At 54.8% G+C, this 272852-nt stretch overlaps 14 protein-coding genes and 2 long non-coding RNA genes across 39 annotated transcripts; 9 read left to right on the plus strand and 7 right to left on the minus strand.

The window, feature by feature from the left end:
- Positions 1-19232: 19232 nt before the first annotated feature.
- Positions 19233-23958, minus strand: LOC116798414 (green-sensitive opsin). 3 transcript variants are annotated; one of them, XM_032710845.1, is made up of 5 exons: positions 23306-23711; positions 21316-21484; positions 20765-20930; positions 20414-20653; positions 19233-19390 (listed from the first exon to the last, which is right to left on the minus strand). In XM_032710845.1, exons 1-5 carry the CDS (start codon positions 23664-23666, stop codon positions 19283-19285), a joined length of 1044 nt encoding a protein of 347 aa, XP_032566736.1. In that variant the 5' UTR covers positions 23667-23711; the 3' UTR covers positions 19233-19282. The 3 variants fall into 3 exon arrangements, with proteins under 3 accessions (XP_032566736.1, XP_032566734.1, XP_032566735.1); XM_032710843.1 differs by lacking the exon at positions 19233-19390 and adding an exon at positions 20023-20233 and having other exon boundaries at positions 23306-23958; XM_032710844.1 differs by lacking the exon at positions 19233-19390 and adding an exon at positions 20023-20233 and having other exon boundaries at positions 21316-21479; positions 23301-23711.
- A 9606-nt stretch (positions 23959-33564) lies between these two features.
- Positions 33565-38864, plus strand: MLN (motilin). Its single transcript, XM_032710971.1, has 5 exons — positions 33565-33784; positions 35633-35758; positions 37128-37244; positions 37864-37972; positions 38728-38864. The coding sequence occupies exons 2-5, from the start codon at positions 35642-35644 to the stop codon at positions 38733-38735; spliced, it is 351 nt and encodes a 116-aa protein (XP_032566862.1). The 5' UTR covers positions 33565-33784; positions 35633-35641; the 3' UTR covers positions 38736-38864.
- A 4629-nt stretch (positions 38865-43493) lies between these two features.
- Positions 43494-55765, plus strand: LEMD2 (LEM domain nuclear envelope protein 2). 2 transcript variants are annotated; one of them, XM_032710380.1, is made up of 9 exons: positions 43494-44965; positions 46202-46242; positions 47135-47213; positions 48443-48519; positions 49165-49244; positions 51636-51781; positions 52781-52882; positions 52965-53067; positions 53716-55765. In XM_032710380.1, the coding sequence occupies exons 1-9, from the start codon at positions 43525-43527 to the stop codon at positions 53864-53866; spliced, it is 2220 nt and encodes a 739-aa protein (XP_032566271.1). In that variant the 5' UTR covers positions 43494-43524; the 3' UTR covers positions 53867-55765. The 2 variants fall into 2 exon arrangements, with proteins under 2 accessions (XP_032566271.1, XP_032566272.1); XM_032710381.1 differs by having other exon boundaries at positions 47138-47213.
- A 4628-nt stretch (positions 55766-60393) lies between these two features.
- Positions 60394-68434, plus strand: IP6K3 (inositol hexakisphosphate kinase 3). The gene is made up of 5 exons (XM_032710382.1): positions 60394-60601; positions 64177-64300; positions 65304-65476; positions 66089-66264; positions 66986-68434. Exons 1-5 carry the CDS (start codon positions 60409-60411, stop codon positions 67439-67441), a joined length of 1122 nt encoding a protein of 373 aa, XP_032566273.1. The 5' UTR covers positions 60394-60408; the 3' UTR covers positions 67442-68434.
- Positions 68435-69857: 1423 nt separating this feature from the next.
- On the plus strand, positions 69858-73925 carry LOC116798200 (ubiquinol-cytochrome-c reductase complex assembly factor 2). The gene is made up of 4 exons (XM_032710383.1): positions 69858-70017; positions 72649-72723; positions 73011-73080; positions 73747-73925. The coding sequence occupies exons 1-4, from the start codon at positions 69880-69882 to the stop codon at positions 73839-73841; spliced, it is 378 nt and encodes a 125-aa protein (XP_032566274.1). The 5' UTR covers positions 69858-69879; the 3' UTR covers positions 73842-73925.
- A 1004-nt stretch (positions 73926-74929) lies between these two features.
- On the minus strand, positions 74930-111001 carry ITPR3 (inositol 1,4,5-trisphosphate receptor type 3). 2 transcript variants are annotated; one of them, XM_032710378.1, is made up of 58 exons: positions 110591-111001; positions 105633-105703; positions 102683-102804; positions 100192-100278; positions 99881-100039; positions 99674-99772; positions 99479-99562; positions 98189-98335; positions 97987-98082; positions 96881-96931; positions 96215-96357; positions 95953-96052; positions 95512-95672; positions 94715-94856; positions 94342-94503; positions 94061-94233; positions 93844-93963; positions 93514-93696; positions 93178-93429; positions 92782-92926; positions 92472-92619; positions 91984-92180; positions 91759-91888; positions 91459-91516; positions 91159-91324; positions 90838-91002; positions 90580-90648; positions 90058-90183; positions 89788-89910; positions 89416-89616; positions 88814-89065; positions 88611-88736; positions 88189-88314; positions 87953-88073; positions 87072-87256; positions 86798-86946; positions 86565-86673; positions 86329-86419; positions 85923-86092; positions 85261-85435; positions 85001-85185; positions 84452-84652; positions 83988-84098; positions 83539-83634; positions 83224-83325; positions 82868-82954; positions 82205-82315; positions 81554-81746; positions 80657-80782; positions 79979-80151; positions 79722-79886; positions 79057-79243; positions 78533-78628; positions 78023-78147; positions 77615-77780; positions 76701-76861; positions 76061-76222; positions 74930-75792 (listed from the first exon to the last, which is right to left on the minus strand). In XM_032710378.1, exons 1-58 carry the CDS (start codon positions 110677-110679, stop codon positions 75724-75726), a joined length of 7989 nt encoding a protein of 2662 aa, XP_032566269.1. In that variant the 5' UTR covers positions 110680-111001; the 3' UTR covers positions 74930-75723. The 2 variants fall into 2 exon arrangements, with proteins under 2 accessions (XP_032566269.1, XP_032566268.1); XM_032710377.1 differs by having other exon boundaries at positions 85001-85435.
- LOC116798172 (proline-rich protein 2-like) lies at positions 110964-126075 on the plus strand. Its single transcript, XM_032710347.1, has 3 exons — positions 110964-111695; positions 123259-123360; positions 125971-126075. Exons 1-3 carry the CDS (start codon positions 110964-110966, stop codon positions 126073-126075), a joined length of 939 nt encoding a protein of 312 aa, XP_032566238.1.
- Positions 126076-126667: 592 nt separating this feature from the next.
- BAK1 (BCL2 antagonist/killer 1) lies at positions 126668-139975 on the plus strand. Its single transcript, XM_032710924.1, has 6 exons — positions 126668-126762; positions 130416-130535; positions 133644-133779; positions 133898-134041; positions 136599-136779; positions 137192-139975. Exons 2-6 carry the CDS (start codon positions 130448-130450, stop codon positions 137291-137293), a joined length of 651 nt encoding a protein of 216 aa, XP_032566815.1. The 5' UTR covers positions 126668-126762; positions 130416-130447; the 3' UTR covers positions 137294-139975.
- LOC116798455 lies at positions 131937-134621 on the minus strand. Its single transcript, XR_004360896.1, has 2 exons — positions 134404-134621; positions 131937-132153 (listed from the first exon to the last, which is right to left on the minus strand). It is a non-coding gene; the product is annotated as an uncharacterized LOC116798455 (long non-coding RNA).
- A 9030-nt stretch (positions 139976-149005) lies between the features above and the next one.
- APOBEC2 (apolipoprotein B mRNA editing enzyme catalytic subunit 2) lies at positions 149006-162762 on the plus strand. 2 transcript variants are annotated; one of them, XM_032710923.1, is made up of 5 exons: positions 149350-149543; positions 150253-150391; positions 158030-158187; positions 161390-161936; positions 162480-162762. In XM_032710923.1, exons 1-4 carry the CDS (start codon positions 149371-149373, stop codon positions 161928-161930), a joined length of 1011 nt encoding a protein of 336 aa, XP_032566814.1. In that variant the 5' UTR covers positions 149350-149370; the 3' UTR covers positions 161931-161936; positions 162480-162762. The 2 variants fall into 2 exon arrangements, with proteins under 2 accessions (XP_032566813.1, XP_032566814.1); XM_032710922.1 differs by lacking the exons at positions 149350-149543; positions 150253-150391 and adding an exon at positions 149006-149011 and having other exon boundaries at positions 158040-158187.
- Positions 162763-164079: 1317 nt separating this feature from the next.
- OARD1 (O-acyl-ADP-ribose deacylase 1) lies at positions 164080-167540 on the minus strand. Of its 4 annotated transcripts, none has more exons than XM_032710928.1 (6): positions 167483-167540; positions 166782-166849; positions 166040-166184; positions 165875-165933; positions 165079-165191; positions 164080-164760 (listed from the first exon to the last, which is right to left on the minus strand). In XM_032710928.1, the coding sequence occupies exons 1-6, from the start codon at positions 167508-167510 to the stop codon at positions 164658-164660; spliced, it is 516 nt and encodes a 171-aa protein (XP_032566819.1). In that variant the 5' UTR covers positions 167511-167540; the 3' UTR covers positions 164080-164657. The 4 variants fall into 4 exon arrangements, with proteins under 4 accessions (XP_032566819.1, XP_032566820.1, XP_032566818.1 ...); XM_032710929.1 differs by lacking the exon at positions 167483-167540 and adding an exon at positions 167299-167449; XM_032710927.1 differs by lacking the exon at positions 167483-167540 and adding an exon at positions 167114-167281.
- A 117-nt stretch (positions 167541-167657) lies between these two features.
- Positions 167658-181862, plus strand: NFYA (nuclear transcription factor Y subunit alpha). Of its 14 annotated transcripts, none has more exons than XM_032710912.1 (10): positions 167658-167779; positions 170157-170255; positions 171797-171883; positions 174066-174212; positions 175577-175708; positions 176372-176477; positions 176959-177125; positions 177750-177923; positions 178278-178379; positions 178790-181862. In XM_032710912.1, the coding sequence occupies exons 2-10, from the start codon at positions 170181-170183 to the stop codon at positions 178841-178843; spliced, it is 1044 nt and encodes a 347-aa protein (XP_032566803.1). In that variant the 5' UTR covers positions 167658-167779; positions 170157-170180; the 3' UTR covers positions 178844-181862. The 14 variants fall into 14 exon arrangements, with proteins under 14 accessions (XP_032566803.1, XP_032566808.1, XP_032566809.1 ...); XM_032710913.1 differs by lacking the exon at positions 167658-167779 and adding an exon at positions 167841-167855; XM_032710914.1 differs by lacking the exon at positions 167658-167779 and adding an exon at positions 168503-168507.
- A 252-nt stretch (positions 181863-182114) lies between these two features.
- LOC116798454 lies at positions 182115-212001 on the plus strand. 2 transcript variants are annotated; one of them, XR_004360895.1, is made up of 4 exons: positions 182115-182430; positions 183783-183896; positions 184837-184964; positions 211873-212001. It is a non-coding gene; the product is annotated as an uncharacterized LOC116798454 (long non-coding RNA). The 2 variants fall into 2 exon arrangements; XR_004360894.1 differs by lacking the exon at positions 211873-212001 and adding an exon at positions 185901-187079.
- Positions 182353-187215, minus strand: LOC116798450. 2 transcript variants are annotated; one of them, XM_032710921.1, is made up of 6 exons: positions 186756-187215; positions 185608-185757; positions 185147-185225; positions 184814-184917; positions 184526-184578; positions 182353-184014 (listed from the first exon to the last, which is right to left on the minus strand). In XM_032710921.1, exons 1-6 carry the CDS (start codon positions 186796-186798, stop codon positions 183754-183756), a joined length of 690 nt encoding a protein of 229 aa, XP_032566812.1. In that variant the 5' UTR covers positions 186799-187215; the 3' UTR covers positions 182353-183753. The 2 variants fall into 2 exon arrangements, with proteins under 2 accessions (XP_032566812.1, XP_032566811.1); XM_032710920.1 differs by lacking the exon at positions 186756-187215 and having other exon boundaries at positions 185608-186744.
- LOC116798449 (triggering receptor expressed on myeloid cells 2-like) lies at positions 187418-191517 on the minus strand. The gene is given in 5 exon segments (XM_032710919.1): positions 187418-188344; positions 188461-188518; positions 188850-189194; positions 191336-191447; positions 191449-191517. Coding segments are annotated over 5 exon segments (798 nt in total). The 3' UTR covers positions 187418-188130.
- Positions 193303-198902, minus strand: LOC116798446 (CMRF35-like molecule 1). The gene is made up of 8 exons (XM_032710903.1): positions 198529-198902; positions 197279-197602; positions 196642-196947; positions 196010-196339; positions 195319-195379; positions 194698-194813; positions 194247-194296; positions 193303-193789 (listed from the first exon to the last, which is right to left on the minus strand). Exons 1-8 carry the CDS (start codon positions 198569-198571, stop codon positions 193583-193585), a joined length of 1437 nt encoding a protein of 478 aa, XP_032566794.1. The 5' UTR covers positions 198572-198902; the 3' UTR covers positions 193303-193582.
- Positions 212002-272852: the final 60851 nt, after the last annotated feature.

Consider the following 272852-nt stretch of genomic DNA (forward strand, 5'->3'; position numbering starts at 1 on the left):
ATATCCCTGTCCTGTTGTGGGGTCCAGGGAGGGATTGGGGACCCAGCCTCCCCCTGGGCTGGCCAGCCCCCCTGCCCTGTCCCCCGCAGCAGCACAGGCTGTCACAGCCTGATAATTGCTGGGTTTCTCTGTTTTTAATCAGCACTACCAGCTGCTGTGCCCAATGCACCAGGGACTGCTCCTGGCACGTGCCCAGCAGCTCAGGGCCAGCTCCAGATCAGTCAGAGGTGCCAGCTGGATCCAGACCAGGGCTGGGAGTGAGGAATGTTTGGGGTGGGCAGGGGGACACTGGCAGCTCCAGACAGGGAGGGGGGTGAGGGATGAGCTGAGGTACCCAGACAGGCTGCCTGGGGTCCTCCAGCCCAGCCAGTGCCAATGGCATTGCTCAGCCTCTTGGAAGTGCAGATCCTGCAGCATGGATACCTCAGGAGAGGAGTCCAGCTCCCAGCTCAGCCAGTTCTGCACTGGTCTTGCAGGCAGAGGAGAATGGGATGGGACCAGAGGCCAGTGAATGCTGGCACATCAGCCAGGTAAGGAGCTCTGTGCAGGAGTGAAGGTGACAGGGTGACAGGGCCCTGGAGCAGCAGCCATGCCAGTGTCTGTGTTTGATGGGATAAGAGGGAGGGAAGAGGACAGGAAAAATGATGCCAGTGAACCTCTGGGAAGGACCCAGGGAGATGGTCAGAGGGACAGAGTGGGCAGGAGGGAGATGGACTCTGCCTATTGTACCCTCCTGTCTGGTCTCTGCTCAGCTCCCAACCTCCCATCCTCTGGTCCGTGCTGCTCCATCCTCTGCCAGCACAGCTCCCTGAGCTCCTGAGGCCACAAGGATGTGCCTGTCCCATTAATCACCCCCTCCCATCGGTGTCTGCTCAGGAATTAAACTCATTTATCACTGCTGCCCTGTTCCCACCCGCCCCCTGCCCAGCCTGCCCTCCCCGCCGGGTTGGCAGCCTCTGTGCCCCCCTGTCCTCTGTGCCCCCCTGTCCTCGGGCACCACGGGCCTTATTCTGCCTCCAGCTGTTTGTAAATGTCCTGGGACACACATGGAGCTGTTTTCTGGCCCCCATCTTTACGTCCCATCTCAGGTTGGGGCCCCCAGACCTGGCTGTGCTCAGAGGCAGCCCCTGAGCCCAGTGCACACCAGTCCTGCTGTGTCAGGGCTGAACGAGGCTGAAGTGACCCACTCTCTCCACCAACCCCCCTGGCAGACACCAACAAGCCTCTTCCATGCTCCTTTTCCCAGGGCTGAGGTGGCCATTTGTCCTGAGCTGTCCTGCAGCCCGTTCCTGTCCCTTCCCTGTCCCAGACCCCTCATTCCCTGCGGTGCCTCGGCTGGAGCGTCGCTGGCAGAGCAGAACGTTCCTTCCCAGCCTCCTCCATCCCCCCGTGCTGCTGCCTCAACACTCCCTCAAACCTGCTCTGCTCCGGCTTCCAGCCCGGCCCCTGGGAATGCTCCCGGCAGCCGGAGAGAGCCGCTCGTTAATGAGCTCCCGTCCCTCCCGAGCAGCCCCGGCAATAACACACAGTCCTGCCTTTTAAGTACCTACGAGTAATCACTCAGGCTCCAATAAAACGGGAAGGAACAAGCCCCTGGTCGTGTTGTTAGCAATCATTTTCCTGGCTGTTAACCTGCTCCTGTACTCTCATTTTTCCCAGAGAAGCCCCGATGTGGTGGGGAGGGACGGGAGCCAAGTGCAGCCCCAATCCTGTTGCCAGCTGCCTGTAGCCACTCATCCAGCAGCTCCTGTTCCTCCCTGCCCACCCTCTGTGCATCCACAGGGGTCTGTGCAAGAGAGAAGTCCCACAGGCAGGTGCTGAGCCCAGTGCTATGGAAAAGGAAGGAAAATGGGAATGACCGTGATTGGGGTTTTGTGTTAATCCTAGAAATCCCATTTGGGCCTTGGGAAAGCAGTTGCTGCCCTGATACCCCTCCTAGCACAGGGAAATACAGTCCTGTCTGTGCTGCCAGCCTTGCTGGCTCTTCCCAGGGGATGGGACTGGCTCTTCCCAGGGGATGGCTGTTTTCCCAAGGGATGGCTGTTTTCCTCTTCCCAGGGGATGGCTGTTTTCCCAGGGGATGGCTGTTTTCCTCTCCGTGCCTGTAAATCCCGACGAAGCCTCTCCCTGGCGGAGCGAGCGCCTGAGCCCCGATAAAGCCCCGAGGCTCTCCAGCTTAGCGTGGCAAATGTAATGTTCTTAGTCAGCCTCATCGCAGCAAATCTCCACATTTCTCAGGGATAAACACTCACCTCTCCTCCCTGGCTCCTTTGGGCCTGAATTCCTGCTGCAGCGCCGGGCTGGGACTGCAGGAGGGTTGCTGAGGCCACTGAGGAACTCTGCTCCACTGTACCCCCTCTCCCCTGGGGGGTTCCCCACCCAGCGCTGTTTGCAAACAGATCTTTCCTTAAAGGAAGGGGGTTTGCAGGGAAAGGAGCTGGGGAACCCTCCCTGAGCCCTCCAGCGAGGTGGGTCCTGGCCAGTACAGTGCAGGGAGCTGGGGAGTGGTTCTGCATCAATCCACCTGCACTGGGTGCTCCCTTTGGAGCTTCAGGTGCAAAGGGAGCCGAAATCCCCTCCCTGGCCCACAGCACTGCCTCTCCTGAGCAGTTCTGGTGCAGAAAACAAACAAGACTCAAACACCATGCACAGACTGGGCTGTGCAAAGGCAGGACCAGGCTGAGCTCAGAGCTGTCCCGGTCTTGGAACCACCTGGAGCTGGGCTGCAAAACCTGGCCTGTTGGGGCAGGGGGATGGTCAGGGCTGTCTCAGCCACCCAGGAGGTTCGAGGGAGCTGCCAGGCTGGTGCAGCCCCGACAGGACCTGGTGGTGATTCCCCTCCCGTGCTGCTGCTGGGGTGGTGAGTCAGAGCTGTGGCCACAGATTCACCTGCCCCGGGCTCTGCAGCAGCCTGGAGGTGCCACTGTCCACTCCTGGCCGAGCTGGTGATGCCCACAGGTCCCCAGCCCAGCTTGGTCCGTGGGGGTGGACAAGTGAAAGAGATGGTGGTGGAAGGAGAGAGATTGGGGAACTGATGGGAGGAGGAGAGAGACAGGCAGGGATTGTTCCTAAAACACTGGGGGGGGGGGGTGAGGGTGTAGATCACCAGAATTGGCGGGGGACAGGCCATAAAGCAAAAATAAAAAGGTATTATAATTTATGATGCACAGTAAAAATATCCTGGGAACTGGGTTATGAAGAGGAATTCATTCTCTCGCCAACTCTGCGTATCTTTAAAGATGATAAACGATGTTATGATTCTTCCTTGTATCTGAGAGCTGGAAAATTCACTCTGCCTTGGAGCTCTGTCACGTCCCCTCTGTGCTGCTGCTGCCCCCAGAAGACAAGGGGTGCTGAGCCCTGACCTGGCAGGTGACCCTGTGGGGAGGGTGAGGGACCCCCTGTCCTGGGCTTGGGGGGCCACAGCAGAGTTGGCACTGAGCTGTGTGTGTGTTACTGGGCTGCAGGCAGGACCTCTGCCTGCACTTTTGGGGTGCTGTTTGTCCCCTCATCCCCGGGCACAGACCCTCCTGCCCACTGGGAGTGGCTGCTGTTGTCTCTCATGGTGCAGGGGGGTCTGAGTGTCCCCAGAGGCCATGGCAAAGCTGCTTAGAGGAACCCCTGGATGGCCATCCTGTGCAGGGGGGGTGAGGGGGAGGAATTCCCTACATCACGTAGATCCATGGGGGCTTTGACCCCAGACCCTGAGCCAGGGCAGAGCAGAGGGCAAGGACAGTGGGGCCAGGGATGCTGGGGCTGACCTGGCTGCAGCAGGAGGGTTTGGCCTCTGCCCGGCTGTGTAAATGTGGATTAGTTGTTCACAAGGTGCATTTGAAGAGTTGGGAGAGGAGAAAGAAGCCAGAACTTCCTTTAAAGCGGCACAGGCAGGTTTGGCACCTCTCCCTCCCCCTCCTGCACGGAGCCAGCCCGTTGGCTCCTGCTTTGATAAGAGCCCTCGATGCCTCCGCGCCTCCAGGCACCGAATAAAATGTTTAATTACCCACTGCCAGGCTCGGCAGCGCTGCTGACAGCCAGGAGGTGCCTCCTGCCCACACCTCGGGAAGGAAAAACTTCCTGCAGCAGGAGCCATTCCCGTTCCATGTGCAGAGCATCTCCTCCTCCGCTGGCGGCTCCGGGGCTGGTGGGCAGAGCCCTGCTCACCCCTCTGCTCCTCCAGACCAGGGAGGGGACTTCCTTCTGCTCACTGAATCCCACCTCCTGAAGGTTCTGGATCTTCCTGAAGGATGTGGCTGCAGGACAGTGGCCTGTGCCAGCTCCTGGCATGACTGGAATGTCTCTGCAGGGATCCCACCATGGGTGGCTCTTTCTGGGGCATTCCAAGGCACCATCCTAACAAAGCTGGGCCAAGTCCACCAGCACAGAGGCCCTTGGCACAGTGATGGCCACTGGAGCTCTTCCATGCCTGGCACTTGCAGGCTGGCCAGGCAGCAAAGCCTCTGGCTCACGGTGGCATCCCCAGGGGTGGATTTTTGGCAGGAGGAGTGGGGTGAGGTGGAGCCTGCACCCCCACAGCTGCCTCACCCAAAACTCTCAGCTCAGGGAATGGCAGGTGTCCTGTGCCTGGAGATGGGAACACTCAGGGCACTCCTGTCTTTCACCAAAAATCTCTGTTAGGAAGGAGACAACGAGTCTCATTTTCCTCCCTCCAGCTGGGCTGCAAAGGTCAGGCACTGCTGGCCAGTCCACCCCCTTGGGCTGGAGGTCAGGCTGTGCCACACCTGGAGTTTTCCAGCCTTTCCAAGCCCATCAGCAGTGCAGCCAAATCCTCCACTGCTGCAGGCTGGGAACAGCTTCCTGGGGCTCCAGCTCCAACCCTGCCATGGAACATGATCCCTGTCCCTCGGGGCAGGGGCGAGGGGCTTCACTTCAGGAAGCAAATCCTTGTGGGGACCAACAAGCCCCACTGCTTCCAGGTGCTCAGGCTCCCCTGGATCTCCTCCTCTGCTCATGCAGAACTTATTAAGCATAGAAGAGCCTCCAGAATTCCCCAGATGAGTCATTAACCGGGGCCTGGTAACAGGTGTTCCTTTAAAAGGGCCTCTGAAGCCTTCAGAAACAAGGGGAGTGGGAATGCTTGGCTCTAGTCATGCCCAGGCTCATTGTCACAGCGGGATGGCAAACTGCTGCATCCCATAAAAGCTCAGCATCCCATGGGAGCAGCTCCAGCCCGGCTGCAGCGGGGCTCCTTCCCAGCCACGGCTCCGCCCGCCCTGCTCGTCATTTCTTAATCTAGTTTTGGAATATTTTATTACTCCCGGCTCTCATCTGCTCCTTCCTCCCTCCTCCCCTCTCACTCCAATTCAATTATGTGCTGCAACCCACCCGGGGCTGCTCCACCTTCTGCTCTGCCTCTGCTCTCTCAGCGTGTGCTGCTGGGCAGAGGAGGGGCTGCCTGGGACCCTCCAGGCCACAGGGACACTTCTCCCTCAGGCATTTAAACCCACGAGGGTCCTGCTGCTGCCCCTGCACCTCCTGCAGCCCGAGTCCTGTCCCAGCAGGCACCGTCACCCACCCCGAGCTCACCTGGGCTGCCCGAGCATGGAGGTGAGTTCAGTCCCCCTTGGTGTGAGTTCAGCCCCCCTCGGGGTGAGTTCAGCCCCCCTCGGGGTGAGTTCAGCCCCCTTGGGGTGAGTTCAGCCCCCCTCGGGGTGAGTTCATCCCCCCAGGCTGATTCAGCCCCATGGGGTGAGTTCAGCCCCTCTGTGGGTGAGTTCAGCCCCTCTGTGGGTGAGTTCAGCTCCACTGGGGAAGCAGCTTGGGCCACCTGAAAGCAGAAGTAATGTTTTCTAAGCTGTGTCAGTGAATCTGCTCCTTTCTCTGCAGCTCTCCTCTTAAAAAGTCTTTATTTCCCAGCGAGTGATGGATGTGACAGCTGGAATGTCCTCCCCTGCCTTCCCTGCCTCAAGGTTCTCCTGTGCCTTTGTCCCTCTGAAACCTGTGCCTTTGTCCCTCTGACACAACGAGGGGGCTGTGGCCACTCTTCTGCAGAGGAAAAACTGATCATTCAGGGGAGTTCTCTGCGTTTTTATTAACTTGAATTTTTACTGTAGACATGAGAGGAGGGAAGGCAGGAGGATGTTTGGCAGCGAGTGCACACCCCTGCCCACCTCCCGACAGCTTCTCAGCCACAGGGGTTTGAGAATTCGATTTCATTTTGCTGCCACCAATAAAATACACGTTGAAGAGGAACTGTGGGGTGGAGGGAGGGAGGGGACAGAGGAGTCGGTGGCTGGGAGGCGGCTGAGGCAGAGGGTGGGGAGCAGCCTGAAAGGGGAGTGAGCAATAAACAGGGGTGGGGGATGTTTGGCAAGATAAATGGCCCTCAGAAAATCTGCTTCTCGCAAACTTTGTGGGGATAAAAATGATTTAAGGAGACGCTGTCAAGATAAAAATCATATCTGTTCAAGAACAACTCCTTACAAGTGTTATTAATAGTGCTGGAGATGGTTATGCTGGGAAGGACTTTAAAACCCTGCCTCTGCTTTGGGCTGTCAGCGCTGCCCAGTGCAGTTCCTGCAGGGTGAGGGGCTGCACGGGGGGCAGGGGGGAGTGACAGAGAGCCAGGGGTGCCAGAAGAGCTCTGGGCTCCCAGGATCCAGCTCTCAGTGTCCTCGGGGCCGTGGCTTTGGGGTGCAGGTCATTTCTCCACCCTGTGCTCAGGCCACGAGCATCTCCCACACCCCAGGCTGCCCTCAGTGGGGGTGTGGGGGCTGGCTGGAAGCAGTGGGTACTTGGCTCTGTTCATCCCAATGCTGCCAGACCCTTGCCCAGAGCCCCTCCCTGCTGCACCCCATACCCAGAGCCAGGCTGGGGTGAGACAGCAGTGGAAGCCTCCAAGCACCGGTGCCTCCCCTGCATCCCTTGGGAAGCTGTGCTCTGGCTGCTGGATGAAAGGCTCCTCTGGTATCACAGCCCTCCCTGGGTGTTTAATTACCAGCTCTGATCCACTTCTCCTCTTCCCTGCACAACATCAAGGCCCTGCTCACAGGGGCTCCAGGCTCAGGGTCCCGTGCTGTGGGTCCTCCCTGCAAGGCAGAGAAGGGAACTGGGGAGTGGAGCTGCCCCCAGTCCTGTCTGGAGATGTTCTTTGCCCCAGGGCCAGCACAGGCACAGACTGACAGACAGATGGACACACCACCACGTTCTGACCTGCCACTGTGTGTGAGCTCCCTACTGCCCCTCCAAACAGGCAAATTTTCATGGAAACTGGGAAATAAGGAAAACCAGGTAGTCCCCAGTTCTTGCTGCTTCCCCAGTCTGGTGAGGAAGGGGTTGGTCAACTCCCCAGCCCTGTTTGCAGGTCTGGACTTGGACACAACCCCTTTTTGGGAATGGGAGAGAGCAGGAGGTCAGAGGGATGCAATGAGCTTTTGCCTCCTGCCAAAGACCCCAGGCTTCCTGTGTGCTCCCCTCTCTGCTGTTTAACTCTGCAGAGCTTCTCTTCCCACCCAGCCCAAGTGTCTCCATCTCTGAGCCCCCAGGGGACAGGTTGTACCTCTCCTCTCCCTGGTGCTCTGACAGCTTTGAAAACCACGATCCTCTCATCTCCTCTGCCCTGCTCACCCCATTCCAATTTGCTGCCCCCCATCATTCCTGCTGCTCTCCCTGGGCTCGTTCCCAGCACTTGACATCTCTCAGCTGGATGAAGATTCATTTTTCCTGTTGGGATGCTGGGAAAAAGGGGGGTCACTGCAGTGCTTTGGGCCATCTGGTTTGGAAGCTGTGAAAGCAGAGCTGAAGATTTAATGGCACCTTAAATATATGGCTGATTGTTAGGTCCAATTCTGATTTCAAAGCAAATACGGGCTTGGGAATTAAAGAGGAAGATGAGTTTCACTACAAGGTAAATAAAAATTAACTGGTGGTGATATAAACATACCTGTGTATAAAAGCAGGCATGTGGTTTTTGAAATACACTCAATTAGAGAAGCGAGAGTTTGGGGTTATTTTTGATAAAAGCTTCATGGCAAAATTTCAAGGACTTGCAAACAATAAAACACCCCCAGCTCCACTATCCAGCTTGGGATGTTTATGACTGTTTAGTGCTGTGCACATAAAATAAAAGCACCACCACAAATTAGCCAGTTGCTTCTGCCACCCCCTGTCCCTGATCTCTGCAGGTGGCTCCAAACCCTGCCTGGGAGTAGGGAGAAATGTCCCTGGGGATGTGTCAGACTCTCTGCAGGATGGAGAGGTGGCCCAAGCAGGGAAATGGGGTAGAATGGAGTAATTAGAGGAATTAATTAGGTGGAGGGTCCCTCGGGTGCCAGTCCCTGGGTGTGGGAACAATTAAGCGTCACCCCAGTGATGCTCCCAGGGGGTCTGTTTGTTCCCAAGGGTGTTGGAGAGAGGGATGGTGCTTTCCAGGTGGACTGGGGCAGGACTGGGGCACTGGGGTTGCTGTAACACGAACATGTGAAATAAGAAAACTGGGCTAGAACAGTGGATTTTTTAGTAGCTGGGTTTGCACTTTGTGTGTGCAGCACTTCTGGAAACCTGCTCTGGTTTGGGAACCAACACAGGAGCTGAGGACAGTGAATCCCAGCCCCAGCCCTCCAGTGGGGGAGCTTGCTCTGCAGCTCCCTTCATCCAGAAAAACATCCCTAAGATGAGGCTGGAGGAGAGAGAAAGAGAAAACAAGAAAGAAAAGCTCCTGCTTCGAGGTGCCTCTGGTTGTTACCAAACTTCTTGCAAACACAGAACAACAAAGAAGTGAAACGTGGAGATAATTAAGGACATAATTGTACACACACAACTGCTTAATTAAGCTTTTCCTCTTTAAACCTGACAGAATCTGCTTACAAGGTGCAAGCACGAGGGGAGGCTGCCCATATGCTGGGCCATCTGCACCGCAGGCGGGAGGCAGCGGAGGAGGAGGAAGAGGAGGAGGAGGAGGAGGCAAGGCCAGGCCTGCCTGTGAAGAAAGGAGCATCACAGTCCTGCTCTGGTCACGTGCCAGTGGCTGTCCCTGTCCCTGTCCCCACCTGGTGGGACTGGCAGGTCGCTGTCTCCTCTCTGAGGCTGAAAAGCTTGGAGCCATCCCTGCCCGAGCTCCTCTCCCTGTTTCACCCTGCAGCATTCTCCATCACGGGATGTGGGGGAGCAGGACAACGAGTGAAGATTAATAAATGGAAGGAAAAGGGAGGGAAACACCTGACCCAAGCTCCTCCTTTCTGAATTCCAATTAAAGCCCTGATGCTGCTGGGAACACGACGTGGAGATTATGAACATGTTATTTATATTGATTCATCCCCGCAGCCCTCCAGACTTGTGGAAAATAATTAGGGCTGACATTGCTAATGCTGGAGCCAAGTGTGGGTATCATCTAAGGAAAATGGGGAGCCCTGGCTCTGCTGGCAGGCACTGCTGTGGAGCAAACACCAGATTGTGCCCTGCCTGGCTCCCAGATGTGCTGCAGCTGATGGTGACACCAGCACGACCTGTGGCCATGGGATGGGGTCCCTGGGAACCCTGACTTGGGACCCCCACTGCCCCCAGCCCCACTCAGCCTCAGGAGCTGGGTGTCCAAGGGGCTGCAGGAGCCCCCTGGCCCCTGTCCCAGCTCCAGCCCAGCCCCACGCCTCGTTCCACCCCTCATCCCCTCTGGGATGTGCAGCCCCCCCCTCCCACCCCGTGCTGTGCTGCCTGGGCAGAGCCCCCCCGAGCAGCTCTGCTTTCCCTTTGCCATACAGTGGTTTTATTGAATTTATTCCTTAACATGGTTTACAGCGAGACAGGACACGTGTCCCTGGACTCAGGAGGGGAATTATGGCCGAGCCTGGGGCTGGGATACACGGCTCTGGATTTAGCCCACGTGCTGGCCCTGTTAGGGGATATTTGCTGCGCTGGAAGTGGCTCCCTGGGGACAGCCCATATCCTGCGGGGACAGGACGGGCTGAGCTGTAGCTGCAGTTTCTCCTGCTGTGGAGATGCCATCCCTCCAGCTGCTCCAGCACTTCCAGATAAAACCCTGTCAGCTCTCCAGCTCGGGGACATCCGTTTCTGTCACCACAACTCACACTGTGCCCTAACTCAGCCCCTCGGAGGAGCCACCAGCATGGGCCTTGTCCCTGTGCTTGAGGTGTCACTTCTCACTGCCCACCCATCCTGGGCTGATGACACAGGTGAGAATCCAGCTTTGGGATCGCTGGGATGACAACCCCATGGAGCAGCACGTGGGGAATGGGGATCCCAGCCCAGGCTTTGGGAGGCAGAGCTGGTGGAATCAGGGGAGCAATTCAATCAGGCACCCAACGAGGCAAGGAGGGATGAGATGGGTCATGGCTGCACCAGGGATGCACTGGGAGAGACAGGAAAGGGCAAGGACTGATCCTGGGAATATGCATCTTTAGCAGCAATAAGTGCTGGCAGGGATGACAAACCTGGCAGCCGTGTTTGCCTCCAGAAAAATGAGGGAAAGACTGTTTGGAGCTGCCAGAAAGTGAGGAAGGAGGAGAAGAAGCCAGGGAAGGACGCCCAGCTGGGGGGCACAGGGGAGGGAGGGGCTGAGCCCCAGCTGGGATGAGGGGGAATCAGCAGCAGGGAGGGCACTCCTGGGGCTCTGCCCTGGATAAAGGACTGGGTGGGGAGAGGGGCTGGGTGAGCTCTGCAGGGATTGAGGGGCTCCTGAGCTGCTCCTTTGGGCTCTGGAGAGATCGTGTGGGACCTGTGCAGGTAGAGCCAGTGCTGGGATTTGGCCCTTGCCCCTCAGCTGACCCCGGGCTGGCCCTGCAGGCAGTCGGGGGTGGACTGGGTGTTCCCGGATCCCGAGCTGCGCTGCCGGCAGAGTCATCCCCCGCCCCGCCGGGTCTGCCGTGTCCCCCGCACTCCTGCTCTGATTGCTCTGTTTATTGCTGTAAATTATTGAAGGCACAAGGGCTGACTCAGCACCGGAGGCTGCAGGAAATTTTTACACATCCATCAAAGGGACGGGTCCCGCTCCTGCCTGTGCCTGTCCCCGGCTCTGTCACCTTGTGCTGAGCTCTCCTGGGCTGGGGCTGGACGTGGGGGCTGCACCAGGGACTTGTTCCTCTCTGGGACTGCCCAGAGTGGGGCAGAGCTTCGTGCCTGGCTCAGCTCCGTGGCAGCTCTGGCTGTGCTGTGGGTGGTGTGGGCTGGGATGGTGCTGGGCTGTGATGGGTGAGCTGGGCAGCCAGAGGGGGTGACTGCACGCTGGGGTGTTGCTGCTGGGTGGGGAGAAGGGGCAAAATCCTGAATTATATGTGCAGGAAGAGGGGGAAGCCTTGACTTGCAAGGGGAGGTCTCTGCTGGAAACCCCCCCCCGGCTTGATTTTTGGGGGTGTGAGTGCCCCGAGGCTGCCAAGAGCTCAGGCCATGGTGTGTCAGGATGGGGCTGCCCAGCACCAGTGGGGAGAGACTGGTTTCTTGAGCCAGCTGCCAAAAATCCCTCACTGTCCTGGGGGATGTCCCATCCTGGCAGCCACCTCTGTGTTCTCACCCTGGAAGTGCATCCCAAGGGATGGAGTGGCCAAATCTCCAGGGGCTGGGGGGTCCCAGGGAGGGGAAAGTGTTCTTTGTGTGTTTGTTCCACTTTAATTCATTGCCCTGGCGTGGGGACCTGCTAATGAAGGGTTGAAGATGGATTGTGGCTGGGCTGTTCCAGGATGGTTAATTACCCTGGGAAGCTCGAGTGCAATGAATACTTCATAAAGCCAAAGCCAACAGTGAATTATTCATTATCCATTTATCAGGGACAGCTGAGAGAAACCCTTTGGGACAGGGACTGAGTGGGGGTTCCTCCTCCCAGCCCTCAGCAGGCTGCTCATCATTCCCATTGGTGTGGGATCCCTGGGGATGGGGGTCCCATGGGTCTCCTCCAGGTTTTGGGGAGAGTGTTCCCTAAAGCATTGCTTAGTTTGTTAATTGTGTGCTGAGCCACAGCAGGCCCGGGAAAACACAGGGAAGGGCTGAGATGGGGGTTTGGAGACAGTGGGAGAGGATGAGCAGGACGGGCTGTGGGGGCAAAATGCTTTGTGTTCCCTGAAGGACCGGCACAGTCCCCCAGACCTGAGCTCGGGGTGGCTGCCCTGGGGGTACCCAGCCATGCCCAGTGCAGGAGGGGAGCAGAGGCAGGCACAGAGCTAAGCCCCAGCCACAGAGGGGGTTTAGCTGCACTTGGCTGATTTGCCTGATGCATCCCAACCAGGGAGAAATTCAGCTCAGACCTGAGCTCTGCACTGTGCTCAAGGAGAGAAACCTGGGGAAGAGGAGCTGTGGGGGAACTCGGAGCGTAGGTGAAGCCGGGCATGAAGATACCTGCCCGGGGGTGGTGGGATGGGTCTGAGCAGGGACCGGGCTGTCGCATCCCGGCTGCCGCAAGAAACAGGCTCTGCTGCCACCTACCTCCGCCGGCCGGGGGGCTGCGGGGCCCCGGGGCTGCCTTTCTGCCCTGGACAGTCCCAAAACATCCCGACCCCAGACTGAAATCGTGCTGGGAGCTTGCAGGGGAGCACTTGTGCCTCTCCCCTCCAAGCTCTGCCTCTCGCTCCGCGGTCTTCCCCCAGCATCAGCCCCGGGCTCACTCCAGCACAGGCTGTGAGTGCTGCCCTCACCCCCGTGCCTCGGGAGAGCTTTGTAGGGGAGGAAGAGCAAAGGAGGGGGAAACATCCCCTTGACACCACGTTTCATCAAGGGTCTGCTGCCAAAACGTTGTGTTCTCCGAGGGCACTGGGCAGTCCGGGCGTGTTTGGGGCACCAGTGTCCTCTGCAGGCAGATGTGGCTTCACCTGAGCCCTGCACACCCCAGGAACTCACCTCCCCCCCTTCCCTCCCTGCTCCCCACTTCGTCAGTTCCTTCACAGGCAGGGCAGCCCCCACTGCACAGCTGGCAGGGCACATCTGGGTGGGACATTCCCCTAAACCCCCCAGCTGAACCTGTTTGCTGCTGTGTTGATCCTGCTGGATGGAGCGGCAGCAGCTCTGGAATGTCCTGGTCCTTCCCCTCCCATGTCCCTGAGCTGATGGCAGTGCCTGGTCCAGGCTTTTTGTGCTCAATTTGTAGCTTTGTGTTATTCCCTCGAAAAACTCTGCTCCTGCTGATGTTCTCTAGACCTTAAAGAATATTTAACCATCTGGTAAATTATTTATCCCTCGGAGGTTTGGTGTGCTCGGGGCAGCTCACGGGCCTCCTGGAGAATTAACTGGAGCCATAAATCAAAGAGACATTTGAGAAATTTCCCATTCTGGGCTGGTGGCGGCCGGGCCCCAAAATGCCACTCGCGGGGTGGGAGCCGAGCGCTGCCACTTGCTGCTGTTACTTGTTTAAGAGCTTGTTAAATTTAGAAGTTAAATAGACTCCAGGAAGCAGATGAGACACACCAATTGCTGGCTAAGGGGGAAATAGGGAGGCTGCCACCCCCTAATACTCCTTTAGAAGGTGTTTTTTTTTTTCAGGCTTTGCAAAGCACCACCATCAATCCAACCACAGGTGAAGGAGCTGGGGGCTGTGCCCAGGGGATGGGGGCAGCTGTGCCCGCTTGACAGGGCTGGATGAGGCCCTGCTGTGGGTGAGAGAGGGGACAGTGGTCCCCTGGGGGGCTGTTGGCAGTGGTGGGGGGGGTAAAAGGTTGGTGGCATTTACCTGCTGCCTCACAGACCAGGTGTGGTGGGGATGGAGTGAGGTCTCTGCATCCCACGGAGATGCTCAGGCCCTTTGGGAAGGCTGCCTGTGCTTCCCAGGGCTCTGGTGGCCAAGGTGCAGTGGCACTTTCTTTCCTGGGTGTCCTGACAGCCATGGGAAAGGGTTTGGAATCAAAGGAGGTACAGGGAGGACAAACCCAGCAGGGGTTTTTGCCCACAGCTCAGGTCACTGCTGGGACAGCTTTCCCTCTACCACCAAACCCCTCTGTTCCCCCTGAACCCTCTTGGGGAGGTTTTAGTGTGGTTTGTCCTTATTCCCTCCTTGGAGTAAATCCCAGGCCCACCCCAAGGGGATGGTGGTGCCAGGGACAAGCCCAGCAGCACTGGGGTCCCCGGGGGTGGTGACAACCTTCCTTCCCCTGGGACCAGGACAGTGTCTGAGGGATAACAAGCCCCAAGCCCCTTCCCTAATAAATTAATTCATTTGGCTCCCTATGTGATGATGCAAAGCTGCAGCCAGACCCCTGAGAGGGGCTTTCACCTCCTCCCATGCTGCTGCCAGCCCTGTTCCACCTGCCTGGCTCAGTCCTGCTGGTTTTTCCCCACAGAAATGAGAGTTTTGGTTTATTGTGTCTGCCTGGCGGGCAGCGGGAGCTGCACAGCGAGCTTGGGGGAAGCACAAGGTAATAGAGGTATTTATTAAAGCAGGGAGGAAATTTATATGCTATTCCTGTTTCTTCAGCTCTCAGTCATCGCCGAGGGGAGAGGAGGAGTGGGCAGCCTGTGCAGGAAATCGCCAGAAGTCTGTTTTCTGCCCATTTGTCAGTCTGATGAACAAGAAAAATACAGGCGGGCTGGGGGAAGGAGAGATGGAGAATCTGGAGGAGGCTGGTGTGTGCTGCTCCATGGCCAGGAGCAGCCCCAGGAGCACAGGGAACCCACCCTGGGTCCCCCTGGAGCTGGGGGGGCTCGTGCCACTGAGGGGCTGGGAGTCCTGAGCCCCCCGTGTTGGTGGCAGTGAACTGTGAATGGGAGGCTGGGAGTGAGGAGGGGGAGGTGGGAGAAAGGGCTGTGGGGAGGAGAAAAGGGGCTCTGGAGGGCACAGGCTGGAGCAGAGCCCTGGTAGATGGATGAGGATGGTCTCTGTGCCATCACTCAATCCGTGTGTCCCCCCTTGGCCAGGCCCTCCCAGCTGCTGGAGTGTCAGGAATGTTTGGCATCTCCCAGAGGAGAGCACTGGGGAGTAAAAGCCCACCTGGTATTAAGTGGTAATAATTCCCTATTTATTTGCAGTTCTCCTCCTCCATCTGAGAGGCCGGGTTTTTGCTGACACTTTCTTGCTGGGAATTGAATGCTGCCTGAATCATCCATCCAGGGCCATTTGTTCATGAAAGTAAGGAATTGCTGTTTGAATCCTTTTATTGCTGCTAACGTGACACAGGCAGCAGTGATGGATTTGGGGAGGGTTTGCATGGGCTGGGGGTGGCCCTGCTGGGAAGTGACACAAGTGTGGGAGTTTGTGCACCCCCCCTGGGGAAGGCAAACAAACTGCCTGGGTCTCCCTGGCCTGCCAGGGTTGTGCAATGTGCCCCTGGCTCTGTGGGGTTGGAATTTTGGCTTCTTCCAAGGTGTAACCTGGACAGATTTTCCTGAGGGGCAGCTTCTCCCCGTGGTACCAGAGTCTGTGCATCCCAGAGAGGGAACTGGGGGGATGGCACAGAGGGAAGGGGACAGTGTTTAATTTTAATCTTCTTGTTTTCCAGAGCTGCTGGTGTGGCTGGACAAAGAGATGTTTTTCCTTTGGCAGAGACAAATAGGCAGAGCCAGACCCTCCAGCATCCGGTGCTGCCTCTGCACTGATGGATAAAAATGTCCTGGGAGAAAGGCCAGGCAGTGCTGTTCCAGCCTGGAGGGATCAGCCCTGGCAGGGCAGGGTCTGTGTGGCACAGCACCGGGCTGGGACCCTGTTTGGGTGCAGGGTTTGTGCCCCTCACCTGCCCCCTCTTTGGGTGGGGGTCAAGGACCAAGGACCAGCCCCTCACTGAGATCTCCCTCCTCATCCCTACGGATGCTCCAAATCAGGATGTTATTAACTACAAGCTGCTTCTCCCTGATTGCTGCTTGCACAAACGATAACTGATTTAAAATGAATTGAGCCAATTACTGCAGTTTTCCCAAAACAGATGACGGCAGTGCCGGGGTGAGGAGGAGCGATCCCAGCTGCAGAGAGCAGAGGCAGACACTGAAATGCCCTTTGGGCCCGAGTTTCCAGCTGTCTCTGTTTCCTGGTGAAGTCTGGCTGCTTTCCTCAGTCGCATCTGAATTCAGGTGGGAGCAGCCCCAGCCAGGGGTGCTGCAGCAGGTGATGGGACCTGCCCTGAGGGGGGACACTGGGATGATCCTGGCAAGTGCAGGGCCTGAGTATATCAATGTATTTGTGGAAAAGTGGAAAGAAATAACTCCAGGATGATTGTTCAAGGCTGGGACCTTGGGTCTGGGTTTGGGGATCTCCTGGTTCCTCAGGGACAGAGGGTGTGGGGGTTTCCCAGGTGGGGATGGTCTGAGGGCTCCAGAAGGACAACTCCTGCCCCAGGGAATTTACCAAATGGATTTTTCATAGGTATGCTGGGGCTGGTTGGCTGTGCCCAGATCCAATCTGAATATGAAGTTCATCAAATTTTAAACAACTAATTGTCACTGGCTGTCTTGTCCTTGTAATATGAGGAGCTTTAGTGAGAAGAAAACGTAATGAAGGTGGATTAAAGCTTAGCTGTGTGAAAATTAGTTAAGGAAACTTGAAATCAGGTTCAAAGAATTGTTTAGGTTGGAAATACCCTCTAAGATCATCAAGTCCAACCCTTAATCCAGCCCTGCCAGGTCCATCACTAAGCCATGTCCCTAAGTCACCTCAGCCTGCTTGGTTTCAAGCTGCCCACAGAGCTGGGCTGGTGCCTGGGCTCTGCCCCACCGAGGGGAGTGGGACCAAGCTCGAGCTCTTCCCTGGACCCATCCTGTCCCCCAGCCTGGGCTTTCCCTCTGCCAGGAGATACCCCCAGCCAGGATAATCCCCTTGGATGCAGCCCCTGTGAAAGCCTTGGAAGCTGATATTAGATGAGCTGTTGCAAAATCAATTAGTGATAAACCCTGTGGGCAAAGAGCACAATTGGTTCGTTTTATTACGTTGCCATCTGAGCAGTAAAAATACAGAGATACACATGGATAAACCCATCTGAAACACGGGGCCAGGAATCCAGACTCCTGCTGCCTCCTTCTTAATCTCCCATTACATGATCTATCTTCTGATTGCTTTTGTCAGCTCTCCAAATTTAATAACTGGACAAACCATCTTCTCCGATTGTTTGCATATAAATAAGTGTTGGATCGATGAAGAACATCTTTAAAAGCCCCTGGGCTTTGAAAAATGAGGGGAGCAGGGCCTGGGAGGCAAATCCCAGAGAATTACAGCTTTGCACTGCCAAAAAGCAGCGTTGGAAACAAGGAGGGGGGGACAGAAAAGAGAAACCCTGGAATGAGATGCTTTCTGGGGTGGAAGGGTTGGATCAGCGAGGGCTGAACGAGGTTCAGGATTTTGGGTGTCTGGTGGCTGCTCCTCCCCTGTCCCCACGGTTTGGAGAAACCAGTGCTGAGCTTGGGTGCTTTGGGTGTTTGTAGGGATTTGGTTGAGGAGGAGGGAGTGCCATCATCATCCTCAGTGGCTGCTGCAGAGGGGCTGAAGGCAGAGCAGTCACTCTCTTAGGACGGGTTTATCCTTCTATTCCCATCCACAGCTTCCACCCCAGACAAAGCAGCTGCTCCTTTGCATCACTGACAACTCCAACCTGCCTGCACCTGAGAGCATCAGCATCCCACAATCACTTGGGGCTGGAAACGACCTCCAGGATCATCAAGTCCAGCTTATGACTGATCCCTACCTGTCACCCAGGCCAGAGCACTGAGTGCCACCTCCAGTTGTTCCTTGAGCACCTCCAGGGCTGGGGACTCCATCTCCACTTCCCCATAACTGGTCACGCTCAGGCCACTGTGTGCACGGCCTGTCTGGACAGCACCCACCTTGGGAAGGCTCCTGGCAGTGGGATGGATGCACCAGGAGGGAAAACTGTTCTGCTGGGATTGATTCTCCATGGTGACACAGGTAGGGACACATCTGGGGGGGGCAGCTGGGTGGGCAGTGCCGGGGGGATCCTGGCATCACTGCCGGGGGGATCCTGGCATCACTGCCAGCATCTGCCACAGTCCCACGGGCTGGACTCTGCTCCCCATCTCTCCTGCCTGTAGGAATTTGGCTGCAAAGCCTCAGCCCTCACCCAGGTGGTCCCTGGCTCCCCAGAGCTCCCTGTTAGGGATCACAGGTTGCTGTTATCCTCCTCCAGGGTGCTGTGGATTCCTTGTGGGTCCTTCCAGCATCACTGTGCAAGAGGCAGCAGCCCTTGGCTACAGCTGCAGCATTTAAAAATGATAGAAACCGCGGGGGGATGCGGGGCCAGGTCTGTGCTGTGCTCAGGGCGTGCGGGAGGGGAGGGCTGAGCTCCTGGAACGTTGTTGCATCGGGAGTCTGCGGGGGGAGGGAGGTGGAGCGGGGGCTCCTCCACGTTCAGTCACTCACCATAAAACAGCCCCGGTGCCTCTGTCCTCAAAGAGCTGAGGGAAATGGGCTCGGTGCTTTGTAGGGAAGGAAAAGAGGCTCTCGAGACGGGGAGAGTGGCCGTGAATTATTCAGTGCAGGAGTGGTGTGAGATCCCTCCTGTGCTGACCCAGCACCGGGGCCTGGCCAGCAGCCCCGAATTTGGGTGGTGCAGGTCCAGTCCTGCGGGGTGTGGAGGCAGGAGGAGGGTACCTGGGGAGCCAGGGCTGGGGGCTGCATCCTTCCCCCTCCCTGGGGCTCGGTGCTTTGGTGCCAAAGGTGTTTGGTATCCCTGTGTTCCCATCACAGGGACCAGACTTGGCCTTCCCACTGCTGTTGGTTGCTTTGGATCGAAAAAGGAGGCATAACACCTGAGAGGGGCAGGTGTGAGCTGAGCAGGGAGGGGTGGAGGGCAAGGTCCTGGCAGGGATGGGACTCAGGATTGCTCTCCAGCGGCTCCATAACGAATTCACTGACACAGGGAATGATTTTTCCTTGACTCTGCCAATTCCATAACGACGCTGACTGGAAGGGCCCCGCAGGGAGGGGAACTTGAACTCTGCAAAAAGCTCTTTGCTGAAGTTTTATTTAAGGCTACCTGGGGAAATCTTAAATATTAAAGGATGAAAGCCAGCGGCTGTTGGTGGGCTGGCAGTGAGGGCTGTGGGGCAGCAGCAGCACCAGCTGTGCCCTGTTCCTGTCTCTTTTTGCCTCTAAACCCCTTTGGTGCTCCAGCTAATGAGGCTGTCGCCTTGTGGGGATGGTCTCTGCTCTCCCCCCTGATCTGGGCTTGCCTGACCCACAGCTCCCCCTTCCACGGCTTTCGGGACAGCTCTGGGCTTGTGTCTCCAACAGCAGCACTGCATGTCCCCAGCTGGCCACCGGCGTCCTGTCACCGCAGCCCAAGAGAAAGGACAAGGACTGAGCATCTGTGATTTTCTCTGTGCTGCTTCTGTTTATTTCTTATTTTTTAATCCCTACTTCTTGCCTGTAGACGTCCTTGTGCTGACGTGGTATCGTTTATTTATAAAATATGTACAGGAAAGCGCTCGGGTCCCAGCCCCACCCTCCAAGGTTGGCCGTGCGTGTCCAGCCGGAGCAGAGGGGGAAGGAAGGTGGTTTCTCTGCCTCGGAGTTGGGAGGAGGAGGAGAAAGCAAAGGGCTGAGAAAGATAAAGACTTCAAAGTATGTGAGCAAATATTTACAGGTTCCAAGACAAAAAAAAAAATATATCTACAGTGTTGTCTTGGGGATGGAGGGAGCAGGGCTGGAGGCAAAGCTTGTGGCTCCGTTTGTTATATTGATTTATGGGATTGTGGGAATTGATTCCCGGTGCCAGGAGCGTGGCTCTGGCAAGCCCTGGGCTTGGGCCCCACCGAGGGGCACCCGGGGCCACCCTGACCATGGGGTCCTGCTCCCAGGGGCTTCCAATGGTGCTTGGTCAGGATGCTTTGGGTTCTGGATGCTCCCGTGGCGCTCCCTGGAGCCCAGGGAAGGGGGAGCTGTGGGGAGCACATCTCAGGGAGGACAATGTTGCAGTTTGGGGTTTCTCTCTTTGAACACGATTGGAACCAAGCAGGGGGTGCTGGGCTGGGGGCAGGTGGGGACAGTCCCCTAAGGTGCCCTGGGAGCTGGGGCAGGGCCCGGGGGTCCCCCCGTGTCAGTGAGGGGGAGCTCAGAGTGCCCCGGGGGTGCAGGGGTGGGGGCTGCACGGGGGGTCACTACGGCAGGACGTGCACAGCCAAATTCTTGTGCAGGGCAGGGGCACGAGGGGGGGCGTGGCTGTTTGTTTGAATCCCCGAGCTCGGCAGGTCAAACCCAGTTCAAACTGTCCATGGTCTATGCGGGTGATACTTGGCTGGAGGAGACGGAGGAGACCTCGGTTTTGCTCTGGGATACGGCAGAGGAGGTTTCATCGTCCCCAAAGGGGTTCTTGCCGCAGCAGATCGTGGTGATCATGCAATTACGGAACTGAGGAGGGGAGAGAAATGAGAACGTGGCACCAAAAGCCTCCAACAGCCCCTGAACTTGCTGCTGCCCCCAGACTGAGAGTCAACCCCATCTGGGGAGGAGCAACGTGACTGGGGTGACCCCAGATGTGCTGGTCAGCCCAGGGCAGAGGCTCACCCTGCGTGCCGTGGGACATCTCACCTGTTTGTTCATGAGGACGTAGATGATGGGGTTGTAGAGGGAGGAGCTCTTGGAGAAGAAAGCAGGCACTGCCATCAGCGTGGCCGTGAATTCCGCTCCCTTGTTGGAGAAGATCCAGAAAGCCACCACGGCGTAGGGCGTCCAGGCCATCATGAAACCCATCACCATGAGGATCACCATCCGCGTCACCTCCTTCTCTGCCTTCTGGGTCGTGGCTGATTCCTGCTGCTGGGCAGCTGCCTGTGGGCACAGCGGGAGGTGAGGGGCCCTGCAGCTTTCCAGCCCTGCACCACCGCCCCTCTCCTGCCCGAGCTGCCTGTCCCGGCCCCATTAATCCCCTCCCAGTGTTACCTCTCGGACTTTGCAAACGAGGCGCCCGTAGGAGGCGAAAATGATGATGACGGGGATGAAGAAGTGGACGATGAACATGTAGAGGACGAAGGACTCGTTGTGGAATTCGGGGTTGTGGGTGTAGTAGTCAGGCCCACAGGAACACTGCATCCCCTCTGGTATGTACCTGTCAGGGAGAAAGGCTGGCATCTGCACCCGGACCCTCCCTGGGGGCAACAGGAGGGACTCAACCTCAGGACCAAATTCCCTGAGGATGGGGGATGCTGGAAGAGTGGCACGTGTGGTCTGGGTGGGCTCCTCTGTGCCCCTTGCTCAGGCCTCGCTGGCCCTGCAGCCCACGGCTCCCGCAGGGCTGGCACCAGCTGTGCCAATGTGCTGCCCTTGGGCACCCAGTGCTGGCTTGTTGTGACATCCCTGCCTCCCACGGGCAGCGGGATATTTGTTTCCCTCTGCCCAGGCTGAGCACTTTCCTGCCAGGAGCCCCCTGTTCTCCCCCTGTGGACGGAGGGATGCTGAGAGCTGCTGCTGCTGCTGAGCATCCTGAGACTCACCTGGACCAGCCGAAGAGGGGAGGGGCAGCGCAGGACAGGGCCATTATCCAGGTGAAAACGATGCCCAGCATGGCGTGAGTGGAGGAGAAGCGGAAGTTGCCCATGGGTTTGCAGATGACGATGTAACGCTCGATGGCCAAGACCACCAGGGACCACAGGGCAACCTCGCCTGCGGGAGGGAGAGGGAGAACTCAGAGCCCCCCTGGGCTTCGTCTTCCCCTTGTTGGTGAGGAGAAGAGCAGAGGGAACTGAGGGGCTGGGGATCAGCATGGGATAACCAGCATTCCTGCTAGGTAACTGGGAATCTCCCGTCCCTGAGGTGCAGGAGCTCTGGGAGCCGAGGGGTGGGACTGCACCACAGCGAGAGGTGCTGGCAGAGGAGGGATCATCATGGGGTTTTAATAGATTAAAAATCAAGGGGGTGAGTCCCACCTGGGCGTGAGGAAGCACAATTCCCGGTGATGATGCCAGATGCCTCCAAACCTGTTGATCCCTTTAAATGTGTATTTCATGAGCCTTCTGCTGGCGCTGCATCGGGGGAGGTGTGGGGGGGCCGTGTGGGTGGGCGTGCGTGCACATGTATTTATGAGGGATAATTAAACTTCGGGGGATTGGGAGCGTTTAGTGGTGCTGTAAGCCTGCTAATGCCCCCAGCTGTGATAATCTGCTGATAACTACACCCTGTGCTGGGATTCGCTGGAGACCTGCTGCTCGCACAGCGACTGCTTCCCATCCAACTTTCTTCCCTGTGAACAGGAGCCTCCTCCTTCTCTGAGAGATGCAAACACTGGAAAGGCAAATAATGCTTCCTGGGAGCCCCCAGGCTCACCCAGCAGAAATGGTGCAGACCTGTGTGATCATCTGACCCCAAGACTAAGCCCTTCCTTGGCTTGGGTCAGGACATTTAACTGCCTTTCCCTGTCAGAATATCCACATTTTTAAAATGTATGTGTTTTCAGATCAGCATCATTGTGGGAAATCGCCCCACTTAGAGGAAAGAAAGCAAAGTCCTCGTGGTGGTTCTGCACGTCGGTAACAAGGACTGTTGGCTGTCAGATCCATCACGAGGTGCTGTGTGGGCACGGGGTGCCAAGTGAATTCTCCCTGTTTTCCACAGGGCTTTCTGCAGGGGCGAAGTGTTGGTGGCACTTGTGTCCCTGAGAAGTGCCATAAGGAGGCTCCCAAGGGCACCCAAATTTGGTGCAACTAGGACAGAGCTGAGCCATTGCTGTGGAGCCTGGGAACCACCCTGGATCCTCCTCCCCCTCCACTGCTGTTCTCTCTGGTTAGGAGCTGCTGCCTCTTCCTTTTGCCTCTAGATGAACTGTGAGCCCTCTCCATGCCTGTACCTCTTCCGTGGGGTTCCCTTTCTGAGGGATATCTCTTCCTGCCCTGAACCCTTCATTTTTGCCAAAAAGAGAAGCCTTTTGGCGAAGAAATAATCACAGAACCGTTAAGGTTGGAAAAGACCTCTAAGGTGACTTGTCCAGCCCTGTGCTTGGTCTGAGATGTTTGGCAGCAATTCAGGGATGTGGTGTGGTCATGCCTGGGGGGTCTCTGAGAGCCACCTTGGTGTGAGACCCATAAATGCACCTGACCAGTGTGGCCAGGTGACCCCAGGTCGGATCCTGCAAACAGCGATCCCTTCCCAGGGCTCCTTTCCTTGCCGCTGCCTGGCTGGTGATGGGATGGAGGCTTCTTGGGATCAAGGTCAAACATGCATAAACCTGTTTTCCTCCCCAGTTTTAGGCGCGGGGAAGCAGTGCCTGCACGGGGAGCTCTGCCCCACACAGCGACGTGGGACGGCACGACAAGGGGCAGGAGCTGGGCTCCAAAGCCCTGAAGAAGCCCCAGGCCCCCCCCCCCAGGCCTTACCTCCCAGACCCCCCAGGCCTTACCTCCCAGACCCCCCAGGCCTTACCTCCCAGACCCCCCAGGCCTTACCTCCCAGACCCCCCAGGCCTTACCTCCCAGACCCCCCAGGCCTTACCTCCCAGCGTGGCGAAGAAGCCCTCCACGGCACAGCCGGTGGGGCCGAAGATGAAGTAGCCGTTCCAGGCGGTGGTGAACGTGACGGTGAAGCCAAAACAGGCCATGAAGAGGTCGGCCACCGCCAGGTTGACCAAGATGTAGTTGAGCGGCTGCCGGAGCTTCTTGTGTTTGAAGGTGACCAGGAGGGTGAGGAAGTTGATGGGGAAGCCGGTGGAGATGAGGAAGAAGATGTAGACGCAGACGATGCGGTATTTCCAGGGCTCGGCCAGGTAGTACTGGGGGTACTCGAAGGGGCTCCGCACCACCCCCGTCTTGTTGGACATAGGCACGTAAAAATTGACACCCTCCGTCCCGTTCATCCTGCCCACCCTGCGCGAGCTGCCCTCCCTTTGGGGTTTTCTCTAATTAATTTTGCTTCGACCCCAATTAACGAGAAAAAAGGGAAGCCCCACCCCCAACCCCCCAATGTGGAAAAAAACACCCAAGTAAAGGATTCCCCCCCGGTCCCGAAAATGAGCGGGTCAGGGGCAGCAGGAGCCGAGGGGACGGGCGGTGGTGGCTGTGCCGTGCCGGGGGCTGGCGGTGCCCGCGGGCCAGGGAGGTTTTATACCCTTGGGCCCCCTCGAGGGAGCATGGGGGGGGCCTGATGAGGGGCTCGGCTAACTTTGTGTGACAAGGGCAACGGGATTGAGAGGGGTTGATGGTTTAAGCACCCTCTAAGCAGCCAGTTGGCCCCAAAACCTGCATTAAAGCGTATTAATTGCCATTAAGTGTTTAATATTGTTTAAGGAGTTGGGGGGAGGAAGGATGGGGTGGGGAGTCCTTGGGAAGAGGAGCAGAGGTGGGAAAAGCAGTGGGGAGTTTGGGAGCGGCCGTTTTGGGTAACTGATGTGGAAATGGGGCTGTTCTGGGGTCCACAGTGTATCACAGGCTTTGGGGAGTCCCTGAGTGGTTGGAGGACCCCATGAGAAGATTTGGGGACTGGGGATTGCCCACTTCTGCCCCACTGACCTTGAGGAGGTCACTGGGGGAAGACTGGGGGATTGAGCTCTGTGGGTCTGAGCCGTTGGCTTAGCTCTGTGTTTTGGGTGCCTGGTTTTGGGGGCTGCTGGTGTGGATACCTGTCCCCATCACAGAGCAAATCCAGGCTCTGCTGGCGCAGCCAAGGGCCACCTCTGTGTGAGGAGATGAGCAAAGGCAGGAGGGGAAACCGCTGCCCATCCCAAAGGCTGCAGTCCTGGTAAATGCAGTGTTTTGGGGCAGGTCTTGGTTGGGTTACCCTAAATCACACCCTGGTTGTGCCAGAGGACAAAGGACTTAGCAATGATGTCCTGAATTCCCTCCAGAGAGAGTGCAGAGAGACCAGCCCAACCTGGGAGAGCAAGTAGGATGGAAAGAAGCTTCTCCCAGTCTCTCAGCACTGACTGTGGAGTGTGGGATCCCCATTCCAGGACACATGAGACTGTGAAACCTTCCCAGCAGGATCAGTGCCAGCTTGGAGCACCAGTGCTCCATCTCATCCAAGCTCTTCCCCATTTCTTCCTTCTGGGTCATGGGTGCTCCTTCTCCAGGAGACCTGCCTAAGGCGCCTTAGGAAGCTCTTCCCTTAATCCCTGACATCTGGGGCGTTAACGCCTGATCGGATAACGGGGTAAGCTCTCAGCCTCCTCCTCGCCGCTGCCCTCCACGAGACACGCATGGAAAAAGTCAGCGTTGTCCTGCAGGATGAGTGAGGCCCTTCTGCAAGGCTGGAGCTCTCAGAGCCGGGGCACGGGAGCGGAAGGCTCAGGAGGGTGGGATGGATGGATGGATGGATTGTGTCCTAATCGCTGATCCAACAGCAGCAGAACTGGGACATGGCAGAGGAAGTGGGTCACACCAGCCTCAGGTGCCCTGGGACAAGGACTCCCCATGGGATGGCTGTGCCTCTTGGAATTATCTCGCCCCACGGCCTGTGAAACCACCACTCATGAAATTCTGGGTCTAAGTCTCCCCTGAGGGGAAGAGCTTCTCGTGGAGAAGTCCCATGGCCCTGGAAGCTGTGCATCCATCTCGATTCCAGTGTGTCCCTCCCAACTTCCATGGGACACAGCAACTCTCTTCAGCTACAATATTTCACTGTGATGGCCCACCTCCAACCTTGCAGTTAGCACCAGGAGCACCTGAAAGCTCTGGTGTTTCTCCAAGGTTTTACATGTGGACACAAGTGTCTCACAGGATTGTTAATTTCCCCCTCCCATCTCTGAGACTTCCTGCCACCTCTCTGTGTGTCCTGACTTTGCCTGAAGAGCTGAGAGCTGTACAAGGAAAGCATAGCTATGAGGGGAGGGGGGCACTGACAGGTCTGGGTGCTGGGGAAGAGGATCAGCAGTACTTTCTGCGGAGGGAGTTTTTCTGGCTCAGCAGATCCCCTCCACTCTCTTCAACATGAGGTGTGGTCCAGGTTTGGCTTCATGCGTGGTCCCCAGGAACCTTTCACAGAGAGAGAGAACTGCCAACAGACTGTCAACAAGATCCAGACCGGGATGTTTCCCCTTTTTGGAGCTGACTGTGGGGCAGGTAAGCCTGAGTCACCCCTGCAGTGCCACCGGGGCTGTCCCTGCACAGGTGTCCTCGTGGACTCCCCAGTGCCCTGAGCCAGCCCGGGGTGTGGGTCAGTGGATTTAGAGCTCTCCCAGGTCAGTGCAGCCGGAGCAATTCCAGAGGCCTCGAATAAACCCAGTGCAGGGAAATGACACCGGCGAGGATGGCTGGTTCCTCCAGGACGTGTCCTGAATGCAACCTCGGCTCCTGCTGCATCTCTGTCTCAGAAATGGAAAGCAATGGCTTTAATTTGGTGTCTCTTAGCAGGGAAACGTTACGGGCTGTTCTCGCTCCTGGAGAGCTCTGGGTTGTGTTCTGTGCTGACTCTACGACAAAAAGGCAGCAGCAAATTCCAGGCCCTGGCTAATGCAGGAGGAGAGGTTTGCTGCCTTTGTGTTTGTCCTCAAGAAAAGGGTTTTCTTCCCCCTTGCAGGTTTTCCTGCCCTGCCAAACGCTTTGAGATGAGCTTGTCTCTCATCCGTTGTTTGTTCGCACTCTGCGTGACGGGGCCTGAGCTGCTCTGGGCTTTCATGTCCTGTGTAAAGCAAGAGCTGATGATTATAATCAAATAACTGACTTCACAGAGCTGATACAGCTGGTTGGCAGGGCTCAGCAACAGGCAGAGCAAACCCCGGGGGAGGTGGGTTCCTGGAACCCTTTGTGGTGCCTGTCCCTACCCCTGTGCCCAGGGCTAGGCAGAGGCACGGGACCCACCTGCTCACGGGCACAAAGGGAACAACTGGCAGAGCAAGATGGAGAGAAGTGCAGAAGCATAACTGATCAGTCATGAAGCAGAAGCTTGAGCTTAGATTCTCGTGCTGGGCTGAGGCTCAGCCCTGTGACCCTTGGCCACGAGCACAGTGCTGCCTGCACGGCCGTGCTGAGCTTCCCCTGTGCTTCTGACTAGTTTTGCAACGTGCTGCCCCAAACCTCCCTTCTGGAGGGGCTCGTTCCTCCCCAGTGGGCAGGAGAAGAGGGAGGAAGGTGCCTTGGTGCCCTGGCTGCCCTGGGAAGACCCCGTTTCCTGGTATCACATTGCAGCCACGCGCGGCCGCGGCGCTGAGCCGCTTACGCCGGACTTGGGAGCTCCCTCGCCAGGAAAGGGGTTAAGGAAAGATAAAGCCAGAGCGTTATAGAGACCATATGGAGGGGAAGAAAACCCTTTATCCTGTAATTGGATTCGCCCTGCGGTGGAGGTGAGGCTGAGTGGAGCTGACAGGCCGTGATGGGCGAGGCGCTGCCAGCCGCCCGTCCAAAGCAGGATGTGTGTGCACAAACTTGTAGATCAATCCATTAGAGTGGATCAAATAGATTTAAACGTGTGGCAGGGAGAAGGAGGACACAGATGTATTTACAATTCGGTTCAGTGGGCCCTCCCTCCCCCAGCAGGGATTACCTGGGCCATGGCAAGGGCTGTGCCCTCCAGTGGATCCATCCAGGACAGGGATCTGGGGGTGCACAAGGAGCTGCTTTGTCCTGTGCCCTTGCTTCTGTCCCAAAAAATAAGGGTACACAGAAGACTGTTTCCTGTCTCCCACCCACAAGGTTTGGGCAGGAGGGACCCCACCTCCTGTTTTCCTCTTTTCCTGCAGGTTCCCCATCACCATCCTGCTCCAGGCTCTCCCCCAGAACAGCCTCACAGGAATGGATACACTGAGCCAGAAAGCAGCTGGGAAGCAGGAGAGCTGCACCACGCCAACCTCTTCTCGTGGTATTTGCAAGCAGGCAGGCCCCTGTCAGCTCCCAGGCTCTTCCTCCCTCTGCTGATCCAGGTAATGTCTCTACAAGCACCGTAGGATTTCCTTGGAGAGACAGCCAGTCTTTGGGCCCTGTCATTCTCTTGCCAAGGAGCTGAGCAATCCCAGCTCAGCTGAGAACCTGCTCTGCTCCGTGTGGTGCTGTCAACACTCCTCCCTCACTGACAACCCAGGGCTGCAGCAGAGTGGGCAGGTGTGCAAGACAGTCCCCCCAGCCCTGCAGCACCGCAGAGGAGCCGCCGGCACCGCCCGGCACAGCCACTCTGGCACAGCCACTCTGGCACAGCCTGGCACTGGCACTGCCTGCACTGGCACTGCCTGCACTGGCACAGCCCGTGTGCTGGGGGCTGTGCAAGGGAGCAAGCTGTGCTCTGACAGGGAGATGGGGAAGATGCTCCGGTGAGATCTTCCCGTCTTGCAGACTGGAGTCAGTCCCTCGCTGGGATGTGTCCTGGTTTATGGGCTGCCTGAGCCAGGCAGGTGTTAGGCAGGAATTCACAGGGAGAGCTGGGGGTCAGGGATCCATGTCCAGCTCTTCTCTCCAAGCTTTCCTGCTCCTGACTAGTGGCAGGTGCTTGACTGCAAGGTCAGAGGGGCAAAAGGAAGGCTTTTATCTAATTCCAGAGGGATGGATGTGCCCAGACACCCCCTCCCTCATTCCACAGTGTCCACTGTGCTGCCGTGGCCCAGTCTTCAGCCCGGCTGAGCAGCCAGAAAAGGGGGTTCAGGCACACAGAAACAATCCAGCTCTTTTATTTTTAATTCGTAAATCTCATTTGAAGTGGAACCCTGTTATTCCCGAGGGCCTTGTAGTGGCTGCTCCCAGCCCTCCACGGTGATGCTCTACACACGCTGCTTCGTTTTGTCATAACTGGGTCAATTTATTTCTTTCCTTCCTAATACAAGCCTTTGGTTTTCTCAGTGGAAGCCTGGAGACTGCTGTGACATGGGCAGCTGGGTTATAATCTTTTGGGAAACAGTACAGAGGAAATTTGGGGGTTGCCAGCTTGTTTTCTCTTTCCAGCAGGGCTGTTCCCTGGTGCCTGGCTGGGTTGGCTCCAATGTCCCCATGGCACCCTGAACAGCCAAATTGGTACCCCAGCTCCCAGAAAAAACACATCCTGGTGGTACTTCAAGTGTCCTGGAGAGAATCCCTCCTGTCACTGCCCTGGTCATGCCCCCAGCCAGCTGCAGAGCCCCATTCCCTGCCTTCTGCCCCATTCCAAGGCCCCTACTCCTCTTGTTGGTGGCCGAGGGTCCTGCACCACAGGTCATTTTTGTCCTCCTCTTGCCATCCCTGCTTTAAAACCTTTTATGGATTTGCTCCAGACCAAACGTGTCCGTCCTCTCCCTGTGTCCTTCATCCTGTAATTGGATTCTCTTCTTCCATCCAGCCCAGGCCAGGTTTCTCCCCATCCCTTTATATAACAGCTCTGGCTGTGCCACTCGGGGCTTGACCTGCAGCAGTGAATCCCACACTGGTCCAGCAACCCTTTTCTTGTGCAGCTCCTGCTCCTCTTTTTCCTTCCCCATGGGCTGTGGGCTCCCTCCATCCTCTGTGTGGCTCGTGCCTCAGTTCCAGCCCTGCAGGATCACTCTGAGCGCTGCCAGGGCTCCGGAGAGCAGGAATGCAAAGGGCCTGTGCAGAGGAGCAGGGCACGGGCAGGACTGTCTGGAGAAATGATGGATATTTCCACTCCTTTCATTAATATTTATTCTCCTTAATTCCCAATCTTTAGTGTTTAGCTCTCTAAAGCTTTTGTGGTTGAGAGGCTTTCGCTGAGGTTGCTGTTCCACGCCTAAGCAAAAGATCCACGGATTAAATGGGTATTTTATCAAATGTGAGTCCTCTGCTGGGATCAGATCTGCACAGGCCCCAGTGTCTCTGCAGCACTTTCTGTGGCTGTCAGAGTTTTCCATCTGGTTTTCCTGGCCCCATGTCCCAGCAGGGATAGAAGTACCACTGTTCCTTGGTCCCCAGGTCTCTCCTGGGGTCACTCACAGGGAGCACATTGACCTGTCACCTGCACCATCTGTTTGTCACCCCGAAGGCATCTGACCCTGATTCCTTGTTCTCTGCAGGATGAACTGGTGCCTTGGGAGCCAGAATGGAGATGCAGCAGCAGCAAACCCCAGACACAGATAAACAGCCACTGACTGCTGAGGAGTGTGGGACGAGCAGGGTGACTCCAGTGAGGGTCTGACAAACCCTGGGCAGCTGGCATCCATCTGTCACTGTCCCAGGAAACCTCTTGGCAGCTGGAACCACTGACCACAGCAATGGCTGTGCCCCTTCTTTCCCCCCCTCTTCTTTCTTTCTCCCCTCTTTTTCCTTTCCCCTTCTTTCCCCCAGGGTGGGCACATGCCCAGCCCATGTCCATGGTCACCTGCAGATCCCTGGGGTTGGATCCCTTCCCTGGGGGACACACCTGGCTGCACTGAGCTGGGCCTTACCTGAGTGCCCCCCCTGCAGTGGTGAGCACAGGGCTGGGTTTTGCCTCCTGTGTGGGAGCAGGAACATCATCCATCATCCCCCTGCTGCTGTGACAGCCCGAGCGGCCCCACAAACAGCCACTTAATGCATTTCGTGGTTCCTTGGTGTGTTGTCTTGCAGTGCTGAACCTGATCCGCCGGTGTTTGATACGGGAACAGCAGGAGGGAACGAGAAAATAAAAGGTCAGTGGGTGCCTGGAGTGTGTAAAAGCTGAATTGCACTTCATCAAATCTAATAAATATTCCCTGTGAGCAGGGCAGGGACCTCTTTTACTGAAATGTTGAGTGATTTCCCTGCCTTTGAGCTCAGCCCAGGACTTGGGTTATGGGAGATCCCAGGCTCTCCCACCGCCTGCCCAGGGTCACCAGCACCCCAGAAGGACAGAGGGGTGCCCAGGGAGGGTGCTCAGTCCCACAGGATAAGCCAGTTACAGCCCCTCACTGTCCATGAGGCTGCATTTTCTACCATTCCTAAAAATATTCCTGAGCCTTCAAGTGCAAACTCTGTAGCTTGGATTTGAAAACCAAAATGGGAACAGCTGAGCTGCATCCCATCGTGTTCTCTCACCTCCTCTCCCTTCTCTCTTCACTTCTTCCAGCTTGGGGAGAGGATGGCAAAGGAGTGACCAAAAATGTAGAAAAATGAAGCAAGGAGACATTTTACTCTTGTTTATTTTGTTCCTTGATTGAGAGAACAGGAAGTGTTTATAAGCACAGAAATGTATTTTATTAGAAAAGGGGATTTTTTAAATGCATTTTCTCACTTAGCCAGGAATGGCCATGAATTACCTTGAATTACACCAGAGCCATGGGGAGGAATCCGAGTGGGACCAGGCAAGTTTGGGGACAGGAAGGGGGAGATTGGACCCTTAAAATATTTATGCTGCAGATTAACACACATTTTAAGCCTGTGAATTCTGCAAATGTTTATTGAGCATTAGTATTTGGAAAACTGCACTAAAATTTGCCACTGGTGCTTTTACTCATTAGGAGCATTCAGAGCCTGTGAAATCTGTAACACATCCATGCAGTGACAGAGCTGGAGGATGTGCCTGGGCTGGCAAAAGGAGATTTCTGCTGCTGCTTCCCGAGCCCAAAGTGAGCCCCTTCCCACGCCGACCTCGCTGTGTGACTGCAGCCATTCCAGCAGCAGAGCCTGCACCGGCTTTTGGACTCATCTGACTCGGGGCAAAACCAATTCCATGTGAGTGGGGTGAGACAGAGATTCCTGTGAGCTCCAGCAAAGGGAACTGGGGCTTGGTGATGTGTTTTTTCCAAGCCTGATGGCTGCTGTGGGTCTGGCAGGGCTGTGGGAGCAACTGGCCCTGCATAAAGCCCTGTCCCCCCTTCCCAGTGTGCCAGCTCCATCCAGGCAGCTTGTTGGATATGGGGGGAAGAGGGTGATGTGGCCCACGAGGGCTCTTGGAGCTCTGGTGCTCACCCCCAAACTGGAAACTTTGCTGGGGATCCCCCAGTGCCTGCCCAGAGCAGGAGGGGGGATTTCAGTGCTCCCCAGTCCCCCACGTGCTCCCCACCACTGCAGAGGCCTGGGGCTGAAATTCAGAGTCATCCTGGCTCTGATCTCCTGCTTCCTGCAGCCACTTGCCAAACACCCCGAGCCCAGGGCAGCTTGGAGGGGAGAGCACAGGACATGGAGACAAATGCTCGGTGCCTCTGGCACGGGGAGCTCGTTCCTCCCTCGGTTCCCTGACACTGCAGTTGATACATGGCTTAATGGACTGCACTTCCACTGCCAGTTTCCAGAGAAAATTACTTCCAATTATGCCAAACGTTTAACTTTAGGAACAGGCAGAACTGCACCGGCCCCATCTCGCACATCACATTTCTGTTGAACTTCTGACCTCTGCTGTGGTTTGGCACCGTAACCCAAGGGGAGTTTTGGGGGCTGCAGGTTGCAAACTGTGCCAGGGCTGCAGCAGGATGGAATTTTTGCATGATAATGCTGGCAGGGAGATCTCCAGCTGGGATTTTTTTATTTTCATTTATCCTCGTTTTGCAGAGACAATGGGAATGTGCCAAAAGCTGTGTTCATGGACTGGGCAAACCCAGAGCCAAGAGGTGCCTGTTGCTCCCACCCACTCTGGCGCTTCCACTGCAGACTTGGAGTCAGATCCCTTATTTCCAGCTCCATGATTCCTTCCTTTCTGAGCACTCTTGCATAATTAAGAGGTGAGGCTGGCAGGCAGCATGCAGCTAATACAGATATGATTAATTTTCATCTCCCCGTTTGATTTGGAAGGTTGTCCTTTCCGATGCCGAGGCTCCGTTGCAGACGGATGGAAAGCTGCCAACCAGCCACATCTTGGAGGGACAAAGGGACAAGACATGGGAAAGTTTAGTGCTCTGAAAAAGTGACCTTTCTCGGTAACTAATTTGTCACTTCCCAGCACCATCTGCTGACTCGTCAGCTGCATCCATCATAACCATGCAAAAAAGGACTGGAAAAGTCAATTAAAATGAGAGCCGGTGTCAAATGGGGTTTGTGCAAATTGTTTAGGAAAGGCAGGGTGGAACCCCCCCTGTGGTGTGTGTAAAGTTCTTTCCTCACCCCACACATGGTCCCAGGGACAGAAGCTGTGCTGACGCCTCTGGGAGTTTTCCAGCTCGGCCCCAGCGATAACCTGCCAGGAATGCACGGGGAGCCGGGAAGCACCTTGGTGACAGGCACGTGTTCTGCAGGAGGGCTCTGGCCCAAATCGAGTGGTATTGATGGCTGTGACAGCAGCAGGCCCTTGTGGCCCCGGGGGGTGTTGGTGTGGTATTGACTCTCCGTGCTGGAGCCAGGTGACAAATGTCATTCCCGGGGCTCGGCCGCCGCTGTTCCGGATCTCCCGCACACACTGCCCAGCCAGGCAGGAATGCTGCTGCTCTCCCTGCTCTCACACCCCATGGAGCTGCTTGATGCAGATGGATTTCATTGCTTCCCCTCATTCCCCCCTCCTGTCTCTTGCCTGGTTGCTCTCAGGTTCCTCATGAACAGCACCAGGATGTGTCTGGCCTGATCCCAAACCCTCCGGCATCAGCTCCTGTCTGACGGTCTTGGGGGAGCACAGAGGGGGAGAGAGATGTCTGGAGAGGGATGTCAGTGCAGGGTTTATGTCCCTGAGGGGGATCTGCGTGCCCAGGACTGGGAAATTCTCAGTGAGGGTGGGAAAAGGGGCCACAGGAAGATTCAAAGTGGCAACTTTGACATTATTGTGATTTGTCAAATGCAGTGGAAATATAATTGACACAGGTGTCATTTTATTGCTGGTATATTCACACGATGAAAACTTCACCCTGCAGGGCTCAGGATCTACAAAGACAAGGCAGGAGAGAGGAATCTCTCCATGTCATAGGTGGGGAAGCTGAGGCAGCAGGAGATCTATCTGGGACCCACTGAGAACTGCTGCCAGCCTGGAAACGAGGAACTCCTAAAAATCCAATGCTGATAACAATGTTCCCTGCCTGGGAAACCTGTTTCCATGCAGCCAGGAACCTCCTGGCAGCTGGACTGGGGGGCACCTGCGCAGGTGAGTGGCTGCACGTGGATATAAAGGGAGGGAAGGCCAGCAGGAGCACCCAGGAGGGAACAGCAGGGAGAAGAGCTCTGACCTCCAGCATCCCGTGGTTGCACTGCCCAGGTAGGTGCACGGTCCCTGCTGCCACACCTTGGGGGGGTGGGCACTTGGTGGGCACTCAGATGTGCTGGTGCTACTGGCATGTCTTGGCCCCAGCAGAGAGAGCTCTGAGGAGGAGGAGGAGGGAACAAAAGCGATGCCAAAACAAAGGGGAAGGTGCCTTTGGCTCCCTCCCCATCAGGGTAACATTGATTCCAGCAGCTCCTGCCTCCCTCCCTGCCGTGGGCACCCAGCAGGCACCAAGGCTGCAGAGCACAGGCAGCCCGGGTGCCCCCTGAGCTCAGCTGACAAAATGACTCACAGGCAGGTCCTACTGACAGGAATGACTGGATTTTTTGGAAGACAGCTCCGTAGATAAACATCCTGCCTTGTCACTGTGCTCACACCGGCTGTTCACCCCTCCTGCCCCAAACTGCCATTTCTCCCCCGTTCACAGGGGGATGGGCAGACCTGGCACTGCCCCTGTGGTACTTTGTTGTGCTGATGCTGAACTTGGGATCCTCCTGCTTCGTGTTTTCCCTCTGGAGCCGGGAATTCACTAACAACAAAGTACACCTTGCCTGGAGAGGCTGAGCGAGAGATCTCTGGGCTGGGAAACATGTCCTGCCTGCAAAATAAGGGAGAGCCACTCAGAAAGGACATTTTTTGACTGAAGAAGTGTGTGGGGGTGTTTCTGTGGGGGAAGAGGGAGCGAATCAGCTCCCAGAGGGATAGTCAAGCTGAGATGAAGGTGGTGACGGGGTCTATTTCTTTGTATGCAGCAATATTTTACTACAGTGATAGAACAAATGAAAAGGTACAAAAGATTGATGCTGTTGAGGTAACACATTGCATTGCAAGGGGAGAGCCTAAGAAATCCTGTCCTGATCCCTGCAGGAAATGGTGCCTCTGGTGGGACACCCAGGGTGGTGTCCCAGGGCAGGAGGACCTGTGGGGCTGTGGTGACCCAGCGTGGGTGGGCAGGGGGAGATGGCCCCAGTGCTGCCCTGAGCAGTGAGGAGAGGATGTGACAGGCAGGTGCTATGGAAAGAGAATATTTATTAACTTCCACTGGCCACTGGTTCAATACCAGCTGATATTTATGGCAAATCTAATTCAGGAGTCAAATTTGACCTAACAATGTCTTTTCAATAATGTCCAAACCAAGAGGTTGCCGAAACTAATTAAGGATCAGGCTCCAATCAGGTGAAGTAGTTAAGCTGTGGGACCAGACTTCATTAAATCCATCCAGGGAGAGTATTTTAATATTTAAAGAGAACATTTAATGTTTACGTAAGTCCTCTTCTGACGAGAAGTCACAGTTAAATCACTCCAGAAGGTGGTTTTTAAGCCCTTTATTCCAGGATTATACAGAGCTGGGCTGGCAAACACCTGGCAAGCACCTTTCTCTCTTGGACCCAATGAGGCTTCTTAAAAGATCCAGTCCACCAAGGCTTCCAGGGGTGAGGAACAACAAAACAAAAATTAACAAGACAGCTGTCGTGGTTTTTCTCTCTCACAGCAGCACAGTCTCCCGTGCTGGCAGTGGGACTGATGGGAGTGCTTTGCTCTGGATGTGTGAGATCCTCACTCCAGCAGAGCTGGAGGGAGGCTGGAGCAGCACTGCAGGGCTGGGCTTGACGTCCCTGGAGATGGTGCTCAAGAACAAACCTGTTTACACAAACAGGTTAGAGAAGAGAATTGTCAGTCAAGACACTTCTATTCTCAGCTCAGGAGCAACTGGAAGAGTAAATATACCTCTGGTTAGCTGGGGGATGAATTTGATTGCAGCTGATGCAAGGCCAAAGGGATTTCTGGTCGAACATCCCTGTCCACACTTTACCCTTCTGTCTTCTTTCCTGTGTTGTTCAGACTCTCACGATGGTTTCAAGGAAGGTGGTGGCTGGTTTGCTCCTGGTGTACCTGGTGTCTCTGCTGGCTGAACAGGCTGAAGGCTTCATGCCCTTCTTCACCCACAGTGACTTCCAGAAAATGCAGGTAACCCCTCCAAAATGTGTTGAATAATCCAGGAAAGGTTCTTCTCCTGCCCTCACCCCCCAGACTCTGCAGGTGCCACTGTCACCCCATCCCCTGCCCCTCCTGTTTCCCTGGAGACATTGTGATCCAGCCCATCCCACACTCCTCCCAGAGTTCAGGGCAGTGGGGGAGGACAGAGACAATTCCTAAGGTGTGAGACCAGAAAGGAAGAGCCTGGACTCCTCTCCATGAGGTCTGACAGACCTGTGTGGGTTATCACCTGCAGCCATGGGCTCATTTTTCCTTCCTCTGTGCTAGTGGCTGTAATTTTTACAGCGAAGCTGCAGCCTCCCATCACCACAGTGACGGGTCTTTTGTTGCAACAAATAATTAACCATCCTCCGGATGGTTGTCACCTCTGGGACGTGCAGAGAGAACGTTTTTGCTTTTGATGTGAAACTAATACTGTTGAGAAGTGTCAGGCAGGCTCAGAGAACTGCATCTTCTGAAACACAGCCCGAGTGAGCTTCCCCCGCAGTGCAGAGCCCATTGATGCTGGAGAAATCCTATTTCCAACACCCATCCACTCACTGGAGGGCAATTCTTCCTGTGGGGAGCACAGTCAGCCCTCAGTGTCCTCGGGGAGGATGGGGGGACCCATGCACACTCTCCAGTTAATTGTTCATGTGTCACAGCCCTTGTAGCTCTGTGTCTGCCAGGACTGAGGGTCTTCTAGAGGTATGGGGGTGAACTCTGTCCCCCAAACACTGCCCCTGCTCCTCTGAGCATGTGTCTGTCATATCCCAAACCATCTCTGGCTTTTTCCTTTGTGAATAAAGGGAGGAGGACCCTGAAGCCAAGTTTGGCCCCATGAATGGTAAAGGACTGACATTACAGACCTGCAGGAAGGCTGGTAACACACAACCTCTGCCCAGAGCTCTCCACGTGCCATGAGCCTGTGCAGGGCTCAGTTAAACTTCCTTGCCAGTGCCCCAGAACAGAACCAGGGCCAGGCCTCTGGGCCAGCTCAGTGAGGTCACTGTCCTCAGCTGATGGTGTCACCTTGCACTGATCAACAGTGTCCTGTTCACTGCAGACCTTCCCCCTCCACCCTGTAACCCGACCTTACCCCTCACGTGCAACCTCTGCTGCATGGCAGCATTTCAGTCCCCAAGGCCACGCTGGCCCTTCCTGAGGCCCTGGGGGGGATTCCACCTTGGCTCCAGGCAGTGGTGAGACCTCCTGTGCCCCTGGTTCTGTGCCCAGCACTGGGGGTTCCTGGCTGCTGGGCATCCCACTGCTGCTGTGGTACAGAGCGGGTCTGGGACCTTCAGGATGTCGTGTCCCAGCATCACTAACTGTGCCACTGCTCTCTGCTCTGATGCTGCAGGAGAAGGAGAGGAACAGGGGAGGGCAGAAGAAATCCCTGAGCTCCCTGCAGCAGCTGGACGAGGAAGGCTCCTCTGAGCAGCCCGGTGTGGGTGCCAGCACAGCCAGGGCCATCCAGGTATGCTGAGCCACTGGACTCTGAGGAGCCCACAAGGACACACAGGGGGACAAGGAGCCCAAGAGGTGTCCTCTGCCAGCCCTGCCACGTTACACCAGAGAAAGGTTTTACCTCCCCCTATATATCTCTTGGACACTCAGCAGCCAGGTCACCCCTGAGCCCCACCTGGCTTCTCCCTTAGGAAAATGGAACCATGAGGTTTGCCTTTGCCACTCAGTGAACCCCAGCCAAGTTCAAGGCAGGGATTCCCAGCGCTGCTTCAGCTTTGGGATTAACCTGTCACCTTCTCACCCAGCTGTGCTGCCCAGTGTCACCTCTGATCCCACACTTCTCTGCACTGACAAGACCTTACTTATAAACTTGGGCCCATGCAGCTGCACTCCCCAAAGTCTGTATACAGTGCAGAAAATGGACAATTTTAGGGATTTAAGTGCCAGGCTAAGCTCTCAAAGACATGTTTGCCTGGTTACCAAATCTGAAAATTGTGCTTTTGCACTTGAACACAGGGAACTCTTTGCCCACCTGTGCAGCCACTCCTGCAGGGAGCTTGGCTGTTCCCAACCTGCCTTCCTCTGCTCTCCTCAGCTTTTCCTTCTGACTTCTTTAGCTCTCTCAACAGCAGGCTGTTCCTGTCAGACCTGGGATGTGGCTCACCCCAAGGCAGCTGGAAAAATACCAAGATGCCCTGGAGAAAGTGCTGGCAGAGCTGTTACAGGACACTCCAGACGGTACTGTCAGGAGGCTGATTTCTGCCTTGGGAATTCTGCCTTTGCCTCCCCTCACCAGCTCATCGGCACAGAGATATTTATATTCCCCAGAAGGGCTTTTGTGTCATGTTTACTCACTTTACAGAGCCCTCAGAACCCAACCACTCCCTTCTGGGAAGGTTATTTCTTGGTAAGGTGCTGCCTGTGCCCTGGAGTTGAGATTGGCTGTCAGCAGCAGCACAGCTCGTCCCAGCAGCTCCCCTCGGTGCTGTTTGCCACTTCCCTACTCCTCCTCCCAAAACTCAGTCTTCAGGGAGCAATTTCCAAAAGGGTTTATAACTCCAGCTGCACCTGCAAGGCAGCTCAGCACCTGCAGCCAGCTCGGAACACCAGCTCCCTGCATGGGGGCTTAACACTAACACTTAATTACACCCGAATTTGCTGTGAATCCTCCTTTTCCTTTGGGCTCAGTGTGTGGGAATTGCGACAAATAAAACATCCAGGGGCAGTCTGCTGTGCAGCTCTTCCTGCCTGCAGATTAAGGGATGGTGGGATGGGTCTCCCCAGAGTTATATCTGCACCTTTGCCTTGTTTGGGACATCTAAGCCCAGGTAAGAGGCTCCTGCTCTCCCTGTGAGGGTTGTTCTGCCTGTGCTGATTTCAGTTTGCTTTTGAACTTTTACTTTAGGAGCTGAGGAGTGGGAAACAATATAGAAAGCCCTGAAAGACTGAATGACAAATTTAAGGACACTTGTGCTTTTCTCTTTTCTTTTTAGATGACTGATATCTGCAGAATCAGAAGAGAAAGCACTGGAGCTGCTAAAGCTGAAAGACTCCACTTATGTAAACGAAATCTGTAAGAGATTAACAGCAAAATCTGAGGTGAGATAATAAAATGCGCAGCACAATTAAACGGAGGATTTGTGTCTTCAATCCTTCGTGCTTCTCAGCCAGATGGAGAAGTGTGGGAAAGGAGAGAGGGAGGGCTCTGGGTTCTAGAGAACATCCCCATCCTCCTGAGCACGGCTCTGGAGTCAGTCCTGTGAGGAGTAGCTGAGGGAGCTGGGGGGGCTCAGCCTGGAGAAAAGGAGGCTCGGGGGAGAACCTTCTCCCTCTGGAATTCCCTGACAGGAGGGGGGAGCCAGGGGAGGTCGGGCTCTGCTCCCAGGGAACAAGGGACAGGAGGAGAGGGAATGGCCTCAAGTCGTGCCAGGGGAGGGTCAGGTGGGACAAAAGGAGGAATTTCTCCACGGAAAGGGTGGTCAGGCACTGGAAGGGGCTGCCCAGGGAGGTGGAGGAGTCCCCACCCCTGGAGGTGTCCAAGGAAGAAGCTCTGATCTGCAGCTCCTGCCTGTGCTCCAAACCCCTCACATGCCCCCTGTGATATGAACAGCACTGTGAGGAATCCGTGTGCCATGGCTGTGCCAGGCCCAGCATGTGGCAATGACACCGGGCTCTGCCCTCATTGCTGCCTCTCAAACACACCCGGAGGTGAAACTGTAATTCCACTTGAACATCCTGCTCTCCATTTCCATACCTTTGGCTAATTTTAGAGCTGCTCCTCTATGCTGGCAGCAGGAAATCCAACATATGTAAAGTAAAGATGGATGAGATCAATGGTTTGTACGTGCATATATCCAATTCCAATCCAATTTTACCCTCCCAACCCAACCCGAGTTCTGTTCTTGCTGAGCTCATTCCAAGAGCTCTGTTTGTGCTGGAACAACACCCCTCAGCGTGTTCTGCCATAACCAGCCCTCGGGAGAGGAGAGATCTCCCAGTGCATAATGGAACCTCCAGCACAGCGTGGATTACAGCTCTAATGTTTGATCCAAAGGCACACTCCTTGTCCAGGGACTGATCAGCTCCAGGTAGCTCCTGCTTTTCTGGGTTTGCTGCTGAGACAGGGTGAGCTGTGAAATCACTATAATGACTCTGAGGGGGAGGAAGATGGGAAATAATGCATTCCATTAGGCTGGAAGTGAGAGCAGCCTCGGCTGTTGGGCTACAGGAGCTCAGTCTGCAGTGGAGTGACATCCATGGAAGAGCCGGCATGGAAATCACTGGAGGAGCTGCACCGCACGTACCCCGGTGTGCAGCCAGATCAGAGACAGGCTGTTTGCTGCAGAGGGGACCAGAGAGACCCAAACCTTTACTCCAGGTGTGATTTTGCCCTGCCACAGGAAAACAAGGAGAATTTCCCCGAGGGGAAAACTGCTCCTAAACCCCCTGTGTGAGCTCTGCTCTGGGTCAGGGCTGTCCCTCCAGTGTGTCCTTGGCCCAGCTCCTTCACTCCCACCACCTCCCAGACTGACAGCTCCCCTGTGCCAGCCAGGAAGGAAAGTTTTCCAGTGACAGCAGGAAAGAAAGTGAACATGAGCCTCTTGGATTTGCTTCCTGGACCATTTCCCACCAGGGTGGTGTGAGGCTGATGCTGTGGAGATTTCCACAGGGAGATTCACCACTGTGACCCTGCAGGGATCTCTCCCTCTGCTCTTACACTTGGACCCAGACAAGCTGCAGCAGCGAGGGCTGGCTTTGACCCATCAGTTCTGCCAGTGGCTCTTCCCAGCTGTCCTGGCTATAAATCCCAGCTCAGGACATAGGGCTGGTAGTGACAGTGGCTGTAGGAACCCCTGTCCTGCAGCAACAACTATCTTGTCCAAACAGGCACCAAAGTACACGGGGCCTCCAGTTTTTGGAGTTCAATTCCTTCCACCCTCAGGGGCTTGAATAGGAGAAGCAGAACCTCTGCTGGAAGGAGATGGATGGATGGATCCAAACCATCGCCCCAGGCATAACTCCTGTTGTCAGGGGAGCTCTGGTTAAGAAGGAAATGTTCTCCATGCTGCAGGACAGACGGTACCCCCGTGCCCTGGAAGGTGCTTTGGCAGCAGCAGCACCCAGGCCTACCTGCAGGCAGGTAGGAAGAATTTGCTGCTCCAGAAACCAGAGTTTTGTGGTGGGATGAGCAGCCCCACAGTTCGTGGAGAGAGGCAGGGAAAGAGGAGAGAAGAGAATGGAGTCACATCTGACTTTCTAACGTAATAATCACTCAGCAGGGCGAGGACAGGGGCTCTTGGGTCACACCTGTGCCACTGCCATGAGTGACAGGGTGATAAATCAGCACAGTCGGCTCCCGAGTGAGACTCGACACTTCCCTGGTGACATATGTGGGACTGTCACCCAAATGCCATGGCTGAGGAGGGGGATGGCGGGGTTTCAGCAGCCCATCAGTCAGGAGGGGAAGGGCTCAGCTGCTGCCTGTGGGTTTTGGGGTACAGCCGCTCCCCTCTTCACTGTGTGAACACAGAGCAGATCTATTCCTGTCCCTCTGTCACACCAGGCCTGTCTCGGTGCTTCCAGAGGAGGAGCAGACGGTGCCACATGGCTGCTCTTCCCAGCTGGCATCTGAGTCAGTGCCAGCAGGTCTGAGGCAGCTTCTGGGCTCGCAGGGAAGGTGGAGGATGCCCCCTCCTCGCTGTCCCAGCTTCCCAGGATATTTACAGCCAAGAGATTCAGAGCTACACTGGGGGCTGGGAAACTGCCTTTCCACAGTTGAGCATCGCCGAGCTCCCGGCAGCCCCTGCTGCTCCCAGAGCTGTGAGGATGATGAGGGGGCTGCAAAAATAGGAAATCCACTGCCAGGCTCATCACTGGCACTGTGGGCAGGGGGACAGGAATGAGGATTGTCCATGGGGATAAGGGCTGAGAGGAGGAGGCGCCTCTGCTCCTGCTGCCTTCCCCATGAGGGCCTTCCAGGTACCTTCCAGGGAAGGCAGGGGTGCTCCCATGGGTTGCCTTGTTAGGGAAGAAGGGTTGTGGATTCCTCTCCACAACTAAGAGGCCTGCCAACCTCCCTTCTGAGGAGGAATCACAGCTTTTCCCCCATCCTCCAGTTCTCCAACACCATTCCCATGTTCTCCTCTCCAAAGGTCATGTAATGAGGCTGCTGGACCAAACTCTGGCCTGGAGTAACTTCACTGACTGAAGAAACTCAAGTTGAAGACAGGTTTGGGGCTTTTGCGGTTGCCTTTTTTCTCCAGAACAAGATGAGTTCATGTGATTCCCAGGTTTGCATCAGCTCAGGCTTGGATGCCAGCACTGATCTGCATGTCTGGGCAGAGCTTCTCCAAAGCAAGAGCTGTGAGCTCACAGAATCCATGTAATATTCTAATTCCTTATTTACATTAGACCCCGCTCCACATTATGAGCTGTCAGTGGTGCTTTGCTGTTGAGTGCAGGGGAGGCTCAGCTCGGCGTGTTCACACTTCCCAGTGGAGCTGAGTTTGCTCTTGTAATGGGCTCCCTGGCCTCTACTGAGGATATATTTGCTGTTGCCAACCAGATGAACAAATCTCAGCATCTTGTTGCTGCTTTCTTGGATAAACTGGGGAGAGTGAGGGGAACTTTGGAGCCCTGAACAAGGAGGAGGGTCCTGAAAGAAGGATTAGCAACAGGATGAAAGGACATGGTCTCAAGATGCATCAGTGGAGGTTCAGGCTGGACACGAGGAGGAAAGAGTGGTCAGGCATTGGAAGGGGCTCCCAGGGAGGTGGTGGAGTCTCCATCCCTCGAGGTGTCCAAGGAAGGACTGGATGTGACACTCAGTGCTCTGGGTTGGGGGACAAGGTGGGGATTGGTCATAGGTTGGACTCAACGGTCTTGGAGGTCTTTTCCAACCTCAGGGATTCTGGGATTCATGTCAGGAATGCACAGCTCAGCTCTTCCTGTCTCATCCAGGCCGAGCATCCCCCCAAGCCTCCCACTGCCCGTGGGTCCCACTCCCAAGGGACCACGGCACGTCTCCCACTCCGGTATCACACCTCGATCCCAACACCAGCGGCACACATCCAGCCCGTGCATTCATCACTGCTTTCTCGTTATCTTTAATTAAATTCCGATATTACGCCACAGTATTTCAGCCACTGTCATTACTTTCTTTAGAGGCGGGAGCAGGAAAAAGCAATTACTGCACATCACTGCCCTGCCAAAACAAATTTACAAGTTGACACTTGGTTCTGCTGTTTTGTGCTGCGGAGCGTGCGGGGACCCTCCTTCCCGGGAATTATCCCTGGGCTCCGTCCCCTGATCCCCCGAAGGTGCTGGCTGGGCTCCAGCCGCTGGCGGTGACTTGGCAGCGGTGAAGGCAATGTGTGTGGGGCTGGCAGATGGCTGGGAAAGACACATTTTTGGGGAGAACAGCCCTAAAAGCGTCAGAACATCGGTGTGGCTTGGTCAGGGTGAGGTGGGAGATGCTCGAGGGGGGACAACCCATCACTGTCGCGGGCAGTGACACTGGTCGACCCCAGCGCTGAGGCTGCTTTTGCCCTTTGCTTTCTCCATTTCTCGCCCCTTCTTCCCCGTCCCGAGGGGAGCAGCAGCGCCCGCCGCCCGTTCCCTCCGATCCCTCAGGGCAGCAGCGCTCCTCTCGACCTTCCCGACATGGCGCCCGCCCCGCCTCCCTTGTCTGCCCTTCCCAAGATGGCGGCGCTGGGGCGCGCCGGGCCCCTCCCAACATGGCTGCGGCGCTTCCCGCCCGCGGGGCGCTTCCGGCGGGGCCTGGCGCGGCCATGGCGGAGCTGACGGACGCGGAGCTCCGCAAGGAGCTGCTGGCGCTCGGCTACCGCCCGGGGCCCATCACCGCCACCACCCGCAAGGTCTACGTCAAGAAGTTGGGCTGCCTGCGGGCCGAGGTAGCGGCCGCCCGGCGCAGCGGCCGCACCGCGCCGCCCAGCCCGGGCCGCTCCCCCGCCGGGCCGCCGCAGGCCTCGCCCTCGCGGCAGCGCTCCGGCTTCACCCGCGACAGCGAGGAAGAGGAGGAGGATGAGGATGAGGAGGAGGAAGAAGGGGGGCAGCCGCCCGCGTCCCGCTGGGGGACGTCCAGGGAGGGCGGCGGGCAGGCCTGGGGGGACCCCCGCGGGTCCCCGCCGGGCCGAGGCGGAGGCAACAGGGCTGAGGGCGGCCTGTCCCGGGACAGCCTCGGGGGGCTGAGCCCCTCGGAGCGCTGGGGGACGGCTGTGGAGAGAGGGGGGGGCGGGCTGGGGGCGTCCCTGGCCGGGCACGGGGGGCTGAGCTCCCCGTCCCAGTGGGACACGTCCATAGAGAGGAGCGGGGGGCTCGGGGGGTCTCACCCGCCCCTGGACGGGCCCGGGGGCCTCGGCCCCTCGTCCCACTGGTGCACGAACGCAGAGAGGAGCCGGGGTCTCAGCACGGGGCCGGGGGCCACCCTAGATGGGGTGCGGGGCTCCTCGCTGCAGTGGGGCTCGTCAGCAGAGAGGAGCGGGGGGCTCAGCAGCGGGCTGAGACCCACCCTGGACAGGGCCCGGGGGTCCAGCTCCGCGTCCCAGTGGAGCCCATCGGCAGAGAGGGGCGGCGGGCTCGGCTTCAGGGCTGGCTCGGGGCCGCCCCCGGATGGGGTCGGGGGGCTGAGCTCCACGCCCTACTGGGGCTCCTCGGCTGGCAGGAGCGGGGGGCTGGGCTCCAAACCCCTTCCCAGCGAGGAGAGCGGGGGCCTGAAGTCCAGGAGCCATTGGGGCACAGTGGGAGCTGGGGGCCAGAGCTCCCGGGATCCCTGGGACACGGCGGGGGAGAGGAAGGGGCTCTCCTCCAACAGCTGGTGGAGACGGGAAAGTGAGGTGACCCCCAGCACCCAGTGGGGCTCCTCGGCGGCCCCCGGGGGGTTCAGTCAGCTGTTCAGGAGGGGGAAGGAGGACCTGACTTCCAGCGTTGGCAGGGAGGCAGAGAGGGATGCGAGCGCTGGCGGCCGGGCCGGGGGGCTGATCCGGCGCTTCCCATGGCGGGCGTCCAGCGATGGGGGGTACGGAGTGACCCCCCGCACTGCCCTGCTCCGCTCAGCCCCCCGGCAGCAGCCCGAGGGGAAGGGAAAAGGCCTGGAATACTACCTCTCCCAGTTCCTCTGCCTCGCCAGCGTAGTGCTGCTCCTCATTTTTCTGGGCATCCTCGTGGTGAAGATGGTTGGGTCAGGCTGGCTGGACAGGAGAGACGAGAGCTGTACGTGCACGGGTTTAATTCTGATTTAAACTCTATTCCTCACCTTCTTCTGCTTTACCTTTATTGCTTCTGTCACCGTCATATTTATCATTCTCATTGCTCTAACCTGACATCTCTGTGTCTGTCCCCATTTCCATCTCCCCTTGCCCATGGGAGACCTTAGTCATGGAAAGGAAGTCAAGTGGGTGATTTTTCAAAACGAGCTTGGCCTTCAGTTCCTCAGAACCCTGGGGTCTATGGGGAGTGCCATTCCTGCTAGGCCAAGGATGGATTTTATGGATTCCTGCTAGGCCAAGGATGGAGAACACAATGTCTCTGTAACACCCAGTGTGTGCTTTCAATGTTCCCTCTGCTGGCTCAGCCCTTCCCAGCCTTCATCCTGGGCAGGGGAAGTGCAGCAAATGAACTGGGCACTTAAAATGTGACAGAGCTTCCATGAGAAATGGAAAGGGGCTTCCCCACCACCTGATTTTAAAGCAGAGTTTCCCAGGTGGAACAGCTGGAAATATGGACATTTCATGGCTTTGAGCTGAATGTGGAAGGGTTTGGGGGCAGTTGGGAAGGTGCTGGTCCTGAGCCTCCTCCCACTGTGCCCCTGGGTTTTTGTGCCCTTTGCATGGGCTGGGAAAGCTGCTGTGTTCCCAAAATCAGGATATAACTGCCCAATGTCATGGATTTCTGGTGCACCCGTTAATGCTTTGAGAGGAGTTTGGAGCAAGGAATGTTGCCCAGGTGTGGATTGTGCCAGTCCTCAGGCAGTGCAGGGTGCTGGAAGGTGCCCAGACAGGCAGCAGGGAGCCATGGCCATAATCTGTAGAGAGAACAGCTCCAGCTGAAATAAATCCTGTACCAAAAGCCTGTGCCTCGAGGAGGTTTGATTTCCCTCCCGGATACCTGAGGTGACTGTGGTGGGCAGCGAGTGGCATCTCTGGAGTGTAAAGATCAGTGGAAAGGGGTGTGAAGCATCTCCTCAAACAGGAGCTGTTAGAGCATCCAGCCCCAGTTTTTACTTCCCAGCTGACCAGATTCATCACTGGCACCTTTTTATTTGTTTTTCTCCAGTGCTGCTCCCAGAGCAGCTCCTGAACAGGCCATTTGCATTGCAAGGTGCTGCCCGAGGGAGATTAACAACAGCAGCATCAGGCTTTAAAGCAGAACCTTCTTTTAAAAGATAATTACTCTCTTGATCAAAGCTCTTACTTGCAGCCAGCTAACTCACCCTCTTCTCTCTCGTAGTTAATCTCTTGCCTGTGGATTGTGACAAAAGCACGGATGATGTAAGCATTTATTTATTTATCTTCAGGTCTGGGGGATTCTCACAGAACAGTGATTATTCTGTGTAACATCCACCCATAGCAGTATTGCTGTAAAATGATTAGTTCTATCATTTTACAGAAAACTTGGGACTTGATGGGTTGGAATTAATGGGCCAGATTAAATTAGGAATGTGTATGAGACTCCGAAAGATAAAAATTTAAATTCCCAATTATGTGAATCAATTTCTTTAACAGTTGTACCAGAAGTGATATTGGTTTGCAATAAAGCTGTTTGCAGCTTTAACAGTACAAGATTTAATCCAGCTAATTCCCTGAACGGAGTGTCTGCACAGCTTGTTCCCTCTGTCAGGATGGATTGTTGGGAAGCTGTGGCTGCCCCGTCCCTGGGAGTGTTCCAGGCCAGGTTGGACGGGGCTTGGAGCAACCTGGGCTAGTGGAAGGTGTCTCTGCCCATGGCAGAACAAGATGAACTTTAAGGTCCCTTCCCACCCAAACCAGTCTGGGATTCTATGATTAGGAGTGAGAAAATTTCCTGTTGGATTCCGAGTCCTGGTTGGTGGCTGGCATGTTCTGGGACCACAGATCCATCCCAGGGGTGGCTGGTGCTACAGGCTGGGCTGGGGTGGTCGGGGGTACTTTGTAGAATCCCAGAATCCCAGACTGGTTTGGGCTGGAAGGGACCTTAAATCTCACCCAGTTCCACCCCCTGCCAGGGGCAGGGACTTGCAGAGGATTCCCCAGGTCACCTTTGACTGGGACCTGCCAGTGTGTGCTGTGGGTGTGTTTGGTGGGAGCTGGTGGGGCAGGACTGAGCCAGACTGCTCTGTGTGGGGTCTGTCTGCTTTCCCACTGTCCCACTGCCACTGCTCATGTTTGCTCCTGTCTCTGCCAGCAGTTCTGCCAGGCCAAGCAGAGGGACATGACCATGGCTGTGCTGCACGAGCTCTACAACTACCTGTCCGTGCAGGCAGGTGAGTTCAGTCACTCACAGAACTCCTGGGCATGCAGGAGCTGCCTCTCCCAGCTCCCTGGTGCTTTCTACCCTCACTTTGGAGAGAGTGGTTTCTGGAACAGTCAGTTCCCTTTGAAGAGCTCTGAGGAAGTCAGGTAATAGGAAAACAGGAAAAGGTGGGGTTGATGCACTCGTATCGCTCTGCCCTGGTGAGTGGGCCTGGTTTGCACTTGACATGCTGGGAATTTGAGGTAGAAATAGTTGGTTTTATGATTCTGCCAACATCTTGAAATTGTCTTCAAGGCACTCAGAGCCATTAAGTGTAAGCTGGTGTGTTCTTACAAACAAAGTAAAAGTCGCTTAAGAAATTGTCATTTTCTGCTGAAATGTGGCAGCAGATGTGTGAGTGCCCCTCTCTTCTGTCACCACAGAGGCTCTCTGAGCTGGGTTCAGACAGCTCAGTCTCTACTATATTGAGTAAATCCAGCCCGTCACTGGTATTTTGGGATGGAGAAGGCTGCTAGAAATCCAGTGCGTGAGTGGAGACTTGTTCAGCAAGATCCATAGCAGTGGTAATCAGTAAAAGTGTTTCAGTTCCATTTTCCGTATTTCAGACCTCAAGGCTGAAGGCTTTGGATGCTGAAGCTGCACATAATTCCTAAATCTTTTCAAATCTGACTTCGGCAGCTGCCGGATTTCCACCAGATTTACTCAGTCTCTCAGCACATTTGTTTAGTCAACTTGGTGAGGCAAGTTTTAGAGGATTTAGTTCCTCGCCAGCATTTCTGTGCCTGGGTGGAAGGCAGAGCTGTGATTTCGGCTCCTTGGGAGCATTTTGAATGCTGGTCATTAGCTGCACTCTGCAGTCCCTGATGCCTGGTGGCAGGAGCCCCTCTGCAGGGCACCAGGGCCCAGACATGGCTCTGTGCTCTGCAAGGGGCACAAACAGGATTTCCCCCCTCATTCTGTGTTCAGCAGCTCTGAAGGGTGAGCTTTGATTGCCCTTATCCAACAGCAGCTCCAAAGTGTGGTTTGATTGCCCTTATCTAACCTATGTGCAGTGGCTGAGCATTTTATTAATAGTCATAATCTGATCTGCCTGCAGTATAAATCTCACCTTGGAGTCATTCTGCTCAGGGCTGGAGTGATTGGAAAGGAGAGTATTTCTTGGTGTACATTCAGAGTGTAGTTCTGAGCTGTTCAAGGGCTTTTTTTCCAAACGTTATTTCTATTTGACTTTTTTACCAGGTAATTTTGAATGTGGAAACCCTGAGAATCTAAAAAGCAAATGCATTTGGGTTAGTGAGGCGAAGGAGCACGTGATGGTGAGTAGGCTGTGAGCAGCTTTGTTATGACCTAGTGCTTAGTCTCTTATAAGGCAATAAATAATAGACACTAAAGCAATTCACCATCCGTTCTGCTCCCTCATCCTGGTTTGATTCTTTCCCATATCTCTCCCTTCCCCTTTGGCCAGTCCTGTTCTCAGCAGTTCTTTTGAAAATCATTTTCTCCTCCATCTGTGATTCAGCCCCTGTAAATCTTAACTTAATGGTTTGTTGTTTCACCGGAGCCATCAGTCTTGTGAAACCAGAAATTTCCCTGGATTGAGGGCTGGGCAGAAGGATTTTTCTATACCCCAAAGTGTCAGGAGACAGAGTGCTCTGATCTAGCATTCCATTTCTTTCCTGGTAAACTGTCAGTAAGATTATGTTGTATTTAGTGGTTAGTCTTAACAGTCTGGGATGGTGTTATTTCACAGAGTGCTTCATGCATCATCTACCCAGTCAGGAGACTTTAGTCCAGGCAGACCTTCAGGCTTAGTTCCCCTTCCTCCAGTTTGCAGAATTGTGATAAGAATTAACCTGGGGACAGACCATATGGAAGGAATCCTCCCACTCCTGTAATGAAATAATGTTGTTCAGTATTTTAAGTGAATGGAGAACTAATCTTCTTATGGATTCCTTGCACAGAATGTTACTGGTAGCTCCCCACAGAAGTTTGAAGCTGCCCTGCACTGGATACTGAACAGCAACAAGGATTTGGGAATTTGGTAAGTGGAAGCCCAGTGTGTCAAAGTTCCAGTTCTGAGGGTTGGCTGCTGTGTAATTGGACAGGTCTGTGGGTGCCCTTCAGCTTCCAGACCTCGTTGGGCTTCAGCAGGTAATGTGGGATTGGCTGTGGCAGTGCCTGCTGGGCAAACTTCCAGAGGAGAACAACAGCCCTGCAGCAAAATGGCAACTGAGCTCTCCAGGGGTCTGATCCCCAGCCCTGGCTGCAGGACACCGTGTCCAGGGATGTCTTGCTGGGACAAGAGATGGGAATGGGAGGCCAGGGCTGCTTGTGGCATCAGTGGTTGTGTTGTGCCTCCTGTGAGGTTTGGAAATGGTGGTCCTGGTGTCCTGCCCATGGTCCTGCACCTACAGCCCTTCTTAACCTTACCCACGTGGTTCCTTTTCCCAGGGTAACTTTTCTCCAGCACAGTTTCAGCTGCAGCATTTGTGGAGCTGCATCCTTGGACCAGGGGGCTCCCTGGCCAGCAAAGCCCTCTGTGCAGGAGGGAATGTCACCCACACTCTGGGATCCTTTGGAGCAATCCCAAGGAGGAGGAGAGGAGAATGGACCTTGAATGGTATCCGGGGTGTCAGTTGTCCCTCTGGCAGAACACCCAGTGCACATTAAATCACAGGATCACTGAGGTTGGAAAAGTCCTCCCAGCCCATGGATCCACCCTGTGCCCTGTTCCCACCTTGTCCCCCAGCCCAGAGCACTGAGTGCCACAGCCAGTCCTTCCCTGGACACCTCCAGGGCTGGGCACTCCTCCACCTCCCTGGGAGCCCCTTCCAGTGCCTGACAGCCCTTCCATGAGGAAATTCCTCCTGAATGGATGGTCTGACTGACCGTGGCTGGTGGTTGGTCACTCAGGGGGAGTTTCTCAGCCAGCAGTACTGGGTTTTCAGGGAAACCCCACAACATTCAGTCCATAACCTTAGGAAAGAGTTTTACCAGAGTCTGCAGCCACCGTTACCTTCCTCTGGGAAGTGTGGGCTGCCTCCAGTCTCTGCCAACTCTGAAGTCTAACAGTTGTTTGCATTTCCACGTTGCTAAATATGTCTGTGATTAACTGAATTGCAGCAGTTGGAGTGATGGGGTTGGTGAGCAAACTTTGTAGGAATTCCCATTGCTCTGTTTGCTCTTAAATATTCCTGCAGCTGCTGCTGTGATCCAAGGATCAGACAGTGTCTGCTGCTTTGATTACTGATGTGTGCAATTCCCAGGATGGGACATGGTTTCCTTAGGGGCAGGTCTGGATTTGTAGGTGGTCTGGGATCCAGAGTTTTCAAATCTATATTTTTATACTCGAGTAGGAGCTGTGGGATACAATATACTCCCACATTTTTACTTCCATAATTAGCAGCTCTGTTGTTCCCCAAATGGATGCGTTTCCCTGGAGCCCGTGTGCCATGCAGGAGTGTGGAACAGCCCCAAAAATCTGCCCCTGGCATTTTTTGCTACATGACATTATTTTTTAGGTGCTAGTCTCAGAGGCAGGACTGAAAATGAGCTTTGCACTGGGTGATTCTGCTGCATGTTTTAAATATTTTCATGGAATTTGGATTGTAAATAAGACAAGGGCGGGGGAAACAACTGTGTGTCTCCAGCTCCTGTAGAATCCAGAATCAAATCCGAGCTGTCAGCAGTTTGTGAGCTGAGCACTAATGAATTGGGAAAACCTCTTTGTCTAATGGGTTGTTCAGTGCAGACAGAATTAGGAGCTTCAGTAGAATCCCCTTTGGTCCAGTTGCTTTGGATCTGGTGGCTCTCCCCTGGATCCCTGTGAGGGGATGGCAGAGGGAGCTGGGAGCAGGTCAGGGGCTCAGGGGAGCAGCAGTGCAGGGGGTGGTTGGCAGTGGTGCCCTCCCTGCAGACACAGCTGATGCTCTGTCGCTGTTGTAGCTGAGCTGTTCCTGCTCCCCAGTGCTGAGGAGAACAGCCCAAGCTCGCTGGCCTCCCCCAGCTCTGGAGCAGTGACTCAGGGAATGTTTCCATCTCTGTGCTGGGAGGTGGGAGTCCAATTTCGAGTTTAATCTTGTGCACACTGAGAGGGGCTGTCAGAGAGGCTGCAGCGGGAGGCTCCCGTGTGCCGGTGGGAGTTCCAGCCCCGCTGCCTTTCCGCAGCCATATCCATCCCTTGCTAAGCAGCCAGTCCTGGAATGCTGTGGCAGGAGCAGGAGGGAAATGCTGTGGCAGGAGCAGGAGGGAAATGCTGTGGCAGGAGCAGGAGGGAAATGCTGTGGCAGGAGCAGGAGGCTGTCGGAGCGTTTCCCGTGTGCTGCGCGGGAGGAGTTACCGCATCTGCAGTCTGTTTGTTCTCCCCGCCTTGATTAAAGACTGCAGTTGGAGTCTGCTCTCCTCAGTGAGATTTTCTGCCTCTTCCCATCAGGCTGAAAGGCAGAGACCTGTCAGGGCCGGTTTCCAGTGTGGAGGAAGTGTTCTGCCTGGAATCTGCCCGCCCGCAGATGGGGCTCGGCTGCCGCTTCCGCCGCGCCGTGGTCACGGCCATCACCAACCTGTTCCTCTTCTTCTGGAGTAAGTTGGGAGTGCTCAGCCTCCCCTGCCCGCTGCAGGGACGAGCCCTGTGCACACACACACGTTCCCAGCCATAGGAGATGACTAACAGAGGTGAAATGAATCTGCTGATGAGTTAATGTCTAATTAACCTTTGTCCTGGCAGCACACAGAGACCCGCAGCACTGCTCTTGTGCTGAGAGCTTAAAACGTGCTTTAAATCAGCCAGCTGATTAGCTCTCTGGGTATTCCTCAAGTATCCATTATTATGGGCTGCAAAATAAGTGTGTTAACTTACCTAGAGGAGTCGGTTTTTCTTTTTTCTTACTCTAAGCCCCAAAGTCTTCCAGCCTCTTTAATAATGACTTGTAGCATTTCAGGGTTGGAGGTTTTATTGGAATAGTGTGTCGTGCCTCAGCTGAGACAGAGGTTTTACCCAGCGAGGTGATAACGAGAGCTGTGTAACTGGAGGAGTTTATAATCCAGCCTGACAGGGAGAGGGGGACAGGGGACAGTTTTGTTCATTGCAGAGACTGAGATGCTGAATTCTAATGGGGGCATTGTCAGTGCTAAACCATCCATATAGATCTGAATTTTGGGCTGGCACTGGAGCCCCAGGCTTTATTTCCTTATCAAGCAGCTCTCCTTGGAGCAGTGAAGCCTGACAGCCTTCCAAAGTGATCACTGTGGGGGAGGCCTCTGGCAAAGACTCCTCTGGGACTTGGAGAACTGTGGTTGTGCTGAGCTTTCTCTTGGGGGGGGGAGCTCCATGCTGAGGCTTTCCAACCACCTCATCCCACATCCACATGTGCTCTTCTGCTGCAGGGAGTGGTCAGTACCAAGGGATTTTAGGGTGCAGCTGCACTGGGGTACAAAGTGAATCAGTTGGGTTCAGTTCCAGGCAGGCCTGGGTCACAGGGAGTAAAAGCTGCCTCTGGGGAGAGCAGTGTCAGAACTAAAACTGCTTCCAGCAATACACAACTGGCAGTTACTGAATTCTGTTTGCTTTTATTCTCCTAGGTCTGATCACTCTTTGGGGGATCCTGATCTTCCTCAGGTATCGCTGGCGGAAGAGGGAGGAAGAGGAACAAGCCATGTATGACATGGTGAAGAAGATCATAGGTAGGAGCTCTGTGAGTTCAAGTAGCCTTGCTCTGCTTCCTGCAGTGTGGAGCTCTCACTGTTCTGTTCTCCTTCCCCCCAGCTGTTGTCCAGGACCACTACAAGGAATGGGAACGGAATTTGGAGCGTTACCCCTACGTTGGCATCTTCCATGTCCGGGACAGTCTGATTCCTCCTCAGAGCAGGTGAGCTGGATCTGGGCCCTCGGGAGGGCTGGGAAGGGATTCAGCACAGCTCTGAAGTGCAGCTGAGTGCTGGGAGCTGCATTGCAGGAGGAGGCTGGAGCCTTTGGGTCGGGAAAGGGTTGGACACAACTGAAGCTGTGCCTGAACCTGGTGCAGATCAAAGGGACAGTCCTGGGACTGGTGTTCTGTGCAGTCTCACAGGTGTGTTGTCATTGCTCTGTCCAGCAGCACTTGGATTTGGTTTGTTTGGACATGGAGCATCAGCTGTTGAACCGGTCCCTGGGTGTGAGGTGTCCAGAATAACTGGATCCCAAATGGGAGATCCTCAGAGTGTCCCCTTGGGGGAGATCCCTCCTGCAGGAAGGGGGAGGGCAGTTTGCTCACTGAGCCCCTTTGCAATATGAACTGAGCCTGAAATCCACTGTCACTGACAGAGGGTCTCACCTTCCCTCCAGGCAGGACCTGTGTGTCAATGCCCTGCTCTGAAATCTCCTCTAAAGCAGGATTCTGGTTGGATTCCTTCCCTGCCCGCACAGGGAGCGGGAGGCAGCCAGTGGTGCCTGGATCCACAGCCACAGTTGCTGTAGGCAGGGAAGCACAGTGAGGTTGTGATTCTAATTTCCTTCTTTTTCTTGCTGTTTCTTGCAGAAAGAAGATGAAGCGGGTGTGGGAGAGAGCCGTGGATTTCCTGGCCTCCAATGAGTCCCGGATCCAGACAGAGTCCCACAGGGTGGCTGGGGAGGACATGCTGGTGTGGAGATGGACTCAGCCCTCCTACCTCTCGGACTCGGAGCACTGAGGAGGAGCAGGAGTGGAGCAGCTGTGGATGTGGATGTGGACATGGACCTCTGCAAGGGGACAGGCCCCTCGCTGGTGGTGGGAGGAGCAGGGCCCGAGGGTTGGGGTTGCACGTGTCTGTTTGCTCTTCTTTCTGAAAATCTTCACACGCAAATTCAGGGCAATAACGTTGGCTTGGAAAGAAGATGGGCTTGAGCTGGTGGGAAGCTGGAATTGCACCAAAGTGAGCCTTCCACAGAGACCTGGCTCCCGTGGCAAGCGAGCAACGACTTACAAAGAGTAAAAGCACAGCTGCTCTCGAGGGCTGGGGCGTCTCTGCCAGAGCCCGGGGGTGCAAAATTTGACCTCAATTCTGCAAAGGCCAACTGGTGGCAGTGTCCACCAGGCTATGTGCTTAAAGATGACATTTCCCATGGAAACATTAGGGTGGCAGTTCAGGTGTGTTTTGTTAGAATCTGTCTTAGTCAGGACAAAGAGGGATGAAAGCACTCGCTGTTTCCCAGCGAGGAAGATGTTTTGGCTTCACCCTTCCAAAGTGGGGCAGAGGGGGAATGAAGTGAAGCTGGGCCTGGAGGAGGGAGGCAGCCTCACGTGCCTTGGTGGTTTGGGCTGGGCTGGGGGGATGGAGAGAGGTTGTGACCCTGTTACACTTTTAAGTCTGCAGTCTGTGTGCTTTATGATTTTAGGGGGGTGGGGGGAATTCGGGTGGAAAAATAAAGGATATCGGAAGCTTCCAAAGGCGCTTTGCTGTGGCTGCAGCCACGGGGATTGGTCTGTGGCTATTAAAGGGCAGCTTTGGGAGGGCTTTGAGGACTGAATGTTCATGTTTATGCTGGGCAGCTGCAATGTCTGTGCTTGTGCTGGAGCAGGGATGTGCCAGCACAGGGATTGCAGGGTTCCTGCAGCCCCCGCGGGTCCCGGGAGCAGCTCCCGGCCCTGCTGCTCCGTGTCTTGTGTCTGTAATCACTTGGTTACTTCAGCTGCTTTTCATGTCCAGCAAACGAGTGTTTGTTTCCAAGGAAATGGCACCAGTGTGTGGCAGTTTGGGCTCAGCAGAGATGTGGCTGCTCTGCTCTTCCCAGGGCTGTGCAGCAGCTCGTGGGGCTGCAGGGACCAAACCCGTTCCTGGTATCAGGCAGGAGAACTGCAGGGTGAAGCCAGTGTTGATCTGAGCCCTGTGTCCCAGGGATGTTGTTGTCCTTGAGGAGAACATCCCGAGGCTGGATGCACGGAGAGCTCTGGGTGGGCTGGGGCAGCCACAGCCCTGCTGCCTCCTGGGCAGGGGATGGCACGTCCCTGCTCCTTGTGCCAGTCCCTGCTCCCCTGGCAGGGTCTGCAGCTCTCCCCACACCTCCCTGGGTGGGGAGTCTGCCTGGCACCCCCTGGGCTGCTGGGGATCCACAGGGATCTCCTGCTCCTGGACATCCCCCGGAATGGGTGGAGGGAGTGGGATCCTCCAGGAATAAAACACAGGGAGGTCTTTCCCATTAAATGGGGAATATCCTGTGTGGAGCTGACTGTCACCCCACATTTTTGGTTGTGAAAGTCGGGTATTTGGGCAGGAGACTCAACAGCTCTTCAGGGGAAGGATCAGCTCCTCCCACTGTAATAAATAGGGAATAAAATGAAAGCAGCCTTGATTCTCCCAAAATGTAACAAGATTGTCACTGCTGCCATACAAATTCTCTCAAACACTGGTGCCTACATTCTTAAACCTTTTTAAACTCTTTGTGGGGCTTGGGTGAGCTTTTTTAACCGTCCAGAAGCGCAGAGTGAGGCGTTGCCGTCATCCTTTTGTATTAAACCTGGTTTTGTAGAACAAACTTCAATGGCTTGGTGCTGTTTATATGTTCCATTTAGCTCTGTAAATCAATATAAAAAATAAATTTATTACAAATAATTGTTACCTTTATTTTTAATGGAGAAATCACAGACTGTTCCAGGTGGTTTTGCTCGGATCAGGTGGATCTGCCCCAGGGAGCTCCATTTCCCAGAAGCTGCTGCTGATCCTGTGCCTTGGAGTACCCTCAGGCCATGGGGAGCTCAGTGGACTTTTGGGACATGTTCCAGGTGATGGTATAGGAAGACTGGTAAGTGATGATGGAAGTAATGAGGATGGAGTGGGATGGATGTCCCTGCCCTGCTCCGAGGCTGTTGCACATAAGCACATCTTGATGGTAAATCAGGTTGTCTTCAGGGCTCATTTTCCTTGAGTGTTTCAATCCTTCCCTCACCCGAGTGTTGGTGGAACATCTGCGAGTTCCAGCTTCTCCCAGGTCCCCTGAAGTGGAAGGAGTGGTCCCTCAGTCACTGTTGTGTAACATGGTTGGCTCACGTTTGGTTAGAGAAATGTTTAATTGATCTCATCCTGTGGGTCTGGGTGACAAAGGGGGACATTTCCAGTGGCACAGGAGGGTGGCTCCGTGGCTGTCAGGAGCTGCCTCCTCTGGCCAGAGTCGTGTCCAAGGTTTGGGAACACAAAGGGAATGCATGGCTGCATCTCCTCAGGACCCGCGTTCCTGTCGGGATGCTTTTCCCCAGCTGAGGTTGCTAAGTTACAACTGCAATATATTCAGGGTTAGGAAATGGTCCTGTTTGGTGTAATTCCACACGCAATTCCCAACCTCCTGCCGTTTGCTGCAAAGCCCCCATGGCAGCCCTGGGGCCCCAGGCCTGGGCAAGGGTTTGCTGAAGACCTCAAGGTCCTGTTGGGGACTGGTCTGGGACTGGGGATGGGAGTGGGCACATCCCCTCCTTGTCCCAGGCACTGCCCAGGCTGTGTTTGTCTTGTGATCCCCTAAATAACACGTGGGTCCCTCTCCTTGGGGTGCAGGGGCTGGCACAGGCTGGCACAACATGTCCAGAGCCTGCCCTGGGCACACGCTGGAGAGGACACCAGGCTGGGGGCACACGCTGTCCTTGCCTGGCTGCAGGAGACAGTCTGGCCCTGGCAGGAAGTTCCCTGGGATTTTTCCATTCCCCCCACCGCTCCCATGTCTCTGGGTCCTCTCACCTGCTGCCCAGCTTTGGGCAAACCCTCCTCTCGCCCTGGGCATTGCCCCCCTTGCCATAAATACCTTTCTTCACCACAGAGGTGGGTGATTTGGTGTCCCACAGCACCCCAGCCCCTCACCACCCCACTCCTGGCTCGCAGTCCCTGGGTCTCTCCTCCCCAGTCTCCCTGGCATGTTTTCCCACCCAGCAGGTGGGTCTGGGAGCTCCGGGAAGCTCCGGATATCCATCCCTTTCCCAGCCCCAGCCCCAGCCCGCTCTGCAGGGAGGTGGTAAACACGGGGGTGGGTCAGTGGAGAACAGCCTGGCCCAAAGGGCCAGTTGTTTTCCTGGAGAGCCGATTGCCCAAGAGGCCGGAGCGTGGCCTTGCTGGAAGGCTGAGCACAGGCAGGTCCCGAGCCCTGGCCTGGGCTGATCCCTGTCCCACACAGGGTTTCTCCCGGGCACAGCTCAGCTGTCAGCTGGACATTCCAGGCTCCTGCCAGCGCCGCCGCACTCGGGCCGTGCCCAACCCTTCCCTCATTCCTCACCCTGGAGACACAGCGAGAAGCAGGAGAGAGCAGCACCAGCAGCACCCCGAGGTGCCTCCAAGGGAGGTGTCTCACCTGCACACACAGGTGAGAGCCAGGGCGGGGAAGGGGCAGGAGGGGCAGGGTGAACATGACTTTGGAGGGTGGGCAGGATGTTATTAGGAAGGCTCCAAGCACAGCCCTGGCTGGCGGGAAGGGATGGGAGCAGCAGGGACATCTGGCACTGGGGGGCTGCTGGGAACCTCTGGAGCAGCCCAGGGGCTGCAGACATGGGCCTGGGGACTCCTGGTTCTCCATCATGCTCGTGGCACCACCAGAAGGCACCAGGCTGGGCAGAGGGGCTGGTGGTGCTGGGTGGTGTGGAGGGGAAATTGGGCAGGGGGGTGAGGGGACCTGTGCCCGTTTCTGTGCTGGGTGGTGGCACCGTGTCCCCTCTCTGGCTGGTGGCACCGTGTCCCAGCTCTGGGTGGTGGCACCGTGTCCCCTCTCTGGCTGGTGGCACCGTGTCCCAGCTCTGGGTGGTGGCACCGTGTCCCCTCTCTGGGTGCTTGGTGCAGGGCTGGCCTGGGCTCCAGGGCAGCTCCAGTACCGAGAGCTGTGGACACACAGAGCTCAGCCACGTTCTTGCCTTGCCTGTTAATGAAGCACAAAAAGGACCTGCAGCCCCTGCAGTGCTCAAACCCCGACTCTGCAGAGGAGCTTTGGGATGCTCAGGGGAGCCAGGTCCCAGAGGGGAAGGCGACCATGAGGTGCAGCACTAAGAGCATGGTTCTGTGCACAGAACTCTTGTTCTTAAAGTGATTTTAATGTTCCTGAGGATTTCTGCCACAAGGACCCAGCTGGTTTCCAGGTGAGGGCTTTCTCCCAGGGTCGGGCTGGCTGCATTTTGCTCCCGGACTGGGAGCCACACGAGTTCCTTTTGGGATGGGCTGGAGTAGGTGCTAATTAAAGATTAGGGAATTTAATCTGCTTGGGGTTTTTTGGCTGGATTTGGAGTTGGGAATAAATAACCTGCTTAGCTCAGACTCTTCTGTTTGGCCCTGAGTGAGAGCAGGGTGTAAGGTGAAGTACCTGGGGAGCAGAGGTGTCCCCAACAGCCCGGGCTTGTACCCAGGCAGAGCTCATCCAGGTCCAGCCCCTTCCACGGGCAGGGACACCTTCCATGGACCAGGTTGCTCCAAGCCCCATCTCTTTTCTGGAGAAATATTCTCTCTATCTCCTTCCCCAATACTTTCTGGTTCTCCTCCACCTGCAGCACCTGGGCTGCTTTTCCTTTAGCTCAAGGAAAAATACTGAAGGCTTCTGGTTTGCTTGGAGGACACGGATTTATCTGTAATTCTGTGTATTTTTAGTGACGTAAATATCTCTTGGCATTTGCGATTCCTTGAGCCAGTGGAAGTGATTTATTTCAAGTGTCTTGTTTCAGGGGAGCTCAGAGCAGCTCAGTGTTTGTGGGAACATTTATCTGCTCCGAATGGATGAGCTGCTTCCGAACAGAAACTCCCTGAAAAGAACCTCCTTCTCCTCCTGCAAATCCTGCTCCCAGTTTTGCCTGGGAGAAAACATTCAGAGCTTTATCAAAGTGTGGGTGTTTTTCCCCAACTCCCTTCGGAATGCCAAGGTTGCCAGAGCTGTCAGGGGGTTGTGACAGCTGAGTTTCAGCCTTGGACCAACGTCTCTGAAGCAATAAAGGATTTAAGTCATGTTGTGCTCTGCTCCAAAGAGGTGTTATGACAAATCCGTTTGCTTTTGGCTTTTCTCCTTATTTTTGAGGAAGGGAAGAGGGGGAAAAAAAACCACACAAAACAAACCACAACAAACCTGCAGGTCTCGAGGCAGAAAATCCTCTTTAAAAATTGTCACAACTTAACAAAATGCCAAATGCTTTTATTAACTCCTGGAAAGGCTCCGAAGAGCCTCTTTCCTCCCGGCTGGAAACTGCTTGGCTCGGGCCTGGCTTTGCTCCCCTGGGTAAGGTAATTGCAGAGCAGGAACTCCTCCCCAAAGAATGGAATAATGGGGGGGAAAAATCCCACCTTAGGGGAGATAAAGGAGCTGCTCGTGGGTTTGGAGGTAGGAGTGGTTGTTCTCCCCCTCCTCTGCCTTCAGCCCACTCCATCCCAGCTCTCCAGGTGCAAAACAAACCTGGCACCTGCACCAGGTGCTTGTTTGCTCGAGGGTTGACCACAGCAGGAGGGGAAGGGGAGATTCAGGCAGCAGAGATCACAGAATACCACAGAGGTGGAAAGGACCCACAGGGATCATCGAGTCCTGAGCTTTGCCTCCTGCTGTGGGATGGGGAATACTCTATGTGTCATTGGATCCAGCTCCTGGGTCAGGTTGTACCTGCTGGCTCTGGGGAAGGGTTGAGCTGCCCTCCTGGTAGAGCCCTGGGAGCTGCTGCTGCCTGTGATGGGAAGCTGCAGGTCCCTCCTGGAGGTGCCACCAGTCCTCTGCTGTTCCTGTCTCCTGGGTGAGGAGGGTGAGGAGGGGGTGATGGTGCTGCCCTGGTCACATCTGTCCTGTGAGGTTGGCAGAGGTGGTGTTGCTCACCTGGCAACACATCCTGGAGGCTTTCCTGGACATAAATGGATTTCCAAAGATGTTATTATCCACTGCACTGGGGTTTTGCTGGCAAAACCAGGATGCAAATCATTTTAAGTTTCTTGATCATTCCCTTCTGTCTCTTTTGCCCCCAACAGATCTAAAGTGGGTGTTTTCTGGACTCTGTGTTTCAGGCTGGGGCTCCCTGCCAGCCCCTGGGCACTGAGATCTCATCCCACCCGGCTGTGCCCTCGGTGCCTGGCTCTGGCTTTGCAGTGGCTTGTCCCCCCTTCTCACTCCGATTCCCTCATTCCCTCCGTTCTGCAGATCCCGGCAGTGACAGCCCAGCGTGGGTGAAGATCCAGCGCGGGTGACAACGCTGCACACCCCGGGCTCGGGCTCGCACCCTCCCGTGCTGCTGCCGAGGGGGATCCAGCCCCCCAGGAGCCCCCAGCCCATGGTGGGCCAGAGCCCCCTGAGCCCCGAGCTCCTGGCCGTGCCCCTGGAGCCCTTCGTGCACCAGGTGGGCGGGCACACGAGCATGCTGCGCTACGACGAGCACACCGTCTGCAAGCCGCTCGTGTCGCAGGAGCTCAGCTTCTACGAGTCGCTGCCCTGGGCCATGCGGCAGTTCACGCCCCAGTACAAAGGTAAGGGGATGTACAGACCGCTCACCTTCCTAAAAACCGACCCCAGGCGGCCGCCCTGCCACGGGTGAGACCTTCCCAGTGAGCCTCCCCCTGCTCCTCTCTCTGCTCGGTGCCCCAGCACTGCCCCCAGCTCTCCTGGCCCTGAACCCCTTTCCCAGCTGAATTTCTCAGCTCAACCACTGAGAAGCAGCACGGGGTGCCTGGGAGGGCAGTGCTGGTACTTTTTAAGGCATCCTCCCTCCCTCTCTTTCTTGCTCCCTCAGTATTTCTGCTTTTACTGCCAGACACTTGTGCTGCTCATAAAGCTCCTGACCCTGGTTTTTGGGGGAGGCGAGAAGCTCAGCTGTCACGTAAAAACTTAAAATATCTTTTGGTCCTTCGGTGTTAGAGAAAAGAGCTCAGTCAGCCACAGTTCCAGCCCAATCTCTCCCTTTCCCAGAAAGTCAAGGGCCCCCGCAGATTTATGGGACAATATTAAAAAGATGCTTCAGGGAGAAACCAAGTTTCCTCTGGGCGGTTTCCTCTGCAGGGCCGGGTTTGGTGCTGCAGTGCTGGGCCCTGCTGGGTGCCACTGATAAAGCTGTTAAACAGTCCCAGTTTACCAGTCCAGGGCTGCCCTGGTTATTAAAACCTTTTTGTCTTTTTCTCTCCTGTTTCAAATCCCCGAGAGTTTTGTGATGAAGGGTAATTAAATAGCAATTCTCCTCCAATTTGGCACTGGGCACACACGTTTTCTCATCTCCTGACTGTCCCAGGCAATTGAAGAGGTGGGATGTTTTCCCACGAGGATGACGGGGCTGAGGATCATCAGTGAGAATGATCCTGAGGGTTCCATCACCCCTTTACACGTGTCCAAGTGCCTCATCTCTATTCTTAGGCCCAGGGAGCATTATGTAATGGTTGACATTCTGTGCAGTGGTGATCAGATATCATTCCAGCCTCACCCCGAGCCGGTAGCTCCCTTCCCGCTCACCTCACCATGTCAGGCAGGTTGGTGACCTTGGGACTGGCTTCCCCCTCCCCATCTCCCTTCCAGCCCTGCCTGCCCCAGCTGAGCTTGGTGGGGGATGCTGGGCTTGTTTTCCAGCCTAGTTCTGCTCAGGCTGCCATTGCACATGGCAGTCAATGAATGTGCTTGTAAATGTAAAAATAAACCCAGGAGGGCAGAGCTCCACAGCAAAACCTCCTGAGGATCCTGGGATGCCACCAGCGTGGTGACAGCACCCATAAATACCCACTGGTGCCTCGCTGGTGCTGGCAGGAGGGGACTGGGGTGTCAGGGACACTAAAGGCCAGCACAGACATGCACCCAAATGCATCCCAGAGAGGTGTTTTCTTGCTGCAGCAAAGGAGAAGGGCTGGTGCCATGTTTCAGGGAGTTGTTTTACACACATAGGTCATGGCAGGACATGTGCAAACCCATATGGAATCACACCAGGAAACAAAAGCATTTTCCAGGCTGAGATGTAGCTTTTTGAAGCCCAAATTTTCAACCGGGAGGAGGGAGAGGATTACATTCCCTTCCAATTTAACGCTCCCTCTTGCCTTTGAAAATCTCCCCATTAATTTTCATATTAATGGCAGATACTTAACAACTCTTGGTTTCACGCTATATATAAGTTTTTTGGGCCAGCCTGTCAGCACTATGTAAATGAGCACAGCCCTGCTGACTGAGGCAGTAACTGGGACAGTTTTTAAGGTTACAGGCTGTCGGAGCATTCGGAATCCAGGGCTCCGCTCGCCTCACAGTGACTTTTTAAAGATAAAGGCTTAGATTTAGGCAAGAGACACACTGGCTTTTTCCTGCCCACATCCCCTGAAAATTCGGACCAGGCACCCGGGCTGGGAGGAGATTTGTTTGCTCTCAGTAATATGGATTTTTACGAAAGGGACTCGGGGAAAGGATAATGCTGGAGCCTGAGGAAGGCAGAGCTCCCTGTGCCCAGCACCATCGTGAGCAAAGGGCTGGGAGAGATAAAAATATTGCCTGCCCCCTAATTAAGGTTTTCAGACCCCCCATCTCCCCTGGCAGAGCAGCCTGTGTATACTCCTCCCCCATTTCAGTGTAAAATGAGCCCGTTTAATCCAGTCTGTTCACAGTAATGGTGATTGCACAGCAAAAGGAAAGAGAAATGGTGGTGGTGGCTGAGCAGGGGTGGGAGGGAAGTGCATCCAGCCCAGCTGCAGGGTTCTGGGGGGCAGGACCTGGGGAGGGATGGGCACCCCCAGTCTGAGGGGGTGGCTGGTGGCTGCAGGGACACGGGGCTGCTGCAAATCAGGTGGGGAAAACCTCCCTCAGGCAGCAGAGCCCGGCAGGCACAGAGAGGGCACAGCCTTCTGTCTGTGTTTGCTTTCTGTAATCTCACTTTAAATGCAGAGATGGGATTTTGCATATTTATTTGCTTTGGCACCTTTGCCTGGGAGAACAGAGCGCCCTTGTTTGTTGAGCTGCTGAGATGCATCTCCCTGCACACCCAGCAGACCTGGTGAGGTGCCCTGGGCACAGCTGGGTTAAACCCAGCTCCAGCAGGGCTCTTTCCAGTGATGCTTTTGCTGGTCCCACAGCCCTCCCTGCCCTCTTTTGGAGCTGGAATCCTCCTGAGCCCCAAAGGGCCATGTTCTAAATATGCCCCCAGTGCCTGTGGAGGCTCAGCCAGCCCTGACAGAGCTGCAGGAGCAGGATGGTGTTATCAGCCTTTCCCAGAAAGGTCAGGGCTGGCTGGAGTGAGAGCTGTGGCCATTCCTGTGCTGTCACTTGAGAGGCAGAGTCAGCCATCCCTGTGCCAGGGATAGGCTCAGACTGGGCTAAATCTGTGATGGACTGGCTGGCATTTGAGCCCTGTGATTCCTGTCAGTCAGGGAAAATTTCAATGCTAAAATTCATAATGGTGTTTTAAGCACTTGGGGTGGAAAAAATACCCCCTGCTCACGATCATATTCCCTCTAGTGCATAAATATGGGACGTGTGACAATCCTTCCCCCCGTGGGATATTTGGGTGCTGGTCCTTGAGGAAGGACATAACCATGGCAGTGTGTGGGCAGCACTGCCAGCCCATGCCCACGTCTCTGCCCTGCTCCTGGGGGCTCTCCAGTTAACAGAAGCACTTGGCACGTTGAGTGTCTCTGGAAAATTCCTTGTCCCCAACCCTCCCTTTGCTTCCTGCCAATGAAAAGCAATTCCAGCCTTGTCCTGTCTTAAAAAAAAACACCTAAATCCCTTGTGCTAAATAAGCTGGGGTCTTGTGGTCCAGAGCTGGGGGCTTTTCTGAGTCACCTGGGGCACAGCAGAGGAGGACAAAGGAATGTGGTGTGGAAGGAGGCAGGTGCCAAGCTGAGCCTTGAAAGGAGGAACACTTGAAATCCCCGAGGCTGTTTTTCAGGGTCTCAGACTAATGGTGTTTATTGGGCCTGAAATCAGAGGGGGATCACTGTGACAGGCCACCAAACATGAGGAGGCAGCTGGGCAGCCCTCTCCACAAGGCTGGGCTTCCTTGGGCTGGTGAGGTGGTGGCCAGGTCTCTGTGACAATCCACAGGTTTGTCTCATTCCCGTTTGTTTTTCCCCTTTCTGTGCAGGTGTTGTCTCAGTGCACCTCAAGAAGGACAGTCTGGGCAACCTGACCCTGGTGGCCAGCCCTGGCACTGAGCACGGGCTCATCAAGAGGAGCCACACCCAGGGCACCAAGACCTTCCGAGACAGGTGAGGGTCTGCCACGGGTGGGACACTCCCTGCCAGCCTCCTGCTCCTCTCCTGTCACCTGGGTGGGCTGGGGTTTGGGAGGGGTTTGGTGGCCACGGGGGCAAAAGCAGCCCCAAGGCCGAGGTGGAGAAGAGCAGAGCCCAGCCCGGGGTGTCCATGGCTCTGCTCTTGCCCACCCTGGGGACGGAGCAGGGGGGATCTGACTGTGGCTGAGATGCTGCTGCTCAAATATCTGCCTCAAACACGCTTTCAGCCCAACTCAGAGCACACCGTGTTCCAAGGGAGGAGCAGCCCCAGGAGAGCAGTCACTGAGCTGGGAACACCCTTCTGCTGGCAACAGTTGTGCAGCACTCCAGGGGCTTCAGTCCCATCCCATCCCAGGGGAGAGCTCTCCTGGGAAGGCACCACGGTGCTTCCAGCACACCACGACTTTTGGGTTTGCAGAGGCTTTCTGCAAAACATCCTTCATCCCAAACTGCTTCAGAACTCACCTGGGGCAGCTGTGACTGAAGGTGCAACACCACCACCGTGGAACTGCTGCCTTTGGAGCAATGGGAGTGATGGGCTTTGGATGAGTGAGACCAAGGAATGACCCCCCAAGGAGAACAAATCTCCTCATTGCTCCCTCCTCCCCTCCTTGGAGCCAGCCCCTCTAGATTGGGAATCATTCCCGTTGTTGGACCATTTGCCTGTGCTGTGCCTGTTAGGTGGGTAAATAGAGATCCCTGGTCACTGGGGCTGTGAATGGCTTTTCATGGGAGCCAATGCACTTTAAATTATAATGAAAGAAAATATTGGCAGGCAGAAATAGCTGCCTTTCTGAAAATTACTGTTATGGAGTAACAAAGGATCTCTGCAGGTTGGACATGATCAATATGTTTCCTTTGAGAGCCCCTGAAAATTCACCTTATTAAATTTGAGGCTCCACAAAAAAAATGAGTGAAGGGAATATTCTCCTCTGGAACTTCTAAACCCAATGTGTTCCTTTGTGTGCTTTGCCCAGCTGCTCGGGGAAGGTGCTTTTGAGAACAGACCTTCAGTACCACACAGACTCCCTTTTGGAAGATGCAAATGGAAACCAGCCAGAAAGAAAGAGCTACAACCCCTGGGGACTGCACTGTCACAGGCAGCACCTGAACCGCATGTCCTCCAAGCACAATGAGAACAAACTTCATCGTATCCTTTCTCCTCCCTCCCCTCCAGCACAGTCCTGGCTGCAAATAACAGCTCGGAATCAATGCATGGTTTATTGCAGGGGGACACTCTGCACAGACCCTGGAAAAATACAGAATGTTCTCTGTCATCTTCTCCCACTACTTAAAAAAAAAAAAAGAAAAAACCCAGTTCCCATAAAGAGTTCTCAGCAGAAGTCAAGGATCCCCTTGGCATACATTTAAAAACACAACTATGCAGGAATTAGCAGCTGCCTCGCCTTTTATTTTCCTATTACACTCCATTACCCACCAGTCATGTGAGTAATGGAGTTTAACAACTTCCCCCACCCACCAGAGCGAGCTCGGCGCCGAGGGAAGGTGTCGGAGTGACAGCCCAGGGCTGTGGTGTCACCGGAGAATGGAGCTGTTGGGGCTTTAATTGGTAGGACTGTAGTACAGTAAATTAACTGGAATTGGCAGCGAGAGGCCCATAGCAATGACACGGAGGAGAAATTGGCTCAGAAAGTCTCATTACAGTTGTGAGCTGTTATGGGGAGCGTCAGCAGTTGCTTTGATTTAAGGCCTCTTTCAATTAGAATTCGAAAATATTGGGTTTCCCTTAACTCATGCCCAGAGTTTCTGTTGCTGGAGAACGTGGTGTCCAAGTACAGCTACCCCTGTATCCTGGACCTGAAGATGGGCACACGGCAGCACGGGGACGATGCCTCGGAGGAGAAGAAAGCCCGGCACATCAAGAAGTGTGAGCAGAGCACCTCGGCCTCGCTGGGCGTCCGCATCTGCGGGATGCAGGTAAGGCAGAGCCCCCATCCCCTCGGTGTCTGCCCCAGACACAGCTTGGAGCCAAGCTGGAAACCTCCAGGGACTCTGCTGCTGTGAACTGAAGCAGTTTTATTCTCTTTCCCCCCCCAACACAGTAAGAACTGGCCACTCAGCTCTGTGAGCCCTCAGAGAGGAGAGGACGCTTAGGGAAGGCTGTAGAATGCAGCACATGTAGGGTAACCCTTTCCCCATACCACTGCCACCAGTGTGAGCAGCTGGAACCAGTTTACCCCAGCTGAGAACTTGCCTGTACATGGACACAGATTCCCCTCTCCTGCTCAGCTCTTGGCTGCTGCACAAAAAAACCCCCAAAAAGCACTGCATTGCCCTGCTCGTGCCTTCACTGAGCCACCTTGTCCTGGTGCTGCGAGAGCCAGGGGCTCATTTTGGGCTCAGTGTGGTGGTTTCTCCTGCTTGAAATCCCCCCCCCCCGAAACCCAAACCACGCATTTCCTTCTCTCACTCTGCTCAAGCAGGTTCCAAAGCATTCAAAACCCTGCCTGAAGGATAATAATGAGAGTGATGATTATGGGCACATACAGAGCAGCACAAACAGTGTCAAACCCCATGTCCCTTTGTGGTGTCCGACACCTTTCTGTGAGCAGAGCTGGACTTCAGTGATCCCAGCGGGTCCCCTCCAGCTCAGGACTCCAATCCCTGACTCCGTGGATTCCTGCTCTCCCCCCTGCAGGTTTACCAGGCGGACACTGGCCATTTCCTGTGCAAAGACAAGTATTTTGGCAGGAAGCTCTCCCCGGAGGGGTTCCGGCAAACCCTGCGCCAGTTCCTGTGCACCGGGAACCAGCTGCGCACGGACCTGCTGGAGCCCATCATCCTGCGGCTCAAGGCCCTGCTCTCCGTCATCAGGAAGCAAAGCTCCTACAGGTTCTACTCCAGCTCCCTCCTCATCATCTACGACGGGCAGGAGCCCAAGGAGAGCGCGGCCCCCTTGGATCATCACCTGCCCCTCCCGAAAACGCACGGCGCGAACCCCGCCAGGGTGGACGTGCGGATGATTGACTTTGCCCACACCACCTTCAAAGGCTCCAAGAGCAGCCCCACCCCCTACGACGGGCCGGACCACGGCTACATTTTTGGCCTGGAGAATCTCATCAAAATCCTTCAGAGCCTCTCAGAAGGAAAATGAGAATTTCTGTGGAGCGGCCCGGATTTCCTAGTGACCGATAGCCCTGCAAATACCGCCCGGGGTCAGCTGGGCGGGACCCCCCGGCTGCTGGACACCCCGTGCCCGGTGTGGAATGAGCGTGGATTGCTCGGGAAGTGCTGAAAACTCCACGTGCCATTACTGAGCTGAAGCGTGAAAAGCAAAGAGCCGGGAGAATCTGCTCTCTCTGCCATCCATCAGAAGATTTATTTTCCTCTCTGGTTTTACTGCTGTCCTTGATTTATTTGTGAGCCAAAGAAAGCATTACTTGGAAGAGTCTTAATGATAAACCAGGACCTGCTCACCCTGACGCTCACGAAGCCGAGGGGATTCTGGGTGTTTGGGGCAGGAATGAACAGACTGCAGTGTTCCATTCAGCTCCTGCTCCGTGGGGGAGAAAACCACACCCCAGCATTCCTGCTGTGCCTGCCCAGCACCGTGGGATGGTCGGGGTTCTCTGTGCAGGGGTTCAAACACACCTTGAGGTGCTGCAGAGAGTCTGTGCAGCTCCAGGAGACCAAGAACTGCCCCCTCACCAAGCTTTGACATCCCTGCAGGGTTATAACAGGGCATGCTTCAGGAATTTTCTAAGCAAGGGGCTGAAATGCGATGACTCTGTCAGGTATCAGTCACAAAAAACATTCACATCAAGGGATTTTTGCTTAAAAAAAGGGAAAAAATAAAAAGAAAAAAAAGTGTGAGACTGAGCCAGGGACTGGACGTCAAAGGTCACCCAGAAATTCTTTGATATAAATATTGTGTGTGTGTGTTTGAAAGAGAGGATAACAAAAGACTCAAAATAATGTTTACAGCTTTTGTGGACAGCTTTTATTATTATTATTATGGAACAAAATATAATTCCTTCCTGCATGATGTGGGAAACCTGAAGGAGAAGTTCCTTGCCCGAGGAATTGAGCTACAGAACTCCATTACCGGGGAATGGGGATATAAATAAAATTGTCTGAGTAACTCTCAGTTTCCATCTCTTTTCCCTCCTGCAGCATCCTTGAAGTACATTATCCTTTGTTTAGGCCTGTATTTTTTTAAGAGAGTCGTTATTTCCCCAGGTTTAAACACCAGATCCTAAGGGAGACCCTTCCCTTGGATTTACTGCGGACAGCTGGGGAGCTGCTGAAATTTATAGCTGGAAAATTTAAGACATTTGGCCCAGTTGTGTATTTTACTTGGCCTGAAGTCCACCAGGGAAGACTGTTGTTCACAGTGTTGCATATTTCTTGACCACAAACTCAAGATGGTTGGAAAAAAAAAGCCGCAAACACTCAATTTCAGCAGTGCTTGAGCCATGGATTATCCTGGCTGCACTGTGTGCCCCGAGGTCTGTGATCAGAGTGAATTGTGGCCTTGCTGAGGGGTTTGTACAGACCCACCTGAGCCTCCCTGGATGGGGACACCAGCAGTGACAGGGGAAGGGCGGGGAAGGGTCTGAGCACGACACCAGCAGCCAGAGCCCCTCGTCAGCAGAGCACCCCCCTGGCTGGGGGTCCTGCCTCACCTGCTGGTGCTGCTGAACAGAAAACAGCTGAATAACGAGACAGAAAGCATCTTGTGTCCTCCTTTCTCACCCCTCGTACACCTGCACAGTGTTTAATGCCCAGAGAGGCTGCGGCTGCCCCGTCCCTGGGAGTGTCCAAGGCCAGGCTGGAGCAACCTGGACTAGTGGAAGGTGTCCGTGCCCATGACAGGGGGTGGGATGAGCTTTAAGGTCCTTCCCAGCCCAAACCATTCTCAGTCCTATGAGAAGTGGCTAAGGGAGCTGGGAAGGGGCTGGAGCAGCAGGAGAACTGAGGGAGCTGGGGGGGCTCAGCCTGGAGAAAAGGAGGCTCAGGGGGGACCTTCTGGCTCTGCAACCCCCTGACAGGAGGGGGGAGCCGGGGGGGGGTTCGGGCTCTGCTCCCGGGGAACAAGGGACAGGAGGAGAGGGAACGGCCTCAGGCTGTGCCAGGGGAGGGTCAGGTTGGACAGGAGGAGGAATTTCTCCATGGATGGAGGGGTCAGGCACTGGAAGGGGCTGCCCGGAGAGGTGGAGGAGTCCCCACCCCTGGAGGTGTCCAAGGAAGGAGCTCTGATCTGCAGCTCCTGCCTGTGCTCCAAACCCCTCCCGTGCCCCCCGTGATGCGAACAGCGCTGTGAGGAATCCGTGCGCCATGGCTGTCGGACATCAGGAGGAATTTCTCCATGGATGGAGGGGTCAGGTTGGAAGGGGCTGCCCGGGGAGGTGTCCCTGGGCCGGGGGTCCCTCACGGGGGTCCCGGGGTGGGGTGTGTCTGTCTGTGTGTCTGTCTGTCTGTGTGTCTGTCTGTCTGTGTCTGTGCGTTCCTCTCTCTCCCCCCTCAGCCATGTCGGGAATCCCCGCGCCCCACGTGACCGGGCGGGCGCACGTGACGGCGCACGTGACCGCCATGGCCGCCAGCCGGTACCGGCGGTTCCTGCGGCTCTGCGAGGAGTGGCCCGTGGAGGAGACGAAGCGGCAGCGGGACCTGGGCGCGGCCCTGCGGCAGCGCGTGGCACAGGCCTTCCGCGAGGGCGAGAACACCCCGGTGAGCGCCGCGACCCTGCGGGGGAGGGCGGGGAGGGCGGGGGGGGGGGAGAGGCCGGCGGTCGCGCTTTCAGGGGGGTTTTGGGCACAAACCGCAGGAATTTGGGGCTCACGTGGGGCTCCCTCGGGGCTGCGTGGAGTCCTGGGCTGGGAGGGACCCTCAGGGAGCGTGGAGTCCATCCAGCCCCTCCAGGGACAGGACAGCAGGGCAGGGGGTTGTGTGAGCGCTCAGAAGCCTTGGAAGCACATACCCCAATGAGCCACAGCGCTCGTTCCTCCACCGGGTTGTACCCGGGACAGTGGGTTGTACCCAGGATAATGGTTTGTACCCAGGACAGTGGGTTGTACCCAGGATAATGGTTTGTACCCAGGACAATGGTTTGTACCCAGGATAATGGTTTGTACCCAGGACAGTGGGTTGTACCCAGGACAATGGTTTGTACCCAGGACAGTGGTTTGTACCCAGGATAATGGTTTGTACCCAGGACAGTGGTTTGTACCCAGGACAGTGGTTTGTACCCAGGACAGTGGTTTGTACCCAGGATAATGGTTTGTACCCAGGATAATGGTTTGTACCCAGGATAATGGTTTGTACCCAGGATAATGGTTTGTACCCGGGACAGTGGTTTGTACCCAGGACAGTGGTTTGTACCCAGCCCCCCTGGTTTGTACCCAGCCCCCCTGGTTTGTACCCAGCCCCCCTGGTTTGTACCCAGGACAGTGTTTTGTACCCAGGACAGTGTTTTGTACCCAGGACAGTGGTTTGTACCCAGGACAGTGGTTTGTACCCAGGATAATGGTTTGTACCCAGGACAGTGGTTTGTACCCAGGATAATGGTTTGTACCCAGGATAATGGTTTGTACCCAGGACAGTGTTTTGTACCCAGGACAGTGTTTTGTACCCAGGACAGTGGTTTGTACCCAGGACAGTGGTTTGTACCCAGGACAATGGTTTGTACCGAGCCCCCCTGGTTTGTACCCAGTTCTTGCACCCTTTGCACCACATCCCTTGGAGAACCCTGTCCCCGTGGTTGTGGGCGTGGGGCACAAAGCACTGGGAATTGTCAGTGGCCTGCAGGGATGCAGGTAATTGGTGTGATTTCCTTGCCCCCACACTGGGGTGCTGCAGGGTGGGCAGAGGGAGCTGCAGCACTGCCTGACACTGATGGAGTGCAGCGCCTGTACAATTGAATTCCGCCTCCAGCTGTAATTCTGTCGGAGTTTAGGCTTTGCTGCTGAAATAAATTAGGGAATCTGATGCCTGGCTTGGCTGCAGACCTCCCCAGGTGTGGAGGTGTTGCTGCAGAATGTAAATGTGCCCTTTCTTAGCATAAAAACATTGTTCCAGAGATGGCATTTTTGACTTCAAGGGACCATTATAAGCTCCTAATCCTGTATTGGTGACCAGAATAATCTGTAAAAGACATTTTGGGAAGAGTTTATTGCTTTTCCGTATGCTCAGGACAGCTGGATGTGCTGCACCACTTGGCTCCAAGATCCCCAAGCTGCCACTCATCCTGGAAATGTGAATTATGTCTGGTGGCAGTTTGTGTGTAGAGAGGCTGAATACAGTGAGGGGAATGTGTGACAGGAGGAGCTTCTGAGAGAGGAGCTAGAGCCATAAGGGCCTCTTTAGCAGTCTAATGCCTCTTTTAATCATATGCAGTAAGATTTGCTGGGGGTGGGATGCTGTTTGGGCCACCCTCTTACTATTTGTGCTGTCACTGCTGGAACCTGAGCCAGGGCTGTTTGGGATGGGCCTGCAGGACACAGGTGAGGATCACCTGCAGTGGGATATGGGCACTCCTGCTGGACAAGGAAAGCTTTTCCTTACTTTTCCTCCTTTGCATCCCACTCTGTGTGCTGCCCCTGTGCCCATGTCCCAGGAGGAGCCAGGCCTTTTCATCCTGACACGTTTCTGTTGATGTTATTTGTGTTCCTTACCTGTTTTAATCATTCAGGTTTGTTGTCGTGGAGCAGCAATGCAGAGTTCTGGACAAGTTGGCCCCATTGTAAAACAGGAAAAAAAATTAAATTGTGAAATAGAAAAGCAGCCATCCACACTGCTGGGCAGGGGCTGTGCCAGGCAGGAGCATCCCTTTGGGACACCTGGCAGGGACTGGGGATTAGCCTGGTCTGAAATAGAAATCCAGTTACCCTTCCCAAGCTGTTGTGTGTCGTTTATACTGCTTTCCCTAATCAATTATAGGCTATTTTTAGCCTGCACAGGGAGTTTCTGACTTCTACCTTGTCCTAGGTGGTTCCTTGCAATGGAACAGGTGACAGAAGTGGCCTTGGAGCAGGGAGGGCCACAGATTTCATAGCACCAGCCAGGAAACATGAGAAGAAAGCTGAGCACAGTGTTCTCTAACTGTGTGTTCACACTGATTATCAGATTTAGCTGGTGCAGAGTGTAAGGTCTGTTCTGGAAATCCCACCTCTGGTTATTCTTGCAGGCCAAGCTGGTGGGAAGGGAAAGACCTGGAGCAGGACAGCAGGTATCCAGCATCCAACAGTGCACTGAAAGTCTCCTGAGCTGCTCCTTCACTACCATTGTCACAGGCCATGGAAAACAAGGGAGTTTTTGCTGTGGAGGTGTAAAATAACTTGTGTGACACTCGTGTCCCTGCAGATCGCTGACCCCGAGGCCTGTGACCAAATGTATGAGAGCTTGGTCAGGATCCACACCAACTACTACAAAAACAAGGTGAGCCCTGGCACTGGCCATCATCCCTCCTTTGGGGGGAGTCCTGGGAATGGCAGGGTTCCTGGGAATGTCCCAGGGACACGTGGGCAGTGGATGCTGCAGTGCCTGGTACCTGTGCTCACTGAGGGCAGGGCTCTGTGGGGTGGGAGCAGGGCAGTAGTTGGATGGATAAACAGAATTCCTGGACTGAAAACAAGCTCGAGCTGTGCCAAATGGGGACATTTGTCCCTCTTTCATGCACCACGAGTAACATGTTTGTGCCTCTCTCCTCTTGCTCACCTGGGAAGTATCCACGGCTGAAAGACACGACCTTCACCGGGGTGACAGTGGAGGATTGCAGGATGATCCTGGCAACAGGTACTGCCTGTGCTTGGGCTGGGAGGGCAGTGCAGGAGGAAGGGAACATTCTGGTCTTTGTGGTGCTCAGGGCATCTTTTAAACACCCGGGGGTGTTTGAGGAGGAGTAAGTTCAGAAGTAATTGAGGAGTAATTCAATACAGGAGTAACTAATTATTCTATTGAGGTGAGGAGTCAATTGGATTTTGCACTGGCGGGAACAGCAAAGTCTTTCCAAAGGCTCTTTGGGGTCAGACAGCAGGAACTGTGTGAAAGAACCATGTTTGCCCTGTCATTCCAACACGGAGCTCAGCTTCTGTTTCACCATCTCCCAATTCCCGTCGGTGTTTCTTTTGTGTTGGACCTTGGGAGGGAGCCCGTGCAGAAACGCTCTCAGCCACATCCTTTGTGAAGTGCAGAGCTGGAAGCCAGAGCAGTTTTGTTCTGCTCCAGTTCCTAACTTTGATTGCAGTGCGTGGAAAGTGAATATCAGTTGTTGGTGATAAGAGACTCCCTGCATTGATTGGAAGGGAAACCAACCTCGCCTCGGGCCTGGAATGGAAATTTGTTAAGATGAAGAGTCAGAAAAGGAAAATCTATGGAAGGCAGAGCTGTTTTAAGAGGGTTTCATTCCTCTGCTTCTCTGCTTATCTTCCTCTGCCCCCTCCCTTCCTTCTCCCTTTGCAGACATTCTGAAACAGATGGAAGACATGAAAAAAGGGACGTGGAGGAGACTGCGGGAAAAGTTTTCTGCCAAGAAACCCGAAGAGGACTCGAAGTGAGGGCCCAGCTCTCAGCTTCTCCACTGTACATATCCCTGAAGCTCTGTGTGTTGCCATGATGAATAAAACCATTTATTCCTCTTAGCAGCAGCATTTTTGTTCAGCCCTACCCTGTATATCCTTCATGTTTAGTGCCTCTTTTTTTCCCCTGAAAATCTAGGACAGAGCTTAACTCATCCGTGCTGAAGCCTTGTTGGAGCAATGTAGGGAGAGAACTTTGTGGTGTCAGACCTGGGCCTTTGTATTACAAAAATGGAACAGCCAAGAGCTGCACGGAGCATTTAAAGCTGTGGCAGCTGTAAATGTGCTTGTAAAGAGGAGAGGGATGATGTGAAAACCTCTCTGTGCTTGTGTTTGTGTGTGTTAGCACAGGGAACAGTGCAAGGGAGGGAGGGAGAACTTTAATCATCACAGTTATTTTCCTTTGGAGAAGACAAGGAGAGGACTGAGGGTGACTTTGCCATGGGGACAGTGGAGCACTGTGAGAGTTTAATGGAGCTTCCAGTCAGATGCTGCAGTGCTGCTGGTCGAGCTGGCTCTGTGCAGATCCCCCTCAGCATGAGGAGGGCTCTGGGTGGTTATTGCAGAGCTGGGGGGTAAAGGCAGGATTTAATGACATGCTGGTATATAGGGCCATAAACACATTTCAAGTGCTATGCAACTTCACTGTTATGGCCTTTTTTATTCCTTTTTAGAGCTTTTATGGTTGCATCAGTGGCTGTTCTTGGGATTGGGGCTGGGGTTGGCTTGGGAAGGATGAGTGTCTGGAGCAGAGCTGTGCCAGGGCTCCACAGCACCAACAGCTGCTGCTTTTTATGAGTTTCAACAGTTTTTTCCTGGCAAGTAGTGCAAGAATTTGGAACTGCAGCAGGCTGTAGTCCAAAGCTTCAGGAACCAAGGCTGCTGTTCATGGTGGTTCTTATGGCAGTATTTGGCATCAGACTGGAGCATTGTGTGACACCCAGAGCTGAGAGCAGGGGGACGTGGAGCACCTTGGGTGACAGCCCTTGTTTGTCTTCAGGGCCTGGGGTTGTTCTGTGGTTCTATTTAACAGCCCCATCACACACCAAAGGGCACAGGAAGGGAACTTTCTTAACCACGTTTAAGTTTTTATTATAACGTGATTTTGTATTTAATTTAGTTAAGGCAATTTACACTTCAGTTCTTAAGTAACAACAATAACAACTAAAAAAAAGTAAAACATGACACCAGAGATGAAACTAAAACACAGGACACCCCTTCACAGTGAACTCCTGTAAACCTGCAGGCTCCTACTACTGCTGTCCAAAGACTCTTGGTCCACAGAAGGCAAAAGACTAGTTCACGCTAGGACAAGCTCAGCTCCTCATCTGGTGAGTTAATTAAATTAAATCCACCTCCTCGAGTTCAGCTCCTCTTTACTGCACCACAAGATGAACAGAATTCTTTAAGTGGAGGGGGATCAGCGTGGAGCAGGCCCAGCAGATACCATGGCTGGTTTGCAAAGATCCACAGGGACTAGTGCCACTCGGAATAAGTTAAATATTGCAGCCCTACAGCTACTTCCCTCACACCCGAGGGGATGGAGCACATGGAGATAAAGATACAACCCTCCACATTTGCAAAATAAAGAGTTATTGCAACGAGGAATAAAAGTCCTGTATGATTTATCTTCCTACAAGGGCGGTAGAGTAACACCTGGGCCCAGGTGTGGGGAGGAATCCGGCCAGTCCCTGGTCCTGGAATTGCTTACAAGCGCTCTAAGGGAAATGCTGCCTGGGGAGCCCTTTCCGTGTGGTCTCTCGTCCCCAGACAGTGCCATCCGTGCCTGGAAGCCAGGGAGAAGCAGCCTCCTGAGCTGGCACACAGGTGCAGTCCCTCGGCGGGTGACGGTGACGCCGTCTCAGTGGTTCATGGTGTTCTGGACATCCACAAACCCCATCCTCTGCCTGCGCTTCCGCTGCTCCGTCATCTGCAGTCAAACAGGGACAGGGGTGAGGCAGGAACCTGACACACTCCCCCTGAGTCTGTGCTGCTTTGAGCCTCTGCCAGAAAACCCTCTGAGTGGCACTATCAAAAAATACGTGTCCCAGGTGTCCCCAATTCCCCCAAAAAGGAGCTGGGGGAGCCCTTGGCTTGTACTGTACTTGTACTGCCTTGGGCGGGTTCTGCCTCCCCCTCCCTGCCCTTGGTGTCTATTCTGGGGAGGACAGGGGTTCCCCTTTCAACAGTGTCCAGACCTGTTCCTTGAGCTCGTTCAGCTGGGAGGTGAGGTGGGACACCAACTTCATCGTGGTGTTCAGTTTGTCTTGCAGGTTCCGGATCTCGTTCTGTTCCCCTTCCCCTTCATTGCTGACCAGGGACATGGCTCGCATCCGGGGGAACCAGTCCAGGTTCTTGTTCTGGAAAGGCAACCACAGGGAGGGGGAGTTGGAGGTGGGGACAAGAGGAGGAAGGAGACCTGTGTGGGTCTCACAGGCAGCCCGTGCTTAGGGATTAAAAAATTCTCTTTGCAAACATCGTTGCCCATTTTCCACAAACTGTCTATTTCTCGTTTGTTTTCTGCAGCCTTCTGGGCTCAAGTGCAGAAGTTTTTCTTTCCTCAATTTCCTTTCCCTCTCTTGCCTTGAAGCCTCCTTGAAGCCACACTCTCTCCTGCCTGGTTCAACCCTTAAACTCACGGCCCAAACCATCAAACAGACACTGGTGGTGCTGGCTGGGATGGCAAAGTGGAAATAACCAGCTAAGGACGAACTAAGGCACTTCTGCATTACTGAATATTTTCCAAAGGGAGTTCTGAGAGCTGTTTTTCTTTGGCCAGCCCCTTGCTCTCAGCATCCCCAGGGCAGGCAGGCTGGGATGGCCCCAGGGGCCCTGTACCTTTATCATCTGTGCCACGTAGCTCTCGGGCCCCGTGTAGTCCGTCTTGTTCTTCACCCGCACCAGCACGATGAAGTACAGGTAGTTCCACATGTTGTGCTCATATTTAATGTGCTCCTCGAAGGACACGGTCTTGTTGTCAAACTTGTCCCGTTCGAGGCCTGGGAAAGGCAGTGGAGGGTGGAGAAGGGGAGGGGAGAAGGTAAGAACTGAGCAGCATCCTCTCCCAGGGCTGTCCTTCAAGTGCTTTTAATAATTAGTTGGCATTTAGCACACAACAAACCTACAAACCTACAGACCAGGGGGAAATCACAGAATAACAGAATGGTTTGGGTTGGAAGGGACCTTAAAGCTCACCCAGTTCCAACCCCTGCCATGGGCAAGGACACCTTCCACTAGACCAGGCTGCTCCAAGTCTTGTCCAACCTGGCATTAATCACTGTTCAAGAGGCTTCTATTTAAAGTCCTGCTGGCTGTGCCTCTGCCCAGGTACCTATGTGCATGAAATGCACCCAGAGGATCTTTAAAAAAAAGCACTGAGACTTACTAGGGTTTTCTTTTTTTTTTTTTTTTTTTTTGGATGCTTTCTGCTGCCTGAAAGGATTCCAGAACATTTTCTGTATTTTATTTCTTTAGTAATATGCTGCTTTTTTTCCCCACTGACTAATGGATGGTCTCAAGAATGAGATGGACAATGTGGTTTTAGTTTAACACCTCATTAACAGGATGAGGAACAACATAGAGCATTTTCCTCTCAGTTGTGTCCTCGTTTAAAGTCCTCACAGTGCACTGACCGCTCACTGAACAGATTTAAATTTTGCAGTAATAAATAAAAAACAGAAACCAGCTGAAATTCTTTTCCTTCCCCCAATCTTGGAGAGGAGAAAGAACCTTGGGGCAATTCCAATGCTCACCACAGATGAAACAGGTGGTCTTCAGGATCTCTTCCTTCTTCTGTTTCTCACTCCTCAGATCAGCAAAGGTGTCAATAATGACCCCAAAGATGAGGTTAAGGACGATGATGATGACAATGAAGAAGAAGAGGAGGTCATAGACAACCCGAGCAGGAAACAGGGACTCCTGTAACGGATGAGAGGGAGAACTGGGTGTCTTGCCCAGCTCTGCTGCAGCCAGGCTGCCTCACGGCACGGCCAGGGCTGAGGGCAGAGCTGAGGGGACAGAGCTGGGATTGGGAAGGAGGGAAGAGCTGGAGGGGAACACGGGGGACAGAGCTGGCTGTGTCCCAGGCAGGCAGGGCAGTGGCACAGCAGTGAGTGCAGCAGCACTGAGCAGCAGGAAGGTCCCGGGTGCTCCCCACTCACGTCCTTGGAGGGTTTGCGCAGGATGTCCCCGACGCCGCCGCCGTTGCGCAGCCCGTGGTTGAGCACGGTGACGATGCACATGAGCAGCGTGTCACAGGCCCGCTCCCACTGCTCGGGGTCAGGGGCTGCAGGGGAACCAGGGCCAAGCTCAGGGCGCAGGCAGGGGCTGCAGCTCCAGGCCCTCCCGGGGGGTGGCTGTGGCTGCAGCGGTGCAGGAGCTGGTGCCACTGTGGGTGTCCCAACCACGTCCCAGCAGCTCCCCCAGCAGCTCCTCGCCCTGCAGGCGTTTGGCCGAGTGCTCCTGGAGCTCAGCTTCCTTTATGACTAATTGAGTCTACTTTGACATGGTTTTATGCCAGGGTCAGTGCAAAATTCACAGGCCTCTTGCCTAGCGTGTGCCAGAATATGGGCTGCTTGTTTCCATCTTGGAAAAGCTGGGATTTTTCCCAGCTGGCTGGCAGGCAAACCTACTCTGCCACAAGAGTCAGCCCTCCTAAGGAGCTCTCTTACCTTCCAAGGCAGTGGGTGCAGTAGAGCAGCTGATTTTGTCACTGCTACACGACTCCATGAAGGTCTCCATGTTCCTTTGCATCCCCAAGGGATCATCTGCAAGGAACAGAGAGCACAGCCCTGTCAGAGCAGCCACTCTCCTCGGCAAAGCTCCTCAGCACTTCTCCACTGCTTCCAAGGAGATTCCAAGCCTCTTGGAAAAACGTTGCTTCATATTCTCCTAGATTTTTCTAGGCTTTGAATCTTTTGCTCAGGGTTCAGCGAGACTCCACAGCGCTGACCCTTCATTTGCAGCTCTGTGCCCCCTTCTCTGCCACCACTAACCCCACACCCTGCTCTCTGCAGCACGAGGTCCCTGTGTCAGCACAGGCAGGTGCCTTCTGTGTGACCCCAAAACCAGTGCTCCCAGTTTCCAAGGTCCCCAGTGCACACACAGAGAGAGCGAGGTGTGTTCCTGCAGGGGGGAGGAGGGTCCCAACATCCCACACTCTGCCCGGTCCTGAGCAGGGTCGGGGCTGACCAACCTTTGCTGTCGGGCAGACGATCCACCTCCAGGATGAAATCATCCTTCAGGAACAGGAAGCCCACGATGGAGAAGAGGTAGACGAGGATGAGGGCCAGCAGGGCTGTCAGCAGGATGGAGCGGCCGTTCCGCGTCACGCTTTTGATGACATTAAACAAGGTCTCCTCACGGTAGATCAAGTCAAACAACTGAAAGGACCCAGGAGCAAAGAAATGCTGCAGGGTGCTTTTCCTGATAATGCCTGGCCTGTCTATATCCCCTTTTATCCTGAGATCTTGGATCACTCAGCAGACCTTGACTAACTTTCGCACAAAGCCTTTAAGTTTCCCGGCTTACGGAAGGGAAGCAGAGAAGAATGAAGTGACTTATGCACAGCAGGAGAGCCAAGAATAGGCCACATTCACCCTGGCTCTGCCCTCTCCAGCTCACGTTGTCTCCCAGCTGACCCAGATAAAGTACACAGCAGAGATTAGAAGGAGAGATACAGCAGAGGACCAGGAGAGAGACAGCAATAGATACTGTCGGGAAGCAGAAAGATCAGCCCACGCAAAGATCAGAGCCCTGGGAATTGTTCTCCCTGCTATCAATCGGCCCCTGGAAGGTGTCACAGGAACCTTCCGGCTTCTAACGCGCCACCTGTGCCCCAAACACCTGCATTCAGTGTACCAGGATGCTGTAGAAGAGCTCGTGCACGAAGAGCCCCAGGACGCTCGTCACGATGTAGCCGACGTGGTACAGGAATTCCACATCCATGATCATGGCCTTGTACCCACGGATGAAGGTCCCTCGGTTGCCCACGAAGCTCACCACGAACACGATCTTGTTGGTCAGCTGGGGACAGCCAGAGACAGGGGGGAGTGGGGTTTGCTGCACTGCAGGGGTGGGGAGCAGCCCCCGGTGCCCCCAGCCCAGGCAGGACTCACGTTGAGGGCCCCCAGGATGTTGAGGGTGAGCCCGATGCCCAGGTAGTAGATGGAGCGCAGGATGAGGGCCACGAGCAGCGGGCGGACCCCGTAGCGCCTGGTGAACAGGGCCATGATGGAGAAGCAGATCAGGATCCAGAAGAGCAGGGAGATCAGCGGGGAATCCAGCACTCCTGGGGAGGGGAGACCCGTGGATATTTAAATGGCAGGGGGTGAAATGCAGCTGCCACTTGGGCATTGCTGCTGCCGGGCCGTGCAGGAGCACTAATGAGCTCATTATCAGAGAGGGAGATGCTGCTGGACTGCAAAGGCTTGTATTGATTCAGATGGTTCTTACTGATACATTTTCTAACATCTTTTATCCAAGATCTCACTGCAGATGATGGAGGCTTTGCCTGACAACAGGAATGAATTCCATCACTATTTCCCACATTTTACAAAAAGGGAAAGTGCAGCCCAGGGAGAAGAGAGATTTCCTTAAGAAGGAAGCAGTGGGAGGGCTGGAAACTGAAATCCTGAGTCAATCCCTTCCTTTGCCCAGCAGGAAAGACTTGGAGCTTTAGGGGCCCAAAGGAGATCAAGGATAAGGGCAGTACAAGGACGTGGGGACCAGTTTTCCTGCATATGAGGATCCCTTTCCCTTCGACCCCGAAGAGCAGCAGGTGCTGGGGCACTTACCCATGGAAGTGGCTTCCACATAGGGGTAGAAGAAAGCAATGATGATGTTGATGAAGACAGCCAGGTTGAAGGAAATGCTTCCCCAGAGCGTCATTCTGCGGGAGAACCAGTACATCAGCGGCATGCCTGGGGGGAGAGGAGGCAGACACACAAAGCTCAGCCAGCCTCGGGCCAGCTGGGGAGGCTGAGTCCTCCCAGACCCCCTGGGTCCTCCTGGACCCCTGATGGGCTCAACTCAGGGCGGCTGGTGGCCCTGGAGTGACCCAGCCTCCCACCCCTTCCAAACATTCATAAAATACTTTGAAAACATCCCTCCCCATCTGCTGGAACAGGACTGCACCTTCTAAATGGGTCTGCTCACATTCCTTGGTTTCCCAGCCCTCTGGCCTGCTCTGACACCTTGGAATCAGGTCGGCTCTGTCCTCCTGCAGAGCTGTCCCCTACCCCCTGGCTGCCTCCCAGTATCCATAGTGTGACTCCCTGCCCAGCTCCTGGGATTTACAGCCAGGACTTCCACCCTGATGCAGCCTGAAAGCCCCCGAGCAGCTCTGCAGGGTTTATTTCACAAATGCAGCTATTAGATCCTGGCTTAGGAAAAGGCAACTGAAAACAGGTGGAGAGAGGGCTTTCCAGGGAAAACACCTCAGGTGGAATCCCAGGGAATGTGCTGTAAGGTGCATCTCAGACACGAGGAACTGCACTAACAGGCATGGAGGATTCACATCCCTGGGGTCTTTAACTCCACTCCCTGCACACAGCTGGCTGTGGGGCTCTACAGAGCAAGGGGAGCCTGGGGATGCCATTTCCAGGCTGCTGCCAGGTTTGCAGCCCTTTCCCAGCAGGAATGCTCCCCCCAGTATCCCACAGGGGCCAGGGGAAGGTCTGCCCGGCTCTTACTGCGCAGCTTCTTCTGCCACTCCATCTCGTTGTGGAGGAAGGAGGACTGGTCGAAGAAGTCGCTGACTTTGCTGCCCTGCTCGTCCTGCTCCGTGGTGGTGAACAGCCGGTACTTGGTCTCCTTGGTGAGGAACTCACAGATTCCAGGCACTGGGAAGATGATCTGCTCCATGCTCCGGTCCAGGCGCACGATCTGCGGGAGCAGGGCAGGGAGCCATCAGATCCTGTCCTGCCCTGCTGCAGTTTCCTCCCTCCTAGACCCAGCTGTGCCTTCCCCCCCTGCCTCCCCTCCCCAGGATCCAGACATCACCGGGCACTGTCTAGAAGCCTCTGAATTGCCCCAGGCAGAGGCAGCCCTGGCTGTGCTGAGGAGAGCTGGGAGCACAGGAGCCCATCTGCAAGGGGATCCGTGCCAAGGACGAGGATGGGGCTGCTGGATCAGCTGCATCCCACTGCTGCTGGGAGAGAAGGGAAGGGTCTGGGAGGCAGCTCATCCCTCAGCTCCATGGGCTCTCCTAATGCTCCTGCCAGTACAGGGATGGGAAGGGGGGAAGGCTCCTGGTGCAAAATAACAGGACATGAGGTGTCTGGAGCCTCGTGGGATTCATGGATCGTGGGCAGGCTGGAAACCCAAGAGCCAAGAGGTCTTGCCTCAATTTGGGACGTGTGTTTCTCATAATATGCCAGTGGATCCTCCTCTTCCTCCTGCACCGGGGCCGTGGACTTCAGCATCTGCGACAGCTGCTTGTTGTTGAGGCTGAGCTGGGTGGGGAGAGGGAAAGGACAGGGAGAGGATGAGTGTGGCTGCAGCCGGGAGCCAGCTCCGACTGCTCCGACAACGCGCCTCAACATCTCCCCAGCTGATGAGGTTCCCAGGCAAAGCAAACGAATTAAAGCTTCCTAAAGGGGTGTGAGGGCTCCCCGCCGTGACAGACATTTGATTCCCTGCAATAATTACATCCAAGTGCTGCTAATCCACAAATTACAAAGCAGTGCTCACAAAACCCCAGGGAAATCATATTCCTGCTGAATCTTGTCGGGATCTGAGGTACACGGGCAAGAAAAAACAGCGAAAGACTCAGGCCTTCCTTTCTGAAGGGAAGGGGAGGGCGTGGGTAACAGCAGGACCCCCCAGGGCCCCCAGCCCCACACTGAAGTGTCTTTTTCTCTTTAGTCCCCCTGGGAAACATCAAAATCCATCAAATCCTAAACAGCAAAGCCCAGGTGGGCTCAGTAAGGGTGGGAGACTCTTTGCAGCCCCTGGTCAGGGCAGCTCAGAGGGGCTCTTCCTCCAATCCCGAGGCTCCTCCATACCATGGATGAGATGCCCTCCTCCTCTTCCTCCTGGATTCGCTTCACTGGCTTCAGGAGCTGCTGCAGAGACTTGTTGTGTCGGGAAAGCTGGAAGAGGGACGTGGACAGTGACAGTGAGCACAGGCTGGAGGGCGGCCACTGGCAGCCACAGGAGTGGGACACGGGGGTGGGATGGGGGGAGCAGGATGGATGGCAACCGGGGGCTGGCTTTCTACCAGAGCCAAAAGCTCATTTCCCAGCCATGACTCCCCAGGGAGGCCAGTCTGGCTGGGGGAGATGTACATAAATACAGAGAAAAATGTGCAGCCTGTGAGCAGGAGCCCAGCCTGCAGGTCCCTGCTCTCACAGCTCCCTACCTGCAGAGCCAGGATATAAATGTTGTGACCGACTTCCCGGGGGGAAACCTCGGCGTTCTCACACTCCTCCTCCTGCAGATAGGCCTTCTTAATCACATCCACCTGCAAGGCAGCAGAGGGGCAGTGAGTCCTCCCCATCTCCCTGCCTCAGCCTCCTCCTCTGAGAAAACCCTTGGGCAGGGAAGCTGGAGCAGGAGGACCAAGCGAAATGGGTATTGGATGCAAACCAGAAAATGCAGCAGGACCTGAGGCACAGGTTCAGCCACGGGCTGGGGGCTCAGTGGGGCCAGGCTGGGGCATTCCCAGTTCCCTTACCAGTTCCTGTGGGCGGAGGCTGATGAGGATCCGCTCGGCATTTTCGCTGTCGTGCCTGCTCTCCATGAGGGCCAAGAGGAGCTTGGAGGCATTGTCCTGGTGAGGAGAAGCCCTTGCTGAAGGGAGCTGTGCCCTGCCACTGCCCAGGGCTGAGGGGTGGGCAGAACCCCCCCGTGCCTGGCCAGCTGTAACTCCCCTGTGCCAGAGGCACCTGAGCCTCGTGTGGTGGAGAAGCACCAGCCCTGTCCCACGGAGCCCATGTGCTCCCACACCCGAGGGTCTGACACGTGCAGGGTCCCCTCTGCAGTGAGCACCTCACCCCACAGCACAGCCTGTGACCCTGCCAGCGAGTCCATGCAGTGGCACACACGTGCAGTGACACACACGTGCAGTGACACCCCCACACCCCCACACGTGTGCCCACCACCCCAGCCCGGGGCTCTGGGTACCTTCAGCTGCAGCACCAGGTCCATGCGGTACTTGCAGAGGGGGCTGATGTCGTTCAGGATGAGGGCTGTGATGATGTCGATCCCGTTGGACTCGTGGGTCACGATGCAGCTCTGGGGGAGCCAGGCAGTGAGTTATTGCACAGACCCTGCCAGTCCTCCCAGCTTCACCTTCCAGCACAGCCCCGGTCCCAAACAGTGCCCTGCCTGCAGCCCTGGCTCTGCCCAGTCACCCCAGGAGCCCCAAAGCTCCATCTCCCTGCAAAGGGCACCGTTCACACCACTGAGCTCTTTACCCCTGTTTGCATCCCCACATTATCTATCCAAGCAGTGGCTCAAGACCTGGGCAGGAGCCCTGTGACCCCACCCACGTTCTGTTCCTGTTCACACCCTGAAACCAAACCCCATCCCTGCCTCTGCTGCTTTCCCACACATCCCCCCGAGGACCCTCAGGGAGCCCCCCAGACCTGGTTCTCGTGGCAGGGCCCCTGGCAGTACTCGGTCAGGGTCTCCAGGGTCTGGGTGATGAGGGCCACGTTGTACTCGTTGATGTAGAGGCCCAGCAGCCCCAAGCCCCCCGTGGTGCTGCCACACATGATGTCCAGGAACTGCAGCGTCTCACACACCAGGTTGTAGTTGGTTTTGTTGTTCTGGCACCGCAGGAAGTTCTGTTGAGCAAAGCCCAAGAATGAGGCCAAATGGCACCACTCGGGGGGCCAGTCCTGATCCCTCTGCCAACACCCCTCCAACTGCATTTTGATGGTTATTTGGGCTGGGACCATCCCTGTAACCTACAGCCCTGGAGAGCAGCACTCAGTCCCACAGCCTGTCCTGCTATGAATGGCTCCTTCCCCAGCACCAAGTTATCCACAGGGATGGTGCACTGCAGGTGGGGAAACTGAGGCACAGAGCAACTGGTGCAATGGCTTTTTGGGACCAAACTGGGGCAGAGCCCAGCCCTGCCCCACCCCAGCCCCGTGGCCTGACCCCCGGAGCCCGGGAGCCCCACAGCCAACCTGCAGGTCCCGGTTGTGGTTCTCGCAGAGCAGCTGCAGGAAGCGCAGGATGGGCTCCATGATCAGCACCGTCACCCCCATCTCGTTGTTCTGGCCCTGCTCCCCCGTGTCGTGGCCCTTCCGAAACCCGACGGCCATCGGGTACCGGGTGGGGGTGCCGGGCAGCAGGAAGGTGTCTCCTCGTCCTGGGGGGAAATCCCACCCGTCAGCACCGGGGTGCCCGAGGAGCCAGTGCCGGCCCTGCCGAGGGCACACGGTACCTTTGGTGCCAGGGTCCGGCTCGTCCTTGTCCTCACGAGGCTTGTTCCCGATGTCACTCATGTTCACGGACACCGTGGACTTGGTCTCCTGCTGCGCCTTCTTCATCCGGTCGTGCAGAACCTTGAAGAACTTCTCAGACTTCTTGTCGCTCGTCATGAGGTTGTAAAAGGATTTCTGGGAGGAGGGAGGGACAGTTGTTCAGGTCTCCACCACAGGGTCCAAGCTGTCCCTGCCTGCCCCTCTGAGCTGGCAGCCTCAGCACGTGAGACCTTATCCGAGAGAACCTGGGGTTTGCCTGGAACCCCACTGGGTTTTTCACATATTATTTTTCAGCTTCCCTGTGATAAAGGATTTGGGATAACCGCGGAGTTCCCGCCCAAGAGCCACAGCCCTGAGCCATTTTAGGAATACCCGGCAGAGGGCATCAGCAGGACTCCGGAAATAACCTGGAACCACCTGCCCCTTCCACAGCCTCCACAGATCCAGCCACAGAGCTGGAAAGCTCAAACCATCACATTTTGGCACAAACACAGGCAACCAAGAGGTACTTTGGCTAAACCCACTGCCCAGAGCTGAGCCCTGCCCTGTGCCCACACCGTCCCTGTGCTGGAACTGTCACACTGCCCACACCAAACCCCGGCTGCACGATCCCCCCCAGCACCTGGATCTCGGTGTTGCCGCCGTCCAGCAGCCGGATGGCCAGCAGGATGCTCTCCTGGAAGATCTTCTCATTCTTGGTGTTCATGATGAGATCAGCCACCAACTTGGTGGCCCCTTCCCGGTCCAGCCGGCACTGGACAGCGGCGATGGCAGACCAGTCCTGGTCCTGGCCTGTGTGGGAGGACACGATGGATGTGATGGTGTGGGAGCGCAGCAGAACCAGCACAGCTACATCACTGCTGGGGCGCCTCAGTCCATCCTTTCATCTCCCCAAATCCTTTACTCCCATGGATGTGGGGTCATAGCAACTACCTACAGGCTTGACCCCATCATGGGTCAGGAGCCAGGACTTGGATGTGTGTGAGCAGTGCAGAGAGGCAGGGGAGGAGCAGGAGAGGGGCACTCACCTCCCCCAGCAGCATCCCCCATCTCCCCTTTGGAGCTGGACCTCTTGTTCTGCAGGTAATTGTTCATGAGTGTTTTCCTCAGCAGGTTGCCCTGCCAAGACAAACACACGTCATGAGTGCCCCAGGGCAGGGACAGTGCCAGGGCAGAACAGGCTGAGCACCCCTGGGTGCACGGGAGGGCTCTGCCAGCCTGGAAAGAGGGGCTGTTGGATGCACCATGGGCCCACAATGCTCACCCTCTCACCGTACTTGTTCCTCTTCACCAGCATCTGCTGCAGTGTCCTCAGCACCTTGATGCAGAGCTTCTCCTCCGTCTCCATGAGGTCCTTGGTGTGCTGCACCAGCCTGGCACAGCAAAGCCATTGTCACACAGCTGGGAGGGACCAGAGGGGACCTGAGGGAACCATCCCACCACCCTCCAGGCACAACCCAGCCCCTCCCAGCACTCCCAGCACCCCCTGGCCCTCACTTGGACAGGAACCCCCCGCTCTCGCAGCGCTGGAACGCCTCCGTCCCCTCCATGAAGAGCAGCTCTGGCCGGTGCAGGACGTCCACCAGCACGGACAGCTCGGCCTCCACCAGCGGCTTCAGGCGATCCTCCAGGGCAGTGATGATGTCCTACAAGCCACAGCACACACCTTCAGGGCCAGAGCACATCCAGGAGCCATGGGCATGGCAGAGGGCCCCTGCAATGCCAGCGCCTTCCTGCCACCCGATCCACGTCACCCCCTCCCTGCCCTGACCTGCAGCTTCTCTATGATGTTCTTGTAGTCCCACTGGTTGGGGGTGGTGGAGACGCGGGGGAAGGTGCGTGTGGCTGTCTTGTAGCTGGAGGTGTTCCTCTGCACGGTGCTGCTGGAGCTGCTGTTGAGCAGGGAGCTGACGTGGGCGTCCAGGTCCATGGGCAGCGCGATCGAGCGGCTCTTGGCTGCGGGACACGGGGCCAGGGTTGGGCACAGCCCCGACCCAGCTGTGTCCCACCACCCTGCCCGGGGCCAGGCACCCCTTCACCAGCATTCACGTCTTTTGCAGCAGAGATTTGGGTTAAACACAGGAATAAACTCCTTTAGGCCAGTGGGGGCCGGAGTGTTTCCACCCATCCCTCCCACTGCAGCACAACATCACCCCCAGCCACCCCAGCCCAGCATCGGGTGGAAGGAGGCAGCAGCTACACTTTTTGGTTGGGAAAGCCCAGCATGGAGATGTTGTAAGCACCCTGCCCCAAATTCCAAAGGGAAATCCCCACCCAGTGCCCAACCATCAGCAATCCTTTCCACGGTGACTCAGTGCTAACAACCCTCATCCTGAGTCAGGCAGCTGCACGCTGAGGGCAAAGCCCTGGCCAGGGAAAACCACCATAAATGCTGGCTTTGTGTCCAGGCAGGGACACACCAGGGAGCTCCCAGCCAAGCCCAGGCTCTGGTTATCCCCACACCACCCCAGCCGTGCTGAGCCACAGCTCAAGAGAAAGCACAGCCTGGAGCTGAACCTCCCTGTTCCCAGCCAGCAGCCCCTCACTGGGGCATCCCTGCGGGAGGGATGGTGGCTCCTGCTCCCTGCTGGGGCTCAGGCAGCCCGGGGTGGCAGTGTCCCTTGTCCTGTGGGTGCTGGGCACAGCTCTTACCGACCATGGCCAGCGTGCGGATGCAGGACTCCACTGAGCTCTTGTGCTGCTGCTGCAGCCAGGGACACTCCAGCAGCCTCATGGTGGACTGGAGAAGCTGCACCACGATGGTCTGGTGGGTCTGAAGGAGAAAGCAGGCAGGTGTGTGTCAGCACAAGGTGTCCAGACCTCGTTTTGGGGGGCTGGAGGAGCTGTTTTCCTCCCCCAGCCACCCTGCCTGTGCAGTGCCCTGTCACCTGCAGCGAGGTGCTGTTCTCCGAGAAGGGGGAGCTGAAGAAGGCGTTGATGGTGTCCAGCACCACTGTCAGCACATACTTCTCCAGCGTGGCATCTGGCAGGCGCTTCTCCCGCTTCTTGCACATCTGTGAGCACAGGGAGGATGCTGATGGCACCAGGGCGGGGGGCTCACGTCTGGCCAGATGCTGCTGGCACATGGTGCTGCCAGGACTGTGCTGAGCTGAAGGACGTGGTGGGTGACACAGCTCCTGGCTCCATGACAGAGAGCCCTGACCACTCCCCAGCTCCTACAGTAGCAGCTACACGAGTCCCCACCGTGCCCATGTCCCACGGGCGGCTTTGAGGGAGCCTTGGGGACATCAACCTGTCCCCATCCGAGCCACTGCTGCTGCGTCCCTCCCACCCAACCCTCCCCCTGCACCTGGGCCATGTCCAGGGTGAAGTTCTCAAACAGAGTCCAGATGTGGTTGCTGGTGTAGATCTCCTTCATCTCCACCTCCGTGTCCACGTAGCAGTGGTTGACGAAGTTCACATAGGCCATCTTCACCTGCCAGGGGGGCAGGGGCACCATCAGAGGGCAGCTGGTGCAAAGCCACCATCGCCCCCCTGACGGGCCCCCCGTACCTCCGTGATGCAATCCTCGTGTGTCACCACCCGCACCACGTCCTCCAGGGGCAGCAGGGACGTGCACTTGATCTCCGTGTAGACGTTCTTGCCCTCAGCACAGGCAGCCAGCAGGTCCACCAGGGAGATGTGGTACATCAGGGGACTGTTCTCCTCCACCCCGTCCCTGGCCGCCGTCATCATCTCCAGGAGGGTGGCCAGGGAAGCCTTGTCATTGTAGAAAACCACCACGTCGTCCCCGGCGTTGGTGAGCTGCAGGGGAGGGGCAGTGGTCACCACTCTGCAAAAGGAGGGTCAGAAACCTCCAAGGCCAACGGTGTCCCCTGCAGAAGGGGGACAGCAGTGGACAGTGAAGGGTGACAGGGGCATGTGTCTGCAGGGAAAACTGGGCATTTGCAGTGCAATCAAAAATCACAGCTCGTGGGACTCCAAAACTGCCTCTTGGACTTTGCATTGGGCTCCTGGAGATGTTTCTTACTCCAGGGAGGAGCCAGCATGGCTGGAAGGCTCTTCCTCAAGGAAGAAGCCAATGGTGCAGGTTCCAAGAGCGATGCCCTGGCACAGCCCCCGCTCCCGCCCCGCTGGCAGGGACTGGTGCTCACCTCAGTCATGATCATGTCCTGGCACTTCTTGACGTACTTGCCCTCGGCCTTGATGATGGTGTGCAGGAAGTCGAGGTACTGCACGTGGCGGCCGTGGGTGGCCACGCAGTGGATGAAGTGCTGCGGCACCGTCTCGTTGATCTCCGAGCAGAGCTGGTAGTTGTTGAGGAAGATGTGCTGCATTGTCTCTGCCTCCAGCAGCTGTGGACCGGGGCACAGAGTGAGGCCTGGGGGCTGCAGGAACAGCCCCCCCCTCCCACCCTGCCCCTTCCTCTCCAGGGTCTCCTCCTGGCTTTTCCATCCCTCGCTCTCAGCCCCAGGAGTGGCACCGAATTCCTCCCTGTGCTGCTCCCTGTGCTGGCCCCTCCTTACCCCCGGGGTCAGGAACAGGTTGAGGTGTTTGTGCAGCAGGGCCTGGTTTTCCTGATTGCCAGCACAAAACTTCTGCAGGAACTGGTGGGTGAACTTCAGGATCTCCATCATCTTGGCATCCCCCTGAGGAAGGAGAAAGACCCAGAGCTGGGAAGGATGGAGAGTGGCAGGAGATGCTGCCCCACTGCCTGCCCAGCCACCATGCAGGGGGGTCCCTGCATCTCCCCCTTGCCCTGGGCACTCAGGACCAGTGGGTTTCTGCCCACCCACCTTCTCATACGGGATCTGCAGCAGGTCCAGCATCACTTTGTGGGCGTCCATGTTCTTGAGCAGCCGCTGCTGCTTCTTGCGGACCTGCTCCCCGACCCCGCACATCTTATTGAGCCGCTCCAGGATCTGGGACAGAGGCACCACCACGGAGAGGAGCTGAGTGTGGGGCCCCTCAGGATGGCCACCAGCACTGGGGCTCGCTTGCAGTCCAGATGCCTCCTCCACAAACCCAAGTGCTCCCTGGCACCCCCTCACAAATCCTCCCTGCAGCCCCACGCTGAGCCCTCGTACCTGTCACCTCCCCAGTCCCCTCCCGTCCCCCCAGAGTAAGGCTCACTCACAGCCCCGGGGATGTGACAGCTCCTCCCTGTGCTGAGCTGGCAGGAACAAGCCCTGGCTTGGACTCGTTTCTCCTGAACCCCAGAAAAGCTTGGAGATCACCCCAGGATTCCATCCCTTCCTGCAGGTGCACCCAGCCGTGCCCCTGGGAACAGCCCTGAGGTGGGGTTTGGTCTCACTCACCCCCTTGACTATCTGATAGTTCTCACTGCTCTTCTCTCCCGGAGCAATGACCTCCTCGTCGGCACCGTGCTGCAAGGGACACAACAGCACCAGGGTCCCACTGGGCACAGTCACACCCGCAGGACCCTCCTGGAGCCTCCTCCAGGGAGAGGGTGCACGGCCCTCTGAGAGGGGTGAGGGGTTGGACTGAGGTGAGCCCCCCTCTGCCTCCCACTGCTTCCCCACCCCGGTTCCCAGGGTCTTGCTGAGGGTTCTCACCTCCTTCTTCTCCTTCTTGTTCCCCTCCACTGCACTGTCCCCTTTGCTGCTGCCCTTCTTGTCCACCCAGAGCTCTGATTTCTCCACCATGGTGCGGAGTTTGTCCAGCTCAGACTTGATCACCTTGTAGTTCTCCACATCCTGGGCTGAGATCAGGAGTTGAACCTGCAGTGACATTCCCAGGGGTTTCCAGTCTGGGGTACAAACCCCCCTCCCTTCCTCTCTCCCAGAACTCCCTCTCAGGCCCCATCTCAAATTCTGCATCCACAGGCAAGCGTGGGGCACTCAGGGTGCTCCAGAGCAGCGTCCCCCCAGGGTCACCTGTTTGAAGGTGTGCAGGACCTCCTGCCTCTGGCTGAAGTGCTTGAAGAGGAGCTGCAGGGAGCCGGAGATGAGCGGGGGGTAGTCGTGCATCGTCAGGTGGATCAGCACCCGCAGAAACATCCTCCCTCCCTCGTCATCCACCTCCAACATGCTGCTCGACTTCCTGCAGCCGGGATGGGAGCGTCACAGCGCCGTGGGAGCAGCCTTTAGAGCCTCCTCTCCCTCATCACCTGCAGCTCCCAGCCTCAGCAGGATGGCCAGGAGGGGAAGAGCCCTCCTGTCTCTAGGATAACTCACCCCACACCGAACATGGCCTCCGCGTGCTCGCCGATCCGGTCCAGGTTCATGGCTGCAGCTGAGGGCAGAGGGAGGCAGTGAAAGGGGTGCCCAGCGCCTTCCTGGGTGCTGGAAGGAACCCACAGGAACCAACCCAGCTCCCTGCCCCTGCCCCAAGCATCCACAGCAGGTACCTCACCCCACCCCACACTCCCTGCCGGCAGCAGACGCTGCAGGAGCTGCCACCTCTGCCACCCGTGTCCTGCCAGCCCGTGGGTTTGCTGAGCTGGGGGTGCACCAGGAGCAAAGTGGGAGAGTTACTTGTGGAGTCAAAGGCTGGAGCTGTCCCATCGGCCGCGCTGTCCTGCATGGGGTAAACTTCCACAAACTCCTTCTTGAAGACGGAGAGCAGGTAGGAGATCCTGTAGTCCAGCCGCACGTTCAGGATGAACTGGGAGCAGTGAGGAAGAAGAAAGCAGAAGTGAGTGCCCTCTTCATGCCAACTGTCCTTCTGCATCAGAAGATCGCAGCCCCACTGGCTCCAACCTGCAAGATCTCCAGGATCTTCAGCTTGGTCTCCATCACCACAATGTTCTCGTTCTCAATGCTCCTCCCTCTGTCCACTTGCTCTGGGGCTGACCCAGCACTGAGGCTTGGAGGGCTGAAGATGGACTGTTTCCTGCTCAGCACCATGGTGGTCATCATCTGCCCCACGCCCTGGATCGACCTCCGCACGTTCTTCCCTGCAGAGGCAGCCACAGCAGGCAGAGTTAGTGTGGATGGAGAGGGAGGTGGCAGAGGACCAAGGAAGGACCCCCTTAGACTGGAAGATGCTGTAGATTTCACCAGAGAATGAGTGGGAGGGACTGGACGTTTCCCTGGCACGGCCAAGGGTTCCCCACAGTGCACAGCCAGTGCCCACCCAGCCACAGCTTCCCTGTCAGCAAACCAGTGGCTTGTTTTCTTGCAACTAAAACTGGAAAGCACTGGGCAGACCATGGAAAAGCCCTTCCTGTTTCAGGACAGGGACTCACCTGTCACCTCATCATTGTAGACCGCCTGCATCATCAGCTGGGGGTTCTGGACGCAGTCGATGATGCCCAGCAGGGTCCGTGTCAGGCGCAGCAGCTCGCTGAAGCTGTAGAACCCGAAGTAGATGAGGTTGTGGGCAAGGCTGACGACCTGGGGAACGACAAGGCAACTCCAGAACTCCAGACCTCGCCATGCTCGGGGCTGGGCAGGAGAATCAAACGTGGGGGCCAGGGATGCCCAGCACACGGCACAGGCAGTGACAAAAACCGTGTCACCTCCTGCCAGTGCCAGGGACACCGGCAGCACTCGCACCTCGAAGGTGAGCTTGTTCTTCTCCTCGTTGGCGAAGGGCACGGCCTCGCTCACCACGTTGTTGAGGTAGTCCTCCACGAACTCCATGGTGCTGGCAAACTTGTTCTTCTTGTCATCGCGCGACACGTTGAGGTTGGAGTCGTAGCTGCCAGGGGAGATGTTGGGGTCAGCTGGGTGGCAACGAGTCTCCTCCTCCAGGCAGGAGCACTGTCCAGGCAGCTGCTGAGCCATCGTGGCCAGCAGTGACGCCCGTGACAGATTGCCCACTTCCTTCTGAGGGCCGAGACCTACCCGAGTCACTCGACAAACGCTCCCCTCCCAGTCCCTGCCACAGCATCTGCCACCCCTCCTCCTGCCCTGCCCCTCAAAGCCCCCGTGAGCCCCAGTGTGTCTCACTCTTTGATCGTGATGGCCGTGGGGATCTCGGTCCAGAGCCGTGCAAACTTGACGGGCATCACCAGCTCCTGGGGGTCCCTGTCCACGTGCACGTGCAGCATGAGGTGGCAGAAGGACGCCCGCAGGTCGAAGGGCAGCATCTCATCTGCCATGCAGAGGAAGATCAGGTCCACTCCCAGCTGCTGGGAGATCTCCTTGATGGCCAAGTACTGGCGGTCCAGGCACATGCGGGCAAAGAGCTTCAGCTGGTACCTGCCCAGGGGTGAGGGGGAGAGGGAGTGAGGCCATGCAACCCTCACACCCTCACCTGGAGAGGAGATGCCACGGGATCATCACCTGTAGTAGCTGAGGACATTCTCATCATGGGCATTGCCAGCCCGGGCCTCCTGTGCCAGCTGCCGGATGCTTTTCTCGTGGTGGTCGTTGTTCTTGTCCGTCCAGGTGAGCCAGACCTCCTCCTCCGAGTACTCGATGCTCAGGTACTCGTGGGACTGGGACATCTCCTTCACCGGCCTCAGCCTAGGACAGGAAAGGGATAAATCTGGAGATGTTCCCGTGGATGGAGTGGCTGCACCTCAAGGGGTGATGGGGTTTAACCACGGGAGCTGGTGGAGGCAGGACCAGGCACCCACCCCACCGTGGAAAGCCCCTCCCTGGGGCACTCACTCCGTTTTGATGAGGATGTCGCTGTTCTTGGAGTCCAGGACACACTTGCAGATCAGCTCCTGGGTGACGGGGATGGCGATGTGGTTGGACACACACAGGTCCGACAGGTAGTCCAGAAACCTGCCAAGCAGGGGCAGCTCGCTGTGAGAGGGGGGGTCCTGGGGGTCCCCTGCCCCCACCCCAGAGCCCTGAGGGACGGCCCCCCCCGGACACCCACCGGGGCTCGCGGTTCTTGCGCACGAGGCTGACGAAGGTCTCCACCTCGGTCTTGGTGATGTGCTTCTCCAGCAGCTTGCGGTTGTTGTGCAGCAGGGCCGTGATGGTGTCCTCGGCCAGGATGTCGTACCCGATCTGGGACTGCATCATCCCGAACTGCTTGGCAATGTGCTCCTGCAGGGGCAGAGAGCTGGTGAGCACGTGCCCCCTGCCCCACCAAGACCTCGGCAGTGCCCCGGGGTTCTGAAACACGGGGTGGGATGGGGGGTGACCCCCAAGCACCTGGTTCTTGCGATAGTCCTCCTGGGAGTGCCGGAGCACGCGGTAGCACAGCCGGAACATGTACTGGTAGGGAGCATTCTTCTGGTCTGACAGTTCTTCCAGCCTCACCAGGGGCCCTTCCCCACCCTTGTCCTTGAAGGGGGCCTTCAGGATCCCGAAGATCTGCCCAAAAGCAGAGGTAAGCGCTGTGTCCTGCTCCACCCCTGTGCATGGCTGGACAGCAGGCTTGGTGCACCCCTGGGGCGTGACCTGGAGACCAGAGCCTGCTCCATGGGGTTTTCCAGACCTCTGGCCCCCAGTGTGACCCTGGACAGGACAGGACATTTCCACAGGACCCAGCCTTGCTGGGGTGCAGGGCCCCAGGGACACCCACCTGCTTCAGGATGTTCTGCTCCCGCATCAGCTTCTGCCGCTCCCGGTTGGGTTTGGTCACCACGATGTCCAGCACGTTCTGGCCATTGTTGGGGACATCGCTGACGAAAAACACCAAGTCCTCCAACAGCTGGATCACGAACCTGTGAAGGGGCACAGTGCAAGTGGGCTGGGGGCTGCCCACCTGCTCAGCCTTGGGTCCCTGTAGTGATGCTGGTGGGTTTTGAGGGACCAAAGAGCCCCTGTCAGGGCTCAGAAGCCTGCCAGGGAAGCTGCTGCCCAACCCTCCACTCCCTGATGGAGTTCAACAGCTGGATCTCCAGCCCCTGTGGTTCCGATACGTGCCAGGGTAAATGCCAGGGGCTTTGCCCATGGCTTGTGCCAGGGATTTGGCATTAAATGCCTCTGCCCCCTTGGTCACCCCTGAGGGACCTGCACGGGGAGGGCTGGCAGGGCGGAAGCGGCTCCTTCTGTCCCGCAGGGATCTGTGTTTGCTCAGGAAGCACCAGGAACCCACCCACCTAAAAATAATACGGTGACTAATGTGGCTGCCCCTATCGTGGGGCCATCTCCAGCCCCTCGGATATTTTTCTAGCAGCAAAGGAGGGGCCGGAGCAGGGCCGGGCCCTTATCGGGTTTCCTCGCAGGCTCCTGGGAGAAGCAGGCGTGGATTTGGGATGTGGGCAGGAAAGCGAGACAGGGCTGGCACCAGGGCCAGGCAGGGGCCTTATCCTGCAGAGATGCTGGGGAGCCCTTGGAGGAGCCCAGCCCCAGCTCCCAGGGGAGACAGCCCTTTACCTCCGGTCGTTCTGGCTGAGGAAACCCTCGTTCATCTTCTCCACCACGTTGGCCAGCATCGAGCTGGCGTCGTTGGCGAAGTCCAGGTCCCGGATCTCGGACACAGGCACAGAGACGATGGCAAAAGCTTCTTTGTCTTCCTTGGTGGGGCACGTGCCCAGCTGGGAAGCAACAGAAAAGCAGTGTCACACACACAGGGCAGTGTCAAGCGTGTCCCCACAATCTGCCACCACCCAGCTGACGCCAGTGACCCGGTTTGTCCCCATCAGGAGGGCTGGGTGGGCTCTAGGTGACTAGGATGGGCTCCAGGCTGGTGCCCTTGGATCTTCCAGGGTGTTTCAGTCCCTGGAAAGGCCTGGGTGCTGGGAGGGCAGGAGCACACAAAGAGCTATTGGACACAGGGGATGAGTTTGGGCATAGGAGGAGGGAGTGGGACCACACCATGAGGCGGATGGGCCTCTCCTCGTCGATGTCAATGGGCACGTTGGTGCTCTGGATCCAGGTGTTGGTGCAGAGGTGGCGCAGCCTCACGTAGGAGTTCCTGCAAACAGCACAACGTCCTGTGACCCCCATGGGGACACAGCAGCACTCCCCCCTCACCCCGGCACAGCTCCCGTAAGAACAGACTGCCCAAACTTTCACACCACGCCTTGAAGCCTCCCCTCCTTACCCCGGGCCCTCCATGGGGCTCGTGCTGACGTACCGTGGGACGAAGGAGTCCGTCTTCTGCAGCGTGGTGGGGTCCAGCTCGAAGAGGGAGGCGATGTCGTTGCCGTGGGGCACGGCCACCAGCCGGTACTTGATCTTCTCGCCCGTGTTCCTGCGGCTGGCACGGCTGCTGCTGCCCTGCACGGGGACGGGGGCTCTGAGCCCGCTGTGGGGCCGGGCCCAGGCTCCCCGCAGTGCCCAGAACCCCGTGGCACAGGGCACACGCAGCAGAAGCTTCGCTCGGCCGCGGGGCTGAGCCGCGCACACGCACGAGGGGCTGCAGAGCACAAGCGCAGCGTGAGGCACCTGAGCTACGAGGCCCCCCCTTCTCCAAACCTCACCAGCAGCTAAGAAAAAACCCTCTGAACGTCCAACTCTCTCTCTAGCAGCACTTCCCCGTGGCCTGGGGAGCCAACATGCACCGGGACCACTGTGCCAGGTTTCGGCAGGGTCCTGTCACGGGTGGGACAGGGGACACTGCTCTAAGCGTGGGCTGTGGGAAGCTGTGCTGGCAGCGGGGCAGCCTTGGCCCCAGGCACGGGCACGTCCCCCAGCAGGCTCTGTTTTGGGGCATTTCCCTGCTTTGGGGCACTGGCCCAGGGCCGGCGGGGTTGGGGCAGCGGCAGCAGCGGTTCTGCAGCGGGGCTGCAACACAGCTCACCGTGGGCACTGCTTTGGGCTCAGCCACGTCTCCTTTATAACTTGGGTTTTCCTGGAAAGTTAAAGAGGGAGATGAAAGACAGCTGTCAGTCCTCCCACGAGGTCCCTCCAAACCCCTGAGCACGGGCTGTTGTCCCTATTCCTGCCTTCCTTGAACACATCACCGAGAGGAAACCTGCCTGGGTGGGGCTGGAGGACGTGACCTGCACCCAGTGCCCAAGGCTCTGGCCCCATGAGGGGGGCAGGGGGAGCCCCAGGGAGCAGACCCAGGCTCTGTGTGGTTGCAAGAACTCTCTGGAGGCTCAAGGCTGAGCTCTCAGTGAGCAACGCTGGCCTTGCCAGCAGCATCAGTCCAGGATGGGGGGCAGTCTGAGGTCTTCTTCCCTCTGCAGATGTCAGCCAAGTGTCTTTGGGTTCAAAGCACCCATTCCAGAGCACCAATATTTACTGTTTTCCACCCCGCAGTGGTGGAAGGGCCCTAGGGGCTGCCCTTGGGTGTCTTCTCCAGTCAGGGAGCACGTTGGCACACGGTGTCCCCAGGATGCCCCTGCTTCCCTGGCAGCAGAGCACAGCCCTTGGTTGTGGCAGCTCACCAGTGTCAAATAAACCACATTATCTAAGTGCAGCAACTCCTTTGTGCCTCTATCAGGAGGCCTTGAGCTGCCTTAAATAGGAGTGAAAAAACTTGGCAGATGGTGTTTCCAGCCCCAGATTTTGCCCCCACCCTCCCCAGGCAAGGACAGCAGGATGAGTCACCACCGGGTTGTGCCATTCAGTTCCTTGGAACAGGGTGAGCAATGAAAAGCCCCAACCACCCCTCTCCTGGCCCCCTGGGCCAGAAAAGGAGCCAGAAACTGCCATTTTGGCAAGTGAACCCCTTCACCACAGGGCAGAGGATGTCAGGGGGGAAAGCCCAGCCCCACAACCAGGTCAGTGTGATTTTCACAGCCCTGGTGCCAACGTCTGCTGTGAGCAAAGAGGAGCCACGGGGCCAGAGGTGATGCTGGGCATTGCTGCACTGCCCGAGGTGGGCACTGCCTTTGCTAGGGGTGGCACAGCCTCTCCAGGGCAGGGCATGCTCCTGCACCCCTCTGCTCACCCCCTTACCTCTGCTGCCAGGTAGTTGCCCGTGGCGAGGTGCTTGAAGCGGTACAAGCCGTTCCAGTGCCCGGCCCCCCCTCGGCACGGGTCGTGGTGGACCACCTGGGAGAGGCAGAGCAGAGCTCAGTACGTGGGGCTGAGGGACTGGGATGCCCATGCAGGTACCCCAAAATCCTCCAAACACACTCTCCATCCCCTCCCTGCTCACCTCCACCTCCCACAGGGCGTTGGAGCTGGTGGCCGAGGTGGCCGACTGCCTCAGGGTGGTGCGGAGGAAGACGTGCAGCTTGCCCTTGTACTCATCACAGGTCAGGAACTTCTCCTGCTCGGCGTGGAACAGCCTCACCACATCCCCCTGCACCAGGACACGGCGGTGAGACCCAGGGACAAAGAATCGTGGAATCATTAAGGTTGGAAAAGATGCCCAAGATCAAGTCCAACCTTTGTGCGAATACCACCAATGCCAACTGAACCATGCTGTGAAGTGCCACATCTGCTGGCTTTTTGAACACTTCCAGGGATGGTGACTCCACCACTGCCTGTTCCAATGTTTAACCACTCATTCAGTGAAGAAATTGTTCCATGGTTCTCCTACAAGGTGATTTATCTCCTCCTGTGACCCATCCTTACCCTGCAAAGGGGATGGGATTCCTCCCATCCATGCTCCAGAGCAGAGCACAGCTCCCAGCTGTGTGGCAGGACTGTGGGACCCTGAGGATGGCAGGGCACTGTCACTCTTTCCATCTGACCTACCTGAGCTGTGCTAAAACCTGCCTCAGGCAGCACAAACAGTCCTTGGAGCCCAGGGAGGGCACCTTGCACAGGGACAGGGGATGGGACACCCTGCACTGCCACCACTCCTGTCACCCAGGCAGGTAACTCCTCTGCTCCCACCCCCGGATACAAAGGGATGTGAATCCATCACTTTACACCCTCGGAGTGGGCAGAGGCTCCTCTCACCAATGTGTTTAAGGCATTAACACCCCGGGAAGGAGGATGTGGGAAGCTTTGGGGTGAGCGCAGCGCCTGGGGATGAAGGTCTGTAAGATCATAACAATCCACATCCATCCAGCTGCTTCCTGGAGGACCTCGGCCCTGAACAATAGCTCGGCAGGGAAAGTTCCTTTCCCAGGCAACAGCCAGCCCTGCTGCAGGGCTGAGCAGCTGAGAATTGTCCTCGCAGCAAGAAGCCACTGCCTCACTGCAGCACCGCGTGGGCCTCGGCTTGTCCTCGAGAGCCAATTTAACACCCTGAGGCAGAGGGTAATTTCATGCCCTCAGGCACCTGCTGCCATCAGATACTAAAATATCCCCCTCCTGCTTGCTGTTCTGTTCTCCAAGTGATAAGTTCTCCCAGAAATTACAGTCCTCAAGGTAGGACCTCCTTTCTGCCCTTGTCACAGAGCCAAATGGCTGTTCACACGTCCTGTCCCCGCAGGGGACTGGGGCTGCCTCCCTGGAGCCTGCCAGGTCTGAGCAGCCAAACCTCCTTCCTTACCCCTTTCAGCACTTCCTCCATGTGGTCGCAGAACTGCATGAACAGGTTGATTTTCCAGCTGGTGTTACAATTGACAGAGTTCACCTAAGGAGCAAAAGAGCACGGTCATGATCCCTGGGGCAAGGAGAGAAAGGAAGAAGAAGGGAAAAACAACAGGCAAGCCCTGAGACCAGCCCTGCCCAGGCCCCCCAGTACCTCCTTGCAGCCAGCGTTGTCAGCCAGCTCGTAGTTGCTGGCGTGCAGCGGCTGCCCGGCGTTGACGGGGTTCAGGATGACTTTGTCTCCCACGACTACCTGGGGAGCAAAATGGGAAAGGGGGAGCGAGGGTGAGACCGGGCACCGGGCGGGGAGCAGAGCCCTGGCACGGTGCTCTCTGTATAGTGTCATTTAGGGGCTCCTCACGTTATCCCCGTTGCTCCTCAGCTTCCAGAAGGGCTGGATGAAGAGCCAGGAGCCCTCGTTGCCGGTGGCATCCAGCGTGACCCGCATGGCGTTTTTCTCCAGCAGCGCCGGCAGCCGCTTGTTCACCGTCAGGTACTTGTTGCTCTTCATGTGCAGGAGCTGGAGGAGCAAACGCTGGATGAGCCGTGGCAATGCAGCCCCCCAAGGGCTCCCAGAGTGATCCCCCCAGCCCCAGCCCAGCAGCTGCCTGGCTCAGATCCGTGCACCCCCAGCTCCCGGAGCGCAGGGGACGGGCGGTGCCCGGCCGGTACCTGTATGACGCTGCCGTACTTCACCACGTCCCCGTGCACCTTCTTGTTCTCCGTCTCGTTCTGCTTCTGCTCCATCTGGGCTGCGTGCTGATCCAAAAGGAGAAGAGCTGAGTGTAGCAGCACCCTCCTCCCTCCCCAGGAGCATATCCCAGAGCCTCCTCAGCTCCGGGAGGATCAGCATCCCTCTGCCCTCCGGAGTATGGTCAACGTGGCCCTCCAAGAGCCCAGCCCGGGACCACGGGGTGGCCCTGAGCAGCCCTATGGAATCCATGTGAGAAGAGTCCTCACATAAACTGAGGACTTCAAAAATTAGGACAGGGACAAAATGGCCCCAGAATTCCTCCAAGACGCCAGGTCTCGGGGGGCAGCACTGAACGAGGACTGGAGACTGGGGCAACACACCCACCACAGGGGCCGTGGGCACTGGGGGCTCCTGGCAGCACCAAAACCAAAGAGCCGGGGGCCCTGTGCCAGAGGTGCCAGCAGTGCTGTGCCCAGAGAAGGAGCAGGTCCAGACCTGCTGCAGTGGATGCAGCAGGATGAGTCCCCACGAGTGAATTGCTCAGCAGCACTTGCAGCCCCTCTCCAAAACCACAGACATTTTCCATGCGGTGGCTCTGGCAGTGGGAGCAGTGATGTGATGTTGACACAGACGGAGCGAGGCAGGAACTCGCTCCCACAGCGGATCTGGGAATGGTGAGGGGGTGCTGACAGCGCCGGCGCCAGCCTGGGCACAGCCTGGGCAGCACCAGCACAGTGTTCCCTCGCTGCTGGGGTGGGAAACAGCAGCAAGGGATGGAGCTGGAAGAGCTTCTGCCCTTCCCCATCCTGCTTTCACCCCCTTTCACTCGAGGGCAGAGGAATTGCGAAACATCTGGAATCACGGCTTGGCCCTGGGAGGATGGGACAGTGGGTCTGTGAGTGGCCAAGCAGGTGAGGGCTCTGAATGTGCCTGGTAGGGGTCCCCACAGAGCTTAGGGTGCCAGCTGGGGTAACCCTCCCACCCCACACAGCCACCCAGGGACGTGAGCCCTGCAGTGGTGGCTGCTGCCATCAGGAAAACAAACCTGCTGCCAAGAAACCCTGCACTGATGTGGCTCTAGGAGTTCAACAACAACCCCATGGAGCAACACGGCTCTGGTAAGAGATCCTGCACCACAGGATGTGCTAAATCTCCATCCAGATCTGAGCAACTCCTTCGCCCACAGCAGTGGGGTGGGAGTGGGAACTGGCTGCCCCAAGCACGTGAGTCCACAGGGCTGACATTCCCAGCCTGCCCCTGGGATGGGATATGATGGGATGGGGTCTGTCCCCAGGCCCAAAGATGGGTGTCAGGGATGCACACAAGGGTGGGAGCAGGGGAAGCCCCCACGGCCTGTCTGCACTGCCTTGGGCTGCACCTGTGATCAGTCAGCCAGGAAAACACAGAGCCTTAAACCCATGTAAAAACAACAGTGAAGAGCACGGGCTTGGAAACACGACCGTGGGCATTGCCTGGCAGGGCTTCTCCGCTCGAGACCTGGCTGCTCCTGCCTCAGGGAATCATCTCCATGGGCTGGAGATGTTCTCAGCCTGTTTCTCAGCCTCCCTGATAAACTGCAGGCTGGAGCCCGGCACCCACTGGGATGGGACAGGGCTGTTGTGGCCGCAGGGGCAGAGCTGGGCTCAGCTCCCTCCTGCCCTGCTCCACTCGGGACACCAATGGAAACACCAGGAGCAGCGGGAAGCAGCAAGGAAACAGCAGAATCTCTTTAAGACAAATCCTAACCAAGGTGCAATCAATCAGGCTCAGCAATGAGCCTCTGAGTCCAGCCCTGGCCGGGGCAGCTGTGACGTTACACGTCCCAGTCCAACAGGAAAATGGTGTTTCCACGTGCCAGTGACCACGGAGGGCTGGACATGGCAGGAGGCACCAACCCCGTCCCAGCACCTCCAACCCAGGGCAGGACACCCCGTCCTGACCCTACTCAGCCCCCCCTGCCCACGGCAGAGCTGGGCCGGTGGAGTTGGGCTGGGCTGGAGGCCCGATGAGATGATTTAGTGAATCTCTCCTCAGCCTCAGTTTTATGAATCATCCGTGGGGCCTCGCCAGCTGTCTGAGGCCATTGTGCAATGTTTGACATGGGCCCTGGCCAAACCTCGGGGAAGTCAACAGGAGCCTTTTCCCTTCCACAGCCCTTTGGAGCACGTCCTGGCCGCAGGGCTCCCTCCTGCACGCCCGGGGTGCTGAGAGGTGCTGGGGGGTGCTGAGAGGGGTCTGGAGGGTGCAGGGCTGTGCTCACAGAGCTCCTCTGCCCACTCTGCCACAGTTCTTCTGCACAAGGAGCATCAGGAGGGTGAGACGATGGCTGCTCATGGGGCAAGGGGGGAAAGGCAGGTGGAAAACCCCCCCTCATCCCAAAACCAACATCACCAGAGGTCTGCACGTGATCACCCACCCAGCCCTCAGGGACTGCCTGCTCTGGGCAAGACGGTCCCTCACCCCTCTCACCTGGAGCTTCTGCAGCAGCACCACATCTGCAATCTTGTCCTTGTCCTGCTTGGTCTGCTTGGCCTTCCAGTACTGCTTCTGGGCGGAGTAGCGGTTCATGGGACACACTTTGAAGAGGCAATCTGGGAGCAGAGGAGGCAGCGTGAGGCTGCAGCAGCCACCAGTGTGTCCCCAGTGGGACAGGAGCGAGGGCTCCTCCAGGACACGGCTCCTGCCCCAGCAGCACCACTGGGACATGGTCCCCCCATCCCACCACAACCCCCTCCACTGCCGGGGGTCCGAGGGAGATGCGGGGGGGACACGTGGAGGTCACACCACTGTGCATTGGCTGGAGGGTGAGCTTTAAATCAGGATAAATAATGAGTCCAGGAATTACTCCACTTCTTGGACTCATGATTAGAAGTGCTCCCATCGGAAATGGCTGTGCTATTTGGGAAGGAAAACTTCAGGGGGAGAAGAAGCTCTGATGAAGCCCAGCTGCACCAAAGGAGGAGAGGATCCCACTGGGAGGGATCCGGGAGGGAGGGAGGTTGGGACACGAGCAGCCATCTCCACACCCCTTGTTACCACGGGACACCCAGAGCCTGCAGAGGCTGTGGATGGACCCTGTGGTGGCCATGCCATTGGGATACACACATCCATCCCTCCAGAACAGTCTCAGAGAGCTTGGATCACCCGTGCTAGACGCTGCGAGTGTAATCCCAAAATCTGCGTGTCAGCAGCTGCATTTCAGGTCCTAAAGGATGCACAAGATGCATCCCAGCTCCTCCAAATGCTTCCAGTGACTCCCTGCTCTGCAGATTGTCCCAGTTTGTCTGTTTTCCTCCCGGCTGGGGGGTGGGAAGTGCAGACACCCAGATCCAGGCTTTGGGAACCGAAGCGGGAGAGCAGATGTCTGGAGACAAGGAGGCACTCACATCTCCCAGACCCCTTCCACGGCTCAAAGCTGTGCAGGGTGAGGGCAGGAAGGGCTCTGCAGCCTGAATCGCCCTAATTATGCCTGAAATAGCAGCCCAGAACCTTCAGACACAAAAAGAAAATAAAAAAAGTCCCTTCCATGGCTGGCCGCGGGCCCAGGGCGCCGGGGAGAGCGTATTTATTTACCTGGGAGTGCCGGGCAAACAGCGCCGAGCACGGTTCTCACCGGCCAGGGCCGCTGGGCCGGGGCCAAGTTTCACATTTCGTTTTGCAGGTCTGTTTGCCAGCGGCACATCCCGTGCCAGGGAGCCCGTGACGCCGGAGCGCGGGAGCTGCCGCGCCTGGCTGCCTGTGCCCACCGCCCCGAGCGGGGCCACGGCCACAGCGGGGCACCTGTGGCCACAGTGGGCACCTGCGGTCCCCGGGGCGCTTCCACCAGGTTACTAATTAGGCTGCAAAAGGGCCCGGTGGGAAGTTGGAACTGGGGGGGAGGGAAAATAATCCAGCAAAGCCACTCGGAGCTGGGTCCAAACCTGAACCCTGGCTCCACGCATGCCCTGCCCACGGGGCTGCCCCGGCTCAGTGCTGAGCTTGGCTTTGAGAGGAGGGAAACTGAGGCAGGGTGAGGTTTCCACACAAAAAGTCTCCAGCACAGTTTGTGTCGGGAGCCGGAGATTTTGGCATCTGGGCCAAAGCATCGACAGCTTTCTGCAAGATGGATGGTGGGCGGAAAACAGGGAAGGCGGGGGAAGGTCCCACGTCAGCACTGCCCTGCAGGAGCAGCTCAGTGGGGGATGTGGGGTCAACCTGCCCCAGCCCAGAACAGCCATGGGGGCAAAACCCCCTGCAAACCCTCGGGGAATACGAGGCACGGGGGGCACTGCAGGGAGTGGCACGGCCAAGGGTCCCACTGCCCCTTGTCTGGGAGGCTCCCGACGCTGGCTCAGTGCAGGGTGGAAGCACTGGATTTGCTTTTCCTTTCATGCCTGAACTGGGCTGGGAAGAGCCTTGGAGGGGGGAGAAACCACAGAAAGAAAGCAAATAACTGAGAGGTGTGGAGCATCTCCCAAGGGCAGGGCTGCAGGAACAGGCTCCCGGGTGGGTTTTGGCGTTTCCAAAGAACCTTTTGGACCTGACCTTGGGAGAAGGGCCCTGTTTTCCCAGCGGGACGCCCCAGGGAGACCTGCATCCCGCTCACCGCGGCGCAGGATAGGGCAGGGTCTGGCCACAGGATATGGGGACGGCCACAGCACATGAAAATCCTGCCTGGGCTCTCGCTGCTGCCGCAGGGAAGAGCTCAGCCCGTTGTTTCCAGGGCTCGAGGCGATGGCTATCGAGCAGGCAGAGCGAGACCCTTCCGGCCATTAAAACAAGCAGCTGGATATCCTGATAGGGTTTGCAGGGAGCAGGGCTGAGCCTCGACCAAACCTGTGCCTGGAAAAGAGATTCGACACCCGCCCATGGCCAGGCAAGGGATGGAGTGGCTGCTGGGACAAGGCTGCTCCCAGCTCTTCCCATCCAGCCCCAGGGGAAAGTCTGCTGATGCCCAGGAAACAGGACGGCTCCCTAGGCTGTGGGATGCTGGGAGCTGCTGGATGGGTTGTTAGTGCACCCGGAAAAACAGTGGAGGCACAAGGCAGAGGGGGGAACTGATATTTAAAAAGCTTTTTTTTAAAATAGGACCTGAAATGACAGCAGCTGGGATGAAAGGAAGGGCTGCCCTAAAGCAGCCCCAAATCCAACTCCACAGTCACAGGTTTGGGGAGATTTCACAGCTCTCTGTACACTCCTTGGCTATAAGCTCCAGGCACTCAAACTCAACTGAGACACTCTCCTGGGCACAGCCCTTTCCCTGAGTTCAGAGCGTCCCGAGCACATGGGGCAGCAGGCACAAGCCAGCACCAAACCCTATCCCTGGTATGGACAAGCCAGCACTTCCCAGACCCCCAGTCCCTGTCCCTGTCCCGGATGCTCAGGGCCACCATCATCCCCAAAGCCGTTCACAGCAGTGATGGAGCTGCCCCAGGCTCACCTCGGAACTTCTTGGGGGGGTTGTCCAGGTCCCCAGCAGCCGGTTCCACCACGCACCGATCGTCCACCAGCCTGCACCGGACAAAAAGTGGGAGCAGGGTCAGGAACAGTGGGATGGCAGAGGGGAGAGGCTGTGCCTGAAACCACAATCGTGCCACCATCACCTGGCCCAAGCAACAGCATCCAAACCCGTATCTCCCACTTCCCACCCATCTGCACTCCATTAATATTTCACACACGAGCACTTGGCTCCTGGAGCCACTCCTGGGTGCCTGCTCTGAACACGGGCCCCTCATTTCCCACCACAGTCCTCACTCCATGGGTGTTTTACAGGTGCCCCTCATTTCCCACCACAGCCCTCGCTCCATGGGTGTTTTCCACCCTGATCCCTCAGGGCATACAGGGCTGATACAGACCACAATAAAGAACCACAATGGTTCGTGTCAGCCACTGCAGGCCCTTTGCTCAGTGACCCGTGCCAAGGCTCTGCCAGAGGGGATCCTGCCTTGCCCAGCTCCAGCTCCCGGCTGAGCCCAGTGCCCCCCTGGGCATAGTGTGCTGGCTGCTGTTATTGCACTCTTAATCCAGCAAAAATGTGATGAGTTCAACTTTCATCCAGAGATCTCCTTCTCCGGCTGGGAACCCATCCCACTGGGACACGGAGGGTGCAGGTGCTGAGGATGGAGGTGGCAGAGGCCCCCCAAACCCAGTTATTAATTATTATCTGATCAGAGTTGCGGGCTCTGCCCATCAGATCAGGGCTCTGTGTCTCCTCCCTGCCCACCTCTTTGTTTTCCCAGCGTTCAGCAAATCCCACAGCCTTGGCCTCGGGTGCTGGGCACCGATTTTGGGATGGAGGGGATGCTGCTTTTCAAAGTCACCAAGAACAGCAAAGCAGGACCCGACACGAGGATCTGCCCAGCACCCAAAGCACAGAGGGCTGAGCATCACCCAAGGGACTCCTGGAGCTGGGACACCCCGAGCTGGTCCCTGTGAGGCTCCCAGGGGAACTGGGTGCTCCAGCCAGACAGGCTGTACCCGCTCGCCCGCTTTCCGCAGCCCCGGGAAGCGAAGCAGCAGGAGGAACTGGCATGTGCCCAGCTCCTACCAGAGCCCACAGAGGCAGAGGGCTCAATTCACCTCTGCACTTTAAAATCCAAAAATCCTCTCCTGTCACAGCCTCCCAGGAGGCTCATTTTCAGTGCTGGCTGTGCCACAGCGCTCACCCGCCTTCCCCGTGCCCGGCACCACCATCCACCAGGCAGGATTAGAGACAGTGACCTGCCAGGCTGCAAGTCTTAATTAGTTAATGATCTCAAGGCAGTTTCAGCATCTTTAATCCTAGGATTACATTCTCTGCAGGAATGCAAAGTGCTCTTTTTATTAAACTGATACTCTGGACTAACATTCCTCAGTTAAAAATTGCTGAAAATAAAGGATTCTGACAGGGTGGACATGAGTCACCTGGGAGGCGGTTGGAGCCAGGACATGCTCCTGCTAATAAAATAACCAGCATTCCCGCAGCAGGATGGGCCATGGAAGCTCCCTCTGCCATCAGAGCATCGGGGATGTGTGGGAGCCGGGCACGTGAGGGCACTCACTGCCCAGGTGTGAAGGAGAAAAGGGGCTGTCGGTGTCTGAGCACCAGGAGGAGGATCCTGTGCGAGGCAGGAGGTTGGATGCAGCCTGGGAATGTCACACTTTGCCTTTCCAAACTACCCCAGGGAGCAGGAGGACCCTGCACTGGTGAGCCCCTCAAGGCACGGGTGAGCACCTGGCCAGCTTTAAGCCCTGGAGCCCTCCCCGGTTCCAGAGGGGCTTTCTGCTGCTTCCCAACTCTGAGCACAAAGTGACTCCCTGGCCCGGGGCCATCGTGCTTGGCCCCGTGTGAGGCACAGCCTTCCCCAAGGTCAGGGGAGCAGCAGCTCATCCAATGCTGCCAAAATCCACCACTGTCAGACCCCTGAGCTCCCCAGGGACAGGGGCCAGCTGGGGCTGACGTGGAGCTGCTGCTCCTGCAGGAACCTGGGCTGGGGAAGGGCCTTCCCAGGGCACGGCACACACGGTGCCAGCACTCTATGGTCCAGGGATGCTCAGGGAAGGAGGGCTCTGGGAAAAGGGAAGACACAAATCAGGCAGGAGCACACCCCTACAAAGCCCACCGACCCCTGGAGGTGAGGAAGAGGAGGAGGAGGAGGAGAGCTCCTTGTGGGGCATGGGGGCCAGGTCAGCCCTGCCAGCACCCTCAGGGTGCAGGGTGGGCACTAATCCCCCAGGGAGGAATAAGAATAAAGTGAGTGAGCACAGGGCAGTCACAAAAATGCAGCTTTCCCCCCCGCTGTCCCTGTGCCGGGACTCCCTCCTCCTCCTCCTCCTCCTCCTCCTCCTCCCTGCAGAGACAGGTTCGTCCTGACCCGGCAGAGCTGGAGTTACCCTTTAACCAGCTGCATCTCCCTGAGCTGCTCCACCCCAAAATCCACCTGCAACCACAGGTACAGCTCCCAAAGGTGTTGTTTCACCGGAAACAGCTGCTCACCACCCAGGGGGGTTTGCCACCATGGGAGCCCTTGCTGCCAGTCCCGAGCCCCCGTTGGGTCCTGGGAGCCCCCAGGGATGGGGCAGCCAACAAAATCCTCCGAGGCAACTTCCCATGTTCCCAGAACCACTTCTGGCCTCTCCAATACACCCATGCTGTCCCCCCAGCTCTCCCAGGGGACCGTGTCACTCCCAGGGCACTGTGACCAGCAGCGTGGCCACCCTTAGCCCAGTTCTCTCTGCCCACAGGACTCCTTAGGCGATCTCCTCCTCCGGGCTGATCACACTGCAGCTGGTTTGGGTATCTTGGCTCAGCGTTCCCACCTAGCCCAGCACTGGAGGTCCCCACCCCTCCCGGGATGTTTTTCCTGCTCACGAGCAAACGCCCACTGCAGAGTGGGGGCCTGTGGGGAGGGTTTGTGCCAGAGGCCCCTGACAGTGCCATTAGGGGGCTCAGTCAGGGGCTGCAGGGCTCCCCCCACCTCCACCCCAGAATTGGTGTCCATCCTTTAACGTGACACCCGTGAGCAGCACCTGGAGACACAATCACCCCATATAAACAGATTCCACTCAGCCCCTCAGTGACCCCACAGCCAAAGCCAGTCCCTGCACAAGGAAGGATGTCAGGCCAGCGTGGGCTGGCAGAGCTGTTTGCCTTGCAAATGAGCTAAATGAGGTCCCTGTGGCAGGAGGGCCAGGAGAAGCACTCTCAGTGAGTCACCCCGTCCCTTATCACAGGAGTGATTTAAGGTGTGGTTGGGTCTCCCCCGGCACAAGGGAAAACTTGGGGGGTGGAAACAACCCAGAGAAAGCAGAACCCTGGGAAAATGGGGCTGCCCAGCAGAAGCCATGCCGGGGCCTGGGAAAAGAGGCTCCCCAAACAAGTCCTGCTTTTCAGGTGCTTCTAAGGAAGTCTGGAAAAACACTTGGCTAAAAGGGGATGCGAGGGCCAGAGCTGCAAAGGGATCAGAGCCACAGAGTCCCCACGGCTCTAACTGAGCTCCCGGTGAGCCACTGGGACACACTGAGGGAGCCAATAACCAGGGCTGGCTCCCAGCAGAGCCTCCTCCCAAGCCCCTTTCCCAGAGGCTGGAGGGGTGCTCAGCACGGAGCTGCCGAGGCTGCAGCCCTGCCTTGGGGTGGCTCTGCAGGGCAGCTCCAAGGAGACCTCTCCCCAGGGGGCTGTGGGGATGTGCCCCCCTGGCACAGACAGGCTGCACCCCCGGGACCTGCTGCCCGGCACCACAGAGCTGCCCGCACGGAGCTCCTGGGCAGGGGTGCCCCCACTGCCCCCCATTTCTGGGCAACCTGGTGGAGGGAGCCCCAGTGGGCACAAACCCAGAGGCCACACGTGCCCCGCGGTGGGTGCGAGAACACGTGTAGGCGAAGGTATGTGCGTATGGAGAGGCATGTGGGAGCAAGTGCATTCATCACAGATTATAGAGCCGGGCAGCTCCTGCCCCAGGAATCCCATCCAAGTCAGCATTCCTGCCTGAGCTCAGCCTCTCCTACACGCGGCGTGGGGCAGGAGCGCTGGCACAGCCCCTGGCCCCCGCCCGGGGCTGTGGACACGGTTTGGGTCCCTGCTTGGTTTGGGTTCCTGCCTCGGGGTGAGGAAAAACCCACCCGCGCCCCAGGGCAGCCCTGCCAGAGCCCTCCACACCGAGGGTCATGGCCTGTTCCCATGCCATGGCCAAACACCCCCAGCGGGAGCAGGTCTGTGCACGGAGGGGCTGAAGGTCCTGGCCTGGCTTTGCTCCAGCAGCACCGCTGGCTTGCACGGGAACAGGAGGGACAAGGGACAGGTCCCCGAGGGCTCCACTGTATCGCCCCACGCTGGGCAGTGAGATCCCCTTGCCAGTGCTGCCACGGCCAGGGAGCTGACTCAGCCCAGAGCTGGCAGTGCCCTGGTCCCCCAGCCCCCAGCAGCACTTGGTGGCCATGGGCAGCCCTGTGTTGGTGACCCTGCAGCGATGCCACTGATCACCGGGTATGTGGGACCCCGAGGGGAGACAGTGAGAGCCACACTGGACAGGGCTGGGAGCACAGAATGATCCCGTGCCCAGGAGGGATCCTGGCTGCCCGAGCCATCCCACTCGCACATCCCCTTCCTCACCCCATCGACCCCTCACGCTGCTTAAGCCCCTTTCATCCCCCCCCAGCCCCTAATGGGGAGGAAACAGCTTCTGGCCACAGGGAGGGTGGGCTGGGGGTCCTTCCAGGGCTGCCTCCCGCCCCGACAGCGGCCAGAGCCGGGAGCGAACCCAGGAGCACCCCGTCCCCCTCCCCACCAACTCTCCCGACTCCTGCTGCAGCACCCGGAGCTTCCCGGCCCCTTTTCCCACCGTGCTCCGGCTCAGCACCTTCGTCCCGTCCCGTCCATCCCGGAGTCCCCTCGGGCGGCCACGGGAGCCCCTCACTCACCCCAGGGTGCTGATGAAGCCATTGACGGAGCCCTCGGCGTACAGGGAGACGATGTCCCCGATGTGCAGGAAACTCGACATCTCATTCATGGTTACCCCGACCCGGCGCGGCGCCGCTTCCTCCCGCAGTCACCTTCCCGGGCCGAAATCCAGCATGGGCGAGGGGACCCGGGGGGTCCCTGCTCCGGGGGGTCCCTGCTCCGCGGCGGGGGTGATCCCAGCCCGGCTCCTGCCGCCAGCAGCACCGGGAGCGGGACGGGAGCGGAGCCCCACGCACAACTTTTACATGTGCTGGGCAGGAAGGGAGCCAGGGAGAGGAGGAGGAAGGGGAGGAGGAGGAGGGGGCGGGGGATGAAGCTCAGTGAGGGGTCCGCATGGGCTCTGTCCGTCTGTCCGTGCCCCGTCCCGCACAGCTGCGCTACCTGCGGCCAATGGAGCGGGATCAGGAAGTCCCGCCGGCAGCCCCGTGCGGGGAGGGGACCCGGGGCCGCCCGGGACGGGGGGGGCGAGGAGAGGCCCCACCCCCGCACCCGCCTCCCGTCGGGGGGGCCGTGGGGTGCGGGAGCTGCGCGCCCCGGTGCCCTCGGGGAGCCCCGGGTCCGGGGGGCGCAGCCACCGCCCCCCCACGGGGGTCCCCCGGCTCCGCTCACCGACCCCTGAACCCCGGGACGGAGCCCCTCGGCCGCCCCCTCGGGGTGCTCAGCCCCTGCACCCGGGACGGAGCCCCCCAGCTCGGGGGTCTCGCCGTCCCGCCGGGGCTGCACCGCTTGGAACGGCACCGGGCGCTTCCTGGGGAGCGCTGGGGGTCGCGGGGCACCCCCCGCACCGACGGGGAGCGGTGGGCACAGGCACCCCCCACACCCATCGACGTGGGGCGGTGGGCACAGGCACCCCCCACACCCATGGGCAAAAGCGAACGGCCACTGCCCCAGCCCCCTCTCCTGCCACCCCCGGTCCTGCTCTCGCCCTTCACTCCATCCTCCTCCTCCTCCCTCCGCAGCAGGAGCGGACACCGGGAGCTCCGCGTCCCTGTCCCTGTGCCCAGCGTATTCCCCGCCCGGGGCCGGCTCAGGATCCTGCACCGCCCGGGGCCGGGAGAGCCCCAGGTGAGGACAAGGCGGCTCTCGCTGGATTTTTCTGCCCCAGGCGAGCACTTGCGGCTTCCTGAAGCCTCCTGCCAGCTCTCGGCTCCCAGCAGGGCCAGTTCACACCTGCTTTGCCTCTCACCGTCCCCCCCTGTGCTCAGACCTGCTCCACTCACGGGCTGTCCCTCTGCATCCCCACACCACAGCCCTGCCCAGCCCGACACGGGCTTCACCCAGCACCCCAAAATGCCACACCCAACCCACCCATTACCACCGGGAGCCGTGGGCAGGAGGGAGACCCCTCACCCTTCCAGAGCCCACCCTGTCCCTGCAGCCTGCGAGGAGCTTTTCCAGCTGTCACTGCCAGGCTGGGCCAGCAGCTCCAGCTCCCAGTGTAACACCGGTGGGAAAGGGCCACGTCCTCAGAGCATCTTCTGGACAGCACAGGCGACCTAGTTCCTCACTTTAATTAAAACTTGCCTGCTGTAAAAACAATATCGGAAGGGGAAAAAGAAAAAAAAAAAGGCATGATGCTTTTCTCGTTTATTTCCCTCCTGTCCTCTTTTCTCGCAAACAAACACGGGTTTTCGGGAATATAAACCTTGCCCTAAATAGTGATTATTTTTTTTTTATCCACTAGGAAACGGACAGGTCCCCTGGCAGAACAAAGGGAAAAAAATTAGTGCAATTCCTCTGGGGGGAGATGTGAATTCAGGTCCATCAGGATTAGCTGCGTTTTCAGCACAGGACAAATTTAGCAGCCTTTATCTCAGGGCAACAGAGGGGGAAAAGAGAAGATCATGAGGAAAAAAAAAAATAACAACAACTTGCTGCTGTTAGAAGCAAATGAAGGTTTCACAACAGGAGCTCAAGGAAAGCCCCAAGGAACCAAAGACCAAAACTTCATGCCCAGATCAGCTGCTTTGATCCCAGACACGAGCGGTGCCTCAGTCGAGGGCACCTCACCGTGCCCAAGGCTGTGCCATGCCAGTCCCACCAGCCTTGCTGGACAGGGCTGGGCAAGGAAAATCCTCCAGAAATGCAAAAAAACCCCATCACAGTTAACAAACAGGCACTTGGCCTCGTTTCTCCCCCTCAGGAGAACTGGGAACAGCAGGACGAAGCCTCTTGAAGTGTCCATCCCTCCCACGGCAGAGGCAGCCCCTCCCCACACTGGGGTGGTGACAGTGTCCAGCTCGTGCTGGGGTTGAATGTTCCAGCTCAGCTGAGGGTGGGGAACCCAAAATGTTTCAGGGGTGCCCTCCTCTGCCCAGCCTGCACCCTGGGGATGGTGATACTACATCTCCAGATCCTCCCTGGATGGACCTGGGGTGCATAAAACCCTCCCCACCCTTCAGCCCTGGCTCACAACAGCTCTGACCCTGTGGTGGGCACAAATAGGGACCCCCAGCACCTACCACTAAGGTGGCACACAGAGAGCAGCACGGGCAGGTGGCTTCAAGGGAAGAAAAAAGTGCATTTTCCCTGTGGCTCAGTGGCTCTTGGCCACCCTCAGCGGAGCTGTGACCACACCGAGCCATCCCACTGCCCACCCTGGGTGTCCCCATCCTGCACGGGGTCCCTTGGCTGCTCCCAACCTTCAGAGATGTTCTGTGCACGGGTTCAGACCCCAGAACACCGTGAGGAGCTGCAAACAGCCTGCAGTGCTCAGGTGAGCGGGAGCCCTGGCCTTGGGGAGCTCGTGGCACATCACAGGGGGGCACCTCACTGGGCCAGCGCTCGACCCCGGGCCCTGGGGAGACACAAGAGTTAAAAATAAGAGCGTTTCCTTCCTCACCCCCTACTTTAAGCCATGTGATAGAGAAAAATTGGGAGTTTCTGCCTCCTGGAGAGGAAGCGGCTGCGGGGAGGCAGCCGGTGAGTCAGGCCAGCAGCACATCCCTATCCCTGAGGCACAGCCTCCATCTCTGGCAGTGTTGGAGCCACATTCCTTTCACATGCCGAAATTGCTCCTTTGCAGGCAACTGTTCAAGCTGCAGGGCCCCCTCCCTGCCCACAGGATGCTCCTTTGGCAAAACTCCCCTTACCTGCCCGCCCTTCCCACGGGGAGCCCGGCAGCCAGCACTCCCTGCTGTGGGCTGGTGTTGGCTTCCCAACCACACCACAGCCCTCCAGCAGCTCAGTGGGATTGTCTGGGGCTGGCCAGGAGCCCACCTGGAGCTTAGGTTTGTCCAGATGCTTTGGGAGCAGATCTGTGGCAGATGCAGAGGAGGGGGGTGGCTGTGCTGGCTGGGGCAGGTGGGCTGTGCTGTCCCAGCAGAACCCCCTGCCCTGCCAGGGCCCCCTCTGGCTTCTGCACGGGGCTCCTCGGGCATCCCAAACCAGGGCCGGGAACTGAAGGGTGAAACCACTTGGAAGAAGAAAGAGAAGACGAACTGTAGCTGCCTTTGTTTGAGGAGGAGGAAGGGAGACACTCAGTCCCTTGTGCTGAGCAGAGCAGGGAGCAAGACAGCTCTGCTGAGGGTCACACAGAGGAGGGGGATTCTTTGGCCAGGAGGAGAGTTTTCCCCCTTGTCCTGCTGGCTCTGGGTGTTCCCTGACCCCACTGCTGCCCACAGACCCAGCACAAAGGCTGCCTGGGCTCTGTGTGGAGCCTTTCATGCTGCTACCCGGTCCTCCCACCCCAGAGAGCAGCAGCCTTGGGGCAGGACCGATCCCAAGCTGCAGCTGCCAAAAAAGGGTTATTTCAACCCTGTTTCTCCTTCTGAGTGAGGATTTCAGAGCCCAGAACAGCTACCACTGAACAGAACCACTCCTTTGGTGCACAAGGTGCTACACACACCTGCAGCAGAGAGGGTTAGACCCCAGATCTGCTTTGCTTGAGCTGCAAACCCAAACCTCCCCCCAGCAGCCGCTTGAAAGGCGCCCCAAGGTCTGTGGGGGCAGGGCTGAGCCCCCTCGGGTGACTTCATTAACGGCGGAGACAGGAGCAGTTCCCTCCCGCCTGTCCCATCTGTGCCTCCGCCCGCGCCCGGCGCCTCCGACTGTGGCTGTGCCAACACCCTCCCGGGAGCAGCCACCAGCCCCCGAAATAGCTCTCAGACTGGATGACTTTGGCCCACATCCTCAAAGGTATTGAGGCTCGGGGTTACCTCGGAGCACCTGAGCCTCGGTCCCCACGGGGGTGGCAGGAGGTGGCCCGGGAAGGGGACAGTGCTGGGGCACACGTGGTCCTGCTCAGCTCAACCTCTCCACGCAGAGGGCGATGCCCACGCGGGTCTCACCCTGGCAAGGGAGAGGAGGGTGCCAGAGGAAAGTAGGGCAAAACAGAGCGATTCCTGCACTCCCACACTTGCTTCTTGCCCGTGCTCCCATCCACACATCCAAGCCCACTGGTGGGTTCATTCTGCTCCGAGGGTGAGCAGCAGGAGCTGAGGAGAGGGGAAGGATCCCCCATTCCCACCCTCCCTCCCGGGAAGGGTTAAACGACGCTCGCACCGGAGACACTTTGTACTTGGATTTAAAAATACAGCCAATGCCCCGGTGGCTCAGCGCCGTGCAAGGCACAGGTATATTTCCACACTTGAGCCAATAACCTTCCCCGAGGGAAATTTAGGCTTTTTATGATTAAAAGGGGAAAAAATAATAGTGGGGAATTAAATATAGTACAGAGCGAGAGAACAATTAGCAGTTGCCGTTAGCGACACCGGGCCAGGTTTGGGACAAACTCTGTGGTTGTCTGGAGAGCAGCAGGGCTGGGGACAGCCACTGGGTGACATGGGACAGGGAGGGATGCTCTGTCCTTGGCAGATGGCCCTCAGCAGCCTGGACCTGGCATGACCCAGACCCAGAGCAGCCTGCCAGGCCTGGCCACACCTCACGGGCAGGAGTTTTTTCTACCTTTGCTTTATCAAAAGCAAATGGAAGTGTTTGCACAGGCTTGTAACTTCCCTAATAAGCAAACACGGGTTAATTGAGAGGTGGAGAAGGGGTTGGGGCTGCCAGCTGTACCCTCACCCCGGGCCAGGATGGCAGCCAGTGGCAGAACAGATGAGGGAAGAGCCCCATTCCTCATCTCCCATTTCCCAGCCCTTCCCTGCAAGAGGTTTTGCATTGCCCAGCCCTCCTGGCTCCACAGCCACTCCCTGCCCTGTCCCTCACCTGTCACCCCTGTGCAGCCACCCTGCAAGCTCCTCCACAGCTGTGCAACTGTTTTGCTCCAAATCAGCTGATTTTTGCCCACTACAGTCATACCCAAGCGGGACCATCACTAACGTCTTTGCTGGCTCGTCCCCAAAGGACACACACAATTTATATCCTGGGAAAAGCCTCCTGTTATTCTCCCAAGCCCTTCTTCACATCAGGGCAGGGCCCAGACCAGACTATGGATGTTGGATGGGGCTTGGAGCAACCTGGTTTAGCAGAAGGTGTCCCTGCCTATGGCAGGGGCTGGAACAGGATGAGCTCTAAGCTCCCTTCCAACCCAAACCAGTCTGTGATTTCTGTGGGCAGATTTTCCTGAGCAGCCTCCAGCTCCAGAGCGACCCGAGCACGGCTGGAGTCAGATCACACCGAGTGTCTCAGCCCCTGAAGCTCCAGAGGAGCCAGTGGCACAGCCTGTCCTCTCAGCAGCTCTTTGGAGATGGATTGCCTGGCCAGGGAGCGTTTCCTCTGCTCCCAAGTGGTCCATGCAGGCCCCTCGCCCGGCCCACGCTCAGCACTCAGCCTGAATGAGCAGCACATCCCATTGGGAAACGCTGCCCAGCCACAGTCCGGGCTGGGCACAGTGCCCACTGAGCACTGCTGGCACCAGGGCAGGCTCTGCTCCATCCTCTGCCTCCAGCGGGGCTGTGGGCACACTTTGCCAGGCTGACTAAAAACGGGACACAACTGCCCCTGTTCCAGCTCCTCCTGGGGTGGTCTGGTCTGGAGGGCACAGGGTCCTGCAGGAACGTCACAGGGAGAAGGGACAGAGGAGCTGGGTCCCACTGCAGCCCTGCCTGGGCTCCATCTTTCCCTGTAAAGTTCCACATGAAATGGCTGAGCTGCAGTTCCTCCCTCCTCCCCAGCTTTTTAAGGTAAGTTAGTGCCAATCAACCTAATTACAGCCTTCGCTGAGCAAACCACACACCTTCCTGCTGAGTGACAGGCTGGGTAACCAGGTGGCCCAGGGCCAGGGCCAGCTGCCTCCCAGGTGGGGACAGGCCACTGCCCCTGCCACAGTGGTCACATCTCAAGGGATGGGGGACAGGCAGATGACCCCCCCCACTCCAGCAGTGTCCTGGGCTCCCTCGGTGTGGCAATGGAAGGACAAGGGCTGCTGGGCTGCAGCACAGGGGCTCCTGCTCCCAGGTCACAGGACACGCTGAGGTTGATGCTGTTCACCCCATGGGAGGAGATCCCATGCCCTGCTGTACCCCCATCCCAGCCAGGCAAGCCAGGGCTGTCCAGGCACCTGGTGCAGCCCACGGTCACAGAATCATGGAGTGGTTTGGATTGGAAGGGACCTTAAAGCCCACCCAGTCCCATCCCCTGCCACAGGCAGGGACACTTTCTACAAGCCCCATCCAACCTGGCCTTGGACACTTCCAGGGATGGAGCAGCCACAGCTTCTCTGGGCAACCTGTGCCAGGGCCTCCCCACCCTCACAGTGAAGGATTTCTTCCATATTATCCCTTCTGTGTATGTATTTACTGTCACCTCAAACTGGGGACCAGGTACAGTGCAGACTGCTGGGAGGTGAGTGCAGGGAGCAGGGTGTGCCCTGACCCAGCGTCTGCAGACACCCAGAGCAAACCCCAGGTGAGCCTCCTGCCAACCAAAGACCCCCCAGACATGAGCACGCCCAGGGCAGGACTCACCATGGTCAGGCTTCACAGACCCCACGGCCCCAGAGCTGTGGGAAGGAAACCACCCCTGGGAAATGACCACTGCCCCCTCCCCAGCTGACTCCCTCCCTTTTAAACCTCCACCCACCACTGCAATTAAGGGGCCAGGATGGGTTCACCTGCCCACACACACCTGGGTGATGCTGGACCAAAGATTTGGGCTCTTGGTTGCTTCCCGTTTACGATTTGCTAAGGAATGTCGGGTGTGAGGTAACAGTCCCTCATGGGACACATTTCCATCCTCCTGGTGACGGGTGTCCCTCCCAGGTGAGGGGCATCCTCCCATCCCGTCATGCAGGAGAGTGAAGAGAGGCTGGATGTGAACCCCAGCAGCAGTGAACAAACCCCAAAGCGGGTCCAAAACCTGCTGAGGAGGAATCGGCCCCGGCAGCACCGGGAGGATGGGCAATATCCAGCCTGGGATCCGATTTCAAGGGATCGGCCACATCCAGTTCTGAGAACAACTCGCTGGGTGTGATGGAGGGAGCGCCGGGCTCGGGGAGGGCAGGAGGAAGCTGCTCCCCCTGCTCCCAGCCCAGCCCTGTGCTCTGCTCCAGCTCCTCTCCAGCCCCTGCTCCTGCAGCAGGATCGGTGAGGAGCAAAGCTGGAGGACCCGGAATCACCTCCTCGGGATGAGTCACCCCCTGTGCCAGGGCGGTTCCGAGGCAGCTTCCACTGGCACAGAGAAACGCACTGAACAAAGACCCAAAATCCCTGTTTGTTGTGGAGGGAAGAGTTAGTCATGTTTGTGCTCCGTGCTGCTGAGTCACCCCGAGCCACGAGCGCGGGATGAGGGACAGAGAGGGTGGGAGCCGCTGTTCACTGATTTGACATGTAAATCAGTCGGGGGGTGGTGACGGTGCCATAAACCAGGACAGTCACAGGCCGGGAGGGAAGAGCCAGAGCTGGGCAGAGTTTACAGCTGGGAAAGAAAAAGGGAACCACAGAAGTATTTTATTTGTAGGGCCAGAGCTGGCTTTAAAAATTATAGGTAACATTATATCATATTTTATATCCCACCACCAGGGCCCAAAGCTGTTTTCTGTGCTGCAGCAGAGACAGCTGCATGGATGCAGCAGCTGTGGATGCCCCATCCCAGGAAGCATTCCAGGCCAGGTTGGATGGACCTTAAAGCCCATCCAGTTCCACCCTCTGCCAAGGGCAGGGACACCTGCCTTGAGACCAGTTTGCTCCAACCTGGCCTTGAACACTTCCAGGGATGAAATAGGTGTGTCTGTAGCCCACATCCACAAAGGGTTTCAAATCATTCCCCAAAGTAAAGCAGGAATGAAATCTGCCTGGAAAAGCAGCCCTTGTTCCCACTGTGGCTGCGGCAGAACCTCAGCCCGTGACAGGAGAATTTCCTACCCACGGCTCCTGGGCTGCCTGCGCCAGGGCTTGAATCGTTTCTCTCTTCCATGCAGAAGTCAGAGGATTTCCTTGAAAATAAAGTCTTTGTTTGGCAAATATTCCTCCCGTCTGGTGCAGGGCTGTGAGTGCCCTTTGTTGGTTCTGTGACAATCCCTTCCCCAGCCAGAGCGATGCCAGCGGCACAGAGGAGCCATCCCAGGGGCAGAGGGGGGACCCCACAGCCCCAGGGTGATGCCAGGGGCACAGAGGGGACCCCACAGCCCCAGGGTGATGCCAGGGGCACAGAGGGGACCCCACAGCCCCAGGGTGATGCCAGGGGCACAGAGGGGACCCCACAGCCCCAGGGTGATGCCAGGGGCACAGAGGGGATCCCACAGCCCCAGGGTGATGCCAGGGGCACAGAGGGGACCCTGTGTCCTGCCCAAGCTGCCGGGGCAGGGAGGAGCTGCCGCCTGTGCCAGAGAACAGGTTTGTTGTGTCACAAATACCAGGCTACATCCTTAGCGGTTTCAAATGTGGGGCACAGACCGTGGAGCTGTTCTGTGCTTTTGGAGCACCTGAAATAACGGGATCTGCAGCTGGAGGCGACCGCCTGGAGCCTCCTGGCCCCATCATCATACAAATGGGTCATAATAAAAAATAAATTAGTGTGAGTCCACAGAAAGCAGCAGAGCTCTATCGCTTTCACAGGCTGAGGATCCCCATGAATATTTCATTTAAAATATTCTGTTCTGTTGGCTCGGATCACTGGAATATCCGAGTGGCTCACATTTGTAATTTGCAACTTTACAACGGCTCCGTGAGCCCTGGAAATCTCAGCCTGGACATTATTCCAGGCCCCAGCCCTCTCTTTCCCTCTGTGTTGGTGCAGCACTGTGCCCAGAGGAGGCCACGACTGGGGCTTTGTGGTGCTGCCGAAGGTGCAGTGAGCAGAACAAGCCCCTGTGTCCCAGGACAAGGCTGCAGCCAAGAGCAGGATGATGGCAATGGCACTGAGCTGCTGGTGCTGGAGCAGTGCCACCAGCCCATCCATCTCCACAGCTGGAAGAGCCAGAACAGCCAGAGCACTCCAGCTCTGGATCCTCCTTCTCCATCAGTGTAGGGGAAGCCAGCGAGGTTGGCAGAGGCTCTTCAGCTCACACGATTTGTGAGCAGCTTCCCCTGCTCTCAAACCACGCTGGTGTTTGTAAACAACCTTAAAATACAGCGAGCAGGATGTGGGAGCATCACGTGAACCTTGTCAGGGTGACAAGTGCTCTCAGGGGGCAGAGCAGCTCCCCGAGCCCATCCCTGCCAGCCTGACCCGGCATTGCCAAGGCCAGCCCAGGGCAGTGTCTCCATATCCCACAGGGATGCTGGGATGCTGTGGAAACGACTGGCTGCCCCTGCCAGACCCCGTTTAGCAGAGGGCAGCAGCTGCTTCCCTCAGAGATGCACATAACCCTGAAAGGAGCTGCCCTGTGGTGACTCAGCCAAGGCAAACCCTTCCTCCTGACACCTCCGTGGTGTTTGACACTTGCCCTGGCAGAGGCCGAGTGCTAATAATACCCACATTTTATATAGCCCTTTGCTTCGGGAAATCTCGGGCGGTTTTGCACAGAAGTGAAGTCTATTTGGAGCTCAAGGCTTCTAAGGATGTGTCAAGGACACAGTTTTGTTACCCAGGAAGGCATGGTGGGCAGGGTCTATTGCCAGGGTGGCTCTGCATTGGCAGGAAAGTAACGATGCCCGTGTTAATGTGCCATTGCTGAGTCCAAAATAAACACCCCGGAGGTGGTCAGGGAGTGCATCTCCCTCACAGCCCTGGTTTCAGGTTTGGCAGCACGGCTGCTACATCCCCATTCTGTGATGTCCCCAGAGATGGGCAGGAGCACGAGGTGGCTGTGAGAGCATCCCACGCTGTGCCAGGAGCCACATCCACTCCTGGCACAACCAAACTCTCCCCTGCAGCCACATCAGGTGCCCAACCCCGGGCGGGCGTGGGGAGGGACCCGGCGAGGCCTCAGGGCTGGTCCCACAGAGCCCTGAGGAGCACAGAGGGAAGCCCTGGGAGTGCTGCAGCGTTCACTGCCGGCCGTGTCCCGGGCAGGTCGGCTGGGTGTGTGCTTCCTGGCATACAATTCCCAGATTAGCAGGGGCTGGGCTGCCAGCAGCTCCTCTGGCCCGTGACCGCGGGGCTGGGAACCACTGCGGGCTCAGGGTGCAGGAGCCTGGTGCTGCCCAGCACAGGCAGGGCATGGGATGGGCTGAGGGTGCAGGATTGGGACACCTCGTCCCTGCACCCAAGGGAAAATGAAGGGACACTTCACAGTTTGGATTGGAAAGGACCTTAACAACCATCTCACTGCACCCTCTGCCACGGGCAGGGACACCTTCCGCTGGCCCAGGCTGCTCCAACCCCTTCCAACCCAGCCTTGGACACTTCCAGGGATGGGGCAGCCACAGCTTCTCCAGCCCACAAGGACAGAGCTCCAACCCCCCTCCAATACCTCTGTCAGAGGTTGGCTTTAGCCTCCGGGGATGGAGATCAGCCAAACTGATCCCACCGATCCTTTTACAGTGTGTGGGGAACAGAGGCAGAGGCCTCTTCTTACCCAGAAATTAATAAATAAAACCCTTAAAAGCCACAGAGAATAAATAATGAAAAAGCTGGAGGGTGGAAGGGTTGGGAAAGGAGGAAAAGTAATTCAGTGCAGAACAGTTTAATAAGGGAAAGTGAATAATCAGAGGGAGAAGTGAGAACATTTTAGTCACACTAAATGCTTAATCTAAAAAAAATAAATAATAATAATAAAAACTTCAAACCAAAGCCAGGCCGTGGCAGTCGGGCGGGTGAGACTGAAGGGTCCTTCCCGGGGAACAGGAAAGGGGGAAGGAAAAAGGAAAACGTGGTATGTTCATTAAGCAGATGAAAAAGAAGAGGAAAGAGCTGGAGCTGAGGAGCCGTTCGGCCGGTACCGGGATGGGGAGTGAAGCAGCAGCGCTGAGCTCTCCCTGCCCCAGGGGCTGCCGGTGTGGGCTGGTCCGTCCGGAGCTGCTCCTGCCTCCCCCACGAGCTGGATTTGGGGAGGGAAGGATGCACCTCAGGGACCGAAGTGGCTGGCACAGAGTGGCACCGCCATCCCCCTCCCTGCCCTGGTGCCCGTTCCCACGCTGACAGGGCTCCCGGGGCTGCCCCGTGCCCCAAACCGGGCCCTGCGGCGGGCACGGGGCTCTGGGCACCCCCGGCACCCCCGGCCGGGGCTGGACCCGCGTCCCCGCGGCACACGCAGGGGCACGGAGCAGGGCTGAGCTGGAACCCCCGCTGCCGGCACCCCCTGGCCTCCAGCCCCCTTTGCTGCCCCGGAGAAGCTGGACACCAGCAATTCCCAGGGGCTTCGGCTCCGGGAGCCGCGCCAGGAACGTCCCTGCCTTTATCTGCCCTGGAGCCGCGCTCGTGAATCGGCATCTGTTCCCAGACACCCCTCGGGGGCTGAAAGGAGCTTCTGTGCGGCCCCGGGACGCGGAGCTCATGGCAGAGGGTTCGCAGGGAGAAGCATCTCCTGGAACTCGGGCTGCGTTCCAAAGCGCTCCGAGCCCGCTCTGCCCACGCGCTGCGGAGCCGAGCACGGAGAAAGAACAGCCCCGTGGAACGCCCGGGGGAGACAAAACCCGCCCGGGGGAGACAAAACCCGCCCGGGGGAGACAAAACCCACCCCCACGCTTCGCTTCCCAGCGTTACTGGGGAGCTTCCCACCCCCGGCTGCAGCTCCCGAGGACACGCCAGCACATCTGGCCCCGCGGGAGGGGGAGGCGGGGATGCTGAGGTGACCCCCCTGCAGACGTGCCCGGCGGGCAGTGAGGGCACAGAACCCCCTCCCCACCTCCAGACGTGCTCTTCCTGTGCAGGGAGCGAAGGAAGTCGCCTTTTCCTCTCTCCCGGGCTGTCCCTGTCTTTGGGAGGAGTGTGCTGGCGCTCGGCTGCCCTCGACTCACACTGAGGGCAGCTGAAAGAGAGCCAGGCTGGGAAACTCCCCACGGGGTTGGAGGCTTTCCACAGCCCTGGTCTGATACTGGCCAAATTTTGCCAGTCCAAATTTTAGAGGCATTTAGAAGTCTGGCACTGACCCATGAGATGCTTTAGAGGGAAGGAGCTGGTATGGAACCCCTCATAGGAACGGGGAAACTGAGGCAGGGAGTGCAGAGCCAGCTTCTCACAGGGGAGACTCAAAACTGGGCTCCTCACCCGGAACGTGCTGGGTTTGGCTGCAGAAGGCACCAGATTTTCTAAAGTGTTGCCCACCCGACATCGGCACTGCCCGGGGTGCCAAACCCACAGGGGGACGGAAAACCCCTCTGGTCTGTGCTGAGACGGTGCCTTGCAGGACCACAGCGCCCTGTCCCCGCTGTCCCCGCTGTCCCCGCAGCCGGACCCGGCGCTGCCCGTGTTCCCCGGCTCGGCCCGGCTCGGCTCAGCTCGGTTGGAAGTCGGACAGTGCCACCTGGTGCTCCGAGGAGATTCAGAATCACAGAATCCTCCTGTGGTTTGGGTTGGGAGAGTCCTTAAAGCTCATCCTGTTCCACCCCCTGCCATGGGCAGGGACACCTTCCACTAGCCCGGGTTGCTCCAAGCCCCATCCAACCTGGCTTTGGACACTTCCAGGGATGGGGCAGCCACAGTTTCTCTGGGCACCCTGTGCCAGGGCCTCCCCACCCTCACAGACAAGAATTCCTTGCCTGTGTCCCATCTAACCCTGTCCTCTGGCAGTTTAAACCTGCCCTTTCAGTTTAATTCTCTCCCCATGGCTCTGTCCAGGGGGTTCTGCTCCCCCTGGGCTGGAGGGGGTGGAGGATCTCACCTCCTGGTCAGCACCACGTCAGAGGGGTCTGCAGGGGTATCAGCAGCCACACACAGAAGAGACTCCTCTTCCCTTTCCATCTCGCTTTCCAGGGCATGAGGCTGCAGTGGGGAAAAACAGGCAAAAGATGCTGTCAGTGCTGACAAAGTGTCTCTGTACAACAGCTCGATTCTGATGTAACTGAGCCCAGCAGCTGAGCTTGGAAAATTCTCTACCTCTCCCCCCACCCCTGCTGTGCCAATTCATCACCCAGAGATCTCAGAGCACCTCATGCAGCTGAGCAGACATCTCTGGGCCTGGATGGGAAACTGAGGCCAGAAGTGCCAGCACTGCCCACTGCTGACCAGCAGCACCCCAAGACCATTCCCTGCTCAGCTGGGGTTTTTTTTACCCTCAAAAAATATGATCTAAAAGTGCTATGACATCATGACTGGTTAAACCCAAGATTCTGTCACCCTTCCTGTTCTCTGCCTCTGCCATCACCTGGCACAGAGCACAGCCCTCCTCCCCCAGGAAGGGTGTTGTCACCTCAGCCCCTCGCTCGTGCTGGCACCAGAGGAGGGCTCACACAGCACAGCTCCCTTTTCCTGCTCCCTTTTCCAGCAGCAGCACAGATTTAAACACCAATCATTGGTGAAACCACATTCTAAAATGCCATGAGAATCCTGAATGCAGAGGCCCCATCTCCACAGCTGCTGTGCATCTCTTATTTCCACCAGCAAATATATCTCTTTACTTCACCAGCAAAAGGAGGTGCTGGAAGGAGGAGCTGGTGAGAGCTGGGAACATTTCACGTTGGCATCAGTGATCACAAAGCCAGGGCAGCAGAGCCAGCTGGGAATTGCTGCCTCCACGTCCCAGAGCCTCTGCAGCAGCACGATAGGCTGGCTGCACACAGGATTTACACCACTGCTCCAGCATCTTCCCACCAGCATTTCTCGAGGTCCATACTTGCCATTCCCATAACAGAGATGGTCCTTTTTCCCTTTATCCCTGATATCCACCCCCCCAACCCTCTCCAGTGCTGTTTGGGGACACAGCACAGGAAGTCCCCACAAACTCAGTCCCCACAGCTCAGTCCCCACAAGCTCCTTGTGCTTTTGCTGTAAGCACAGATTTGTCCAACAATCCTGCACAGCTTGTTTTCCACATCTTTTACTGCTCAGTGTGAGCAGCAGGAGCCCTGTTATAGCTGGTATTGGAGCATTTCTGGTTCCTAATAGGAAATTTCTGTGTTGATGCACCACAAAAAAAAGTCACCAGTGGCAGAGGCAGTTCACACCAAGGGACCTGGGAATTGCTGTTGGCTGCCCAGCACCACTTTCCCAGCTGGTTTTCTGCAGCCAGACCAAGAGGTGTTGTGCAATATATGCACAAGGTGGAAGGGAAGTGGTTTGCCAAAAGGAAGGGTTTTAGAGGAGATTCACAACTGCAGAAGTTCTCGCCAGAGCTGCCACCTAATGAGGTAATTCTGGAGGATGCTAAATCTGAAATGGTGGTGGGGCTCAGGATTGATGTGGGTGTGGTGGGGAGAAGCCCAGGACTTGTTCTGCAGTAGAGGAACAGCTTAAACCTGGCCACACATCACACCAGGTGTGCACAGGAACAGCCACCACCAGCACAGATCAGTCACCCACAGTCAGGGACATCAGACTCAAACAGCCACATTTCCCTCCAAAACTCACCCCCAGCTCGATGCAGAATTGGGATTGGTGGTGGGAGCTGGACCCCCACCAGGTCCAGGAGCTTCTCAGTGGGTGCCCCTGGGAGGAAGGCAGAGCCCTTGGTACCAGGCTGGTGGGGACAGTCCCCCTCAGCTGATCCCTCACCTCCCTCTGCTCTGTGATTGTTTTACCTCCCTGAGAGCCACCTCTGGCCAGGGCACCTCTCTCCCAGCCCCTGTTCCCACAGTCACTGTGGGTGTCCTTTGCTTCTCCCTCCACATCCAGCTTTCCACTGTGTCAGTGCAGCCACCACCCTCAGCAGGGTCTGCCAAGGCCACATGCCCAGCAACCCTCACCTCCAAGGGAGCCAGGGCAGGACCCTCTGCAGCCGGGGGCCCATTTTCCATGGAAAAGCTCAGCCAAGTAAGCCAAGAGCTCAGAAATCTCTGGCTCTGGGACAGGGAACATCCCCGAGGGCACACACAGAACTCCTGCCGTTGGACAGGCAGGTGTGATAAGCAGCAGTCAGGCGTCTGTACCGGCCCCAAACCTCTGCTTATCTGGCCCTTTGCAGCCCCAGCAGCGCCCCTGGCAGCGTCCCGAGGAGCGAGGAGAGGAAAAGCAGCCGGGGCAGATCGCTGAACCCTCAGCACCGCAGCTATCTCGCTCCCCGCGGTGAATCACACCCCCTCTTTCCAGCTGCTGGGATTTTTCAGGGGATTTCAAATTTCCTAAAGCACTTGGTGTGAACCAGCTCTGCCACCGGTGGCTTTTTTTTCTGGTGGATCGACACAAGTTTCCTCCTGGAAACCAGAAATGCTCCAGTAGGAACTGTAACGGGGCTCCTTTGGAAACCCGGCAGAGGGCAAACCTTGAGGTGCAGCCTTGACGAAAAGGTCAGAAAACCACTGGAGAGCCCAGGGAGACGCCGAAGGTTCCCGGGCAGCACGACGAGCAGAGCGCCGGGATGGGACGGGGTGTGCGGTGCCATCCCCGCAGCGCGGGGCAGCCCCCAAACCCCGCACCTCGCTGAGCCGCGCAGTGTCCCGCGGCCGGGCGGTGCCTCAGGTTCCCCTGGAGCCCCCCGAGGAGCCCCTGAGCCCCCCGAGGAGCCCCCCCGGTGCTCGGCCCTGCCCCGCGTCGGGGTTGGTGCCTCTAGAGGGAGCTGAGCCGGAGCCGCCCGCGTCTATGGTCCGGGGCTGGGTTTCTACTTGTTTTTTTTTTTTTTTTCCTCTTCTTCTTTTCCCTCCTCCTCCCCGGCCCCGCTCGCTTCCTTTCCCCGCGCCGCGCTCCGGGCAGGAGGCAGGAAGGGAGGCGGCGGGATGGAGCGGCTCCCGGCCGGGATGCGGTAGCGCCCCGGGACACGGTGAGTCGCGGGGGAACCCCCTCGCCCCCTCCCCAGGCTCTCCCGGAATGGGTTATCTCTGTTCTCCGGGCCCGGCTGGGACGGGCAGGGATGCACCGGCAGCCGCAGGGACTCCTCGGGGGATCCCGGGGGCGGGAGGGGTGACAGAGCCGGGGCCGCATCCCGGGACAGGGATAAAGAGCGCGGTGCTACCTCGGCAGCCGCGGCTGGGCGGACAACGGCCGGGCCGGGGCTGGAGGTCCCGCCCAGGGCGGATCGCTGCCCTGGAGAGGGAATTTCTCCTTTTTTAACCGTATTTTCCCCAGTTGGGTTTTTTTCCCGCCTCGCGAGGCCGCGGCCGTGACAGCCACGCCCGACATCCCTGTGCGCGGCATCCCCGAGGGGACAGCGGGGACAGCGCTGGGCAGAGCTGTGCCCCGCCGAGGGGGTGACACCCGTCCCGCCCCACCGAGGGGGTGACACCCGTCCCGCCCCACCGAGGGGGTGACACCCGTCCCGCCCCGCCGAGGAGGGGGTGACACCCGTCCCGCCCCGCCGAGGAGGGGGTGACACCCGTCCCGCCCCACCGAGGGGGTGACACCCGTCCCGCCACGCCGAGGAGGGGGTGACACCCGTCCTGCCACGCCGCGGCCTCGGACACGGCACGTGTGGCCGTGCTGTCCCCGCGGGGACCTCCGGACACAGGTGCTCGGGCGTGGGGGGACCGTGGCTGCCGTGGCTGCCTCTGCTGGGGTCGTCTGCCCTCCCTGGGGCCGCCAAACCGGGCAGACTGACCTGTTTGCTGTGCCGGGGCAGGCGGGGGGAGCGGGCCTGGCTCCGTGCTGGCCGGGCAGGGCTGGCAGCGGGCACGGGGCCCCGCGGGGTGTCTGTCCCGGGGAGGGGTTGCTGCCCCGCACGCTGTGATGGAATCTCTCCCATGGCCCAGGGCCAGACCCGCGGAAGGCTCGTCCCAGAGGATGCTCCGTGCATTTCCTGGAGCAGGATCTTCACACCGTGTCAGGGGCAGACTTCGGAGCCCCCTGGCCGGGCTTGGCCACAGGGGCTGTGCTCCCTCTCTGGGCCAACCCTGCCACCTTCCCTGCACCCAGGGCCCGGGAACTTTCCTTTGGAGGAAAGTTTCACCCTCGAGGTCTTCTCTTCTTAAAGGCCTCTGACACATTTCCTGTGTGTCTTTGTAGCACACTCACCACTTCATCCAACTTCATCCTCCAAAGGAAAGTGGGGATTTTTTCCTCCAAAGGAAAGTTGGATGCAGTGGTGGGTGTGCTATAAAGACACACAGGAAATGTGTCAGAGGCCTTTAAGAAGAGGAGACGAGGGTGAAATGAGAAACAGTTGGAGGCAAAGGTCTTTATTTTATTGGGGAAGGCTGGTGGGTTCCGGGAAGGCTCATTCTTTGCATGGCATGTGCTCTTTAATAAAGATAAGGGCCCTGTGCCACCTTGGAAGTGTAGCTAAACCCACACCTCAGGTGCTGGCTGCTGCTCTTAACATTTTGCAGCCTCCTACAAGACCAAAACACCTTGCAGAGTGGATCAGACCTTGCTCTCAGTGACCTGCAGCTTCCCCAAAACCCTCCCTTGAGCCCTGTCTCGAGTCCTGGAGAGTTTTCATTTCCTGCAGCCCTGGGCTGTCTCTGGGTCTGTGGGTGTCATTTCCTGCCTCACACCCTTCCCTGCTCTCAGGACGAGGGCGGAATGGGGCACATCGAGGGGGCTGGGAGGCAGGAGGGGCAGCAGCACTCTGGGTCCTGGAGGGGATGGTCTGAGACACTTTGCCCCCAGCAGAGGTGGGCAGAGAGCTGTGCTGGGCATTCACAGGTTGGCAGCAGTGGCAGTTTGGTGTGGGCAGAGGTTGGGGACCGACAGCGCTGCCGGTCCCAGGAGTGTGTGAGCACGAGGCTGCAGAGGGTTGTGTCACGAGAGAAGAGAAGGGAGCACTGCAAGAACCCAGGAGGAAACCGAAAACGAAAGTTCTCACGGGGTTCAAAGGGTTGGCCAAATGCAAGCTTGAAAATCATGAGTCATCTGCGTCTGGGTGCTGGGCCCCTCACAGTGAGCAGGGCTGCACCAAAAAGCCTCTGTCACATGTGCTGAGGTGTGGGTCGGTGTCAGACACAGCCCACACAGCCCACTGTCCCTACAGACCCAGCTGTGAAAGCTCCAGAGGCAGCTGCACTCATTGGATGCACCCACGCCCTCCCCAGCATCCCGTCCCGCCTGGGCTGTGGCACTGTGGGATAACAGTGGGAATTCCCACTGTTCCAGAGAGCTGCTGCCAGGCTGCTCCCCCCGAGCAGCACCGAGCCCTGCCAGGGCAGGGGCTCAGCCACAGCCTTGCTGGGCCCACCCAGGGACTGGGATGGCAGTGGAGGAAGCACCCGAGGCGTCCTCAGTGGAGGAGGGGATGGGCACCTGCATCCCCTCCAGACACTCCCTGAGCTCTCTGCATCATCCCAGAGCAGGGAGTCCTGTGATTCTATGATTCCAAGAGCAAGGAGAGAGGCAGCTCTGGAGCCTGGGTCTCTGCTGATCTGGGCAAGTGGGAGCCAGCTCTCTCCCAAGATCTGCTCTTGGTCTCAGCTGATGATCCTCATCATTTTTTCGTCGTTTTTTCGTCCATCCTTGGATGGGGATGTTTGAGCTTGGGGAGGAAAAGGGAAATCCATTCCTCCTGTCCTCAGAAGCATGTAGGAAAAAAACTCATCTCCACTGTGTGTCACCACGGCTTGGGCTCCCAAGCAGCTCTGTGATTCCAGCCCCCATCCCACTGGAGTGCAGGCTGTACTTCCCATTACTGCTGGCAGCCTCCATCTATTTTTTCTTCTGAGCAATCTTCAGTGAGCTTGACCCACGTGTTGCACTTCTTGATGTAGGTGGTTATTTATCCATACCCAGCACTTTCTTTATTTAAATTTCTGGGTGTCAATGTCATGAATTTTATCTTATTCGTGAGTTCAGACCTGCTGCAAATCAGGAAACCCATTAGTTCAGCCCTGCAGAAGTCTGGCCTGGGAACACACACTGGCATGTCAGACTGCAGGCAAGGAGCTGCTGTGATCCCTGTTAATCCTGACTGGAACTGTGTGGCCTCTCTCCTTTCTCTGCAAACCCTGGTGCTGAGGGTGAAGGAGCTGCCCCAAGCCCTGAACTGCAGGTCTGGGTTTAGGACACCGGTGAACTTCAGGGGCAGGATGGGCCGTGCGGGTGGTTCTCATGGAATTTCCTCTCAGCCCCGGGTGAAGCCCTGCAGGTGCACTGTGCTCTGGGCTCAGGAAGCGTGGTGCTGCATCATTTCAGGGCAGAAAGAGCTGCTGCAGCCCACACCACTCACAGAGAGGGAAGGAACCTGTTTCCGGCAAAAGCGGGAGGAAGCGTGGTAGGGAGTTATCCTTTTTTGGCAAATGACATCAGTGATAAAGGGTCTCAAAGAGGAGAAATCCAGTGCAGTCAAAGGACTAAGCAGAATTCTTTCGTAGGTAGAGTGAGGAATGAGTGTGCCAGGCAGGGAGGAGCCAGGGCTCTGGCAGAGATAATGACAGCGTTCCCACTCCTCCGAGCGCTTCCCCGGGCTGTGAGGGGCCGAGGGGCCACAGGGCTCCAGGGTCCTGCCAGCTGCTCAGGCCACTCACTGACCCCACCATCGTGTTCCAGGTGACGCTGACATTCCCAAGCATCCCCCTGCAATGGCCTCAGGGAACGATGGTGACCCACCACGGGCCCCTGGACGCCGGGGCAGCGGCGGGCGCAGGTTGTCCCAGGAGCTCAACCCAGGTAAGGAGCTGCTGGGACCTTCAGGGGGTGAAGGAGTTTAAACCCTTTATTTATTTTTTTTCATTCCCTGCTGTGTGCTTTGCTAAGACGGGATTTCCTTCCTCCAGGGCCCTTTGCAAGGCTGGGATAACAAATCTGTGATACCTTGCTGAACTGAACTGGGAGAGCACGTGCTCGGTGCTTTCGGGAGATGCCAGGCTGGACAGGGCTGGAGGCAAACTGGTCTAGTGGAAGGTGTCCCTGCCCACGGCAGGGGGTTGGAACTGGGCGAGATTTAAGGTCCCTTCTCACCCAAACCAGTCAAGGATTCTGTGCTTGGCATCAGATTAGTGTGGTGGAAGCAAGGTGGGATTGAAGGGCACGGAGAGAACAGTGTGCAGGGAGCTGCTGGACAGGACACGCTGGTGTCTGGGGTGTTGTTTACTTTCCCTTCCCTGAGAGAGCAGGAGGTGCTTGGTGTCTGAATCCCAGAGGAAAGCACACCCTGGTCTTGGGCACTTGCTCTCAGGGTCTGTCCCTGCAGGTGACACCAGCTCTCCTGGGCCTGGCAGAGCTGAGGGATGAGCTGCAGCCCACCAGGAGTGAGTCAGTCTGTCCGTGTGTGAGCCCAGCCCAGACTGTGCCACAGCATTTCACACTGATGGGTGTGAAAAACTGGGAATGGGGCCAAAAGGAACCTGGGAAAACCCTCAGCTCCTGTTTCATCCCCAAATGATAAAATGCTGCTGTGGAACACGGTGACTCCTTGACCTGTTGTGCAGGTGAGATGTGAACCAGCTGAGTCAGCTCTGCCCATACCAGGGACTGGGAGCTGCCCCGAACCCTTTGGGTGCCTGACAGTGCTGTGTGTGCTCTGGTATTGCCTGGTCTCCTGTCCACCTCAGAGTCCCATTTCTGCCAGATCCTGTGATTACACTGGAAGGAAAAATACCCCATCCTTCCCCATGTTGAAGTCCAGGAGGATGAAAATACCCAAACAGGAGCATTGTTTGCATGTGCTGGTTTCCTGTTGAGGAAAATGAGATGCTGAAGTGAAAACCAGTGAGAGGGTCAGGCCCTGAGCTCTGACCACGCTGGGTCACAGTCACAGTTCTTGTTTGCTTGCAGGCACTTAAGGGCCATCCTTGCATCTCTCTGCCTCCCAAAACTCAGGAGGTTCCTCTGGAATTTGGAGGATTCCAGAGGAATCCTGCATGCCTCTTAGGCAGAAGCCTTGTGGGCTCCAGTGGCAGCAGGAATGTGCAGCTTTCACCAGCACGTGCTGTGGGATTGCAGGGTGGAAGGAGGCTTTTGTCACAGGGGTTGAGCCTGGATTTCATTTGGGGTTCTGTTTGCTTATCTTTGGATGCAGAAGAGATTTATCTGCTGCTCAAGGATTTGCTTTGGCATCATTGTGAGCCCTTGTCTGTTCTCCTGTCCTTGTGTTACTAAAAATAGTACCTGGGGTAATTAAACCAGGGATTTTTTGGTGCACCAATTTCCTCTTCTGTCTGGCTGTGTGTTTACCCTCCTCTCCCTGAAACTCTGAGTCAGTCGCTTTCGTTTTCTCAGGGGAGCCTTCACGGGCTCCTCTGCTTCCCAGAAGGTGACATTTGTTTGCCAGCAAATAAACCCGTTTCTGCAAAACAAAAAACAACCCCCTGAAAACACAGCGACGGGGTTTGTCACTTCCCTTCCCTCTGTTTACCCAACCTGGAGTCGGTGTAACCTGAGCATGACAAGCCCTGTCCTGTCCCCACACCCTCTGGGGCACGAGATGGCACCAGCCAGAAAAACCCTCCAGGGAGGGCAGTGGTGTGTTGGGGGGACCTGGGTACGGGGTCTGTGGGGCAGCATGGCCAGGACAGCTGTGTCCAATGGCCAGGTCCTCACTTCCCAGCCCCGGGACATTGCTCAGGCAGGAACATCTCAGGTTGGAAATGCAGATCCCAGTTGCTGCAGAGCTGCTTGGCCAGTCTGGATATGCTGGGATGCTGGGATGGGGTTTTAGCTGGGTTGGCTGCAGTGAGCTGCACTGCTGGACCCGCTGTCACCAGCCTGGCAGGACAATCCCCCAAAACCTCAGTTCTGCAGGATCCTCCACTCCTGACCTGCCCTCAAGCAGCACCTTGACCTGGCTTTGCACCCCAGTTGTGCCTGTGAATCTCCACCCTGAGGGCGATGCTCTGCCAAAGGAGCCGAGCTCTGACCCAGCCCCAGCACTCCTGTCCCCTTCAAACTTTTATGCTGGAAAAGACACTGGGAAGAGCAGTGTTAGTGCTCCCTCAGGGCCAGCTCCCCGAGCCTGTGGGGTGGCTCTGCAGGGCTGACACTTGTTTGGGAGCTGCTGCCCCAGCCCACAGGGATTCTGGAGCCACCGAAACTGAGCTCTGATCCAAGACATCCCGTGACAGAGCAGGGAATTTCCCCAGAGCCATGGGACGTGTGTGATAAGGTATCAGTCACCACGGGGCCAAAACGCCTGGCCAGGGGCTCCCTGCTCCAGAGGGGCAGGTCCTGGGCACATCCCTGGGCAGGGTGGGCACAGGGACACGTGTGGGGCTGGAGGAGGTTGTTTGGGCACAGGGACATATGTGGGACTGGAGGAGGTCGTTTGGGCACAGGGACACGTGTGGGGCTGGAGCCATCACAGACACATGCACACGGGGGGACAGCACTTGTTCCTGTCACACAAGGGCACAGCCCTCGGTGATGCTGAAACCCAGGATTGTTTGCTGAGGGCTGATGGGCAGCACCAGGCTGAGCTTCGCCTCCAGTCCGAGCTGGGATCTGAGATTCCTGAATTGTTTGTGCTGAGCAATGTCCTTATCAAGAGGTGGGAGAGCTGCCAAGTGCTCCAACATCTGGTTTGTGTTGTGACAGTCCCAGGGCTGCCTCTTGCCGAAACTGGATTCCAAAGGTGGGCTGTGCCCCCAGGAGCACGACTGGCTTCAAAATTATTTTTCTGAGGCCTAATTTCTGTTGGGTCTTTTTTGGGTTTACTGCAAAAGGCTGGTGTTAATACAAATGGCACAAATTTAGGTTGAAAATGAGGGAATGGTCTCTTTCCAGTTGGGAAAGGGGGACGATGAGCTTCTCCCTTGACTTTTCTCCCTCCTGTGTCTGTAGAAGCCCGAGTGGCAGCGGAGGCAGAGGAGGTGTTTCGGAGCTATGCCTGGTACCGCTACCGGCAGGAGAGGGAGGAGAGAGGGGCGGAGGTGCCCCCGGACCCGGAGATCGAGCAAATCCAGCAGGACCTGGAGAGGTAAATCCCTGGTACCAACCCCGTGCACGTCCCTCGGCCCATCCCGAGCCAGGCCCCGCTGCAGAGCCCCCCCCCCCCAGTCCTGCTCGGCCACACTGACCCCGTGTTCCCTCGGCAGCACCGGGACCCAGGTGGGGCAGCGCTTGGCCATCATCGGGGACGACATTTACAGGCGCTACGACGCCGAGTTCCGCACCATGCTGGACACCCTGCAGCCCACGGCGGGCAACGCCTACGAGCACTTCACCAAGATCGCCTCCAGGTAAGGCCCTGGCAGGTGGAGCCTTCTCCTGGAGCACAGCAGGGAAGGGGGGTCAGATGGGTGTGGTGCTGTTGGTCAAACCCTCTCCCCCTCTCTGGCTCTGTCTTAGCACAGAGGGACTGTCCCAGCACACAGGGATGGTCCCAGCACACAAAGTGTGTCCCAGCACACAGGTTCTGTCTCAGCACACAGGGATGGTCCCAGCACACAGGGACTGTCCCAGCACACAGGCTCTGTCCATTCAAGCTTCACCCACTGTCCCTGGGCTGAGCTCCCAGTGAGCCCACCCTGACTGTTTCTGTTTCCTGCCTGTCTGCTCCTCCTCCTGTGCCTTGCTAGGACAGTCTTCCCCTGACAGGCACCTCAGTCCTTGCAGGAGCTGACCGGGGTCAGGCAGTCTGGGGGATGTGCCCGTGCATCCGTAGCCAAGTGAATGTCCTGGTGCCCCTTCAGGGGCACAACCAGCCCTGGGCCAAGGCAGAACTGCTGCTGGTCCTGCTGCTGCCTGCTCCAGGCTGGGACATCCCGAGGAGTCTGGCTGCCAGAGGCACAAATGCAGCCACAGGATGTGGGGAGGGAACAGTTCTCACTGCCTTTGGTGTGGTCACAGAAGTCAAGGAATCACAGGATGGTTTGGGTTGGGAGGGACCTTGAAGATCATCTCATTCCAACCCCCCTCCATGGGCAGGGATGCCACCCACTAGATCAGGCTGCTCAGGGCCACATCCAGCCTGGTCCACATGGAGCAGGGATCCCTCAGGATGGGGGATCCTCCACAGGCTGGCAGAGTTTGTACAGGTACTGCACACCCAGCTCCCCCTCCCAAAGCTCAGCCACAGGTGAGTGAGGGACAGACCTGCAGTGCCTGAGGTACAGCTCCGACTGAGGTGGCAGCCAGGGCTGCAGTGCCCACCCCGTGTGGCTGCAGGGACACCAGGACACTGCACACTCCGTGCTCTGCCCAGGCTCGTGCAGGAGGCAGAGGCAGGAGGGTTCTCTGTGTTCCCATGGCTCCTCTGAGCACCCCTGGCTCTGCACAGCCCCCTCTCGGTGTTTGTGTCTAACTGCTTCTCTTCTGTCCTTTTCCTGCTCCCCTGCCCGGGAAGCCGCGCTGGCTGAGGCGGTAACGCACTCAGGTAAATTAACCCCTGTCCCTCTCCCTGTGCTCCTGTTCTCTGCTCCCTCAGGGGCTCTAACTCCCCTCTCCCTCCGTACCTGTGCCAAGGCTCTGCAGGGAGCAGTGCAGGCACCACCAGAACAGGGCAGCAGGTTGAAACACAGGGCCTCAGTCTACTCTCTTTTTTATTTTTTATTCCCTTCTCGCTTGCTTTGCTGGAAACCAGGAAAAACACCTTCAAAACCCAGTCTAGATAAATCAGTGTCAAACCTGCCCTCAGCAGCCAAACCCTGGAGTAGACACATTTGGGAGCCTCTTCCAGCCACAAGAACACCATGTCTTTGTGGCTGGGATGAGCCTCAAGGACTGGTGCAGCATCCCCAGCCCTGCAACCACAGAATCCCAGAACTGTTTGAGTTGGAAAAGCCCTCTAAGGTCATTAAGTACAACTATTCCCCCAGCACCGCCAAAACCACCATTAAACCACGTCCCCAAGTGCCACATCCATGTGGCTTTTAAATCTATCCAGGGATGGTGACTCCACCACTGCCCTGTGCCAGGGCTGGACAACCCTTTCAGTGAAAAAACACTCCCCAGTATCCAACCTGAACCTCCCCTGGTGCAGCTCTGGGGCCGTTTCCTCTCATCCTGCCCGCACCGCTCGAGCTCCCGCGGGCTGGGCGGCTCCGGGACGGCTCCGGGTGCTGAGCTGGGGATCTGAGCTGGGGATCTGAGCTGGGGATCTGAGCTGGGGATCTGAGCTGGGGATCTGAACTGGGGGATCTGAACTGGGGATCTGAGCTGGGGATCTGAACTGGGGATCTGAACTGGGGGATCTGAACTGGGGATCTGAACTGGGGGATCTGAGCTGGGGATCTGAGCTGGGGGATCTGAGCTGGGGATCTGAGCTGGGGATCTGAGCTGGGGATCTGAGCTGGGGATCTGAGCTGGGGATCTGAGCTGGGGGATCTGAGCTGGGGGATCTGAGCTGGGGATCTGAGCTGGGGGATCTGAGCTGGGGATCTGAGCAGGAGGATCTGAGCAGGAGGATCTGAGCTGGGGATCTGAGCTGGGGGATCTGAGCTGGGGATCTGAGCTGGGGATCTGAGCTGGGGATCTGAGCTGGGGGATCTGAGCTGGGGGATCTGAGCTGGGGATCTGAGCTGGGGGATCTGAGCTGGGGATCTGAGCAGGAGGATCTGAGCAGGAGGATCTGAGCTGGGGATCTGAGCTGGGGATCTGAGCTGGGGGATCTGAGCTGGGGGATCTGAGCTGGGGATCTGAACTGGGGATCTGAACTGGGGATCTGAGCTGGGGATCTGAGCTGGGGGATCTGAGCTGGGGGATCTGAGCAGGAGGATCTGAGCTGGGGGATCTGAGCTGGGGATCTGAGCTGGGGGATCTGAGCAGGGACTCAGCACCCCTTGGGCTCTGTTCCAGCCTCTTCGAGAGCGGCATCAACTGGGGCCGAGTGATCGCCCTGCTGAGCTTCGGGTACCGCATGGCCATGCACGTGTTCCAGCACGGCCTCACCGGCTTCCTGCGCCGCATCGCCCGCTACGTCGTGGAGTTCATGGTGCAGCACCGGATCACCCGCTGGATCGCCCAGCAGGGAGGATGGGTGAGCAGGGCAGGGGCTGCCGGGGGGCTCCGGGGGGAGCAGGAGCTGTGCCAGGGGGCTGGGGGTTCCTGGGGGAGCAGGGGCTGTGCCAGGGGTCTGGGGGTCTCTGGGGGGAGCAGGAGCTGTGCCGGGGGCTCCTGGGGGGTCTCTAGGGGAGCAGGGGCTGTGCCGAGGGTCTGGGGGTCTCTGGGGGAGCAGGGGCTGTCCTGCTGGCCTGGGGATCTCCTGGGGGAGCAGGGCAGGGGCTACTGGGGGGCTTGGGGGGCTCCGGGGGGAGCAGGAGCTGTTCCAGGGGGCTGGGGGTCTCTACGGGAGCAGGGGCTGTGCTGGGGGTCTGGGGGGTCTCTGGGGGCTCAGGCAGCACAGCAGCCCGGCTCCAGCAGGACTGACCCTGGTCTCTGCTCCCTGCCAGGTGGCTGTGCTGGACCTGGACAATGTTTACATGAAGTACATGCTGGTGGTGGCCCTGATCGTGGTGGGGCACTTGGTGGTACGACGCTTCTTCAGGCTCTGAGGGGGGCAGGGCTGGGGGGTCCGGCCCAGAGCTCTCTCCGTTCTCTGCTCTGTCTCCCAGGAGAGGGGGATTCGAGGAGCCCCCGAGAGAGAGGTGGTTGGACCCCCTCCCACCACAGGGCCCGGGGTCTCTGCATCCCCAGGAGACACGGAGGGTTGGGGGGGGCTCCTCTTTGTTGTCTTTTTGGTGCCTCAACGAGCTGCTGAGGATGGGGCCTGACTGTGCTGGGGCATTGCTGGGACCCCCAGGTCCTCAGGAGGAGCAGAGGTGTGATGGCAATGCCTCTGTGTGTGTGTGTGTGTGTGTGTGTGTGTGTGTAGGGTCTCATGCACCCCTGGGGCAGGTGCAGAGCCCCCCATTGCTGACAGCCCCAGCCCAGACCCCCCCTGTGTTTGAGCCCTGGCTGCTACAGTTGGTCTGTAAGCCCATGTGGGGCTGCTTCACCTCCCCTCTGCTCCTGAGCCCAGGACTTGAGCCTTCTCCAGCTTTTTAACAGACACCCTGACCTCTTTCTATAGGAACACTCCTCCTGCCCCTCCTCTGGCAGCATTTCCCTACCCCAGCCCGGGCCTGGAGCCCTGCAGCTCCCCAGGGCTCAGGGGGTGCAGGGCTGGGGTGCAGCCTCACAGCCCCCCCGAGCTCAGGGGCTCTGTGCTGACTCCCCTGGGAAGCACCAGCAGGTTCCCAAACACTAAAAGCCTGTGGGTGCTCTCTGGTGGGGACAGGGGGGTTTTCCTGCCCACCCACCAGTTCTGCTGGGGGTCACTCAGCGGGTGCTGGCACAGGAGCAGCCCAGCTGTGACCAGTTGTCCTCCCTGGCTGTCAGTGGGGGGCACTGGGGCTGCATCCCACCCCCGGCTGCCCCAGGGCAGGGCAGTGACTTGACCTTGTTCCACTCCTGGTGATGCTTGAGTGGGATTTTTAGGGGAGGGAGGGAAGCTCCACTCTCCCATCCCCAAAGCTCCCTGACTTTTGCAGAACAGGGAGTTTAAGCTGGTTACTCCATGAGCTCAGAGGCAGGAACCTCCCTGCTGTCCCTGGCAGCTCCCTCCTCTCCCCTTGCAGCTGCCCAGGCTGAGCAGGACCAGCCTTAATTTTTTAACACTCACCCCCCTCCTGCCTCTTTTTAACCAAATAGCAAACTTTTTAACCTGCTTCCGTATCAAGGTCCTTCTCAGCTCATCATTTTGCTCCTATCCCTGCAGTATCCCTTTCCCTGGTGGAATGCTCTTGTCTGTGCTTAATAGAAAGGCATTAAAATATTGACTCTGTTATTCCTCTCTCTCTGTTTTGGTGCTTGCCCAGCCCTGAGCAGCCCAGCCTGGCTCTCCTGGGCCCTCGGGGCTCATTTGTCCCCTTGCAAGTGCATTTCTTTGCATTTTTCCACACACAACTTCATTTCCCATCGTGCCACCCCTTCTCCCAGCCTGAGATTTCAAGTCCAAGACTCTTCTCTGCTGTGAACCAGCCTAACCAGTATGAGCTGCAGTTCCCACCCTCCTCCTCACCTCCTTTTTGGGTGCAAACACCACCAGATGGAGCCTTTTTGCCACGATGAAAATGAGCAACTAATCGTTATTTCCCTTTTCTCCCAATCAGCCACTCTGTTGGCAAATCATCGTCCTCCAGGCTGGTTCTCTGCTCGGGTTGTGTCTCCAGAAGGACTTTTTGGACGTCCTTGGAAAAAAACCCAGCACATCAGTTTTTATTCACTACTTCAGACCCACTCCCGGAACTCTAACAGACTGGGGAGAGCTTTTGCTGCTCATAATTTATTTTCATTTCCCAGAAAAAGTGTTTCCCCTTGCAAACCAAATGCAGCTGTGTGGCCATCAGGCTTCAAATAAAGAATATTTTTCATATTTATGGTAGAGGATTGAGCCTTAGTGAAGTCTGGGATACCGGGACAGAGAAGGGAACTTTTAACTGGGTGCAGTGCAAAGAGAAATTTCCATTTTATGCGTTTTCTCAGGGGATTTGCAGGGAGGATTGTCTCAGGACCTCAGTGCATCACCTCCCTCTGCTCTCACCTCTCCCAGCCTTCCCAGCACTGGTTAACTAGTGGAAAAAAGCTTGAACTGGGACTGTGGGACTGGTGTGTGGTGCTGTGTCCTGTCACAGCCCCAGGTGCCCCGTGGCTCCTGGTGCCTCTCTGCCAAAGGAAGAGTCTCATTTACTGAGCCTTTTTAAATCTCACCATCTTCCAACTCCTTCCCTCTGGGTGGAGGAATCTGCCCGAGCTGCTGCTCAGAACCTCCTCTCCCTGCAGCCCTTCCTCACCCCGGGAGGTTTTCCCTGTGTTTGAACCCACACTGTCCCTGTCAGCTCTGGTTCCTCCTCCCTTGTTCCAGTGTCCCCACAGCTCCTTCCCAGCCCTGCAGGAGGGGACAGGGTGTGTGACAGTAAAGGACACTTGGCACTGGCTCTGGAGGGGAGGGACAGGTACATTCACCTTCTTTTCCCAGGGGGAGAGGAGAGGCAGACAGGTTCTCCCAGCAGCAGCAGGGAGGTGGGGAAGGAGCTGTGTGCAGGTCACCTTTGAAGGGCAGCAAAGGGGCTGTGTGGGACACGGTGGGCTGCTTTTATCTGAAAAACAAAACATTTCTCTCACCAATATTCTGTATTTTAAATTATGTAATGTATATATCTCAAAATAAAAATGGTACCTTGAGTGCAAACTCATCTCCTGGCCGTGTGTGGGGTTTTCTTCCAGAGGCTTCCAGGAGCTGTGCTCTGGCTCTGGGGGGCTCCTGGGGGACGGTGCTTTGGCAGCTCTGCCTGGGCTGGGGCAGCTGGGCCCGTGTCCCTCATCCCTGAGCCCCCCAGACACTGCCCAGCTCTGCCCCCTCACCCCGAGCTGCCCCCAGCACTGCTGCCTCCCCCCTGCAGCCCCACGGCCCCTTTGGGGCTGGGGAACCTCCCAGTGCAGCCCAGAGTGTGCTGTGGTGGGAGGCACCAGGGCAGGGCAGGGCTGTGTCCATCCCTCCTGTGTCCATCCCTCCTGTGTCCATCCCTCCTGTGTCCATCCCTCCTGGCTGCTGAACGTGGAGGATCCTTCCAGAGCCTTCCACTCCCTCCCTCCGTCCAGGTCTGTTCAGGAGGATGGAGAGCAGGGCAGTGTTTGGGGGGGCTGTGGGGCTGTGCTGGGGCAGAGGTGGCTGCACAGAGGGGTGGCCCTGCTGTCCCCAGGCAGGACAGCTCAGTGCCATCGCTCTGGGATGGATCCCAGTGACCCCCCCGCTCCATCCCGGGTCCCCACCCCGGCCTGTCCGTCCAACAGGGCAGTGACAGCCCCGACCATCCCCCCGGGTCCCTGGGCTTGGGTTTCTGGATGCCACTGGGATCAAAGGAGACCCAGGGCAGGATGCCTGCCTGGCTGGCTGGGACCAGATGGAGCCACAGGGTCTGAACCCAGGCCATGCCCATTCCCTGCAGGATTAATCCTGGGGAATGTGTTTGGAGCACTGAAAGGAGAGGAGATGGAGGCTCTGGATATAAATTGCTGCAGGAGGAGCGTGGGCTCAGTGTTTCCACATCCACCGGTGGCAGATCAAGCATTGGAATCTAAATAAATATTTACCCCAGTCCCTGGCCTCCATAAATAGCCCCGTGTCACCATTCCCAGTTGGTACTTTGGGATCTCTGCAGTGGGATTCCAGCAAGGGAGGAGCATTCCCAGCACCCTCCATACCCAGCCCTGCTCAGCTCCCCACTGACCCCAGGCTGGGGCTGCCCTGCTGCCTCTGGGCAAGCAAAGGGTGAACTTTAGGGAAAGAGAAATGGCCCTAATTAAAGAGCCAGCTGCTCCCCTAATCCACTTTGTGTCCTGCCCCAAGCCCAGATCAAGCTCCTAATTAAATTACCAAAAAAATAATTAAGGCCACAATATTTTTGCAGTATTTGCCTTTGGCCATTCAAATAAAATTGACCCTAAACCAGAATCCAAGATCTGGTGGCAATTTAGATCTAGAGCTGGTATTTGAGTCAAGTGCCTTATCTCTAGAACTGGGTCAAACTCCAGAACACCTGAGTTTTGTGGAAATAAAGTTTTTTTCTAGATGATTTCCAGGATATGAAGTAAATGAGAGTGGGCAGGAGCTGGGAAAACACACTTGTTTTTATCATCCTCATTTTTTGATCAGATATCCTTCCCTGCCAGGCAGGTTTCCCTCACTTGGCACGTGCCTGGAGATCCTCAGCCCCTGGCTGGGATCCAGCCCCCTGTCACTGCCATGGCAGGATCTGCTCCCTCCCCGGGGTTTGTTCCCACCTGTTCATCCATCTCACACATCATTTCTGTCCCCAGTACCTGGGAATCCACCTGGAACCTGCTGCCCTGGCACAGGGGAACCGAAGGGGACAGACCTTGGTCTCCTGGCTGAAGGGGAACAGGAGCTGCAGCACTGAGTGCCAGGGCCTGGCACCAGCCCCTCCAGCAGCAGCAGGGCCTTTGGAGCAGCCTCTGAGAACAGATTCCAGGAGCCCTGCCCTGAGCCAGAGCGTTTTTCCATCCTGTGAGTTGGCAGCCAGAGAGGCAGAGTGTTCTGCAAGTTATTCCTCATTCCCAGATCATCCTGACTTTCCCTGAGCAACTCCATGAATCATGGTGGTCTGGGCAAATTCGGGAGGAGAAAACCCTGGATGTTCCTGGGTCAGTGAGACGTGGGAGAGGAGCCTGTCCCAGCCCCTGGGGCTGCTCTGACATGGGGCTGTTGTGACCTGTGTGGGGCTGGGCTCTGCCCTGCCCTGCTCTGCTGGCAGCCTGCAGGGATCCAGGCTGGAGCGTGTCCAGAGCTCTGGCAGAGCAGTTCCATGTCTCCACACAGCATTTTACACACCTGTCTCTGAGGAACACTCGGTAACTCAATGCCCTTGGACAGACTGGTTGTAAAGGCAAATCCTCTGCTACCAAAGTTAGTCCTGATTCAGCACGAAGAAAGCAATAAATCCAGTTTTCTACTTACAGCAGCCCTTGCAAGAGCCCAAACCATAATGCTGCCTTTACACAAGTCACATTCCTAATCCAGAACTCCCTCTGTCCAAAATAATCCCCCCGTTTGCTCAGGCTGTGTCCCTGCCCATGGATTGTCCCACGGGAATAGCTGAGGAAGGGCCCTGGCACTTCCCCTGTGCTGACCGTGCTCCTGGGGGGATTTACACCCGGGCTGAGCTGGGGGTGTTCTGCACTCACCCTGCAGAGCCTGGATCAAAGCTTGGGAAGCTGCCCTGGGATGAGCCTGCCCAGCTCAGGGGACACCTGCCCTGGACCCCCGGGAGCACAAGGTGCTGCACAGCCCCTTTTCCCTTGGGATCTCCTTGCAAAAATCTGCAGCTACACCATGGCCACGGGTGGGATGACCAGGGATCAGCTGCATTTCCCTAAAAATGAAGCAATGCCACCATCAGGGCACCAGGCAGCAGGGCTGTGCCAAGGGAGCAGGGCTGTGCCAAGGGAGCAAGCAGCTTTCTCAGGAGAAATGAGTCATTTTAGCACTTGGCACATGTGAGGAGAGAAAGGCAGACTCAGACAGACAGAGAAATCCTGGCATTCTCCAGCTTGTTCAGACTCTGAGCCTCGTCTTTTAAAACAGCCAGAGATGCTCATTTTGTCACTGGCAGCAGCATTCCTGCTGCATCCTCACCTCTGCTGTGCCCTCATCCAGATGTTGCTGCTGCTCTCCTTCCCAGCTGGTGCAGCTCTGCAGAGAGGCTGCAGGACGTGATGGTCACTGTGCTCACACATCTCCACAGCTGGGGGAAAAAAGGAAATAAAGGAAAAAATCAGGCTGGTACTGCCTCCCTCCCAAAGCCCAGTGGAGCTCCTGACTGGAAATGACAGCCAGGCTGGAGCTGCTCTCTCCAGAAAAGAATCACAGAATCCCAGAGTCACTGGAAAAGCCCTCCCAGCCCATGGATCCACCCTGTGCTCAATGCCCCCCTTGTCCCCCAGCCCAGAGCACTGAGTGCCACATCCAGTCCTTCCTGGGGCACCTCCAGGGCTGGGGACTCCAACCCCCCCTGGGCAGCTCCTTCCAGTGCCTGACCATCCTTTCCATGGAGAAATTCCTCCTGGTGTCCAACCTGAACCTTCCCTGGCACAGCCTGAGGAGGGGCACAAACCAATGAAAAAAACCCCACATTTATAATATCTTCCAGTGTTGTGGGTTTTCTTCCTTTAACAAACCCTCGATTTTCTGCAGAATCTTCACCTCAATTTCCCTTTACCAGAATTCCCTCTGGTCCCAGCGTTCTTTCACCTTTTCACTTTCCATTTCTGCTAAGAGTGAAGAAACACACAACCCCCCACAGTTTTTCTCCAAAGAAAACCTTCTCCAAGCATTGTTTTGATGCATTTTGACAGTTTCACGGTTCTCAGCATAAATATTTAGACCAAAAAGAAGCAGCCAGGAAGGAAGTTTACTCTTCCCAGTAAAATGGGCATTTCCTTCAAAAGAACAACAAAAATATTTTGATTTAAGTCTCTCAGTCAATCCAGTCTTGGGATGAACTGAAATGCAGGTTTAGGGTGATGCTTGTCCAACTGTCCCAGTACATTCTCTGGGCAGGGAAATACCCGAGAGCTTTTCCTGCAGCTGCAGAAAACCCAGCTCGGGGTCCAGAGGTTTTCTGCCGCTTTTTTAAGACCCTGGGGAGGAAAGTGCTGCCCCTCAGCTTCTGGTTCTCCTCTCGAAGCAGCCAGGAAAGGCCTCTCCCAGTATTTCATACCTGGTGGACAGCACGCCCTCACTCCAAAGCGTTTCCTGGCTGGAAATGCATCCTGGTGTAATTTAGGGCACACCAGCACATGAAAGTGAACTTGATTTAAGCGAGTGCATCACTTGAAACTGCAATAGCTTTTCTCAATTAACTCTGCGTGTAGGAAAGACCTTGAAACGCAGCTCAAACTGCTCTATTAAGGCCCCATAAAGTCCTCTGTGAGCACTATTTATTCTGGCTCACTTCAAAGCCGCTGCTCAGCCTGACACTGATCCAAGGGCTGTGGCTGTGGAGCTGCAGGACTGAGCAGCTGAGTGGTGATAACAAGGTCCTGCTGCACAGCCCCCTGCAGGGACTGCCACCCTTTCTGCGGCTCTTTGATCCCGAGGGAAGGGCTGAGTCCTCTGGGACAGCACCCTGGCAGTGCCCACATCCCCTGGCACAGCCTGGCCAGGGCACCAGGGTTCTGGGCTCCCCTGACTCGGCTGCTCCAGGTCAGCACCAGCGCTCCCAGCGCTCCAGCAGACGGGGACTGCTGGTCATGGGAGCCAAAGCAAAATATTTCCTGTCACGTCGGTGCTGGGCCGGGCCTGGGCGGGGGGTTAATTAATTAAAGAGGCTCAGGCAGAGCGTGGTAATTTGTGAAGCTGCAGAACTCAGTTGCTTGCAGCCCTGTGCCCGCTCTGAGCCCCTCTGGCAGAGGGCAGGGATGAGCTGCAGCCGTTGGAATTCACTCCTTTGGCTGCAGAGGGGCAGCTTCTGGGGGCAGATAAGAGCGAGCCCGTGCCCCAGGTTATCACACGAGGCAGCTCCACACACAGCCCCTGCAGCAAACAGGCACTGCCAGGAGAAGCCCAAATACCCAAATTTTCCCTCCAGCTCAGCCTGAGCTCTGGGCTCCCAGCTGGCCACGGGCAGCCCTGGGGGAGGCAGAGCCCCAGCTGAGGGAGCTGCAGGAGTGATCCTGCTCCTCCCTCCTGGCACAAAGACAACCAGGGCTGAGCCCTAAAAAATAAAGGAGCCTTTTCTGCTCTTCAGCTCACAACAGTTTGTTTCTGGATTCACTGTAACCGGGATGGAGAAAGGATCCTGTGCCCCAGGGAAGAGCCAGTGCCCCTGTGCACCCCAACACCGCCTGTCCCACAGGCAGGGCTTTGCAACACACCAAAACTGGGCTTTAATGCTAAAAACGATCTGTTTTAAAGCTGCCTCTAGTGGGGAGAGGGTGGGAATTCAGCTCACCGAGCAACACACATTGAAGTTGTGAGGAGCTGTGGGCTCCTGCACGAGCCAGCCCAGATCCACCTCAGCCCACACAGAAAAAACCCCAGCTGACCTACTGGAAATTCCTACATCATTTCATACGATCCAGAATTTTTATTTCAACATCGTCGCAAATTTTTAAAGAACATTTTTAGAAAAAATTATAAATAAAAGTAGGGTGGTGGGTTTTTTGGGGGTGGGTGGGTTTAAATAGCCTTTCACTCAGTAAATGCAGTGTTGGATGCTGCAGTGCTGGGCTGGCAGCTCCGGGGGGCTCAGAGGTTCCCCTGAGCTCCCTCCCCGGCCCAGTTGTGTCCTTGGTGGCAGCCGGGTGAGCTCCCGATCCCGATCCCGATCCCGATCCCGATCCCGCCCCGGCAGCCGAACCAGGACTCCTTTATTGCCCATGTAAATCAGGGAAGCTCCGCCGGCTTCCAGGAGCTCTGCAGATTTATGCCAGGAGCTGACCCGGCATCTCTATTTTCAAATCTAGGGCAGATTGAAATATGCTGGTTTTCAATAATATATTCAGGTTAACAGGGCTTTTATATTTGAGCAATTAATCTTGCATGGTCCGAGGAGCTCTGGGGAACGCGTGTGGAGGTTGCTAAGAAGAGCAAACAAACAGGGTTGTGTAACCAGCTCTGCCAGGGCCCCCTCGGAGCCCCCGAGCCCGGCAGGGATGGGGCTGCAGAGATCCCAGCCTGGCATGGGGATGGTTCTGCCATGAGGCAGCATTACCTCATCCTGCATTACTGTGAAATGATTCAAAGCAGAAATATCGAGACATAAATCCCAGGAAAGCCAGCACTGTGCTGGAGGAAGCCTCCCTGGAGCGTTCTGGGTCTGCTCCCTCCTCCAGCACATGCCCAGGAGAGGAGGAAGCCCAGGGGCACAGCACACTCACCTTGGGGTGTCTGTGCTGGGGCCAGAGGTAAATCCACACTGGGTCCAGCACTGGTGGTGCCTTCAAAGTCTCTTCCCAAACCTGATCCTGGCCCTTCTGCCTCCCTCTCTCTGTCTCCTGCTGACCTGCTTGGCATCTTCAGCTTCACCAGCACCCAACAAACACCAGAAGAGATGCTCTTTGTGGGCCCAGACCAGCCAGGAACCCCCTCCTCGTGCTCAGGAGACAGACACCTCCCAGGGAATGGGAGCCTGGTGGGAGCCACCTGGGGCCAACCTCTTACATTTCATCCCATTTTTCCCTGTACCTCCTGTATTCACATGAAGAAATGAGGAAGAAATTCTTCCCTGGGAGGGTGGGAGGCCCTGGCACAGGTCACCCAGAGAAACTGTGCCTGTCCCATCCCTGGAAGTGTCCAAGGCCAGGCTGGATGGGGCTTGGAGCAACCTGGGATAGTAGAAGGTGTCCCTGCCCATGGCAGGGATGGAACTGGGTGATCCTTCCAACCCAAACCATTCCATGATTCTCTGACTCACTGATCCCTTTCTTTGCTCTAAAGCTCTAGTTAGACCAATACACGACTTTCAGTCCTGAAATTGCCTCTGCTGTTTTTTCCCTCTTCCCATTTGCTATTCCCCCATCATGCAGCAGCATTCCCAATGTCCCAGGTTTACCAGATCCTTGTGATTTGACCCTCAGTTTCTCATTCTTCCAGCACATTAGACTCTAAACCAGCCTGGGCACACAACTGCTGTCTGCCAAGCCAACCAGCAATCATGGGTTTGGGCTCATGCCCAGGGGAAGAAATATTACCAGCTAAAAACTGTGGAATTTTGGGTTTCTGACGGAGTTGCCAGAGGGGGGGGGTCAGCCCGTGCTGAGCTCTGCAGCAGAGCAGTGCCTGACTCCAGTGGAAACCATTCAAGCACTTACAGTCCCTGCATCATTCCATGACACCATTTCCAGTCACAAATAGCAACAGACTCGGGAAGAATATGCAGGTGGCTGTGGCGTGATTAATGAGTGCTGCATCTGTCACTGGAGTGGTAATTACCCTGCACAAACCCAGCCCTGCAATGGCAGGGCAGGATTTATTCCAGCTGAAAATCTGGCTCTTTACGCCGTTTTTTTCCTTTCTTTTTCCTCCCACAAAAAATAATTTCCTTGTGAGCCCAATAAAAGAGAAGCTTTCTCTGGCTCATGTTATACCAGCAACATCCCACCCCGTGAGGAGCCAGCCCTGCTGCCTCTGGCCATGAAATCCAGGTAATGACCCAGAACTGCACTGAATTAGTGTTTCATTTCCCAGCCCTTGCCAACAGCTCCCTAATGGAAATTGATTTCTAGCTTTTTTCTTTTCCATTTAACATGCTTGTGTAACATCTTTATTTTACATTCCAGGGAATTTTAGCCAAAGGGCCACTGCACAGGTGGCCCCTGAAAGCACCTGGTGAATCACTGCTGTGTTAACCAAGGTCTGGGGTCCAGGGGGGTTGGGACACCCCAGGAATGTGGCAGGACCCCTGCACAGGGACACCCCACACAACAACCTGCAACTCTGCCCTGTGCCCACCCCACTCTCTGGGATGGGTCCTTGGAGGGTAAATCAGCAGGTGTGAATCCAGGGAACAGGCCCAGCATTCCCAGTGCCATGGCCCCGATCCCTCCTGCACTCCTACAACCACCCTTTGCACCTCACACACTTCAGTTTGAACTTTCACACCCCCAGACAGATCAGAGCTGCCCCACCATCCCCTGCAGCCACCCCCTGACTGGCAGTTCCCCAAACCAAGCCAAGAGCCTGGGATGTCCCCTCCCTGTGGGGTCAGCCCCAGCCCCAGCCCTGCCCTCGCTCGGTCGCCCCAAATCCGCGGGAATTCTGCCCAGTCTGGGCTCCCCGGTGTAATCTGACCCAGCCCCAGCACACACACACACACACACACACCCTGTTTTCTGTATTTGAGTGAAACTCAGCTGCCAGCTCCTTCACTTGGGGCAGCCCAGCAGCGAGGACGAGGCTGGTCCTGGATGTCCAAGCCCTTCCCTGGGCCAGGCGGAGCCAGGTAGTGACACCCGGGGAGGCTCGAGCAGCTCCTGCACCTTCAGGTACAACAGCTGGGAGGGGAAATAAGGCTTTATAACAGTGCTGGGCCATTTTCAACCCTCCTTTACCTCCAGAGCCTGGAAGGTTTGGGTGGATGCTACAAAGGACTTGGGAAAAATCCACTTTTCTAATTTTCCTTTTCTGTAGCGTGTGGAGGAACCAGAACCCAGCGGTGCTGGTTCACACTTTAAAGCAGAACTAAATTATAACTTTTCTCAGTTTTCAGTTATTTCCTAGTTCTGTAAGTACTTTTATAGCCCTATAAATTGTCTGGTAAAGGAATTGTTGGTTAGAGATGGTGTCTGGGGTGTTTGTTCCTTAGTGAGGGGTGAATTGGCTTGTACTGTTCCTAAACATGTTGTAGCGTGATGACAATGATAACAATTAGCTCAGGGTACAGCAGAGTGTTAATTGTGAGCTGAAATCCCAAACAGAGCTGTGTGTGCATGTCAATCCTCTCCTCTGCAATGCCCAGGGATCCAAGACATTTCCCTGGCTGAGGGAATTCTCTGTGCCTGCTCCTCTCCTCTTGCATTGCTAAACCCCAAACCTTCCCAGGTGCATTTTGTACTTGTGCTGACAGCACAAACCTGCTGTGCTCCTGGTGAATCCTATGTGTTATCCCTGATGAATGATAATTTGGGTTTAGTTCCTTAATGGATCCAGAGGGAAGGTGAATATTGAGAGCAAAGGAAGGAGAACTTAAGAATGGCAGGTTCAGAGCTCTGTAGAGATCAAAGACAGGGGAAGGTACAGGACACAGAAGGAATGCTGGATGTATCCCTGTGTTATCCTGTCTTGTGAAGCAACATTGTGTAATTATTAAAGCAAATTTCCCTTCCTTTTGTACAAGAGGAAACCCGTGAGCAAATTAAGAAACTACCCCTGTGCCTCAACTCACCTGCTTGCAGGGGGCAGCAGCAGAGCTGGACACAACATTTAATACTTTCCCTCTGCCCTAGGGACTGAAGTGGAATATGGACAATTACAGGATAAAAGTAGGAAAAAATGGCATTTATAAGTGATACTCTATTTTTGTTTTTAACTTACAGCAGGCAAAAGGTGACTTGGAGCCACTGAGGAAGGATGTGGGCTTACACTGTTGGGTTCACTGTCCTGCCTCACGTTGGGGGTTTCCTTGGCTGGTTCCTGAATCGAAAGGAAATTCCTGCCTGGTACGAGAAGCTGAAGAAACCTTCCTGGTGTCCATCCCGCAAGATGTTCCCTATTGCCTGGACTGTCCTGTACACGGGCATGGGGTAAGTTCTGTGGCTGCTGCCCCTGTCCTGCCCCTGGCACACCCAGGGCAGCCCCCCAGCCCCTGCTGTGCTCCCGGGATGTGCCCTGTCCCTGAGCCAGCAGGGCAGGTCAGGGGTGCCTGTCCCCCCTCAGGTACAGCCTGAGCCAGCCCCCGGGAGTGCCTCAGCCTGGCACTGCAGGCAGTGCCTCTGGCAGGGACACAGCCCTGCCCAGGCTGGGAGAGGTGCCCAAACCAGCCCTGGGGAGGGGCAGGAGCCACACAGGGGTGAGAGGGCAAGGGATGTAGGACAATAGAACCATGGAACATCCTGAGCTGGAAGGGACCCACGAGGATCCAAGTCCTGACCCTGCCCAGGACACCCCAACAATTCCCCCCTGTCCCTCAGAGCACTGTCCAAACTCTCCTGGAGCTCTGGCAGCCTTGGGGCCGTGCCCACTGCCCTGGGGAGTCTGTTCAGTGCCCAACCACCCTCTGGGGGAAGAACCTTTCCCTGGGATCCAACCTGAGCCTCCCTGGCACAGCTCCAGCCATTCCCTGGGTCCTGTCCCTGCTCACCCAGAGCAGAGCTCAGGGCCTCATGTGGATGCTGCTGCCGTGCAAAAATGACTGTCCTGTCAATCCCTGCTGGGAAACACTCCTACAGGAGAGACTTTGTCTCCCTTGGGGATTTACTTGCTGCCAACACTAACCCGTGTCCCTCTCCACAGCTACGCCTCCTACTTGGTGTGGAGTGACCTGGGCGGCTGCAGCAGCAAAGCCATTGTTCCACTGGGGCTCTACGGGGCTCAGCTGGCCCTCAACTGGGCCTGGCCCCCCTTCTTCTTCGGTGCCCAGAACCTGAACATGGTAATGGCCCCAGTCCCCATCACCTACCGGGGCTTCTCTGCTGGGCTCCTGCCCCCGGGTTCGGGCTGGCTGGGGTTCTCTCACTAACACTGTGTGACTGCACTGAGCTGCCAGAGGGGCCTTTGCTCAGACACAGCTCCCGCTGCTCCTGCTCCCACACAATGGTATCAGTGCCCCCAGCCTGGCCCTGCTCCTGCCCTGCGATACCGGGGTGGGCAGAGCCGGGGCTGCACCTCCCAGTTAAGGGTCCAGGGGGAGAGATAAGTCCTTTGGGGGGGTCACACCCTGTGCCACAACACCATCCTTGGGGGGAGCGGCCGTGAGGGGCTTATCAAGCTCACACAATGTGCAGTGCAGAGCAGGGGGCTGAGGCACTGCTGGCACAGCCACACCCACCCTGGGCCACAAGGCACTGCCTCGGGTGCCAAGGCCTGGAGGGGATGGAAACACACACAGGGATTTATGTTTCCACCTGATTTTGTCACTCAGGGTGTGAAAGGTACAGTTAGAAAGTTTGTTCAGTGACCACAGCCATGGTATCCCCACGAGCATGTTCTGTGTCTGTTATCAGCACAAGGGGACACCGATCGCCAGAAACTGGGGGCTGATCTGTGGAATTCGATAATGAGCAAAGAGATGAACATTAATTAGTCTTGGCTCCTGGTGTGACACATTCAGGTCTCACTGATTAGAGCTCAGGACCAAGCTCCCGGGCTTTAGGAACTCTCCGAGTGACTGCTCAGTGCCGAAGGTCCCCCATTGCTGTTCCCCCTCTCCACCTGTCCCAGGGTGGTTTATCCTCGTGCTGGGAGGTTTGTCCTCGTGCCCTGACTCGCTGTGCTCTCTCTGCTGCAGGCCCTGATCGACATCCTGTGCCTGGACGGGCTGGCCATTGGCACCCTGTGCTCCTGGTACCGCATCAACAGGGTGGCAGCGCTGCTGCTGGTGCCCTACCTGGGCTGGCTGGCCATGGCCACCTGCCTCACCATCCACATCTGGAGGGACAACCCCGAGCAAAAGGCAGGGAAGAGAGAATAAATGAAGGCATTTTGTGTAGCTAAACTGTGCTGATGTGAACCAAGATCTAACAATTTGGGGGGGCCACTTTGGGATGTGTCCTGCTCCTCCTCCCATCGTGGCCGTGTAAAAGGTTTGCACGAGGCACCCACGGGCTCCTTTAAAGTAACTGGGCATCCTTAACCTGGGAGCTGTTTTCACCAGCACTGCTGAGGTCTGGGGGCTACAGCTGTACCCTGCCCTTAATGCCATCAGGTCCAATTCCACCAGCCAAACTGGGATCTCACGATCCATTGTAATTCAGGGCAGCAACACCAGAGACCCCTCGACACTGCCCCATCCCCCCAGAGCAGAGCTTGGTCACACACGAGCTAAATCCCACCTCCTCTCCTGGGACCAAACAGAAATGCCCTTCACTCGTGCACACCCATTTTTAAGAACTTGATTTTTTTTGCTATTTGTGCTGTTGCTTCATGTTCATATATCACCTGGTTTGGGCTTTATACCTTTAACTTTTTATCTGACAGCTCCAAGTGAGCAGGGATCTGCCTTGTTCTGCTGGTGCAAGGAGACTGGGCTCTGACTTCTATTTGGGGAGTATCACACTCCTTCAGCTCATGCTCCAAGATAAAGCAGTAATGATTAGAATGCAAATGCTTCTCCCCAGAGGAAATTCCTCTCTTCCACCTCTGTGTGCCATTCCTCATCAGAACAGAAAAACTAACATCAGTGCCTTTGAAAATATACTTAATTTTTTTAAGAAGAGAGACACAAGAGTCTGTAAAATTCAGGAACTTGCTCCCACTGCCTCGATGGTTGTAGCTACATAACAGGCAAAGAGTCTGTCAGGTGCAGTGCAAGTGTCTCATCTGGCAGTCTTTCCATTCCTCAATATTATTTATCAGGGAAGGTTAAAGTACAAGGATTTCCTGAGCAATGGGACCAAGCCATGACAGATCAGGCACAAGGGGTGCATGGACTCGCCTCTGTCCATCCCTTATCTTGGCCCTTGACAGACCCAAACCTGAGCTCTCACTATCTCCAGAGGGCATTTACTATTATTTTGGATTGCTAAGAGCACCATGTGTGTAGAGAAGGGGCACGAGGATCTTCCTGGCAGCTGGCTGGAGAGTGGGGTGCGTGGGGGGACCTGCAGGGTGGGGGTGGAGGGGCTTAGCTGGGGCTGTAACATAAATTGTATCTGCTTTTAATAAAACCAAGCCACTACTTTTTTGGAGAATAAATGAATCCAGTTCTGTTATTTTGATCCCATTCCTTAGTTTTCCCTTCTGGCTCAGGACTCCTTTGCCCAGGGCTGCTGCAAGCACAGGGCTGTGATGTCCCCAGTAGGAGCTGCATGAGAACGGGCCGTGGCACAGCCGAGGTTGGAGCAGGGGCAGGACCCCAAAGCACAGGCACTGCCAGGAGGACTGGGGAGATCAAAAGCTACTGAAAAAAAAGGAAAGGGAAAAGAAATCCTATATAATTTCAGGGCTTTCTCTGCCCGTCCGTTTCCCCTGCGCTTATTTCCAGCAGCTGTGTCTTGCAGGGAGTCCCCTGCCAAGGGACGGCCACACAGGGATGATTTGTCCCCCAAAGGAGCTGGGGTCTGGCTGCAGGTTCCATTCCGTGGAGTTCAGGCTGATTTACGGGCGCTCTGCCCGTCCCTTCCCAGGGAGCGCAGCGCAGCAGAGGAACAGGGATGAGCAGGGCCCTCTAGTGAGGCCGGGAGGGATTAAACGAACCTCTATCTGCTTTTGGAAAGGGAAGAGAATTATTTAAATCACGTTTAAATTGGTGACTCTAGATCTGGTTCAGACCTGCAACATTTTAATAACATTTCCACTTAAATAGATGGGCTCATATTCGATCAGCTTTCATAAATTAATCCTATTTCTCCTTCTTCCCACGTTTTTTCTGCAGGTAACAGAAAACTGGAATTAAGATTAATGGTTTTTTTCCATGTTTCCCCTCCCCATTTTCCCAGCTGCTGGGACTGGCTGACTGGTTCTTGTTTTCATTCCAGTTCCTCCTCCTCCCCCCATCCCACCTATAAGTGCAGCAGGAGCCTCTCTTTGCCTCTTGCCTTTTCTTGCAGGCAGTAAAAATAGCAAATGCTCCTCCATGTGATATCCAGAAGAGCTTGAAATCAATTGGCAAAATTAAATTCAGTGAAACACCCTCTTGTATTAATATTTAAAGCATTGTTTGGTGTATTTGCTGTTTAAACAGGTACGCTAAACCCCTTTGCATAAAAACAACTTTAATGACACTTCAAAGTCAGCTGGAGAACTTCTTAGGCAGACTGTGCAGTGCAGACCCAAACCAGCCCCTGCCTTGGGGGGCTCGAGGTGCCCTGGTGTCACAGGATCATGGGATCATGGAATGGTTTGGGCTGGAAGGGGCCTTAGAGACCATCCATCCCACCCCCTGCCATGGGCAGGAACACCTTCTGCTAGACCAGGCTGCTCCAAGCCCTGTCCAAGTCTGTGTTTGTCCAGCCCCCCCAGATTAGCTCATGGAATTTCAAATTCCCACAGGAACGTGTTGTGGTGTCCGTGGCTCCCAAGTGGGTCAGACAAAGGCCACAAAGGCCACAAAGGCCAGAGGACAAAGGACAAAGGACAAAGGACAAAGGACAGCTGTCCTGGGTCATGGCACTTGGAGCCAAGAGCCACCTCGCAGGTCACCCTGTCTGTGATGACCCTCCCTTCAAACCTCAGAGACAATTCACTGTTAAACTGATGGTTACACTCGATGTCAGTGATCACCTCCCCGGCTGCTGCATCCACAAGACTGTGCATAAACAACACCTTTCTGCCTTTCAGCCCAGCCTCATTTCCCAAGCCCTGTCTCATTCAATAATTCACCAGCTGTTCCAGAAAACACTCTGGCTGCAGCAGGACGGGACTTTAATTGATTTGCTGATGTCTGGAGCCGTGTTCAAACATGAAGTCGATGCCAGGGAGGGTTTGCTGCCGTGTGCAGGTGAGGCAGTTGCCCTCCCCTGGCCCTCCCTCCACCGGGTGCTGCAGGACATAAATTCCTGTGCTCTGACCTTCCCCTCGAGCCCTGCAGCAGGAGCCCAGCAGGGAGGAGGCTGTGCTGCTGGGAGCTGTCATTAACTCCCAGTTGGGCTCTGAATTAATTGGGGAGGCAGCAGAGCCTGCCAAGGTTCCTCGTGTCACAGGGGGGTGTGAGGGCTGGGGGTGGAGAGCCAGGGTTTGGCTGAGAAGATCAGGCAGGTACAGAGCTGAGAGCATCACTTGTCCCTGCCCCAGGGCTCCCCTCAGCCCGGGTGTAGCACCTCTCACCAGCACTGGGGTCCAACCTGTGGGACATGAGTGTTTCCAGCCCCTTCCTTTAAACCTTGGCTTTGTGGCCCTGCAGCAGGAGGAGAGGGACAGGTGAGAGCCCCCAGGGGCTTCCTTCCAGGAAGGAAGGAAGGAAGAAAGGAAGGAAGGAGGGAAAGCTGCCCCTGCACATCACTGTCAGTGTTTATTTATTTATCACGTAGCGGTAGTTACAGCTGGAAAAAGCAGGAGGGGGATTGCTGCCAGACAATGTCTCCAGGAGACGTTTTGTTAGTGCCACCAGCTGTCCCCTCGGAATAGAGAGCACGGCTGAGCCGTGACTCACACCCCCAGGCTCTGATTTCACTCTCCCACCTATCCAAAAATGTTCCACCAGCCCGAGAACGCCATAAAAGCCACCTTTTCCTGGCAAAGCCTCTGCCAAGCAGGTGTGTGTGCTCAGGACAGGGAACAGGCAGGGTAACTTCGGGCACTCCTGCTGTGAGGGGGGCTCAGCTGGAGAAAAAGAGGCTCGGGGGGACCTTCTGGCTCTGTAACCCCCTGACAGGAGGGGGGAGCCGGGGGGGGGGTGGTGTCGGGCTCTGCTCCCGGGGAACAAGGGACAGGAGGAGAGGAAATGGTCTCAAGATGTGCCAGGGGAGGGTCAGGTTGGACAAAAGGAGGAATTTCTCCATGGAAAGGGTGGTCAGGCCTTGGAAGGGGCTGCCCAGGGAGGTGGTGGAGTCCTCACCCCTGGAGGTGCCCAAGGAAGGACTGGACATGGCCCTCAGTGCTCTGGGCTGGGGGACAAGGTGGGGATTGGTCACAGGTTGGACTCAATCCTGGAGGGATTTTCCATCCTCAGTGATTCTGGGATTCTGTGAACAAATTCAGAGCCAGTGAAATAAAATATCAAATAACTGGCAGTGGGGCAGGTGGAGGGAAACCTTGATAAAAATGCTGCTGGCAAGTGTCTGATTTGGGGTAACCTGAGTCTCCCTGAGGCCCTTCTGTGAGCCCCAGCCCCTCTCGGCACTCGGTGCCCTCGGCCTGGCTCACAACAAGCTGATGGAAAAAACCTTCCCTGGCTGCCTCAGGCACTAATCCCAGGCTCACACAGCCCTGGACACACATGCACACGTCAGGGGAGCTGGGGTCACTTCGAAACCCCCAGCAGAAGTGCCCAAAGCCCTCACCCAGCCCACGGCTGCACTGTGGGATTGACAGCAGCTCCGGGGTGCCCGGTTATAATTTTGGCACAGGCAGGCACTGCAGGGGGGGATCATGGCTATTCCATGCACTGCCCTACAAGGAGCTGGGAAGCAACTGGGGAAAGGCTGGAGAGAGGGAGAGTCTCAGTGCCACATTCCCCAGATTAGATTAGAGCTCAGCCCTGGACCCTGCGGAGGGGCCAGGCTGGTGAAAGCTAAAGGCTGCAGGAGAGGTGGGACCCCAGCCACCAAGAGCTTCCAAAAATAAAGCAAAGTGGGTCAGAGGGACTGAAGAGGGGCTGGAATGCTGCTTTAGAGCATAATGGTTAGAAGGAAACAAGCTGTCAGTCACTGAGAGAGGATTCCCCTCCCCAAAGGCACCGCCTGAAATGTCAGAGGTGACAGGAACGGGACAGGGGAGCTGCAATTGGAGCGTGGTTACCACGCAGGAGGCAAAGCACTTCACCTGCCCTCCAGGAAAGTATTTTAAGCTTGAAAATAAATAAAACTCTGCACCATGAAAGATATATGTTCCATGAATAGGATGTCTTGGAACTTGTCAAATCCTTGGAACTTGTCAAATCGAGCTGTTGTCACAGAACTCCCTGTGCTCTGTCAGTCACCACATAAACAACCCTCATCACCAGCAAACAGAGGGAAAAGTTATCCCGAAAACTGCAGTAATGATGTCATTGAGGAAAAGCTCCAAAGGATATTCAGCACAGAAAGGCAGGGTGATAGCAAGGGGGCTGGAGGAGGTAGCAGAACTATTATAATAATTTATTACATATTGTAAATTATCTATTATAATGTATTATTAATTTCCTATGATAATAAATGATCTGCCCAATTGCATAAATTTATTCCACTTTGTGATAGTGCAGGCTCCTCCAAAGCCTCTAAAAAGCTGACTCTAACAGGATCACAAAGGCTGACTTTGGCCCCAAGGCAGGTATTCCCACCTATTTGATGTCTGTGGAATACAGTTATCCTCCCCAACACTAAGAGTAGTATTTCCACTAAGTACTGACTGAATACTCAATCAAATACAGCTGTATATTTCATATGGATCCAAATCCTGATGGTGGTGGGTTCTGAGCTAAGTGCAGAGCCCACAGTACTGAAGACTTGATTTCCAATGTGCTTTGGTTCCAACATGACTCCTGCACAGCCACACACTTCCCACTCCTTTACCCAGTGGCATGCTAGGATCAGTCTCTGGGAAAAACCTCACCCAGGTTTTCCTTAAGCTTGGCTCATGTGGGATTAATATTAAGCTTAAATGATTAAAATTTAGAGTGAGAAATTGGAAGAATTTCTTAAAACGCCGAAGGAAAATAAAAAAGAGAGAGAACCCCCGCTAGCCCAGAGATATCCCAGGACACTGGGAACTGATGGGACACTCAGGCAACGGGGAGGAAAAGTACAGAGCAAGGGGCAGAACCAGCACTGCTGCCCACTGTGAATTCCAGTTGGACTTTCTGATATTTGGGAAAAGGTTCTGGTTTGCATTTCCAGCAGTAGGATCTGACAGCAGCTCCAACAGTGGGATTTCTCCCTGTCCAGCTCCCGTGTTCTGTGCCCTGTGCAGGGTGGGAGGAACCACAGGTCTCCTGCTCCTCTGGGCACTGCTGCTGGGATTCTCCATGAGGTCAAATCCACCAAAACCAGGCATTTTTCAGCAAACCAAATGGTTCAGCCTCGTGCCTGAGCCAAACCAGTGGTCCTTCAAGGTCAGCAAGAGGATCAGCTGGCAGAGGAAGGAGATGGAGAAGCTCCAGCTCTCCCTGTGCCAGGTGTCTGTCACAGGAACGGATAAATACGCACTTGTGCTTCCAGGATTTCCACCCATTGCTTATCCCGCCCACAGCGAAGTTGTCACTTAATTTCAAATTAAAAGGGGAGCAGGAGGGATTGTTGAAAGGAGCTGGAGAAAGCAAGGGAAGGAGGTGACACCCGAGAGCCCTGGGTCACCCTACCCCAACCAGCCTCTGTCGCTGCTGCTTTGTTCCATATTTAGTTCCTGACAACTGTGCCTGGGGCAGGAACTCCCAGCTCTGTTTTCCCTCCTCTCTGCGCTCCCAGAGCTCTCAGAAATTGCTCTTTCTCTCTCCCAGTGGCCACAAGTCAACCCCACTGTAGTGCAGAAGATGGCAGAGAAGCAGGAGGAGCCCAGCAATGCCCAGAACGGGGAACCCGACAATGCAGAGGAGGGCGAGGGCAAGAAGAAGAAGGTGAAGAGGGAGGACCTGCCACCGTTTGAAATCGTGACAGGGTAAGAGATTTGGATTTAAACACGGGGGTGGGAGTGAAGGGGGGATGTTCAAAGGGCTCTGCCTCAGCTCTTATGGTGGGCAATGAAAGCAGCATCTTCTGCCAGTGCATTTCTGAATACGGTTAAAATCCACTGTGGGCTTTTGTTAGAAGTTTTGCAGAGCTGTGAAAGGTGGATTCACACCAGGCAGGCACACAAATCCACTGGTTTTATATCAGTGGGGCTGTTTCTGCAGCACTGGTTCCCTCCCAGGGCAGGCAGTCCTGGCATTGCTGGCTGAGGGTATCAGGATGGAGGGATTGGCCTTGATGGGAGCTGAATATTGATTTCTAGCTGTGATCAATGGCTCTTGTCGGAGAGTTTCTCTACCTGCGGATTAGGAAAAACACCCCTGCTATGGCTGATTTGCTTGATGGGCCTGAGGGACAGATATTTCAAGAGACCTGAAGGTTCAGAGTTTCAAGGGCTCCACAGCCACAGCTGGAACCTGACTTTCATAAAAAGCCCAGCTCGCAGAAAGGTTCCAAAACAAGAGACAGTTCTGAAGGCAGCGGAGCAGCAGCGAGCCTGGCCCTTGGGAAAGGCAGATACCACTGAGACCTGGTGGAAGCTGAACCCTCAGCCATAACTGACAGCTGCAAGTAGGAAAAACCCTCAGGATCTGCTCTCTCCAAGTTTCCAAATGCTCACTGCAGCAGTAGCAAGATGCCCCTCGTCATTCTCCCCTTATCACTCACCCAGGCAGGGCCCAGCAAACAAACCAAAGCCATGATTTCTTCCAGCTGCTGGAACGTAAGGCTCATGCCAGGCTCTAAAATCCCCCCTGGGATCCTCCTGCCTGTGCCATGGGTGCTGGTAAGGAAGATTCTGCAGGTAAAATTTGGCTGGTGTTCTGACAAGGATGAGTGAGGCAGGACAGCACCTCTGGCTGTCACAGAATTGGGTTACATTCCTGTATAGGGGTGAAAAAACCTCCATTTTCTTCTCAAAATGTGTCTGCTCTGAGAAGATCCTTTCTTGGGGTGATCTCTGTCACACACAATCATAGAAATAGCAATGCCAAGCAGTGGCTTTTAAGAAAAGCACATCCCTCTGCTAGGAATGGAGCTAGGGCACCAAAAATTGTGGATATAAGCCATTGGACCAACCTCTGAACACTTAAAACATGTACTAAAATCACTGTCAATGAGGACATTGGATTTTTCAGCCTTAGCACCCAATTTACAATTAGAAATGCTGAGGAACTGAGCAGCATCTTCAAACTTCCTTGCTAACCCCAAGGATCTGTGCTAATCGTGGTTGAAAAATACTTTCTCAGCATCATCTTGCAATTAAATTATTTGTTGAAATGCCATGAGTGTTAGAGGATTTGACAGGATTTTCTACCCTGGAAAGGTGAGAGTGAGGAGGTGAAGCAGAATCCCTGAAAGAGGTACAGAAACCCCAGAGATTTTTACTTTCATTTTAGGGACACTGAGAGTTCAGGACAGGCCTTGACCTGTGATCTCAGTGTGGATTTTTCTCATGATGTACAGATTTTCAGCCAATCAAGCCAGTTATGTGCATGATGAGGAAACACCCAACTGCAGCCATGGAAGCATTTAAACCCAATTACGTGTCATGTCAGCTTTAGCCCTGGGATTAGGGGCATGTCATGACTCACAGCCAAGTTCTCAGGCTGCTGCTCCCAGCTCAGAGGAGCCCAGCTAACAGGAAAGCACCGGGAAGCCAATTACTCAGTTTAAGAATATTAACCCAATTTTTTTTGTCGGTATTCGGCTGAACACAGACCTGGGTGACTGTAGTCCCAACCTGTGAGCATTTCCTCATATCTGACACACTGTTCACACTTTCCCCAGGTGTAAATGAGGCTCCTCACAGCAGTGAGAAATGACCCCTTGGCTCCTGTTAGTCATTTACAGCTCCTTGAGATAATCCCCATTTCAATCCCCTCATTAGAATTTCTCCTTCCCCTCTCCTGCCCAACACACAGTGCCAGGGTCATGTTGGGCAGCTGCTCTTTCCCTCAGCCCACCTGATTTCAGCACCTTAAATCACATTATTTGGCCAGGCCAGTGAGATTCCCAAAGACTCTCAGACTCTCAGTTCTGCCTCAAAGTTTCAATCTTTTTTGCCTCAATATGATCTAACAGGTGACAAAAGACTGCTAATGAGGGAAAACTTTAACAAATTAGGTTTGAGCATTTAGAAATCCCTGAAAATCACCATTTAATGATGCTTTTCAGAGCAGTTGAAGAATGAAGGTTTCAACTTTTACCTTCCCACCCCCTCAGGTGAGTTGTGTCACAGCAGGTGATTTATATTGAGAGTATTGTGGGAGTTCAGTGCCTGCAAATAATTTTTAAAAGAACTTTCCATAGACATTTTTGCTTTTTACAACTCCCTGACAGGAGGCTGGAGCTGGGGGTGGGGGGTCAGTCTCTGCTCCCAGGGAATAAGAGACAGGATGAGAGGAAACAGCCTCCAGCTGTGCCAGGGGAAGCTCAGCTTGGACATCAGGAGGAATTTCTTCACGGAAAGGGTTGTCAGGCATTGGAAGGGGCTGCCTTAGTGTTGTTTATATTCTCTATTGGAAAGTTATTTATTGGAGTGATGTATATTCCATGCTGCTGGGAGCACAGATTGAGGTGAACATCCCAGATAATCTCAGACACACGCCGAGATAAGCAATAAAATCCATCTGGAAGGGCTGACTAAATCCATCTCCAAGACAATTCATCCCAGAGCAGTCACTGCTGCTTCAACTGCTCATGAAAACCCAGACCCAACCCCCTCACTGCTGTAATCCCTTTGCTGTCAGAGAGTTAAATCAGGCAGGAAGCTCCAGGTGATCTGTATTTAAATACATGATGTTATTGTAACTTATTGTGGCCTTACAGAGTTTGCTCTGGAAGGAGGCAACGGGTGGCTTCTGTCAGTCACCATAGCTGGCCTTCAGTCACCAATTAAAGAATTGTCAACCAAAGAACCACTCATTATCCAGGATAGAGAGCAGGAAACACACCTTTTCATAGCAAGGTTGGATTTGAGCTTGGATATTTTAGTAAACAAGAGTCACAACGCAGACAAATAGAGGGAGATGCAGCGGCTTGTCCACGGTCCCCCCCAGGAACTGACCCAGTGCCCCAACCCCGACCCAAACCCGCCCCTGAGACGCTTCTCTGCTCTGCCCTCTCCCCAGGGAGCGCCTCCCAGCCATATTCTTCAAATTCCAGTTCAGGAACGTGGAATACAGCTCCGGCAGGAACAAAACCTTCCTGTGCTACGTGGTGGAGACGCAGGGCAAGGAGTCGGCGCCGTGCCGGGGGTACCTGGAGGACGAGCACGCGGCCGCCCACGCCGAGATGGCCTTTCTGGACACGGTCCTGCCGCGGTGCGAGGCGGGCGCGCGCTGCACCGTCACCTGGTACGTGTCGTCCAGCCCCTGCGTCAGCTGCGCCCAGCGCATCGCGGACACCCTGCGCAGGAACAAGGCCCTGCGCCTCACCATCATGGTGGGCAGGCTCTTCATGTGGGACGAGCCCGAGGTGCAGGCCGCGCTCCGCAGCATGAAGGAGGCCGGCTGCAAGCTGAGGATCATGAAGCCTCAAGACTTTGAGTATGTCTGGCAGAACTTTGTGGAGCAGGAGGAAGGGGAGGAGGTGAAGTCGTTCGTGCCGTGGGAGGACATTCAGGAGAACTTCCAGTACTACGAGGAAAAGCTGGCTGAGATCCTGCACTGAGCTCACGTGAGTGAGGATTCCCACGTGGTCGCTCATCCCCCGGGTTAAATTAACTCTCCTCTCTTATGAAGCCATAACCCAGAGCCAATTTCAGTCACAGTCACTCAGGTGGACCTGGCTGGGTTCACCTGTACCTGAACACTGAGAATAACCTCAGGCAGTAACTTTCCCCTTCCAGGGCAGGAACATGGCAGGAGCTCCCCCCAGCAGATTCCTAAGGGATTTAGAGCTTTTCTTTTTTCTCCTCCGAGCAAACACCTCCAGGAATAAAGAATTAAAAGGTGTCTGAGTCATGAGGTGCCACCAGAACACCTGGTTTTCCCCACATGGATTATATGCAGGACACAGGTGGAAACAGGGAGAGGAATGTAGTGAAAAGGGGATTTTCCTCACCCCACGAAGTCTAATCCCCTAAAACAACACCATTAGAGGAAATCACAATTGCAATTGCAGAATTCCCTGGGTTTTTGGATGGGGTACTAAAGAGTCACCCATTTAAGCACGAAACACAAAGCATTTAAAACTTCTAATATGTATCTCTTCATCCAGGACCTGCTCAGAGATCTATGAAGAGAAGTGACAGACCTGGACACCTGGGACACTCCACTTCCCAAAGCTTTGATTCCAGCAGGGTGGAGAACCAGCTTCTGGAAGACAAAGCCCTGTGGGACTATGAACACAGACCTTTGGTGTTTGGGATTTTTTTGGGTGTATTTTGTTCCTCCCCCTCCCTGCCCCAACCAAACCCATGCTGTGGTGAAAGGGATGGCAGTGACCCACAGGACAGGCTGTGGGATCGCATTCTGGGAATACTTCATGGGAAAAGATCTTAGAACAAAGATGCTGGTTAGATAAATACATTAGAAACTCTGTACTTCATAAATGGGAAAAAGAAAGAGGTTTAAGGTGAAAAAGAGGTTTTCTCCCTCTGTTCTTCCCAACAGTCAGAGCTGTGATTTAATTCAGAGACAACAGCTCTGCTTTAAATTGTGATGGAGCCCAACAACTTGATTTCAAACACATCGAACACCTTCTCCCCTTGTGCAATGATATTTAGGATATAAAACTGGGAAAAGCAAAGTGAAATAAAATGGGAAGTCACTGCAAAAGCCAAAGCCCTGTTTATTCCTTCTTCTCTACTTGCAAGAGGTCCTAAATTGAACCTGACAAGTGGGACAGGACATCCCAGGACAGCCACATAGGGAATATTTCATAGCTGAGAAGGCAGAACTGTATGCCAAAAAATCTTCCAGAGAAGCACTGGAGAGCAGGATCACTTTCCATGCAAAACAAGGCCCAGCCCCAGCAAGGCTCCCAGGGATGCCACCAGCTAAGGAACTTTGTCCCTACAGTTAAAAAGCAGACATGGGTAAGTGTAAGGAGTAAATCTGGGAGCAGCCTCCATGTCTGCCCAGACCAGCTCAGTGCTCCACGTTCCTCCTTGTCCCAGTTTCTCTCTCCAGCTGTGCATTCAGCTACAGCAACTCCCCCCAAACACCAGCTTACAAAGGGTGGGCAGGGAGCAGGGAGAGTAAGGATAGGGAGCCCTTAGACACAAACAGGATTTGCATCAGCAAAAAACCCCACAGAAGTGACTAACCCCCAGTGCTGAGACCAGAGAACCCTCCACCCACTCTGTTCCCAGGGAAATCAATCAGGAATTCTGTTATGCCACAAACTTCCCAACTGTTATGTCCCATTTTTACATTTATTCAGCACACCTGGCACTTTTCTGGGCATTCAGTATGAGAAGTGAAAAAGATTTGTTATTGTGAGAGGATGGGAAACCAAACATGAAGGAAATGGGGAGTCTAGTTCCAGAACTGAGCAACTGTCACAAACTTTCCAAAATCAGGTGTTTTCCAACAATCTGATGAATGAGGTGTGTTACTGATTTACCTCTGCTGTGGGTGACGAACTCCAACCTCTGTGTAACACCTGAACTACAAATGCAGTGAACAAAGAAACGTGAAGATCCAACTTCAAACTCCACACTGGGAGTTTTTCAGAGCACAAGTCATTCCCATGTTTGGATTCTCTGAAAACTCAGCTCTGCAGACTGTAAATTATATAGATACTGTATAAAACACACCCCCAAGGGGTATTTACACACCTCCAGCTTTCCCCCAGAAGAGCCACAGGGATGAGCTCTGATCCAACAGTAGGGCATCATTTATTTAACATCACAGCATGATCCTTAGTGAACACAAACCCATCAAACCCTATTTGTGGCTAGAAGGGAGAAATTAAACTGTTACACCTGTAAGAACAGGTGAAGTGAACAGTGCTGGGTAGGACATTGCAAAACTTGAACAGCAGTGACAGGGCTCCCTGGGGCAGCTCCTCAGCACCGACCTGAACGAGAAACCAAAACCCAAACAACTCCCCCGGCAGCAGCAGCAGCAGCAGCAGCAGCAGCAGCAGCAGCAGCAGCAGCTCTGTTCAGCTGCCCAGGAGCCGCAGGAGCTGCGTGGAGGCCCAGTGACACCTGGTGGCTGCTGGAACAGGCTGGGAACACCCCGAGGGTTTCCACAACACCGCTGCCGCCTTCTAATTAACACCCAAATTAACTCCTCTGGAGCTCGTTGCTGCTGCTGGAAGCCTCTGTCACTGTCCCACGAGTGAGTGACCCCGGATGCAGAACGTGCTCCCCAGGCAGGCCCCCCTTGGCAGTTCACAGCTTCCACTCCCAAAAGTGGGGGGAAAGGGGCTCTTTGACTCTTCTGCTCAGAGGCTGTAAACTGTGATCTTGATGTCAGTGTTCTCAAACACTTCCCCAAGGATCGCTGAAACTTTATCCCACTGCAGGCCATCAAGTCCACATCCAATCCTGGAAGACAAGACATCCCAAGAGCTGGAATGGCCTCATGCTGTGCCCAACCAGCCCTTGGAGCAGCTGCAGTTTGAAGTGGCCCCGGCTCAGCTCCCCATAAAGCAACAGAACACAGTGAGAAGAAGGAAACAACTCGAATTTGTTCTTTGGTACTGAAGTGCACTGGGAAATGCAAATTTCATCTGCCCAGTTGAACAGAGGAGTTGGATAGGGGTGCATACTTGAATTCTTCTTTTGCAGCAGGGGCTCATCCTGAAATATCTTTCTAGGCACGAAACACCCAAGTAGTGCCATCCCAGTCCCTGGTTCCCTCACCTGGGCATGGAGATGTCCGTGACCCCGTTGTGCAGGCAGTGAGCTCTCATGGCTTCCAAACTCTTCCGCATGCTCTCGTACGTTGGTTTGTGAGACACCTTCTGCTTTGTAATCTGTGGCACAACAGAAAAGGTCAGCTGTGCCTTTGGCACGACCACTGCAGACATATTCCATGACATTCTGAAAATCCCTACCCAGATTTGCTACTGTGGAAAGACTTGAACAAAGCACTACGTTCACAGCTTAAAATACTCTAATTCAGCAGCCACTTCTGTCCATGTAAAGGTTAAATGTACATGCACAGGAACAGCCTGGCTGCTCCTCAACCAGCAATGTTTGAGTAACACATCTCACACCTCTTGCTGAGACAACCTTTGCAGAAACTCCCTTCCTGTGCCTGAAGGGAGCCCACAAGAAAGATGGAGAGAGATTTTTTACAAGGGCCTGGAGTGACAGAACAAGGGGGAATGGCTTCACACTGAGAGAGGGCAGGGTTAGGTGGGATATTGGGAAAAAATCCACAGGTTGCTCAGGAAAGGTGTGGCTGTCCAGTCCCTGGAAGTGTTCAAGGCCTGGATGGATGGGGCTTGGAGCAAGCTGGGATAGTGGAAGGTGTCCCTGCCCATGGCAGGTGGTGGCACTGGATGAACTTTAAGGTCCTTTCCAACCCAAACCATTCCAGGATTCCAGGATTCCATGAACACAACCAAAAACCCCACAGATATTAAAGACTTCATGATATTGGATACTACAGTTTATCTAGAGGGAGGTGCCCCAGTGACATCCCAACTCTTACCAGGTAATAAATGTATCTGTCGTCTCTCTGCAGAACAGCCACCTCCCCCGTCTTCTTCTCTGTGAGCAGAAATCACAGCACGTTTAAAACACCCACATCCACTCCACGAGCCCCGAGCAGCTTGGAGCACCACCCCTCCCTGCAGCTCCTGCAGGTACCACTCACTTTGGTCCAGCAGCTCCTGGACGCCCCCGAACTTCTTCTTGAAGAGCACGGCGATGCCGGCGCCCATGCGGCAGTCCTCGCTGATGCAGTGCGCCAGCGCGTCCGACGGCGGGCACGAGAACAGGTCCCCCTTCACCTCCCGCAGCTGGGCACGGTCAGCAAAGAGAGCAGAGAGGGCACAGGTGGGCACAGAATGCCCTGGGCACAGGGAACGTGCCCAGCCTGCACAGGCTGCGACATGCGCTTCGCTAACGGATGAGCCGGCGCGGATCACAAACCCCACACAGAGAATTTCAAACTCCACGTACAGAATGACAGGCCCCACATATAGAATTACAAACCCTGTACACATAATTACAAACCACTACACAGGTAACTAACTATCTTTACTACAAGATCACTTAGGGGTATCACGTGCCAGCCTGGCAGTTAATCTTACAAAATCAAAGCTTAAAAGGAGAATTATGTGATACGGCACAGCTGGATCAGTGCACACCCCCCGGCACCACCAGCGTGTCACTGCTGGGTGTTTGGGCAGCAGGGTGAGCTCTGTGCTGTTGTGCAGCATCTGCACCACTGACAGAAGTACAAAAGCACACAAAAATCTGCACTGGCAACCACTTTGCCCCCCAAAGCTGCAGGACGCAGCCAGTGCCCTGCTGTTGGGGCTGCAATGGCGGGAAGGTCTCTTTGCAGAGACACGTGTCACAGCATTATCCCACGTAACCCATTTCCTACGCACTCTCTCCTCCTGATCCTTGGAGAAGTGGGTGGCCATGGTAACGTGGGGGATGGAGAAGGCTCCTGCGGCTGAAAGATGAGAGAAAAACAGTTGTTAGGAATGCCAAGGCTGGCAGCAGGCTGGTGTAGAGGGTGCAAGGCTAAGCTGATGTATCTGAAACAGCTCAAGGGGAGGCCGGTACACTTAGGCAGGCCTGTACAGGGCCTGCTGCGCCCACAGCTCCGACCGGGGTGGGGGGGACCGGCCCTGGGTCACCGCACAGCGGGCACCGCCAGGCTGCTGCTACCGCCCTCCTCCTCCTCCCGTCCCTCAGGGCCCCTCCGGCGCAGCACCCGCGGTGAACACAGCGATCCGCCGGGCCGGGGCCGCGGCCTGCGCCACGCCGAGCCTGCCCAGCACCGCCCACATCGCTCCGGCCTCTCCGCAAGGGCGGCCCCGCCTCACTGGGACTCCGGCGGTACCGCCTCACGGGGGCATTGCTGGTACCGCCTCACAAAACATGGCGGCTCCACCTCACCCCACACGGCGATACCGCCTCAGCCAACACTGCGGTCCCGCCTCACGGGGACATGGCGGTACAGCCTCAGCCGACACTGAACCAGAGCCGCTTCACAGCGACGGGGCTCTACAGCCGCACACAATATGGACGGTCCCGCCCCACAAAACATGGCGGCCGCGCCGCTCTGTGCGCGCGGGCGGACCCCTCTCTATGGTACCGGCCCAGAACATTCCGCGCCGAGGAGCGGGGCCTGTCGCGCCCGCCCCCGACGCGCGAGAGTGGGCGGGGCTACCCCGCGCGTGCGCGGCTCTGCCCCCGCGCAGGCGCAGAGCCCGCGGGCGGGGCCCGAACGCGGGTTGGGCGGCGGGGCCCCGCCCCTCGCCCCCTTTGTCCGCGGTTGGGCGCCATTTTGCGCGGCGGGCGAGTGCGGGCGCTGATTGGGTTTCGGGGCCGCGCGGCGGAGCCAATCAGCACGGGGCGCGGAGCGGAGCGCGGCACGGTGAGCGCGCGCCGGGACGGGCGGGGCGGGGGAGCGGGAGCGGGACGGGGGACGGGCACGGGGCCCGGAGCGGCGGGTGAGTGGGGCCGGCACCGCACCCGCCTGCTCCGGGACTGGCGGCGAACCGGGGCCCGGCTGTTCCGGCGCCGGGCAGGGCAGTCGGTGGCTCGTCCTGCCCCGGCGGGGCCCGGAGCCCGCAGCGCCCCGCCCTCCCCGGGGCCTCCCCGGCGGCAGATGGGCCCGGGCCGCCCCCCCGCTCGTCCTTCCCCCCCGCCCCCGTTCCCGGCGGTTCGCGGCCGCGGTCGGTGCCGCCGGAGGTGTCCGGTCACGGGGGCTCCGGGAGCGGACCCGGCCCCTCGAGCAGCGGGGGGTGAACCTGCCCGGCCCTCCCGGAGAGCCCCGGGCCGGCGGTTCCCGCAGCACAACGACCCCCCCGGTCCCTGCCGGACTCAGGACCGAGCCCGGGCCCCGCGCGCTGTGCTGCCGTGTCCTGCCGTGTCCTGCCGGGCGGCGCACACAAAGCTGCGGGGGTGAAACCCCCTCTGCCCTTCGCCGCTGCCCTTGGAGGGATCGCGGCTCTGCCCTGGGAACTCCCGCCCGTTCAGCGGCGCTGATGGGGCACGTTCAAACGCGTCCCAGGGCTGGGCATCACACGGGTTTGCCTTTAGAGCGGGCTGTCTGCTCAGGAGACTGGCACTGCTGCAGCTTCTGTGCCCTCATATATATGTGTGTGTGTGTATATATATAAATAAATATATATTCTTGGTGTGCAGGGCCAGGAGTTGGACTTTGATGATCCTATCAGGTCCCTTCCAATTTAGGATATTCTGTGAGATATATATATATATATTTATAGTGCTGGGACTGGAACCCTCAGTCATTCCCAGTGTGTTCCCAGTGAGGAGGAGCTGCCTGTGAGCTCACTGGGGGAGGAGCTCCATCCTGCCGTCCATGGATCTCTGATCTTTAAAATTTAACTTGGCTGCTCTGTGTTAATGAAGGAATGAGATAATCCCTTGGAGGATGAGGAGCCAGCACGTGGAAAATCTGGTCTGTAACTTTGGCCGTGGCTGGTGCAGAGCATTAGGATTACAGTGCTGCTGATATTGTAATTAAACAAGACAGGCTTGATCCGGGGGGCTGGGATGAAGTGTTCCCAAGTAGAGGTTTGCCTGTGCTTGGTTACTGGTTGTATCATTAAGGAAGACAGAGAACTCCTGGCAAATACAGTGTCCTGGCATCCTGGGCTGGATATTGAAATGTTTTCCTGGAGAAGGAAATGTGGGAGTTGCTCTCTGACAGGCCCACAGGCATTTGGGGCAGAAATGAAGTATCCAGTGCAGAACTGAAATGAGACACATGACAGACACGAGCATGTTCAGGAAGAATATTTACTTGCTTTTATTCTGGCAGGCTGGGAGAAACTGTTAGTAAATGGGCAAAGGATGGAGCTGAAACGGCAGCAGTAACCACAGCAACTGTTCCAGGGAGTCTGGGACTACATTCTGTCAGCATTCCTTGGAAAACTGAGAGAGCCTGAGGGGGTTTGTTGCTTTAGGCTTTGCAAATTAAAGTTCCAGGCTGTGTTTTCTTTCCCTAATGTAGCAGGTACTTGTTCAGTCATGACATGAATCAAAGACCTTGTTACAGTAACAGTAAGAATTCTTCCCTTGTTGATCCTGGGAGAAGCAGGCTGAGGGAAAAGGAGGTGCTGGAGCTGATGTTTTATTTCAGCACTGTGTTCATGTGTGTAGGGAAAGGGCTGAGGAACGAGCAGCAGCAGGAGGGTGGAGGCGCTGGGAAATCTGCTGGTGGTTCCCAAAATATATGAGGAATAGCTTTGAATATATAAGTTCTTTATGGAAGAAATTAACCCTTGTGAGGGTCATGGGCATTAAGGTCTCTCCTGACCCAAACCATTCCATGATTCTATGGAAATAGGAGGAAAGGGAAGAGATATGAGGAATGGTGTGTAGTGGGGGAAGGAGAGAACTTCACTTAGCTCTGCTGAATTCTTGAGATGCACTTTGGTTTTGCACCCAAACGTTGTATTTTGGGAGGTTCTTTAGCAGTGACACCCTCCCCACAGGCAGGTGTCTGTAGCCCAGGACATGCAGACTCCAAGAGGAGGAGGAACAGGTTCAGAGCTCCTGTTGGAGGCACTGAAGATCAGGACAGAAGTGGGATACTCTGTCCCTCAGTCAGGGTAGATGTGCTTGAACTGACCCCTCTGGTTTGTTCCTGGGTCCCTCAGGAGCAGCAGCTGCCTGTGAGCTCCTGTCCTGGGGGCAGCAGATGCTTTGCTGTGCAGCCCCTGTAAGGGAGCACAGATGTGCCACCTCGGGCCAATAATGAGCTGCTCTGTCCCTCTCTGCAGGAGCCAGCCCGGGGTCCTGTGGCCATGGAGCAGTACACGGCCAACAGCAACAGCTCCACGGAGCAGATCGTGGTGCAGGCCGGGCAGATCCAGCAGCAGGTATGGAAGGTGGGAGGGGGGCTGGGGGGGTCAGTGCTCACTGACACCCCCTTTGTGTCCCCAGAGGGTCACAGGGGCACTGAGGGGCTTCGTGATCCTGCCTGGACACGTGTTCACCTGACTCCTGGCACCTGCTCGGGGATCTGACTTGGCTGAAGGTCAGAGGAAATGTGGCTTTTATAATACAGGAATTATCAGATTAAATTACAGGTGTACAAGTTGGCAGATTTCAGTGTAGCAGGGATTTGGCAGAGTTTGGGATGTGAGGAGAGGAACAAATCTCTGAAAATGGAGGAGACAGACTATGAACAGAAACAGGCAGTTGTCCACAGGAACAGTGTAGGGTCCCCTCCAAATTGAAACAGGTTTTGTTCAAGCCCACAGAGGCTTCCTCCACGCTTCCTCAAAAGAAATATTTATTGAGATTCTTCATTTTACAACTACAGGTGGATCAAAATGAACATACAGTACAGAAATTAAACAAACCATGTAGCTTGGGATGAACTGATCCCTTCCAGAAAGAAGTTCCTAGTTCATGTTATAATGTGCAGATGAGCAGGGCTGGATTTTTAAGGGCTTATTGATTTTTACTGTTAAACTTCCCCCGTTCAGATTTAGTGATGTATTTTCAGATAAGTTGTGCTGCTGCTGAATTTTTGTTGCATCTTCCGTTTGTTCTAGTTCAAGGCAAGAGGAGTTTGGTAGTTTGTCATGCAAAGGGATGAGCCACTGGATCATGTTCTCACCGAGATCTGCTTTGCTTTGGCTTCAGCAAGGACCAGCTTCTCCTATTGAATTTAATTAACTTTTTCAGGCAGAACAAGATTGCACTTGAGGTTAAAAAACTTTACATTAGGATTTATCAAAAATACCTGCTTCCAGCAGACAACCAAAGATCTATGTAGTTTTATGGACACTTTCACTGTCAGTACATGCTCTTAAAGCCTGTGTTTGACATGAAATGTTTTTCTAAAATGAGTTGTTTTACCAGGCTGTTGCAGTACAGCTCTGAGGAGAGAGCTGTCCTTCCTCTCCCCAACAGTAACACAGTTACACAGATTATTTTGGGACTCTTACCAAGGAGGCTAAAGATAGAGAAGGCTTTTAGCTCTAACTGGTCTTGCAGCCTCTCCAGATTGTCCTTCAAGGTCAGTGGTGGGCAGAGATGAAGCTCTGACTGTGCTGCAGGAAGGGGATTGTGGCCTCTGTTGTGACAAACCAGCGTGACCAAACCCTGCAGCCCTTCCCAGCGAGAAACCTGGGCAGTGAAGGGAGCACTGAGCAGGATAAAACCCTGAAACTGAGGTTTCACATTCTGCCAAACCATCCCTCCTGTCCTTTGTAGGTGAATTCAGTCGGGGTGTTGAAGCCTGTCAGTGTCACGTGCGGTTCTGTGGGAATTCCGTCCGTAGGTTTGCTAAACGTTCCCACTCCTCGTGTTCCCAGAGCAGTGTGTATGAATTTTACACTCACCCTCGTCGTTGTGTCGTGCCAGAGCTGTGCCTTTCCCTGTTTCAAGCTCTCCCTGTTCCTGTTCCCAGCAGCAGGGAGGTGTCACTGCTGTCCAGCTGCAGACTGAGGCCCAGGTGGCATCGGCCTCAGGCCAGCAAGTCCAGACCCTGCAGGTAGTGGTGATCTCTCTGATTGTGTTTCTGAGCACTGCATGACCCTCCCCACGCCACATATCTAATGCTGTGTTTGTTCAGGGCTGCAGGAGGGACAGGAGCATTTGGCAGCAGCAGCACCTGTGCTGGATGCTGGAGGGCTCTGGGGTTTTCCATGGCCTTGGAGCTTGGCTGGGCTCTCCCAGAATCCCTGCTGCATTCAGGAGTTCCTGCTGCTGTGGTTCTGAAAGGGAATAGTCATTAAATGGGGCTTCAAAGGAAAAAACGTGCAGGTGAGGAAGTGACAGTGGAGATAAACCCCAAAGATTTCCTGTAGTTCCAAGGAGATGAGTTTTCTGATCTCCCCCGTGGGGAGTTCTGTAGTTCTTCACTCCATGACAGGCAGAGGTGGTGGGTGAGCCCTGAGCTTGAGGAGTGAAACCTTTTCCTGTGATAGAAAGAGCACCTGGGGACAATATTGGCCTCTCTGGGATAGAGTGATGCAATTCCTTATTTACAAATGACTAACACAGGGCAACCCAGGAGCAGTGGGAATCCAAGCAGTAAATACATCACAGATGGAAAGAAATGATTTGTTTCAGTGTGAAGTATTTTCTGTCTGCAGACCCCATTTCCTTACCTCACACAGGCTTTACAGGGGCTCAAAAAACCCTCTTTAAAGCAGCTGACAGACCCTGGGCAGCCCTAGCATTTAGCACTGCACTTTGCTCTCAGTTTTTTGGTTTCCTTTGGTTTTGAATTCTTCAGAGCAGGAGAGTTCCAAGGGGCTGGAATGGTCTTGCCAGGTGCAAAGTGAACACAGCATTTTTTATGTTCAGAGTTAAAATCTGAATTGCTGGCTGACTTGGATTGCTTGGGTCACTGTGGCCTCTGGTTGTTGCTATGTTCCCCACCCTCTCTTCATTTTGTCTTGCTCTAATTCATTAACAAAAGTCCTGGAATGTGTCGTTTTCCTTTCTGCTTATTGGATATTGTGCTGCTGCCTGTGCTTCTCTGTGGCTGACATGAGCATGCTCCTCCCTGTAACCCAGACCAAGTCCTGCTGATGTGTTGGGGGACGTGGATGTGACTGTACAGGCTGAGGGACAGCAGTGTCACAGCTGGGAGGTGACCTGTGGAGTCACTAGGTCGGGGTGAATCCCTGTCTCAGGGATTCACAAGGAGAAACATGGGAACTCAGTGACTTCTTACCAATTTGTGTTGCTCTTGTTCCCAAACAACTCAGCTTGTGAGTGATTTCCAGTTTCATAACTCATTTCACATTTAAGCTGTGGAGGAGAGCATTTTCCAAGATATATTTGGGAAATGGGGAATTTGGCAGGTGAGGGGGTTTAAACAGAGAGGTTTTCCCTTTCTTTTTCTTTTCATGGACCTTTCTCCCAGTGACCAGAGACTTACCATAAAATCCCAGACTTTTGTTTGTGTTGGAAGGGACCTTAAAGCCCATCCAGTGCCACCTCCTTCCATGGGCAGGGACACCTTCCACTAGCCCAGGTTGCTCCAAGCCCCTCCAACCTGGCCTTGGACACTTCCAGGGATGGGGCTCCACAGCTTCTCTGGGTGATCTGTGCCAGGGCCTCCCCATGCTCAGATATATATTTATATTTATAAATCCACTCTAAGCCTTGTTGGGCTCAGAAGTGGCTGCTGCTCATCTGCTTTCACTTTTCCTCACTGAACTACATTTTGTGTTGCTCCAGTTACAATTTTCACTTAATAACCATGAAGAGTTTCTCTAAGCACATCACATGCTCCGTGTCAGTCAGGAAATGGAAATGTTGTAGGCATGAAATTGGAGAGAGCTGAAGCCACCCCAGAATCTCCCTGTAAGAGCAGCTTATCCAGACCTCTCTCAATAGGAACCCCCATTAAAGATCAGTAATTGTGATGTGGAGAATGGAGTTTCTTTTATTCCACGTTGCTCTCGGGCTGTGCATGAAGGTAGTTACCGTGGCTGGAAAATCTGGTGATGCTTTTCATGCTTTGTAGCAATTAGACTGCAAGAGAAACAGATAATTTACTAAACCCCGCAGCACATCCCGGGGGAAGCTTTAGAAAGCCAGGCTGTTTGACCCCGGGTCAGTGCCTGTGGCTGGGTTTCTGTGCCCACCACGTCGCTGTGGGTCAGCCCTGGAGCTCTGGGTGGCAGTGCCAGGGGGTTTCATCGTGGCTCTCTCTGTTGCAGGTGCAGGGGCAGCCGCTGATGGTCCAGGTGAGCGGCGGGCAGCTCATCACCTCCACGGGGCAGCCCATCATGGTGCAGGCCGTGCCCGGCGGGCAGGGCCAGACCATCATGCAGGTCCCGGTGTCGGGCACGCAGGGGCTGCAGCAGGTGAGACAAACAGCCAGGGCTGGTGCCAGCTCACAGGGGACACGCTGGGTGCTCCCACAGCCACGGGGCTGTGCCAGAAACACCGTGGGCACAGGCTGTTTCCTGCGGGTGTGGAGTGCCACGAAGGGCCGTTGGGAACTCAGCTCTTGTGCTTTGTGGCTTGGTGCAAACCTTTTGGGTGAAGGTGCAAACCTTTTGGGTGAAGGTGCAAACCTTTTGGGTGAAGTCCACTCAAATACGGCTGGGTTGGTTTGGGGTTTTTTTTCGTACAGTTGTGGAATGGTTTGGGTTGGGAAGGACCTGAAAGCCCATCCCGTTCCACCCCCTGCCACGGGCAGGGGCACCTTCCACTGGTCCAGGTTTTTTTGTTCATTGGGATGTTTTTTTTCATTTTACCTGGCCCTTGCAGTGTACTTGGGGATCTGGTGCCTGCTCAATTTATGGCTCAGAAAGAGGATTTTAAAAAAAACCAAACCTGAAGAAAGCCTCTGGAAAACACCTCCTGTGCTTGAGCTCATCTAATATGTGATGGCTGAAGGGGAATTTAAACATCCCCTTTGCACAGAAGGCAATACTGTAGAAGGTACAGAAGGTGGATTTTTTTGGAAACAATTATCTGGAAATACTTGTAAATTTAAAGAGGTGGTTGAAGGGTGTTTGTTTGTGAAGCAAAGGGAAGAACTGCAACCATGGCATAGTGGAAGTGTCCTGGTGGTTTAGAATGGGATTTAGGAATCCAGTTCAGCAGAGTCCAGGAAGGCAAATGATGTCTTGGTGTTTTGAGAGGTTAATTTAAAATTTCTTTTGTTGAAAACGATTATATTTTATGTGAGGTTTTTTCCAGTCTGGTTGTTGGAGGAAAATCAATAACTGTGTTTTTAAGCACAAGCTTCAAACCATGTTCCAGTTCCCTTTTTTAATCTAAGAATGTTTCGTGGTGGTGGAAAGACTTTGCAAAGCTGAGGACAACTTTATATATACCAGGAGTACTTCTGTATGCTGGATAATTAACACTCCACAGATGTCTTAAATCTTAGTCCTCTTCTTCTTTCACCTGACTATTATTATTACCAGTTTCATGTGAATAATTTATTTCTTCTGACTGATTTATTGTGTAAGCAGTGGAGAACTGCTGGAGCACAGTGACACAGCATGTTGGTCCCTCTGCTGTGTGGCTGTGGTGATGTGTCACAGGGAGGAATCCATTAAAACTCCTCATTTTAAAATGGAAAAAGAGAAGACTCGGTGCTTTCTTTTTCTGTGCAACAGTAAATCATCCTCAGAGATGACTTGGTCATGCTGAGGCCAAGGAGGGAGAAATCAGAGGCATAGTTAATGTTCCTTTCTGACTCTTTCTTCCACAGATTCAGTTGGTCCAGCCAGGTCAGATTCAGATTCAAGGTGGGCAGGCTGTGCAGGTACAGGGGCAGCAGGGCCAGACCCAGCAGATCATTATACAGCAGCCCCAGACTGCAGTTACTGCTGGCCAGACACAGGTAACTGCACCAGCATGAAAGGCTTTTCTGGAGAGGAACAGGAAGAGAAACTTGCCAAATGACTTAAGATGTGGTTAAGTAAAAAAGGAAAAAAAAAAAAAAAAACCCGAAGGAATTATTAATATTGAGGAGAACTTGAGAATAAATGTCATGTTTTTGTAGTGTTTTCATACATAACTCTGGGGCAGAATAACTAGATTGCATGTTTTTATCCATTGTGTCTTTGTATTTTATTGGTTCGTGGTTGTTTTTGTCTATTTGTCGAATTTTGAAAACATGAAGCATTGCTAATTCCATACTTGGGCCATTTTGTGGAGTAGTCCAGTCACACCTGGGGTTTCTGCTGATGCTTTTGGTTAGGACCAAAATTAAATTTCGGAGCAGAATAGTTCTTCCTTTCACATATTCATAGTGAGACAGGAAACCTAGAATTTGTTCTTTCAATATTGAGCACTGCACTGTTAGAAAAAGTATCTCACATGTGCTTCAGGTGTTTTATCTCCAGTTATTTGGTCTGTGCTCCAGCCTGTTTCTTGATGCTGGTAATGAGGCAACAGAGACAGATGCCTGGAACACCTCAAGCACCATGTGCTAATTCAGGAATTGTAAAATGTGAAAACAATAAGCAGTCTGTAAAGTTCCTGTGTTGTTTGTTTTGTTTAGACCCAGCAACAAATAGCAGTGCAAGGCCAGCAGGTCGCCCAGGCTGCTGAGGGCCAGACCATCGTGTACCAGCCCGTGAACGCCGACGGCACCATCCTGCAGCAAGGTAGAGAGGTGGGGGAGAAGGGGCTCTTGGGGGGGTTAGTTAGTGCCCTGGGATTGTTGTCAAAGAACACACTGAGCTGAGTGCTGGGATCACATTGTTGGTGTGTGAGTGTGGGAGGAGATGCTTGTGTTCTGCAGGAATTCACTCCGAGGTTCTTTCCCCAGAACCGTAAAAAATGGGTCTTGTCTTTGGCAAGGGCTCTTAGAACAGAAACCCTTAATTTTGCTGTTACACCTCGAGAGTACACAGTCTGTTCCATCACACAGGGGTTACTGTGCAGGTACAAATGCAAAAACCAGGAATTCTGATGGAATTTAGTTACTCACTTCCATGCTTTTGTGAATCTCTGCATGTTATGGAAGGATGAATGAGTAAAACACAGAAGTGGGACTAATGGTGTTCCCTTCTTTTTGTGTGCGTGTTTTTGTTTCGTTTTTCTTTTTTTTTTTTTTTTTTTCTTTTGTGTTTTACTTCCTTAAAGTTACAGTCCCTGTTACAGGCATGATCACCATTCCAGCAGCCAGCCTGGCTGGAGCACAGATTGTCCAGACAGGAGCCAACACCAACACCACCAGCAGTGGCCAAGGGACAGTCACAGTGACGCTGCCAGTGGCTGGAAACGTTGTCAATTCAGGGGGAATGGTCATGGTAGGTGTGAAACTTCCCACTGATGTCTTTAAGGGCTGAGGTTTAAGATGCCTGTACACAGATCTGCCTGGATTTTCACAGGGGTGTGGAGTGATAGGGAGCAATGGCCTTAAGGCTTAAATAATTCAAGTCAACTGTTAATTTTCTCGAGGGTCCCTCAGGATTTGGTTCACAGAGGTTTTTCCTGCCAGCTCCTATTTTTTTGTAGTGTGAGGCCCTTTACCTGGAGTTTTGTTGGTCCCCACTAGATGTCAGCAGCTCTGCAATGTTTGCTTAGAAATGCTCTGAAATTAGCATGTAATTCAAATAAGAGAGAACCCCAAAAAAGGGAAGACTTGGTATGTCCTGTTTAACTGTACAAGAAGCAGGAACATGGTCATGGAATTGTATAATTTATTGAAATTCTGCTTTTATCAGAAAAGAAAAAGCAAGCAGGAGTGATAAGTAATTGACTTGTTTAAATTTGTTCTGCAGTTTGAGAACAGCTTTGTTGCTGCTTTAAGCAGCTGCATTATCTGAGCAAAACCCAAACACTTTCCATTTTAATGGTTTGATTTTTTAACTATTTTTAGTGTTCATTTTGTGTTGTGAGCTGCAAGTACTAAACCCACCTTCTCCATACAGATGGTGCCTGGAGCTGGGTCAGTCCCAGCCATCCAGAGAATCCCTTTGCCTGGGGCAGAGATGCTGGAAGAGGAGCCCCTCTATGTGAATGCCAAGCAGTACCACCGCATCCTGAAGAGGAGACAGGCACGGGCTAAGCTGGAAGCAGAGGGAAAAATTCCCAAGGAAAGAAGGGTGAGAATAAAACTCTGATCTAACACAGGGTTGCTCTGTGAGAAAGGCACAGAACCCCACCCAGGCTGGAAAATGAGGACTGGAATCTTGGTGGTTTTTAATGTTGTTGTTGTTAATAAGCTACATCAGAGCAAATTTTTTAAGTCCTTTGGGGACAGTCCTTCTTCCTTTGGGTGCTTTGGGGTGTCCTTGGAGCTGTGTTACAAGTGGGTGTTGGCTGTACACACGCTGTGTGTGGGCAGGGGGATGGATGGGGACGGGGCAGGCTTTTCCAGCGGTCGGGAATTTCCCCTAAGGAAGCACTGACCTGGAAACTGTGGCTGCTCTCTCATGTCCTGCTTCCCTTTGCTGCAGAAATACCTGCACGAGTCCCGGCACCGGCACGCCATGGCCAGGAAACGGGGAGAGGGGGGACGCTTCTTCTCCCCCAAGGAAAAGGACAGCCCTCACATGCAGGTCAGTGGGGTTTGGTGTCTGCCTGTTGGACAGCTGCCCCTTTCAGTCCTTCACGTTGCTCTTTACAGGTGTTGTACTGGTTTGTTTGGGTTTTTTGGAGGCTGCTGACCATTGTCCTTCCCTGCCTTCGAATTTATGTTTCAGGCATTGGGGAAAAAACCTCCTGTCTTGTAGAGAGCAAGTGATGTTTGCCTTGAGGAATTTAATGACAGTAATGTGGATAGAAGTATATTCACTTCATATTTCTTAGGGCAAACTCACACAAACGTTTTGTAAAACCCAGGAACATTAGGACACATGTCAGTATGGAGGGAGGGGCAGGAGTGTCTGCTCCTGGTAGCTGTGTGTGCTTCTCTCTGCTTCATGGAAAAGTGTTGAAGTCCAACCTGAGATGTATTTTGTGTCTGCAGGATCCCACTCAGACCAACGAAGAAGCGATGACACAGATGATCAGAGTCTCCTAACCACTGCTTCCAGGAGAAAAACACCTGGATGGAATTCCCAGCTCTCCTGCCAGTCTGTCCTGCCTGTCCAGTGTGTCCAGCGAGTCTTTGAGTGGGACAATCACCGTGTCACAGCCTGTCCTTTTCTACAGAACAAGCACCACGTGTTCAGGGTGTGGTTGAGATTTTAACAAACAGAAACTTCCAGACTTCCTTGGTGCACTCTCCTGATCCAGCACAGGGAATTTGGAGTCTCACTGCTCGTCAGCTGCAGCACAGGACTGTGTTTGCCCAGCAGAGACTTATTTCCATCCACTCCTGACACCTTTGGACTTCGTTTCCCTGGACTGGTCCCTGTTGTTGCACTTCTGGACCTGGCAGAAACTGAAGGGGATTCTTTTCAGTTCCACCTTGTAAATGTGTAAAACAACAAGCTCTTCTCGGGGAAAGGTTCAGCCATCCAGTCAATGATAGAAATACTCAAGATTACTGCAGGACTTGGTGTATTGTGTGTCTGTTCCAAGAACTAAGGTGGGAGAGGGTGATGTGGGGAGAAGGATTTCATTAGTAAAAGCAATCTCTGGGGGGATTTTATATGTTTATTGCCAGTAGTTGTTGCTTTGGAAGAAAACTGGATGTGAGTATAAAAGTGATTTAAAATTTTAAGTGAGTCTCTTCCAAAGGGTTTTTTGTTTTAAATCTTCCCTCTAACCCGCCAGTTGAGTGCAGAGTTCCTCCAGAAGACATCAAATCCTCAGTCTCAGAGTGTTGGCACTTGATCAGCTTCATGATGGTATTTCTTGATGCCCAGATCCACTCTACAATTCTACAGAGTGAGGGATGTTCCAGTACAGCAGCAGCTGGGGCAGCTCATCCCATCCTGAGGTACCTGAAGGACTGTTAGCAAATGAAGGCAGATACTGAAGAACCTTTCAGGCTTTATTATAGGTTATTCTCTTTAAAACAAAAAAAGAAGTGGCACTTAATGAAAGAGGAGTACTTAGTTTTAAAAAAAGGGACTTTTTCATGACCTACAGCTGGCTTTGGGCTGAGCAACTCCACAAACAGCTTTAGCTTTAATTCTGTAGCTCATTCCAGATTCTCAGCCTGCTCCATTCTTTCTGCTTTGAAATTTGGTGATAGGAGCAGTAGCCAAAAGCAGTTAACAGGTGATCTCACATCATTCCATGCCTGTCCCCTCCCACCTTAATGAGTTCAAAGCTGCTCTGTGTATCAGGTGCCTGCTGGAGTCCCAGATCTTCCAGTTTTTGTGTTCTGTGGTTAAAACTGGATCACAGCGGTGAAACTTGGGATTGGGAATATTGCCAGGTGAATATGAACCTGGACAGGTGAAGCTGCAGAGTGAGGGGTTTTGGGGTTTTTGAGCAAAGCAGCCAAGGGTGGCTGAGACTGGGTGAAGTGCAGTGAACGTTGTTTTCAAGTGGAAAAGGAAGTAAATGCAGCTTGAAAAATAAACCCCACATTACTTCTTCCCCTTCCCCGCCCACGTTTTCCCAGTTACTGGAAGCTTATGACTAAAGACAGAGTGGAGGACAAATTAGCAAGTTGGGGATACAAAAGACAGAGCCTTGAAAATTCTGTTGACATTTTATAAAAGAAAACTACTAAACCTAAGAATATGAGAAAGAACTGAGGGATTGCAAGAGGAGGGAGCAGAAATGTGGAGAAATGCTGGATTCTACATTGTCTGCAGGCAGTCCTGGAGGAAGAGGATGCCTGTCCAGGTACTAGGGGTGACTCCACCTGTGGAAGCAGGTGGAGGAGGAAATGCAGGTGGGTGTTCATAATTGGGCAGCTGGATGTTCTAAAGGATTCCAGTTCATTTTTCTGAATTCTTAGCTCTGTGTGCCCTCCCCATGGTGTTAATGGCATGTTGATGGGTGCTTCTGCCTTAAATTCTTGCCCAATTCCAGTGTGGTGCTGATTTTCCTCAGTTGGCACCTGAAACCCTCACACAGCATTTCCTGGGAGCTCCCTCATTTCAGGAACATGCAGCTCCCTTAGGAAGTAACATATGCTTTAGTTGGGTTTGCAGCAGCATTGTAAATATTTTTTTTAGAGCATCTGTACATTTTGTTGGTGGAATATTTTAGTGCTGGAATAAGAGCCTCTCCATGATGTTTCTGCTGTTTAGCTGATGGTTAATCTCTGTCCTGAGGGAACCTCTCTGAGAGCTGGAAATTTGGGAAGCAAGGTTATTGCTCTGACATAGTTTTTATTTTGTTTTGGGGTTTTTTTAAGGAGTAATTACTTTTCTTAAAGAACTTGTAAGCTTCTTCTGAACAGGTAGAACTTGTTTCCCAATAAGCCCTTCATATCTAGGTTCTCTGATCCATTGTTGTAGAATGTGTATGAAGACACGGATTTGTGTTATAGAAAGTCTTATTGTTGATACTTTAAATAGTGATGTGACAGCCTGAGTGCTCCGGTCAGATTTTTGTTTGTTTTGGGTTATGTGTATCACTGCTGAAAGTCCTGTTTGCTTGGTGAGACTGGAGTCACCAGTCAACACGGTACCAAAAATGTCTGCTTTCTTTTCCGGGGGAAATTTGTTAAATTGGAGACATCGTCCAGTTCAAACCTGTCTAGTAATTAAATGAGAATTCTTTGTTTATTGGCTACACTTGAGCAGAAACTTCAGGAGAGAGTAAAAGGGTGAGGATAAAAGAGGCTCGGGGAGAAATGTGGTCAATTGACCCAGAGCACCGAAGCAGTGAACCCCTCAAAAACCAGATTTATATGAGTGTAAAGAGTGGGATTTGGAAAAAAATGGTTCTCAAGTGATGCTAGATGGGTTTAAGGCCCTGCATGTTAAAAAGAAGGGAAAAATAAACTTTTCTTTGTGAATGGACAGGGGAGGGTCCTGAGGTTGAAGTAATGTCAGGCAAAGTTTGTATATAGTTAAAAGTTTATAATTTTTTTTATATGATGCATTTTTTCAAGTGTATTTTGGTCTTTAATAGATGCAATTGTAAGTACTGTGTACACTCTCCAGCTAATAAAATTTATAAACCGGGAAGCTTTTTCCCTGTATTTGGACATTGTGAGTGACGTGGCAGCTGTGAGGGCAGGGGGTGGCTTTGCCCCCACTGTGGGGATGGCACGGCCATCTTGGCGTCCGTCTCCCCTCAGCCCCATCCCGCCATCTTGGCGTCCGTCTCCCCTCAGCCCCATCCCGCCATCTTGGCGTCCGTCTCCCCTCAGCCCCATCCCGCCATCTTGGCGTCCGTCTCCCCTCAGCCCCATCCCACCATCTTGGCGTCCGTCTCCCCTCAACCCCATCCCATTATCTTGCTGTCTGTCTCCCCTCAGCCCCGTCCCACCATCTTGGCGTCCGTCTCCCCTCAGCCCCGTCCCGCCATCTTGGCGTCCGTCTCCCCTCAGTCTGACCCCACTGTCTTGGCGCTTTAGGAGGCAGTTTCCATGCCTGCCTGTGATCCCTCTGGATGCACTGCTCTTCCACAAGTGCTGCTCCAGAGCTCTGCACAGGATTGGAACGGCATGTTCTCTACAGTACTGGAAATACTTAACGGTATCGACCCCACACCAACGCTTCTGCCATCTCAAAAATGCGCCAAAGCACAAGGGTGAGTGTCATTTGTTCTTTCCAGAATTGGTCAATACAGTGATGATCGTAAAAAAAAAAAAAAACAAAGAAAAAAGGAAATAACAAGTATGTAAGAACAGAGAATGGGAAGCTGGGACAGGAAGAGAACAATCATGCAAGGCTGTTTGGGAAGCCAGAAATATGTTTCTTTAACTATTATGATGTAATTTTCTAGCTTTGCTTTCATAAAATTTGCAGTAGAATAACAAAATCATCTCAGATATAATGAAAAAAAATCTGATATTTTTTAGCCACATCAGAGCAGTCAACAGAATTTACTTCTGTCTCACCCTCAGAATCTCACAAGCACTCACGGGCAGGTATATAACTCACAGAGTTTATACAGTCCATAGGTGTATTCCCTGCTTTTTCCCCTTCCTTCTCTCCTTTGCCACCCAGTGCCCAGGCTGGAGTTTTCTTGCAATCTTAGTATCAAAAATTTAAACCTATTTTTGTGTTCTATTCAGCATCCTCAGCTCCAGCTCACAGAATTAAGATGAATTTGGGGATTTATCCGTAATCCCTGAGGGATGTTTGATCATATCACCGTGATATCAGGGTTCTGTAGTTTGATCAACAGTTTATAATAAAGTCAAGCTAGGTTTATCCTGGAGCATTGGTGTGTGTTAATGAACAACAAACAGGGAAATACAAAGTTATTTCTTTGTAAAACAAATCAATAATTTTGAATGTAAATTTCACCCCTGCATGTTCAAGCTGATGACAGTTTATACTATAAAGTAGACAAATATTTTCCAACAAGCCTCTTGTTTACTAAAACATGTCAAGTGCATTGTCTGTTTCCCTGAAGCCCAGGAAACACCTCGTGTGTTTCAAATAAAGCAGATTTTTACCACTTTGCTGACTTGGATCTTATCAGAGTGGGCAGTAATTAATGCTTTTTCTGTGAGTACTCAAGTGAGCTGTTGAAGAAAGTCCAAAGGAAGCATCTCCCGTATCTCACAGCCCCTTGTTGGCCGTGGTGCTGTATCAGCTGCTGCCAGACAGAACCAGTTTCCTGCATTTGGGTTTATAGTTCTATGTCATTTAAAAACAGCAATTTGGAAAAGCAAACATACCACAGCTTTCTTCTGGATTTGCCCACCAAGAGCTGGGTGCGATGCTGTGCTGTTAGAAAAGTGAGGTTGTTTTCCAGGGAAGGTTTGTGCACCCACGTGTGTCCTTTCAGTTGCTTCTGCCCCTCACCCCATCGCCCACCTTCAGCAGCTGGGTACAAACGTGTTATTTTAAGTGCAGTTCTGCAAAATTCAGCGAACAAGCCCGAGGCTTTGTGCTGCTTTCTTCAGGTGAAGCTGTTTTTCTCTGTTGCAGTGTCAGGATGTGGGGCTGTGGTTCTGAAGAGAACAGTCGCGTATTCCACAGGCCCTGAGGAGGCCGAACTTCCCGGCGGTTCCTGCAGGTGGAAGAAAACCTTGGGAACAGGCTGTACGTTGGCATACAGAACATCCTCGGGCCTGGGCTGCGGCTGGGGCCTGATCACAGCATAGACTGTGCTCCTGCTCAGTTCCCCTTCTGCCATCCCGCTCCCTTCGTGTCCTCTGAGCTGAGAAACCACAAAGAACGAGAAGTTAAAAACAGATTCAGCATTTTTTGCTTCCGAACATTTAGCCTTAGCTCATCCACAGGCACAAATATTTCCCTTTTGTCTTGTGAAGCTGGGGAAGAGGGGAGGGGATGTGTGGCAAAGGAAACGTGTGCTCAGAGAAGTTTAGGAAACTTCTACACAAACTCAACTTCCTAAGATTGAAGGGACTGGGGTAGAAAGGTGCAGCCACAATCAACACACTGAATATTTAGGATGATAAAGTTTTCCTTTGATAAGAAGCTTTGGTGATGTTACTGCAGATCCAAGGCCAGGAAATTATCAACACTGTGTGTTTGTTATTACATTTATTTTTCTGAGTATACTATAAGCAAAATTAAGCAGAAAGGCTGGGATTTCCTCAAATAACCAAGGTAGGTTGTGGCTGCTTGGCAAAAAGATGTCAGACAACCAACAAGTACGGGCAGCTTTAGTCTGGGAGCTCGAGGGGATGCCTCTGCTGGTGTCTTACCTGCAGTACTCTCTGTCTGAAAGCAGGATGTTTGCCAGTGTCCATCCCTTTTCCTACCAAGAATGACAGAAACTCATTTGAGTGTGAAACACGACCTTTACCTGTTCATTTTAAACCTGACTCTCCCTCCTGTCCCTTCCTGGATTCAGCTCACACCTCACATTCACTCCCAGCTCATCCCTGCCTCCTTGGAAAGGATTGCTGTGGACAGACCTTCCCTACATCCAGGGTGGTGGGAGGACAAGGTGAGGGGCGGGAAAACCAGACAGGAGGATTTGGGATCTTCACCTGCTCTTTTCATTCTGATGTAGGTGGTGAGGAGGAAGAGAACAGCTGCAACCAGAGCAGTGGTGGGCAGGAAGGAGCTCAGCACCACGAGGGCATGGAGACTGCTGCAGGGAAAACCAGGATATCTCCGTTACTATTTACAGCACTAGAGGTGATGAGGTTAATGTGGGAGGGGATTTTGTGTGTTTTACAATGAATTATGTTTCCAGGATAAGAACTCAGCACCCAAATACCACCCTTGCTGTCTCTGTGTGTGTGTGCACATGCTGCACTGTGTCACACTGCTCCTCAAATCCTGCTGTGCATCCAGAGTCTGGGAGTCGTTGGTTTTACCTCTGCTCCTTATTGGTGTCATCTGTGGCAATGTCCCCTTTAATGGGGTCAGAATCTGTATCCAAAGACCTATATTCCTCTTGAAAAAAAAAACAAAACAATGAGCAGGTGATTTTCCCATGTCAATCCATCCCTGGGGACTCTTTCTCCTGCTAAAAAACTGGTGACTTTTTCTCCAGCAAAGATTTGGATTGCTCAGAGCCTGTTCCATCTGCTGATGTAAATGTAAGACTTCATTAATCAATGAAGCCAAGCCAGGCCCCCCTCACACCAGTTGGCTCCAATTTGTTTATCCCATTAGTTTGTATCAAAAATATGTTTTAAAAAAAAGAAATTCAGGAATTACCTGTATCTCAGGAAATTTCCAAACAGAGCTCTTTAACACTGACCTGAAATCTTTCTTGTCAAGTGGTAAAAAATTGCTGACTTCTGGAAGATCATTAATTCTTTGATTAACTCACCCAAAACTTCCAGCTTGGTGCTATTCCGTGGTTTGTTTCTCCCCTGGAAATAGGTCTCGAGTTGATATTCTCCTGAGTCATTAAGTTGGAGCTTTCTCGGCCGCACTCTAATCATTTTCCATGAGAACTCATTCATCATTCCAGTCCCCCCTGCTTTAAGGAGACTTTGATCAGAGTTACCTTGAATTTGGGACACTGTTTTGCACCAAATAAAACGCTGGAGTTTCCTGGTGTTGTCTTGCATAGAAAGGGAGTGATGAGGGAGAGGGAGTTCCCTTTTCTTTTGCAAACAGCCTCACGAATTCTGAAAAACCTCGAGTGGTGATTCATCAGAGGGAGAAGACAGGAAAAAACAACCCTCATGGAGTGTCCGTGTCCCCCAGCACAGGGGCAGAGCCAAGCTCAGCACAGTCCCTGATGTCCATTCCCACCCAAACCATTCTGTGATTCTATGATATATTCTGTCCCAAACCCACTTGGTTTTGATTAATACAATCCTACAACATTGCATTCATTGTTTTTGATGGTAATCAGTAAATTATTGATTCTTTTCTTTTTTCTTTCTTTTGAGACATTTTATTTAATATAGCAAAAATAATTTCCTGGACACTTCTGCCTCTTGATACACACAGGTACCTGTCATGGTTCTATGTTGAACTATGTAATAGAGTTTTGCCCTGTCCTGGATAACCTCTGGTGGGATCTTTGTGTCCCAATACAACATCTTTAGCTGTGAAACAAAAATGGGAATGACACATCATTCTTGATTTATTTTGGCTGTCTCCCACCCGGCACACTGTTGACCGCAGAGCTCACCCTCAGGTGAAACCACCTTCTGTATTCCCTGCAGAAGAATATTCTGCAGATATCCACAGCTGAGGGCCAGATTCCCTCTTGGAAGTGCTGCCCTGATCACTGAAAACCAGCGATGTCCAGAGTCCATCAGTCCCCTGGGCAGTGCAGTGTGTGGAAAAGGTTAATCCTTTCTTTCACAGGGAAGCTCAAGGCTAAGGCTAAGACTGGACAGGACGTTTCTGACAGCCCCTTGCACCACTATCTCTTCTCCCATAACTTCATAATTTCTTGTTGGCTCTGGAGGACTCTCCCTCTGTGCACAGACACTCTTATGTGGCCTCTCTGAGCCTTACCTGGTAGTGCCAGCAAGAGCAGCAGGGCTGGAAAACCTTCCATCCTGGAGCAGAGAGTGGTTTAGGGCACCAAGGGAAAAAACCATTTCCTGGAGCTTCTTTATCCCCACACAGTTCCTGCTGCAGAGGAGCAAACTCACTCTGTCACTCAGAGGCTGCTGCCCCGAGTGGTGATGCCAGTTTGGAATTGGAGGGTATCTTTTAACCACAATCTCTGAGTTATTTCTTGGGAGGGAAGGCTGCATGGTGCTCACTGGCTGCCTTTCCCCTTTCAATACCCTGTGATAGCTGTATTTAGCAACCAGGCCGTGGGGCTGGACAAGAAATGGGCATCTTTGGTCTCTGGTGCTGCTCTGACACATCCCAGAGCAGCCTTCAGCTGGGAATGTTCATCTGTCCGCTGCTTTGCACTTACATGGAATCATGGAATGGTTTGGGTTGAAGGGACCTTAAAGCTCATCTCAACCCACTCCCCATGTCACCTTCCACTAGTCCAGGTTGCTCCAGGCCCTGTCCAACCTGGCCTTGGACACTTCCAGGGATGGGGCAGCCACAGCTCCTCTGGGTAATGAGGGGTTGGGCTTTGAGCTCTGCTCCTGTGTGGCCCTGAGTGGCTGGATGTGCCAGCCTGTCCCACTGGCTCTGAGCACTGTAAACACTCCAGCATGTTCCAGGTGTCACTTCTTCTTTGGGGGATGGCTGTGACCTGGTGTCCTGCAGCCCACTACCATGAATCCATCCTAAGTCAGAGAATCAATTTTATTTTATTTAGTATTGCAGGGAAAAGAAGTGTGAATGCTCCTGGGTTTGAGGTCTGCCTGGGAGGCCTAAAGGCAGCTTCACTGTGGGGAGGGATGAACAACCACCACATGTTGGTAACATCCCCTTGAGTGGGGAGAAAAAATACAGGGAGAACTACAGAGAGACAGTTCATTTGCTCACCAAGTCCTTTCAGAAATGAGGAAGCAGGCTCGGAGCTGCAAGGAGACCACATCCCTTTCTGGGCTGTCCTGCAGTTCCTTATGCCTTTCCACAGGGACTCCAAGGATCCACACTGTCCAAAGCAACTTTTGGGAATTAGTCTTCTTCACCTCGTAAAGACAGAATCTGTCACCTGGCACTGCCCTGAGATGACAGGATGTTGATGGGTCTCAGTTCAGACTGTGGTGGAATGATATTGGGGATGGTATCTGGAATAACTCTGCCTGGGGGTGTGATGCCAATGACAAGAGGTGGTAGATGGTGACATTCCCTCTCCAGAGTGACAGGTTCATCCACACCTGTGTTTAGTAGTGATCCTTTTCTTACAGCAGGTGGCAAAGCTTTGCCTGCAAATGCCTGATGTTCCTTTTCCATGGACTCCCTTTGGATCAGCTCACGGAGTGCTCTCCCGGGAGGGGCCAGTTCCATCGTGTCCGAGGTCAGCAGTGAAAGGGAGGACCTGCTGCTCACTCAGGCTTGGGTTCTGCTCTCTTTCTCTGTTCTTCCTGCTGATGCCAACGATGCAAATCAGTACAGCCACCATGGACTTGGTAACCAGGAGCCCAGCAAGGATGTAGAAAACAGTGAAATCCACTTCAGGAGGGGAGCTGTGGGGAACCAGAAATACAACCATGAGGGAGATGGTTCAAACCTTTAAAAAACTCTTGAGGTACTGCCTTAGTCCTAGGAAGACTAGAGGTCCCAGCACAAGTTTTAGGCTCACCTGGAGATGCTCTGCACAGCTCTGGGCTCCTCTGGCACTTGGGTCTCCAGGACAGCTGCTGATAGAAACAGAACAGTTTAGTCTGCAGGTGCCTCTGGGTGATGTTCACTGGTGTCACCAGTGCCCCAGCTGGGCAAGTAGCCAAGGCGAGGTGGGGCATGGGGCTGTGTGCCAGGAGATCAGTCTGGGCAGCGAGAAGGGGATGGCATGTTGGACGTCCAGTACCAGTGAAGTGATAGTGCTTACATCAGGAATAAAGAGAGGCAACAAAGCACAGAACCTCCTTAGAGTGAGACAACAGTGGATGTTTACTGAGGTGACGCCTTGGCATCTGCAGGCACCCCTGAAATTCGAGTAGGAACTCGTGAAACTCAACCCCCAGGACGTACCTCTCAGCACTTCCACTTGCACCTTCCTCAGGCTCTTTGTGTCCCCCAGGAAATCAGTTCTGCACTGGTACAGCCCAGCATCCTCCTTCCTGAGCCGCCTCATGGTGACCGTCAGGACCCCGTCGTGGATGTTGTCCCTGATGGAGGTGGTGCTTTTCCTGCCCCTCAGGAATGGCAGCCAGAAGGATCGGGCACTCACCACGTGCTGGCACTTGGTCTCATCGACCTGCCTGCACCAGCTCTTCTCTCTCCACCACTGCTGCTGGGGGTCGTAGGAGCAGTTGACAGAAATGGTGCCCCCCTCCATCCCATACACCACGGTGACGTTCTCTGCAGCACAGGATGCTGGGAGGGAGGGAGGGAGGGGAGAGGGGTGAGCCCGGTCTCTCTCATGTCTATCACTCACTACTGTGGTGATGCTGAACATCATTTTCATCCTTTACAGCTCTAATGATGGCAGCTGTCACCTGTAGGGCTGTTACCTGGAAGGCTGTCACCTGTAGGGCTGTCACCTGTCTGCTTCCCCCATCAGCGATCAGTGTGCTCAGAGTCTTGGCTCAGGTGTTGTGAAAAATGTCTGTGGTGACCCTGTGCCTGGTGGGTGAATTGGCTCTTACCAGGCAGCAGTTCTTGGGGTGGCACTGAGGGCAGGAGGTTTCAAATTTCTTAATATTTGCAGATTTTCTGAAGCTTGGGTAAACTTTGGTCCTTGCCTTCCCTCCTGGCCCTGTGGTGGCTGCTCTGGAGTCAGTCTGGAGCTCAACCACATCCCACCTCTGTCATCCCTGTGCTCCTGCCCAGTTTGTCATCAGGATTCGTGCATTAAATATAAACTTGCCTCATACTCTGGTCCTGAGGAGCATGGAGCTGGGTATCCAGGTAGGTTGAGCTGGCACCAGACGAGCTGCCCTGATTTTTAAAAGCTCTTTTACAGTGTTTGGCTGTGGAATACCCTCTGCTGCAGAAAAGGCCCTTTGCAGTTAATGCCCATGAACTTTATCCCCGTTTTGAAGCTCTTTACACAGGCAGAGCAAAGCCACACTGCCCTGGAAAATGCTGGAATCACACTGACACCTACAAACCACTGTCCTGCTTGCTGGCTAGGAGGCTGCTTCTGAATCCCACTCCCACTTCTAAATCCAGGCATTTAGCAGGTTTTTTTCCACTCTATCTTTTAATATCTTACGAATTTTAACCATGTTGACAACTGGTCTTTGGCTGCTTGGCTTTTTTTAATTGTCTTGGTTCCTTATTTCTAATTTCCATTCCTCTTTGTGACAGGAAATGGCAGAGGGGACAGTCTGAGCTATTAATACTTCCAGAGAGAAGTACAGTGTGGTATTTGTGGAAATCTCTATTTCTAGTGAAAAAATTCAGAGGCAAATGTTTCTGTGAAACCATAAGTAACGATAAAACAGAAGTAAATTTAAAAATAGGCTCTTGTGAGGACTTTGTGCTGGCTGAGGCTTTTAATAACACTGCTTAAAATAATTTCAACAATTCTAAGTGAATTATAAACTAAAAGATCTGAAGTTCCTTCAGCTTGACTAGAACAAAGCATAAAATAGATCAGTGCTCCGCAAGTATCCAACCCCTCCGAGTCTTTATCCCAGTACGCTGCTGCACTCAGTTCTTCCAGTCAGGACTTACCTCAGGCTGTGTCCTGTCCTGTCCTGTGCAATCCTTCCAGAACACTTTGCCTGCCTCTCCTGTTTCTCCTGAGGACCCCTCCTTCCTCCAGCTCAGTCCCTACAATTCCCATAGCACAGCAAAACACCTCTTGATTGGAATAATTTAAAGATTTCCTGATTTCTCTGTGGAAAATGTTGTGTCATTCTCTTCTCAACCAGTTCTGCTGACAGATCAGAAACTATTTGTGTTCCTCCTCCCTTCCTGGGTTCTACTGGAAAAAGTATAGTAAACATTTTCCAAACTCATTTGGATTTTTGGGACAGGTTTCTGTGCTCCCACAGCCTGGGTTTGTTGCTATTCCCTGCAGTGCTGCAGGGACCTGGGATCTCCAAAGTGGCTGAGGAGAGAAGGCAGAGAGCTGGGAGCCCCACCTGGGTCCTTTGCCTTGGTTCCCACTTCCAAGGGCTGTGCCTCTCCCAGCTGCAAAGAGCCAAGTGCCCAAGAGTTCAGAGCTCTGCCCTTCACTGGGTTTTATTTCCCTTCTCTTGAGCCCTCCTGTGGTAATTTACATATATGTAAATTACATTCAAAGCCCTGCGAATGCAAACACACAGGATTTTGCAATTTCACATTTCACAAAAGAGGACTTCTTTCATCAGTGTTTCCTGTTCTGACTCAAAAGGATCCCTGTGAGGAAAGCTGGGAGCACTGGGATCACCACTGGCCCTTTGGTAAATAAAAGGAAAGGAGAAAACTCCAAGGAAGGAGCCTTCAGGTGGAGACCAAGCTTTGCCCCAGTCCTTTACCCTGTCAACCCTTTTCCCTTGAAACCCAAAGCCACACGTTCCTCTTACCTGACAGGAAGACCAGGATGAGGTGGCCGAGCCTCTCCATGTGAGCTGAGCAGAGCAGGGGGTGGGAGAGCAGCCTGGAGAAGAGGGACATGGGCTCTGCCCAAGGGCAGCTCCCTCTCCCCCTCCTTACTCTGACGGAAGGAACGAGCACAGGAACTTGGCATCTTTTTCATCCCGCACATTGAGCAATTACCAGGGACGGGCATTTCTCTCATGGGCTGAAAATTCAGGCATCAGCATTGCCCAGTCCCAGCCAGGGACTCAGCTCAGTCTAGGCAGCCCAGGAGGGAGCATCATGTGATGGCCTCAAGCCGTGGGCTGGGGGTCCTGCTGGGCTCAGCTCCCACTGGAGCAGGACTTCACAGAGCCACGGAATCCCAGGATGGTTTGGGCCGGAGGGACCTCAAAGCTCATCCAGTTCCAACCCACTGCCTTGGGCAGGAACATCTTCCACTAGACCAGGTTTCTCCAGACCCCATCCAACCTGCCTTGAACAATTCCAGGGATGGGGCAGGCACAGCTTCTCTGGGCAACCTGGGCCAGTGCCTGCCCACCCTCACTGGGGGGAATTTCCCCCAATATCCCAATCTAACCCTGCCCCTGTCAGTGGGAAGCCATTCCCCCTTGCCCTGTCATTCCAGGCCCCTGTAAATGATTTACAGGAGCTGTGCATGGGGAGAATTACTGGAAAGCCAAAATGGAAAGAGTGGCTCTCATGGGGATCTGCAGGTGCCAGCAGATCTCCTCTGTCAGCATCCCAGGGTGGAAGGAGGGCAAGGACATCATCTTGTGGGTTTGCAGGAGAAAGAAGATGTAGAAGAGCTTGCACATGAAGCATTCCTGTTTGCCAGCTAACCACAGGAGCTCAGGGGCACTGCCCTGGCTGAAGCTGTGGCTGCTTTAAATGAGCACAACAGCCACCTGTGTTCTGGGCCTGGCAGAAAGGACACAGGATCTAGGGCTGGGGGCACTGATTCCAAGCCAGCTCAGGACTGCCCTCAGGGACCTCCCAGAGCAACAGCAAACTGGGAGGCTGGGTGCTGTTTTCTGGTTTTGAATTTATTTATTTACTTGGAAATCTTCCATGCAAGTATGAGTAGACCCTGACTTCTTAACTGGTGTACTGATGAATCTGCAGGTCTGTCCAGTCTTAAATGTGCCTCTTTTTCTTTCCTTGAGTTAGTGATTAAGAAAATGGTACCTCAGAGAAATTCTTTGTGAGGTGACTGATTGCAGTTTTTGTTCCTTCTTGCTCCAGTGAGCACAAATCTGGATTCTCTTTGAGAATCACCCTGAAAATGCCTCTCTTCCATTCCATTGTTTTCTACTATTACTCTTCCACAGCTTGACCCAGTGTAACTGCATGAAGAGCAAATTGTTAGGGGAATCTTGGGCTGAATGAACCATTTCCAGAACCATTTTCTTTTTCTTTCTGTCACATCAACTCCGAAAACCTCAAAAATTCCATCAGCCTCCCTGCTGCAGCCCTAGCAAGAGAAGCCTGTTGGATGTGACTGGCCTGGGAATGAGGGATGGTTCAGGCTCCTTTGGTCTCAGACCTGTCTGCAGGGCTTGGGGCAGGGAAATCAGATGCCAGAGCTTCTGGTCTTTTGGAGAGATGGAGCTGAGCCCCAGAAAACTCGTTTCAGGTTGCTCCTCACATGACTGCTAAATACAGGCAGCAAACATGTCCTTTGGAGAGTTTCCAGCAGAGAGAGGGAAGTGCAGATGTTGGTTCTGCTTATTCTTATAATCCAGCACTCCCATTCCCAACCCATTCCATGGGACATGAACCCAGACACAAAAAGGTTCAAGTTTGATCCCTGCAGCACTGCAGTGAGTTCACTTGGCCACAGGAGCTGAATCCTCAGGAATGGGGCAGAGTTTGTACCAGAGCATAGCTGGAATACCAAACCCAGCAATGTCCAGACAAATACTGCTCTTTTTCAAAAGCTCACACCTGCCTCTCCAAGAGTCTGCATTTTAATGGAACTGGAAAAACAGATGTACAAGGTATCCTGGGAATAACCCCACACCTCTGTCTGACCCGAGACAATCTGCCACAAGTGTGGCAAAGCCTCTACTGGCCATTAACAGGAGGGAGGTCAGAAAACGCACAGGCAACACACACATGGCAGCAAAACTCAGCTCCTCCCCAGTGTCCATCCACACACCTCCTACTCCTCATTCCCACTTCGTATTCCAGTTTGTTTCTCCCATTTCTGGATTGTTTGGGGACTCTGTGCTTCATCCTGCATCATTCCTTGGGAACTGGTTGAATGCGATGACAGCGTATTCCACGTTTTCCCCTTGGGGCTTCCTGTGAGCCTGGCTGGGTTCAATATTGCAGTAAAGAGGACCCTCAAGGCTGGGCTGGGATTGCAAGTCCAGGTTATTGTGTTTTAGGCCCTTGCTGTCATCCTTGGAACTTTCTCTTCTTTCAGTGCTGCCAAGCTGTGAAAAGAAAGGGAAAACACTTGTTAGCATGACACAGTGCCAGGTCACAGCTGTTACCAGGAGACCAAATTCTCCCAGAAGGAAAGGAGAAGCCATGTAAAAAATACCTTTGGTCATGACAGAGGTGAAAGAACAGAAGACTCTTCTTCATCACCTCTCCTGGATACAGGTCACAACTGCATGGTCTAACCTTGGTTACTAGTCCTTCAGTCATTTCTCAGGGGTTACTAGAATTTGGTCCACTGTGTTTTTTTCCTATTGGAGTTTCCCTACATTTATTCCCCTGTCTCTCTCCAGCTGGGAATATTCCTCTCTCTGGGGACATTAAATATCATTTCCCTCCTGCTCACAACCAAAGTGAGCTCCAAGGTCCTCATCAGGTGGGTCCAACAGCTCCTCACAGAGTATTGGTCAGGGACTCGGTACCACATGGGAAATCATTCATTTTCCTTACCTGTGCTGTGCCCTCTGAATTGTCATAAGTGTCCTCTGCTCCTCGGTTACCTTTGGAATAAGCCAAAATCAGAGGTTTTAGAAGTAGAGAAGCCCATGAAAAGCCCTGGCATTGCCTGTGCCTCAGGAGGTGTAGGGAAGGCTGTGGGATTGCCCAGTGATAGGAGCAGTGGGACCCCTCTGCCCTGAGCCTGGGGAACACCTTGGTCTCACTTCAATTCTCCCCTAACGTGTTTGCAGGTTCCTGTGCAGGGTCTGCAGGAACCCTGGTTTGACTTATTGTGAGCAGAGATGGCAGTGAGGAATCTGCCTTGAGGCCTCCCAGCCTGCACCTGCCTGATCTCCAGGGCACTGGGAGCTGGGAACGAGCTCACCCGGAGGGGGAAAGCAGTGGCAGAGAAGGCCCTGTTTGGTACAGACCAGGACAGGAGGCATCCCCCAGCTCCACATACCTGTTCTCTCCAGGAGCTTTTGCAGCCTGACACACAGCGCTACCGAGGCGATGAGAGCCAGGATGAGTAGGATGCTCAGCACCACGGACAGTAGGATGAAGGTGTTGACATTTGAGCTGCAGCCAGGAGAGCAAGGGAGTTACCAGTGTTGGATGGTGTAACAGCCCAGTACCAAACAGTGACCAAAAGGGACAGGGACAGGTTTCATGTTCTCGGTTCTATGCACTCAGAAGGAGGGTCTGGTTCTCCTGCAGCAATGCAATCTGATTTTTCTACCTGGTTGTGCTTTCTGAGCTTTTCCTAAACTATTCTCCAGGCTTTAGAAACAAGGCACTGTTCAAAGCTCTGAGCACAATTCCAGGCTCTCTGGAACAGGAACTGTCTTTTCCTCCTGTGTTTTGCAGCACCTGGTGCACCAGAGCTGATTTTACTAATCTGCCTCCTCCTTTGGAATTATGCTCCGGGCAGGAGCTGGAAGAGGAGAGGCCAGCTTTGGTAAGGATCCTGCCATACTTAATCCCTCTGTAGGCAGGAATCAGAGTACCCAGGGACTGCCTGCCCCAGATGTTTTGTGGACAAAACATGAATAACTTGTGTGTGTTCAAGCTCAGAGACTCTTACCTGGGTGCTGGGCTGTTGCCCAAAGGAGTTGCTTGACTTGAGCCTTCAGTGTCTGACAAAGCTGCAATGGCAGGCATGAAGAGAGGAACAGTCACAAATGCTTTGCATTTACCAGTGAAACCCCCCTGCCATTGCTGTTCCTGTGCCCAGGGGAGGGTGTGCAGAACCCACGTGTTGGGACCTTTTCCAGAGCATTACTGTCCCCTCCCAGGGTCTGCACTGCCTGTTCCTCTAGTCCTTCAAGAGCCAGGTTGCAGCTCAGTGCCATCCCTTACTGTTAGAGCATCATGCTGAAAGAGAGCCCAAGTCACAGATCTTTAAAATACAGGTCTAAAGGTTGTTCCCTTGACAACCCAGTGTGAAGGTCTTAATAGCCTTTGAAAGCCAAGAGATGAGTCACTATAAAGGGGCAGAACTGGTATCAGAGGATGAGAGACAGAAACACCTCTCAGGACAGCTGAACCTGCTCCCAGGTTAAAGGGGAGCAGCACAGCACACGTGTGGTTCATCTCCCATCCCTGCTACTACTCCATAACGTGGTGGCCATTCTCATGGCCAGTGCTGTAGGGTCAGGCAAACACAGGCAGGTGTAAGGTGTGAGGTGGTGTAAGCTGGGTGGTGCAGAGGGACAGAGCGGGAAAGTGAGTCTGGGATCTACAAACACAGTGTGTGCTGACAGGTCCGTACGTACCCTTGGAAACCTCGAGTGTGACCTCCTCCATCCGGGAGAGACCAGAGATTTCATGGAGCGCACACCAGTACACGCCAGAGTCCTGTGCCTGCAGCTGCTCCATGGTGATGGTGACAATCCCCTGCTGGGTGTCATCCTGGATCCTGACTCTGCCATCCTGAGATGTCCTTTGGTTCCCTGAGGGCCCTGAGCTTGTGGTAACCAGTATCTCACATGATGTCCCTGCTTCCTCTTTGCACCAGGCTTTGCTCACAGCCCCGTAGTCCGTGTTCTTGTACTGACACTGGACAGAGACGTTGCCTGATTCCTTGGCTGGGTACTGCTGGGTCCCTGGAAAACATCCGGAATGCTTGGTGAGATCCCAAAGCAGGCACAGTGGCACCCTGGATCTGCTTCTACCTCCAGACATGTGGAGCAGAAGGGGACTGGAGCCAGATTACTGGGGGCAAAAATGACTCATAAACTGAGGCACTCTGGGACACTGCAAGTGCAGTAGGTGCTCACTGTGGGACACTGAGAGGGCAGTAGGTGCTCACTGTGGGACACTGAGAGGGCAGTAGGTGCTCACTGTGGGACACTGAGAGGGCAGTAGGTGCTCATTTTGGGACACTGAGAGGGCAGTAGGTACTCACTCTTGAAGACAGAGAGCACGACCTCCATTACTCGGGTGCAGCCGGAGCTCAGTGCACACCAGTACGTGCCGGTGTCCTGGGCCTGCAGCCTCCTCATGGTGGTGGTGAGAGTATTCAGGCGGTCGTTGTACATCGTCGACGTTCTGTCGTGTGGAGCTTTGCTGTTGCTCCGTGTTGAACGGGAATCTGTGCTCGCCATGACTCTACACTCAGTCTGCCCTTCTCTCCGGCACCAGGTCGTGCTGTACCCCCAGATGCTGAGCGGGCACTGCACCCACAGAGTGTCCAACTCCCACTGGAGCACCTCTGAAACGCAAGGTGGTCACTTCCCAATGAGCAGTGGGCACAAGGGCATCCGCCTCCCTCCCCGAGCTGGGCATCTGGGACAGACCCTGCCCTGGGGCAACGCCCTCATGGAGAGCCCCTCATCAAGGCAGGGGTAGGGGTGAGGTAAGGCAGGACAAGAGGTTGCTGGGAACCTGCAGGGCCAGCCAGGTCTGTGGGGCTCCTTCACTCACTGGGGAAGGCAGCAAATGAGGCTGGGGAGTGGGGCTGGGGGGATCAGGGGAAGCTGCTCTGCTCCGGGGGAGAGGGGAGCAGGGGAAGGAATGATGTGGCTTTCTGACAAGGTACTCACCCTTGAAAACATTCAGTGAGATCCTCTTCAGTGGAGAACTGCTAGAGGAACTTAGACAGACATACGTGCCTGAGTCCTCTGCCTTGAGGTCAGTCATGGTGATGGACACGATCTTAGCAGTGGGGTCATCCTTTATTGTAGTTCTGTCTGTGGTTTGTCTTGTGAACTGGGTGCTTGCCCTCAACTCATAGCATTCGTCATTTTTCAGGCGGCACCAGTATTTCCACTGATTACCAGAAGTCTTGTCTGTGTAAGGACACTGGACATACAGAGTGCCCCCTTCCCGTCGTCTCTCCTCGGCATGAGGTGCTTGGGCTTGGAGACCTGTAAATATCAGATGTGGTGAGGGAGATGGGAGCTGAAGTAGGGCTGCCCACAGCCTTCCCACAGACACAGAGAAACAGGCTCTGATCTTCCCCTGTGGACACTTGTATCTGAAAGGACTCTAAAAATCAGAGTCTGTTCCCCCTGCTGAATTCACCTGCTTGCAAACAGGAGGGCTGATTTCTGGTGGGCAGTGCTGAGGTTTGAGCTGGGATTGCAGCTGTGGTTTAAAGCCCACAGACAAGTGGGTGCTCGAGGGGGTGGACCTTCAAGCCTGACTGGAGACATCCGTGACACAGTGTTGGGAGCTGCCCCAGCAAACCAGCCCTGTTGTCACTGCTCCTCGTTCAGGCAAATGGAGACCAACCCCTGCCCACACAGTGCCCTTGGTGTTGGTGGTCTGTGCGGGGTGGTGGGATGGGGCAGAGGGAAGGAGCCAGAGCAGATGTGTGCAACCTGCAGCTCCTCTGTGCCACATCCCTGGGGATGCCCAGCAACTCCTGGCTGTGAGGCTATGCAAGGTGCAGGTTGCCTTGATTCCCCAGCCTACCCCATGCTGGAAGCTTTGTGCTCTCTGCAGGGATGGGGGGAGCAGGCGGTGCCCACGGACACTGTCCTGATCCAGGGCTGCAATCAGAGGCGCTGAGCTGGGCCAGTGTGATGGGAAATCCAACTGGGAGAGGTGCTGGGGCTGCTTTGGAGGCCACAGCTCTGTGCTTCCAGGGTGGTTTGTCCTGGGAGCCTGGAGGAGCCAGATGTGTGTGGTGGGAACTGGGGCTGCCCTTTCCCTCCCCACCCCTGCAAGTGAGTTGCCCCCATCAGAGTCCAGCTGAGGTTGGGGGTTCCCTGACTGTGGAGCTCCCCAGGCAGTGGGAGGTGGGGAAGGATGACCCACTCCCCTGGGACATGCCCAGCCCTTCTCTTACCTGGGAAGCAGAGCAGCAGCAGCAGGAGGGCTCTCAGCTCCATGGCCACGCTCAGGCCCAGGGAAGGGGCATTGCTGGGGGCTGCCCACCCTGTCTGCCCCTGTGTGTCTGCCTCGTGGTCCCTCCTGCCTCGCAGTGGCACAGCTGGAGGAAGTGCCTGAGGTCTTGCCTCAGGCGGAAATACCTCCCCATGTTTTGTTACAACATTGATATTAAGATGATTTCTGGGTGCATTTGGGGAAGTGCTGAGCACAGCCTGTCCTGATGTCAAAGGCCCGTTGCTTCTCTCGCCTGGCTGGTGTAATTTGCTTTGTCACTCTGCTCGTCCACCCCCCAGCCATGAGGCTACCTCCTCTTCCTCCCAGGCAAGTGGGGGACAGGGCTGAGTTTGCTATCCACCAGCAGATTTTGGGCCCCAATGCCCCTGGTCGGTTCTGTGTGCTGGTGTGTGCAGGTGCTCACCAGCTTTTGGGTTGGTTTCAGGGTGTGGGGTTTGTTCTCTCGCGCTCCGGTTGCAGCCAGATGTTTCTCTCTAAAACTGCTGCCAGGTGCTCCGAGGTTGCCAGCTGAGGTTGCCAGCACCAGCCTGGTTGTGTCCCTGGAGCACATCCCCAGAGAAGTCCCTCCCTCTGACACATGGCCATCGTGTCCCCAGAGACGTCGCTGCCTCTGTAAGTCTGTGCTGGGCACTTCTGGCCAGGATCCGTCCCTGGGGAAAGCAGGATAGGGACTTCTTCCCCTAGTGCATCCTCTGAGGTGCTTAAAGGTCCATCTTAAAGAACTGATGAATGCTACTCATACTAAATTTATGGGATTTCCTTTAGGTGCACATGGGAAGGGAATTATGAGGTTTTAGCTGGACTTGGTCTCTCCAGTTCCCACAGGAAAAGCTCACTCATCATCTATTGAATCTGTCCCTTTTTACTTCAGTGGATATTGTACATGGGTTTCCTGGGCAAACTTGGACTGTTGTAAGATCTTAATTAATTAATTAGATGAATGAATTAATTGGAATACTATGAGCAAATGAATTGTAAATAAATGGATTCAGGGATCTTAGTGCAATGTCACTGTGATGTGCCATAGGGAGGACACACTACCAGCCATATCGCCAAAATTTCCAGCATTTGTTTCTTTCCACTGAAAGCAAAGAGAAGGAATGTGGTATCTCAGCATCTCCCTGCATTGCTAATGGAAAATCAGGATCTTTTCCTTATTCCAAAATCAGTTTTTATTATATTGTCAAGGATAACATCAATTTAAGTAAAGAATGATCTGATCTTTCATGGGAAGCAAATATATTTTGGGGTTTAAATTCACAAATATGCACTAAAATGTAGTTCTCCTCAACCAAAGATTGCTGCCTGGCTGTGAAGGTCTGGTGTAGCAACTGTTCTTTGAGTTGCAGTGTTGGGGGATTCCTTGATTTCAGTCTATCCTGCTGCATGAGTCAGGAACAGTCCCTTAAAAGAGGAAGGATTTGTGCTGTGTGGCTCAGGGCTTGTTTCACTGCGGTTCAGCCCAGTCCTTGGATGGCTGGTGGGTTCAGTGTGTGGACCTGAGAGAAAGGGAGGGATCAGGCAGGAAATCAGTCGTCAAAAGATGAGGAGATTCTCCAGCTTCAGTTACAGCTCAGTTCTGTGCTCGGGGACAGAGCTTTTCATACCTATTCAAGCTTTGTGTCTAGAGATACAGTGAGCACAAATATCTATGGAATTATATTCCCTCTGTGGAATAGCTAACAGGCCTGAGCTGGCTCTGCGGAGGCTTCAAAAGGCTGAGGATATAAAAGGTTTGGTAAGGAAACAGAGGACGGTGTCAGTCGCGTGTGATAGTGAATCCCTGCCCCTCATTCCTGGGGGCTGCTGAGGCAATAGGACACGGGGATTATCCCAGTTCCTCACGCCTTCTCTTACCTGAACAACAGAAGACTGGCAGCAGCAGGAATCTTGGCTCCATGCCTGTCTTGGAGTCTCAGAAACAGGGAGAAATGTTCTGGGTTTTGGCATCCCATAAACTTCCATGTGGCTGATTCTGCAGCCAGGTGCTTTGCAGGCCTGGGCTCAACCAGGGAATGGGGAACAGCTTCTTCTGTAGCTTTTCTCCTCCTTTCCCTTGGCCTCCCCAAGAAACTCTGCTCCATGGAAATCCAGGCAAAGCCAGTTCTCCAAGTGAGCAAAGCCACCTATGGAATCCTCCAGGTCAGTCACTGAGTGTGCGTCAGAGCCACCACCAAAGTCCTCTTTGGTCACAGCTCTGGGGGGACTCACTCATGGATGTTTCACAGCTGGCTCTGCCCCAAATAGCTGCTTTGGGAAGCACAAACAGCATCAGGTCTTGTTTGCCTTGACTCCAAGCTTTTGTCTCTCTAGCTGTTGTGAGGATGCTGGAGGAGGCCTGTCCTTCCACTCTGCTCCCAGACACCTTGTACTTGCCATGCTGGGAATCGTGCCTCTCGTCAGCAGGGCTTGGCCAAGTCCCTTCTGCCTCCCCTTGACATCCCTGTGTCCTTCTCTGCCCTTGAAGGCAGTGACAGCAGAGCAGTCAGTGGCAGTGAGTCCTCTGCCAGCACAGTGCTCACAGCGGGGTCCCCTGGGCCAGTACCTGCCCCGCTCCACCAGAGCAGCACAGAGACCGTACTGACACCCTGGCTGCAAAGAATTTCCAATTATATGAATAAGCAGCTTATTAACAATACATTCTGGCTAATCATTTTGTGCTAGATATCTCCGCATTGTCTTGTCCCCAAATCCCTCTCTCATCAGGCACTTGATGCTCAGTAACGAGAAGAGGGAACGCGCTCGTGCTCTTGCGAACAAATCCCAGGAGTCTGCAATTAGTTCAGTTTCTGCAACCGGTTGCCTACAAACTGAGCCAAGAACTGTGCCTCATCCCTTCCCATGGCATTTGCTGCAGCCAGGAGGTCCTTTCTGAGGAGAGGCTCTTTGGGACAGGACAGGTCACGAAGAGATGCCTGCTCAGGACTCGGCATCTTGGAGCAGCAAGAACATAATGAAGGTGGTCCTTTTGCTGCATCTCTGACAGAGGATCAATATGACTTTTAATTATAGAATCACAGAAAAGAAGATGAATGTTATCTCGGAAGGTCACTTAATCCAGCCCCGTGACACAGCTGGATCAGCTCTTTCCATGTAATTTCTAAAGATCTGTTTAACCAGTTGAGGTTGCAGCGTTCCCAGTGACCTGTTCCAGTGCTGCATCAGCCCTATTTGAACACTCCTCCTAACTCTGACTCTCCCTGCTATTTAATGCCTTGTTCCCTTTGTATCCATTGGGAATTCGGAGAGCAGCCCGTGTGAACGCGGGTGGGTCAGACCGTGTTTGTTACAGCGGGTGGATGGATCAGCCCGTGGTACCCCGGGTGGGTCAGCCCGTGTTAACGCGGGTGGGTCAGATCGTGGTACCCCGGGTGGACCAGCCCGTGTTTGTTACCCCGGGTGGACCAGCCCCTGTTACCGGGGGGTTCGCAGGAGCCCGGCCCGGTCCGGGGGGGGGCAGCGGCCACCAGGGGGCGGGGGAGGCTCAGGAATAGCGGCGCTCAGGGCTGAGCGGACCCGGGCCTTGGCGACCACCCCTGGCACGGGCACGGACACCTCCCACAGCCCGGGGGGCTCCAAGCCCCGTCCGAGGCCGTGCACACTGCCAGGGATGGGGCAGCCTGTTCTGTGTAAGGGCTCACGTGCCTGGACGGTATTCCCCGTGTTTTACATGAAAACGAACGCCCCGCTCAGCGAACTCACCACGTGGGGACCCCACCCGGGGGGCACCTGCTCGCTGCAGAAAGGTGCCCAAACACGGCAGTTCCTCCGTCCCTCCTCTGCCTCCCCTGGCTCCGGGGACTAGTGCCCACCTGAGCCCTCTTATCTGTGCTGCAAGGTTTGTAGAGAAGGTGGATATTCAGTGAGACACCAGAACGGGCTGACCAGAGAAGCTGTGGCTGCTCCAGCCCTGGAAGTGTCCAAGGCCAGGCTGGACGGGGCTTGGAGCAACCTGGGCTAGTGGAAGGTGTCCCTGCCCATTGCAGAGGGTGGCACTGGGTGATCATTAACATCTCTTTCAACTCAAACCATTCCATGATTCAATGATATTCTTGTCTCACCCTGCAGTGGGCCTTTCTTCCCAAAACTCTGAGCCTGCTGCAATCTTGAGACCTGACTGGTCAGATGATGGAGCCTTCCCGGTCTTTCCTGGGGCATCTCCACCAGTTCCTTCCTCAGCACATCAACACAGATCAACCCTTCACCCTCACCCAGGCCTGACGCTCTGCAGGGCTGTGGGGCTGTGGGAATTGATCCTAAATGGTCCTGCAAAAGGAGAATGTTGGGATAAGGGAGAAGGAGGAATTCTTTTGGAATAAGGTGGTGTAAGACGGCTCAGGGAAACAGCAGGAGCAGTGAGAGGGAAGCAGGGCTGGGAGAGGAAGGCAGAGCTGGGACCCCCACACTGGCAGTGGGGGGGGGGGGCTGGGGCTGGTGGGCACGCGGGACCCTCGCTCCGTGAGCCGGACACGGGCTGCGGGCTCGGCTCGGCTCTGAAGGAGAAGAGGCCCCACAGCAGCAGCTTAGTGAGGGGCCTGGTGTTTGGTCTGTTCCACATCAATGGGGCGTCCAGCTGTGGCTGAGGATGAAAGCAAGCGAGAGAGAGAGGATTAAAGGCTCCCAGGGTCTCCTCTAACCCACCTAAGACTCACCAAGAGGGCAGTGTGCGGCTTCAGGAAGGCTTCTTCATATGGAAAATATTATGTGAGGGAGGGAAAGAGGAGGGGGAAGGGAGCAGGGAGAGAGAGAGACTTCTGTCCAGAGAGTGCTGGGGGAAGAATGACCACTAAAAGCACTTTGGAGGTTCAGATCGAGCCCAGGAGAAAGCGCTGAGCTCTGCCACACCTGCGAGTGTGACGGGGCACAGGTGTGATGAGTTTGGGGGGCCTGCAGACAAGAGCAGAGGAAAAATAAAGGGATGAAAGAAGAGGGAAAGTGAAGGGGAATGAGGAGGCTGGCAAAAGGGAGGTGAAAGGAGAGAGATGGAAGGGGAGGTGGTGAAAGGCGGGCTGAGGGCTGTGAGGGGAGTGGGAGGTGGTGACAGCCTGGCTGTCTGCTGCATTGTGCAGGATCCAGGTGGGCAGGTGGGAGCCCCACGCTCAGCCCTCCTGGCCCGTTCCCTACCCCGCCACACTGCTCCAGGAATGCCTGTGATGGGGAACAAATTGCTAACAGAAGTGAGACATTTTGCACTGCACACAAGCGAGTTTCCAGTGCAAGGTTTCCTGTCAGCGGCCGGGCCGGAGGGTGTGGAGCCCTCCTGCCTCTGGCAGGATAATCCCGTGAGTTAACACACAGCCTTGGTTACGGTGCAGGATGAGGGACCTGAGGCCGGGCTTTCCTGCCTCCTGTTTTGGCTGCCACTGTTTCTCTGCTTCCATTCCCTGGTATTTTCTGCTCCCCCTGGGTGTGGCATTCCCAGTCTCATTAGCCCTTCCTCCCCCACCACCTCCCACCGCTGAGATCTCCCCGGCATTCACAGGCTTCCACTCCACTTTCCTCCTTGATTTATCCTGGTGAACCGAGTGACCTTCCTCGACCTCATTTTCATGACCGTGTGAGCACAGGCAGGCACCTGGGGAGGGCAGGTCATCCCTTGCTCCCCGTCCGTGAGCTGTGAGGACACCGACACTCCCACTCACACCAGGGCGGGTGGTGGGTGCTCACACTGCGGGTGGGTGCCCAGCACCTGGATCTGCAACCAGGGTGGGTGGTGGGTGCTCACACTGCGGGTGGGTGCCCAGCACCTGGATCTGCAGCACTTCCTTGCACACCAGGGTCAGAGACGTGGAAAGTGCTGGCTGAAAAACATGGAACTGCTTGTCTTTGCATCTCTGCACACTGGATGGTGTTCAGCTGAGCTGGTGTGTGTGCACCAGCAGTGTGCAGGGAAACACCCTGGTGTGTGTCGCTCTAGAGACAGGAACAGCTTTTCAATTTTCTATCACCTGTGCTTTGAGGGATCCCACAGAGATACCTGGTCTGTCCCTGTGAGAAGTGCACACAGATACTGTCTCTCCTTTACAGAATCCCAGAATGGTTTGGGTTGGAAGGCACCTTAAAGCTCATCTCATTCTCTGCCCTGCCATGGGCAGGGACACCTTTCACTAGACCAGGTTGTTCCAAGCCCCATCCAACACAGCCTTGGACACTTCCAGGGATGGGGTAGCCACAGCTTCTCAGGATAGCCTGGGCCAGGGCCTCCCCACCCTTGCAGGGAGGAGTTTCCCACCTGGCCCAGGTTTCTGTGTTCTTGGTCATCACTGCAGAGGCTGAAAAGTCTCCAGATGGACCCAACAAGCCAAAATGCAGAGCTGGGGGATGTGCACTGACTCCCTGGTATGGACACACCTGCAAGGTGAGGGAACCTCTAGGACCACAAATGTCCTGATGCCCTGTGGCTCCTGATGGAACAAGTGGATTTTAACAGGAGAGAGATCACTTCTCCCTCCTCCCTAGAAAACACATCTCTGAGTCTCTGCTCCTGGGTCTGAGGAATTTTGGACAACAGTCTGAATGTCTGAAGTGTCAGAGGAGCAGCCAACCCAAAGGTGCTGCTGAGTTTTGGGGCAGCAACTCAGGTCTGATCCCATTTGGGCACTCAGCTGCACCCCACCCAGGCTCCACTCCAACATCCCAAAGCTGAGTGTCTTCCACACTTTTGCTGAATAGCTGGCAAAGTGATTTGCCCCCTTCCCTCGCCCAGTGGCACATAAATCCCTTTGCCCCTAGTCTGGAAATCTGCCTTCCTGTCCCTCCCTTCCCTGCCTTCCTGGGAAGCCAGCGTGGATGCAGTGCTGCCGGCTTGCCTGTCTGAGCTGCTTAGTTAAGAATAATAAACAGACTCCTAAATGGAAGGATATTCTTTAAACCTGCCTTGTGCTGCCTGCCAGGGAATGCAGGCAGCAGAGCCCACCTCCTGTCCCCCTCCAGCCCCGGCTCCAGGCTCTCCTGAAACCTGATCTGCTCCACTGTGGAGCTGCACCATGGCCTCTGCGTGCACCTTCCCCCCTGACCCTGTCTGGATTCTCCTGTCCTCTTCCTGACACACTCCCAAGGAGCACGTGCTGCTGGCTCACACACACCCCACAGAGGGGCTCACGGTGGCACAGCCACAGCTGCGCTCCCAGGTCGCTGTGCCACTGCCCAGCCGGGCACGAGGGGGACTTAAGACGGAGAATCATGGAATTGGGGAATGGTTTCAGCTGGAAGGGACCTTGAGACTCACCCAGTCCCAGCCCCTGCCATAAGCAGGGACACCTTCCACTAGCCCAGGTTGCTCCAAGCCCTGTCCAACCTGGCCTTGGACACTTCCAGGGATGGGGCAGCCACAATTTCTCTGGGCAACCTGTGCAACTTGTGCCAGGCAACTTGTGCCAGGGCCTCACCACCCTCACAGCCAAGAATTCCTTCCCAATATCCCATCTAATCCCGGTGTCTGGCAGCGTGAAGCCATTCCCCTTGTCCAGTCCCTCCAGGTCCTTGTCCAAAATCCCTCTTGAAGCACAGATGTTCCTGTGGTCACTTGTTCTGCTTCATAGTCTGCTGTTTGCAGCTCTTCTGACACAGGGATGTCCTTCCCTGTCTCTCCATGTTGCTCATGCACCTTCTATTTAGACACAAAGGCATCTTTTCCCACCTTCTCCTGCTTGTTCCCTCCTTCCAGCTCACACAGTTGCCCAGCTTTCCTTGTCTGTGTCCCATTTTCCTCATGCCAGCACTCACAGCCCGCAGGAAGCCGATGTCAGCTGGAGGCTGAGCAGTCCCTGGGACCCTCCAGCCCTGCCACACTTTTCAACCCACTTCTCATTTTTCTTCTTCTCTTTCTGTAATTTATTGTTTTCAGCTCTCCTCCTCCTCCTCAGTGCCTGCTGAAGGGAACTCATCTCCTGCCTCTTCTTTCTGTTTTCATCTTAAGAAAGAAGGGAAAAACCCATTTTGCTCTTTCCCCAGCTCCAATTCCCCTTCCACCCCCACACCCTCCCACCTCCCTTCCCAGCCCTGAAACCTTTTCCTGATAGTGTTGCTGTAACTGTTCAATTAAACGAGCAATTACAAAATCAATCAAAGTGAACCGTGTGCCGTGTGCCGAGGGGGCAGCGCCGGGGAGCGGGGACGGCGCCGGGGCCCGGCCCAGCCCCAAGGCAGCTCAGCTCGGGCTCGGCTCCAATTGTCTCGACTGATGGTGAGACGTTGCTCTGAGGACAGGGGCTGCCTTCTGCAGGGTCACACTGGCATCACCAGCCTCACACACCTGCAGAAAATCCTGGCAGAGCTCTTGGTACAAACCACGGCTTTTGGGCTGGATCGGCCATTCCACAACCCCATGATTCCAACATGATCAGCCCCCACACGGGTCTGGTGCGATTTCAGGGGGTTACTGACTCCCTGCTGATTCCCTCTCCCTCTGGAGTGGATGTTCCTGCTCCTGCTGCACCCAAGCCATGGAATCAGTGTGTGCCCTGGCTCTTTGCCACACGCTGTTTCCTCACCAAGTGGCACTCACGCTGTCTCACTCCCCACTGTCCATGTCTCCTCAGAACTATATCCATGATTTTCACTGTGGGAATTCTCTTCCAACACCTGCAGCCCTTTGGTGCTTTTAGCACCAAGCCTGGCCCTGACACAGAGGAAGAAATCCTTCCAAACTCATCTCAAACAGGGGAAGATGAGCTGGAGAACAGGTTGGATTAAGAGGAAATTGTGCAAAGCAGATGAGTTTTGGTTCACAGGTGGGCAGAATCATGGCAGCTTCCCAGTGGTGTGAGGAAGTCAGCTTTGGTACATCCAAGGAGACCCAGATCCTGCTCCTGGTTACACCAAGCCTTGAAAGGCTGAGGCAAACCACTGAGAACTGGGGACCAGAGACCTTAATGGAAAGGATAGGAAAGGCTTTCTTGTCGTCTTATGAAGACATCCATGAAAGGAACACCTTCTAGAAAGCCCTTTGCCTTAGTGTAATCCATCAGAAGCACACCCTTGTCTTGCTTCTGGGTTCTGGTTGTGCTCTTCAAGGTACATTTCCCTCCAGATTGAAGGGAAGCGGGATTGGAGCCGTTTAATGATGAGCTCTTATCCCAGACTTGACCCTGATTTTGCACAGTCAGAGAAGCAGCATCCCAAAGGCTTATCATTCCTTTCAGAGCAGGAATCTGGCAGGTTTCCTGGGGCAGGAGTCCAGGCTTTAATTTTTAGTGAGTAATACTGAGAGCCTGGTCACCCCGCGGGTCCCGTGGAAACAGGACTGTGCTGACACACTTCCAGTGCAGCAGGAGGGACAAATCAATCTGCAAGGAGGCTTTAACGAGGCCCCCATCCCTGGTTTTTTGGTTTGGTCACACACGGGTTCACTAGAGTTTTATAAATTAAATATTGAAATAAGCACACAACTGCTGCTGTACCCTGTTCCCAAGCTCCCATGTCTGACAGAGATGTTCAGTGCTGCTGCAGCACTCCTCTATTTCCCCACCCACCTGGAAATGACAGAATGAAGAGGGCTGGGAAGGGAGCAATTTGGCACAGGGGTAGGTTGATTTTCCTGCAGTTTTTCCTGCTGCTGCCATGTTATTTTGGATCGTGCTGACACCATTTAGGGTGTATTTACTGGGTGTGCCAGGGGTGCCTGAAGCCTTTGGCCTTGGGGTTTGTATAAATCAAAGGAAATGAGTGTTTCCAAGCACTTTAGGCTGCAACATCAGCCCAGCTGTGCAGCCCTGTGGGGTGATGCAGGTCTGTGGGTGCTGCTGGGCTGGAACTGTTTTGATCTTCTGTAATTTTGGGAGCTGCCCATGGTTGTGTCCCGTGGCTCTCAGTCCTACAAACATTTCACCTGTGACTTTCAGGCTGGTCCCATCCCTGTCAGCCTTTGGTGACAGCCTGAAGGAAATTCTCATTTTTCTTGGTGGATTTGGGACCGAAGTATCTGCGATAGGATTCATTTGTGGGAAAGATCTGAACTGCCAAGAGGGACAGGGAGGGATGTTATTTTGCAACCCTTTTGTCCCAAAGCCACAAATCTGTCACTCACAGCTCTGCCTGTCCCTTGGCTCTGTCATCATGGGGGGTGTGGAGCAGCCTGGCCTGTGGCCCTGCAGGACCATCCGTCAGGGCACAGCGGGGAAGGAGCAGGTCCCAAATTTCTGATTAGGAGGGAGGAAAACCCACTTGGCTCCAAGGAGGACAAGTCCCCCCGCAGCAGAAAAGGACTACACAGAGGCTGCTGGTGTGAGAACCCTCTCAGTCCCTCCACTTCATTGCTGGGGCTGGAGGGAGGTAGAAAAGGGACCTGAACACGCTCTCACTTGGTTTCTGCCAGGGGGAGAAACTGTTGTCTCCAAGGAATTGACTCCTGATTTATGAGGGTCTTGCTCCTGACTTGCAGTAAGATGAATAATGGGGAAATTTCTCACAATGAGGGTGGGGAGGCCCTGGCACAGGTTGCCCAGAGCAGCTGTGGCTGCCCCATCCCAGGTTGGACGGGGCTTGGAGCAACCAGGATAGTGGAAGGTGCCCCTGCCCGTGGCAGGGGGTGGCACTGGATGATGTTTAAGGTCCCTTCCAACCCAATCCAGCCTGTGATTCCATAAACACCCAGCTCCTGTGCTTCCAGATCCCAGCCTGGAATTCCCTCACCCCAGGCTCTGCTCCCAGGGTCAGGGCCAGTCCTGCCCAGTGTCCCTGTGGTGTGACAGGGGCTGGGTGGGACAGGGCCACCTGCCCGGGGTGCTGCAGGGTGCTGAGCTGTGGCACCGGGTACGAGCCTCTGGCCTTGTCCAGCTGCCTCTTTGCCATCTATATTTGGTAAAGAAATGATTGGGAATTGTTTGTTTGTGGCTCCTTGGAAACCCTCCGGTAGAAATGGCTTCTTTTGTTTGGTTACTTGGGAAAAATATTTCCCCCTCCTTCTTTCACTATTTTGAAACATTAAAAAAGCAAAGCTTTAAAGAGCCCAGGAATATCCCTGACTGTCACCAGCCTCTGTCTCTCCTCCTGGCTCCCTGCTCTCTCCCTGAGACTCTGCTCCACCTTCCTGTACATCCTGACAATGAAAACACCATTTAAATGTCCTCAAAGTTTCTCCTTCCATCGAAAAAGGGGATTTATTCTCCTTTTTTTTTTTTAATCAGAATTAATGTGATTCTAATGTGCTCCTTTTGATCTTCAGGGGATTTTTTACACTGATGATCCCTAATTTTGAATTTTTTTTCTTCTTTTTTGGTTTTAATTGTTTTAAAAAGCTTTAGCGAAAGGGGGAAAAAAAAATCCATCCTACTTCTTTGGCACATCTTTAACCTTTAAGTACCTCCAGAAAAAAATGTTTAAAATATATTATACATTTTTAAAGAGGGTGCGTTTGACAGGTCAGTCTCAAACCTCTCTCTCTTTTCTTGCGCTGTGTTGGAATAAGACAATTTTGCAGCTTGGATTTTTTTGACAGTTAAATTGCAATGTAGGCAGAGGGTGGAATAGGGATCCTGTCTCTTTAACTCTCTAACTAGACAAAGACTTTTCCCCTCTGAGAGCTGAGCCCGGGATCAGAACTGTCAGATGATCTCGTAGCACTTGGGAGAGTTTGCAAAGTCATAATTATATCTTTTAACCTGTCTTGCTCTTTGCAAAAGAAAGGTCCTATTATATTGAAATGAGATTATTAGCCATCAAATACTTTCTTTCTTGGGATTCTTCTTCTTTAAAAAAAAATTCAAATACCTTAACTACTTTGCAATTGAATTTTTATAAGATTTACTTTTCGCTAAATAAGTGTTCTGCAGCAGCTATTTTTTTAAAGTATTTTTAAAAGGGTGTTTTCAATATGCAGATGCAAAAAAAATCAGACTAAATGTCTGAAATGTCACCTGGATAATTAAAGGAAGGTAAAGTTTCAGAGCTCAGTTCAGGTTTTTTCCCTGGCTTACTTGGTGAGCTTTGCTATTCCCAGACCCTGCTGCTTTTCCTCATTTCAATGCCAAAAATATATTTTCCCTGAAACCCAATCATTTTCAACCTTCCATTTTCTCTCTTTTTTCTTTTTTTTTTTTTTCCCTGTGTCTTTTCTTCATGAAAAAATGAAAATGAAACCCCAAATAACCGGAGAAGGTTTTTTTAATGCACACAATTGAAATCCCCGCACTGCAGTGTCAGTGTGGGCTGGAACAAAAGGGGACGAGTCTCTGAAGCAATCAGGGTATCACCAGAAATCAAAGGGAAATCCAATCCCAAATTCAAGAAAGAGCTTCTTAAGCAAGCTCATCCAGTACTAGTTGGCACAACAGTTACACCCAGGCAAAATTTGGAACTTGAGATTAGGAAACATTAGATATTTAACACGTTTTTAAATATCTGCCTGAATGAGGATTGGAGGGAATATGAAATAGTTGAAACCTGCGGACAACCTGTGCCTGATCCCAAGACCTCTGAAGCCAACAGAGAGTCCTTCCCCCTGCTCTGGCTCCAGCACCCTGTGCTGGGAGGGACTGGTCATTTTAATGGGATGATTAAAGTCATTCATGGCTGAATAATTCAGATTGTGTCAGCCTGTCCTTTATAAACTCTCTTTGCATGGGTGGGTTATGTGGTGGCCATAAAAATTCGTTCTGAGATTAAATTCAGTGTGTGCCAGTCTGACAAAGGATTTGTTCCTGGTGCAAACTCCCCAGAAACTCGCAGGATGCCAGGAACTCACAACTCGTTTACATGCTTTTTAAGGGATTAGATACCTTTACATTTTTAAAATATAATTTTTAAAAGTAATTTTAAAGATGCTCTGCAGGGCTGCAGGGTGGTGCAGGACTCTCCATCCCAGGAGTCTGGTGTACTTTTGAACGCCCCAGGAAGGGCCTCAACTGTGCTGTTGTGATCACATGTATTTCCTGGTGACCATATTCTTCTTTTTTTAATTCCAAAGCCTGAGAACAAAGACCATGGTTTAACACACCTGACTGACCTTCTCAGAGATGTCTGGTCATAACACACACCAGGTGAGGGACAGAACAAAACAACCTCCCATGCTAAAGGAGGCCCTGATTCAGAACGAGCCCCACCTGGGGAAAGGTTTTTAATGAAGAACCTCAGGACAGGAAGGTTCAGGAATTCGTTGAGCTGCACCTGCTGAAAGTTCCATAAACCCCAGCACCTGCTGAGGGGGACACACAGGGTTTCTGTCTCTCCAGAGCTCCCTCGTGCTCCTGGTGCTTTGGTACGGAAACCTCTCCCTGCCCTACGTGGTTTTAATACTCACAAGCCTATTGCAAACTAAAATATGTGGGGTTTTTCCCTTGGTTTACAGGACAGACCCAGAGCCTTCAAGGAAACTCTTGGATACGATCACCAGGTGTTCTCTGTCCATCCAGCTTTTGGGTTTCATGCTGAAGCTGCAGCATCAGCCACCTCCGAGTTCAAGGTAGGAGCAAATGTCTGGTTTTACTCCTGCATTTGCGCCCTTATATTTCTTTTCCAACTGGATGACTCGAGCAAAGAGTGACAGATATTCATATAGTACCTGACTAAGCTGCCTTTAATCGTCTCTGTGTGCTGGGGAGCCAGGAGATAAGGCCAGAGAGCCAGTTCAACCTGTGTGAATTGGCAGTGGCCCCCTGACTCCCTGGAGCAGCTCCAGTTTACACCACTGAGGATCTGACTTGGAATTTCAAGGCTTTTCAGTTACTATCATAAATATATCTTCTTTTTCTTGGCAATGAAATAATCTATAGAGTGGTTCCAAAAAATTAAAAGAAGCTGTTGGCAGATGTGTCTATTAGTTTGAGCTGGAGGTTTTTGGCTTTTTCGAGGCCCGAGCTCAGACGTGGGGTAGCCGGGAGGCTTCTGGGCGTCCACAGTAGCTTTACCTTTGGCTGTGCTGTTGTTCCTGGAGGAATGTGCTTTGTTTCTCTGGGTTGATTGGAGAGGGGTGTGGGAGAGGTTTAAATGAGAGACTCAGGAAGTACACAACAAGAGGAATTCAAGAGCTGTCCCTCTGTCTTGCTGATGACCCCGGTGAATCCGTAAGTCCCCTGAGTCAGTACCTGTGTTCCAGCCTCGGGCAGGGATGGCGTGTGGGTTAGGGAATGCAAGCACGAGGTGATGTCCAACTTTGCTTATTTAAAATATGAAAAATAGTGCCTTTTTAAGGGCAGATTCCTATAGAAAATGTTCTCAGCCTCCTGGGAGTCACATTCCTTGGTGGGGCAGGAGGTGCTGTGCTCTGGAGCCCGGCAAAGCCAGGCCTGCCAATGCCATGGACGGGGATCGGGGCTGGCGCCGCTGTGGGTGTGGGTGTAAACACCAGCCAGCTGTGCCAACCCCAGCGTGCCCTGGCTGTGTTGCCTCTGGGGCCCTGCTCCACTTCAGCCTCTCCAGAGTGGTTATCAATGAGCTCCCGGTTCCGGGGGACGTGGAAATCGCCGTGTTTACTCTCCTTTGGCAGCAGCCGCCGGCCTTCGGGGGCCCTGAAGTGCTTCCTTGAGCTCAAGAGCTGCTGCTCAGCAGCTTTGTAGGGCAGGTCTGGGAAGAAACCAAGCCCATTTTGGAGAGAAAACTGATGTCTCATTTGCTGTAGCTCACCCAGATGTACCCTGGTATGTCCTGCTGCTGATCCACTGCCATCACTGGCCTGTGCTCACACTCACCTACACGAATCAGGGTGAAAGGTTGTATAAATTCCCTATTGGAGCATAACTTGCCTGGATTTTATAATTTGGCCCCGGGACTCATTCAGGAAAGACGTCAAAGCCTTTTGCTCTGTTATTTGTGCTGAGCTAAAAATAACTTTGGGGGGCCCACCTCAGCTGACCACACTCCCTTGAAAACCCAGCACAGATGCTCCCGTGCTGCTCTCCTGGATTCTGGCAGCCACAAACCAGAGCCATCAGAAGCTCAGACCCCACTGCTCCTTGTGGTGCCATCTTTCCTGATGGGAATCACTGGGTCTCTTGGGGCACAGGGAGCAGCAGCTCCCGCCCAGGGAGGAAGGACTGGTGTGTTCCTCGTTCACCTCGTCAGCTCTCTGTGGTGACCTGGGGGAGGCTGGTGATCCATCTACCCCCCCCATTCATGGGTGCACCTGCAGACACCTCGTCCTTGGTTCCTGCCATGCTGCTGGAATGTCATTTGCCAGCTCCAGAGACCAGTGCAGGCAGGATTTGTGTTGGTGTGCCCTTTTTGGTCAATACTAATATCCCAAACTTCAAGTGGAGCGTTTTTCCTAAAGCAGCTCCACTTCTTGCTGGCAAGACAGTTTTATCACCCTCAGATACTCAGCACTTTCCAGGCTGGATCAATGGGCAATTGTTCCAGAAACACATTGAACTTCCCCAGGCTGTGTCTCTCTGTTGTGGTTTTTTATTTTTTTATTTTATTTCAGCCTTTAACAAAACCCCCAGAGATCTGAGCAAAAATAGTAAGAATAAGAAAACAAATTCTATCATAATTTTTGTCAAGGCCAGGGAAATAATTGCCCAGCCTGCTCTGCTCCTCCTTCACAGCCCCAGAAAGGTTTTACGAGCTGAAGCAGTTGGTCTCTCAGGAGGTGCTTGAGAGGAAAAGGAGACCACGAAGCCAGGGCCGTGTTTTCCATCTGGAGCTTCCCCATGGAAGCCGAGTGTTCTCCCCCAGCTGTGACTCGGGCCAGCTGAGCCCAGGCAGTGGCAAAGCTCTCAGATCAGTGTCAGGAGCTGACACCAGGCCCTTCTGTGCTGACCATTCCTGGGGACTGAATACATCTTGATTCCATATTTTGGTTTTACAGGCCCTGCACAATAATCACCTCTTAATTCACCCTCCCTCCTCTCCTCTCTCTGCTGAGGAACAGCAGACGGGAGATTTCATGTGCCATAAATATTTAGATTGTGCCTGTGTGTTTATAACACTTGCTGAGAGTGTAACTGGAGCAGCTCACACTCGGCAGCAACACCTGATGCTGGGGAAAGTTTTCCATCACCTCATGTGGGCTGTGGGGCAGCCGTGGGCTGGCCCACACTGGGGACCAGTAGCCGTGTTGTCCTGCTCCATCCTCTCCTGCCACCCCTGGGAACAACAACAACAGCACCAATAATAACATTGGATGGGATTTTGTGTCCCTGTGGAGCTGCTGCTCCAGAGGATGCTGGAAAAAAGCTGTGGCTGGGATGGGATGGAAAATTCCTGTGGTGTTCCTGTGGGGGTGTGACGGGGGAAGCAGGTCCCTCGTGTGACCAGCAGGTTCCAGGCCATGTGTGCCTGGAGATCCACAGGGCTTGTGTGTGTCTTGGCCTCTCCAACACAGAACCATGGAATGGTTCGGGTTGGAAGTGACCTCAAAGACCATCTCATTTCCCCCCCTGCTGTGGGCAGGGACACCTTCCCCTAGACCAGGTTGCTCCAACCTGTTCCATGGCTCAGTTCCCCTTGAGAAGGTGGAATAACTCATGCAGGGGGTTTTCTAGAGCAGGTTGGACCTCAGGAAGGACACTAAGGGTGATCTTTGGGAGCACAAGAAGGGCCTGGCTGAGGTTCTCAGCCCCTTCCCAGAGGTGGTGGCCCAGGCCAGGCTGGGCTGTGCTGGTGGCCCTGTTGGATGTGGACTGGGCAGACTGGGAGGCTCTGCAGGGCTGCAGCAGCAGGTTTGGGGGGGCACACAGCTCAGCCCAGAGCTTTCCAGAGCAGCAGGTCTCTGAAGTGTTATGGAATTTTTTGTGCTTTAATAAATGTGTTTTTACTAATGTTTCTTTAGGGGAAAATATTTTTCTTTTGTTTCTCTGTGTAGCCTCTTTAGGACTTTCTGTGGAAGTGCAGCCAATAGTACGAGCTTTGGCTCTTTTTTCCCCTGTCCTGTGCTTTTTCTCCCTTTTATTTTTTTTTTGAGAGGAAATAAATCTCAGTTTTCAGTCCCTTCCCTTGCTCCTATTCCACTTACCTGCTGGGTTCAGTTCTGTGGCTTTAGAAACAGGAGTAATGACTCAATGGCAAACATGGGAAGGATTTTCCCTCCCTGGGCAGGAGCTTTGGTACTTGCCTGCCATGGGCTTTGCTCCAACCTTTTTCCTGGAGCCCTTAATGCTTGTGAGGGTTGGAGGTGAGACATCACATGAGATGGATTGTAAGAGGTGTCCAGTTTGGTGATTGTTGGCTCTCCAAGGACTCTCTTTACCACCAGTGGCAAATTTTGAGTTTGGTGTAGGGAGGACTGGAATTAAGAAGGAAAAAAGAGAAAAAGAGAGAGAGAAAACCCTTCCTCATCTTGTTTTAGAATCAGCGGAGGGAGAGGAAACATAAACTCAATTTTATGTGGATTATAAGGCACCTATAAAGAGTCATATGAACTGAGACACTTGGCTCTGTTACCCTAATGATACCTATGGAACAATATGTGAAACCTATTACACTATTCTGGATATATGTGTGTGTGTGTATATATTTATATATATGTACAGAGAATGAGGGAGAGAGAGACGAAATATGGGGCCTTTATTTTTATTGGCTTCTGCAAAGAATAAATTACACAGCAAGGGCAAGGTTAAATTATTGTAAATGTCTGTATGAAAGGCATCACTTAATTATTAACAGTCTGCTACAAATAAAAGGTACATATGCTAAAATGGCCTGACCTGCTGGATTGTGGGTTTGTTTAAAATTGTTGGTGAGGCCCACAGCTGACTTGTTCTGTTAGACAGGCTGGAAAAAGAGCCAGGGTAAGATTTCATTGCAGGGTGGCTTTTAGCCCTCTTTACCAGATGTCAAATGAATGCCTAGAAAATGGGGAAGGTGGGAGCATTCTGAGAGCAGGGACAGAGCACTGTGAGGAAGAGAGGATGTTTAGAACCACCTGGATGGGTGGGGAAAGAGGGGAAGCTCCAAGAAGTGACTGCTGTAACTCACTGTGAATTGTGTCTCACAACCTCTCTCCCTTACCATTTACCCACAAAGGGCAAGTCCACAACAGACACGAGTTCTTTAAGTGGATCCCTTCCCCTGCCTTAGGAAAAGGTTGGAACCCCTTTAAAGAGGAGGTTGCACCTGAGGAGTCTGCAAGAGGTAACTCAAAGAGAAAACCATTCCAGGATGGAATTTCCACAGGGAAACTTGGAGGCTTTACCAAGTTGGGGAGAAAAAAAAGGTCTGCAAATCCACTGGTCTATATGGATGAGAGAACCCTGTGGAAAGCTCCCCCTTGCACTCACCAAATTAAAACTGCTCTTGGCAAGGCAGGAGTTGTCTCTGTGACTTCACGTTCAGCCCCGAGGCCAGATGGAATCCCTGGAGTGCCTGGGCTCTCCTCCTGCCCATGGCCAGCCAGGGATTCCTGCACACTCCAGCCAGTCCCTGGTGGACCCACAGCACCGTCTCTTAGGGAGAGACATCCCATCTTGCTTTAAGGATCCCCAAAATTTTGAGAATTTGCTGCCTCACCTCCCTCCTCGATAAGCTCACCACCATTTGCTCACGTGGAAAAGCAGGATGATTAAGAAAACGTTCAGTGTGAGTTTGATCCTGATGGATTTTAATGCAGTTTGGCACCTGAGGAGATGGGACAAAGAGGAGGATGCTCAGCAAGAGCGGGATGGCCTTGCTCTTGTTCCAAGGCTCGGGTTTATGTAGGTGTTGAAGAAATTACTCCAGAAAAGGGGAATTTTGATGTGTTTTCCCATCACATCAGACTTCTTCATGAAGGTTTGGAAACATGAGCCTTGAGCAGCTGGGGAAATTTCGGGTCTAGGTGAAGACTGGTTGGATGGAATTAGTGACAGGTAAATTCTGTTCCACATGAGTCGTTGGGTCCCATCTCTGAATTTTACCTTTGTGGGAGTCTGATGTTTTCCCATAAAGCCCTCGATGACAGTGGAGCAAGAAAACACTTAACCCACTGCTGCTTTTAGTTTTGGTGGTGGATGAAAGGAGAGCAGAGGCTTTTGCTCTCCAGGCAGACAGGGATAGAATTCCTCCCTGGGAAAACCTGCCTCCACAGGAGGCTTGTCTCGGCACAGGGGGAAGCGTGTCGTGGCCATGCCGGCTCCAACAGTAGCAGAGCCTGTGCAGCCCCCATGGGCTGCTGAGGATCTCTATCATTCACATCTCGGGGGCTGCCTTGGCCCCTCTCCAAAGGCCCTTGGCAGCCGTTCAAGGCCTCGCAAGGTGCTGAACACGCTGAAGTTCCTTTTGTCTCCAGTGTGTGTGTGTGGGGATGGATTACCCCAGCTGCCCTGCGGGAGGGGGACTGGGATTTGGCTGGACAGAGCTGCAGGTGAAGGGTTTGTGAGGTGGCTTCACCCTGCCTGTGAGGTGCAGCTGTATCTCCAAGTGCTCCTGGCTGTTGATTACAATTCCTCTTGTAGCTGCAGTGTCAGGTGGTTGTGGGTGAGGCCACGGCAAAGTGTCAGGAATGGTGGTTGGATGGATCTGTATGAGGACAGGGATGGAGAAAGCTCCTTGTGTGCAGAGCTACAACAGCTCGTGAGTGGGAAGTGGTGACATTTGCTGCTTGGGGTTGTAGCTGCAAAGGGGTCAGTGGTTGTTGGTTGGACAGGGTGAGGGGTTATTTTGTTGGGGTTGTGAGTAGGTGGGAAGGGCTGATTGCAGGTCAGGAACAGTGACCACAAGCTGGGAGCAGGATGAGGAGGAGTCCTGGGAGAGTCAGACCCTTTCCCTGGGGTGAGAGGGGCAGTGTGTGGGAAGGAGCTGGTCCATGGGTGTGCTCTTGGCACGTGTGTTCCTGCACACCCTTCTCCCAGCTGGTCCTGGAGGGAGCCGAAAGGCCTCGGGAGCAGCCGGGGGCTGTAAAACCCGGGGTCTACACGAAAGGGAAAAAGTGACAGGGGAGAAGCCAGGCTGGCCCCACCTCGCAGGGTCTGACTGGAATGTGTTTGCTCGGGGGGTGCAGTGTTGGGTTAGTAACGTGAACCCTCTGCAAATACCTCCGGGGCAGACAGGTCCGTTTCGGGCTGTGTTTATTTAATAAAGAGCCAGTGAAGTAACTGCAATTTCATTGTCAATTTACTAATGCGTTACAGTTATGTTTCTGAACCTCATTGTTTGGACTCGGGAGCTTGCAGTGCCTGGCCAGAACTTTCCTTTTTTCTCCCCCTTATTCCTCCCCTCAAGTGTAAAACACGTTTTATTATGACTAGAATGTCTTCTATTTATCAAAAGCTGGGATTAAAACCCTCGACTCCCCCCTTTCATGCACATATCCAACTTGGCAACAGGTCGGTGATTAACCTCCTGAAAGCCTCACTTGCTCACTCGCCTTTTTTCTAGTCTTTTTTTTTTAAGAGAGGTGAAACCACGCACGTTTGTGCACACACTGACACATGTAACACACACACACACTTTAAAAGTTCATCTGGGAAGAATACAATGGAAACTCTGGCTGGAGAGCGATGCAGCCATGTGTCTTTGTGGTCTGGGGAGTCTGACTGTGGCCTCCTACTCTTTTGGATGGAAATCTGGGTTTGAAACACGATTGCACGTTCTCAATAATAATAAAAAGCCCCAACAACTGCTCACCCCTCCCCAGTGATGCCCTGAGAAATGAGCTTTTGAATGAATATGGGGAGAGGGTGGCGGAGCAGCTGCTGAGTTTTGGGCTTGAGCCTCAGTAGGTCCTTCCTGCAGAGGGGAGAAAGGGTGGAGAGCAGGGAGGTCTCCTTTAGCTGAGGTTTCATAGGTTCCCTGGTCCCACATAGGTTTATTTTACCAGAGAATCCATGTAGGAGAGGACTTTTCCCTCTCTCCAAGTTCTGGGAAGAGCCTTGGTTTCATCAAGTTTGACTTCAGGACTGATGTGATGGAGGTGGGATGGGGGAGAGGGGCAGGACACTTGGGCAGAGCTGGGGGGGAATCTCTGACCTTGCCCAAGGGCGCTGGGGCAGCTGGAGCTGCCCTGCCCTGCCCTGCCCTGCCCTGCCCTGCCCTGCCCTGCCCTGCCCTTGGCCATGACCTTGCAGAGCCCTCCCAGGCCTTGGTCCAGCCCTGCACTCAGGCCCTGCACAGCACAGTCGTGACAAATGACCCAACTTGGCTCAGGGGGAGCTGGGCTGACCCCCTGGCTCCCCCCGGGCTCTGGAGCAGCCCTTGAACCCCACCTGGGGCTGGGGGCTCTTGGTGTGCGGGGCCCCTGCGGCACCGCCGGCTCGGGGCTTGTTCCGTAAGGAGAGGGAAGATTTCTGCTAATCTGCTCCTAAATGAGGGTCTAATTCCTCGAGCAGAAACTTGTCAGCTGCTTGTTAACAGCCTCTCGGACCCGCACTCACGTGGCCTTCATTATTTTCAGGAGGGTTTTCAGTTGTGCCTTCGGTTTGGAACACAAGTGTAAGAGTCGCTCGCGTCTGTGCCGGCCCCGTTAACAACACCCCGGTAAATCCCCTGGTTTGGGAGAGAAATACAGTGGCACTGGTAGTGGGGGACATTTCATAGTGAATTTTCCCTTTTTTTTTTTTTTTTTCTTATTTTTAAATGTGGAAACTTTTAGACACAATCCCGGCCCTGTGTTTAAGTCATTAAAACATCTTTAAGCGTTTTCTGGTTTGAGTTTTCTTAGCAGCAGGCCTTTTCCTGGAATGTATTTTATTTTTCTTTTAAGTCGATGAAAAAAAAAAATAAATACAAACCCACCCCTTGCATTTCCAGGCAATTTTTTAAGGGGAGTGAGGAGAGGGAGGGCGGGGGGAGGCGGAGGGAGGTTGTGGGATGAGGAAAGTGAGAGAACAGGGCCCTTTCTGTGCTTTATTTCTAATCCGCAGGAATCCATTTTAGCCTTTTATGGCTGTTGCACTTGCTGACAGGATTTACATTCTCCGTATGTTATCTGAAACATCACAATCTGGGGCTGTGGGATTGTTTCATGCCTGGGTTAAAAACACGCCAGTGCTTCTGGGAGGCTGTGGGGAGCGAGGTGAGAGCAGGGAGGGGGAGAGAAAGCTTTTAAAAAGGGGAGAAAAAGAGGGGAAAGCAAGAGCTGAGCACTTTGCGGGAGCTGCTGCTGGCAGAGTTCATGGCCCAGACAAACCGATGTTTCAGTGAACCAGGGAGGGCATTATTAGATCCCTTTGATTCCGGCAGTGCTGGAGCACAGCTCCGGTCTAGGAAAGCAGCTGTGGAAAAACCCTCCCTTCTCTGAAGCCCCTCTGTGCTGGGGATGTTTTGAGCCACGTCATTTCTGAGGCACAGGGAGACTTTGGAATCACAGAATGCTTTGGATCATCTCGCTCCACCCCCTGCCAGGGGCAGGGACACCTTCCACCAGCCCAGGTTGCTCCAAGCCCTGTCCAACCTGGCCTTGAACACTTGCAGGGGTGGGGGTCCCCAGCTCCTCTGGGCAACCTGTGCCAGGGCTCCCCACTCTCAGAAGGATATCAGTATTCCTGACCTAAATTTCCCCTCTCATTTTGAAGCCATTCCCACTTGTCCTGTTGCTGCAGTTCAGTGCTGGTGACAGCAGTGCTCCGATGCCCTGGGGATGGATGGATGGATAATGGGATACAGAGGCTTTTTTCTGCCCTATGTGTTGAGAGCTCCTTGAAAAAAAATCAATTGATTTTGGTAGAAACCAAATTAAATGCCATTAAAGTTCTAACTTTGCCAGGTGTTTGTTGAGAAAAGAGTGAACAGAGAGGATGTGGTAACTGTTTTCCAACAGCTCATGTGCCAATCCAGGGTATCCATGAGATCCTGCCTTTTCAGAGGCTGAGCCTCTCTCATCCCAAATACACATCCCTCCATCTGTCTTAGTGTGGATACCCCCAAAATCACTGCTCTGGGCTCTTTGGCTGTGCTGGTCCTGCAGTTCTCTGCTGTTCCCTGCTCAGTCTGTGTCTCTGAATGCACGAGAAGGTGCCACTCTGCATCGTTGGTTTTCTGATCATGACCAAGCTCTGAGCTCTTAAGGTAGGGACTTCAGGTTTTTAATAACTCACGGGAGAACCCAGGGAAAATGTAAGTTTTATGGAGTCTAGAGAATATTTTTAAAGGATTTAGGTGTCTGGAAAAAGTGTCTTAGGAGGTTTAACTGCTTTTCAGTGGAAAAAAGAAAAATTAACAAATATTCTTATTTCTTTGTTAGTCCCTTTTGGAGCAGAACAGCTGCCACGTGTTCCAGGCAGGGCTGGGATCTGGAGGCTGTGGGCCAGATCCCAAACCAGTGTGAGGCAGCACAGCCCAGGTAGGGTGGGCTGGAGCTCTGTCCCGTGTGTGTTACAGGGTGAAAGCTCCACAGTCACAGGAGATTTGAGAGGTGATATTATTTTTGTGGCAGTGTAAAAAGCTGGGCTGTGAAAAGCTCCATGTTGGAGAATCAGCAACATTATCCTGGATCCTAATCTAAACAAACAGGGCTTTGGGCTTGCCAGGCTCTTCTTGTCCCCCCTCTGTGCTCCGTGACATTTTATCTGCTTAGCTGGGCTGGAATCCTGCTCTCCAGGAGCCACTGGAGCTGGATCATGTCTGGGCATTAGCTGGGGCTTTGTGCCCACGTGGGAGGTGCTTTCAGGTTGGTCTGTGGTACCTGAGCTCTGAAAAGCAGATTTCCCAGGGTGGTGCTGGCATTTCCCAGGGTGGTGCTGGCATTTCCCAGGGTGGTGCTGGCATTTCCCAGGGTGGTGCTGGCATTTCCCGGGGTGGTCAGGCATTGGAAGGGGCTGCCCAGGGAGGTGGTGGAGTCCCCATCCCTGGAATTGTTTGAGGCCAGGTTGGACGGGGCTTGGACCAACCTGGGCTAGTGGAAGGTGTCCCTGCCCATGGCAGGGGGTGGAACTGGGTGATGTTCCACCTCTGTCCCCCTTGGGCAGTGTGACCCCCCAGCCCATGGCAGAGCCTCCTCCCCATCGCCCCCCCCTCCCCTGTGCTGGAGGAGTCAGGTTACTCCCCCATCCCTGTGAGTGAAAGAACCCACCTGTGTCTGCGGGGCCTGTTTTGGATTCCTGGGAAACTTTAACCTCTATTAATACCACTAAATTATTTCTTCATATGGCAAAGCACTTATGTAAACCGATCTGCTCCCGCCTTGGAGGAGGCCGGCGCTCTGCTCAGATGGATCTACCTGCTCTCGGGGGGCTCCCAGCCCTCCACATTCCTCCTTTTGCTGCAGAAGGAAAGGAAAGGACGTGCGTGTGCTGGGAGCGAGCACGTGATGGGAAAAGGGGGAGAGAGGAGAAGGAAGGGAGGAGTGAGATCACCGGGATAATTGGCTTGGAGGCCTCTGGAGCAGCAGCAGGTTGTGGCGGACGTTTGTCTGTCTCTCCGTCAAGTTTCACCGAGCTGGTGTCTGAATGTTTCACTGGGTGTCTGGCTCAGACCTCCCCAGAGCTGGAGTAAATTAGGAGGAGGCTGGCTGGGGTCAAGTGGGCTTAGTTGTCATTTACACCAACACCTTTTTATATCGCACCGGCTTCCAGCACTGCCAGCCTGGTGTGAAGGGACTCCATGGAAATGAGAACCAGGCCCAGGAGGCTCCTTTTGCCAGTGGCTGCACCAGGTATTCCCAGTCACGAGCATCAGGAACTGTGAAATTGTGGGACTATCCTGAAATTCCTCAGATCTGATCATTTTTGTTTCATATCTTGGGGCTTTACAGCTTCTGTCCTTGGCAGCAAAGGCTCAAAGTGTGCTTTTTAAATATAAGCAAATGAGTGAAAGATAAAATATGTCATGAAATCGTGGGACTCCAGCAGATGGGGCTCAAAGAAAGGCATGTCAAAATACTGCAACCTGGCAGAGCTGCTGGGTGTCACTGGGGCAGCATCAGACCTGTCCCGTGTGCCAGGACGTTCCACTGGGAAAGGGTTTTGCCCTCCTCCTGCCTGCCACCTGGGTGACACTTGGAATCATGGAATCCCAGAATGGTTTGACTTGGGAGGGACCTTAAAGCTCGTTTCTACCCCCTGCCATGGGTGGGGACACCTTTCACTGTCCCAGGTTGCTCCAAGCCCCGTCCAACCTGGCCTTGGACACTTCCAGGGATGGGGCGGCCACAGCTTCTCTGGGCAACCTGTGCCAGGGCCTTATGACCTCACAGGGAGGAATTTCTTCCTGATGTCCAATCTAAACCCACTCTCTGTCAGTGGGAAGCCATTCCCCCAGTGAGAACTGGTGATTCCTGTGACTTTTGGTGACTTTGGATGGAGATGGCCTTTCTGGAAGGGGTGTTTTGGTCAGTGGAGGGGATTGGGTTAAGTCTGGACAAATGGAGACACAGGAATTACTGAGTAAAATGTCCTGGCCTGTCTTCTACAGGAGGTCATCGAGATGATCTGTTTGTCCCTTCTGGTCTTTAAATCTACTAATCTATTTTCCCTTCCAGGAAATAGAACTGTATTCTGAGAACAGCCCCTTAGGAAAAGAGAAAAAAGCAGGCAAAGATGCCTTTGAAAAACAACAGCAAAGCAAAACCCCCTTCAACTACAAAATAAACTGAGGTACGAGGTGCAATTAACAATGCACCAACAGCAGAGCCTGGAATGTAAATTGTATTTAAATAGGGCTGTGAAGAATGTTTCAGTCCCCTAAATGGCTTCTCTCTCCTGCTGCCTTGAACCTCCAATCAAGCCCTGCCTGGGAGTAATTTGGGGCTGGAAATTGTTGCCACACGAACAGCTGAAGGCTGGCAGGGTCACCGGCCCCCCGTGTCACACCCTGTCATTTTAGATTAAGATATGCAAAGGCGACACGGCTGCGAACTTTCCCTGGGCTGCCGTGGCCGCGTCCATCCCCATCCCCCGGCTGCAGCCAGGGGAAGGCGTAATTGGAGTCAACTGCTTGATTATGATAATTGCTACTGTCTGGGGGAAGAAGCAGTTGAGTCCTGGAGCTTGATCTGTGCTGCACCTTCGGGCTGATGCCTGTCTGTTTGCCAGCAGATGGGCCTGGCAGAAAGGGTCCTTTTTGGCCCCGCTGTGGCCTCTTGACCTCTGCTTGACCACTTGTTGACTCCGCGATTTCAGGCAGGGTCACGGGATTTTCTAGTTGTTCTCTGCTTCCCACCAGAGGATTGGGCCTGAAGGATTTATCCCCTAAGAGGGAAAAGGCCTTTTTAAAATTTATCCCCAGCTCTTCTCAGCCACACAAGCGGGAGATGAGGTGCCATATATTTCCCACTGGGATATTTATCGCTTTCATTGTATGTCTCGGCAACAATCTGTGGGAAATACCTCCAGGAAGCTTGGCTGGTCAATCTGTCATACCCTGCCCATTTTCATTTGCTGAGAGAGCAGGGATGGTCCTGGAGGTTAAAGCACTGGGATGGGGACGGGGACCAGGTGCTGGGATTTCAGTGCTTCCGGGAAAGTTAACAGGAGCTAAGGCTGGAGTTCAGCTGGAGTTCCCTCATGTCCCTGTGCCTTGGTGCCCCTCTGAGAAGCAGCATCAGCCCCTACTCTTCATTGAGTTTATTTTTAAGGCTTTTAAACTGTCTGGAGATCCTGAGATAGGAAAGGGAGGATCTCAGGGTGTGAACCTCAGGAAATGCTGTTGTGTTCCCAGATCCGTCCCAGGCTTGGGCAGGGCTCTGAGGCTGGAGCCTCGGAGCTGTTGGCAGTTCCAGTGAGAGTTAAACACTTCCATATCCCTGGGAAGCTTGGCTGGAAGCCCCATATGCAGCAATTTCCCCTGGGTATGTGGTAACCTTGCCCAGGAGTGGTGTGAGGCAGGTAAAGGCCCTGGAACAGAGATCACTTCCATAAATAAGGTGGCAAGAGCTTTATTGTTAATTCCTGGCTATTATCTATTAATATCAACCCTAAGTGCAAAGCCCAGCTCCAGCTGTGGAGCAATGAGCACAGCCAGAGTTACAGTAGTAAATAACAACAAAGAAATTGAATAATTATTTCCTTGGTATCTTAAAAGTTTAATAAGATTGGGGGTTTTTAATATTAGAAGCAGAGAACCCTGCTGGTGTACCTGCCATGATAGCTGCATTCCTTTAACAAAATAATGGGATAACATGTCTTTAGGCAACATTCTAGAAGAAGGTGTCTCTGCCCATGGCAAGGGGGTGGAACTGGAAGATATTTAAGGTCCCTTCCAACCCCAACCATTCGATGATTCAATGACTGAGGTTGGAGTTGGATCCAGCACCGTTTCCCCAGGCAGGATTCCTGTTCCTTTACTCATTCTCTGCTCCTGCCTGTTCCTGGCCTTGCTCTGGGACGTGTGGCTGCTCTGCCCAGCCCTGGGCTGTCCCTGGTAATCTGCAGGAGTGCCCAGCCCCAGCTGCTCAGGGCAGGGTGCTCGTGCCCCCAGAGCACTTAATGCAATGACTTGGGACCCTGTGACTGAGGGCTGCGACACTATTGATTCCATTAATTTATGGGATAACCAGTCCTTTGGGAGAGGTTCTTCCTAATCTCCATTAGTTGGAGATTGCTTTATCCCTTGCAGCAAGGAATTTTGCGTCCCTTTCCTCTCTAAACTTTCTTAAGCTCCGTCCCTGTGGCTCTGGGTGTCATGTATTTCAATTGCCATAGTTTTGTTTTCTCTGGTTTTTTACCAAGGCCTCGGGAATATCTTGGGGAATGAGCAGAATAAGGCCTGCAGGTGAACTCTGCTTCTATGTAGAAGTCTAGATCTTTTTGACAGCCTTGTTTTACTTTACCAAAAATTGCCAAGATACACTCAGGCTCTGTTCTCTCACTACATTTTCATTTTCAGTAGGAAGCGCCAAAGGCAGCTGACAAAACCCCTCTGCTACACCCCCAAATTTATTTTACCAAATTCTGAGTCGTCACTTGCTGCCAGTGATTCCAGCTCTGTCATCCAGGAGCTGGGGATGCTCTGGTGGAGGTGTGGGGTCAGGAACAGGACGTGGCAGTGGGGGCTCTGTCCAGGTGTCCTGCCAGGTCACAGGCTGGGGCTGCAAACCCCGGCTGTATTCCATGGGGAGCTGCTGGAAGTTGCTCTCTGGAAGCTGGTTTGTCACAGGACAGGTTCTCCAGCCCCAGGGTGTCAGGGGGAGCAGCTCTTTGGCAGGAAGAGCACAACACCCCATGGCTGAGCTGCTCTGGCTGTGCTCCCTCTGACCCCCGGGACCCCTCACGTGTCCCAGTGCTGCCCATCATGGAAATGAATCCATGACCTCTGGAAGAGGCAGGTCACAGTCACAGCCCTGAACACACGGGAACCCCAGTGGGATGGAAGTGGGAGTTGGTCATTTCTCGTGGCTGTCACAGGCAATGGGAGGCTGAAAATGGTAACCAGGAGGTGGTAAAAGAGCTGCTTTTCTGGAACTTTCTGTGCAAGTGTGAAAGCAAACCTTGGGCCTGGGGGTGTGAGTTTTCTTCCATCTTTGATCCCAAATCAAACATTAAGAAAAGTGTTCACAAACCTTTAGCAGGCAGAAATTGTTGCCTCATGTCTCTGGTGATGCCAAAGGAGTGAGGGAAAACCCCCACCGTGCAGACCACCTCCAGCCCAGCTGCAGGACCTCACAGCAGGAGGGAAGGAGCATCTTAGAACCATGGAATGGTTTGGGTTGGGAATGACCTGAAAGATCATCTTGTCTGGGAGCTGCAATGGGTGATTTTGGAAACATGGGCTGGCAGCTCTGCCCTCCCCTAAGGCAAAGGAGCTTTCACCACCCATTTCCCTTCCATGGTGGAGGTGAGGATTTCCTGGAGCCTCCTCCATGAAATGCTTGGGACTCTGGGAATACAAAATGCTGCCTGAGAGCAGGTTACTGTCACTGCCCTGGGACAAACAGGGAGCCCAGCTCTGTGCCACGGTCCCATTGCCCCATTTCCTTCTCTGCACCTCCTGCAACATCTGATGGGCTGGGGGCATGTGGTGTTCTCTGTGAACTGAAACCCTGTCTCAGGAGGAGATCTGAGCTCACTGCTGTCCCAGCAGTCAGTGGTTGGGTACTGGAAGAGCCGGCAGTGGTTTTGGGCTGTGGCTGCCTCATGGCTGGGAGAGCTCAGGCTGTGGTGACACCCCAGCCTGGCACTGCCCAGCCTGCAGAGGTGCTGCTTTAGTGCAGGCAGGTGCTAAGCCGAGGTGTTTTAAGGAAGCTTTGCCTAAATCCCCGTCAGAGGTGGACACAGAACTTCCTCCCCCCCGGCTTTGATGTGCTGCCGGGGCCTCTCGCTGGAGCCTCGATGTTTATCCAGAGCTGTTTCCTGAGTCGGGAAGGGAAAGGAGGCATGGATGGCTGGGGAAGCATGGATGGAGCCTGTCTCTCCTGAGAACCCAGCCAGGCTTAGTCTGCAGCCCACCAGGCCATCCTGCAAATCTGAGCTCCCAAAGCCCGAGGCAGGAGAGGTGTCACCTCCATCTCCCACCACCTCCCACTCCTCATCCCCTCCCTGTGCCCGGTGTGAGGGATGGGCACCGTGCCCAGGTGTGATCTGAGCATCAGATCCAAAAAGGTGCTGCAGGGAGGATGCTTTTTTTTAAAAAAAAAAAGAGCAAAAAAGAAACAGTAAATGCATCAAATAATAATAAAACCCCACCTTTTTCTTTGAGCCTGAATGTATGCTGGTGCAGTGCTTAGGGGATTAATCTCTTAAAAAATAAGTGCCATGTGAGTAGACAGGCAGTGATTAAGGTTTTAACTGATCAGTCTGTGTCTGACAGTGAACCAGCTATTATCTTAACGGAATCAAACGAACATTCAGAGCCTCCGCTCAGCCCCAAACATGAAAGGAGATGTCATCTGCTGGCAGTTGGCAAGCCGCAGGGGAAGGGGGAGAGGGAGAGAGAAGGAGGGAAGGAAAGCAAAACAAGGGTGAGAAAAAGGGGGAAAGGAGGGGAAAGAGGGAGAAGGAGTGAGAAAGGATGGAAGTGTAAATAAAAGGGAGCGACAGAATGAGACAAAAGGAAAGGAGAGCAGTAGAGGCTTGAAGAAGTGTAGAGGTCTGCTCTGCTCTTATGTTTCGTTCCTTCCTACTTTCCTAAACGGTTTGGAAACTGTTCCCTGAGCAACCTGGGCCTTTGGAGCCCTCTCCAGCCCTTGCCCTGCCTTTTCTCACACTGGCTGTCGCAGTCGCCGCCAAGGTCTCCCCTAAACCAGGGAGGTCTGGCACTCTTGAACCTGAGGTCAAAAACAAGAGGGAGGAAAAGAATGGCCTTCAGGCCAGAGGAAGAAACCAGGGCAACCAGGCTCTTATCGTGATAAAAGGGCTTTATCTCAGAGCACTTAAACAAAACACACAAGCCTGAGAGAAGAGGCTCTGTCAAGTGTCCGCTGGGGCCATGGGGAAGACTGCAAATCCCTGAGGGATAGAGGGGCTCATTCCTTAGGGGAGACTGCAAATCCCTGAGGGATAGAGGGGCTCATTCCTTAGGGGAGACTGCAAATCCGAGGGATAGAGGGGCTCATTCCTTAGGGGAGACTGCAAATCCCTGCAGGATTGAGGGGTTTGTTCCTTGCACTGTGCAGACCCCTGTGCTGGGCACTGGGGATGGAGGGCAGGATGGATTTACCTGGGCTGGAGACTGGCAGCCAGCATGGAAATGAGAGTAATTCATGGGAGCTGCTTAACCCCAGCTCTGAGGGGAGCAGCCTGGAAGTGAGCGGCTTTTAAAGAAGGGCTCAAGGGCACAGGGAGCAAGAAGCAGGTCTGGAGAGGGTCAGGAGGGAAGGGGAGACAAGGAGACATTCAGGAGCAGGCAGACACAAACCCATTGCGTTCCTCTGAGGGTTTAGTGAAGATCAGTGCCATCCCTCCACACTCAGAGAGTTGATGCAGTTCACAGGAGCAGCTCTCTATGAAACCAGGAGCCAGACTGGCCTTGGGGACCAGTTTTGCCCTGGGATGTGCTGGGAGACTGAAATGGAGCAGCTGCAGCCTCCAGTGCAGGGAATGTGGGCTGGAGAAGGGAGAGGCTGCCTGGCAGAGGCAGGTCATGTTTGCATGGTCAGTTCACATCAAGGGAGGGCAGGATTTATGAGCTCCAGGGTACAGGAGGAGGATGAGAGAGCTGAAACAACCGGGGCTTGTTTGCTGGGGCAACCCTTGGAGTGGGACTGAGCAGGAGAGGGTGTAAGCCAAGGAGTTGCAGAGGAGACTGAGGAGCCCTGGAGCTTTTTGGGCCTCCTGTCAAAGATTACAGCAGGTCTGTGCCATGGAGAGGGGAGGATGAGTCTCTGAGTCGTTTTCTAGTGCATGGGAAGGGGAGTTCTCCATGCTGGAGAAAGGCAAAGATCTTGCAGCAGAGTTTCAGTCCCAGTCCCGGAGCTGGCAGTGCCTGACATCCCCCAGAGGTGCCCCTGGCACAGATGCACCTTCACAGGTTAAAGCTCAGAGGCAGAGTCCTGCCTTGTCCTTCCACAGCCCTCACCACCCCTGGGGTCTCCAGGCTGCAAATCCCACCTGATGATGCACTTTTCCAGAGGGGCTGAGACAGCTCAGTGGTACCCTGCTCCAAAAAGGCAGGTGATTTCCTAGGGCTGGCTTTCTCCTTGATCCCTTTGGGACTCAGCTCCATCCCTCCCTGAGAGATCCGTGATGCTTTGTGCCAGAAACCCCCTCTCTGGGGGGAGATGTCCCGTTCTCCACCTGCCTGCCAGGCTCCCCTCCTTGTTCTGTGGCCTTTGGCACGGGGCACATCCTCAAGCCCCTCAGTGCTCCCTGTGGGGACAGGTGACCTCAGGTGTCCTTCTCCACGGATCCCTCTCATCCCAGCCCTGTGCCGTGGCCCCGCCGTGCTTCAGTGGATCACAGCACCCTGGGAGCCATGAATTTCCCTGGGTGCAGACCCCCCTGCCAGGCTGTTATTGCTCTGTGCTCTCCCTGCTGACTCCATCCGTCTGCCTGGTGCTGCTCCATGCCAGGAGGGCGCTGGGCCCGCCGGGGTCACGGCTGCCCCATTACGGGGTGAGATTTATCATTGGCAGGTGTGCTGCGGGATGGTATATTATCCAGGATTATGAACTGTAACAGGATAATCTCTCTAATGTAATTCAAGCTCTCGACATGGCTTATGGCTCCTTAATGTACCTCAGACTGAAGAATTACAAGAACATTTTCCCCCCTCCCTACCTTGTCAGCTCCTAAATGATTTAGGCAATCGCCTGAAGCCAGATCTTGGCCTCCAGTCATAACTCAGAGCAGTTCAGTAAATATGATGGGGAAGGAGTTTTCCTGGCTTTGCTCTTTCTTCCTTCCACTCTGCTCAGCCCTTGGTGAGCCAGGGAATGAGCAGGGAGAGCTGGGACTCACAGGGAATGAGCAGGGAGAGCTGGGACTCACAGGGAATGAGCAGGGAGAGGTGAGACTCACAGGAAATGAGCAGGGAGAGCCAGGGCACACAGCCCTGTCCTCACCTCCCCATCATCCCATGGGCTTCCTCCCTACCTGCTCTTAGGGTGGATTGCTGACACCCAAATCCCAGGAGCAGGGCATGGAGCGCCCTGGGAGACACGGGACATGCAGCAGACCCTCTCCTGGGAGGGCTGTGTGTGTGTGAGCCCGGGGTTGTCCCCCTTAGAGCATCACCCCTCCCCAGCAGCCACAGTGGCCAAGGCAGGAGAGTGAGAGATCTCCCCACGAGCAAGGAAAATCCTTGCCTGTGCCTGGGACATGGCACAGAGCCACCTTCAGCAGCAAAAAGCACCTTCCCAAGGTCTCTGCCACATCCCTGGGAGATGAGACCCTCCCCTGTGCAGACTGGCAGGGTAAGATCTCTGCTGTCACCAGCAAGACAGATCTCCAGCCACCTCGAGGAGGGTTTTTTCCCCCCTCTTCTTTTTTTCTTTCCCTTCCCTGGAAGCTTCTCCAAGGCAGAGCCTCATAAATCTCACCTTCCAAACCCCTCAGGCGGCCCCATGTCTGCATCCTCTCCATCTTCATTTCTTTCCCCCCCTTTGATGCACTCAGAGGTGGTTGTGTCGTGCCAGTAGTCCAAGGTGGGAGTGGGAGACTCGGTCCTTTCTGTCCCTGCCGTGGCCTTGGTGGCATCTGGCAGTGCCTGTCCCTCCCTCGTGCTGGGGGCTGTCCCAGGGGACAATGTGTGGCTCTTCTGGGGCTGCTGTGATACAGGTAGTTAACAAAACCAGCCCCTCAAATGCTGGGAATCCCACTGGGTTCCCTGTTGAGTAACTCGGCAGTTGGTGGTTTGGTGTAAAATCCCCCAATGCAGGTGGTTATTTTGGGATGTCCAGCTGTACTCCAGCCCTTCCTGCTAAGCCAAGAGGAAGCTTTCCCATCTTTTACATAATTGGCTTTTAACTCTACCTCTCTGTTCATTGCTTTGAATTAACAGTGGGGTTTGTGGGACTGATTTTAAGAGGAGTCAAGTTCATTCCCAAGGAAAAGATGAGCAGTTAAGGCAGCACTGGGACAGAGCCCTCCATCCCAGCAATCAGCTGAGCTGGGGAGCAGCAGGATCCCAGGCCAGTCCTGCTGGGACCTGCCAGGAGCCCTTCTCTGGCATCACTGCCCTCTGATCACCTCTGCCCTCTCTCCTGGGGGCTCCCCCAGTCCCAGTTCACTCCCATCCCACCGTGATTCCTCCTGCAGCTGCCTCAGGGACCCCGAGGACAAATTAAACTTTGTAAATGGGATAGAAGGAGAGGAAAGAAAGCAAAAGAGGAGGAAAAAAAAGCAGAGATTAAGAACAGGAACTGTGGGGATACAACTTCCACCCGGCAACAGACTTCAAATAAACATCAGCTCTGCAGAGCAGGGCCAGGGACCGCCGGGACATGGAAAAAGAGGGATGCTGGAAAATGTCTCCTTCAGCATTCCCAGTGTGAGGCCTGGTTACCTGTTGCTGATGGGAGTGAGGCAGGTGTGTGAAGTGCTGAGTGATGGCTGGAGCGGGAAGGAAAAGGGGAATTTGCAAACAGGAGGAAGAGGAAGAGAGAGCAGGTGAGGTGCAATGTCAGACTGGGGAATGGCCAAGCTGCTCCTGGAGCAGAGGACAGTGATTCCCTGTAATCACATCCCTGCCTGTCCCCCAAGATCCTGCCAGAGCCTCCCCAAAGTCCAGTGGGTCTGCCAAGACCCACTTTGTGTCCTGTTGCTGTCCTGGGACTGCCCTGGGCACCACTCTGTGCCCACTCCAGTGGTTGGGCATCCCTGAGGAGCTGCTGGGGCTGCCTGGGGAGGGTGAGGTCTGCAGTGTGCTCACAACTCAGGAGGGGAAAAGAACCCTGGAGAGAGGGAAAGCAAAGGGCTGAAAGAGAAGAGGAGGGAGAGGAGGTGCCTGCAAAGGAAGCAGCCAACGGGTTGCAGTTGGTGGCTCCTCCAAGGACACGCCTGGGAGGTGCAGGAGCCTGAGCAGGGACCCGAGGGAAGGACAGGAAAGCAGAGCCTCCCCTGGAGCTGCGGTGGCAGGGGGTGGTGTGGAGGCCTCCCCGAGCCCCAGCCCGGGCAGGGCACCCGGCAGCTGTATTTACTGTTGCTATTTGTTGTCGCCCTGGCAGCCTCTGTAATGTGAATTTTCTGTGTCACTGGCTGAGAGGATTCCAGGCAGGTTTTTGATAATGTGGGGTTTTTTGTAAACCAGGGAGGGAGAGGGGGGGAAAGAAGCCACAGGCTAGAAAACTGCTGGGCCCTGAGCTTTTAACTCCTTCCTCACCAAACGGCTTTGGCTGGAGTTTGTGGTTCACAGAATCTAAGGACTGGGGGCGGCTTTGGACCAGCACCAGCAAATGTGGGGTTTCCACCACACTGTCCTCCACAGCAACCTCAGCCCATCCCTCATATCCCAGCATCAAGAAATGAACCCCCTGTTCAGCAGGTCCCACATCCCTGCCCAGTCCCCTCTCGTGTCCCTTCCCCACCTGCTGCTTGGGATGTGGGTGCCCAATCCCCCCGTGCCTCAGCTTCCCCTCCTGCAGAAGGGGCAGTAGCTGCTGGCAGAGTGCAGTGTCCAGCTCGTGCCATGGCTCCTGGGGGTGGCCAGAGGCAGTGCCAGGTTTTCCAGGCAGGTGCCCACCCGGCCCCCGCTCCCCACGGTGAGGAGCTGCATCCCCTCAGCCCTGAGCCTGAGGCTCTTGCTGCTTGAAAGCCAGACAAGGAGATTGCAGAGGGTTTGATCTCTCCATAAACAAACTCGAAATCCAAGTGTAATCTTCTGCTCCTTTGTTTTCGGGCAAACAGAGCAGCAGCATCTGTCCCCTCCCGGCACTGCTGCCAGATCCCTCAACACAAGCTGAAAGGCAGCACCAGGATCTGTCCTTTCTTCCTTTCTTTCTTTTTTCTTCCCTTTTTGTCTGGTTTGTGCTTTGGATAATTAGTGTATCATGGAGAGATGGTGTTGGGGGACAGGAAGGAAAAGCTGTTTACACAGTGAAGTAACTGGCAAAGCATCTTCAGACCTGTCTCTGCTTCCCAGGTGGCACCTCCGGCTTAACCTCTTCCTTCCTGTGACACAAAGGGGGATCCCTGCCAACCTTTGCCATCTCCTCCCAAAAAGCTTCCTTGGATTAACCCTTTGCTCACTCACCCAAAAGAGAGATAGGGAGTTGTCTGGTCCCTAGTTTCTAATTCCCCGTTGCTAGGGGAGGGGGCAGTGGCCCCAGGACCTTGCATGGGACAAAAAATGAGACTGAAATCTGTGTGGTCGGGCAAACATGGGGCTTCTCAGCCCTGGGTTTCTGGTTTCTCTGGCCATCACTGCTCCCCTGGGGTCCCTCTGGCCTGGCTGGGTCCCATTAGGGAAACTGGGGCACTAAATTGTCTGGGATCAAGCAGCAAAGCAGTGGTAGAGGCCAGCTCCAGCAACGCTTCCCCCAAACCTTGTGGGATTTAACACCTCCCTCAGACCTGCTCGGAAGCTGCCGGTCACCTCTGCTTTCCCAGCCCTCGGATTTAAACTCCTCTCACCCGGGCAGGAGCTGTGTGAGCCCCTGACTGACACTTGATTGACAGAGCCAATTAGCCAAACGAAGGCAGCTGCATTCAGCCCAGGCCCGCAGAAGGCTGGGGGAGGAGGGGGGAAGCGGAGGGGAGGCCAGAATCCAATTCCTCTCCCATCAGGCGTGATTGCTGGTTTTGTTTTATTCTCAGCCTTTTTTTGGAGCTGCTGCCTCTGGATGCCATTCAAACGGTGCTCACAGCTTCCCCCTCGGCTGTCAGAGAGCTCGAGGGGGTTGTCATCACCTGGGCACGTTTTCCCAGCTCTGGGATTTCCCCAGGTAAAGCGGGGAACTCCTCCTGCCGTAACACGTTCCAGATGAAAGCGCGATCCAGGGAGAGACGTGGCCCCCTCCTTGCACCCGGGCATGGAGGATGGAGCACAGGGAGAGGCAGGGTGGGCTGGTGCAGAGGCAGCTCCCAGGTGGAGCTACCTGGGCTTTGTTCCCTCCTGTGTGTCCCCGTGGCCTGGGGAGCCGTGGTGGGTTCGGGTCGAGGAGCGCGGCTGCGGGGAGGAGGCCGGGCAGGCGCAGGCACGAGAGGGATGGGCTGTGCATGGAGTTTGTCTCTGCAGAGATCTGTGTTTCTTCTCTCTCGATGTTTTTTGACTCATTTCCTCAGCTCACAGTCAGATATTTACTTAACCTTGCGCCTGTGCTGCGCCGGGGATGCCAAGTTTGGGGGCCGCGAGCGCTCGTGGTGCTGCCGCGTTTGCACGGGGGGCTCACAGCGTGTGCCGGTGTGCCCGCAGAGCTGGCACCTCTGTCCCTGCTCCTGGCAGGGCTCCAGGGGGGCACAGGCACCTGCCAGCCCTCAGGGACCCATCGTACCCTGCTCTGCCACGGTGACAGACCCGTCGTGCCAGCACGGACAGATCTGCCCGTGCCAAACCCACGGGATGCAGGAGACAAACCTCACTGTTTTGTGCCCAGGACCCAAATCCCTGTGTGCCCCTCAGGTGTGCTGAGTGCATAAACCATCAAGGACCTAGCTGCTCGTGTTTTCATCCAAGCACAGGGCAGCCCACATATGGGTTTTGGTCACCTCTGTTGTGCTGGGGACAATCCAACAAGGCTGGGACACTGCAGAGTGAAGGAACCCACTGGGGTGGGCAGGGCATGTCTGTGATCTGTTCCAGCCTTCTTCTTTCCCAGCTGTTTTTTCCCAACCCGGCTCAGATGTTGCCATCCTCCCTCAAAGACTGCCTTGTGTTGCATTTCTGGGAGGCAAAGCCTCTTTGATGGGTGTAGAGTCAGCCCTGGCTGACCACCACCACAGTCTGGACAGAGCCCAAAGCCTTTACAGATTGTGACCGCTGTTGAAAGGGTTCATTTCTTCCCCTAATGAGATGCAGCCCTCACTGGGGGCACTGTGGCATCTGTTCAGCAGCTCGTAGCAACCAGGCAGAACAATTTGGTTGAGGGATAGAGTGGAGTGTGGTTTCAGCCAGGCCAGGGGGTTTGTACAGCCCTTCCTGCAGCACTTCCATGGCTCCTGCAAGAGGGATCCCATCCAGGCAGCCTTTGGGAACAGCAACACTTGCATGGGGTCAGTGGAGGAACCTGCAGTGAGTGCAGGGCTTGCACAGCTGGGGCACCCTGGGGCTGGCCCTGGCTCGGGAGGAAGCATCCAGCTCCATCATCCTGCCCCCATCCTGCAGAGCCACCAACCACTGTCCCAGTCTGAGCTGCTCCAGCCCAGGGCAAACAGCTGGAATGGATTGGATGGAGACCACAAACACAGTGCACAGACAGCCTCGTGTGCCAGAGAGCTTCTTCCTCTTCCTTTGATGGCAGAGGCGTCCCCAGGGCAGGGAGGGGGCAGGAGTCCCAGTGCCAGGCAGGAGCACAGTGTGTGTCTCCAGCTGGGAGAGGTGAAGGTGACAGCCCCGGCACATGGAACCTCACCAGGAGCTTTGCTGCAACCAATCTGTGCCCCAGCTTAGTGCACATGAAAAAGTCATTCCAAAGAGCCACTTGAAAACAGCTTCTCACTCCCATGCACACACCCAGGGTGTCAAGTGATTTCAAATCATCCAAGAAAGGCTGATCAGCATTGGATGAATGGAAAGAATCCGGCTGACTTAGTGAGCTTTGGATCCAGCCCGCAGTTATTAGGAAGTAGCCATCAAACCCTGAAACAGGCAGCTGAGAGAAGTGAAACTCTACCCAGGTGTTAGAGATCCTTAAACTAGGAAGGAATTTTTCTTCCCCTTGGCCCTGGAACAACAACAACAGCACTTTTTTTTCCCCTTAAAGCCTATTTCTGAGCAGAGCAGGCAGGCAACTCTCATCCTCATCCTCACCATGATTATCTGGAGCTGTTTGAAGTCAGAAGTGGTTGCTGTGCCCAGGGTTCACACCCTGCAGCCTCTGCCAGCAGCTGTGACACACAGCCTGGCCGTGGGCTCTGTCCTCGGGCAGTTCCACGAGGGAGCTGCAGGAAGCAGGAATGCTGAATGCACCCCACAGCCCGGGCTCTGCCAGGGGAACTGTGCAGAGAAGGAGGAAACTGGCAGCAGTCCTGGAAATTTAAAGCCTTTTCACTGCCCAGTGCTTTAAAATAAGAAGTATTTGTGATAAATTAATGAATTAATATTGTTCTGCCTCCCCAAGCCATCTCACTCACTCTCCCTCTCAGGGAATAGGATCCATATAAGCACCTCCATGGATAAACACAGCTCTGGGCCTCGCTGGTGCTGCCTCGCTGCTCGTCCTGCCCCAGCTGCCCAACAGCACGGGGAGTGTAATTCCCCTAATTCCCTTGATCCCAGTAACATGTCCCGGGAGGGTCTGTGGCTGCCAGGGAGGTTCCTACACCACGTTACGGTTTCGCTGGCGTGTGCGGGTCCTTCCCGGAACCCGCCTTCCCAGCTCGAGATTTCTGGGAATGAGGTCCCAGGGCTGTTGGTTTGGGGAGCCTGCCAGGATGGTGGGGACTGGGGAGAAAGGCGAGGGGCCCCTGCTCTGGTTAACCCCTTCCCTGCCAGCACCAGGCTTGGGATGGGCCCAGCTCTGCAGGGGGGAGCAATGGACGGTGCCTCATTCCCTGCGCTGGACAGGGACGAGTGCAGGAGCCTCGTGTCCGAGGAGCGTGTCCGAGGAGAGATGAGGCTTCTCTGGGTGTCTGACAGAAACAGGCAGGGAGAGAAGAAACTTCCAGCCGGCACAAGGCAGCGAGAGCCGAGTCTGGGCCTGGCAAATCTCGGTCCATCCCTCACGGGTTAAGCGAGCCGAGGGCTGCGTGCGCTCGGGTCAACACAGGCTGCACCTGCCCACGGGCTCCTGTGCGCGGCAGCACAATTGATGGCTTGTTCCTTTCATAAGTGCCGTTGGAGCGCGGTGCCCAGGCCCGCAGCCAGCCTGCTGATCACATAAAATATTATTTGTGTTTAAAAATTCCAGTAATTGACTATGCACCGGTTTTTTCCGAGCCTTCTGCCAAGGGCAGTAAAATCGAAATCCGTCCCAGGTTATTTTCATCATGCAAATTCCCATTTCTGTAAACAGGAGTGCAGCGGCGGGACCCGGAGCTGCGGCCCTGGGCCGGGCCGGCCGCCAGCGTGTGCCGGGAGCGCCGGGAAGGCGATGGAGAGGGGGGAGGCAGCAGCCAGGCCTGCAAGGTGCTGCCCCATCTGGAGCCCCGGGGGAGCAGGATGTGGGGCTCTACCGTCCCCGTTTCCCCCATCAAGGTCTTCCACTCCTCCTGCATCCTCCACTGCTGTTGTCCTGACTCCTCCCTCTGTGGGATCTGTCTCCTGGGACACTCACTGGAGCCCAGCTCCTCTCTGTGCCCCGCTGCTGACTCCGAGCTCACACCCTCTGCTCGACCCTGGCTCTTGGGATGCTGCAATCTCACACCGGGATCTGCCCAGTCCTCACCTCTCATATATCAGCCCGGGCTGCAAGAAGGGAGTGTCCCTCAGATGGGAACTCGTTACGGCTTCGAGTACGGCTTTCCTGATGGAAGCCCCTTGCAGGCTGTGTGGAAGCAGAGGCGTCTGGAGCTGGTGTGTGGCGGGTTTTGGCTGCTCCACAGGGAGCCCCCGGTGCTCCCACGCTGGTCCCAGGGCAGGGGGGGAAGTGCTGGTTACTCCCAGCAGGGCGAGGCTGGATCTCACCCAATTCCAGCACTTTTGTGCTCAGAAACCCATCAGGGCTGGCCCAGACCCCCACGGCAGGAGGGTCTGGTGGTTCTTTGTTGGTGGTTTGCAGCCGTCCGTGGACACCATGGAGACCACGGTGTGATGGGAGATGTCCCAAACCAGGACACAAATCCCAGACCCTCAGGGGAGCCTCTTTAGCAAAACCTGAGTGTTCCAGGGCAGGATTGGTGCTCTTGAGATGTAGATCTGTAGGGGCTCCCAACTGTTTGCAGTCTCTAGAGCTGCACAGGCTTTGAGGTTTCGAGGTCAGGGTTAGGAAGTCTAGAAAGCATCACTGAAAACCCCAAAACTTCTGAAGATGCATTAGAGAGAATAACAAGCTCTAACTGTGCCTCGGGGTACACACCAGCACCAAGCTGAGGTTGGGGCCATCAGCTGGATGAATTATCCCATTCTCACTCCTTATGAGACCTCTTTGTACCCATTTTGGAAACATGTGGGAACAGCTGAGGTTTGGGATGGGACACTGGGCCACACAAGCCCCTGACCTACTTGGAAATGGGGTTTTTGCGTTCCTAAGGGCCTTTTGGTTTTGCACACATAAGCAAAGATGACATTTTATCCTCTTTAAGGAGAGGGGCGGGAGCCCTCATGAAGAATTCACATCTGTTTTGGAAACAAGTCAATGCAGGAAAACTGCCCACATGGAGCAGAAATATGGTTTTGATTGTGTTGCACTCTATAGAAAGGAGGGCTCACGTATTAAACTCTATTAGACAGTATAATAACAGCTTACAGCTCGTCTGCCTTTCATCTGGCCGTGCTTCCCAAACGTCACAGGGATGCAGAAACCTCTCAGTGCCCCCAAGATTCAACCATCTCTGCTGCACCTCTGTGAGCCTGGATCAGCCCAGCAGCATCTGACACCATCCACCCAGTAACCCCTGCCAGCATCCAGGGAAGCTGGACTTTGGAATCTGAAAGGTTCCTATCCCCTACACACCCCATGTGTGACACCAGGGAACAGTACAAAGGGAGCTACAAGACAGATGGAGAGAGACTATTTACCAGGGCCTGGAGTGACAGGACAGGGCTTCAAACTGGCAGAAAATAGACTTAGACTGGATATTAGGAAGAAATTCCCCCTTGTGAGGATGGGGAGGCCCTGGCACAGGGTGCCCAGAGCAGCTGTGGACTCCCATCCCTGGAAGTGTCCCAGGCCAGGTTGGACGGGGCTTGGAGCAACCTGGGATAGTGGAAGGTGTCCCTGCCCATGGCAGGGGGTGGCACTGGATGAGGTTTATGGTCCCTTCTATGATTCTCTGATTCTCTGAATAGGGGATACAGGGAAGCAACTGCATTATGTTTTATTTTAAGGTGATCCCTGCAGTCTAAATCTTGGCTAATTACTTTGGCTCCATCTTAAATGTGGCATGATTAATAGCTATGGATGTGTGTTTAACTAAAACCTCTCACGTTTGAAGGGAATAATAACAATAATAAGTTTTTCCATCCATTGAGATCTAGACCACTTATGATAATTAAAATTGCATGACACTGCCAGTGAGGGTCTTGAGCTACTTTCCAGTTACCCAGGTAATCCTGTTCTGCCTCCTGTTATTGCTCCAGGGATCTCAAATGGATACTGGCATTCTATGTTATTTTTCCCTCATCCTCCTGGACCACTGCACTGCTCTGTGACACAGCCAATGGCTCCTGTTGTGCTGCAGGGTCTGGAGAAGCCCTTTTGCCTGTGTTTGGTGCAGACAAACCCGTCACAGCAGCGTGGGAGCCCCTCAGAGGCCCCCTGGGACGGAGCGGGGTGGGTGTGCTCTGAATCCACCGGGAGCAGAGGCAGCAGAAGGGCAAAAGTGCTGCTCCAGGAGCAGGTCCAGCTGTGATTGGAGTTTTGCTGGGCCCTTCTTTGGTCAGGGTCCCACTGGTCTGGCCGTGTGTCACACCACGGAGGGGCTGACGGCTCGCCCGTTGTTTATACACCGGCAGTGAGTAACAGGCTCCGCTCTGGAATTGCAGGAGGCTTTGTACAAACAAGGAGATGAGAGGCAGAGGGAGGGATCGGGCTTGGAAATGCCGGCTGTAAACACAACACGTCTCAAGCAAAGACAACTTGTAGCAGGGTGATCCAAACTAACAAATGTGGCAAGAGCGGAGCAACAGGGAGGGCGACGCGCGCCCGCGTGGAGCTGAGCTTTCACAATAAATGATTAAAGCATGGTTCAGATCCCGTCAAATGGAACGGTGCTAATCTAATCACAATCCATCTGGCACTGCCACATCTGTCCCAACACCTCCACCTCTTCATTTTCAATCAGCCTTAAATAGTACATAATTATTAATGTCTACCCGCCTGTCAGCCGGCGCGGGGGATTCACTTATCTCTCGCGATCAGCTACGGCGAGACACTGATAGAGATGGATCTAGCGCCAGGCTGGGGGGCAAGGAGCCTTTTGCCCTTGGGTTCAGTCCTCCCTTGGGCACTGTCGCTGCATGGATGGGAGAGAGAGTCACACAGAGACCCTCAGAGTTGGCACCAGCCGGGGACTTGGCAGCTGGCAGCGGACGGTGACCACGGTGCTCGTTGGCATCACCGCTCTCCATCACCTCTGGCTCCCAGCAGCCGGTCAGGGTGGGGGTGTCAGGCTGGGAAAGGCTCAGATGTGCTGAGCTGCAGCCTGTGCAGGTGAATATCCCACCTGAGCAGTCCAGGGCCAGCTCCACCTGGGCAAGGCTGCCCTGATCTGCTCGGGACCTGCTCTCTGGGGACCCGGTGTCTGCTCAGTGCAACACAGAGTCAGGAGGGAAAACCTCAGACAAATCACCTAAACCTTGGTGGACTGCTCTGCCCAAATCCAGAGCTCACTGGCATTCACAGAGGCTGTTGCAATAGTTTTTTTCGGCTCTTCCAAGAAACAAGCCAACACCAAAGCCCAGCTGCAAACACCTCCTATGTCTGGGATAAAACCTGGACTCAGAGCTTTCCGTGTGGGCTCTTTGCAGCTCTGGGCCACACTGACCGGCCAAACTAAGCAGCCCCACATCTTACCAATCCTTAGGACTTTTATGGTGAGTCTCCCAGAATCTGGAGATGTTTAGAGCCTCAGGAATCATGTGGTTATGTGAAAATCTCATCTCTTTCCTTTTTTATAAAAAAAATATTTTCTTGTCCTTCTGGCTGAGATAAAGCTCAAAAATATGAACCGGAGCAATGCGAAACCCAGAAAGTAAACACTGATCTTTCTTCATGATTTTTAAGCTCGTAACCTCAGGTGGGGGAGACATGAGCCGTGATTTCCTAACAGTCAGGATTAAATCCTACTTCAGATCAGGCAGTCAGGACCAAGCCTCTGCCCCCACCCAAATACCTGCTCTGCCGCAGCCGCTGAGCCCGGCTGAGCCGACGGGAGAGGAGAGCTGGATGGCAGCACTCAAAAACAGCCTTAAGAAAGCAGAGCCGAGAGCAAATACCTCTTGCAAGTTGAGTGAGCCTCTCGTGGATGTTTACAGAATAAGTTACCAAATAACCAGTGTCTTGGGGATGTCTGGCGAGCCCTTGAAGCAAATATTCATGTTTTTGATGGGCGCGATCGATGTGCAGCGGGCGCGCGGTGCTTAGGTGGATTTGGAGCTTGAAAGCTGCTCCGTCGCAGTTCACAGTTTGTTCACAGACAAATCCTGCTGGTTTGGTTGTTTGCGGCCCTTTCTTCTCGGAAAGAGCCTGCTCAGCATGTCCAGGTGAGGCAGCTGCTCTCACATCACCCTGGGCATCTAAAGCAGGGAGTTAAAGGCAGAGCTGCCGGGGGAGGGCTGAGCTGTGACAGGGACTGCTCCTCTCATCTCCCTTCTGCGCAGGAGGGGACGTTTCCATAGGGCTTCAAAGCCAATGGGTGCAAATTGCTCCTCGGTGCAGTGATGGAGGGGCCCAACCCGAGCCCCAGGGAGGTGGAGGAGCTCTGAGAAAGACCCATCTGTTCCCCGGGTCTTTCCCAGCTGTTTTGGTTTCCTTAGAGACCCAAACTCATCACCTGTGTTGAACAGGGGATCAGGCTCTTGGATCTGGAGTTTGGGTGTTGAAGAGTGAGACAGCAGTTAGCTCTGGTCTGGGTCTGTCCTGGTTTCCCAGTGAATGTTGGCCCACGGGCTGTTTTGCTTCAAAAATAAGAATAAATCAGTGGCTTCTCTTGGCTTGGATGCAAAAGCTGGGGAGATGGCTGTGATTTATAGGACCTGGTTGGTTGGAGTTACAGGCTTGATTGAAGTCTGGGGGGGAAATGGGAAGGATGCAATGAAGGAAGGAAGAAACCAAACCCCATCTGAGACCAATGGAGGCGACTCAGGCATGGGCCACGTGCTCCATTTGTGGATCCTTTCTGTGTCCCTGGGCATCAGGGAGGATTTTGGGGATGGTTCTGCTCCGCACCCTAGAAAGGTGTCTGTGATAGAGCATTGCTCTGCTCTGCTCCCTAGGAAGCCACCCTGGAAGCTTTGTTGGTTTTGGGGAGCAAATGTGGCAGCAGCATGTGGACAAGGGCCTGCAGTGACAGAAGAAATGGGGAATGGCTTCCCACTGCCAGAGGGCAGGGCTAGATGGGATATTGGGAAGAAATTCCTCCCTGCTAGGGTGGGGAGGCCCTGGCACAGGCTGCCCAGAGAAGCTGTGGCTGCCCCATCCCTGGAAGCCAAGGCCAGGCTGGACAAGAAGGGAAACCCGTGGGGCTCGGGGGTCTGGCTGCAGGCGGGGGATTCCCTGGGGCTTGCGGGGGAGCGGGACCCGGCGGGATGGGGCGGGGGTGTGAGGCTGCCTCGGGTGCGCTCCCCCCGCTGCCCCCGGGCCGCCGCCAGCAGAGGGCACGGTCCGGCCTGTGGAGCGCCCGCTCCCGGCTCCCGCGGCTCCCGGGGCTCCCCGCTCCCTGCCCCGCTCAGCCCGCCGCTCTTCCCCCCTTTTCTCGTACTTTCTTCCCTTTTATTGTCTCCATCATCTCTGGACACCGATTTTACTTTGATCTCCAGAAACTTTGGCATCGCTCCTAAAATATATATGTATATTTTAGGGGGGGGGGAGGGAAGGGAAGAAGAGCAAAGCCGAGCCTTTGTTCCCGCAGCTGCTGCCGTGCTGCAGCAAAGCTCCACACAGGTATTAAACACTCACCATTGATCAACCAGCCGGTGGTCCGGAGTTCCCGGCACAGCCCTGCCGATGCTGGGTTATTTACACGAGGAATAATTCGGTTCCTGAGGTCTTGCTTGAGTTAAAGAGAAATAAATAAAAGCAGCGAGTAGCAAGGTGCAGAGATGGAAGAGCTGCTGTTCCTCCAAACAGCGCGGAGGGACCCGGGCCGGGCGCTTTGGGAACACTGCAGGCCAGGACAGGAGCACCCTGTGGTGCCGTGAATTCCTGGGATGGGGCTGCTTCCTCCCCACGGCTACCCTGAAAACAATCAGCCCTCTAAGTTTCCTCATCATCCCCAGCCTGGCAGCTTCCGCAGTCCCATTGTCCTGGGGCTGTGCCAGGGGACCTGCCTGGTCCGGGACATCCCGGCAGGACACGGAGGGAGCCCCAGTGCTGCCCAAAGAGGCGGGAGCATCTTCCCCCCTCGGGGCGATGCCGGGAGAGCCGGGGCCGGAGGGAGAAGGAGCGGCTGGCACAGGGCAGAGCTCTGCCTGCAGCTCCTGCCCGCTGTGCCGGGGGGACCATCCCTCGGCCCTGCCACGGGCACCCTCCAGGGCCGATGGGATGGAGCACAGCGGGCGGGTGCCGCAGCGAAGCCGGAGGGGGTTGAGGCCGGGGCATCGTCTGGCTCCCACATGTGCCGAGGTTGTTAGGAAGATTTATAGGGGAGAATGTGAGGCTTTTTCTTTTTGGCTTTATAATAATACATTAGGCTTTTAACCTCTGACCGGGAGCTCTGGAAAGGGGACGATCCAGGCAGCTCCCAGCCCTGCGGGGAGGGGGAGCGGGCGGGGAAGGGTGCGGGGTCCCCGCGGGGGCCGGGCCGCGGTGCCGGAGGGGTTAACGCGGCGCGGAGGAATGTGAGAGTTTAGCGAGAGGCGTCGGCTGTCTTGAGGTCACCTGCGAGGGATTAGCTGGGCAGGCAGACAGTTGTTGTTTGAGGACTGTCTGAGGCCGGGGAAGGGGCGGCGGTGGGCCGGGATGCGGGGGGGGCTCGGGGGGCTGCGTGGCCCCGCGGGTGGGATCTTCCCGTCCTGCTGCGCCGCGATCCCGGCGTTTGGGAAAGACCGACTGGAACCGGCCCGTCCTTTCTGCCGAGGACATAAATCTATCGAAGGGCAGGGACGGCGGAAGGTGGGATATCCCCCAACGCCTGGCAGAGCCCAGGTGGGCAGCAGAGGTGCTGAGGAGGAATTGAAATGTTACAGGCATGGCCAGGACCCAGCAGGGCTGTCCACATCTGGGCTCCTTCCCCACAGGAATCGGCAGAGCTCCCTCCAGGGAGGACCATCAGGGCTCCCAAAGTGTTGAACTCCCCAGCAAAACCCCCTTTTCCCTGCACTGGGCTGAGCCTTCACACCCCGTGTTTGTACCTGTGTCTGGGCTGTTGGAAACACAAAATAGGATGAGCAGGAGTAGGATGTCCGTGTGGATAGGCAGGTTCAGGAGGTTTCAGTGGGATCTGACCCGTCTGTCCAGGGCTGCTCCGTGACACCCAGCACCTCCCACGTGTTTCAGACCCAAAACATCAGTAATTTCTCTGTATCTCCAAGCCTGGAGAACAAACCCCCACGATTCACTGGCAGGGTGGACGGGGCACGTGTGGGTGTGTGGGGCAGAGATGTGTGTGCCAGGGCTGTGAGGAGGAACTGCTGTGCTGAGCTCCAGGCAGGATCGAGCTGAGGGTTTATGCACCTTCACACCATCAAAACTGATTCAAAGGCTCAGCTGGGACAGTGGGACCTCGTTGCTGCCTTGATACCTCTCAAACCAGGCTGTTCTCTGCCCTGGCTTTGCCCTCTCCAAAGCAGGATCAGGGGATCTGTGCTCCTTCCCAACAGCTTGTGATTCGAATCAACACATGACTTTTCCCTGCACCTATTGCTCTAAGATCTGCTGTGCCTCTGCAGATGAAAGGTATTATATGAGGATAAATTCTTAATCATCACAATGATCAATCATTCTTTACTTATAATTTAGTTGAAATTAATCCAGCAGATGAGCAGAGGGCCAAATGCTAATCTGTGTCCTGGGTGTCTTTATTGACTGAGAGGGAGAGAATCTTCCATGAAAATAAAGAGGAAAGCTTGAAAAAGTGCACCCAGAAGTTTTTCATTTTGAAAGGGAGGAAAGACAAAAAGAAAAACCTTGCAGAAACTTTTAAAATTATACTTAAAAAACTGTCAGAACTTAAACAACTATACTTTTAAAACCTTTACCCTTTAAAACCCCTATACTTTAAAAAACTGTCCCGATTTTTAGTCGGTCTCTGGGTTTGGGCTGGATGTGACTCAGGGATTGAAATGCTGAAGGGAGGGTTCAGAGCTGGGAATAAGCAGGGAACACCCAGTGCTTACATGCAGGAGGTTTATCCTGTGGTTTATTGAAATAAAGGAGCACAATTTGCATTTCAGGTCTTGTAGTTGCCCTCACACCTGGGTTTACACGGAGGAGAGCTCTTTGTGGAGCAGGTTTGGGACAGAGCAGGAGTTGGGCTCTCCTGCCCAGCTCCAATTGGGAAACCTCCTGTGAGAGAGTCTCCCCGGGGCTAACAGAGGCTTTTATTGCACCAGCACTGCAATAAAACACAAAATAAAACAATGTAAATGGAAGATTTGTCTCACACCCCATCTCTGCCTCTAGCTGGATCTGGCAGCAGGTAGGAATCCTGGGTCCATTGGTGCTTCCATGGGCTCCAGAGTCTGGGAAGGCATTGCACCTCGTCCTCTACTGCAGGTCACCAGCATGTCCCAGCGGGTCCCAGCCCCTGCAGAGGGACAGACTCTGCCCAGAGAGTTGGTGACCTGGGCCAGGACAGGATGTGGGCAGGGAAGGGGCTCCTGCTTCCCTGGAGTGGAGCCACAGAGGGATTGCTCAGAGCTTCCCACTGGGATTATTTGTAGCACTCAGCTTTAATCTGCTTCTGCTCCTCCTGTAGTCGATGAACAGGGAGATTTTTTTCCCAAAGGCAACACAGAGCACCCAAGAGAGCAGGACAGGGGTGAATGTGGGTCTGGGGGACGGTGATTCCAGCTGGATGCAGGGACAGCCTGGGCAGAACCACTCCTGACTCATCCTTAGCTCTGCCCCAACCTGTTTTGGGCCATGAAAAGCAGCTGACAGAACACACACCTGAGGGGTGTGGGTCCCCTCAAGGGGCCACCATCCTGCCTGTGGTTTGGGGTGGCTGCCATCAGTCCCCCGGGCAGAGACATCTCACCGAGAGATGCTCCTGCAGGTTCTCAGGCAACCCCGACAGCTTCTGGGAATGGTCTGTGTTGGGGCTGGAGGCAGCAGGAATCATCCATCCCTGCACCCAAGGAGCACCCACCCCCCAGCAGCAGTGGCAGGGCTCCCCCTGCCCAAATGCATCCCAGCTGTGGCCGAAGGAAACGCTCCCTGAGCCGGGGGAGGGTTCCTGGTAGCGGCTGAGGGACAGGATAATAAAACAGGAAAAAATTAACATGTAAGAAAACAGAGCTGCACCTGAAGCAACAGAGGCAAAGAGAGTCAATGCAGTTCCCCTCGATGCCAGAAAGGAACTGTAAGGAGGGGAACAGGCTGGTGCCCCCCTCCCTCCCTCCCTCCCTCCCTCTGCTCCCGCTAACTCCGATTTCAAAGGCGGACAAACAACCCACTGTACTGTGTGGCATCTCCACTCTTAAATCTTCCTGTCCTCGGGTTTGTGTAACGTGAGCCGAGGGCAGGATCTGACCCTCCCTGAGCTGGCCGGGGCACAGCCGGAGCTCTGCAGAGAAATCCCCGGGCTGGATCCCCCAAAGCCCCTGAACAAGCCGGAACGTGCCCTCCCGGGGAGGCAGCTGGTCCAGAGCAGGGCTGCAGCCTCTGATCCCAAAGCCTCTGCTGCCTTTGGGTTCAACCTCGTGGGCTGCCCCGGCACCTGCAAGGCACAGGGCAGTGCTGGCACAGGAACAGCCCAAAGCTGCCCCATTTTCCAGCCTGGATGGGACCGTACCCACAGACCCCCTGAGGGAAGATCCTCCCAGCCCTCCAGCTCTGCTGCACCGTGTGTGTTCAGGCTCTGCTCAGGCTGGGAGTCTGGAAGTGCATGTCTTCCCAAATATTTGTCCCCCCATGTTGGGTTTGGGAAAGCAATGGGAAGTCAGACCTGTGTGTCTGTCAGTCACAGCTCCGTGGTGCTCTGTGTGTCAGCCCTGTCCGAGGCTGCTGGGAGCAGAGAGAAGCAGTCCCAGAACACCTCAGTTTTACCTCCTTGCTTCTGTCACCCACAAAAAGTGGGAATGGAAGGGGTCAGTGTGCACCCACCTGGTCAGACAGACTCCCAGGCTGCTCCCAGAGGGCAGCATGGCACAGCCCTCACTGCCCTTGTTGTCACTGGACCCGCCTTGCTTGGACTGTTTTTTGCATTGGGAGAGCTTGGAAAGGGAGATGGAGATGGCTCTGGATGGAGCAGAGCTGGGACTCCATGGTCCAGCATCTGGGAAACCATCTCCTGCCAAGTGCTGCTGCCTGGGGGCTGTTTGTGTTGGTTGTTGGTTCCAGCTGACAAGGTGATGATCAGTCAAAAGTTGGACTCGATGATCTTGGAGGTCTTTTCCAACCTAAATGATTTTGTGATTCTGCGATTCTGTTCTGCTTTGCTTTTCCTTCTTTCTTTTTTCTTCTTTCTCTCTTCTTCCCTCTTCCTTTCTTTCTTTCTTTCTCACTCTCTCTCTTTCTTTCTTTTGCAAAAAACCCACCATCTCTCCCCCCTCTCTCGCTCAGGCTCGGTGAGAGCTGATGCAGTTAATTGGAGCTTCTTGTAAGTGAACATTAACACAGGCAGAGCCAAGACGACGTCTTGGCAGCAAAATATCATTATCAGTTCTTGAGCTCCAGCCAAAATCCCCTTGCGGTCAAAACACAATTCTTTAAACTAAACAATTAAAGATTTGTGCAAGTGTTGCTGCCATGAGTTATCAAGGACGGGGAGGGGCCGCTCCGGGCCCGTGTCAGCACGAGTTAACAGCCCTGCTCCCTGGCAGGGACGCAGGTGACAGGCTGAACCCTCCGGCAGCACCGAGGCACCGGGAAGGGGCCCTGGGAGGAGCTGGGGAAAGCTCTGTTGTGGTCGGGGGACGCCTGGGCTGGTGGCCCCCGGCTGTACCCCCTGAGCTCTGCCCCAAACCTGGCTGCACCCCCCAGGCTCTGCCCCAGCCTGACTGCACCCCCTGAGCTCTGCCCCAGCCTGACTGCACCTCCTGAGCTCTGCCCCAGCCTGACTGCACCCCCCAGGCTCTGCCCCAGCCTGACTGCACCCCCTGAGCTCTGCCCCAGCCTGGCTGCACCCAGAGCAGGGTGAAAATCTCTCCTTTCTGCTCTGCACTGCCCTGCCGGGACAGGCTGTGGAGCCGCCCGGCGCTTCCTGGGGACAGTCCCGTGCCACCTGTTCCTATGGAGAAGCTTTTTATCACAAACACTTGGTAAACAGCTGCCGCCGGAGCCCCTTTCTGCCGGCCCGGGCGTTTATTCGGAGAAAGTCAATAAGGAAAAACAAACATTCCTGTCCTTGTGCACACACGGCCCTGGGCTGCCGGCGCTGGCCGGCTGTGCCTGCCAGACCAGGGGCTCCCAGATGGTGCCTGGAGCCAGGGCTGGTGGGCACGGCCCCAAGCCCGGCTGTAGGGCAGCTGGGAAGCCAAGGGGGACACGCCACCTCTGCAGAGGGATTTTCCCTTTTCCCTTCCCCAGAGCCAGGACACTTCCCCAGGAGCGAGTCCAGCAGGGTCAGACACGAAACTCAAACTTCAAGGGCTTCAGTTCCCAAACGAGCTTCTTGCCAGCAAGCTCTGGAGAGTGAGAAGTTGAGCCTTGAATCCCCCCGTTGCTCCCCTCCCGCTCCCACTCGCAGTTCCCGAGGAGGGGGAGAGGAAGGGGCAGACAGGATCCCCCATTGCGACAGGCACTGGAGCTGGAGCTGGGAATTAACATGCTCAGGCTGTAATTAGGGCTTCAGCACCGTGACACCTGTACAAGTGTCTTTATTCAAAAGCAGGTAAATTGGAGCCTTCCTGGTTGGGTGTGTTAGCGGAGGGAGAGGTGGGGTGATGGTGGTGGGGAAGGGATCAGACAGGAGGGAATTATTTTTAGTGGCTTCCTCGTGCTGTGACAGGGTGACTGTGGCCTGGGCGATGGGTGGGAGATGCAAAACTTGACAAAAGTTTCTGAGCAACCTGGTCTAGTGGAAGGTGAACCTGCCCCTGGCAGGGGGGTTGGAACGAGATGAGCTTTAAGGTCCCTTCCAACCCAAACCATTCCATGATTCTGTGGTTCTAAGTTGATTGGACTCCAAGGGGTGTTTGTGTAAGTTCTACATCTGTCCCTGTGGGAGAGCAGGGAAAGGGGGTGAAGTTGTGAGGGTTTGAACCTCCCACGGAGCTCCCCGGTTGTGCTCACCCCATTGCTGGCCGTGTTCAATCCACCTGCTCCTGTCAGCACAGTTTGGCCTCTGCCTCTTCAGCAGCAGCCAGAGAGTGTTGGATGATCCGGTTGGGAAGGGACCCCACGGGCAGGGCTGGAGCAGGAGCAGGGGAGGGACAGGGGCTGGGGGAGCTGGTGGCAGGGATGGAACCTCCTGCTGTCCCTGCAGCATCCCTGCCCTGAGCTGGGGCATCCCTCCCGCTGCCTTCCTGCTCCAAACCCCCAGCCTGGCTGCTTCAGAGACAACTTCAGCTTTTGGATGCAGCCGATAACAGCAGCAGCCTCGAAGTTCAAGATATTCAGATCTAGACCAATCTTGAGGCCTTTTTTTTTTTTTTTTGACAGCTGCTGCCTCTACTTTAGGCAAGGACATTAGAGCCAGGAGGAAAAAAAATTTGATTTTAATGCAAGCCCCAGTAATCAGCTATTTGTGATGGAATTTTATCTGTCCTGGTCTCTAAGGGATGAGAAGCAAGCAGAGAGGAAAGAAGGGTCAGAAATTAGTATGCAGAAATATCTGATCAGCCAAAGTAATTTTCTTTAATAATCGTATTCATACTGGCTGCTCTCCGCTCACTAGAAGAATTAAGTATTTAATAGTAATATATTTCATCTGGCAGCAGTTCCGTTTCGTTAGGAGCTGTGATGCCTCGCCGGGGTGGGGGTGGGCAGGGGAGGCAGCCCCGGCACAGGGCGACCTGACAGGGACACAGAGCTGCCATCGCGGGTCCCGGGGGTCTGCGGGCCCTGCCAGCCCTCCCTGCTGCCCACGGCCGCTGGGTGAGCTCGTTAGGGAGAGATAATTAACGGGGAGCGTGCTCGTGGCGAGGGGAGGGGGCGTGTGGGGACCGGGACGTGGACGTGGGGGAAGGACCCGCGTGGTTCCCGTTGGGCTCCGTGTCGGGAATCCTGGGCTGCATCCTGGAATCCTGGGCTGCATCCTGGAATCCTGGACTGCATCCTCTAATCCTGGGCTGCATCCTCGGGGCTGTGGAGCAGCAGGCTCACCAGGGAGACAGTGGGTTCCATCCCGGCCTCAAATCCCTGGTTCTGTAATTGCCAGGAGTTGCACTAATTATTGTTATTGGCACCCACTCAGCCAAGTATTTAGGCGGTCGCTTGAGTGTCCATAAGTCCCGTTGGCTCCAATGGGACTTTACTACATTCCTAAGTGCTGCCCTGAATACTGATGTTTTCCCAAATTGGTGATTATTCACAACAGTGCCGTGCTAAATGAGCAGCTCAGCCTGGGTCTGTCCCTGTGCCTGCCCCGTCCCCTCGGTCACGCACTTCCAGGGATCAGCAGCGTCTTCCTGCCCTTCCCAGCCTTGCAGCAGCTCCAGTGCCGGGGCAGAGGAGAGGGAGCCTGGGACAGCAGCACCCCTGCACCTTTGTGCGGGCAGGATCAGCTTCCCAAGGGCTAGATGGGCTGGAGGCCCAGGGAAACACATCCTGCTTATCATCCTCAGCCCCACACCTCTGCCAGGGCTCCGTCTGAACCAAGGGAATGGGATCACCCACCCCCTGCCAGGCCTGGCTCCAGTGCCAGGATTGGCAGATGTAGGGGGAGAAATACCACGGAAAAATTAATCCATGTTCACTCAAAAAAGAGACAGAGAGAGAGAAATTCAAGTTTGTGTTCAGATCCTCTCTGTTCTTTCAAAAGCACATGATATAAACAAATGGAAAGTGATGGTGGCAGGTCAGATCACTCAATAGTCTGGAATTAAATACCTGTTTAACTGACAGTTCTCCAGGCAAACAGGGATTTCAGGATGCCTTGGCAGAGCAGTGACCTGGGGATAACTGCCCTGGAAAGGTGGGAAATGCACCCCTACGGCCACACTCTCCAGAAATACCAGCAGCAAACCAGTACCACAAATCCTTGTGTTGTTATTCCTTTCTGGACTATTTACAAGCAAATTATCAATGGCAAGGCCAGGTATTGAGTGATTCAAGTTGGTCACAAGGGACAGATGTATTCTCTTTCTTTCTTTCTTTCTTTCTCTGTCTCTCTCTCCAAAAGTTTTGTGCTTTATGTTCCCAAATTTGCCAAGCTGCAGGAACCAGCACACCTTTCCCTTCGCTCCCTCCATCTCACTTCCACCCATTCCAGCTCCTGGGAGAGCTCTGGTGACGTGGGCTCTGCAGCAGGACCAAAAGCTGAGGTGCAAAACCAGCTCAATGGAGCTTGCAAATGCCAGAAAATACTGTTCTGTTGAGGACCTGGTGAGCTGGGACTCGGCTCTTGTGATGAATTTAGTGTAGTGTGGGAATAGTGAGTAAATAAATAGTGTAGCAGAGGCTGAGGTTTCTTTAATTGCAAAAATAGTGAACATTCAGGGTGGTAAAGCTCTGAAGTGATGGAAAACTCTGGTGCTGATGGCAGTGGGCTCTGGATAAAAGGCAGGATAAGTGATTGAGATGCAGAGCTTGTGTGATTGTGCATTTGGGGCTTTGCAAAAATGTGGCCTTGCCCAGGACACAAACACCCTCCTTGGGGACAGGGAAACAACTGTGAAACCATTTGGGGTTTCAGGTGTTCCTCGATGCTCATGTCTGGCCAAACCTTGGTCTCTTCTTTCCCTCCTGAATGACTGTTCAGGCACACCCTGTGTGGGGGGGAGGGAGGAAGGGATGTCTGTCTGCACCCTCTGTCCTCTTGTCCCACGCTCTGAGCCTGTCCCCGTGTCACCCACTGACGGTGATGTGCCCATGGAAATGGGCAGAGCTCAGTGTGGCCAAGGGTGCACGGAGCAGGTGAGATGTGGGCTCATCCCCTGCTTTCCCTGTTACCCAGCAGCACCCCGTGATGCCAGGCCCCTTTGCTCCACAGCTCCTTTCCACCTCCCTCGTCCCCAGCCCCAAGTTCTCCACCAGCTCTCCTCCCCTCGGCGCCGGAGCTCCTCCAGGGCTGACGGTGGCACAGGACGAGCAGTGTCCTGGCCTGTGCCAGTGGTCCAGCTCCTGGCCAGCACTCTGTGGATTGGTGACCCTGGACATCCGTCCCATGCACGTCTCCTTCCTTCCTCCCCTCCTTGCCGTCCTCCTCCTCCTCCTCCTCCTCCTCCCCGCAGCGCAGTCTGGGCGCGCGTGTTTGTGAGCTCACAGGGAACGGCGGGACACGGGCCTTTCTCTCAGCTCTAATGAAACCCTTTAATCATATTCAAATAGGTTACTGTTCAGGGGGAAAATAGAAATATGGATTTGATAGCAATAAATTTCCCTGGCTGGCTAAGCCCAGTTCTTAATTGTCCTGTCCCAGGGCTCGCACATTTCATTGTTCGTTAGGTGCTTAAGTCCCTGCTCTCATTTTGTGGCGGTGACATTACCGCTGATGGCTCTAATACTCTCATAATTTGAAAGGGGATTTGCATGATAGAACGCAGAGTATTAAAAGAAAAAGAAAAAAGGAGAGTTAAAAAAAAAAAAAAGGAGGGAGGGGGCGAAGAAGGAGTGTGTGGGGGGGCAGGGGAGCGGATTCAGCTTCCACTTAAAAAAAAAAAGTCACTTTCTTCAAAGTCAAATCATTGTTTTCATTAAAGTGAGGGAAAAAAAGTGTCTCTTCTGCACAGCCAGTCCGGCCTGGCGCTGGTATTATCCTTATTGTTGCTAATGGTTATTAATTATTATTATCCTGCTACACGGAGCACTGCGGACGTGATGTCCCCAATGTCCTTGGGACAAAGAGAAAAAAACCGGCGGGTGTCCGAGCCGGGGCGGCTCCGGCGGCGGCGGTGGGAAGCCAGAGGGGTTTGCCATTGTCTCCATTCAGCAGTGTTTTGGCAGGAGCCTTGGCAGGGATCCGCTGCCAGCCGGGCTCGGCTCAGCCCCTGGCTTTGATCCTGGGCAGCCGCGATGCTCTGCCGGCTGCCACCGCTGCCCACGCCCAGGAAGGGGTTATCTGGGGAGAAAACGCCTTTAAACTGGGTCACCCTCATGCCTTTCTCCCCAAACCTCGGGTAATGTTTGGAGACGAGCCCAAATATAGAATCACAGAATCGTGGAATATCCAGAGCTGGAAGGGACCCAAGAGGGTCATCAAAGGCAAAGCTAAATTGTTGATCCTCGATGTCCAGAGAGATCCAGCCCTGTGTGCAGGTCCCAGTGCTGGCAGTGGAGCTGGGGCAGGTCCCGCACGGCTCCCCCTGAGGGGGAACCAGCCCCCACTGCAGAGCTGAGTGTTCCTAATCGCTGCTTTTAAAGCTGGGAAGAACCATTACGATCGTCTGAACTGCGAGTACCAGACCCGCTCAGCACCTGGGGCGTCAGAAATCCTGATGTGGATTTTATAGTGGCAAACCTGTCTCTGCAGCAAGAGAGGGACACGAGTCCCCAGGCTGTCGTTTTGGGACATAAAGCTCGTGGGGAGCAGTGATTTCTGCCTCTGTGGCTGGCACAGAGTCCCCGGGCCAACACAGAACCCCTACACTGCTGATACCTCTGTTATTAATGGGATTCGTGCCCTGTTGTGCTCATATCTCCCTTTAGTTCAGCTGGCTGGTTTTTCCCAGGCATGGAGAAATTCATCCCAATCCCTTTTTTCACTTCTTTATGGGAAACCAGAGTTATATCCTGTGGTTGGTCTGAAATGTAACGTTGGTGCAGGGACACACACTGCAGTGTTCCTGTGCTCCAGGGCACAGGAGTCTCTGGGAAGGCTTTATCCATCCCCTGTTTATTTTCTAACAATAAAGTGGCAGTCAGGAAGGTATTAATTATTACTGTAGTGTCCAAGGCTTGAGCAGGATCATATTTTGGCTGCTGTTCTCTTACCGGGTGATTTAGCATCACTTAAGGTGAGCAGGGCCCAGTGAGTGAAAATCAGCCCAAGTCTGTTGATCTGGAGTGATTTCCCACAGCTCAGGATGCTGCTGTCACACTTGCCATCCCCTCTTTTCCCTGTAACTCCCTCCTCCATCCCAGAGACACTGGCAAAGCCCCAGGCTGTGAATCCAGATGCTTTCCTGGTTTCTCCACATTTGCATAGGCTCTTTCCAGGCTTGTTTAAGTGGAAAGGATCCTCTGGCAGTTCGTGGAGCTGATTTTAGCCCCAGAGCCACACTCTGACTCCCTCCCACCACCTCAGGTATTTCCCAGCCGAATTCACCACATGTGAGGCCCCGAGGTCTCCGTGCTCAGCTTGGCCCATCTCACCAAGGGCTTCCACAGGACAGGGCTCCGGGCCCAGGGAAGAGTATTGCTGTGTCTGCCCATTCCCGAGACTGTTCACCACCCATTTCTGGGAATTTCACCATCCCTAATGCCCACGGGAAGGCACCCAAAGGGCAGAGGTTTGTTTGTGTGGTTCCCACCGCAGACACCCCAGCCCAGCCCAGCAGCAGCACTTGCAGGGAGTGCTCAGTCCAATTCCCAAATTCAGGTGGAATTTGCCAGCCCCATCCCGAGCTGTTTGCCCTGCCCTTGCTACCAACAAATCCTCTGGCAAAAGCCAAGATTCTTTGCCTTGCTCCCCCCAGGCCTGGAGCAAGGGGCAGGGATCAGCCGTGAGAGAACCCGGAGTGCTGGAGGGGTGCGGAGCTGCCAGAGCCCTGCTGGGGAGGGATGGGGATCCAGCACCTCAGATGTCTAAACCCAGAGAGACCCTGGAGGGTGTGAAGGAGCCGTTTAGCGGCACCTTGAAGGAGGGATCCTGGTCAAAATAGGATCATCCCGTCTCTCTCCTACTCTCTTTCTCTCGCCGCACCGTTGGACCACTTCCCACTAACATATTTACCCGGCGAGGTGACTACCATCTGTCTCCTCTTTATTAAAATACTCCAGGATTTTCCCCCATGAGTCGCCGCCCTTGGGAATGGGAAGAAAGGATGTCAGTGAGCTGGAGGGAGGGCTGGGAAGTGGGTCATACCCTTCAGGAGCGTTCTCAGCCCCTCAAACTGGGGCACGCCGCGAGTCCGGGGACACGGCGCTGTCGGGCTCGGCTGCGCGACGGATCCCGGGGCGGTTTGTGCCTAAAGCTGCCATTCCAAAGGGTTCTGTGCACTGCCAGCCCCCACCATGCAGCAACTTGTTCCCTGATTACGTCACCCTGGATAAAAGGGAATTATTCAGACCTTCGTTTCAGCTGAAACAATACAGCAAATTAGCTGAACGTGTGCTCGCGCCCCTCGCTCAGCTGCCGAGGAACGCGGCTGGAGCCAGACCTGCGCCGAGGTTCGGGGGATTAAGCCACTGAAGCTGATCTTGTGGAGTTCAGAAAACGCCTATTTCCTTTGGAAAAAAGGGCAAAAAGAAACCTAAAAGGGGCCTTGAAGCAGGTCCCTCAGCAGCAGAGGCTGCAGCCGCTGCCAGGCACGGCGAGGGTCTCTGGCAGCACTGAGCTCTGCTCCCAGAGCCGTGCCCACCCCGGCCAGGCCCTGCAGTCCCTCTGCACCCCTCCTGCTGCCCCTGCTACCTCGGACCATCCCCTGTGTTTGGACAGCCAGAGGTCTGTCCAGATGCCCCCTCCAAAGCCTCAGCAGCCTCCACCACGAAGGACGTGGCCATGCCCTTGTGATGCCACCCCAGGGCCCTGTGCAGCTCTTGGGGGGATCCCACCACCCCCAGATCATCCCCTGTGCAGCAGAGCAGTGTCCCCACTGCTCTCAGGTGGACGATGGGTGTGGGACATCTCCCAGCACGTCCTCCACCGTCCCGAGGCCCGAGAACAAACCAGAGCCAAAGTGGAGCTTAAATATTTTTGTTCTCTCATTCACTTCGGGGTGGGGGAGGAATGAAGGGGGGAGAAGGGAGAAGAAGGGGAGGGGGACCAAGGGGGTTTAATAGGCTCCAGTGACAGCACAATGTCCACATTGGGAAAAGATTAATGACGAAAATTAATCGCATGACCTTTCTTTCGAGGAGCTGGAGGTGAGGCGAGCCATTAAAGCCTCTTATGTTGTAATTAACGTTTGAGGGGAGAAAAGACTGGCTTTAGAATGGATGCGATCATTTAATTAGGGTTATGCGTCAGTGCCACAACAGGTTCAGAGAAGTCATAATTTAACTATAGCTTTAAATTACCCAGTCAGAGCGCGGCTGGCAGGGTTTAATGGCAGGGAAGCACTGCCACTGAGGAGCAGGGAAAACAATTAAATAAACACCTCGGATGGCAGAAGGAGAGGGGACACGGTTGCAGGGGCAGGGAGGGCATCCCGGGTAGGGGACGTGGAGTTTGGGGTTGTTTGGGTGGGAATCCTGTGAAATCAGAGCGGGACAGACCCTGAGCCACCGCCAGCCTCGTGTGTCCTCCCTGAACAAGGTTCCCAGGGCAGTGGAGTCTCTTCCCCAGCCCAGGATTCACTGACCAGCCCTGATTCCCCCTTTTTTCACCCAGTGGGCACAGGCTGTAACTTGATTCATGTCTGGGCACTGTGGCCCAAGATGCTGCCTCAGCAGAAACTCTCATTTGATGCTCCTGAGCAGGCACGAGGCACCTGCGATCACACCGAGGAGCAAAACAGCGTGTCTTTAGAAATATAAGGCTTTCAAAAAAGGTCAGGAATTCTCTGTCCCTTCTAGGGGAAAAATTCACAGAAAAAATCCAGAGAAATGTCGGGTTTCCCCTTCACCTGAGCAGAAGCATCCCCTCGGTGCGAGGGGGAAGCTTTGTCACTCTGGATGGTGACAAGGGACTGATGTGCTGCACCCCGGGGCTGCTGGCACAGCTTCCCAACCCCGTCCTGCCCAGCTTTTGGGGAGCTGGATTCGATAGGGAAAAGTTGGATTGCATTTGACTTTGGCGCAGGGAAGAGGTTTAACACTGCTCAGTGTGTTAGCGAGGAGGTGAAGGTGGATGTGAAGAGTCTTTGCAAAATTATACGTGAGAAATGAGTGTCATGATCAAGTGCCGCATATTGGATGGATTATTAAGGTTCAAAATTAAAACATATACAATATTGCCGATGCCAAGAGCTCTCTAATCATAAATCAGTTCCCCTGACCCCTTCATAATCATGAGATTGCCCTAAAGAGCATGAGATTTTACATAATAATAAATGTGAAAGGGGTTTTTTTTTAATTGGCCTGCTGGTTTCCTGAGCCTGCACTGGTCCCGTTTTCAAACTCTTCTTGGCCATTGGAAGGATGTTTTATCTGGTTTTGGTGGAGGTTTTGCTGTTGTGCCGCGTCTTTGTAAAATTGTGCTTTAGTAAAAAAACAGACATTCCTCATGTGCCCTTTCTTTGGCAGCACAGCAAACAGGGCTGAGGGAGTTGGAACTTTGAGATCCCAGTGCTGAGTTCCTGCACGGCATGGGATGGGGGAGCAGCCTGGAATGGCAGGTTAAAGGCAGTGAATCAGAGCTCTGAACTTGGGGCAAATCACAAACAACTCTGCTGCCTTTGCAGAGGCAGAAATCTGGAGTAAATAGTGCTCTGAATCCATCCAGCTGCCTAAAATCAGCACAATGCTCCTGATAAAAGGGAAGGAATTTTATATTCTCCTTTCTTGTCATCATTCCTGTGGTTCTCCTCTCTCTTTGGCTCACTGAGGGATGTGCTCACTTGATCTGTGCCTCTCACTTCGCTTTTTATCAGCGTTGCCTTTCAGTGAAGGTCCTCCTGTCCCCCCCACGCCGTTGGGTTTGGGCTGTGAGCCCTCACTGCTCCTTGGGGACAATCCCTGGAACTCGTACAGCTCATACAAATTGAGAAGGAAGCCCCCAGACCCTCACATGTTCTGAACTGTGGGCTCTGCAAACCCTCCTCTCCCAGCCCAGGTTTTCAAGCGCCTCTCACTGAACCGGTGCCACCCCCGTGAGCAGCAGCCACCTTTGTGTCACCACCTTTGTGTCACCACCACTGTCACCCCCAGCCCACACAGCTCCCCAGGAGCAGCAGGAGCAGCTCCTTGCATTTTAACCCTGTTGGGGTTTTACTCTGAAATGAGGGAGAGCAGAAAGGAAAGGGAAAGGAGAGTCCTCAACCCCCACTGTATTTCACAGAAGGGACCCTGGGCTGTGCTGGATGCTGTCACTGCCCCCATTGTTATGCAAAATGCTGAATTTTCCACCCTCTCTGCACTTTGGCAAGTCTGGCCACGGTCCTGGTCCCTGGGATGGGAGCTGTGTGCAGGGATACAACTGCACAGGAGGATCTCAGGACCATCACCTGTTCCACCCCACACCCTCACACTGACGTGTGTCAAAGCAATCATCTCATTTCCCCCCTAAACACCTGTCTCTGCAGGAAAGCCTGGGATTTGGGAGGAATAACGTGCAAAAAGAGAGCAGTAGCCACTCCAAACCCACACTACCAGGAGCCCCATCCTTGGGGATGTGCCAGGACCTCTGTGACCTGTCCTGGGCCCTGCCCTCCCCGTGAGCGTGGGGGCCACGTGCCTCATCAATCCCAGCTCCTGACTGTCCCATAAACCCCAGTGCCCTCAGAAGAGAGGAAAAATGGAAATGACTTCTCTCCTTCACGGAGGTCTCGTGGCCTTAAAACTTAATAGTCTCTCAAATGCCGTAATGCAAGAGGGGACTTTTATGGACTCGACAAGGGATAATATTATTAAGGTGTGTTATTATATTAATTCCAATATTTCACGAGATGGGGCAGGGGGAGAGGGTGAAGAATAAAACCTTTCCCTGGGGAGTTCTGGGTTGTGTTATCCCTCCCCAGGGATGCTCAGAGTGGTCAGTGAGGCTGCCAGGGGTCCTGGGGTGGCAACATCAGCACTTTGCCAGAGGGGAAAAGCAAATGTCCAGGGAGCTCCCTGTCCAGTCACAGGCACAGGCAGAGGCAATCCCAGAGATTCTCAATCCACTGAACTCCTTCACTGCCCAAACAAGTGCCACATGATTTTTTTCCTTGCCTAATTCCACCTCTTTCTCCTTCTTTCTGTATTTCCCTGTTCCCTTCTTTTTCCCTCTTTCTACTCCTCTTCCCCCTCCGAGCCAAAGCGGCTGCTGGGATTTTGGAGTCCAGCCACTGCCCAGCTTTCACCGTGTGTGGGCAACCCCAAACAAACAGTCTGTAAATAAAATACCCCCTCTCACACACACACATATTTTCTCCATTACCTCCGCTAATACTGTCTTTCTTCCATCTTGAGTTCAATGTTGTTTTTTGTCTCTCCCAATCCCCTCCTCCTCCTCCTCCCTGCAATTTATTCCAGCTGTGAAAACCTTCCTGCCACCCCCTCTGCCACACGGGCGGATAGGTGAGTGGCAGCGAGAGAAGCCCCTCTAAGCCACTGTGGCTAATCTATCCCACATGTGGGGCCTGGCGGGCGTTCCCGGCCGGACCGCGCGGCTCCGGCTGGAATCAGCCCGGCCCTTCCCGGCTCCGGCTCTCCCTGTGCCAGCGGAGCAGCCCCGGCACGAAACGGGCCAGCTGGAGCTTTTCTGCCCCTTCTGCCCTTGGTGTGATGGTGTGGGGAGAGCCAAGGGGGCGAGGGGGAAGCCTGTGGGGTCACTGGGAGGAGGACAAGAGAGGACGTGCCATGAGCACATCCCAATGTCCCGAGCTGCTGTGCTGACCTGAAGGGTGCCAGGAACCTTTGAATCTTTGCTCTTTGATGCTGTGAATCTTTGCTCATCTCAACACCTTTAGGGAGCACTTCCCACTCCAACATCAGCCCGTTGGGTGACAGGCACTATCCTCCCCACGGGCTGCTGGGGCAATGACGTGGCAAAGGTTGGGGTGACATGTCCCAGATCCCACCAGAGCCCTAAGGGCTGAGGGAAGAGTTTGGCTTTTGCATGACCTGTAACCGCACAGGATTCACCTCCACAAGCTGGGAAAGGGACACAGGAGCTGTGACATCCCAGCTGGATGCACTAAACTGTTCAGCTCTGACGTGTTTGGGTCCCTCAGTGGCTGATGGAGACAAAACCGAAGTAAACCCGGCGCATTATTCCCGTCCCACGGCGCTGTATTAGTCAATAACCCATCCTTGTTCCTAAGCATAAAGAGCTCAGAGCATCAAATCCTTCCATCTCACTGTTGGTTTTTTTCTTTTTTTTAATAAATACGTATCCAGGCTTCTGCAAACCCGGATGGGTTTGGTGCTGGGCAGGACTTGGTGTGGGAGCCAGAGCGTGTCCTGCCCCGCAGCTCCACTCGTGTGTCACTCAGAGCTGCCAGTCACGGCACCCAGGGGACAGCTGAGAGCCCCAGCCCTGGAGAGCTGGGGGGGAAGAGCCTCACTAAACCCTTAAAGACCACTTGATTTAACAGAGAGCTTTAGCTAAGCAGTGGCTCCTGCTGGGCTGTTCTCCTGGTTTCCCTGTGGTCTCAACACCAGCAAATAGACAGGAATTCCTGTTGCAGCCCAGAGATGTGGTGAGAGGAGAGGGGTGCTCCTGGCTTTCAGGCAGGGTTGAGGCAGAAGCAGGACCTGCCCACTGTCCCACTGTGCTCGTTGCCACCCTTGGTGTGGAAGTCGTGTCTGTCTGACCACGTGGCTTGGCTGGATTTTAGGCTGATGAGAATCTTCACATCTTTCCAACTGCTTTCATCACAGGCAGCTGCCTCTTGCCCAGGTTGTGTTTCCAGCCACACTGGGAAGTAGAAAAGACCTTGAGGAGGCTGTGTCCTGGTGACACCAGGGGATCTAGAGAAATAAGCACAGCTGAGAGTGCCCATCCAGAGTCCGTGACCACTCTCAGCCCTCCCCTGCTGAGACAGAACCTCCTCTAAAAACCACATCCACGTGTGCAGACACCAACACCGTGACATCCACGGAGCACAGAGCCTTGCCACCCTCAGAGGACAAGTTATCCCCGACTGCCCAAAAAGAAACTGGGGCAGTCAGTCAACCCACCCACTCCCCACTCCTCTCCCCTACCTCTCACCTTCCACCAGGGCTGCAAATAAAAACAAACAGAGTGTTGGAGGACCAGCGTGCTGGGGAGCTCTGTCCCACCACCACGAGCTGGTCGAGCTGATGAGCTGCAGCCTGTGCTTTTAAATACAGATTTTAGAAAGGCAGGAGCTTGTTAAACAAATAAATAGGAGATGCTCTTAGTGAGCCTGTCCCTGAGGCAGAGCAGAGGATCCCTGTGCTGAGGGAGCCGTGTTTCCTAAATGCAGTGTGCGGGGCTGTGCAGGGCTCAGACACAGCAGAGAGGTCCTGACTCCTCCAGAGGGAACATCTGCTCCATAAATGTTGTCTCCCATCTGATGGAAGCTGTTGAGGAAAGGTGTGGATTTGTTCCAGATGGGGACTGTAGGTGCCATGGTCTGAATTCAAACCAAACCCCTGCGAGCTGAGCTCTGCTGAAGGGATCATCTTCCTCCCGCTCCCACTGCTCCCAAGCAGGAGGCAATGCTGAAAATGGGAGTGCAGTGGGAAGGTGCAAGGGCAGAGTGCTGGCTCCTGCTCCCCTCCCTGTCTTCTGTGCCTTCTCCCTGCTCTCCTTCTCCTCCTGGTCCCGCTCTTGCCTTGCATTCCTGAAATAGGGTGCTGAGGTCTTTCCCCAGCACTTGGCCCCTTGTGGGACTGCCCTGGTCGTTCCAAAGAACAACACATTTGACAGCAGGATGGAAATCCCACTGCCCAGAGGAGAACAGCTCCTGCTAAAGCCCCTTTACCACTTGGGCAAGGTTTGGGCCCCAGGTGATGGGGAACAAGGACAGCAGCTGGGATGGAGGGATGCAGCAAGCAAGGATGGGAGCAGACCTGTCTGGTGTAACTCCTGGGGTATGGGCTGCTGGGACACAAAGGTGGGGAGAAGAAAGGAGAGTAATGGCCCTGGATTTCCCCCAGATGTGTGGCGGGCCCACATGATTGATGGCATCTGTCTCTCGCTTTATTAAACTTGTGCAGCCATGTTCAGCCAGGGATTTGCAAGCAGCTTAATGAGCATTAGGGAGGAATCTCCTGGCAGGACAGGGAGATTTCAGGGGTTTGCTGAGCCACTGGCAGGAAATGTCCTGCACCAGGCAGCGTGTCCTGCAGGACACCAAAGCACAGGGGTGGTGCCTGAGGGCGCATGGCTCAGGTTGTCACCTCACCCTGTGCCAACAGGACACGGGCTGTGGGGACAGAGGGGTGACACAGAAGGGTGACACAGAAGGGTGGCAGGAGGCTGGTGCTATCTGAGGAAAACACACCTCTGTGCACAAGCGGGCCAGAACATCAGCAGGAATTGATGTCACAGCCTTGGTGTTCTCTCTGGGTCCTGAAACCAGAGTCAGAGCTCAGATAGGAACATCCTGAGTGACAGTTCACTGGTGTGTTCGGGGACAAGTTGCTGTGACAGTCCCTTTCTGTGGGGATCAAAGGCACTTTGAGAGACGAGTTAACCCAGAACCTGAGCCGTGCCCTGGGCTCTGTCAGCCCTCTGCTGTGCACAGGCTCATCTGAGCAGCCTCTTCCTCCTCTTTCCCTCCTTGACAAGGGATTTCAGGGTGCCCAGACCTGTGTCATACACCTGCTTTTCTGAGCCAGGGTCAATGTACCTGAACATGTGCACACAAGTGTATATATAGGGTAAATGAATATAATCATATATACATATGTGATATTTGAGTGTGTGTATGGGCAGAGTAGGGAAGACTGACATGGAACTTTCCATTTGCAAACGTTTCCAACTCAAAAACCTGATTAAATAGAAGAGTTTCTCTGCTACAGAAGAACACGGTGCCTTCCACCATGTCCCATGACCTGGGAAAACAGGATATTTCCAAGTTGATTCTCCATCCCTGTTACATGAAGCACCATGTGAGGCTGCCTGGGCTGTGCTGGTGTAAGGGCCTGGGTAAAGCTTCCCTTTCCTCTGCCCCGAGCACTCAGAACACACAGTGCCTCAGTCTTCTGCCAGACCCACTGCCCTCCAACCCTGCAGGTCACATTCCCTTCTTTCAGACCCTTTTCTGCGTCACTTCGAAGTCTTTTTGTGATGGGAGACACCCCTGGATGAGCCACTGCCGTAGGAAACAGTTTGCCTTTTCCTCTGCCAATCTCTCCTCTAATCCCTCACCTACGTCACTCCCTCCACACCCTCCACCCTGGGCACGTCACCATCACAAGTCTCTGCACAAACTCGGGCCTCTGAAGCACAAACAACAGTTTGAAATGGAATCACTCTGGTTTCGTTCCATTCAAATCCTGAGTTTTCGCTTTGTGGGGTTTGGGGTTATTTTGTTTAAACCATCTGCCTGGGCCACAGCAGCAAAATGGTTCATTTTGTGTTTTAAAAGAAATTCTGGGGTCCCACTGCCCTAGGGCTCATGCTGAAGGGCTTCCAAACAACTTCAAAAATTATAAAGAAAGGGGGTTTCGGGAGAAAGTGGACCTGGAGCAGCAGGATCCCCGTGCTGGGGCTGGCTGGGGAGGCACTGGGAGGCGATTCCCTCCTCCAAGGCCAGACCCAAGGAGCAAACCCCAGAGCTGCAGCCCAGCCCCGCTCGGGAACGTGCCCTCTGGCCTCCCATCCCTCCTTCCTCCCTCCAGCCTCCACACTCCCTCCTTCCCCCCGAGCCTCCCCTCCTACCTCCTCTCCAGCTCAGTTGTTTTTCTTATTTTAATTTTTTTTTTTTTTTGGCAGGGATTTTTTTTTTGGTGCCTCTCTTTGTCAGAATTAGTCAGGGCTGAACTGCCTCCACTCTCCAAGGAGACCCTATTTCACCCTGCCTAAAGTTCACCGCCTTGTCAAACCGAGCTAATCTCCTGCCGGGGAAGGAAAAAGGCTCATTTCAAACTGCTGCACATTCGGGGAGCGGCTGGGGGAGGAGGAGGTCTTCCTGGCTCCAGCCTGAAAAGACCCCGGACAATAATACCCCTTTTGTTCTAGGACAGTGGGAGGGGGCTCGGCGGTAGGAATGAAAGATGGGGGATATTAAAGGAGCAGGTGAAAGACATGCGTCTTCAACAGGCACAGATAAGAGCCGACCCCCTTCTAATCTGACTGAAGCTTATTATCTTACTGCCACAGTCATTACCATTAATATTAAATATGAAAAAAGAAAACTGCATGAGACAACAACCCTAAAGAGGCGGCTTTAAGGCATCAGCAGTGGCAGAGGTACCACCAGCGCTCTGGCTGGGCTGAGCATGGGCTCCTTGGGATGCTCCAGTGGGGTCTGTGGGACAGGAGCTGCTCTGGCTGCGAGTATCCCTTGGGGTTGAAATGTTTGGTGCACTCTGAGCCAGAGGCTCTTCTTACTTTTTTTTAGCAGAAAGCAGCAAAAGTGGGGTCTCTGGGCACGGGAGGGCGAGGAGTGTCTGCACTGCCCAGCACAGCCCAGCCCCACGAGGGAAGGGGATCCAGGGAAAAACTGGCACGTGGCAGTACCCATTCCCTATTCCCCCCCTGCACGTTCCTTCTGCCCCGAGCATCCCTCCAGCCCTCACTCAGCCCAGGGCTGCCCTGTCCCCACCGTGTCACCACCGGGCTGTGGGGGGAAAGGTGACCCTGAGCCCACCATGCAGCACCCAGGACTCGGTCTCTGAGTGTCCCCCCAGCTCCATCCCTGCCACAGGTGTCCTCAGGGAAAGCACTTGGGGGCTCTTTGTCCCCTTTCCCCGTCTGCGAAGGTTTCCTTTGTTCCAGCAGCCCGGGAGCTCTCGGGGCGGGGGATCCGGCGCTGTTTGCTCAGCGCTCGCCCCAGCAGCCCCGCGGCCTCGGTAAATACCAGCTCACAGCCAGTCCTGCTGCCTCCCGCGGTCCTGCATGAGCAGGAGGGGAACCAATTCCCCTCCCAGCACGAGCCAGGAGCTTCCCAGCCGAGCAGAGGGCCCGTTTCTGCTGTAGTTTGACAGACCCTGTTTCTGCTGATGCTTTATGTCTGTGGAGGGGAAGGGAGGGATTTGGGGGTTTCCAAATACCAGCTGAGCATTGCACCAACCTGAGGTGCAACACTCCCAGGCTGGCTCAGGGACTGAGCTGCTCTCCCAGGTGGTTCCAAATTCACTCTCCAAAGCCCCCAAAATGCTTGGCCCCCCTGGAGGACCCCACAGACCCAGGGACCAGCATCAGAGGGTCCGAGCAGGCTCTTTGTGTGGCAGCTGGAGCGCGGGCAGGCGGCAGCGCTGGCAGGGCCGGGATGTTTGCTCTCCCTCTGACCTCCCCATCCACCTCCTGCCCTCCCTGGCAGCTCCTCCTCGGCACGGTGGGGGGGCAGCGGGGATGGACAGCGGCTCCTGCCAGATGTGGGGGTTTCCCTGCTGGAAAACTTCAGGGGGCCCTCGGCTGCCCCGGGGCCGGGCAGCAGCACTCAGCTCTTGGTGCTTGTGGGGCCATCATTTATTAACCAGCTGGGACAGGAGGGACTGAGGGGGGAAAAGCCACGAGGAGGGGGTTGGCTGCTGGTTTGGAGAGGGGGCTGTGGGGCGTAACCCCCTTCCTAACACTGATGGTTCGGTGGACCCTGAGTGTGAGGACACAAAGGGATCAGGGCCAAGCTCCTGGCACGGCTGTGCCTCTGGGAAACGCTGCCCACTCGCAGGGACGGGCTGGCGTGGGCACGTCCTTCATCCGAAGGCTCTGGGGGCCGATCCTGAGCCCCACGGACCTCATTCCAGTAAAACAACCCCCAGAAGGGCAGCCGGGGCCCTTTCCCCTCCAGCTGCACCTGCACAGGGCGGGCAGAGCCGGGTCCCGTGTCCGGCCCCCTTTCCCAGGCCGGGCCGGCGCGGTGGGAGAGCTCCCGCCCGGGTGAGGCACCGGGGAGGAATGTTTGCCGCGGCCTCCTTCCCCTACAGTAAACATGAACGGGTGACCCCGCAGCGACATGCGAGGGTTCAAACAGTCTGCCTGGGCTCGGCCGAGCCGTGGGAATGCGGCCGCGGCGGCGCGGCCTCGGCACCGGGGCCGGGGGTCCCCGTGCCTGGGGGTCCCTGTGCCCTGGCCCAGCACACGCCTGCAAACCGCCGGGGCACGGCCGTGTGGGGAGGGAAAGGGAAGGTGATTATTTATTATCAGCAGCTGGCTGGGCTGGACGGAGCCGGGAGAGCCGAGCCGGGTGCTCAGATGGGTTGGTTGTATGGAAATATCCCTCGACTTTGGGATGGATTTGGGCATGGTATGTGAGGGAACAACCTTTGCACAGCGGCGTGGGTCCCTTATTTCCATCTAAGACAAGCTTCTGGAAAGAAACTGGGGAAATGGCTGCAGGGAAACAGCTCAAAGCTTTGCAAAAGTTTGCTGGGATAGAGCAAAAATGGGAAAGGTCCACTCTTGGAGCTGACGGGCAGGTCCAGGACACAAGGAACAGGGCTCGTTCTGTTGCACTTTCAGATTGTTTTGAGGGTTTTAAGAGGGCAGTTCCAGGAGCCCAAAGGCCTCTGGGCAGTTTTTTACTCTTGATGCCCAGAGCAGTAACTCAGATGTGGAAGGGTGACTTGTTCCTTGGTTTCATGTTCCTGTGGAATCAGCCCACTGAGGCAGGGATGGAGGCTGGACCAGTTTCACGCATCCCAGCAGTTTTCCACTCCTGTTTTTCAAAGCTGGATCCATTTTTTTTTTGCTCTAGACAGCCTGAATGTGCAGCCCCTTATCTAATCTCATATTGATGTGTCTGTTAGACAAGGAATGTGGCCTGTGTCACTCCTGAACACCAGCATGCAGGGCCAGCCACTGCTCTGGAGAAACCGGGAGTATTTTTGCATTTCACACCGCACAGAACTTTTTCTTTGCTGTTCTTAAAGCACTCAGGTCATTAGTTACTTCATTATCTTCCAGTTTATAAACCGGCTGCAAGCAGTGTCTATCCAGACAAGCCAGCCTTTGACACACACATGAAACCACATCAAGTGGAGGGAAACGACAGCAAAACCAGAGATATAACAATTGCAGGGAACCAGACAGCCCCAAAAATAAACCCAATTCCCCGGGCTGCATCCAGCATCAATGCAGTCCTGAGATGTTGGTTATTCTGGTCTTAACAAGTATTAATTAAACCTCTGAGGATGAATGTTTGTTGTATCTTTGGCTCTTGACACAACAAAGAAGCTACAAGAGCAGCAAACAACTGTGTTTAGTAAATATGTGCAAATACCCTGGCCCAGCTGGATGTTCAGGGAGGTTTTGCCCTCCTCTCCATCACAGGGGTGGAAATAGACGAAATTTCAACAGAAAATGTTTGTTACAAAATTCCAACAGAAAATGTTTGTTTCACCTTAGTTGTAAAGAAACATTGGGATGGGACAAACCAACCTTCTCTCTGGGAGCCCCAGATTCCTCATCCTTCAGGCAGTACATCTTCAGCGGCCAGAATTTTTCCAGTTTTGGCCATAAATCCGTATTTAAGTGACTGAACAAGAATCCTCTGGATCCCGTAACTCCTGGGGGATGGGGATGTGCTGTGGTTAATGCTGTGGTTGGTGTTATCATCACCAGCCCCCAAACAGGGTGTCGGGTGCTTTATGGCTCGTCGGAAGGAAGAGCCTCCTGTCGAGGACAGCGAAATCTGCCCTGGAATTAATTGCGGGAGATCGCAGGCAAACACATGGATGTGCTCACATTTGCACTGCAATAGGGCAGGAAATGGGGTTTTCTCTGCTGAAAACGTGACCTTTCCTCCAGGGGAGATGACAAATCAGCCTCAGTGCTCCCCTGAAATGGGGCTGCAGGAGGAGAGTGGAGGATGCACTGGGGGGATGTGCTTGGACCCGTTGCTGGATTTACCAGGATGGCCACTGGACATCCCTTTCTGGAAGGGGCAGGGGTCCCTGCTCTTGGTATAGTTTGGTTTTAACCAAAAAGTTGAATTATTCCTGGAGAAAAAGGCGCAGAAATGTGTGGAGAGGAAGGGAAGAGACACAAATTCCACTGACACTGGACCCGTTCTGGGCACTGCGGGGTTTGGGCACCTTGGGTGGAAACAGAGACAGGACTCGGGGGGTTCCCCACGTGTCTGGGGGCACCAGCACCCTCCGGGTCTGTCCATGGGTGCTGTGCCACCAGATTTTCCAACTGATTAAAAAAAATAAAAGGAAATAAAAATTCGAGGGGGGGAGGGGAGGAAGGGAAGGTGGAATAAATAAAAGAACAGGATTAAAAAAAAAAGAAAGGAGAAGAAAGTGTCAGGGAAAAGAGCAGAAGAAGAAGTAGCTTCACAAAGTGACACTTAATTCCAAGCTTTTACTTCGGCTTTTCCACCTCGGGAGCATGAAAGCAGCTAAATTAGCAAAACAGAAGTAAACTGTTGACTGCTTCATTGCAGGATTAAGTGTGATAAATGGAGGTTTTGTTCAGCCTCTGTCCAGATGTTGTGTCTACGCTGGGTGTTTTTTCTTCTTTTTTTTCCTTCTTCTTCTTCTTTTTTTTTTTTTTTTTACATTCTTGGCCTAAGGCCCATATATATTTTGGATACTGCAGGGAGTATATAATATCATTGGAAAATGATGTGGTCTGGTAACCTTTTAAATAACATTTCCTCCCTCCTCTCTTTTCTAATAGTTTGTTTTTCTTTCCATGTTTTCCTTTTATTGGGGGGAAATTTTTGTTGGAAATTAATGAGGCCAAAGTTTTAAAACAAACAAAACAAACAACCCCCCCAAAAGCAAAAAAACACAGTATTTCCCTCTCCATTTAGGGGGGAAAAAGAGTTAAGGGACTTGTAAGGGTGCAGGCAAAGGATGTGTTTGGGACTTTTTTTTTTTTCCTGTCTAGAAAACCTTCCTGATTATTTTTTAACATTCCCAGTGCACTTGGCCCAGAAGCCAGGCTGGGGTTGGGACGGCACTTTCAGTTCCTCACTCTGTTTGTGATGTCGGAGCCCCCCGACCCCAAAAGCACATTTTTGGCCTCGTGTTCCATGGATCGGAAGTACCTGTCACTCCTGGAAGTGCTGGATGGAGGAGGCTGATGACCTGCCTTCCCTGAATCCCAGGACAGCATCCAGCAGGAATTCAGGCTCCCAGTTTTAGGCACAAGAAGCTGGGGAGATGCTGAGGGCAGAAGAACCCTCGGTGGCACCACCAGAGGGGACGAGGTGCCCGACCCCTTCCCCACAGCCAGGCAGCATTCCCGGGAATTTTATTGTCCCTTCCAAAACCAGCAGAGCCGTGGTGTTGCCTCCCCATCACGGTGTGTTTTGGGAGTGCCCGGGGGCTGCTGGAACCCCCTGTGCCCCCACCACGGTGGGTTCCATGGGGGGCTCAGCTCCACGCTCCCCTCGTGCCTCCCCTGCTCCCCACAGGATCCTGGGTTTTTTCCGGAGTCTACCTTAAGATCCCATCTGGGCGGCTGTGCCTCCCTTGGCTCGGGCTGGCTTTGGGAGCTGAGCCCAGCCCAGGCTAAAATTGGGCTGTTGACTCAGGCGCTGGCAGCGCCGGGGCCGGCACACCACGGCAGGGCGGGGACGGCAGCCCTGGGGTCTCACCCCGGGGCACAGAGACCCCCTGGGTTAACCCTGAAAGGGCAGAGGGGGAGAGCCCTCCCCTTGGGTGTCTGTGGGAGAAGGGGGAGAAATAAGGGAGCAGCGTGGATGGCAATGAGGGGTCCCCAAATGGGTGATTTAACCCGTTTATCGCAGCCAGAGCGGGTTTGGCACTGGGGGATTTGGGGCAGGACAAAACGAGGGTGTTCCCATTCAGACACAGGGTTTTCCCTCTTGGTGTGGATGTCAGCACTGACAGCACTCAGGACTAGATTTGCAGCGACTTTAACAGCCCTGTATTGTCCCACTCTGCCAGCACAAAGCAAAGGGCGAACCCGCCTGCTCCCTGACCAGTGCCGGGGGTGTTGTGACTGTGAACATCTGGGAAGGGATGTGGGAACATCCCTATGGTGGTGCCATGAGCATGGCCAGCATGGAAACCCTCTGTGGCTCTCGGATGCTGCCCCTGGTTGAGGCACAGACCCCGGGCACTCCTGCCCAGGACAGGGGGCTGTCCCGGCATCGCTGCCGGCACCGGCTGGCCCAGGCTGCAACGGGACAAGTCCCCAGCCCAGCACGGCCCTGTGTCCTGCGTGTTTTGTTTTTTTCCAGGGTGACATTAAACAAACCAAACCCAAAAAGAAATAATAAAAAAAAAAAAGGTGAGAATTTCAGCAGATAAAACTGCAGCGCGGCGGCCGTTCGCGGCAGTAAACACCTCGGGAAGTCGCTCGCAATTTTTCTCCCCACCATCACCTCCCTGCCTCCCCTCCTCTCCCTCTCCTTCCCCCCTCCTCTCTCTTAAGGTAGCAGCGTGGGAGCTTTGCCAAAACACTGCGGTCCCGTGGGGAAGCTTTGCTCTCACTGAAAGAGCCCTTGCGCCTGCCAGCCCAATTAAAACAACGTGCAAGGAAAGCAGCATCTGGAATTGCGCTGCTCTCACAGCCAAGTCACAATTGTTTAGTCTGAAAGTCGTTTCAGGGAGAGCGGGGCTGGCGGGAGCGCCGTGGCCCCCACATCTGGATTTGCGGCTAGACAGCCTCTTTGGCTGCAGGCCTGTGTGCATGTGCATTTTTAACTTTAGGATATGCTGACAAGTTAAGAAGTCAGAAAGTCAGTCACAGTAACAGCCTCCGCGGCCCCTTCCTCCCTCCGCCCCTTTCTAACACACACACGCAGTTGACTAAATACAATTTTCTGACATCCTTTCATCTGGAGAGAGTTTCTTCCCGTTCCAGCCTGCAGCTCGGGTCCCTGATGAGTTATTTGAGCTGAGCCAACACATGTGAACAAAAAGTCTTCTCTTTGCTGTGTGCTCAGGGGCCCGGCTGCGCTGCCCCCGTTTCGTGGCAGTGGGGCTGCCCCACGCAGGGACCCCGGGGCACTCCCCGTGGGGGACAGGGACAGGCTGCTGTGGGGTTCACTCAGCACAGCCCTGGGGGCGTGAGTGGGGCCGAGCTGCCCACGGGGGGTGCAGCACAAAGGGGAGGGCAGGGGCGTCCATAAATGAGCTACTGATGCCGCGGGCGCTGCGGGAGCCGAGGCGGCCGCGCCGGGCTTGGGCCAAAGATTTTGCCTGTATTTATTTTCTCCTCCCAAGCCCTGGCTGTGCTGAGGTGTTGGGGTGTTGGTCATTCATTTATCAGGCAGGATCTCCCCAGAAAAGGATGGGGAGGGCCACTAAAATGAGGGATAAAATGAGGGACAGCTTCCACTGGGAGGTGGTTGCTGTGGGCTGGGGGACCTGCTTCCACCCAGACCCTGCTCTCAGACCCACACCACCTGCACAGAGGCTGCTCCACACCGTGGCCATGGGTTTTCAAAAGTGGCCACTGATTTGGGGGCTGAGCACAGGCAGGGTCTGGGGCACAGATCCCAAGCACCCTACACTCGTGGGTTCCCATGGAGAAACACCAACCTGCCCCTTTAAGGCAAATGCCATAAATCCAAGGTCTGAAAAGCCTGGGGGCAACACTCCAAGGTTTTTCCCTCTGGGAAAGCAACATTTTGGGGTTTTCCCTTGGTTTGCACCTAAAACTAAGCTTATCCTGCCCTTACCCATGTCAGGCCATGTTGCTTGGTCTTGGCTCAGCATCAGGAAATGGGATTCCCCCCGTGGTAGAGACAAGACTGCGGGGATCCCTGGGAATGACTGGCCACGCTGAGCCCCAGGATGGGAGGTGGGATGTTGTGCTCCAGTGGATGGTGGCTGTTCCAGCTGCCTCTCCCAGTGTCCCTCGTCCTGCCCTGCACACGCAGCAGTGTCGCCACCAAACTGGTTTAGCAGCTCTGTGGGGCGAGTTCTGTTGTTTCGAAAGGCTCCCAAATACGTGTTGTTCGAAAAGTTCCCCTGGATAAATAAATACTGGCATTTCTGCCCTGACCTTTGCTCTTTTGCCGGGTTTCTCCTAAATGCAGAGCACACAAAACCATCGGATAAACCCCTGGAGCAGCCTGGACTGCCCTGTCTCCATGTGCACAGTGGTGCAGAGACATCTG

This window comes from Chiroxiphia lanceolata, chromosome 25 (assembly GCF_009829145.1).
Source record: "Chiroxiphia lanceolata isolate bChiLan1 chromosome 25, bChiLan1.pri, whole genome shotgun sequence".
In the NCBI taxonomy this organism is placed as follows: Eukaryota; Metazoa; Chordata; class Aves; order Passeriformes; family Pipridae; genus Chiroxiphia; species Chiroxiphia lanceolata.

Coding starts and splice junctions, on each gene's coding strand:
- LOC116798414 (XM_032710843.1), bottom strand. CDS start 23,666: ATGAACGGGACGGAGGGTGTCAATTTTTACGTGCCTATGTCCAACAAG. Junction 21,485..23,305: donor CTTCTTCGCCACGCTGGGAG/GTAAGGCCTGGG, acceptor TCCCTCCCGCAG/GCGAGGTTGCCCTGTGGTCC. Junction 20,931..21,315: donor CCCCTCTTCGGCTGGTCCAG/GTGAGTCTCAGG, acceptor TCTCCCTGACAG/GTACATACCAGAGGGGATGC.
- MLN (XM_032710971.1), top strand. CDS start 35,642: ATGGTTTCAAGGAAGGTGGTGGCTGGTTTGCTCCTGGTGTACCTGGTG. Junction 35,759..37,127: donor GTGACTTCCAGAAAATGCAG/GTAACCCCTCCA, acceptor CTGATGCTGCAG/GAGAAGGAGAGGAACAGGGG. Junction 37,245..37,863: donor GCACAGCCAGGGCCATCCAG/GTATGCTGAGCC, acceptor CTCTCTCAACAG/CAGGCTGTTCCTGTCAGACC.
- LEMD2 (XM_032710380.1), top strand. CDS start 43,525: ATGGCGGAGCTGACGGACGCGGAGCTCCGCAAGGAGCTGCTGGCGCTC. Junction 44,966..46,201: donor GGACAGGAGAGACGAGAGCT/GTACGTGCACGG, acceptor TCTCTCTCGTAG/TTAATCTCTTGCCTGTGGAT. Junction 46,243..47,134: donor GTGACAAAAGCACGGATGAT/GTAAGCATTTAT, acceptor TGTCTCTGCCAG/CAGTTCTGCCAGGCCAAGCA.
- IP6K3 (XM_032710382.1), top strand. CDS start 60,409: ATGGTGGGCCAGAGCCCCCTGAGCCCCGAGCTCCTGGCCGTGCCCCTG. Junction 60,602..64,176: donor GTTCACGCCCCAGTACAAAG/GTAAGGGGATGT, acceptor CTTTCTGTGCAG/GTGTTGTCTCAGTGCACCTC. Junction 64,301..65,303: donor ACCAAGACCTTCCGAGACAG/GTGAGGGTCTGC, acceptor TGCTTTGCCCAG/CTGCTCGGGGAAGGTGCTTT.
- LOC116798200 (XM_032710383.1), top strand. CDS start 69,880: ATGGCCGCCAGCCGGTACCGGCGGTTCCTGCGGCTCTGCGAGGAGTGG. Junction 70,018..72,648: donor GCGAGGGCGAGAACACCCCG/GTGAGCGCCGCG, acceptor GTGTCCCTGCAG/ATCGCTGACCCCGAGGCCTG. Junction 72,724..73,010: donor CCAACTACTACAAAAACAAG/GTGAGCCCTGGC, acceptor TCACCTGGGAAG/TATCCACGGCTGAAAGACAC.
- ITPR3 (XM_032710377.1), bottom strand. CDS start 110,679: ATGAATGAGATGTCGAGTTTCCTGCACATCGGGGACATCGTCTCCCTG. Junction 95,673..95,952: donor AGAGGCCCATCCGCCTCATG/GTGTGGTCCCAC, acceptor GTTGCTTCCCAG/CTGGGCACGTGCCCCACCAA. Junction 91,517..91,758: donor TCCAGCCTTTGACTCCACAA/GTAACTCTCCCA, acceptor CTCTGCCCTCAG/CTGCAGCCATGAACCTGGAC.
- LOC116798172 (XM_032710347.1), top strand. CDS start 110,964: ATGGGCTCTGTCCGTCTGTCCGTGCCCCGTCCCGCACAGCTGCGCTAC. Junction 111,696..123,258: donor CGGGGCCGGGAGAGCCCCAG/GTGAGGACAAGG, acceptor GGTGCCTTGCAG/GACCACAGCGCCCTGTCCCC. Junction 123,361..125,970: donor TCGGCTCAGCTCGGTTGGAA/GTCGGACAGTGC, acceptor GGCCCTTTGCAG/CCCCAGCAGCGCCCCTGGCA.
- BAK1 (XM_032710924.1), top strand. CDS start 130,448: ATGGCCTCAGGGAACGATGGTGACCCACCACGGGCCCCTGGACGCCGG. Junction 130,536..133,643: donor GTCCCAGGAGCTCAACCCAG/GTAAGGAGCTGC, acceptor CTGTGTCTGTAG/AAGCCCGAGTGGCAGCGGAG. Junction 133,780..133,897: donor ATCCAGCAGGACCTGGAGAG/GTAAATCCCTGG, acceptor TTCCCTCGGCAG/CACCGGGACCCAGGTGGGGC.
- APOBEC2 (XM_032710923.1), top strand. CDS start 149,371: ATGTGGGCTTACACTGTTGGGTTCACTGTCCTGCCTCACGTTGGGGGT. Junction 149,544..150,252: donor GTCCTGTACACGGGCATGGG/GTAAGTTCTGTG, acceptor CCCTCTCCACAG/CTACGCCTCCTACTTGGTGT. Junction 158,188..161,389: donor CCGTTTGAAATCGTGACAGG/GTAAGAGATTTG, acceptor CCCTCTCCCCAG/GGAGCGCCTCCCAGCCATAT.
- OARD1 (XM_032710926.1), bottom strand. CDS start 166,391: ATGTGTACAGGGTTTGTAATTCTATATGTGGGGCCTGTCATTCTGTAC. Junction 165,192..165,874: donor ACAGATACATTTATTACCTG/GTAAGAGTTGGG, acceptor GTTGTGCCACAG/ATTACAAAGCAGAAGGTGTC. Junction 164,761..165,078: donor ACGGACATCTCCATGCCCAG/GTGAGGGAACCA, acceptor CTTGTCTTCCAG/GATTGGATGTGGACTTGATG.
- NFYA (XM_032710904.1), top strand. CDS start 169,800: ATGCACTTTGGTTTTGCACCCAAACGTTGTATTTTGGGAGGTTCTTTA. Junction 176,478..176,958: donor CGGCACCATCCTGCAGCAAG/GTAGAGAGGTGG, acceptor ACTTCCTTAAAG/TTACAGTCCCTGTTACAGGC. Junction 177,126..177,749: donor ATTCAGGGGGAATGGTCATG/GTAGGTGTGAAA, acceptor TTCTCCATACAG/ATGGTGCCTGGAGCTGGGTC.
- LOC116798450 (XM_032710920.1), bottom strand. CDS start 185,851: ATGCAAGACAACACCAGGAAACTCCAGCGTTTTATTTGGTGCAAAACA. Junction 185,226..185,607: donor CACCAAGCTGGAAGTTTTGG/GTGAGTTAATCA, acceptor TTTTTTTTCAAG/AGGAATATAGGTCTTTGGAT. Junction 184,918..185,146: donor GACACCAATAAGGAGCAGAG/GTAAAACCAACG, acceptor TTTTCCCTGCAG/CAGTCTCCATGCCCTCGTGG.
- LOC116798446 (XM_032710903.1), bottom strand. CDS start 198,571: ATGGAGCTGAGAGCCCTCCTGCTGCTGCTGCTCTGCTTCCCAG. Junction 196,340..196,641: donor CGTGCTCTCTGTCTTCAAGA/GTGAGTACCTAC, acceptor GATGTTTTCCAG/GGACCCAGCAGTACCCAGCC. Junction 194,814..195,318: donor GGCAACAGCCCAGCACCCAG/GTAAGAGTCTCT, acceptor TCCTGGCTGCAG/CTCAAATGTCAACACCTTCA.